This window comes from Schistocerca cancellata, chromosome 3 (genome assembly GCF_023864275.1).
Source record: "Schistocerca cancellata isolate TAMUIC-IGC-003103 chromosome 3, iqSchCanc2.1, whole genome shotgun sequence".
Classification (NCBI taxonomy): Eukaryota; Metazoa; Arthropoda; class Insecta; order Orthoptera; family Acrididae; genus Schistocerca; species Schistocerca cancellata.
This window is the reverse complement of record NC_064628.1, coordinates 577,680,128-577,943,099: the sequence shown is the minus strand read 5'-3', so window position 1 is coordinate 577,943,099 and position 262,972 is coordinate 577,680,128. Positions and strand designations below refer to the sequence as shown.

The 262,972-nt window shown below is 41.3% G+C and overlaps 1 protein-coding gene and 1 pseudogene across 1 annotated transcript; one reads left to right on the top strand and one right to left on the bottom strand.

Moving 5' to 3' along the window:
* Window positions 1–109,839: 109,839 nt before the first annotated feature.
* On the bottom strand, window positions 109,840–233,473 carry LOC126176437 (solute carrier family 22 member 13-like). Its single transcript, XM_049923594.1, has 7 exons — window positions 233,459–233,473; window positions 232,694–232,941; window positions 208,689–208,913; window positions 143,908–144,129; window positions 129,466–129,680; window positions 129,103–129,290; window positions 109,840–110,240 (listed from the first exon to the last, which is right to left on the bottom strand). The coding sequence occupies exons 1-7, from the start codon at window positions 233,471–233,473 to the stop codon at window positions 110,064–110,066; spliced, it is 1,290 nt and encodes a 429-aa protein (XP_049779551.1). The 3' UTR covers window positions 109,840–110,063.
* On the top strand, window positions 187,996–188,113 carry LOC126177381 (5S ribosomal RNA; annotated as a pseudogene).
* Window positions 233,474–262,972: the final 29,499 nt, after the last annotated feature.

Sequence of the window (262,972 nt, the reverse complement as noted above, 5' to 3'; positions counted from 1 at the left end):
AAAAAAGGTCAGCCGCTCGTGGTCTCGCGGTAGCATTCTCGCTTCCCGAGGACGGGATTCCGGGTTCGATTCCCGGCGGGGATAGGGATTTTCACCTGCCCGAAATGAGTGGGTGTCGTTGTTCCGTCATCATCATCATTCATCCTCATTACGGTCGTTGGAAGGCAATGGTAAACCACCTCCACTAGGACCTCGCCTACTACGGCGGTGCGGGTCTCCCGCATCGTTCCCCTAGGCTCTTTCAAGAAATATGTGACTGTATTTCATTCAATATAAAACTACAGTTTTTAATATCTTTGAATTTTATGATCAATTATCGTAGAAAAAATATCCTGCACCAAGAAAAATGCAAGATTTCAACAATTCTGAAAATATTAAAAGCTTTCTCCAGTACGTCACCTATTATCAGCCTTCACTAAAATTGTAGTACATTTTTTTCACTACATCCATCCGCCATGCTTTCTTCCGTTATTTTCCTTAATTTATAATTTTTATAGGCAGAAGCGTACCTTCAGTTAGATTCACCTCCCACTAGTTTCTTAAACTCAACCGAGAACTAACTTGTGGTTTAATTTCTCTTCCATGGAGATAATTAAATCCCTTTTGGTTTAGTCTTTTAGCATGATTCGTCTTCTTCTGTGAAGAGACCTGTTACTTCCACTAATGTATTTTAAATCTCTTTTGTTTCTTGTCGGCTATTATATCTTCAGAAAATCATATTGCTGTATATCACATATTCCTGTTTTCTCCGTTTATCACTACCCATCATTTACTTCTGTGCGAATTGCAGTCCCGAAGCAAGGACGATAGGATTTTGGATGCCCAGCATATTGACGAGTACGTTAGAGTTGGAACCTTAGGACGAATGGGTCAAGAATGGGACAGAAATTCGGCTGCCTTGTTTTCTAATGATTTCATCGCAGCATTCGTCTTAATCAGTTTCGGGAAAATCGGAAAACCTTGTAAGGTAAACGGTATGCTGTCGTGAATTCGGCCACGTTAAATTTTGAAGATGTGAGAGGCATTTACCTCGGCTGGGGTTGGCCGCTGCGGTCAATGACGAAAGGGTGGTCATTCAAGGATGGTCCGCTCTGGCTGACAGAAGAAGTGGTCAGAGGCAGGTAAGCCAGAAAAGCGGACTGACGAGGGGACATCTGACTGGAAACGTGCCAGGGAGAAAGTATGGAACGTGTCTATTGGCGGTGAAAGCCACTGGTTCGAAAATAGCAACATTCAAACATCACTTAATTCAGAATAATTCGATGATTTATTGCAGCACAAATACAAATGCACCAGCGTATTCACTGCGCTTAGACAAATCTATAGGAATATTGATAGCAAATTATTAGTGTTACACTGATCAATGAAAATTAATAATTACTGAATGCCGGGTAACAGCCTAGCACGACAGCTATCATTTATGAATGCCTCACATTTATATCTATGACCTATTACTATTTTACACCTTTATCACGAAAATGTGTCAGATCATCGTATCCTCCACAGTCACACAGTAAATGAGTGCAGTATGGAAAGTCTCATGTCGCACTATGCACTATCATAGTACATTTCTCAAGACTGATACTATCTAATTTAAATAAACAATCACTTACTAGCTGAAATGTTCATCCACAAGTGGGATGCTGATTTTCTAAAGACAGAACCACTGGCAAAACCTGTAGTGTATTGGTACATATATGTGGATGATTTTCTTTGTATATGGAAAGCTTTCAATAGGCAACTCCATACATTTGTGGAAAATATGAACCAGTGGCACACTAACATAAAGGTCAGCGTGGAGATGGATAAATTTCCTGGACATTAGCTTAAGGATAGAAGGCTATAACCATAAATTTAAATTTAGCGGAAAGATCCCTTCGCAGTCACTTTCTCACAACATCCTACAACCTACAAACATGCAGTATTCCATCACATGATCCACCGTCTCCTTTCTATCACTATGTCCCAAGAAGACTTTGACCAGGAACTTAACAAAATTAAAAAAATAGCCACAAATAATGAATTTGACCCCAACAACATTGATGAAATTTTAGGTGAAAAGATGAAGAAGTAAGCCACGTCGCTACTGTCCCCAATGATAAACACAAACAAACTGGAAAAGAAATGGTGCAGATTACGTTTTATAGGGAAAACATCAAATAGCGTAAGTAAATTCTTGAAGGCAAAGGGTTTCTCTGTGTTTTTCTATGTACCTCAGCCAATAAGTAGTTTCTTGTTCATTGCAAAAGACAAACAAACAGCTATAACAAAAAGTTAGATTTATAAAATCACATGCCGTGAGTGTCGGTCTTGCTACATTGGACAGACAGGGAGGTCAATCTGTACCAGGCTTAAAGAAACAACAGAAGCTGGAGATTGAAGAAGCCTTATTCAGCCTTTGGAGAACATTGCCTGAACTATAACCACAAATACACAATAGATGTACAAGTCCTACACAGAGAGGAAAAGGGGGCCAAACTCAACCAATAACAAATTTTAGAAATTAAAAGACAGATGTGTATATCCCCACACCTATTATTAAACAAGGAAACCAATTTCAATTATTCACCTCTTTTAGATGAGATGACAACCCCAGGAGAGAAGCAAAACTTTGGGTCCCAGTCCATTGGAGTTAAAAAGCTCTTGGCGATGGATAAGGTTAGTCCGGTCATTGTAGTGTAATTGTTGAATGTGTAATAACCTATGTAATTTCTTAAAAAGCGTCATTGACGTAATTGTACATTAAGCTATTGATCGATACCTTAGGAAGTTGAGATGCTTATCTTTGACTTGTCGTCATGTTTATCTGTGCATGATCATATTCGGAAATCAGCAATGTACTTTAAAATGGGCTTATAGCCAGAAACCTAAGTTGTGCAACAACATTAACAATAAAACTGTGAAACAAGATAAAAAACAATATTCGTTTAATTAATTTAAAATGTTTCACCAAGAACCCACAGTTGATTCAATTGAAATATGTAACTTATTTAAAGAAAAGCCGGTTTGTCATTAAAAACAATTGTAATTTAAAAATGGTGCAATTTCCATAGGATGTGATGCTATCTCCAGATTGAACGTTAGAAGACGCTTCACCAGAACAGACGAAAATCATTTATTTCATATAGTATAAATGTTTTACCATGGTTGTTATAAGCACGAATCCGCTAGTTACTTGATAAATTATTTATGTGTAAACGTTTGTAAATGTTGTATAGTGCTTGACATCAACAGAACGGTAAAATAAAAAGATGTCACTTAAAACATAGGACAAATTTGCGTATTCCTTGATAATCAAGTGGTAGTATATTTATACACTGTTTCACAATTGCTAAGGAACAAAGACATTTTTGAACAAGAATAATCACAGGCAACGACGGACGACATGAACCAAAGTACACACACATATCAAAATCAGTTTTGCATCATCCCGGTTCCCAGAACTCCTAAAGATAGACGTTGGCGCTTATTAGACGGAACGGGTCCGACAGCCCATCAGTTCCAATCATTCCACCAGGAAGTAGGTACACGGCTCGTGTTGTCTGCAGTTCAACCGTGCCTAGACGGTTCGGTCGCGTCCGCATTGTTACTTTGCGCCAGGAAGGGCTCTGAACAAGGGAAGTGTCCAGGCGTCTCAGAGTGAACCAAAGCGATGTTATTCTGACATGGAGGAGATAGAGAGAGACACGAACTGTCTATGACATGCACCGCTCAGGCCGCCCAAGGGCTACTACTGCAGTGGATGACCGCTACTTACGGATTATGGCTCGGAGAAACCCTGACAGCAACGAAACCAAGTTGAACTTTTTCGTGCAGCCACAGGACGTCGTGTTGCGACTCAAACTGTGCGAAACAGGCTGCATGATGCACAACTTCACTCCCGACGTCCATGGCGAGGGCCACCTTTGCCATCAAGACACCATGCAGCGCGGTACAGATGGACCAATGGACCGCTCAGGATTGCCATCATGTTCTGCCTTCAACCAGACAATCGTCAGAGACGTGTTTGGAGGGGATCCGGTCAGGCTGAACGCCTTAGACACAGTGTCCAGCGAGTGCAACAAGGTGGAGGTTCTCTGCTGTTTTGGGGTGGCATTATGTGGGGCAGAGGTACGCCGCTGGTGGTCATGGAAGGCGCCGTAACGACTGTACGATACGTGAATGCCATTCTCCGACCAGTAGTGCAACCATATCGGGAGCATATTGGCGAGGCATTCGCCTTAATGAACGACAATTCGCACCCCCCATCTTGCATATATTGTGAATGACTTCCTTCAGGATAACGAAATCGCTCGACTAGAGTGGCCAGCACGTTCTCCAGACATGAATCCTATCGCGCATGCCTGGGATTGATTGAAAAAAGGGCTGCTTATGGACGACTGTGAGGGATCTATACCGAATCGCCGTTGAGGCGTGGGAATACCTGGACCAACAGTACCTCGATGAATTTGTGGATAGTATGTCACAACGAATACAGGCGTGCATCGAAACAAGAGGACGTGCTACTGGGTGTTAGAGGTACCGGTGTGTAAAGCAATCTGACCACCACCTCTGATGGTCTCGCTGTATGGTGGTACAACATGCAATGTGTGGTTTTCATGAGCAATAAAATGGGCAGAAATGATGTTTATGTTGCTCTCTATTCCAATTTTCTGTACAGGAAGCGGAATTCTTGGAACTGAGGTGATGCAAAACTTTTTTTGATGTGTGTGCATAGTAGAGGTGGAGTGATATATTTAAAATGAGAAGCGGTACGGCTATCAGCAAATGGGAAAGCAGGATAACCGACATAAATAAATTTCATGTTTGACACAGATCAGACTCCCAACATGAAGGTCGATATCGGTTTCTCAGTAAATAATATGCCCTCCTTGGGGACTAATGCACATTTTGTACCTGTTATTCACGCTGCCTACCAAACTTTTGAGAAGTCCTTGGAGGATACTGTCCCACTCTTCTGTCACGGTCGTTTTAAGTTCTTACACGGTTCGGGGAGCTAGTGTTCGTTGAGAATATCTACCAACAGCATCACAGACATGCTGTGTGGAATTTAGATCCGGGGAATACAGAGCCCATTCCGTAAGTTCTATATCCTCACTTTCCAGCATGTCCGTAACCTCAGCGGTCCTGTGTGGGCGGACATTGGCGTCCATAAAAAGAATGTTGGTATGTACCGCGCCCCTAACCAAGCATACACGATCCAGAATAACCTTCCTGGTATATCGCTGTGCTGTAACGATACCTCGCGCAAAGATATGCAGCGGTGTTGGGCCTCCTATACTGTACCGACGACGTCCGTGAACATTTTGTGGCGTGCAACGTGTTCCTCTGTCTCTCTCTCCACGTTAAGTGGTGGCCAGTGTCACTTGCCACAGTGAAGCGGGACTCGTCTGAGAACATCACTCGGTGCCACTACTACCGACCTCCAACCAACATGCTACTTTCACCAACGAATTCTTTATCGACGATGGTGTAGTTGGAGTGGGCGCCCTTAACAGGATCCCCTGCGTAGAAAGCAGCCTAATTTAATCGCCGAACAGTGACTCTGGTAGAGACGACTGTACCGGTACCTGTATTTGTAGCGGTTGCAAGGTCCGCAGCGACCTGCCTACAAGTGAGACGTCTTTTCCTTTTCGCCACTAGCGCTAGGTATCGAACCTCTTGCGGTGTGGTGGTCCGGCCGCGACCACCGGCATGCTTTCGCATAGCATTTCCTTGTGCAATGGCCTTTCTTAATCGCGATACGAGACTTTGCGACACACCATTATTGTAGCCACAGTCCAACTGCTCGTCCACGATCGCAAGCGCTCAAATGTTGTCTTGCTGACATATTATCGTACCACATGGAATGTCACTCTAATTTTTTCCACGACAAGCTTCGCCAAACACATTACTCCTTGAACTGTAGAATGCACACAGTGCGTTCGTGCATAGTTTTCGCTGCAGTGAACACGTCCTGCTCTCTACATTTTCTTTTATTGCATTGGTAGAGTGTTCATTAGCAATTGTTCGTTGTTCCGTAGCAATTGGCAGATGTTCATTAGCAAGTGTCAGTAAGTTGTTAGCAATTGTTAAGCAGTGTAGATATTAAGTAAAACTGGACTTTATGGTGGGGGAACGCATCTAAACCGTTCTGATTGCTTCTGGGGAGTTAGGAAGGATTCGTGTAGCTGTTGAAGATACTCTATGGCGACTGGGCGGACGATTTGGATGCATTTAGAGTGGAATTCTATCAAATATTTTAACTTTTATGTGATGTGGAACTTCGTGTCAGAAACTTCGTTTTTTGTAACAAGGGGTGCTCAGCTAGCCTATGGAGATTATGGTGCCCCTCAGTTTACGCATTGTACAAACTTTACTGCACCCGAGGATCACTGATCATTTTACAACCGTCATTTTGATAGTCAGCAGCTGAATGATTTTTTAAATGATTTGATGATGCGTTGAGCTGACATTTTGTATATTTGATACTTGAAAAGCACCTAAAGCCGAAATTTACAATCGTACTTAAAATGAAAAAAATGTCAGCTGAGGGCATCACAAAATCATTTAAAAACATTATTAACTCTTTTGCATATTTAAATCAAACACTATAGGACCACCATTCTTATTAGCTTCGATGTTTTCTCTGATTCAGTAAATCAGTTCATCCTATGTTTAGTTGCAGCCTACATCAATTATTCATTGTAATCCAACTGTTCTATTCATAATTATTACTAATAATATTTTAAATTGTGTCACTTAATAATTCGCATTACATGCCAAGGCTTGGGTTATTCGACTGCAGGATCACGGATGAAATACATTTTTTTTAATCATCAGTCTTCTGACTCGTTTGATGCGATCCGCCACGAATTCGTGTCCTGCGCTAACCTCTTCATCTCAGAATAGCACTTGCAACCTACGTCCTCAGTTATTGGCTGGATATATTCTAATAGCTGTCTTCCTCTACAGTTTTTGTCCTCTACAGCTCCCTCTGGTACCATGGAAGCCATTCCCTGATGTCTTTTGGATGTCCTATCATCGTGTCCCTTCTCCTTGCCAATGTTTTCCATTTATCCTTTTCCTCTCCGATTACGCGCAGAGCCTCCTCATTTCTTACCTTATCAGTCCACCTAATTTCCAACAGTCGTCTGTAGCACCATATCTCAAATGCTTCGACACTCTTCTGTTCTGCTTTTCCCACAGTCCACGTTTCACTACCATAAACTGCTGTGTGCAAAACGTACATTCTCAGAAATTTCTTCCTCAGATTAAGGCCTATGATTGACACTAGTTATCTTCGCCAGGAACGCCCTTTTTGCCAGTGTTCTGTCCGTCATTGGTTATTTTGCTGCCTAGGGAGTGGAATTCCCTAACTTCATCTACTTTGTGACCATCAATCCTGATGTTAAGCTTCTCGCTGTTCTCATTTCTGCTACTTCTCATTACCTTCGTCTTTCTTCGATTTACTGCAATATTGCAGCGAAATCTACTGCTGGGTGTGGAAGTAGTCGTGTACTGCTCCATACTAAAACAAATGAGTTACAGTTACTAAAAGAGCGATAAGTTACCCAAGTACAATACAAAATATACGTCACAAAATACATATCAGTCGATGGGTAGGGATTTCTAACACGTTATTTCTGAATTGTAATATGTTGCCGGAACCTTTTGACACTAGCAGAAAAAGAGCACAGTTATTTCATGGCCAATACTAGGTATCAGAATCATGAGGGAATAATGATATGTGTAAAGGACCTGCAGGCACCGGAAACTTGTGAGATTACTTGATGCTAAGTCAAAGATTTCAAAACCAGATTTAAACTGAAAAGTATTTCTAGCGGTTAAATTCTGTTGTTTGTGAACTGTTGGCTAAAACTTAAGAAATTGTAGGACATTACATAGGATCTAGTTTTTCTAAAAGAATCACTAGTTGCGGAGGGTTTCAAAGGGAGCATTAGGCAACGACTGAGTGAAACAATGATAAGGAATACGACAGAAGTTGAACGTGTATATTTGAAAGGTGTAAAACTAAAGCCATCAGAAAAGCCAAAAACACAAGACCCAAAATAAATCCTTGGCTATGGCAAGAGATATTGACTATAAGTGGGAAAGGAGAAAATACAAAAACGCAACACACAAAGCAGAGAAAAGAGAGTACGGACGTCTAAAAAATGAAACAAACCGGAAGCGCAAGATTGCAAAACAGAAATGACTAGAAGAGAAATGTCTGACTATAGTAATGTGCATGATAAGTTCTGTCTATGAGAAATTAAAGAAACTTTCGAGAAAAGAAGAAGCACTTTTACGAATACTGTGATCCCAGCTGGGGCAAGCCAGGAACTTTGCTTCTGGCTAGAGAAAATGACATTCATTCCCTGATGTTCCCTCCTCCAACTACTCGCTTATTCCAGCCACTGGATGTTGGCGTTTTTGGGCCCCTGAAGACAAGTTTCTCAGAAGTGCGCCACAAACCAATGAGGAGAAACAAATACATAAACAGATAGACTTCGGCAAGATGCCAACTCCAGCGTAGCAAATAGCTGTGACTCTTAGGAACATACACAGTGGATTTCGAGTCAGTGGTGTCCAGCTATTGGATCCTTCTGCTGTTCGTCTTGGTTGATGGAAGATAACCGCCCTACATCTGCACCTACTGGTATTTTTTAGGATAAATCCAGACAACAGGTTCCCATGCCTAAAGAGTATCTCAAGCAGTTTAAAAAAATACTGAAACAATCACTCACAAGACAGATTTTAACACTTCAAATATCACACATACTAGATGTCACAGAGAAAAATAAACCATTGGAAAGAGTATCTTGGGGCATTTCACAGACTTAACAATCCCCCATCAAAACATGCAATCAATAAAAAATAAAATACAGCTATTAGAAGTTGAGCTCCAGTCTTTGAACTGCGCAGTAGTTTGTATTACTGAGCACTGGTATAGAGACACAGAAATCCAACATGTAGTATCATCATTATATGAAAGGGCAAACTCTTACTGCAGAACTACTTCAAAGGGTGGAGGAGAATGCATATATATCAGAAAATGAACACAATTCAAATCAAGACATGACTTCAGTACAGTAAGTGAAGACAAACACTTTGAAATATCAGCTATTGAATTAACAGGTCTTGATATCACCAAGAAATCAATCATTTTGTGTGTGTATAGAGCTCCCAGTGGTAGTGTGGACACTTTTTTCAATAAATTAACAGACGTTCTAGGTAAGTCTCCAGTACAAAGGTCAACATAATTCTGTGTGGGGACATTAACATCAACACTAACATCATAAATGTATCCAGCAACACTTTCATAAACATGCTTCAAAGTTTTGGCATGTCCCTATTCGACAATAGTCAACAAGAGTAACTACAATGACTGCATCGGTAATTGACCATGTGGCCACAAATATGGACAGGAAAAAATGTAACGTAGCTGTAAAAGATCTCGGACTATAGACCATCTCTGTCAAATAACAACAGTAAAATCAGACATAGAATCATTCCCTACACTACAAGTCTACAAAAGACACCTATCAGAAATAAGAATAAAAGATTTTTCAAAAGAACTAGAGAAACATAGTTGGGATGAAGTGTACAAGGAAAACAATGTGAATATGAAATTCTCTAAATTCTCCACATTGTTTAAATTGAACTCTGAAAAGGCATTTCCAAAAGAATGCATGCCTGTATCAACATCTCACAAAAACAGATGGATAACAACAGGTATTAAGAAGTCCTCCCAAACACTTAAACACCTCAGTTCCATGAAAAAGATTTGCAATGATCCCGAATCCTTAAATTTCTATCATAGTTACAAAAAGATCTATAGGAAGGTGCCGATAGCTGCAAAAAAGTCATTTAATGACAAAATAATATATAATGCAGAGAATAAAAGCAAAGCAGTCTAGGATGTTATAAAAAAGGAAACGGGGTGAGGCAAACAACTACAGAATAACATACTGCTAAGGGAGGAGGATAAGATAATAAATGATCCACAACACTTAGGAAACTACGTAAACGAGGATTTTCCAAGTATTGCAGAGAAGTTACAGCAAAAATTCCCAAAAACAAATATAACACCTGTAAATGATGTTGCACTAAATACAATGATGTTACTAACAACCACAGTGAATGAAGTCAATAAATCTGTCTAAAAACTAAAAAATAAAAAGTCAGTAGGCTTAGATGATGTACCAATGTGTGCACTGAAACAATGCATAAGGATTATACAAGGCCCCTTAACAAATATGATAAATGAATCCTTCACATCAGGGACATTTCCAAGGCAGTTAAAACAGGCAAGAGTTGTACCTTTGCTTAAGAAAGGTAATGCAGCAGACATAAAAAATTACTGGCCCATTTCCCTGTTGTCAGCATGCTCAAAAATAATAGAAGCAATTATGAAAGACAGATTAATGAAATACCTGAATAAATACAATCTTTTAAGTGAATCACAGTTTTTTTTCGAAGTGGCAAAAATATGGAGTCAGCCATAGTAGAATTTACAAAAGTTGTACTTGATGCTTTTGATAAAGATGAGTGTGTCACAGGAATATTTTTGGATCTTTCTAAGGCGTTTGCTGCAGTCGACCCCAAGATTCTATTAAATAAATTAGAAAAATGATGAATAAGAGGGGTAGAAAGCGACTGGTTTCGATCGTACTTACAGATAGGGTACGAAGAGTAGAGATAACACATACTTCAAATAGATAAAAATGTTATACAAATAAATAATAATAATAATGATTATAAAACATCCAACATTCCACGTAACACCTTTACTTTATGTTTTTTTCCTTCTTTTTTCCTTTCTAGAAATACTTACCCCCCAAGCTATGCAAAGCACAATACTAACACCTCTTCCTCTTTCTGAACTCAACATCTCACTCATTATGGAGGGATGCTGACTCAGTTTTTTCAGGATAGCAAATGGAATTGCAATACAGAAAATGGCCCAGAGATCATCAGTATGTGTGTATGTGTGTGTGTGTGTGTCTGTAATGAGTGAAGTATTATGAAACAATGTGCGTATAGTGTGTGCAGTGACTGATAGTGAGATATGAGTGAACAGTGTGGCATTAAATTATCAAATAAGTTATCTGTAAAAAAAGTATTGTATACCAGGAGTAAATCTAATGATTTTCTCTAGCTAGAAGCCTGTAAATATATGTGTATACGAATTAGCTTATTTTAAATTGGTCTAAACTTGTACATACTATGACATGTCGTATATCCTTGTAAAAAGAGATCTAAGGATGAATAACGCTACTACTGCTACTACTACTGCTGTGCGAGAAGGTGACCCACAACCCGGACCTTAATTCAACGAAAGACGAAAGACCCCCGTTCCGCCAGTGGTGCAGGTAATGGAAGATATGCTGACACCAAAGGAAGACGTGACAAGGCGCTCAAGAAGAGTCACCAACACAAGATGTGTGACGTCACTTGAGTACCTAAAGGAGATGGAAGAAATGGAAAAAGAGAAATAAAAGAAGAAAAGAAAAAAGAACCTCGAAAAAGGAGACGTGAAACGTCATACGAAAGTTCAGAGAGAGACGAAGACGTGACGCTGCCTGTGAAATATGTGGTGTAGTATAGGCAGAGGAGAAGGCTGCATCCTGTGCAGTTAGTACAAAGTATGGTATCACCAAACACGTCAGTATTTGGCAAACAGTGCTAGACCAAAATATTTCCTAAGTGAACATTGCAAATAGGCCTAAGACTAACTTAGAACAGCTAACTTCTTAAAATTGAACACTGTTGCATCTGTAACTTTGTTTGAATGTTGTAATTTCCATTTCTACATTTAATAACATCTTCTGTCTACAAAATTTTCATTTTCAGTCATATCCACAGTTTCGATCCTCACTTAGGCCAGGCCACCAGAGGTGGATCACACCGAATAATTTCACCAGAGAATGTTGTAGCCATATCCGCCGCAGACCGACCTACCTCTCATGACATTTTCCATTAGCATCAAGAAACGGAATCATTTTCATTAACTGTTCCTCAACTAGTGCTGGGGGTCTAATTGTGAATCATTGCTACTATTTTAGTTTTTTAAAGAAACACCATTACTCAACGCCAGTTAATATAAATTTGTATGTTCCTTGGATACTTCATGTGGACTAATTACTGCAATGTATGAAAAAACTTCTTATGTCAATTTATTTCCATTGGAGAAATATGAATCGATGTTTAGGTAGCTCCAGGACTAGTTACTTTACCTTACTGCAAGGTAGGAGATCCACAAAACCTTGGGCGTCGGCTGGAGATGTTACCAATTTTCAAGCAAGTTAAGACTTTGTGGTCCTGGTGACTGAATTTTGTAAACATGTTGCTACTTCTGGAAGTTTTGACTTTTTCTGTTGATTTTTTGTGAAACTGCACACCAGCAAGTGCTACTTCAAAATATCCTTTCAGAGATGGTACCCGCTCAAAGTAGATTGAAACGTGTCGTGTAGCTGCGCGAGATTTGTGATGATTCATTCCGAGCACTTACATCTGCGCAAATAGGTAAGATATGGAGCGGGCACTGAGTTGCGTGGCGGTCTCATGTTGGGTGTTTCAAATCAGAAATAACTACTACAACAAGAGTGTTTGAACGGGAACGTCTCTGTGACATGCTTTCACCAAAACTTGTATTTCTGTCGTAATTTTTACCACAGCTGCTGATTGGAAGGAGAGGCACGAAGCTGAAAAATTTCAGTGCTTCTAAGTACATTTACTAGTGTACCTTTGTCAAAACCAACGACGTTAATTAGCTTGAGTAATAAATGTTAAATAAGTATACATTTCTAATAAAACTAAAGAATGGTAACCATGTATCAGTAGAATCTTCTCAACAAGCCGCGTAACATCTTTTTATTGTAACGTAACAATGAAAGCTTGCTAAGGTACTCAGGTTTCTGGCATACGGATTACATTATCTCCCAATGAATTCGTTTGCCTTTTGATAATGTAAAACGAGGGGACTCGCTCCTGATACCATGAATTTCACTATTCTTTCTTGCTCACGAAGTCTCTCCGCCTCTCATCGGGGCTCAGACCCTACTCATTGCCGTTATTTCGAAAGTTAGCAGCTTCTGCCTCTCCCATTTAGTTAGTGTCCAGCTTTGTGAGCCGTAGAGTACAGTGGGGTGTATAACGGCTTGTAGATTTTCAGTTTCCGCAGAATGTTATATTGTGCTGGACTGGAATGTATATGTGAGGGCTTATAGAGATCTGGAGCCAGCAGAGATTCTTTCGTTTAAATCTAAGGGTATTTGATTTCAAGAATTCTACCAATCTCCAAGGTACCTGAACTGATCAAGAGACTTGAACGTGCTTCCGTTGATTGTGAGTTCTTGAGCATATTTAGTTCTGCCTACCTACATATCTTCCACTTTCTGTTTATTGATGATCAGATCTTCTTTACTTGCTGCTATGGCAGTCCATCTATAAATCTCCCCAAGATCTTATCGACTCTCTCCCAGTAAAACCATGTCGTCTGCGTAAGCAAATGTCTGGAATCTGCTGCTTCCCAATCGTTGCCTATTACACTTTTCAACTTAACTCCCTCTTACGACTTTCTGCGGGTTGAGATTATATAGTAGACATGACACCGCATCTCTCTCTCTCTCTAAACCATTTCTTGTGGGGAAAGGTGATGAGTTAGTTCCTCCAGTTCTTAGTATCGCTCATCGCTAATCATATCAACGAGCTTATTTGGGGTTCGGAACTCCTTCCGGACAATACATCATAAGCGCTGTTTGGAGATCTACGAACAATACCAGTGCTCTTCTGTCTCTTTTCCGAAATTTCTCAAGAATTTGCCTAAGAGCAAACACATTGTCAGTGGCTGAACTGTTTGGACTGAACCCAGTCTGATATTCCCCCACAATATTTTGTGCAAATGGATTGATCTTTTCCAAAAAGCGAGGGGCACTCAATAGGAAGTGCAACACATTTTCTTCTCGGCCAATTTAGGTTAAAAAAAGGCAAAGTTTGTTATGGGACATCGTGGTATACTCCCCTTTCAGCCCCTCTGGCTCTAGAATTTCCGATAGGTGTCGGCGCTATACGTAGCCTTCAGAATGACTTCTGTTAGGGAGGTGCGTTCCAAGCAGAGAGCTGCCACTGTTTTCCTTTTGGCGGACAACCAGACCATCGCAAATATTAATAGGCGCTTGCAGAATGTCTATGGAGACCTGACAATGAACAAAACCACGATGAGTCGTTGCGCAAGCCCTTTGTCGTCATCGCAACTAGGTCTCGCAAACCTGTCCCATATCCCGTGTACCGGCCAGGCGCACTCAGCTGTGACTCGTGCACTGTTGGACTTCAGCGTGTTCGTCGCCACATATATGCAAACGAACTTCTCCACGATAGCGCAAGCCCTCAAACAAGTCTGCTCTCCGAGATGAGTTCACAGAATTTCACTGCAGAGTTCTTCCTCAGCGAACCTACAGCTCTAATCTCACACGTCCCATCTGTATGGTCCAAAGAATGAAGCACTCCGAGAGAAGCAGTGCGTGGATGATGGGGAGGGTATTGATGCAGCAAGACCTTGGCTCCGACGTCGAGCAGTGTGTGGTACCACGCGGACATACATCCCGCCAGCAAGGTGGCGCAAGGTCGTCACTTTGGGGTTTGCAGCCCAAATAATGGATAATAATATTTGTTATGGGTATACAAACCTGCTTTCAGAACAAAGAGTCTTGCATTACTTATTGAATACATCGCATAATTCTAGAAAGGACCTTGTACTCCACGTTAAGTAATCATCACTAGTTAGAGCAATCCCCCTTGCTTCCTTTCTTGTATACTGGACAAAATACTACCATCTTCCAACTGTCCGTCTTTAGTATACTTCTTCCGTACTTCAACACTTCTGCGTAGACGACATCATCTCATGGCGCTTTATTGCTCTTCATCTTCCGTATGGCTTTCACTTTCCTCCACCGTGATATCAATTTGTGTTATTTGTTTCCTCTTTGTTTTCAATGAAACTCACCTCTTGTTTGCGACAGTGGAGTAGCTCACTGCAATATTCTTCCCATTGGTCTGATTCAGCGTCCACGATCATGTTTCCATTTTTGTCACTGATGTACTGACTACATACGTGGAACGCTTCTCTTGCAGTTTTCACGTGTTCATTCAATCTCCTACTGTCAGCATTTCAGCTGTCCACTTCCAAATTTTCAACAGTTTTTTTTTCAGGCATTTTCTCTCTTCAGTTCTCAGTACTCTTGATGTCGCTCTACGCACTTCCTGATATGCTTGCTTCAGTGTTTCATTATCTGTACCCTGTAGCCATAACTCACGTGCTTTCTTCCTTCTCTTGACTATATCTTGCATTCCTCATTAAACGATCTTCTCTATACGTGTTTCTTCTTTCTACCCAGCACATTATTCCCGCGTCTGTCTTCAGAGAGTGACGTATCTTCTCCATGTCTTCTTCATCTTCTGCATTTTTTAGTACATCGAAGTGGTTATATATTTTTAACTCAAATTCCTTATGTTTTTCCTTATTTTTACGTTTTGGCGTGTCAAACCTTGCGTTTCCATTTTCTGTTTTCTCACCAGACCTGAACTTTTCCTGGTCATGAAATGGTCAGTCCCACATAAGAAGTTTTTTCATACATTGCAGTAATTAGTCCACCTGAAGTATCCAAGGAACATACAACTTTATATTAACTGGAGTTGTGTACTGGTTTGTCTTAGAAAACTAAAATAGTAGCAATGATTCACAATTAGTCTTAACTTGCTTGAAAATTGGAAACATCTCTAGCCGACGCCTAAGGTTCTGTGGATCTCCTACCTTGCAGTAGGGTAAAGTAACTACCTAAACATCGATTCATATTTCTGCAATGGAAATAAATTGACATTCAGCTAGAACGTGTTTCACTATTTTCCTGTGTTGCATGTCTATCATTAATTGATGTATCTGATTGACGGTTTTCCATCCGGTGAGCATAATGTTCTCGATGAATTTTCCTAAGTGGGAATGTTGTCGAGCTGGTAACCATGTTTTTCTTTTATCGGCAAATGTTATCATCCTGAAGCCGTTAACATTGGTTTCTTCTACATCTACATCTACATCCATACTCCGCAAGCCACCTGACGGTGTGTGGCGGAGGGTACCTTGAGTACCTTTATCGGTTCTCCCTTCTATTCCAGTCTCGTATTGTTCGTGGAAAGAAGGATTGTCGGTATGCTTCTGTGTGGGCTCGAATCTCTCTGATTTTATCCTCATGGTCTCTTCGCAAGATATACGTAGGAGTGAGCAATATACTGCTTGACTCTTCGGTGAAGGTATGTTCTCGAAACTTTAACAAAAGCCCGTACCGAGCTACTGAGCGTCTCTCTTGCAGAGTCTTCCACTGAAGTTTATCTATCATCTCCGTAACGCTTTCAAGATTACTAAATGATCCTGTAACGAAGCGCACTGCTCTCCGTTGGATCTTCTCTGTCTCTTCTATCAACCCTATCTGGTACGGATCCCACACTGCTGAGCAGTATTCAAGCAGTGAGCGAACAAGCGTACTGTAACCTATTTCCTTTGTTTTCGGGTTGCATTTCCTTAGGATCCTTCCAATGAATCTCAGCCTGGCATCTGCTTTACCAAGGATCAACTTTATATGATCATTCCATTTTAAATCACTCCTAATGCGTACTCCCAGATAATTCATGGAATTAACTGCTTCCAGTTACTGACCTGCTATTTTGTAGCTAAATGATATGAGATCTATCTTTCTATGTATTCGCAGCACATTACACTTGTCTACATTGAGATTCAATTGCCATTCCCTGCACCATGCGTCAATTCGCTGTAGATCCTCCTGCATTTCAGTACAATTTTCCATTGTTACAACCTCTCGATACACCACAGCATCATCTGCAAAAAGCCTCAGTGAACTTCCGATGTCATCCACAAGGTCATGTATGTATATTGTGAATAGCAACGGTCCTATGACACTCCCCTGCGGCACACCTGAAATCACTCTTACTTCGGAAGACTTCTCTCCATTGAGAATGACATGCTGCGTTCTCTTATTTAGGAACTCTTCAATCCAATCACACAATTGGTCTGATAGTCCTTATGCTCTTACTTTGTTCATTAAATGACTGTGGGGAACTGTATCGAATGCCTTGCGGAAGTCAAGAAACACGGCATCTACCTGTGAACCCGTGTCTATTGCCCTCTGAGTCTCGTGGACGAATAGCGCGAGCAGAGTTTCACACGACCGTCTTTTTCGAAGCCCATGCTGATTCCTACAGAGTAGATTTCTTCGTGCAAGCTGTACTTTTCCCAAGGTCGGGTAACAGATATTTTCTTTGCCATTAACATTACCTAGAAGTACATATATGTTCTTTTTCGAGATCTCTTCGTAGACACAATCTGTCTCTTCATGAACTTTTTCGTTGTCTGTCCTGTCTTCAGTAGTGACACGAACATTGGTGAATACTGCGTCATAGTTCTTCTGACTAATTGTAATTTATGACAAACGCTTGCTCAAAGCTTCAAAGCTGCTACTTCTTTTACCATGTTCTTACTTATGGCAACAAGCCATTCCAATTAGCCTTTTAGATCCTCCTCCACAGAAAATTATGCTGTTACTGTCTTTTCGTTCGCCTATCCACCCGGTTTTCTAAATCTCCGCTACAGATCTTAAAATCATTACGTCTAATGCTACTGCCGAAGTGGACCCTTTACGGATGAGGCTTTGGGCGCTCCAGGTAAATGTAATGAAATCTTTTATCTTTTTTCCTTGGTGTGTCTGCGTTCCAGTTAATCTATCAGACATCCAAAACTGATCAACTTGATTAAACTTTTGTGATTTTGGGTTGTTAGCCCAACGAATGACCCCCAACCTGAAGGTCAAGGGGCGTTTCTGTTGGTGTTGTCATAGCCTAGCCGAAAAGATAAGTTTTAAGGCGTCAGTCACCACCCCTCAACCTTCTCGACGAGGGAGAGGATTTACTGCCTTGACAGACAGATATCATGCTTCCAAAAACTTTACTTGTGTTTAGTGGGTAACTTTTAGTGGATATACCTATTCGACGCCAGAATACCGCTCAAGATTAATCATCCATTCATTTACCCTAATCCTTCCTCGAACCAGTTTCAGACCAGCTGTACTCAAGCACAGCCGTTTCCCTTTGTCTATCCGCATTGCTTGCCACCTACACCAGTGAAGTATGTGATGGAAGGGAAATCAGGAGGTGGAAAGGAAGAGAAAGGGAGAGGAAAGAAAAGTAAGATGGGTCGTTGTGAGGCACACTTTGTCTGACTCTGCTGAGTCCTGGCAGCCAGTAGCTACGTTACCAATCTCAGCTTCTCGAGAAAACTCAAACTCTCCAGGCCACAAGTTGTGAGGTAATGGGTGAATTGTGGCACCCTTAAAATATCCTGAATTCGGAGTTGGCGCGGCCGAGCTGGGGCCTTTCGGCGGGCTGCGGCTCGTCGGCCGCCATGTGGTGTCGAGTGTTAGCCGGCGTCCAGCGTCAGCGTGGCTGGGAATTCCACGGTGACGATGAAGGAGACATGCCGGGAGTGCCGAAGATGGTGGACTTTGTGAAACAATCATGGCAGACATTTCACAGTTTGTGTAGAAATTAATAATAACCAGAGGAATCATGATACCAAAAAAGAAACATGTACGTTACCATTATTTGCACAACAATTCTGATGGTGTAATCAGATTTTCAATATCTTCATTAGTTTTAAGTTTAGTATCTGACTGTAAACTATACAAGTAATACCCAGCAATGAATTTCCAAAATCTAAACGGTTCATCCAATTTTCTCGATCGACATGTCTTTAAAAAGCTATTAGTGTAAACCTAAATTCGTATGAGCTACAGGCATGTAACTTGAAGAATACATGAGTTATTGGAGGTCAAAGTGGCCGATTACTATTAATCGCGTCAGGATATAAGTACTCCACAGTGACACGAAAAAACGGTGGCAGCATGCTTACAAGCATATTTATTCATCTGTGTCTTTGTTTATATCCGATATATGCAATTCATGAAGAAATTGGTCAATTATTTACTGTGTTTTAGAAAACACAGTGACGTTAGGCTACTGTCCTAATTTTGTTTGCTATTACTTTAATATATGTCTATTTAATTTGTTTATGTATTTACTAATGTGTGTTACAGCGTGTTTATGGTCCAGCCGTAAGAATATTTATTTAATTTCAAGTTATTTAAATGTAAATATAGTGTTTCGAAAGTGTTTCATTATGTTTATGAATGCGCTTTGTCTTGAAGACATGGCAGGAGCGCTCTAACCAATCACAGCGCTCGTGAATGGGGAGACTGGATGGAATTGGGAGAGAGGACAGAAGGGGCTTCTGAACAGAGCGGCGCGAGGGACAGTCGCACTGGACATGGGGAGCGCTGGACGTGATGGCGCGACGCACGCACCGTCGTGGCAGAGACTTGGAGAGTGTGGAGCAGTTTGCACTGGTCGCGGCAGATAGAAATACTTCGGAGTGCCGACTTGTGCACTTGTGAGATTTCCATGGCTTCTGCAGTGAAGACGTAGTATGCTTGAATATCTCGTGAGCAATGTTGTTGTTCATAACTAATTACATGAAATAGGACTCTATTGTTTCCCTGTTGGTCAACTTATATTTTATTTAATTGCTGGACCATCAACACCAATAAGTGTTTTGCTGAAATATAGCGCATTTTCAAAAGTACTTCTACTGTACTCATCATTAAAAGTCGTTAAAATAGTACACTACTGGCCACTGAAACTGCTACACCACGAAGATGTTCTACAGACGCAAAATTTAACCGACAGGAAGAAGATGCTGTGATACACAAATTATTAGTTTTTCAAAGCATTCACACAAGGTTGACGCCGGTGGCGACACCTACAACGTGCTCACATGAGGAAAGTTTCCAACCGCTTTCTCATACACAAACACCAGTTGACCGGCGTTGCCTGGTGAAACGTTGTTGTGATGCCTCGTGTAAGGAGGAGAAATGCGTACCATCACGTTTCCGACTTTGATAAAGGTCGGATTGTAGCCTATCGCGATTGCGGTTTATCGTATCGCGTTGGTCAAGATCCAATGACTGTTAGCAGAATATGGAATCGGTGGGTTCAGGAAGGTAATACGGAACCCCGTGTTGGATCCCAACGGCCTCGTATCAATAGCAGTCGAGATGACAGGCATTTATCCGCATGGCTGTAACGGATTGTGCAGCCACGTCTCGATCCCTGAGTCAACAGATGGGGACGTTTGCAAGACAACACCTATCTGCACGAACAGTTCGACGACGTTTGTAGCAGCACGGACTATCAGCTCGGAGACCATGGCTGCGGTTACCCTTGACGCTGCATCACAGACAGAAGCGCCTGCGATGGTGTACTCAACGACGAACCTGAGAGCACGAATGGCAAAACGTCATTTTTGCTGTTGAATCTAGGTTCTGTTTACAGCATCATGATGGTCGCATCCGTGTTTGGCGACATCGCGGTGAACGCACATTGGAAGCGTGTATTCGTCATCGCCATACTGGCGTATAATCCGTCGTGATGGTATGGGGTGCCATTGGTTACACGTCTCGGTCACCTCTTGTTCGCATTGACGACACTTTGAACAGTCGACGTTACATTTAAGATGTGTTACGACCCGTGGCTCTACATTAGATCCCTGCGAAACCCTACATTTCAGCAGGATAATGCACGACCGCATGTTGCAGGTCCTGTACGGGCCTTTCTGGACACAGAAAACGTTTGACTGCTGCCCTGGCCACCACATTCTCCAGGTCCCTCAACAATTGAAAACGTCTGGTCAATGGTGGCCGAGCAACTGTTTCGTCACAATACGCCAGTCACTACTCTTGATGAACTGTGGTATCGTGTTGAAGTTGCATGGGCAGTTGTACCTGTACACGCCATCCAAGCTCTGTTTGACTCAATGCCCAGGCGTATCAAGGCCGTTATTACGGCCAGAGGTGGTTGTTCTGGGTACTGATTTCTCAGGATCTATGCACCCAAATTGCGTGAAAATGTAAACACATGTCAGTTTTAGTATGATATATTTGTCCAATGAATACCCGCTTATAATCTGCATTTCTTCTTGGTGTAGCAATTTTAATGGCCAGTAGTGTACTTGCAGATTTTATTTAATTGCACTCTTTCATTTATGAATTTCTACGGTGCATTGGCAATTACCGAGCGATAGGAACCTTCGACCATTCGATTCATGTGTATATTCCTACTGTGTACTGTAGACTCAGCAGTATTTGGCCTGTAATGTGGCAACTACGTATCCCAGCCCCTAGAGAACGAAACCAGCTAAAACTTTTAATATTTCAAACCTGAGTCGGAGGGTACGTAGTGGAGGGCCATCAACACCATACATCATTCTTTTTATTATGAAAGACTGCAACGTTCAGTGCTACTATAAGGTAGTGCCTCCAGGGAGAGGGAATACTTTATAGACCTGAAAATAAAGACGTGACGCAGCAGTTAATCGAATAATCGATTGCTGTGATCCTGTTAAACGATATGATCTTTGGATTTACTGAAATGTGCGAAAAGGCTAATAAATCGACTCTTAATCACAACTGCCCTTCCCTGTCTCATCTGTAAACCAATTTAACGGTTGCGCCAGTGGAAATAAAACAAACAACCACAACACTCATTTTTGAGCCCAGAGATGGTTAATTGCGCGTTGTTGCTCGTCAAAGAAGTTTTATTTTTTCTCGTATCGAACGAGATGGAACAACGTTGACACCACACAGTTGAAACCACATGGCGTAGTCAACGCCCTGCTGTTGGTATTCATGAATCACTTTCCGACCGATTCGTCTCAAAATAAATACAAGAAGTAGTCGCCTATCCCAAACCGTGGCCTACTAGAAAACACTCGTGTCTGCCACAGTAGAACTTTTATCATCACACTCTGCTCCTTGCTCCAACAAGCGACCCAACTCCTCTCGAACTTTCCCAATTACTTTAGCGTGATAGTCCTCTCTAAGTCTGCACAAATGAACTAAAGTCTTCTACAAGTGAACTAACCACAATGAAAGAGAATGGAACATAAACTGAAACAAAAGCGTAGAATATATTTCTGTTTTTCTACACTCCTGGAAATGGAAAAAAGAACACATTGACACCGGTGTGTCAGACCCACCATACTTGCTCCGGACACTGCGAGAGGGCTGTACAAGCAATGATCACACGCACGGCACAGCGGACACACCAGGAACCGCGGTGTTGGCCGTCGAATGGCGCTAGCTGCGCAGCATTTGTGCACCGCAGTGTCAGCCAGTTTGCCGTGGCATACGGAGCTCCATCGCAGTCTTTAACACTGGTAGCATGCCGCGACAGCGTGGACGTGAACCGTATGTGCAGTTGACGGACTTTGAGCGAGGGCGTATAGTGGACATGCGGGAGGCCGGGTGGACGTACCGCCGAATTGCTCAACACGTGGGGCGTGAGGTCTCCACAGTACATCGATGTTGTCGCCAGTGGTCGGCGGAATGTGCACGTGCCCGTCGACCTGGGACCGGACCGCAGCGACGCACGGATGCACGCCAAGACCGTAGGATCCTACGCAGTGCCGTAGGGGACCGCACCGCCACTTCCCAGCAAATTAGGGACACTGTTGCTCCTGGAGTATCGGCGAGGACCATTCGCAACCGTCTCCATGAAGCTGGGCTACGGTCCCGCACACCGTTAGGCCGTCTTCCGCTCACGTCCCAACATCGTGCAGCCCGCCTCCAGTGGTGTCGCGACTGGCGTGAATGGAGGGACGAATGGAGACGTGTCGTCTTCAGCGATGAGAGTCGCTTCTGCCTTGGTGCCAATGATGGTCGTATGCGTGTTTGGCGCCGTGCAGGTGAGCACCACAATCAGGACTGCATACGACCGAGGCACACAGGGCCAACACCCGGCATCATGGTGTGGGGAGCGATCTCCTACACTGGCCGTACACCACTGGTGATCGTCGAGGGGACACTGAATAGTGCACGGTACATCCAAACCGTCATCGAACCCATCGTTCTACCATTCCTAGACCGGCAAGGGAACTTGCTGTTCCAACAGGACAATGCACGTCCGCATGTATCCCGTGCCACCCAACGTGCTCTAGAAGGTGTAAGTCAACTACCCTGGCCAGCAAGATCTCCGGATCTGTCCCCCATTGAGCATGTTTGGGACTGGATGAAGCGTCGTCTCACGCGGTCTGCACGTCCAGCACGAACGCTGGTCCAACTGAGGCGCCAGGTGGAAATGGCATGGCAAGCCGTTCCACAGGACTACATCCAGCATCTCTACGATTGTCTCCATGGGAGAATAGCAGCCTGCATTGCTGCGAAAGGTGGATATACACTGTACTAGTGCCGACATTGTGCATGCTCTGTTGCCTGTGTCTATGTGCCTGTGGTTCTGTCAGTGTGATCATGTGATGTATCTGACCCCAGGAATGTGTCAATAAAGTTTCCCCTTCCTGGGACAATGAATTCACGCTGTTCTTATTTCAATTTCCAGGAGTGTATTACGACTCCAGCTTAACACACTGGTCGCCACAATTGCTTCCACAAAAGGCATGTGTACACCTTCAGATACTGCGGAAAGTGTAATGTAGGGCGGAAACGCAGATACTGATACGGGGAGTAGTGTCTGGGACAAAGACGTTGCACTTTAGACCTACCAGATACAGTTTCCTCCGTCGAAATCTGAAACAGAAACACATGTTTAGAGTAAACAGAGAACATCAATCAGGGTCGATTTAAAGCACAAACGATACAAACAACCGCTTGGAGCATCAAGCTGAGAGGGGGGCTCTAGTGCAAGCTTTGTACGCAAAACATATCGGAGTTAGTGATTAGTGAAAGTGCACTAGGGGAATGGTGGAGGGGAGGTATCAGATGATGAATCAGTTCTGGGGAAAAATGTTGTCGAATCGACTCTGATGACCATTATATAAAATTTCTTGTCAGTTCATTGATCATGACATTTGGTATGACCATACATACTAATTACAGCAAGATGAAACCATAACACCTTATTATTAATTATTTTTATGCCGAAATCAGTTTTCACTTTATGTGTGAGGTAACAATTTAATTGCCTGATAAAATACAATTTTTGTTTTCTAACACCTTCCAGTGTACCTTATCATTGTTCAGAGCATTGGCTCATTAACTTATCATTACCATATTGTCTAGTGTGTTAGTGTCTCTTTCATTTGCAATGAGTTTTCTTCGAGAAAGTTTCTAGCAAAGTATGTGATCGTCCTTATTGATGGTTGATGGCGGCTTCCTCTTTGATGTAGTGTCTTGCGATTCTCAGCTGTTGTATTCAATAAAACGTATCGTTTAATAACAAATAACCAATAATATTGAGGGTTCTTTGGAAAGGTTGAGATACCTACAGATAACTATTTATTCTCACTGACCACAGCTAAAAATATGTAGAAAGAAACGTGTCTATAGCTTAAGACTAAAATCTGAACTCAGGTTACCAATCACCTATTTTCACAATACAGTTCCATTCCCTGCCAATGCCGTATTATTTGGAATATGTCTTGAGCCAAAGCAAAGCAGTTTGAAGGCGAAAATTTACAGTTGCCCCCAACGACAATATTAAGATCCTTTTTGTGAGTTCTGGTGCACACATCTTAATTCGTTCTGTAATATTTTCTAGCTCTATATTTTTTAATGTGGCAATGTAAAAGCACTTTGTCAGTCATGTACTCAAAGTGACCTTCCTCAGCAGCAAGTCCTTTCCAGAAAGAGGAGACTGATATAAAAGAAATGGGTGTTTGGTGTGAAGGACTGAAGTTTCACGTCGCAGATTCCACAAATGGAAAAACTGTTAACAGTACCCTCCACCTGCAATATCAGTAGTGGGTATGGTGTACAGAAAGTGCAGGTACTATAAACAATCCAATCGGAGGAGCACCAGCAACTGTGACCCCGAGCGCACCAAGTTATAACACTTTACGATGGGATTATAAGAGCCCGAAACCGGTCGTGTTGTAAATAAAAGAACCTTTCAACCTTAGCGGTTGACCTCTGGTAAAGTGCAGGTTATTTCGAACGACAAACTTATGAAGTTAATCTCAGGTATTAAATGAAGCCCGTGTCAATTAAATTATTCTAGTTCACAACCCTTCGCCATAACTTATCACGTCGACTAGGATAAAAAGTGCATGAGTTGTTGAAGTGATTAAATATACAGGGTGTTTCCGTAAGAGCGTACAAAAATTTAACACTACATAAACGACGCTCGACTGAACAGTTTGAGGGAAATAACCTGGGGTCAGAGAAGCCAGCTTAAGGAGATACGGAAGTAAACTTCTCTACCGCTCTGTCTGGCATTAACTTACAACTAACGTGCCTACAAGTTCATACGCACTGTGTTGTTTATTTGCATACACGTTCTTCATTTCCTGCAAGGAAACCAGGAGGACGAGCCACATCTTCCACCTGGCCATCTGAATGGCCACCTGTACTTGAGGTTGGTGCAAATAGTTCTACCTGAGTTGTTGGAGAACGTACCCTTGGCTGTTCGTGAGAGGATGTGGATACAACATGACGGTGCACCGCCTCACTTCAATGTGGATGTCCGATACCATCTCAGCGATGTATTTCCTGGCCGCTGGATTGGAAGGGGAGGTCCTATTCCACCGCCTCCGACGTCACCTGACCTGAGTCCCCTTGATTATTTCCTGTGGGGATATCTAAAGTCACTTGTTTATGAGACCCCAGTGGATGCGGAGATGGAATTAGCTGCCAGAATGGTAACTGCCTGTGATGTGATCCGAAACACACCAGGAATATTTTTCATGGTGCGTCAGCATCTTGTTCTCCAAAGTCATGCTTGCGTTGAGGTGTTGAGGTTGATGGTCGTCAGTTTCAGCATATTTTGTAAGATATAGTACGAATGGTACGTTCGTTGTGTCAACGATGATATTTGTAGTTACCTGTAACTAATTTAAATAAAAAAGTACACAGTAATGTGATTTTATTCATACTTTTCCTTAAGCTGGCTTCTCTGATCCCAGGTTCCCTACCTGAAAGTGTTCATGTCAGTGGAGCATTTTTGCAAGCTCTTACGGAAACACCCTGTCTAAAGACAGACGAATATCTTGTGCTGTACTGTTTGTACTCTTCAAAACAAGCTTTAGTGCTGAGTGGTATCTCAGCTGATCCATTTTATTCAAAATCGTAAGAAAAAAGGGTGTTATGCAATGCATTCTCAAATTGCGAATGCGATTGTGCAACGACTGTACGGTTTACTAGTAACATATGAAGGGTTCTGCCGGACCGCGACTCGACACCGGATGACCCCGCTTTGCGCAAGTGGTCGCCTTCATCACCTCGGTCAGCGAGAAATGCCTCCAGCACCGATCCAAGCTTCCATATTTCCTGATGTCTACGTCCCATAGTGTTCGCATTAAAACTCGTATGATAACCGCACAGGGGGAAGCACTGTTTTGCTCGTCTTATTGCCTTAATTTGGTATGAAATACTGTAAGTCATCGTCTACGTTTTACAGTGTTCCTTAGAACATGCATGAACGAATCGGATTGTAAAATGCAGGAACTGTCCTAGTGTATTTTATGCCAGTCGCGAGTCACTCTGAATAGGAAAACAATGTCTGTCCCCTGTGAGAATCACGCCATTTGAATGCGAGCACTACGAGACACAGACACTAGAACATATGAAACTTTGTGTCGGTGCTGCAGGCATGCATTTGTGGCCGAACTGGTCAAGGAGACCATTCGCATAAAGCGGGAAATCGCAGATCGAGCCTCGGTCTGGCACAGCTTATCCTATTTTACTAGTAAATTACATACCCCTTACACAATCGTATTCGCAGCTGAGAATGTAATTCATAATTTAAGATGGCTGTCAGGTGTCAGCAGTCTCTATTCCTTCTAACATGCGTTCATGACCCAAGGAACATTGCATCACGATACATCGACACTCTAAACCACAGTAACTGCCCTACTGTAATAGGGGGTGTAGTTGAAAACGTTAGATAGCCATGATCAGATCCCAGTTTGACTACATCATGGTTAAACAATGATTCGGTGACCAAATATTAGACTTCAAACATTTAAGAGACGGATGAGTAAATGCAGCCTTGTGGAAATGTCGCTCTGAGATGATAAACTATGCGCGTTCCTATTCCCCATTGACCTGGTAATCACTGCCGAACGTACTTATGATTCTAACCTGCGCAAACATAGCTGTTCGAAGAATATGAGAAGTGTGATTTAAAATTGTGGAATTCATACCAATATTTTTCTGTGTCAAATATTTCCATATGTTTTCGACAACAGACCGGCAAACACAACGTTAGTCTCCTAGGGCACGTGAATCCGAAATTCACGGCGTGTAAGGATTGGACAGAAAGGGAAGAAAATGAGCTACGATACAAACGTATTTGGACAGTGAGATAAAAAGAAATATTTGAATTCGGTATTCTTAGAACATCAACCTTACTCATGAGACCTGACTTCGCCTAATCCCACATTTCAACAATCACGTCGTGGAAATCGTTTTGAATACAGTGAAGAGAGTCTCGCAGATGCTGAGTATTTTATTTTCGCTCAAAACTGGCACTGCACTAACCGTACTTCCTCACTGGAAAAATGTTACACACAGTGCACTAATTTGAAAGAACTCCAAATGATATCATTTCGACCTAAAAATATCGAACAATGAATGACTGAGAAATTTTTCATTGTTTCCTAAAAGACAATGAATTGGTATGAGCAACCAACAACTTTATCTCTCTTGGATTCATGTTTGTATATTGTTATATAAATGCGATAATTATTCAGGGTATTATGAAATAAATATATGAAAACATGATATTGAGTGCGCTCTTCTACTTGTCCAATAAAGCTAAATTATCTATGAGATACCTAATCTTGCAGGATATCAGACGAAAACTGCGAAGAGTAATACCTGGTACGTATCATTCTACCCTTCGTTTATTTTCTTTGGTGGGGTTGTCATTTGTCTGTTATCAATTAAGCAATACAAAAAATAAAACTAAGTAACTCACTGCAGGCTAGTAGAAAACCAGTTTGTACTTTTATATAAGGTCATTGATGAATTAATGTTTACAGTGACTTTATTGCTGGTAAAATCTTCAGGATTCTTGGGCCGTGTCATACTTCGTCTATACGATCGACGATTCGACCCTTCCGCTGCGATTTCGTTAGGATCTCCTAGTATCCGTGGTCGTTTGAACACTGACAAAGACCAGTGTCACGTCCTCTGATAGAGGGGGTGTTTTCCCTCGTTTACGCTGGAGCAGTAGCATTATTGGGTGAATTTCCAGTGGCTACCATTGGCAGTCCATCTTCTTTGGACAGTAAGTGAAGTTTCCCGCGCTAATGCTGAAGAAGTGGGCTTATTTGGTGCAATTCTTGTGGCTACCATTGTCGGGCCAGCTTCATAGTTAAGGAAAGGTTGTTTTTCTGCACTTATGCTGGAGAAGAGGTACTGGTAAAAGTTCTTCCTACTGCTATTGGTGAGTGACCGTCAGTGGACAGAACCGAAACGTGCAGGGTTACGAGGGGGAATGTTAATCAATGATTCCTGGACGGTGATTGCATTGCTCGCACACAGCGGTCGCGTTTTCATTCCCTGGATGACGGGAAGACACGAAGCCGAATGCCTATAGCAGTCCTCTCTAAGGAAGTCACATTCGTTCTTAAAAACTGAAATCGCTTTAGGGACTTTTCTTCTATAAATGTTGGTTTCTTTATCCAGCACACTTACGTTATTTAAATCAATGTAAAGACCATAATTCTCGTGATGTTTCGCTACAGCAGATTTCACACTTATTTTCAGATTTGTGTAGCTTTGGTGTTCCTTAATACGTTCTTCAGTCCTCCCTGTTTGGCTTATACGCACTTTGCAGCAGACACGCGCCATTTCGCAGATGCCAGCAGTGTGGAAGTAATCAGGTGCAACATTTTGTGTTGGAAACGTTCTTCTACATTGATCTCGCTGAAGAAACGGATCTGTATATCATTCTTCCAGAGAATCCTGCCCATGCGGTCAGTGACGCGAGAAACAAACGGTAGCTTAACTGAGTGTGAAGGCTGTTCCTCGTCACTCCTATTAGCATAATTAATATTTCGTTCAAAAGCCCTCTCTATGAACAAACTACGTATGGTCTATTCGAGACACACAAAGAATCGTGTGCTTTGAGAACAATAGTGAATGAGACTAATTCGCCGACTTACATTTTAGCAAGTCCCTTATCTGGAAAACTAAGCCGATACTCTATCAAATATTCGAAACATTTTCTTAGAATAATACAATGAAGGCTTTCACGACCGGATGGTACTGTTGTTGATAATTCTTCCGGGTTATATGGCCGTGGTCCATGGAATGCTTCCTGCAGGACTCAACAGGACCAGCCATACCTCTGAGGATGTCCAACGTAGTATTGGACGAAACGTTAGGAATAGAAGTATTCCATGGACCACGGCCATATAACCCGGAAGAATTATCAACAACATTTTCTTAGAAGTTATACGCGTGGTGAAGAAATCTTCGAGTGAAGTTCTTATAAGCTTCAATGCGAAATCTTTATTTACTAACATCCCAGAATTAGATGCTATGGAGATCGTAAGCGCGGAAGTTGCACCACATGTTTGTGAAATGATGGACGTAGATCGAGCTGGTTCAAATACAGAGCAGAATTTCATGAACAATCTGACGGTGTTGCTATGAGCTCACACTTGTAGCCAGTAGAAGCTGACACTTTTATGGAACATTTTGATCAACAGACTTTACGTGATGCTCCGTTAAAGACTTTTGTTTGCTCCGCTTTGTGACTGACACATTTGTTATATCACCACGCAGCAAGAAAGATTTCAAGTTTTCTTCAGTTTTTAACTGAGATTCACTCCTTAATCGACTTTTTCTTGGAGGCTGAGAGCGTGCTCGTCCTCCTGTTCCTAGACGTGTTGTTATGCAGAAGACATTACAACAATCTGGGGTACAGAGCAAATAGAAAAATTAGTAATACAAATAGGTATTTAGATACCACTCCCCATCATCACCCAATCCATGAGCAAGCAGTGCTGAACAATTGTCTTCTCGTGCCTCCCATATCAAGAACGCCAAAAACACAATTCAGGTTAATGGCTCGATAGTTTCTCCTCAGACTGGGCCTTGAAATATTAATACAGAGCCGGAAGAAAATGTAGTACACCTGAAAAGACGACGTCTGTTTTGATCCTACGACGGCATATGCCACCTGCGGATAGTATACGTACTGATAATGGTTTCAACGTGATCCGCCAACAGATATCGCCATCTGTGGCTGTCCCTTAATAGGGAACGCCCAGTCTGGTGCAAATGTGTGAAGCAAGCAGGCAGCCACGGCACGGAGAAGCACTCGTGCTTCCTACAGCCAGCTGAGAGAGTTTGAAAGGGATTAAATCGTGTCTTTTCGAGTGGAGGGACGGATCTTTCGGAGAATTGACACACAAGTTGAGTGTTCTGCGTCTGTTGTGCAACAGTGCTGGTGTTAATGTGGCAGGATTGGCGAGGAAAGGAAAGCAGTGGGCACTCGATGAGGTGAAAAATCAAACGTATTTTAAGTGCATGGTTGTTTAATGCCGTACAAAGGAAAGGCAGGCCTAGAGAAGTCGCCGAAACTGAATGGGCTGCCGCCCAAGAGTGCAGGAGAGGAGAGCGTCTGGTCGGGTTGGAAGCTGCCAGCAGAAGAGAGTGGACGGCATGTCCGCTACCAGCGGCTGGCCGCGGTTCCACCACCAACGTGATCGCCTCCAACCCTTCCTATTGGACAACCAAGTTCTAGGCACGAAGTTCGGTAGCGTTACCTCGTGAGCAACACGTGAGTTTAGCTGCTGATGGTTCAACACGTGAGTTTCAAAGTGGTTCTGGCCGGTTTTGTGCAACGTGACTGATATGGTGCAACTAGCCGCCTGGCAGAAGGCACTGGTGAACATCAAGTGAAAAATAAAAATCAAATTTTATGCTATTAATTCCATTCAGTAACGACCCCCACTGCACACTGGTATCAGTTGTCACGTGAATATCGTCACACTTGTAGACGAGGTTCTGGAGGTCCACGCAGCACAGCCCCCCTATAGCGACCCTTTTTTCTATCCCACTTCCGTATCTTGCATGAAAGTAGGAATGTTAATTTATCTATACATTTACTGGTATTGAGGGGTTTTGTTTAATCCCGGCAAGTTCTTAAATTAACCCCAGTGAGTCACTACACGTATTGTCTTCCCAGTTTTGAAGGAAAAAAAACCATAAGTAAATTAATACTAGTGTTTTCAATAGATTCTCGTTCACTTGTTTCAGTTACTAGTCTGCAGTTTATTCTTGGTGAAAATCATGTAACCTAATTATTTATGAACCTAAATCGAAGTAAAGTTCAAGACAAATAGTCAGTTTAAAATTAACACGTTATTTTATTTAACAATAATTATTAATAAATCAGTTCATTCACACGATCGCATTCACAGGGGTTCTTTGAATAAGTATCTAATCTGGAATTCCGTCAATATCAGAGATACTAAACAATGTTCTGTCACTTTCGATAAAAAGATTGTTCCCGTTTAATATCCATAAACTGTCACGAACTATGATTACTAGTCGCGTGAAGTAAAGCTTTTCCACTATCACAATACAAAGTCCGAATCTGTCCAAAAATCGTTAATTCCGTAAAATATTTAAATCTTCACACGAAGTGACGTTAAAGTCAGAGAGATTATTGATCACCTGCCCGTTCCTCTAATATGACAAAAGTTCTAATTCTGATCTGAAATTAACGCTTCCCAAAAAACAATCTCGTCGCGATTTATTCTTGCGTCCTGGTTTAAATGAAGCTCCTATTGTTGCTTCGTAAAGCTGTACGTCCTAATTGACTTCGAAGAGACTAGAGGATAGAGACTGGAGTATCATAATTGCATTGTATGTCTATTTATACTTTAGTAAACGATGTCTTTGATGTTCAAGACCTACGTTCTGTGACTATAATATTGATTTTCTCATATATAAGAACAACTAATAATTTAACCATTTCTATCGTTTTCCCCCCTCCCATGCTTCCAAAATTTATGATTAAAATTCTTTTCTTTTTCTATTATTTTTCTACTATAGATTTCCCTCTATTTGTCTCTTATTTCTATTTCGTAAATTACTACTTGTGGAGGGGCTTGGGACATTTTCTGAATTTATATTTCGAGGGCATGGGAGCTAATTTGGGAGCTATTTTGGTTTATTAACACCGAAAGGCGTTGTAGGTGTTACACCCCGCAACGAACGTAGTTTGTAGGGGCAGCAGTGGCAAATCATTCAGCTTATGAGCTCAGGCGTGTCAACTTGAACTGTTGTGATCCAGTTACTAACAGTGGAACTGTGGGCACTCACACCTACAGCATCGACGTTCACAGCTCGACCGGTGCCGTCAGAGGATCACATGGAACGTCACTCCGTGGTCTTCAGCGATGAAAGCAGATTCTGTCTGCACTCAAGTGATTGTCGTTTGCACGCACGACGTAGGTCTGGTGAGCGCAGTCCCGTATCGTGCGTTCGCCCAGGACACAACGGCTCCATCTCAGTCATTATGGTCTGTGGTGCGACAAGTTACAACTCTCGTTCACCCTTGGTGTTTCTGGAGAGGGCGCTAACCAGCTCTCGGTGGGTGCAGAATGCTGTTAGATCCGTTCTTGCAACAGGGAAGTTATGTGTTGTTCCAACAGGGTAATGCCCGCCCATACACACCCCGTGAAACTCAACGTGCTCTGCAAGACGTTGTAATGGTACTTGAATTACGTAACCATTACGGCAGTTCAACTCAACCTCTCGATACCAGCAATATTCTACTGTTTCTGTAAAGTAGTTGACATATTTCTGAGACAACATTCAGATTTGATTTCATTAATGTAGAGGAACTTTGATACGTCGATATGTTTATGTTGCGATGATATTATTCTTATGTGTATTCTTTCTTTTGTCACTCTGATCTTTGACGTACTTGTAACTCTTGATTTTTGGGCGCGTAAGGGATTATTAGTTAGTTAGTTAGAGAGTCGGACCTTGAGAAAGTCAAGTCTTGGACGTCATGTTGGAAAGACGTATATTGTAATCAGCTTATAAAATGTGAACTTTAAAAGTGAGGAAGATATTTTCAAGTATGTTTTGTATTGTGAAGTGATGTTTTGTGTGTTACGTGATATTGCAACAAAAGCAATAAAAAGGAAGTCTAACTTAAATTCGGAGTGCTGATTACTTTTCTACATCACCATTGTCCTGCAAAAGTGTAATCTTCAAGAATGGTTTGTGAAACACATCTATAAAACTTTTGAATATAGCAGAGTAAAACCTAGGCCTCTTTGCATCCGAGCTTGGAATCATCACCACCTAGATTTTCGACGATTGAGCCATGATTTTACAACGAGACCAGCGTGGGAAACACGAAAAGATGAGTGCCTAGTTTATTTATTATTACATGAAATGACTTTATTAACTGTGCTCTAATGACACCGGCCACATAATAACTTTGTTGTTGCCCGAAAATGCAGTATTTAGCAGCGTGAGCAACACCACAATCATTATTAAATTTTGACCTTTGTTGTGGTAGGGTTGTTAGAACGTGGCCAGTACGATCTCCGGAGTTATCTTCAATCGAGCACGTGTGGGATGTGATGGGACGAGAAGTGACTCGTGCGATTCTTCAGTTAACAACTTTTACAGAACTGCGTGTACAGGTTGAGCAGGCGTGGCCTAGAGTCAGTCCTTGCATCGCTAATCGTGTAGGTTTCAAGTCGTACTAACATGGGTGTTTCAGCATATCCGATACCTCAGAGCCGTCTGTGCTATTTATCTGGAAATGCAGTCATATCATGTACTGTTAATGCGCTGTCGATACAGTACTCTTGAATGAATTGAAAACCTCTATAAGGATGCACAAAATTTTTTAGGCGGTGTATCATTCTAATAGGACAGATCACGAAGTGCTTTCTTACTCTGTTGAGAGTTTGTTTTGCGGGTCAGTGAGTGCATAAGCAGAATTGCACGGAAAAATGGTATATAGATCTCTTTCTCCAGTAAAAATAGAACAGAAGACTTTTCCCAGTCATTGAACGGATGCCCCAGATTACCTCAAAGTTGCGGGTGACTGCAAAATGACGTGATGCTGCTGCAAGTTGTATACAGGCGAAACGGAAAGGACTGTTAAAGAACGTGTTAAGGAACACGAAAGCCATACACGGCTGAAAAAGTGTGAAATCTGCAGTAGCGGAACATCACAAGGACTGTGACTTTGACACTGATTTTAATAACGTAAATGTGCTGGCAAAGGATACCAAAGCTTATAGAGGAAAAGATCGAGAAGCGAATTAAATTTTTACGAACTAAAGTAACTTCTATAGCGAGGGCAGCTATAGGCTTCTGGCTCCGTGGCTCTCCATTATCAAGAAAGTGAATACGTGACCGCGGCGTGCGAGAAATAAAAACAACGTCCAGGGAGCCAGCTCTGAAGACAATAGTATTGTTTGGTAAATTGTTTCATCTTCTATAAAGGTAGAATACTTATGCGTATTATTCAAATTTGGAAGCTGGGAAGCGGCAGTCAGGGACAACCACGTGGTGTCGTAGAGGTAAAGTCTTTGGACATGAAATTTCAAACTACGCCTGCTGTCGGTTCAAATACTGGTGGCGACAATACTTTTTCCTCCTCCGTAAAATAGAATCTCGAAGGCAGATCAACAATTAGTAAAGACATCGAATGAAAACCTCTCCGCCACTATATCGCTACCTCTATTCTCTAGTCAGTGGATATATAGACACAACATTTACAGAATTGAACACATGTTAATTCCTTTTTATCTGCTTCTCTGAATCATATCGACGTAAGTGTTGCACTGAATGATTTTTTAACTTCCTCTTGCTAATTCGTAATGATCTGGGGTACTTTGCCTTAAGAAGGCAGACTTTTTGTACCGTTATCGTGATAAGTTATAATCAATTTTTTTACTATATTCCATACTAAATATGATCTTTTCGGTAGTTTATTAAACACGACGCACCAAAATGAGTGAGATATTAATCAGCAGCAGTGTAACTCCTATATGATTCACAACAGTCTAACCAAGTCACCTGTAAAGCATACACTTGACATTTAACGGCAGACATTAACATCCCTGCATTTTAAATAGTGTTGTACCTCCAGATTTCGTATTTTACAAGCACCGTTGCTAAGCGCAAATGAATAAAGAAAAGCAACATGATTTCTGCTCTCAAATAAAGGTTTCAGAATTAATTTAATTTTAATGTGATTAACGAAGAATTGGAGATTTCCAACATTAAATCGAAAAGTATTCCCTATACATGGAAGGAACTACATAATTACTATATTTGGGCAGATGGTTCTAAAATTAACCAAGAGCTTATACCTTTCCTTCAATCACATGTGTAGCAGCTGTATAATGAAGATAATAATAGCTATCATGACAGTAATCTTCGAATTATCTGGTAACCTCACACGCTCGAACTAAAACATTAGTTGTCTAGAAAAAATTTCATATTGGCATCAAATCGCAGCTATGAAGACTAGATTGGTCATGAGATTAGAATAACACTCGCATTGGAAACTAGCAGGTAATTAACCAGTTAATCGAGAGAGCCGGTTTTTTCGCAGCTTCTAGGCCCATCGTCGGACACAACGTTACAATCAGGACGTTTCCAACTGTAAGTTGCAGTGGTCTGCGGGGTTGATCGTAGTTTGGTAATTCTCACTCATGGCGTCCATTTTTAACATTCACGAAAAGATCTAATTCTCCAGAACGTTAGGTCACACAGTGGTTGAGAATCCGTATTAAACACAATATCCTTTCACTACCAACAGTGACAGAACCTGTGTAAATGGCGCCATAACAGAGGCAAATGTTCAAATGTGTGTGAAATCGTATGGGACTAAACTGCTAAGGTCATCAGTCCCTAATCTTACACACCACTTAACCTAAATTATCCTAAGGACAAACACACACACCCATGCCCGAGGGAGGACTCGAACCTAAAATTAGCACATAGCCGCACATTCCATGACTTCAGCGCATAACAAAGACGGCAGCCGCCGAAGGCACAAACCCTGTCGCCAGTAAACTGGCACTAAAAAGTTTATTTCATTTAATTTAGGAATGGTTAATTCGTTCACAGTGTTCGTATTTAATCTGAACTTGAGACATTGCAATTTTTGGTCCTCGACTTGAATTCGAATTCGGATCTCTAGGAATGGAACGTATCTGGGTTGCAATCCTGGTCCAGCACAAACATATTCATAATTTCATTTTACGCCCTAGCATGTGCACACTGACCTACCACCGAAAAATAACTTGCATATTTAATGTCTGTTCATGAATAGTCAACAATGACGATAGGTACCGTTATTTCTAGTGAAAAATGCGAGCATCTCACTACTGGTGAGCAAGCAGTTGATACTTAACGTCTATTTATGGATGGGAAACAGCGACAGTAAGCGCCGGTTTAGATTCCCGGGCAAGCAAAACAAATTGCACCCTCATCTCATATTGATACAGCTCGCTTCTGGTAAATAAATTCGATTTCTAACATCTGATTTTACTTAGTTAACAATCCGATAACGTACTGGGTAGAAAATCCCGTTACAACAATTTAAATCATAGCATTCCAATTGTCAGCATACTTGGTTACTTTTGAAGGAGAGTATATTAAATATCTTTCGTGGTCAGTTAACAGGGCAATAATGGTTTTGATGTAGTAGAAATAATTTCGTCATTTCGTTTCAAGTTCAGATGTGTTAACTAATACTGGTGAAAGCCTTTATATTTCACATCTCTTTACGGCTAGTCAGCATTGATGATGGTTGCCTTGATCAAGTCCCGCGCTGGTGTGAAAGTATATTTTAGTTAGTAGTGGCTACGTCTGCTGAGTTTCTGTCCAGATCCAGAATAAAAAATTTCGTCATGTCATTTATAGTTCAAACATGTGAGCAAATAATTTTTAATGAATAATTAGCACAGTGACGTTACTGATTGTACGACATTAATATTGTGATTTCTATCGCGTTTTCTTTAACTAGTTCCTTTAACAACCAGTTTATGCAAAAACCAATCGTCGCTGAGACATTTAACAGGCGCGGAAAAATCTTATACAGAGGAAAAATACTTGGAACTGTCATAGGCCTTTATTAGTCCAGACATTGTCTTAGAATATCTTGTTCATGCAAACATTTACTTTGTTTAAGGATTGCTACATAGTTTATGTTCCATAGTTAGTTGTTTCAGATTGTAATGAGATGGTAACGCTTTTGAAAATCATTATAACATGTACAAGCGTTGGGGACTAACTCATCTCTAATTACACGTTTTTCTAGTTGTTGCAGTATCATGGTGTGATGTTACATCGCCCTGATTGTCTTAAGAACAGTGTTGTCTAGCGGTCTTTCGTGGTATCCATTTTGTATAGTCGAACGACTGTACCGCAAAGCAATTAGAGGACCCGCTAGACAGCTACGTTATGTTGGTTGCATGCAAATCAGGCGGATCGCAATTCAGGTCGTTCGGATACTGTTGCCCATGATAGTACTACAGTGTGCGCTGAAATGTGTGCCTTGAAACACTTGTGCCTGTACCGGCGTTGTACCCCGTCATTATATTTAACACATATCACCGCCTGGCCTCCTACACAGAAGTACGCCCCCGACTTCCGCGTTCTGTGATGATGTGAGGACGTCCAAAATCTTGTCGCCTATTCGTGATTTCACAGTTCATCAACTACTTTCCATAGATGCACACTGTAGCTGCATGCGAACAGCCTATCAGTTTCGCCATTTTCGTGAGATGGTTTCCAGCTGCCGTGTCGGCATCGGTCCTTTGTCAAAGCCCTGGAGGTCACTGGGTTAGCCTTTTCACTGTCCGGATCGCCGATGCAATCATTTCCTGTCTGCCTTTCATCCTTGGGTATACAGGGTGTCCGTAAATGTTTACCATGATTTAAACATTAAATATTAATTATATTTGTCTCGGTAACGTTTGGTTTTTGTTACAGGTCTACTAGGGAACAATGAAGTTCCTGTACAGCTGTGTCTCATTCAACACATTCGCCACCAGGAGAGCCGTGTGAGCAATATCGTAAAAATGGCTTTCCCCATGAGAAAGATAACACAAACTAGGTCACCGATTACTGTGCAGCGGAAGTCAAATTAATGAGAACATGGATGAAAACATTTTTAGCAGTGAGGTCGCTTAAGAAACAGACAGCAGCGGCAGGCCATCTGTTTCGGAGGACACCGTGCAGGCAGTTCAAACCGCATTCACGAGGTCGCCGCAGAAATCGATTAGATAGACTTATCCGGAACTTCAACAGTGCATAGAGTGGTTCGCAAACGTCTTAAATTGTATGCGTTCAAAGTCTAAACTGTTGAGGCATTACAACCAGCGGATCGCCCAATGCTGAATCTTTTGGATGAGGAGAACGATTTCTTGAAGAGTGTGTGTTTTTTCCGATGAGGCTACATTTCATGTTTGTGGCTCAGTTAACTGCAATAACGTCCGGATCTGGGTATCAGGAAATCCTCTGCCTTAGGAGAACACATTCGGGACGGTCCTGGGTTAATGTAGGATCGACTGACTGGCCCATTTTTCTTCCTTGAAAGCAATTTAAGGGGTATTTTTACCTACATGTGTTGCTGAATTTGCAAGACACTATTAGCTTTCAGCAAGATGGCGCTTCCACTTATGAGGCTCTAGAAGTCCACGATTTTCTTAATCAATCCTTCCCAATACTTTATTTTTATTTTCACAAGTCAACCTTGATTACACAGATTTCTTACACTTTATTACCGGTTTCAGAATACTGCAATTCTCGGATGCGTTACAGAGATAAGTACTGTGTAAGAGACAAGTTCAATAAGTTAACGCTAAATCTAACAGGTTTTAGTGAAACATAAAATATAAAGTTATAAAATGTTTACAACCACGTATAGCAGCCATACATACAATTAAAATATTCTGATGTGAATCATCGTCAAGTTAAACATGTGAGTACATGGTACGTTCTGGTAATACTCAGAATGCGTCTGTTATTTATACAAGAGACTAATGCTAACAGAGGGCACTTTAGCTAGAGCGCATGTTAAACCAGTGTCGCCAATGTGACGTTTAAATTGCAGCATGTACAGTCATTAGTTAAAAATTTCTTACAATTACTTCCCATAGCAAAACGAACGTCTGACAATAAAACATAACTGATTTGAGATTGGATTCGTACTTAAAATACGATAAAAAGTTAACGTTGACTAGCAGAGGCGGCCCAATTTCATAGCCCCTGAGGTCACATGAGATTACCACCTTTATATTTCTTTCTTTGGGGGTATGTGAAAGATATTGTGTACAAAACCACAGTTTCTAATATTGTGACATAGCAATAACGCATCAGAGATGCCAATGACACTCTCACACCACGGAGTTTGCAGAATGTGTGGCAAGAGAGTGAATACGGGTTTGATATATTGCGTGATGATGCGATTTAACTACTGAAGTGTACTCGTATTACCTGTATTAAATGCTTATGTATTGTTCAAAACTTAATGAGTAGAGGCATATGTGGTACAACAGATGTTTCGTTTACTATATCCAATAAAGAGCTAAACATGTCAATTATCCATAACAATGCCAGCAACTGGCATTTCTCCACACCATTGGCAATGGTCACAGTATTTTGGCTCTTCCGTGTATCTCCTTCTAATGATGTATCTTCTTCTAATGATACATTTTCTTCGATTCAATCTTAACGTAACTATTACAAGGGGAGCTTCATATAGCTGCAGTCTGCTCCTCACAACCCACATTGGCAAACTCGTCATATTTATCCATGCTTAGGTTCCCATCATGGCAGGGTACCAAGCCGGTTACTTCGTACATTCCCAGAAGTTGTAACCTTAAAACAGTGCCTTGGGTATTTTTCATAACAGCTGTGGAATGGACTGCGCAACACAGAAAACATGCTGATGTTGTTAACGTAACTCTGTGAATTTTGACTGATAGTTGGTTAATGATTTCAACTTGACCTCTTGTGTAAAAGCGATTGCAAAATGATGTACGAGAAACCCACATTACCCCTCGATGGTTCTTATAGTCCTTTGCTTGCCTTCACTAAATTACCCTGCTTGATATCCACGATGATGCGGCTGCTCCCACCGCTGATGTTTTATGCAACCAACAATGTTTATCTGACCATCAAAATCCACGCGCGAGATTTTCATATTCTCTTCCTCACTATGTGCAAACTATTTGTCCAACAGAAAAAATGCAAGGGAACTTTTATGCAGTAAATTTAACGTAGTTAAGCTTTGCACTGGATACGTTTTCGCTGGAGATCTTAGTTTTCGATTGTTCAAGAAATACCTTTTTTTTTTTTTTTTTTTTTTTTTTTTTAGTTATCAGCATCAGCTCTTTTAACTGATTTGACGCGGCCCGCCACGAATTCCTCTCCTTATGCCAACAGCTTCATTGCAGAGTACCATTTGCAACTTACGTCCTTATTTGCTGGATCTAGTGTCCATCTCTGTCTTACTCTGCAGTTTTTTCCCTGTACATCTCCATCTGGTACGATGGAGCTTGTTCCTTAATGTCTTAACAAATGCCCCTTCTTCTTGTCAGTATTTACATCGCTTACCTCACCGATTCTCCAGAGAACCAAATTTTCGATATTCGTCTGTAGCACCACACCTCAAATGCTTCCATTCTCTTCTGTTCCGGTTTTCCTCTTGGTCTGTTTCACTACCATTCACTGCTGTGTTCTAAACGTAGATTCCTATAAATTTCTTCCTCAAATTAAGGTTTACGTTTGATACTAGTAGACTATTCTTGCCCAGGAACGCCCTTTTAGGCAGTGTTAGTGTGCTTTTGATGTCCTCCTTGTTTCGTCCGTTATGGGTTATTTTGCTGCCTAGATAGCAGAGTTCCTTCACTTCATCTGCTTCGTGATCACCAATCTCGATGGTAAGTTTCTTGGTTTTCTCATTTCTGCTGCTTCTCATGACTTTCGCCTTTCTTCGATGTACTTCTTAACTGACGAGCCTTACTACTCTACCGTCTTAGTCGAATACTTAGAAAATGTAAAAGTGACCCAGGCGTAAACTTTACCGAACTACTCCGTGAATTTTAACAGTATGAAATAAGGAATTACATCAATGTATTCGTCAGAGCATCTGAGTACGGAACTACTGTGTCTGAACCGGTTAAGATAGGATCGAACTGTCAACGTGATTAGATTTCGCATGAAGTTTACAAAAATCAGTTTTGCTTTCATTACCTCACGGGAACGTTTAAACTAATAATGTTAACGGAGTAGCCGACTATGCTAGTGGCGTAATGACCTAATTAGTAAAGACCGAGAAAGGTCGAATATCGAGAATAGTTAGTGTAGTCGGTAATTTTTGTACAGTTGTAAGAGTGAGTGCCACCAGCAACATATTATAAGTCCTGACTGGTGAGGAGTGTGGAGATGGAGGTGGCTTGTACGTTTTTCTTGAATAACCTCGCCTCCAGCGAAAACGTAGCGCAGAGCAGAATTTAACTACACCACTGGCCATTAAAATTGCTACACTGCGAAGATGACGTGTTACAGACGCGAACTTAAACCGACAGGAAGAAGATGCTGTGATATGCAAATGATTAGGTTTTTAGAGCATTCACACAAAGGTGGCGCCGGTGGTGACACCTACAACGTGCTGACATGAGGAAAGTTTGTAACCGATTACTCATACACAAACAATAGTTGACCGGCGTTGCCTGGTGCAACGTAGTTCTGATGCTTCGTGTAAGAAAGAGAAATGCGTACCATCACGTTTCCGACTTTGATAAAGGTCGGATTGTAGCCTAACGCAATTGCGGTTTATCGCATCGCGACACTTCTGCTCGCGTTGGTCGAGATCCAATGACTGTTAGCAGAATATGGAATCGGTGGGTTCAGGAGGGTAATACGGAACGCCGTGCTAGATCCCAACGGCCTCGTATCACTAGCAGTCGAGATGACAGCCATCTTATCCACATAGCTGTAACGGGTCGTTCAGCCACATCTCGATCCCTGAGTCAACAGATGGGAACGTTTGCAAGACAACAACCATCTGCACGAACAGTTCGACGACGTTTGCAGCAGCGTGAACTATCAGCTCGGAGACCATGGGGGCGGTTAGCCATGACGCTGCATCAGAGACGGGAGCGCCTGCGATGGTGTACTCAATGACGAAACTGGGTGCACGAATGGCAAAACGTCATTTTTTCGGATGAATCCAGGTTCTATTTACAGCATCATGATGGTCGCATCCGTGCTTGGTGACATCGCGGTGATCGTACATTGGAAACGAGTATTCGTCATCGCCATACTGGCGTATCACCCGGCGTGATGGTATGGGGTGCCATTGGTTACACGTCTCGGTTATCTCTAGTTCGCATTGACGGCACTTTGAACAGTGGACGTTACATTTCAGATGTGTTACGACCCGTGGCTCTACCCTTCATTCGATCCCTTCGAAACCCTACATTTCAGCAGGATAATGCACGACCACATGTTGCAGGTCCTGTATGGGCCTTTCTGGATACAGAAAATGTTCAACTGCTGCCCTGGCCAGCACATTCCCCAGATCTCTCTCCAACTGTAAACGTCTGATCAGTGGTGGCCAAGCAACTGGCTCGTCTCAATACGCCAGTCACTACTCTTGATGAACTGTAGTATCGTGTCGAAGTTGCATGGGCAGCGGTACCTGTACACTCCATCCAAGCTCTGTTTGATTCAATGCCCAGGCGTATCAAGGCCGTTATTACGGCCAGAGGTGGTTGTTCTGGGTCCTGATTTCTCAGGATATATGCACCCAAATTGCGTGAAAATGTAATCACATGTCAGTTCTAGTATAATGTATTTGTGCAATAAATATCCGTTTATCATCTGAATTTCTTCTTGTAGCAATTTTAATGGCCAGTAATGTACATGAAATTTCCTACGAGGAAAGGTAGTACACATATTTTCTCTAGGATTAGTAGTCTGCTCTTAGTGTGCGAGAAAGTATGAAAATCTCGCGAATGGTTTTTGAAGACCGGATACTGCACTGCAGATTTCAGAAAAAGGACAGCGGTAGAAGCAGCTGAATTACCGTGTGTGCAGTGGTTTCTTACCCAAGAACGTGAACGATACTGTTCAGCTGTTGACGGGAAGATCTTGAAGTGTTACAGCTCTACATCTACATCTGATTACTCTGCAGTTTACAATTAAGTCCCTCGCTGAGGGTTCATCGAATCACCTTCAAAATTATTTCTCTATTGTTTCTCTCTTTAACAGCGCGCGGATTAAACAAAGACTTAAATCTTACCGCGTGAGCTCTGACTTCCCTTATTTTATTATGATGATCTATTCTCCCTATGTAGGTGGCCGCCAAAAGAAAATTTTCGCATGCGGACGAGAAAGTTGCTGATTGAGGTTTCATTAGAAGATCCTGTCGCAACGAAAAACGACTCTGTTTTAATGTTCACCATCCCAAGCCACGTATCATATCCGTTGCGCTCTCTTCCCAATTATGCGATAGTACAAAACGAGCTACTCTTTTGTGAGATTTTCGATGCTCCCCGTCAGTGCTATCTAATGCGGATACCACCCAGCCCAGCAATACTGCAGAAGAGGACGGACAAACGTAGTGTAGGCACTCTCTTTAGTAGACCTGCTGCGTTTTCTAAGTGTTGTGCCAATAAACCGCAGTTTTTGGTTCTCTTCCACCACAGCATTGTAAATGCAGTCCAGTTTAGGCCATTCGTATTTGTAATCCGTAAGTATTTAGCTGAATTCAAGGTCTTAAGATTTGGTGATATATATCGAGTAACCGAAATTTAGCGGATTTGATTTAGTTCTCATCTGGATTTCAAACTTTTCGTTCTTTTAAGTCGACTGACAAATTTTTGCACTTGCAGATATTTCGTCTAAATCATTTTGCAATTGATCATCTGATGACTTTACAAGACGATAAATATCATCATCATTCACAAACTATGTAAGAATGCTGCTTGGTTTGTCTCCTTAATCGTCCATATAGACTAGGAACAGAGGAGAGCCTATAACACCATTGAGGAACGTGTGACATTACTTCTGTTTTATTCGACGACTTTCCGTCAGTTAACGTCGCAGATCGAAGTCAGTGATTTGGGTCTGTAATACAACGGATTCCTCCTATTTCCTTTCTTGAATACTGTTGTGACGTGTGTAGCTTTCCAGTCCCTGGGGAACGGGTCTTTCGACAAACGAGCTCTTGTATTTGGTTGCTAAGTATGGAGCTATTGTAACAGCGAAAGCAACCATCTGACAGGAGATCACGAATTCTGTCGCACAACTGACATGATACTCTGCAGACTCGCTACCTGATTAGAAAACGCTTGTGAGAAACCGCTTCAAAAACTTTCTGGAAACCTAAAAATATGTAATCCATTTGACATCTCACGTCGATAGCAATCATTACTTCGTGAGAATAATGAGGTAGTTTTGTCTGACAAATACGTATTTTCTAAATCCGTGTAGGCTATTTGTCAATAAATCATTTTCTTCGGGGTAAATAATAATATTCCAACCGTTACCACCGCAAAATTGATGTTAGTCATATGGGTCAGTAATACAGCCCGTTCCTCCTATTTCCTTTCCTGAGTATTTGTGTGACCTGTGCAACTTTCCAGTTCTTAGGCACGGATCTTTCAACGGACGAGCGGTTGTACTGTGTATGATTGCTAAGTATGTAGCTATTGTATCAGTATAATCTGAAAGAACCTAACTGGCATCCAATATGGACCGGAGGTCTTGTCTTTATTAAATGATTTAAATTACTTCACTACATGGAGGATATCTATGTCAAAGTTATTCATGTTGGCTGTTGCTCTTGATTCGAATTCTGGAATATTTACTTATATTCTATGGATTGTCTTTGTTAAATATAACAATTTCTTATACTTGCTTGCCCCTACATTCCCAGACTTTTGTGCCCAATCTACCCAAACCCAGTTCCTTTTCAAACCCGAAATAAGTACTTCACGAAATTAACTGTGAGTCTGCGCTCAGGCTCAGCCGTTTAGAAATAACTAAATTCTTCGTTTTCACGCTTTTTTTTGGTCTAAGTTTCCGCAGTGTTTAACCTCTATCTGTAAACGTATTGGCAAGTTCGGACGAGTTCCGCGACGGAAGAGATTAACGAGACCGTCGCGAAAGCGCCGCGGGACGTTATCGCGACTGCGACTTGTTTGCAAAGCTCGCATTACTAGTGAAGGTAGTGCTTTGTTGTACACTGTGTTATGAAACAAGAAAAGACGTCACCAGGATCCAGTAAATTTGTATTCATTCACAACAGTAGCTATGTAGTCACTGAACTTACACATCCCAAATACACCGCAAAAAACGATGACCAGTTGGCATCTGTACATATTCATATAGGATAGTGACTAGGTGCTAACTAGGTGTTCATACCAGCTGGAGAACAATCGAGCGTGTAGACAGTTACACCCTTAGACAGTAGAATGACCCAGTTTTGAGACAGTGCTTCATTGTAGTTGCTATGGTAGCTGCTGCTAGTGAGTTTACTATTAGTCTACAACATTATCGATATCCAATGATGAGGTAACAACTTCCAAAGTTTTTAATTTCAGAAAATTATTTTAAGAAAGAGGTACAAGAAAGTTGAAGTATGGGCCACTAACTAAAGATATCCTAAACGGTACGAGAATGCATAGAGAAACCCACAGTGGATCATATGAAAGATTCATAAATATTACTCATGTAGAATGAAAATGCTAAAAGAAGAACTTGTTAGATATATAAACACACAATACAAATGCGAAAATGTTGAAAAAAGTGGATATTGTAAAGGTCAGCCAGTAGAAATGTTTCCTTGTGAATTAACTCTGAAAAATCGTTTACTTTTAATTTTAATTATATGTAAATTAGTACTGGGAAATACGGAACTGTTAATGTGATATAAGGTTTCTTTACCCTGTGATATGTAAGAAAACGAGTAATTAATATTCGGTGGTAATATCAGATTTTCGAAAAGGTTCTGACAGAAAAAATTATGTGGGAACCTTATTTGTATCCTACAAGTAAATCTCAGTAATTTTTGCAACACGGGTGGATAAAGACAGTCGAAACGTGACTAATAATGTTTCCTTTGATTGAGTTCAAAGCAAGAAAATAACTGTTTACTCAGTAACAAATGCACTGTCTGCTCATGATTTACAGTTAGGATGAATAAGAGAGTACATTACGGTATGGAGTCCGCTAAGTGGAAGTCAGCCATAATAATTAATGACAAAAGGATCGGCGTGTTTGAAAATAGTTCAAGAGAGGAGACATGGGATAAAATTTATAGTGAACCAAATGTTGATATGAAATTTAATCGATTCTGTGATACACTCATATCATTATTTCTAGCCAGCGTTTTTCACAAACTAATCACAAAGGCTATTAAACCGGCATGTAAATAAACATTACCGGTATTTTAATCAATACTGACATAAACAGAGTAACATAAGATAATATAAGTAGTGTTCTTATAAGTATTACTTAGTGTTTTCTCACTCTCAGTTTAGAAAGCACAACATCCGGAGGTATTTCACCAATGATAAAGGTAACACCCAGCGAGGACAATGTAACTAGCGCAGAACCTCCAAAATTTTTAGGTTTGCAATTTGATGAGAATTTAAACGGGAAGAAACACGGTCTTGAACTCCTATGACATCTCACTTCAGCTGATTTTTCAATTTGAACCATCGTAAATCTTGGGGAGAGAGAAATCAGTAAGTAATATGATCTGAATTGATCTGAATTCATTGAATAATGTCGTATGGAATAATACTCTGGGGAAACCCATCTTCATGAAAGTAAATTTTTATTGCTCAGATATGTGCTGTGGGAATAATACATAGTTCTCTTCTACTACTGATTCGCTGTGCATCTATTCCTTCATGAAGTTTGTTGTCAATAACCCACTACTACTCACAAGGGAATGGTCAGACTTGTCATGCCGAAACATGTATTGATTTTTTTAGCACTGTTACTTAACTGTGAAAAAGGTCCGTCTGCAAAATTGTAGCTGCTGACATGAACTGGTAGTCCCTAAAAAAAAAGTCACGAACATGGCTGTGTTTCCTGCTTGGCGCTTGCAGTGACGGCTGGCCACCCCTGGAAATGGCGAGTCGCGAGCGTTGTGCGCATGGTCGGCAAGTGCGGCCGTTATATCGCGGCGTTCACTAAAGGGGAATATCGCTGCACGGTTTCGGTGGAAAGGGGAAACGAATATTCGTTTCTGTGGTATGCACGTCCTTTTAATTTCTGGTACGTATTTCGAAACAAACTGGTTAGAGATATGAAAGATGTTCTGTACATGTTCATCTATACTCCGCAAGCCACTTTACGGTGAACATTCAATCTCCCCTCACAGGTGATGGCGAACCCTGTAAATGTTTTGCTGCTTGCCATGGAGATATACCACAGACGCCAAATGAAGCAATCAACAGAAAACACGCGTGAAGACTATGTGTTGTGCGACATGGTTGTTAAACTTCTAGACGTGCATGTAAATGGCGCAGACATGTGGCTAGAAACAACTGGAACGCTCGATATTGCAGACTGTGACTCTACAGACGGCGAAGACACCGACGAAGGTTGCACTCATGAAGACTCTTCGAGTGATAGTGCCACGTACCATCATCAATTATCTCCGAAAGTAACACCAGCAACTACAATTACCTTATCAGACGAAGAAAAAGCGGTGACGTATTGGTTGAACGAAAGTGGTAAGAAACGCCTACGTGTCAGTACTGTTCAAAATATGTATCGCTTTGTCCTTTCTGAACGTGAATTGTATAGATGGAAAAAGCAAGTCGCTCGACGACGTAATAGTCGACTGGAAATTGCGACGGAGATAAATGCGCGACTTTTTGAGTTATTTACCGATGCCACACAAGTCATTTGGTGTGAGCAATACAACTTTGCGTGATTGGGCGTTAGAGATTGCCAACGCGATAGGCGCTAAAGAATTTACAGCTTCTCAAAGTTGGATTAGTCGCTTCAAAAGATCACATAAAATTGTGGCAGGAAAAATAACAAAATTTGTATCGAGAAACAGGTCGGAAAATGAAGTGACACAAATCGAAATGATAGAAGCTTTTCTTACGAATGCAAAAAATAAGATCGCTAGTTTTAGTGAATCATACGTGTACAATGCAGATCAGTCAAGTTTTCAAAAAGAAATGCGTGTGAAGAGAACACTGCCATTCAAAGGGGAAAAACATATTGAGGCGATTGCACAGTCCACGACTGCACTCACCCATTCATACACTATAATGACCATAATTAGTCTGGATGGTTCATTGCTGCCTAAAATAATGTGTGTCTTCAAGAACCAACTGGACGTTTTGGACTGCGTGTCTAAAGAACACTGTTCTACGCAAACAGTCTTGTAGCAGACGCATCGAAGTCTGGAAAAATGGGAAAAGGAAACGTTACACTTTTCATGCGTCATGCTTTTCTTCCATTCTGCGGGAACAAATCTCTTCTCCTTCTAGATTCGTGGTCAGGTCATAAAAGGTCTGATTCATTAAAAGCTGTATTTCCAGCCCACCCTGACAAAGAAGTAGAGATGCTTCAGATTCCACAAGGCGCGACCAACGTAATTCAACCTTTAGACAGAGAATTTTTCCGCCAGTGGAAGGCATTTTACAGGAAACTAACAGAAAATTATTGTGTGCTGATCACTGCAATTTCCTGTCTATCACCGTGACAATATTCTCAAGCTGCAATCAGTAGTACATTATCAATTTTCCTCCCCACGATTTCAGAATTTGATTAAATATGCGTGGCACTCCTCGAAATATGCTGATATTAGGCCTGATTCATTCCTAACACCAGCCCAGTTTTGTCTACGGACATCTAACAACGCCTGTGATTCGCAGGGCTGTCACATGTCGTCTTTGCTTGTATGTTCTTGGTGCAAAAAAACCTATGTTTTGAACATTGTATCAATGTTTCGCATTTTTGCGGTAATTACAAGAAATAAAATTTGGACGTGTTCTAAACCGTATATTTATTTGTGTCTATTTCATAGCTATTTGGAAAGAATGTCGTAGATAACATATCAGCCATATTTGTCAACGAATGTTTAATTATCATACGATCGCTTTCACTGGGGGAATCAGCCTCTCTCACCGCTGTGGCAAGACACCGACGCGTAGCTAACGCCACCTTGTCCCTAGATGGCGTTGGTATAACGTAGCGAGAGAGGTCAGGGTTGTACAAGAGGCAGTTATATGCGTGGAAACCATGCGACAATAATGTCTTACTTCATAAAATTGTTTACAGACTTCCAGGTCATGTCAGCAGCTAAAATTCTGCGTACAGACTTCTGGCAATGTTAACTCACAGTGGTAAAAAAAGCAACACAGGTTTCGACATGACAAGTCTGACCATTCCCTTGTCAGAAGGAACAATGATGTGCATCATGAAAAATCAGAAGAGAAATGATATTCGTTATTCCGAATTAATCTTTAGCTCAAAAAATTGGTGATGAATGCTGCCACCAGCCTTTTTGTCACTTACCAAACTATACACAGTAAGTTACGTCCAAAAGAGTTGAGTATGAAAACAAACTAAAAAGGTTTCTCCTTGAAAATGCGTTCTATGCCATAGATGCTGTATGAAAATGTTGGTGTGTATGGCTTACTAATTCCCATATGTATAAAACAGACACAAGTAAGTGGTTACGTCATGAATATCATTCCACGTGAATTGGTAATACGAATATAAAATGGTTCGTTCCACATCATTATGATTAATTGCACAAATGTTCCACTGAACGTCAAACGAACTATATATCTCACCAACTAAATGTTAAAAGCAGCGTGCTGTAGAGTCCAAGAGTTAGCAGGTAATTATAACAAAGACGTAAAGGGACTGTAACTTCGACCACACACACACACACACACACGCACACGCGCACACACTCTCTCTCACACACACACACACATCTTAAGCCTCAGCCAACTGTTCTCTCACTAGTAAACAAGACGTATTCTTCCAGAATGTGATGTAATGACCAACGTACAAGTCAAGCCACTGATGATTCGCAAAGGAGTAGGGAGACGTGAGCGAAATGCTCTATTCACGTTCCTCCTGAACAATCTTTAGTATAAATCGTGAACTAACATTTACAGATGAAGACGTAGTAGAAGAACAGAGTGCTTCATGGTTTTATTGACTACCGATGTTTACAGATTGGTTCAGACTGAAACCTACAAATTGTTCATGCGCGTACAAGACATTTTTGCCTCTGCCTAATAGAATGAATTTTTCAGGAGGTCACCTAAAGATTTAAAGTAGTCTGCGTTCGGTCTTTCCTTCCCCGGTCCAATTCGTTTGCTATATAGCTGAAACCACCGCATGAATTAAAGATTTGTTCACCGACATATTCAATTTGTATGTTATTTCAAACAAAACTGAATGAAACATTGCAGTGTTGTCACAAATTTTGCAGAGAAAGAAGCTCATTATTCATTTTAGTGTGTTCAGTGACGCTTGCGTGTTTGTAAATTCGGGACCCTTCGTTTCTCATCCCACTCAACACACCTTTGCCTGCCACTCTGCTACTTTAATGTGTAATTCAGTCTCTGAATAATTTATTTATTCCAAAAAATTATAAATTATTGTAAAATATTAAACTAGTCAACAATCGTTTTGCTATATACTAGATACAAACATTTAGCTAAATATAACAGGTTATTTACTTACCTTGGTATTGTAACATTCTTCCACATACCATACAAAGTGAATATGTCAGTGAACAATATTTGTACCTTCCCTTCCTGGGACGTGGCACCAGTGTTCAGGTACCGTCAGAGCAATTATCCTGGCGTATGAAGAAATTGTTGAAAATATTACCGCGATGCAAATGAAGATGATGTTCATTCGTATTTGGAACTTTCCAAACTTCCAAGTTCTATTATATGTTCAAATTTAATATTTCGTTAATCAAGTTGTGTCTAACTCCATCCTGAAACTCTACATATTCAGAAGCTCAGATTTTTAATATTTCTGTTTCTAGTTTAGTTGCAGTATTCATTTTAAAAACTGTTTGCAGTATTCGATTAATGTTGGTACTTGTAAATTTTGCATGAAATACTTGCAAACGAACCAAGTCTTGCAAAAAGTAAAAATGAGGTGTTCCCTGTTTCTGATCTTTGCGGTAAACAGTCGCTTAAAAATGCAACCTTAGCTAAATACAAACTTTTGTTGGAATCAGCTCGTCCTAATACAACAGATTTTAATATTTTTATAACAAGTGCGGAGCGTTCTCTGAGAAACCAGCTTCAAGAAGTCACAGTTGCTTTCGCAGAGGAAACAACCATAGGAAACATGGCAGCAATACGGGTAATGATAGTAAAGAGATAATTGTCTGAGTTCTTCATCTCTATCTTACACCTCTGTTTATAATATGAAGAATGTTATCGTCTGTATGGGATGTCGGCATGACGACAGTTAGATCATCACAACACGGAACGACAATGCTTGCTTACCTCGTAGTCTGCCATAGCGCGGTGTTTTTTGAGGGTTTTGCCCCCAGAGTCTTGTACTCAGGACGACTGGACGACTTCCGCAGAACCCTACAGTCTTTAGTCCTTGGTAATCGCTGTTTACTGCTCGGCGCACGTAGCAACTGCTTGACGTGCATTGAAATGAGACTTCTTTAACAATAAGACAATGGCGACTGCAGCCAAGCGTTGCACAGCGTTCTGAACGGAACGTGTTTCACTATCCGCTTATGAAAACACATGGTGCCTATGGGCTTCGTAAGATCTGTTTTCTACCCAAATTATCACGTTGTTGCTTTGATTATTTATTTGTTTATTTTTTGAGTCATCACTATTGGGAATGATCTGATACTGCCAGCTACGTATTCCTCTCCATCGCCAACCTCTACGTGTCAGAGTATAGCTTGCAGCCTACCTTTTCAAATATTTACTAAATCTACGCCAGTATCTTCGTTCCCCTACAGTTTTTACCCTCTATGGTTCTCTGTAAGACCATGAAGGTTAATCCCTGATGCCTAAATATACGTCCTATCCTCTCATACCTTCCTCCCGATACTGTTTTCCATGTTCGTTTCTTCACCGACTCAGCAGAAAAACTCCTATACGTTACCTTATCAATGCAACTGATTTTCAGCGCTCTGTTGTAGTACCAGATCTCAAACGCATCGATTCTCTTCTGTTACGGTTTTCCCACTGCCCATTATTCGCTCCAATACAATGTAGTGTTCCAAATGTACATTCACACAAATTTCTTACACGAACTAAGACCAACGTTTGACACTAGCGGTCGCCCCTTCGTCTCGAATGCCGTCCACCATAATTTATTTTGATTGCTATGGTAGCAGAATTCCATAACCTCGTTTATTGCGTGATCACCAATTCACTTTCACTCAGAATAATAATCTCATCAGCGAATCTCAACTTTGATAACTTTTCACCTCAAACTTTAATCCCACTTTTGCACCTTTCTTTTATTTTCGTCATTGCTTCTTCGATGTATCTATTAAACAGGAGGGGCAAAAAACTACGTCCCTGTCTTACACCCTTTTTAATCCGAGTGCTTCCTTCTTGTTCTTCGGCTCTAATGTTTTCCTATTGGTTCTTGTACGTATTGTATATCACCCGTCTTTCTCTATAGTTTACCCCTATTTTTGAAAGGATTTCGAACATCTTGTACCATCTTACATTGTCGAACACTCTTTCGAGGTCAACAATAATCTATGCACGTGTCTTAATTTCCTCAGTCTTGCTTCCATCAAGGAACTGCCTCTTTGGTACCTTTACCGTATATAAAGCCCAACTAATCCTCATCTTGGATGCATGAACTGTTAATCTAACTATGCGACAATTCTAGTACTTCTCAGCTCTTGCAATCTTGGGGAATTGTGTGGATGATGTTTTTCCGATATTCTGATAGTATATCGCCAATCTCATATATATTCTACACACCAATGTGAACAATAGTTTTGTTTCCACTTCTCGCAACGACTTTAGAAATTCCGACTCGTTGATCAGTGAGGTGTGACATCAGAAGACAGCAAAGGAAAGCTGAAGTACTAAATTTCGTGTTTAAGAAATCATTCACGCTGGGGAACCGTGCAAACATTCGTTTGACCACCGCACAGCCTCCCGTATTGAAGACATAGTAACAGGCGCCCCGGGCGTAGAGTAGCAACTGAAAGAGTTGAAAACAAGTAAGTCACCATGTCCGTATGGAATCCCAATTTGGATGTTCAAAGAGCAGTCTACTGCACGGGTCCCTTACTTAGCTTCCATTTATCGCGAATCTGTTGACCAGAGAAGCGTCCCAAGCGAATGGAAATAAGTTCAGGTGACTCATGTATACAAGGGTAAAAGAACGGACTCACAAAACAACAGACGAATTTTCTTAACATCAGTTTGCTGTAGAATTCTTGAACATGTTTTCAGTCATAATATAACAAATTTCCTTGAGATGGACAAGCTTTCGTCGAGAAATCACCATGGATTTAGAAAGCATTTATCGTGCATGAATCACTTTTCCCTTTTCTTAGATGGTATCCTGCGAACCATGGATGAACGGCAACAGGCAGATTCCATATTCCTAGATTTCCGGAAAGAGTTTGACGAGGTATCCCACTGTGGACAGTTAACGTTGGCAGAAGCATACGGAATAGTTTCCCAAATTCGCGAGTGGGTCGAAGACTTCTCAAGTAATGGAATCCAGTACGTCGTCCTCGTCTGAGTGTGTTCGTGAGAGACAAGAGCATAGTCAGGAATGGCCCAGGGAAGTGTGACTGGACCGTTGTTATTCTATGTACATTTAAATCACCTGACCGACAGGTTGAGGAGCGGTTTGCTAATGATGTTGTGGTGTACGAGAATGTGTCGCCGTTCAGTGACTGTAGAAGTATACAATATACCGCGAAACGTCCCCTTAGAAAAATTATGAATGACTGTGCTGGTAAACCTCTTACGTTAATTGATTTTGAAACAGCTGAGCAAAACTGAACGTACTCAGGCAGTTCTCTCTTTACTTATTCTGATTATCACTAAACTGACACACAATATTTTTTAGCGCAACGCAATCTGACTTTCAAAAATCCCTACAAAATAATGGCCCTGGCTAACCATAACCTATAATTTTCATGAATCACTTACCTCGCAAAAATCTTCCTTACTCGAACTACTTCAATACAGCGAGCGCCAATACTGCCAGCTAAATAAAAGATTATAACTACTGAAGGCCCTAACTACTGATAGGAATAGTTAGCAAATGAAAGATTTTGATAGAGAACAAACAATGTATTTACCTTAATAGTGTTCGAAAGTCATCATATATACACTCCTGGAAATTGAAATAAGAACACCGTGAATTCATTGTCCCAGGAAGGGGAAACTTTATTGACACATTCCTGGGGTCAGATACATCACATGATCACACTGACAGAACCACAGGCACATAGACACAGGCAACAGAGCATGCACAATGTCGGCACTAGTACAGTGTATATCCACCTTTCGCGGCAATGCAGGCTGCTATTCTCCCATGGAGACGATCGTAGAGATGCTGGATGTAGTCCTGTGGAACGGCTTGCCATGCCATTTCCACCTGGCGCCTCAGTTGGACCAGCGTTCGTGCTGGACGTGCAGACCGCGTGAGACGACGCTTCATCCAGTCCCAAACATGCTCAATGGGGGACAGATCCGGAGACCTTGCTGGCCAGGGTAGTTGACTTACACCTTCTAGAGCACGTTGGGTGGCACGGGATACATGCGGACGTGCATTGTCCTGTTGGAACAGCAAGTTCCCTTGCCGGTCTAGGAATGATAGAACGATGGGTTCGATGACGGTTTGGATGTACCGTGCACTATTCAGTGTCCCCTCGACGATCACCAGTGGTGTACGGCCAGTGTAGGAGATCGCTCCCCACACCATGATGCCGGGTGTTGGCCCTGTGTGCCTCGGTCGTATGCAGTCCTGATTGTGGCGCTCACCTGCACGGCGCCAAACACGCATACGACTATCATTGGCACCAAGGCAGAAGCGACTCTCATCGCTGAAGACGACACGTCTCTATTCGTCCCTCCATTCACGCCTGTCGCGACACCACTGGAGGCGGGCTGCACGATGTTGGGGCGTGAGCGGAAGACGGCCTAACAGTGTGCGGGACCGTAGCCCAGCTTCATGGAGACGGTTGCGAATGGTCCTCGCCGATACCCCAGGAGCAACAGTGTCCCTAATTTGCTTGGAAGTGGCGGTGCGGTCCCCTACGGCACTGCGTAGGATCCTACGGTCTTGGCGTGCATCCGTGCGTCGCTGCGGTCCGGTCCCAGGTCGACAGGCACATGCACCTTCCGCCGACCACTGGCGACAACATGGATGTACTGTGGAGACCTCACGCCCCACGTGTTGAGCAATTCGGCGGTACGTCCACCCGGCCTCCCGCATGCCCACTATACGCCCTCGCTCAAAGTCTGTCAACTGCACATACGGTTCACGTCCACGCTGTCGCGGCATGCTACCAGTGTTAAAGACTGCGATGGAGCTCCGTATGCCACGGCAAATTGGCTGACACTGACGGCGGCGGTGCACAAATGCTGCGCAGCTAGCGCCATTCGACGGCCAACACTGTGGTTCCTGGTGTGTCCGCTGTGCCGTGCGTGTGATCATTGCTTGTACAGCCCTCTCGCAGTGTCCGGAGCAAGTATGGTGGGTCTGACACACCGGTGTCAATGTGTTCTTTTTTCCATTTCCGGGAGTGTATATCTAAATTAGCAAAGTCATTGCAACATTGCAACTAATATGAGCCTATGTGCAGCAACAAGAAAAATAAAGCAGTAGTAAAACTGGCTTTGCAGAGTAATACAAAGTGAAATTCAGTAATACTATGTCTGGCAAACACCAGCAGCATATGCAATAACTTATACCTAAACATGACAAAGCTCAAGGAGAAAAAATGCTACACTAAAGATAGGAAATGTCTAATACCTATGTCAGGTGTTAACACTAGAGTGATGCATCACGATAACTTACTCTACCAAACAAGATACCAAATCGTTGAAAAAGTTATGTATGCAATTCCTGTGAAGTGAAATGTCTATTTGTGCTCCCTTTTTTTTAAAAGAAAGTAAATCATAAAATTATTATTTAATGCACCTGTAGACAGAAAATAGTGATATTAGTACATCTATTAAATTTTATTTTAACCAATGTTGCAGTGCAACTAGAAACTAGATATTAAACAAAAGGAGCAAATATATATATATATATATATATATATATATATATATATATATATATATATATATATATATATATAAAGCAAAGCATGAAACGTCATTCACTAGTCATATGGCATTTCATAAGGCAGTATAAAAAATCTCTCAACTAGACAGACAGTCATAATCAGGTGAATAGACATAAAATATTTCTCATCATTTCATTAGGCATTTCAGTAAATATCAGAAAGTACGAGCTCCAAACTGTAATCATATGTTTACACATATGAGCGTGTCATATTTTCAATGCTTTCTACAAAGAAATGTCAATAGTGAGGTTCATGGCCTCTTTTTCTCCACCTGTGCCTCTGAAAGGCCCACACTAATGGTCTTTTTTTAGGTAACTGTCATGCAGCTGGGCACCCACAGCACATTTCATCAAGGTCACCTAACTTGCTTACCGAAATATTTATGACAGCAGTTTCCGCTAGAGTGACAGTCTCATATATATAAAAATTTCACAGGTTGAGAATTTACATTACGAATGTGTAGAAACAAAATTCTATAAATACAACTGTCGAAAAATTTCCAGCAGCATTGTGATACATTCATGCATGTACACACATTTCAATACTCTTAAAGTACGATTCTTGGTTTCCAACATCGTTTTCACAAACCAGTATCCCTAACCTCTTCTAATTATTCATATATATATATAAACACATAATCACATTCCTCATAAATGTATCTCACCAGCATAATACACATTGTTGTCATAATAACATCATCATAACAGATCAGACACATCTCAAAATCGTCATAGCTTCTTTCAGTAATTTAAGAACTAAAAAACTACTCTCTGCTCGTTTCAATAAAGTCATCTACCTCAATCATAGTTCAAAAATCATGATACCATACCAAATACATCATGCAAAGCTCTCATAGTATCACAATGGTTCCGCAAAAAATATGAACAGTTCACAAAGTACAGACAAAATTCAATTTCATAAGTGTGAAGTTATCCAACTGTGTAACTGCGTAAACATCTGTCACTGATGTAGTAAGAAAAGTGTTTGCGTCTCTCAGTTAAATGATAAGATAGCTGTGTAATTCTTAGAGAAATATGGTACCAATGTATAAAGTTGTACAAGCAGATACAATGCTATGGCTCCTAACGCTTGCTGCACACTTCGTACACAGAGTAGGCGTGTACCCCCTGAGGATTAATGTAATTATACCCTCAGGTGTTACAGATTACAGCAACAGAGTTAAACGTCTCACCGAAAACTTCTTTGTATCTTTGTAATTCAAGAGTCTTTCTAAAAATGTTCCAAGTACAAAATTTTAATTACTCAAATGCGTTTCCTGTAGCGTTAAACTGTGGGTCTTGCTGTAAGATAATTTCTGTCATTACTTGACGGTAAAAATGTGCCAAGTGTCGTAGATATCGTCCTCCATAAGCAAAGTTCTGCAGAAGTCAATGTACTTACCTCATCATAAACAAAAGTGAAATGCTACGCATATAGATATTGTAGTTATTACGCTCACTGCCGTGATCAAGAAAGATCTATACTGTAAAGTATTCTTGTGCTATAGAAAAGGCTGTCTCATTGTAACTATACCATAAGTTACTACAAAAACATGTTGTACTTTCCAGAATAATACAGAGAAACTGTGCAGATATGAAACAGATACAGCACAAAAGCAACATGTAAATTGTGTCACTCATTAATAGCATCATGATATAATCGTGTAGCTGTCAAACAAACCAAGTACTAAGTCATCTGTAACCTCATAGAAAGTACTTTAAATAGAGACTGTCTTTTCAAGTAAACCAAATGTTACATTAAAGTCTCATTAGCAGTATATGTTATAAATATGTAAGCCTTATAGTCATTTCGTAATCGTGTAACGAACAAGCAGGCTTTACACCCAATAACACTGTGTCGTCTGCTCACTATAACAATGCAGTCGTAATTACTGTCTAAATAAGTTCACTAGGTTCTTGACTGGATAGTTTACTACAAAACATTGTTACATGTTAACAGTTTCTAAGGGTGACAAAGTGTACTAGTAATGTGAAGTAAAAAATTTTGTGGTAACGACTAATTCAGAAAGCAAATTACGTCTCAATAAACGGTTTTCATGTGAAATGTGGTGTAAACCTTTACTCTTCCTGGTACACAGAGTTTCAACTTCAACGCAATTATCATGTGGTATATGTCGAATTCTGTAAGGTCCATTGTAAATCAGAAAAAATTTATGACTCAAGTGTTTCTTCTTAGGTGATAATGAATGAACTTTAATGATAACTTTCTGACTTATATATAGTTTCTTTGCATTTGCTTTACCATGTAGTTTTCTCCCTTTGTCTGCAGCAGAATTTATATTTTTAATAGCCATGAGGCATTTCATTGAGCACGTTTTAAAATAAGTATAAATATCTGTCCCAATACTGATGCTTCCTGTGACAATAAAGTCTGCAAAGCTTATTGATTTCTTTCATAATCCGGTCAGATGGGTTACAATGTGGTGAGTACATGAAATAAAAACAGATCTGATTTTATGATTCTGAAGCATTCATGACCAAACAGTAGATCTGAATTGCGGTCCGTTATCTGAAATGACTTCAGCAACGTGGCCAACTTCACGTAAGAAATTTTTAACAAAGGTGTTGGATATAGACCGTCCAGTGGCTTTACGTAACAGAGCGAAAGAAACAAATTTTGAAGTAAGTTCAACAGTTACTAGAATGTACGAAAATCCATTAGATTTTCTGACAAGGTGTCCCAAGAGATCAACGGCAGCAAATTCTTTTAATTTAGGAGGACTGATAGGAAACAACAGAGCATGATGTGAGATGGTAGAAGGTTTAGCTTTTTGATGAAGTTTACAAATAGATAAGACTCTCCAAATTCTCTTTTCCATATTGTTAAAATTACTAGTCGTCCGAAGAATATGATAACATTTTCGTGGACCAAAATGTGCGTAGTTGAAATGAATGTACCAGATGAGCTTATTAACAAAATCGGCAGAAATGCAAAGTACCCATAGATTGTCATCAACAGTGCAACATTTGAAGAGTATGTTGTTTTAAACCAGATAATAATGCCAAATCTGTGTGTATGTCTTTTCATGCCATTTACTTTTGATGTCTTTCCAAACTGGATCTTTATCTTGTTCATGAGCAAATTATGAATGACTGTGCTGGTAAACCTCTTACGTTAATTGATTTTGAAACAGCTGAGCAAAACTGAACGTACTCAGACAGTTCTCTCTTTACTTATTCTGATCATCACTAAACTGACACACAATATTTTTTAGCGCGACGCAATCTGACTTTCAAAAATCCCTAGAAAAGAATGGCCCTGACAGTTCATGAATCACTTTCCTCGCAAAAATCTACTGCAATACAGCGTGCGCCAATACTGCCAGCTAAATAAAAGATTCTAACTACTGAAGGCACTAACTATTGATAGGAATAATTAGCAAATGAAAGATTTTGATAGAGAACAAACAATGTACTTAGCTTAATAGTGTTCGAAATTCATCATATATACATCTATCAATTCATGACATCCATCTTTACAAATTTCCTTTTTCTGGTGGACACACGTCCAGATCGTCTGCTTATAGTAACCTCTAAAAACTCTGGCATCTCACTCTCCACGTCCACCACTGCTGGGGGCTCACCTCCAACTGCCCAACGCTATGCGCTGTTCACATCCAACTGCCCAACACTACACAAGCGAATATTCCAACAATGAGTCCAGCCAGCCACAGACTGCACACAGCACAGTCAGTGATTTTCATAGAGAGCGCTAAGCAGCGTTACCGACATAAAAACCTAAACAGCCTACTTACAACCGTAGGGTTAATGTAATGAATGGCAGCCAGCTCTAAATGTGGAAAAATGTGAGTAAATACAGATGAGTAGGAAAAACTATCTCGCAATGATCGAATACAGTATGAGTAACATGCTGCTTCACTTCGCTTCGAGACAGAGAAGTGTTGACATCGACACGCTCTGACTGTGTGAACATTGTTTCTCGGCTAGGTCTCGTGAAGTGTAAATAGTGATAACACCTTCCGAAATTCGGTAAACTTCCATAGGCTCCGCGGAATTGTTAAAACATTTGTTGAGCTACGATCACCACCATAGACAATGGCAGACAGTCCTCCTTCAATACACACTTCGCAAAACCTGCGGCACAGTGTTACAATGGATACTAATGTACTTCATCCATGCAATAGTGAAGTGATTAGCTACGCAATCACCCTCTTCCACCACAAAGATGCACACCAACTTGTTGCACTTCTCGAAGCAACTACAGAAAGAGACCTGCAGCTCCCACAGAAACGCCAACGGAACCGCACGGACGAGGAAGGAGACGTTTACCAACGAAACAAAATGGAGAATTTGCTACGTGTCAGCGCCACCTAAGTAGGTACTATCGCCCACCAACATGTAAGTAGCACTGCTAACTCAGTCGCAACTGTCGAGAAAGGGCCTTCCATCTTATTTGTTGAAAATAGGCTCCACCCTCCTGCACTAGGCAAAGTTATCAGTCATAATCAATATATGAAAATCGGGACTGTCAGTAATGCTCCAACCTCCCTTACTGAGGCCGAATTACTATCGGAAATGACGTGATACTGCGAAGTTATTGCCATCAGAATGTTTAGTAAAATTATAACCTTGAATGAGCAAATTGTAACAAGATTGGGTTGTGACATTTAGATCAAACCAGCTCTCATAGTTTGTTTGTATTAACGGCGTTCACCGTCCAATGGACGTGTGTATGCCCTCCATCTTACAATGCTATAATTGTTTGCGATATGGACATTGCAGCAAACAGTGTAGAAATAACACTACATGTGTGTCCTCCACAGGCTCACGCAGAAGTGACGCCTGCATGACGACTAGTCAACCATATGTATTCATTGTACCTGTGGTCACAGTGCCCTATCGCGAACTGGACACAAGAAAATTAACAAAATTATGCCTGTCAATAATATTGCTTTCCTAGAAGTAGCAGCTGTGTTTGAATACACGCTTTATGCAAATGCAGTTACCACACCGCCAAAAATTACTAGACAACATACAGCCACACTTAACTAAACCATGAGCTACGGAGAACATACATGGAACACAGAGGACACCGTGGAAGCTTGATTCCCCGTGACGAATTGTACTAAGCAGAACTTTGCCTCCCTCTCGCTCCAATGGGTCCCAAACTCTACCCACCACAACTTCACAGTTTCATCCAACAACATTCTGAGATCTAACTTGTTAACAACATTTTAAGTATAATTATGCCCATGACAAATGACATAACTGTATTGTATAAGCAGACTACTAATGAACCCATTATAGTACTACAGATTCGACCGAATTTTCTCATTTTCAGAGTATTGGAAGGCGATCTATGAACGTGGGAGGCACCCGCATGCCTTGCTCATACTGTGGCATCAAACAGTCAGGCCTGCAAGATGAGTGGTCTGCCAAGCGAGTGGATTCATTTTTTATTTATCAAGTAACATCAACTCTAGTACTCACAATTAAGTTAAAAGTTTTTCTCCTGCTTGGATATTACGCAACGGAAACGCACATCTGACTATTAGTAATTTACACAACTCTGACTGTTCACTACGCACTGGCAATACCACATTTTCGTTCTTATTCAACGGCTTTGATCAACACGTGGCCATCGCACTGCATATGAATGGCGCACACATTATAAATTCTGGGTATCATGGCAACACACTATTCGAAGGAAAAGGCCACCAATCTTTTTCTTTTCACTGTCTTATTTATTCCGATAAATTCTATAACCTAAACACACAAATTCTATAACCTACAACAATAACACATGAGAAATTCCGCCCAGTGGGCATGGCTTTACATTGGTGATTCTCTATCTTATGGTCTCGTAATTATTTAACGCTACAGAGCACTTTCTGGATAGGATGGTGGATCTTTTGCTATATCTCACACTTCGACTCTCTCAACCATCATCACGAAACTGTCCTCCAGACCGAGCGGTACAAAAGGAACATGCATAACCCACTACCTCTGAAACTATCTTGCTACTCTCCCATGCAAACCACACATACTTAAATTACATGACATACACCACACTGCAACATGGAATACAACACAAGGAATAGTCACAACAATATCACTTTCAGCTTTCCCACTTCAATTAGTATTTATTCCAGTTTCACACGACACTGCCCCACTTCGTAATTTTTCTTTCCTACTATGAACTCTGGAGAATATATGCACGTCTTCCTGTGCAATGCAAGCCAAGTGGCGTTGCTGGATAGACGGCTGACTCACCTTGCTTCTCTCTCAGAGTATTATAGTTTCAATCAAGCGTCACATGGAAACATAATGCACCAAGTAATATTAAGAACATATTCATCACACACGCGAGTCCTCAACTGATACCATGGACGAGTACTTCTCTTTATCCTTTGTCTCATACACAGATTGAGACTCACACAGTACTCACCAAGTGGAAGTACTCGTCTCTAATTTCAAGTCCTGCGCACGCCATTTCTTAAATATTTCCTACTTATAGTACACACACTAGTAATTCAGCTTAACTTAAGCACTCGGAAGTATTTCAACTTATTGCTACACGTGGTTTCATTGTGACCGTTGGTCACTTCCGAAGATTACTACGATCCCCTTAATATTACCTGCCTGACATTTAATTCTCCCCACAAAAGTTCCTGAAATAGAGAAATTATTATTCCAAACTACTCTTAAGTATTTTACATGCATACCATGTCTCCACTCTTTTGTCTTGACGCAGCACACCTAAGACAGGTCTTACCAACACTAGATCCAGCGGCAGAGTGCTGAAACATGGCCGTTCTTCAGGTCCTCTCGCACCTCTGCCAAAGTGGGGGAACACCTTGCTACCGCATTGGTCAGCCACATTTCAGGCGCTCAAAGCTCCAGTAAATTTCATCTCTTTGGTTCTACCAAAGATGACCAAAGGGTCGTCTCAAAGATGATCATATATTCACATTCAGTATCTGCGGTTACATTCATTCATTTCACAGAGCTCACCAAACTGGATGTAGGGATTTATTTTGTGTGATTGCACATGTGATCAATAAAATAAATAAATTGTCATTCTTTCCCACACTGGTATCCGGCTTCGCTGTATTAATTGAAATTGAGTTATTATTAGAAAATATATGTTGTACTGACAAGAATAACGAAGAATGTTGTACCTATTTTCAGTCTCGGGCGGTACTGTACCCTTTCACCACCGTCTACCCATGCAGACAAAAATGGCACGGTACTATCCTTGCAATGTGAGGGTAGTTCTGAACATTTTTTTAAGAAAACTGTATTAGAACAAACGTAGCAAGTCATCATAATAAACAGGAGGAGACCTTATCCCCTGGTGACCTCAAATAGACAACCAAATGCTGTTACTTTACTAAATTATTGACCCAGTTATTGCATTATTGTACTCTCCACAATCTGGAGTAACGTACACATACAAATTTACAACAATCCACATGACAAATAAAACATTACATCATACAAATAAAAAATAATGTTGAGGTAAAAATTTGCTTAGTTGCTGGGATCTTCGTTATTTTTATGAGTTATCCAAACTACACTAATTCTATAACAAATAAAAAAAATACAAATTGTACTCATAAAATTTTAAATAGCTCACCGTCCAAACACAGAACAAGTAATCTGACATTCATAAATTGCGTTGTAATAATCTTTACACGGCAATGTCTATATACAAAACAAAATCAAGAAAAGAAAAAAACATTGCGTACACTAGTTACATGTAGAATATCAGGCTCCATACCATTACTCTAAAATGTACATCAAACCTACAGAGAAATTGAACTGAGAAAAAAAACAATGAAATATACCACGAGTTACATACCGGTTACATAATATAGTTCATCTAAGACATCATGTCATACCTCATTAACTATCATCACTTAAGCAATTGCCACCACTACTCGACTGTGAGTTTAACCTTATCCTTCTCCACCAGTACAAATACCTGCTGCTGAGCTAGTCAGTCCATCAACTTTGATCAATACACGCAGTAAATAGTTAGCAATAAGTGCTTGAATCCACCAGTAGCTCTTGTATCTTACTCTACTGCTCATTTCTCTGTTGTTGCACATTTAGACGACAAGAACTTGCATTTCGACTAGCCTTCGTTACACTTTAATGTGAAATATCACCACTGTGATAATGCAAATAAGTGGCTTCAGTCAACGCACAAACAAGATCATTACTGTCCACGACATCAAAATGCATCAGTTAATTCCGATATTTGTTGTGCAATGCAAACTCTTGTCCCCTGTGACAAGCTTACTGACCAATGCAACAAGAGCCGCTACGTTAGTATTACGCCACTGGCTAATAATTAAAGCATCATTGTACTAAATATTCTAATAAACATGCTACGTGAACTTGATAACCCAGAACAAACAAAAAAAAACACTAACTATTCTAAACACAAATGTTAATGAAATACAATTACACTTGCTGTCCCTTCAGGAATGAAACATATAAAAAAAGTTACACAATTACAAGTACAAATAGATTATTCCTTTCTTGCGAGTCACATGGAATCATTTCATTCTGTGATTTTCTTGGGGTCAAAAAGTTGCTGATACTTTTCCTAGAAACACTGTCTCGGTGTCAAAGCTCTCCCATGGTTACCCGGACGAAAGTCTTTAGGTCACTCAAAACGGCATTTTGAACACGTACTGAACAGTAAACTGTATCTCACATCAAACATAAATGTCATAGTCACTCTCAGATTACCATCCACACGAACTGGTTGTCCAGAAATGGCCCTACAACTACTATTACCCACGGTTCTGTCCTTTCAGTTCACGGTGTAATTAAAAGTCGTAAGTTCCAACAAACAGCACTTATTCCCGCACCAATTAATGAAATGTCTCCTACTACAAATGCAAATGTCAATGTCCGACTTTAGTTTCTTGCATTCAGACAATAATTAGTCACCATATGACAACTGTCCTCTTTAAGTATAACACGCATCCGACATGCAATTTACAAAGCACACTTAACAAGTCACTGCCAAAAGTTTATGGATCCCACCATTCAGTGGTCAAGACAAAACAAAACAATCGTCCTGTCTGCTAAAGACAAAATCTTTTCCACCACTCACAACGTGGAAACACCAGTCCTTCACTTTCCACCTTATGGAGACATACGAGCAGTCATCTTGTTTCACGGCTCCACAGTCCAGTACTAGTTAATAGTTGCTATTAAAAAATGCCCGCCGAACTCTGCCGTGCGTCGTTCATTCTGCCGTCGTGTCGCCGTTGAGCAGAAGAAACCACCCGCTGTTGCCTCCGCGGGATACTGTCTCCAGTCGTAAGGTTGGTGCAACATATGAATGGCAGCCAGTGGTAGGTGCGTGTCGCCCCAGGCCATTGACCTGTTGTAGCGGGCGCGTGGAGTGTACCCCGACCGACAGTGGAGTGATGAGCGCAGCGGCTTTGTCACGTCTCCCATGGCGATGTCAGCTTTGCCTCCCGCTAGCGGTATGGGCGCGTTCTGCGTAGCATCTCAGCGCTACGACACCCAATCAGTCAGACCCTTCCGTGCATCTCACAACTTTACAGACAAAAAGATATTCTTACAGTATTTAAATACTCATTGATTACATGTATGATCTATTAGATACATTGGTAATAAAAGAATCTTTGTTCTAAAAAACATAAAATCATACACCCTAGTTTTCTACACATACAACATCAACATTTATCCCTTTTCTATATACAGCCCACACTTGTGCTATTGATTGTACCTGTCGTCCCTCATACAAAACATGAAAGTGTCAAAAAAAAAAAAAAACAAAAGGAATAAGAAACAATCTATACAGCTCATAATTACAATGTCAAATAGTAGACTACTCTAACATCCTATCACAGTGAAAATATTAGAAACTATTGATTCTAAAACTACAATATACAATGAACCTTTGTGCTTGTGACAACCTGACATTAATACCCCTTGAAAGTGTTCTAATAAAAAAATAAGAAATTATCTACACAGCTCACAATTACCTACCACATGATGTTAAATAGTAAACAACTTTAACATCCTAACAGAATAAACATTTTAGAAACTGATGACTCTAAATCTACAACATATAATGCACCTTTGTGCTAGTGACAGACTGAAATTAGTATCTCTTTACATATTTTACCTTTTATTATATATAACAATATTTCTAGGTCATGTATGTACCATCCACACGATGTCAGATCCTGACCTGCCATCGAGGTTCATCCAAATCGAACAATAAAGCACAATAATGTTTTAGTTATGGATCGGTAGCATCCCCTTTACAGGAGTGTGCGCATTGATCACACTACTCTACGATTCTCTCTCACCAGACATCACATACACCTTCTCATTCAATCCATTAATACACTAACAGAATAGGTCTAGAAGTCAGATAACCTTAACACCACCACACTCACGTCACATACTATACCTTTGCTCCCTTATACTCAACCACATAACACATGGAGTTGTTTCGGAGATAGCATTCCAGTCTCCGAATTCGTCCTTTGGCACCTCTCTCCATCGGCTTACCTCTGCATTCACTTTACCGATTATTCATCCTGCTAAATATCACTTTAGACTTGCGACATTTCATCTAAGAACAAAAAATACACAAATTATTCATCCTGCAAAATAACTGTACACATTCTTGGTACCGTTTTGATTAGTTATGCTGGTACCAGGCTTCAACAACAACAACAAAAAATTTTTGTTTTCATATTGCAAATGTTATGGTAAGAATTAGATTTACACTTATATTACACCTTACGTCAGTATTCCACAACGTTCACCATCTGGATCTCATACTCCCTTTATGTCCTTCCACGTTGTGCCGTTGTCCTCATCTCTTCATTCGTATTTCGGCTCTCCGTCCGTCCATTACTCCATCATTTCCTGGTCTTCCTTCGCCATTCGCATCAATCTCGTTTGCAGCATACACAGGCCTCTCTGTAACATACATCTAAGACATCTCCACATTATTAATTCTACTCACCTTCATTTACCACTGTTTCATCACGTCGAATATCTCTTTGTTAATCACACTGCTCCACGTCGCTTCTCTCCTTAAATATCACCTTTATCCACTGCTATTTATCACGTCGCTTCTCTGTCTATCTACCATCTTTATCCACTCGTTAATCATCACGTCGTTTCTGCTTGATCCTTATTCATATGACAAAAAATACGTACATACACTACTCTGTCGACTCCTGTTCATGACTCATTCGACCAGTCTATTTCGTCATACTTCCTGACATCCCGCCTGAAAATTCTTATGTTCGATTTGACCCTGCACAACGTTACACACCACAAATAAGTACACTGACTATTTACCATAACTTGCCTACTTTCGATCTATCCTTAACTTTTCCATAACTTGATGTTAGAAATGTGATGAAGCCCTCACGATTGTTTTACTTTGATCGTCTCAATCAGTACAGCATTTTCATGGACAATCCGCCTCACTCTGAATGGTCCACAATACACAGTAAAGAATTTGCTAGTTAGGAATCTGAGCTTACATGAAAATTAAATGTGTGCAGAGAATATACAAATTGGGAGAAAGGGACAGCACATGTGTTAGAAACTTTGGTGCCAGTGGCCTCTTTCCCTAACACCAGATTCCGAACAACCATACACAGCACTTCATTATAGCTGTCACCACTAAATGACATACTATTGTGAAGGATGAGCCAGACAATAAGAGATTTTACTTTACTATATGAGCCTCCAAACAGTAACTTCATTTTTCCATTGCGGCCAAGTCACGGCCGGCAGTGTTAGCTGCCTGTAAATTGTTTCGTCCCACGGTTTAGCAACAGGAAGTCAGCACCGAAGAAGGGCACCTTGTTCACGCGCCTCTCTCATGTGCTTACGAGGTAACGCAGCCCCAGGCGTCGCTTAGCAGGCAACGCTCTGGAAAGTTCCATGACGCCCGCACGGTTTGCTCGGTCCTGACCAATGAGGGCAGAGGAAGCCGCATGGTGCGTCGAACATACCCGACCGCCCGTCGCCTGGCTTGCTCTCTTGTATTCTTGCTCACCTGCGAGTCGGATGCGCGCCCTGTAGCATTGAACATCTCCCGCTTCCCCCGGTGCTGCGGCACTGTGGACTTAGTTTTGGCAGACAACAACTTTCGGTAGCTTCGCGAACAATGTTCGCCAAATTATAAGCTCTGGCTCACCCTCACCTCCCTAGGCCTATGTATCCCCTTTCAACATGCTTTAGCCAACAAATGGCCTTTCTCTAAAAATTACACTATTATTCCATAACGCCCACCGCCTGCCTATACGCCCATCCTGTACACTATAGATCAGATGACAGGTAATCTAAAAACTTCGATCACATTGCTAATGTTACCTGTAACAGCAGTGTAAACGTATCCTATTCCATACAGATCACAATGTTGACTTTTTACATTACGTGTTAAGTACCTGCAATAGTCAAATCGCACTGATTAAACTGGAATCATTGGTATTATTACATAACATTATTAGCAACTGGTTTTTTGAGGAAACAGTCCTTTTATTTTAGGGTTCCAAATCAAAATTTGCAAATTTTGCTCTGAGAGATCAGCCTAACAGATTCCATTACTGATGTTTTATTCTGTGATCAGAAGTGTGGTATTTGCATTCCTACATATCAATGGAGTATGTCTGCTACATAGACAATTTTCAGTGCCAGCGGCATATGTTTTAAGGCAAGATGCTAAGAGCTGATATGTTGGATTAGTTTCTCCTATCCATCAATCCATTATGACAAGAATGAAATGCCAGGATTCCATGCTCTCCTGTCATTCTGATAGTTTCTGCCGTTCCTATCCTCGACACTGTGTGACCTATGAGTCGTGTCTCCGTTCACGATGTTGCTCTCATTACCCAATTCTTGTAACAAGTGCTGAAATGACGCAGAATCGTCTAAGTCTCTCCCTGCTATCGCTATATCTCTGCGCAATTTCACTGGCAACTTCGTTATACAGATCCTAATGAGCTCCCCAGGTTCGTATGGCACATCCAAATACCTATTTCGTCTCAGTATTTCCTGATAGCACGCCACTGGATCTCATATACCACCTTCGTTACAATTTGACATCATCAATATGCTTTTTTTAACCTGGTTCTGCCTACTTTTCGACCAGAATTCATTTAAAAACTTGTCACAAAATAACTTGTAGCTACTACAGTCTTTAATAACTTACTGCATTTTCGCTGTAGCCTCGTCCCTCAAATGGTTACACACAAACTTCATTTTGAGGAGCGGTCCCCACGAAGAAGGTAATGAATCTTGAAATTCAGACAGCCACAGGCATAGATGTTGGTAGTTATCAGGATCCGGAAATCAAGTGTACGTTTGTACCGACACGAAGTGCCTCCTACATTCTTCTTCCGCATTTATGTTTTCCGATCTTGGACTATACCCAGTTGGGTTTGCCACCTGTTTTATCCGACACAACCGTTCTTCTAACTCTCTGAGTTCGTCTTCCTCTTTCTGCCTATTTTCGTTTTTTGAATTTATCTCACTCTCCCTCTGCAATCTACCTGGTGGTGTTTCACCTTCGCTACTGCACGCTAATTGCAACTGTGCTAGTTCTTCCCTACGTTTCCTATTTATTTCTAATTGTGCCTCTTTAAACTGTAATAGTGATTGTATCTCCTCCTGGTCGGCATAAACCTCTCGCTGCGTACTGTTAGAGCCTGTTTCGCCTCTTATATTGATCTTTTCTACATCTGCGCTAATCGTATTCGTTCTAACCCTACCTCCGCAAATTCATCCCTGTGTTTATTTAGCGCCACTTCCTGCCGGGTGACTTGAGCTACCACTCTGTCTAATGTCCTTTGTTTATCTGCAAGTAAGTCCTCCACTACCTCTTTGATTCGTTCATCCGGCAACACGTCCCTACGTTCTGTAATATCACTCTCTATTACAATTATTCGTACCTCCAAATTATTGGCTTTTTCTTTCATGGCATCACATACTTGCTTCAACGCACCCAGATTCTTCTCCCCCTTATCTAACCGATTATCAACTGCGGACAGACGCTCATCGATAACTGTGTGTAGCTTCCTCATTGCCTCTTTATTTCCCTTATCCATTGCTCCCAATCTTTCCTTATTATTTATATCCATCGCTTCCAATCTTTCCTTATTATCTCTATCCATCCTCTGTAAAAATTGCAGTAGCACATTGTTATTTACTACTTTCGGTGCGCTCACCTCGCTCACCTGAGAAACTGTAGCTTCGCTAAGGGTAGCTACACTTTCACTGCATACCGGACCTAGTCCCGGCTCGCCCGCATCGTTGGGAAAAGCCCCCGATTGTGGACAAAGCCCTCTGCCTAAAGTATCACCTAGCCGCAGTCCGCTGACCAATTCAGCCCCTTCCGAGTGTTTGCTGTTCTCGCTCATTAACCCAAGGTCGACACCTACTTCCTGTTCCACTGCTACATTCACACCAGAATCACTCTCCTGCATGGTGACTACACTTTTCGACTGCGATCTAGTTACAACGGACATTACGCAAAAAAAAAAAAAAATTATACAACGATCTTCCAGCATTGGACGATATAGCAATTAATTATATAAAAAAATAAAAGATCATCACCAATCCAGAAAGAAATTGCAAACAAAAAAATTTTACTTCTTAGCGCTATCACAATATATTCCATCAAAAAAATCTTAACAGCAAACCCTAACAGCAAAATCCTGGCAGGGTCGAATTATGAGAGGCACCCGCATGCCTTGCTCATACTGTGGCATCAAGCAGTCAGGCCTGCAAGATGAGTGGTCTGCCAAGCGAGTGGATTCATTTTTTATTTATCAAGTAACATCAACTCTAGTACTCACAATTAAGTTAAAAGTTTTTCTCCTGCTTGGATATTACGCAACGGAAACGCACATCTGACTATTAGTAATTTACACAACTCTGACTGTTCACTACGCACTGGCAATACCACATTTTCGTTCTTATTCAACGGCTTTGATCAACACGTGGCCATCGCACTGCATATGAATGGCGCACACATTATAAATTCTGGGTATCATGGCAACACACTATTCGAAGGAAAAGGCCACCAATCTTCTTCTTTTCACTGTCTAATTTATTCCGATAAGTTCTATAACCTAAACACACAAATTCTATAACCTACAACAATAACATATGAGAAATTCCGCCCAGTGCGCATGGCTTTACATTGGTGATTCCCTATCTTATGGTCTCGTAATTATTTAACACTACAGTGCACTTTGTGGATAGGATGGTGGATCTATTGCTATATCTCACACTTTGACTCTCACAACCATCATCACGAAACTTTCCTCCAGACCGAGCGGTACAAAAGGAACATGCATAACCCACTACCTCTGAAACTATCTTGCTACTCTCCCATGCAAACCACACATACTTAAATTACATGACATACACCACACTGCAACATGGAATACAACACAAGGAATAGTCACAACAATATCACTTTCAGCTCTCCCACTTCAATTAGTATTTATCCCAGTTTCACACGACACTGCCCCACTTCGTAATTTTTCTTTCCTACTATGAACTCTGGAGAATATATGCACGTCTTCCTGTGCAATGCAAGCCAAGTGGCGTTGCTGGATAGACGGCTGACTCACCTTGCTTCTCTCTCAGAGTATTATAGTTTGAATCAAGCGTCACATGGAAACATAACGCACAAAGTAATATTAAGAACATATTCTTCACACACGCGAGTCCTCAACTGATACCATGGACGAGTACTTCTCTTTATCCTTTGTCTCATCCACAGATTGAGACTCACACAGTACTCACCACGTGGAAGTACTCGTCTCTAATTTCAAGTCCTGCGTACGCCATTTCTTAAATATTTCCTACTTATAGTACACACGCTAGTAATTCAGCTTAACTTAAGCACTCGGAAGTATTTCAACTTATTGCTACACGTGGTTTCATTGTGACCGTTGGTCACTTCCGAAGATTACTACGATCCCCTTAATATTACCTGCCTGACATTTAATTCTCCCCACAAAAGTTCCTGAAATAGAGAAATTATTATTCCAAACTACTCGTAAGTATTTTACATGCATACCATGTCTCCACTCTTTTGTCTTGATGGAGACACCTAAGACAGGTCTTACCAACATTAGATCCAGCGGCAGAGTGCTGAAACATGACCGTTCTTCAGGTCCTCTCGCACCTCTGCCGAAGTGGGGGAGCACCTTGCTACCGTATTGGTCAGCCACATTTCAGGCACTCAAAGCTCCAGTAAATTTCATCTCTTTGGTTCTATCAAAGGTGACCAAAGGGTCGTCTCAAAGATGATCATATATTCACATTCAGTATCTGCGGTTAGCAGACGACCATACATTCATTCATTTCACAGATCTCACCAAACTGGATGTAGGGATTTAATTTGTGGGATTGCACATGTGATCAATAAAATAAATAAATTGTCTTTCTTTCCCACACTGGTATCCGGCTTCGCTGTATTAATTAAAGTTGAGTTATTATTAGAAAATATATGTTGTACTGGCAAGAATAACGAAGAATGTTGTACCTATTTGCAATGTCGGGTGGTACTGTACCCTTTCAAACTTTGTTAAAAACCAATCAAAAGCCAAGATCGCACAAAATACATCTTTACTCAAGATGACCAGTTTCAACGATCACTGGTGCTATCATCAAGTCTTTAACATCTTTCTGTTGTAAAATATGCTCATTTTACGCTCTGCGTGAGGTTTAGCGTAAAATGAACATGTTTTAACACAAAGATGTTAAAGGCCTGAAGATGACAGAAATTTTTTATGCGACAATGGCTTTCGAATAGTTTTTTACAAATAGATTCGATACGAATGTCAGCCCAAAATATGTTGATCCCACAACTTACACCCAAAAATGGCCTCTAAAATCATCCAGTGGAATGTAGGATAGCTCAGGGCTAACAAAGACAGCCTTCGACAATTTCTGCTCGAAGCTAATGTAAACATTTCTGTCATTACCGAAACATGGTTAAAACCAAACGAGCCGCTCACAATCCCAGACTACTCTGTCGTTATAAAAAATAGAGATGATGGCTACGACAGTGCAGCGTTGTTGGTCAAACAAGATACCCACTTCTTGTTCTCAGTACTGGCACTTAACATTAAGAATTACAAGGATCTCCATCTGAATTTGTTCTCGGCGTACAAAGCACCTAACGGCAGATTTTCTGAAAAACAGTTATTAACAATCATTCTCTCCCTGGGGTAACCCCTTCTGCTACTAGGTGACATTAAAGGCCACCCTCACTGTGGGTCTGCAGAAGTGCCAGCGCAATGAGGGAAATACTGTTGGCTGTATTAGATCGTAAAACCTCACAATTATAAGTGACGGCTCACCCACACGAATTGGCCAACCAAATAGAGTCCCGACGGCAGTGAACTTGAGCATAGCATCCCCTACACTGTCTAGCGAAACAACAAGGGAAGTGATACCCGATACTATAGGTTCGCATCACTTGCCAATCCACATCGTAAAAACCTTACAACATAGGGAGACTGTCAAAGAAGTCGTTGGCCAGGAAACGAACCAAAACAAAACCAACTGGAACTTATATGATACACTGCTGGAAGAGAAACTGAAACCGATCATCGGAACTGTGAATCCAGAAGGAGTCCATGGGGTCTCGGTATCGCTTATCAGTGAAGCAAAAGAAATCTCACTATCTCATAACGAATGAGCGGACTGCTCATCTGTTGTCAACCTGTTGACATGCAGTCGTCAAGGAAAGAGGAACTCAGAAAACACAGAATTCGCTCTAACGATGCGATCTTCCTTCCTCTTAAGAAAGACCACGCTAAAGTCAAGAAAATATCAATGTACAAAAAAGGAAATCGCGACAAAATTTTTGCTTTTCAGGTTGCAAATAAACACAAAGAACTGGGATATGGAATGTGACAAGGAACATAAAGGACCGTATATCATTCGACGAACTTTTAGAATCGTTCTTGTGTATAGCCTCACCTGATGTAATGGATAAGTAAGACGAGTCGGAATATGAACAGGACAACAATGACATGAAAAACCTTTTCGCTGAAAAATCAGAGACCCACCATATTTCAGTCTTAGCTCTGATGCGATTTCAGACTTTTTCACATCTGGTAATAAGCCAAATACACACAGACATTACGCTCTAAAGACTCGACACTATGCAGTACAAAGCCTTGCGTTCAGTTGCTGAGGCGTTGATGTGAGCCCCAACAATTGCATTACTGGGTGAAGTGAATAAACCACCGTTGAATTTGCAACGAATATTTCTCTGGAAGGAATTCCTCCTGCGCCTCGATTTCGACAAATACGACGAAAAAAGTCCGGTAATCAACACCGTACTTCGTGCACGGAAGATACTGGATAAATAAGCAACTTCTTCCTGTCGCGGTTGAATATATGGAGATGTAAGCATTACAGCACCAGGCGTGGAAATTCCTACCGCACTACAGTAGGCCATACGAGACATCGACTGTGTAGACTGATGCCAGGACAATTGTAATGTTTCAAAACCAGTGGGACTGAAATTCCTGTCTCACTGTCACGATGCGTGCGTGACGTATACAGATGTGTCTAGTGGAGGCGCTGGTAGTTCTTAGTTGGTACCCCAAAGCAGACAACAGGGCCCATACAAGGTGAATCCAGTCTGCACAATTGTGACAGCGCAGCTATTCGCATGGACGACCACTTCAGATTCAATAATCATTATCTCAATAGTATGTCCGCGCTGCAAATGATTAGTAACCATCATGACTGTTGTACCAATCCCATAGCTGAAGCAGTTGTCGACTGCTTGTCCAATCCGAGTTCGGGTTCTGTCTGTCATAACATCGTCGTCGGCGGTGTCGTAAATCCTAATGATGTCTCTATCATTACTTTGTACGTTGTTCGAGAGATAATTGATAAATTCGAGATGGAAAGATGTTAATTGTGCTACCTATTTATTCTTAACGCTCATCTGATGCTTTGATGGAAAAAAATCGCAGCACCAGAAAGTAATTAATATAGGGTAATGAAATTTTGGTAATAAATTTGTCTAGGTAACATATTTAAGTTTGATTAACATTGCAAGACCACAGGTTAATGTAAGCGCGAGATAAGGTGCTGCAGTTGTGAATTGCTGGTACATTAACAACCGATGTAACCACCAGAATGTTGAATGCAAGCATGCGAAGGTTCATAAACTGTGTCGTACAGGTGGCGAATGTCAGTCTGTGGGATGGAGTTCCATGGCTGTTGCACTTGGTCGGTTGATACAGGGACGCTTAATGCTTTTCGTGGATGACGCTGGAGTTATCGTCTGATGATGTCCCATACGTGCTCGACTGGAGACTGATCTGGTGATTGAGCAGGCCAGAGCAGCATTTCGAAGCTCTGTGGTTCATGTTGGACTACAACTGTGGTATATGAGCGAGCGTTATTCTGTTGGAAACCACCCCATCCCCCCCCCCCCCCCCCCCCCTGTAACGCCGTTTATGAATGGCAGCGCAGCAGGTAGCATCACCAGATTGACGTACAGACTTGCAGTCATGTTGCGTGGGATAACCACGAGAGTGTTCCTGCTGTCATATTAAACAGCACCCACGGTGTGGGTCCAGCGTGTCTAGCACGCAGACGGGTTGGTTGCAGGGGCATGACTGGCCTCATTCCAACCAACATCATTGACACCGAAGAAGAACCAGATTTTATCCGCAAATACAACAGACCTCCAACCTGATCTCCAATGAGCTCTCGCTCGACACCACTGGAGTCGTAAATGGCGGTGGATTGGGGTCACTGGAATGCAGGCAACAGGGCATCTGCCTCTGAGTTGTTCTTGACACTGTGGTGCCAGCTGCTGCTCAAATTTCTGCTGCAGATGCAGTACAATTATAAGTAGGCTGTTTAGGTTTCAATGTTGGTAACGCCACGTAGCGTTCTGTATGAAAATCACTGACTGTGCTGTGTGCAGTCTGTGGCTGCCTTGCATTGTTGGAATATTTACTATTGTAGTGTTGGGCAGTTGGATGTGAACAGCGCGTAGCGTTGCGCAGTGAGCCACCAGAAGTGGTGGATGTGAGAAGAGAGATGGCAGAATTTTGAGAGCGGACGATCTGGACGTGTGTCCATCAGAAAGAGTAAATTTGTAATACCGGATGTCATGAACTGATATATATATATATGATCAGTTTTCAACATTATTAAGATAAATACATTGTTTGTTCTATATCAAAATCTTTCATTTGCTAAGTATGCCTATCAGTACTTAGTGCCTTCAGTAGTTATAATCCTTTATTTAGCTGGCAGTATTGACGCTCGCTGTATTGCAGTACTTCGAGTAACGTAGATTTTTCTGAGGTAAGTGATTCATGTAAGGTATAGGTTATTGTTAGACAGGACCATTCTTTTGTAGGGATTATTGAAAGTCAGATTGCGTTGCACTAAAAATATTGTGTGTCAGTTTAGTGTTGATCAGAATAAGTAAAGAGAGAAATGTCTGAGTACGTTCAGTTCTGCTCAGCTGTTTGAAAATCAAATAACGTAAGAGGTTTTCCAGCACTGTCATTTTTAAATTTTTCGATGGGTCGTTTCACAATGTGACAGAGCCATATGCCAAACACGATAGCCTTCCCTGTCGGCAGTGCCACGTGGCTGTCGGGATCTCGATCCTTTTGGGATTGTACGTTCTCGTGGCCACCGCTGCCAGCAATCATGTGGTGGCTATTTTCATGCCACGTCTTTCTGCAGTATTGCTGGCAGTATTGACGCTCGCTGTATTGCAGTAGTTCGAGTAACGAAGATTTTTGTGAGGTAAGTGATTCATGAAAGGTATAGGTTATTGTCAGTCAGGGCCATTCTTTTGTAGGGGTTATTGAAAGTCAGATTGCGTTGCGCTAAAAACATTGTGTGTCAGTTTAGTGTTGATCAGAATAAGTAAAGAGAGAAATGTCTGAGTACGTTCAGTTCTGCTCAGCTGTTTGAAAATCAAATAACGTAAGAGGTTTTCCAGCACTGTCATTTTTAAATTTTTCGATGGGTCGTTTCACAATGTGACAGAGCCATATGCCAAACACGATAGCCTTCCCTGTCGGCAGTGCCACGTGGCTGTCGGGATCTCGATCCTTTTGGGATTGTACGTTCTCGTGGCCACCGCTGCCAGCAATCATGTGGTGGCTATTTTCATGCCACGTCTTTCTGCAGTATTGCTGGCAGTATTGACGCTCGCTGTGTTGCAGTAGTTCGAGTAACGAAGATTTTTGTGAGGTAAGTGATTCATGAAAGGTATAGGTTATTGTCAGTCAGGGCCATTCTTTTGTAGGGGTTATTGAAAGTCAGATTGCGTTGCGCTAAAAACATTGTGTGTCAGTTTAGTGTTGATCAGAATAAGTAAAGAGAGAAATGTCTGAGCACGTTCAGTTCTGCTCAGCTGTTTGAAAATCAAATAACGTAAGAGGTTTTCCAGCACTGTCATTTTTAAATTTTTCGATGGGTCGTTTCACAATGTGACAGAGCCATATGCCAAACACGATAGCCTTCCCTGTCGGCAGTGCCACGTGGCTGTCGGGATCTCGATCCTTTTGGGATTGTACGTTCTCGTGGCCACCGCTGCCAGCAATCATGTGGTGGCTATTTTCATGCCACGTCTTTCTGCAGTATTGCTGGCAGTATTGACGCTCGCTGTGTTGCAGTAGTTCGAGTAACGAAGATTTTTGTGAGGTAAGTGATTCATGAAAGGTATAGGTTATTGTCAGTCAGGGCCATTCTTTTGTAGGGGTTATTGAAAGTCAGATTGCGTTGCGCTAAAAACATTGTGTGTCAGTTTAGTGTTGATCAGAATAAGTAAAGAGAGAAATGTCTGAGCACGTTCAGTTCTGCTCAGCTGTTTGAAAATCAAATAACGTAAGAGGTTTTCCAGCACTGTCATTTTTAAATTTTTCGATGGGTCGTTTCACAATGTGACAGAGCCATATGCCAAACACGATAGCCTTCCCTGTCGGCAGTGCCACGTGGCTGTCGGGATCTCGATCCTTTTGGGATTGTACGTTCTCGTGGCCACCGCTGCCAGCAATCATGTGGTGGCTACTTTCATGCCACGTCTTTCTGCAGTATTGCACAAGGAACATCCAGCTTCTAGCAGCCCTATTACACGACTTTGTTCAAACTCAGTGAGGTGCTGATAATTTTGTCTTTGTCACCTTAAAGGCATTCTTGACTAACATCAATTCACCAGATCCAATCTTAAAGGTAACTAACGCTCACGACCGTTACAGCGTGTATTTAAAGCAAGCATGGTTTGCATCCTCATAGTGGAGTACTTGCGCCATGCTAACGCGGCTGGCAAGAAACTTCTTAGACATCATTTTTCAGAGGTAGATACAAGCCTGCCAACTTTCGGGTACGTCGCACAACTCCTTCTTGGTGTTCAAAATTTTTTTTTCCATCGATCCACTTGCGATAGGGCCTGATACCTTTGCGAAGTTTGAAATATTCTTCAGTAGCGCTGCCACTTATACGAATATCGCCTTTAAGCGACTTTATGTGGGAGTCAAACGTTCGCACAGGAGTAGGTGGTTTATAGTATTGAGACAGTTTCACAAGTAAAAATAAATATCTTATCTTTCTGGCTGTTGTCATTTGTTTGACGCCAGACTGACCAACGGGAGATTAAATGGAATATCAGATTCTTACACGGGCTCTCCATTGGACCCAAGCAACCAAGAGTTTTCTGTAACATCTTTCTCCAAGTCTTGTTGCAAAAACTAATGTTTGTCTATGTAATGGAACAAGGCGCATATCGGCATGTCAGAACAGTACTTCTTAACAGCTAGTAAATTTTCCATCGTATTTTTTTACCGTAACTTATAGGATTGTTTCATTCCAGTGACTTATAGCACTGTTTTATTACAGTATCCTGCAGCACTGTTTTCCATGCACGTTTATCATATTATCTATTTTAATTATACGCTAACTGTTTTTGTCAGAAGTAATATTCATTGACAATTCTGTACCATCGTAGACTGAAGATTGTTTCTCATTAAACAACGCATGAAAGAAAACATTTCCAATGACAGTATATGTTACGTCCAGGTCACTTAGTAAATGCCTAGCTGGCTATTGTTGTCGTCAGTAAACTACAGAAAAAGCTATGGACATTCTCGTGGAATTTTTGGATTGGTGACCAGTTTTGAACTGTGTCGGAAGTGATATAATGAATCTATAGTCTGCTGTACTCTTGTGTATAAGAAAAGTCTAATCTTGATTCATACTCCTACACATACTATAACACATTTATCTTCCTGAATAGGCGTCTAATTTCCGGGAATACACGAAAAAGGGAACTAACTATTATTTCACATTAATTATAGTGTTAAAGTGACTGTGTATATACCTGATGATGGCAGCATCCTGCCGAATTGCGTCGTCCTAATAAAAGTAACATGTGACTGTTGCAGTACACATTACTTCATAAAAATTTCACAATATTCTGAAAGAAGTCCATATGGCAGGGTGACCGTGAATGGTCTCGAATTTTGTGAATGAATTTGCGTTGGTGAACAGTTAAATGATGTCATTGTTTGGTCTTATGAGGTGACGTTTAAACGGAATGGAACCATCAATCGCCATAAATGTATGTACAGGCAAGAGATAATCCCCCTACTGCCGAAGAATGAACTGTTAATCTTCTTCGGTTATCAGCGTGGTGCGGTCTGTCCGTCGGAGGACTTAAGTGGGCATTTGTTTTTGAAGGAAAAGTGTCAGTTACGCAGTACCTTATGTTGAAGGAACGAATAGCACCAGCTGTTCATCAAGTTAATCTTCCTGGGTTATCAGTGGTGTGGTCTGTCTGTTAGGGGACTTAAAGGGCCATTCGTTTCTGAAGGAACAATAATGGGTGTAAAGTACCTTATGATACAGGAAAGAGTTGTACCAGTTTTTCAACAACTACATCGAAAGAACATTTTCTTTTTTTCCCAACTAGACGGTCGCTTTTATTCAGCACCTACAACACTCAGCAAAAAGACTCCGGATGTTTACGAGTTCTTGATAGGTAAAAAATTCAGTAAGAAGTGATTTCACGCGTTGTGCAAAATTTGTTTTCCCCTCACAATAAAGTCACATACCCAAACACATGGTCTTAATCAATTAGGTTATCAATTGATTCTGTATTTTGGAGTGAGCGATACATTCTTTTCTTAAAATTTGAATAAGCAAACTGCACAGGTTAAAAGAGCCATCCTCCCTCATCTCCTGTTCTGGCATTAAAATTAGGTGATGGTGTTAGTGGCGTCAGAAAAATATGGGTGAGATGTAAAATATCGCAGGGAGAAGGAGTTTTTCTATAAGCTTACACTGCAACGTAACATATCCCTTGTGTCTACCCCTAGGTAGGAATAAAAATGTAGCCCTCTTGTGTAAGTACAAGGAAATTCATTATTTTAAGGAGTACAAAGATAACCACCTGTTCCGAACGAAAGTAGTGGACAGCTACCTTTATCGAGGATTCGAATATGGAATGAACTGGTTTCACGATAAATAGGCACATTTTAAAATTTTATCGTTTTCGGTATTTCCCTCTACTTCGGTCTTTTGGGAGTGTTAAACAGACACCTCATTACTTACCCAATTTACGTTTAAGTGACACTTGAGAACCTACTCGCTATGAGTTTGTTACAGCTCTTGAGAATGACATTGAACTGGATTTCACCTGCAAAACATAAAATTTTAGTGCTCTCAAAATAGTCAATTGTCTACAACTCACTACGTCACCCTCTGCACTACCTTGCTGTTCTCAGAACCCTGTTGAGTTTGCTAATACTGCCCAGATTATCTATATACCTTTCCGAATTTTACGGCTCAGCGAACAACAAGAGATTCTGAGCGTTGTGCTTGTAATGTACTGTTTGCGAATTACCACATAAAGTCATCAAGAGAACAATACTCACGTTCATTAGTGTTGCTAAAATGGTTTATTTTTGCTGACAATCATAAATAACTGCAACAAGAGGTTACAGCTTTCGGCCATCACTGGTCATCTAATAATGGAAACAGTTAAAACTGAAGATGTGGCAATTACTTCAAAAGTAAAACGTGTAAAATACGGTGATGTCACATCATAAGATGAAAGCAATAGTTTGTTCCCCCTAAAACCACATTGTAAACGTATACAGCGTGGTCCATTGTTCGTGACTGGGCCAAATATCTCACGAAATAAGCGTCAAACGAAAAAACTACAAAAAACGATACTAGTCTAGCTTGAGAGGGAAACCACATGGTGCCATGGTTAGCCAAAAAAATGGCTCTGAGCACTATGGGACTCAACTACTGTGGTCATAAGTCCCCTAGAACTTAGAACTACTTAAACCTAACTAACCTAAGGACAGCACAAAACACCCAGCCATCACGAGGCAGAGAAAATCCCTGACCCCGCCGGGAATCGAACCCGGGAACCCGGGCGTGGGAAGCGAGAACGCTACCGCACGACCACGAGATACGTGCATGGTTAGCCCGCTAGGTTGCGTTGCCATAGGTCAAACGGATATCAACTGCGTTTTTTTTAAATAGGAAGCTCCGTTTTTATTACATATTCGTGTAGTACGTAAAGAAATACCAATGTTTTAGTTGGACCATTTTTTCACTTTGTGATAGATGGCGCTGTAATAGTCACAAACATATAACTCACAATTTTAGACGAACAGTTGGTAACAGGTAGGTTTTTTAAATTAAAATACTTAACGAAGGTAAGTTTGAACATTTTATCTGGGTTGTTCCAGTGTGACACATGTACCTTTGTGAAATTATTATTTTTGAGAACGCATGCTGTTACAGCGTGATTACCTGTAAATACCACATTAATGCAATAAATGCTCAAAATGATGTCCGTCAACCTCAATGCATTTGTCAATACGTGTAACGACATTCCTCTCAACAGCGAGTAGTTCGCCTTCCGTAATGGTCACACATGCATTGACAATGCTCTGTCGCTTGTTGTCAGGGGTTGTCGGTGGATCACGATACCCTTCAACTTTCCCCACAGAAAGAAATCCGGGGACGTCAGATCTGATGAACGTACGGGCCATGGTAAGGTGTGCTTCGAGGACCAATCCACCTGTTATGAAATATGCTATTCAGTACCGCTTCAATCGCACGCGAGCTATGTGGCGGACATCCATCATGTTGAAAGTACATCGCCATTCTGTCATGCAGTGAAACATTTTGTAGTAACATCGGTAGAACATTACGTACGAAATCAGCATACATTGCACCATTTACACTGTCATCGATAAAATGGGAGCCAATTATCCTTCCTCCCATAATGCCGCACCATACATTAACCCGCCAAGGTCGCTGATGTTCCACTTGTCGCAGCCATCGTGGATTTTCCGTTGCCCAATAGTGCGTATTACGCCGGTTTATGTTACCGCTTTGAGTGAATGACGCTTCTTCGCTAAATAGAACACGTACAAAAAATCTGTCATCGTCCCGTAATTACTCTTGTGCCTAGTGGAAGAACTGTACACGACGTTCAAAGTCGTCGCCATGCAATTCCTGGCGCAACGAAATATGGTACGGGTGCAATCGATGTTGATGTAGCATTCTCAACACCAATGTTTTTGAGATTCCCGATTCTCACGCAATTTGTCTGCTACTGATGTGCGGATTAGCTGCGACAACAGCTAAAACAACCTACCTGGGCATCATCATTTGCTGCAGGTCGTGGTTGACGTTTCACATGTGGCTGAACACTTCCTGTTTCCTTAAATAACGTAATTATACGGCGAACGGTCCGAACACTTGGATGATGTCGTCCAGGATACCGAGCAGCATACATAGTACACGCCCGTTGGGCATTTTGATCACAATAGCCATACATCAACACGATATCGACCTTTCCCGCAATTGGTAAACGGTCCATTTTACCGCGGGTAATGTATCACGAAGCAAATACAGTCCGCACTGGCGGAATGTTACGTGATACCATCTCCTTATACGTTTGTGAATATTACAGCGCCATCCATCACAAAGCGAAAAAGTGGCCCTACTAAAACATTCATATTTCTTTACGTACTAGACGAATATGTAATAAAAAATGGGGGTTCATATTTAAAAAAAAACGCAGTTGACATCCGTATGACTTATGGCAGTGTCCACATCTCGTGGTCGTGCGGTAGCGTTCTCGCTTCCCACGCCCGGGTTCCCGGATTCGATTCCCGGCGGGGTCAGGGATTTTCTCTGCCTCGTGATGACTGGGTGTTGTGTGATGTCCTTAGGTTAGTTAGGTTTAAGTAGTTCTAAGTTCTAGGGGACTGATGACCATAGATGTTAAGTACCATAGTGCTCAGAGCCATTTGAACTTATGGCAGCGCCATCTAGCGGGTCAACCATAGCGCCATCTGGTTTTCCCCTTCAAGCTAGACAAGTTTCGTTCTTTGTAGTTTTTTCGTTTGATGCTTATTTCGTGAGATATTTGGCCCGGTCACTATCAATGGACCACCCTGTATAAGTGAGGAGTGTCATGCGTATAGAGGCCCTGGTAGGGATGTAAATCTATTCACGTGGTCTTCCACATACGTTGACATATGTCAAAAAAATTTAAAAGCGCATAAAAGCTGCATTAAAATTTCTGAATTTTTCGTGTTTTATGTTGCAAATGCTCAGCATGTGTGAGAAAAAATATTTTGAATAATAATGCTATGACTGTGCACTAATAAGTTTACAGAATTTAAATTAAAGTAGTAGTGGCAATACCATAGCACTGTTGTTGTTGTGGTCTTCAGTCCTGAGACTGGTTTGATGCAGCTCTCCCTGCTACTCTATCCTGTGCAAGCTTCTTCATCTCCCAGTACCTACTGCAACCTACATCCTTCTGAATCTGCTTAGTGTATTCATCTCTTGGTCTCCCCCTACGATTTTTACCCTCCACGCTGCCCTCCAATACTAAATTGGTGATCCCTTGATGCCTCAGAACATGTTCTACCAACCGATCCCTTCTTCTGGTCAAGTTGTGCCACAAACCTCTCTTCTCCCCAATCCTATTCAATACTTCCTCATTAGTTATGTGATCTACCCATCTAAGCTTCAGCATTCTTCTGTAGCACCACATTTCGAAAGCTTCTATTCTCTTCTTGTCTAAATTATTTATCGTCCATGTTTCACTTCCATACATGGCTACACTCCATACAAATACTTTCAGAAATGACTTCCTGACACTTAAATCTATACTCGATGTTAACAAATTTCTCTTCTTCAGAAACGCTTTCCTTGCCATTGCCAGTCTACATTTTATATCCTCTCTACTTCGACCATCATCAGTTATTTTGCTCCCCAAATAGCAAAACTCCTTTACTACTTTAAGTGTCTCATTTCCTAATCTAATACCCTCTACATCGCCCGACTTAATTCGACTACATTCCATTATTCTCGTTTTGTTTTTGTTGATGTTCATCTTATATCCTCCCTTCAAGACACCATCCATTCCGTTCAACTGCTCTTCCAAGTCCTTTGCTGTCTCTGAAAGAATTACAATGTCATCGGCGAACCTCAAAGTTTTTATTTCTTCTCCATGGATTTTAATACCTACTCGGAATTTTTCTTTTGTTTCCTTTACTGCTTGCTCAATATACAGATTGAATAACATCGGGGAGAGGCTACAACCCTGTCTTACTCCTTTCCCAACCACTGCTTCTCTTTCATGTCCCTCGACTCTTATAACTGCCGTCTGCTTTCTGTACAAATTGTAAATAGCCTTTCGCTCCCTGTATTTTACCCCTGCCACCTTTAGAATTTGAAAGAGAGTATTCCAGTCAACATTGTCAAAAGCCTTCTCCAAGTCTACAAATGCTAGAAACGTAGGTTTGCCTTTCCTTAATCTTTCTTCTAAGATAAGTCGTAAGGTCAGTATTGCCTCACGTGTTCCAATATTTCTACGGAATCCAAACTGATCTTCCCCGAGGTCGGCTTCTACTAGTTTTTCCATTCGTCTGTAAAGAATTAGTGTTAGTATTTTGCAGCTGTGGCTTATTAAACTGCTTGTTCGGTAATTTTCACATCTGTCAACACCCGCTTTCTTTGGGATTGGAATAATTATATTCTTCCTGAAGTCTGAGGGTACCTCTCCTGTTTCATACATCTTGCTCACCAGATGATAGAGTTTTGTCAGGACTGGCTCTCCCAAGGCCGTCAGTAGTTCCAATGGAATGTTGTCTACTCCGGGGGCCTTGTTTCGACTCAGGTCTTTCAGTGCTCTGTCAAACTCTTCACGCAGTATCGTGTTTCCCATTTCATCTTCATCTACATCCTCTTCCATTTCCATAATATTGTCCTCAAGTACATCGCCCTTGTATAAACCCTCTATATACTCCTTCCACCTTTCTGCTTTCCCTTCTTTGCTTAGAACTGGGTTTCCATCTGAGCTCTTGATGTTCATGCAAGTGGTTCTCTTATCTCCAAAGGTCTCTTTAATTTTCCTGTAGGCAGTATCTATCTTACCCCTAGTGAGATAAGCCTCTACATCCTTACATTTGTCCTCTAGCCACCCCTGCTTAGCCATTTTGCACTTCCTGTCGATCTCATTTTTGAGACGTTTCTATTCCTTTTTGCCTGCTTCATTTACTGCATTTTTATATTTTCTCCTTTCATCAATTAAATTCAATATTTCTTCTGTTATCCAAGGATTTTTACTAGCCCTCGTCTTTTTACCTACTTGATCCTCTGCTGCCTTCACTACTTCATACCTCAAAGCTACCCATTCTTCTTCTACTGTATTTCTTTCCCTGAAACTCTGTACAACCTCTGGTTCTTTCAGTTTATCCAGGTCCCATCTCCTTAAGTTCCCACCTTTTTGCAGTTTCTTCAGTTTTAATCTACAGGTCATAACCAATAGATTGTGGTCAGAGTCCACATCTGCCCCTGGAAATGTCTTACAATTTAAAACCTGGTTCCTAAATCTCTGTCTTACCATTATATAATCTATCTGATACCTTTTAGTGTCTCCAGGGTTCTTCCATGTATACAACCTTCTATCATGATTCTTAAACCAAGTGTTAGCTATGATTAAGTTGTGCTCTGTGCAAATTTCTACCAGGCGGCTTCCTCTTTCATTTCTTAGCCCCAATCCATATTCACCTACTACGTTTCCTTCTCTCCCTTTTCCTACACTCGAATTCCAGTCACCAATGACTATTAAATTTTCGTCTCCCTTCACTGTCTGAATAATTTCTTTTATTTCATCATACATTTCTTCAATTTCTTCGTCATCTGCAGAGCTAGTTGGCATATAAACTTGTACTACTGTAGTAGGTGTGGGCTTCGTACCTATCTTGGCCACAATAATGCGTTCACTATGCTGTTTGTAGTAGCTTACCCGCAATCCTATTTTCCTATTCATTATTAAACCTACTCCTGCATTACCCCTATTTGACTTTGTGTTTATAACCCTGTAGTCACCTGACCAGAAGTCTTGTTCCTCCTGCCACCGAACTTCACTAATTCCCGCTATATCTAACTTTAACCTATCCATTTCCCTTTTTAAATTTTCTAACCTACCTGCCCGATTAAGGGATCTGACATTCCACGCTCCGATCCGTAGAACGCCAGTTTTCTTTCTGCTGATAATATTTTTTTTTCTCACACCATAGCATACAAGTGGATAATTGTATATGAAATTCAATTTTTATGGCATTATATCAATAAATACTACTACAGTAGCGGGGAAAATACATGGGACAAGACGATTAAACTGTAACTGTGCACATTTATTACTATATGTATAATATGGTTAGTAGCTTACTGATTAACAACTAATGTGTCCTTTTGTTTCAGAGAGCTTCTGAGCACGTTGTGGCATAGATTAGACCAGGTTAGAACCAACGTTTCGTAGTTCGTCATCATGAAACCTCATTTTTACGACATTACTGACATGCATTCTCCTATTGAACAACGTATTTTACCAACACGAATTTTTATAGCGCTCCAAACTTCTTGATGGGATTTAAGTCTGGTGGGTTACTAGGCTAATGAAGGATATTGATGTTGTTTCCTTCTATGAACGTCTTGACTGCTTGAATAGTGTTACACGGCACCAGATCAAGTAGAGCCGTTCTTCCGACATCTGCAAATGTCTGTAAGAGTGGCACAGTTCTGCGCCTAAGGATTTCCACGTATTTCGTTGTATTCATCATGCCATCAACTTAAACCAGTGCCCAAGGTCCACTTGGAATGAAGAAACCTCAAAACATTTTTTGGGGGAGAGCATTTTACAGTCTGTTCAAGATGCTCATATCTCACTGCCTCATGAGTCCTTCGCCTGACAGCACTTACTCTGTATCCTTGAACACTAAAATGTAACTCATCACTGAAAATTACACATTTCCAGTCACCGGAGATTCAAGAGTTATTTATCTTGATTCATGGGAACCGTTTTTTCTTCATTGTAGGTGTAAACAACGACTAGTGGTGGTTTCTAGTTTTCGTCCACAACGGCCCCTTCTCTTTGCAGACAATCAGGTAGCAACACTATATGCCCTAGTAAGTCTTGAAACACAAGATTTTCCTGTACCAACATTGGAGGCAATGTCCCTTATTGAACTATTTTTGCCTACTTCTTAGTTCAAATGGACATTTTCACACAAACACAAAGTTTTACTGTAGAGAAAATGTACGCTGTTCCTACACATTCAAGCACTCATCTGAACTGGAGGGGTTACACAACTGCTGTTCATAGTCAAGACGACGATAGTCCACAAACAGTGGAACAACTAGGTACACTGCATAAAATTGGTAATAGCTAACCTATTTCAATTCCTTGTAAAATATGAGTTTGTCCCAATTCATTTGCACGCTACTGCACATTTATTGATTTTATGATGGATTTTTACTTCTACTGGTGTCATGAAGTACGTAATCATATTACTCAACTAATATGTAATTGCTGGTCTCAGATACTTCATGACAGGTTTTATCGAACCTCACAACCCCATCTTTTCAGTAAGACCTACGAAATGATTGTCGAAAGTTTTGTAAGGCTGCTCACATCTCTTACCAATGTACCACTTACTCTTAAAGCTATCTACTTCTCGTCTCAGGTTGTTCCAGCCTCATTTCATATTCTCTTTATTTTACTATCTCGCAATTCGTCTGCTTTGACGTCTATGTTATTACTGTCAATACTACAAGCTGTAGTACTAAGAGTAGTGCTGTTACTGATTTGCAGATATAGTTTCCTTTCCGCAATACGAGGTTCTGTAGTGTCTGAGTATTATGTGGCGTTGGGTTACTTTTGGAGAAACAGATTTAATACAAACTTAGAAATTTATTAATATATATTAATTAATATATATTTATTAATATATATTCATATTCTTACTGACCAACTAGGATCACGTAACAGTCTCAATTCCTCTTCTATCCTTGTTGTTTTCTATTTTCCCAGAAGTGTGTGGTGTCCTGATGAGCACTCACCAGTCGACGTGCAGGCAGGGAAATCAAGACGCGTTCAGTGCAAAGACACTTCAGCTATCAAGATATTAGCAGTAAATTTTCAGAGTGTCCGGAATAAAGTTCCTGCATTTACTGCCCTCCAGGAAGCGCAAATTATTCTCGGGACTGAGACCTGGGTGACCCCTGAGATAGGAAGTCCTGAAATATTTAGTGAGGGTTGGAACGTGTATCGGAAAGACAGATTAGACACCGTAGGAGGTGGTGTCTTCATTGCAGTTGACAAGAATATTGTATCTACTGAGGTCGAAGTAGAGTGTGATTGTGAAGTTATCTGGATACGTTTAACAGGGCTAGGAGAAATAAAGTTAATTGTTGGGTGTTATTACCGGCCACCAGGCTCCACCGTGACAGTTCTAGAATCATTCAAAGAGAGTCTACACTCTGCATCGCATAAGTACCCGGATCATGCTATATTAGTCGGAGGTGACTTCAACCTACCTAGTATAGACTGGGATGTCTATGGATTCATTACTGTTGGTACAGACAAGCCGTCGTGTGAATTACTTTTGAACACATTATCCGAAAACTGTCTTGAGCAGCTAAATCGACAGACAACGCGTAATGGAAATATTTTAGATCTGGTAGCCACGAACAGATCCGACCTCATCGACGGTGTCAGTCTTGAGACAGGGATTAGTAATCATGATGTTGTCATTATGGGCACATTTTAAACACATTGTAAATCACGCATTGGACAGGTATGTGCCGAAAAAGTGGGTTACGGACGGAAAAGACCCGCAATAGTTTAACAGTGCAACTCGGAGAATGCTCAGGAAGCAAAGAGAGCTGCACTCGCGGTACAAGAAAGATCGGGAGAATGAGGACAGGAAATTCTGGTCTTAAGTAAAATCGGTAAGCGGGTCGAAGGCTTCCATCCAGTCACTCACTGATCAGTCTGGCCTGGCAACGGAAGACAGCAAAACGATAGCTGAAATTTTAAATTTAGCATTTGAGAAATCTTTGACGCAGGAGGATCCTGCAAACATACCGCCGTTTGCGTCTCGTACAGATTCCCGTATGGAGGACATAGCGATAGACATCCCTGGGGTTGTGAAGCAGCTGAATGGGTTTAAAATAAATAAATCGCCAGGTCCTGATGGGATTCCAATTCGGTTTCACAGAGAGTACTCTACTGCACTGACTCCTTACTTAACTTGCATTTATCGCGAATCTCTTGCCCAACGTAAAGTCCCGAGCAACTGGAAAAAAGCGCAGGTGACGCCTGTATATAAGAAGGGCAGAAGGACGGATGCTCAAAATTACAGACCAATATTCTTAACATCGGTTAGTTGCAGGATTCTCGAACATATTCTGATTTCGAATATAATGAATTTCCTTGAGACAGAGAAGTTGCTATCCATGCATCAGCACGGCTTTAGAAAGCATCGCTCTTGCGAAACGCAACTAGCCCTTTTTTCACATGATATCTTGCGAACGATGGATGAAGGGTATCAGACGGATGCCATATTCCTTGAATTCCGGAAAGCGTTTGACTCGCTGCCCCACTGCAGGCTCCTAACTAAGGTACGAGCATATGGGATTGGTTCCCAAACATGTAGGGGCTCGAAGACTTCTTAAGTAACAGAACCCAGTGCGATGTCCTCGTTGGTGAGTGTTCATCGGAGGTGAGTTTATCATCTGGAGTGCCCCAGGGAAGTGGGGTAGGTCCGCTGTTGTTTTCTATCTACATAAATGATCTTTTGGATAGGGTGGATAGCAACGTGCGATTGTTTGCTGATGGTGCTGTGGTGTACGGGAAGGTGTCGTCGTTGAGTGACTGTAGGAGGATACAAGATGACTTGGACAGGATTTGTGATTGGTGTAAAGAATGGCACCTAACTCTAAATATAGATAAATGTAAATTAATGCAGATGAATAGGAAAAAGAATCGCGTAATGTTTGAATACTCCATTAGTAGTGTAGCGCTTGACACCGTCACGTCGATTAAATATTTGGGCGTAAAATTGCAGAGCGATACGAAGTGGGACAAGCATTAATGGCAGTTGTGGGGAAGGCGGATAGTCGTCTTCGATTCATTGGCAGAATTTTGGGAAGATGTGGTTCATCTGTAAAGGAGACCGCTTATAAAACACTAATACGACCTATTCTTGAATACTGCTCCAGCATTTGGGATCCCTATCAGGTCGGATTGAGGGAGGACATAAAGCAATTCAGAGGCGGGCTGCTAGATTTGTTACTGATGATGGTCGAATTAGAGAGGATATAAAATGTAGACTGGCAATGGCAAGGAAAGCGTTTCTGACGAAGAGAAATTTGTTAACATCGAGTGTCAGTGTCAGTGTCAGTGTCAGGAAGTCGTTTCTGAAAGTATTTGTACGGAGTGTAGCCATGTATGGAAGTGAAACATAGACGATAAATAGTTTGGACAAGAAGAGAATAGAAGCTTTCGAAATGTGGTGTTACAGAAGAATGCTGAAGATTAGATGGGTAGATGACGTAACTAATGAGGAAGTATTGAACAGAATTGGGCAGAAGAGGAGTTTGTGGCACAACTTGACAAGAAGAAGGGACAGGTTGGTAGGACATGTTCTGAGGCATCAAGGGATCACAAATTTAGCATTGGAGGGCAGCGTGGAGGGTAAAAATCGTAGAGGGAGACCAAGAGAAGAATACACTCAGCAGGTTCTGAAGGATGTAGGTTGCAGTAAGTACTGGGAGATGAAGAAGCTTGCACAGGATAGAGTAGCATGGAGAGCTGCATCAAACCAGTCTCAGGACGGAAGACAACAACAACAATAACAACAACAGGTTTGATCATCACGCGAGTGTTACGGAAATGCTTCAGGAGTCTCTGGAGGAAAGGAGGCGTTCTTTCCGTGAATCGCTACTGAGGAAATTTAGAGAACCAGCATTTGAGGCTGACTGCAGTACAATTTTACTGCCGCCAACTTATATTTTGCGGAAAGACCACAAAGATAAGAGATATTAGGGCTCGTACAGAGGCATAGAGGTAGTCATTTTTCCCTCGTTCTGTTTGGGAGTGGAACAGGGAGATAAGATGCTAGTTTTGGCACGAGGTACCCTCCGCCACGCACCGTATGGTGGATTGCGGAGTATGTATGTAGATGTAGATGTAGAACTCCTTCATCCTCTCCCCATGTTCTTTACTCTCTCCAAGTTGTTCCCAATTTCTTATTTTTTCTGCTGTGAAACCCTTCTGAACTTAATATTTTATTCTTAAAAAGGTTCATTTGGGGTGTTTCCGATTCTTTAATATTGTTTCTTTCCAGATATTTCCTTATTTCTGTAATCCATGCTATTGTTGATTTTTTCTTCCAGGAATACACGAATATTTGTTTCGTGAGGCTGTTCTCATTCATTCAGTAGAGGTGTCCAAAGATGATTAATCTTCTTTTAGCCATTACTTCTGATATTTTCTCTGTATTTTTGTAGATCTCATCATTATGTCCTTTTTCCAGCCATCTGTAGTTTATATTGCACCCACTACTTTTCTAACTATCCGTCTTTCAGGTAGTTCTATTCTGTCCCGCTGATAGTTCATTGTTAGGCATTCACATTCATATAAACATTCTGATCGTATGACTGAGGTATAGGGTTTTACTTTTGTTCTCCTAGCTTTCCTTGTCAAGCCATATACTCTCTCCATTTTGTTAACTCTTACATCTACTGCAAATTTTTTACTCAATTCTGTTGTATAGTTTCTCCAAGATATTTCATATTACTTGCTAGCTCTGTTTTACCTTTTTCTGTTCTTATGAATTTTGGTGCATTCTATTGTGTTTGTCATAAATGTAGATTTTTCAGCTGAAATTTTGAGAACTTCTCTATTTGCTATTTCTTCCAGAAGATTTGTTTGAATAACTGTGTCTGTCAGATCATCTGAGAGTGTTGCAAAATCAGTGGCGTCTCCTTGGGGGTCAGCGGGTTGTGTGCCATTAAAATTAACAAATTACACCACTCTTAATGAGTATAAAGCACATTATGTTCGTGATTTTGTTTGGTTATGCTTCAGCTCAACTGTCTACAGCCTGCCTGGCCCCTAGCACCATGCAATGCGCTAAACATGACACAAGGAGCTGGCACAGCTTCGCCGCTGACTCCCTGGCTGTACGAGTGTTACTGTGCATGCTCCTCCCACTCCATCCACTTGTGTGGCAGACAACAGCCAGGACGATGTTGCTTCTGCCAACGATTCGGCGCGTTGCTGACTGGCCGACTGCTTTGTTTTGTTTGCGTCTTGTGTTTCATGCGCACGTGAAGATTGCGGCAGTTTTGAATTGGGAAATGAAAGCATTCGTGAAAACTATTACACAGCCCTTTTCTCTACTGTTTTACACAGAGAAGAAACAAGTTATTGACTATAGCAGACCATGTACTAAAACAAAAGTTTCAACATGTGTCAAGGCAAAATGTGGTTCTGCTGGAAACGGTTTTTAAGAGGCATTTTCGTAAGGCGTTGTACGAGTTATCAGACTGGCTTTACAGTTATGATGTGGTGAACAGATATTATTGTTGGACCTGTCTGTTATTTGCTACGAAAAGATCGATTTGGAATAAGCAAGGGTATTGTGATTTAAACCGTTTTAATACTGCAGTGAAGAAACGCAGTAATGTGTAATCAATTGAAGAATACGTATTTTATGTTTCATAAAACATCGTATGTAAGCAATAGATCATAGTTATCTATCGAATTCCGTTACTTTTCAGTTCCACAGGAAAATAATAGTGGAGTGACTTCTTGGGTTGCGCAATGTGACTACTGATAGAACTGCAACAGCTCTTTTTAATCATGTCGATGAAACAATGGAGCAATTCAATCTTATCACAAAACTTCAATCCCAACTTTCTCCTCCGAATGCGAAAATATTTTGTTGATACCGACCTACATAGGGAGGAACGATCACCACGATAAAATAAGGGAAATCAGAGCTCGTACGGAAAAATACAAGTGTTCGTTCTTTCCGCGCGCTATGCGAGATTGGATTAATTGAAAATTCTGAGGGTGGTTCGATGAACCATCTGCCAGGCACTTAAATGTGATTTGCAGAGTATCAATGTGGATGTAGATGTAGATGGCCTCATGAGTTTCTTGTTGTGTCAGTGGGAAGTCTTCCTCCAGATTCTGTGGTATTGCTAAAAATCCTAATTTAATTGTTGCATGCAAACAATTTAAGAGCCCGTCAAAAAATGTTGCTAGTATTTCACAATTTTCTTTGCTATTTAATCCTAATTTGCCATTTTCATTTTTGGAACAAATAATTGATCTTCAAGGCCGTTTAATAGATGTTTAAAAGTTGGTAAACATTTCTAGTATTATTTTTGATAAACTTTTTTTGCATTTCGATAAGCTAAGTTAATTCAAACATTCCTTAGATTTTTCGGAACGGATTATTTTTTATGTTTATTTTATTTGTTCTCTAAATTATCCTAAAAGTTGTTATTTTTCTGAAAGTGTCCATTTTCTCCATTTTTGAGCTCTTTGTTCTAGTGCTTCTTCACACTCTTAGTTCCATCATGTCTTCCTTTCTTCTTGGTCAGTATTAAAAAGTACTCTCTGTTGCTTGTGCCTTGAGTTCATGCTAGTAACCTTGTTTTGTTGTATCAATTTATTCTCCAATTTTTTCTGTATTTTCTATACTAAAATTAGCTGTAGTGGAGTTGTATCTGATTACTTTCTTGGTTATATTTTTTATGTGGGAAAAATCGTACTTTAACCTTAGATAGATAATGATCTGAATCAAACTTCCCCTTTCTGATTACTTTAACCTTCATAATTTCAGTGGTATTCCTTTTAGATATAGACATATGATCCCACTGAAATTCTCCTAGGTTTCGATTTGGAGATATACAAGTTTTAGCTTTACTTGGTAGTTTACAAAAATGTGTGCACATCAGTTTTAACTAGAACATTTTAGGCATATTGATCAGTCTTTAGCCATTTCTGTTTGCTCCTAAGTGTGCTATAACCTGGCTACTATATTCTTAAATTCCTTTTCCTTCCCAAATTCCGCACTGAAGTCGCCGAGAAGTAGTTTAACGTTGTTTTTAAGTATATCTACAATAATGATGGAAGCTGAAAAAGAGTATGTGTTCTGGAAAGGAAGACATGATAGCATATAGATATTTTGTTGCCACTGGTTATAATACAAGTCGTTGTACCCAATATGAGACTGAAAATTACTAACGAGGATAAGGAGGAAAATATAATTATAGCAGAGATATGTTTTTCCTTTTGTGATGGGAATAATTTTTATATATTTAAATATATGTCTGGAAATTTTACTAAGCTTTATTAACAATGTTGTTACAATCATGAGGAAAGACAGACTTTGGTTCAATTTTAGAAAGTGAATCACCATTCATTATTGAAAAACGTTGTTTTACATACTTATGTGTCTGCAAGAGAATGTATCAATATTATTGGGTCGGGAGATAAGGGATACTACCTTTAATGTACATAATTGGAGTTTATACTGAAGTTTCTTTTTAATTTTATTTTTATATAATTTCATTAACTGTTTTCTACCTATTAAAAAAAGGTGTTGCTCTAGGTAAGTGTTGAGGTTTTCAGAAAATGTTATCCGATTTGTGCGCAATTTTTTCAAAACTAAATGGCATATGATATCTTAGATGACACAGTTACTTGTTGCAGTGAAAGAGGAGAAACTGAAGAATTTCATTCTGAGTCGATAAGTTCTTGATCATTTAAAATACGTTTTTCATTGCACGATTCCTGTAATACTAAGACGTCATTGCTAAGTAAATGTAAAATACTTTGTATATCACGTCTTTTGCATACACTTTTCTTGACAAATTTTGTTATAATATTTGTGCTTATTACTAGCTCTCTCTTATGTGGATTTCCTGGAAGTGTCTTGAGAATGCCAGTGTTACGCAAAACGCATTGAGGAGTACTGAAACGTAACAGACCAGTTTGGAAAGCATAATGAACTGATCAGTACTACGACTCCTAGTTGACTGAGGGCAAGTCATCACCCTTGTGAATTATGTTTTCTTATTACTGTTTTATGTCCATTTGCAACACATTCCACTAGAGCATTTGTAATACTACATACATGTATTTTGCGAATTCTTGTGTGTGTGTTTGTGTAATTAATATATAATGAGTATATAATGAAATCATGGTACACCAAATAGCTCATTTTGCATTTGTTGGTCAAAATACTTGAATATATATTTGGAATAACATGAGAACTACTATTATCCATCTTTGTAACTAAGAATTTAGTAATTTTAACAGTAATCATGAGCTCTTTGACTATTATGAAACCAAATACAGGTTAACAAATCGTCCAAAGATATTTTCCGTGTAAAAGACAGAATTACTGTTAAACTGGTCAAAGGCGCTAATCAAATTTATATCGAAAACACGGTAGGAACACTGTGCTCAATTTTGTTGTTGTTTAATTACTGATACTGTTAATACCATTGTTTATTCGGCATATCTAATGTAAATTCAAGTGATAATGTCGTTTTTTGGCTGATTTGTATGTATGAAAGGAATAAAGCAATTGTAACATTTCTGAACGTATGTCAAATTAATTTTATGAGATACTTTTTAGTCGTAACACCTAAAAATTATAATATAAAAAATAATATAAAAAATAATATAAAAAATTAAGTAATTATTTGAAAGTGCATATTCAGATGTGAGTTGTATAGTTAACGGATCACTGTTGATCCTATATTCGTGACGGATAACCTACGTTGCACTGAGTAATAAAATGTCATGGACCGTATGTAGGCCTATCTGTTATTACGTTCACCTAGCATGCTGAATGGATAAACATCCAACTACAGTGCTTGTGAATAATTCCAGAACACTTAATGAGACAAAATACGTGAAATATAACACCCATGTTAACTGTTGAGCCTTACTTGCAAGAATCTTATATCATTTTAACCGTCAGGAAATAAAATTCATGTTAGATGAAGAATATGTTCGTCGGAAATCATGTCTGACAACACATAAATCCCTTCTTCCTCGTGGCAATGTTGCATTCTTTACTAATGCGACCAAATTTCACTCCTAGCTGAAACCTAAGCTGTAAGGTAAGACATTAATAACATAAAAAACGTTTCCCATTTCATTATGATGATACTGCATTCTTCAAAAGCGCAACAATAATATCAAATGTCGCCTCTTGACTTGACTCTCTGCTATGATATTATAACAGTGTTGCATACAATGTATACAATTTGCTATTTCCATTGTCTTGCCTTTCGTTTGTGCGTTTGTAGTCCGGTTCTTGACACCTTTAAGCATTAGTCATGGCACGATTTAATTTTATTCTCCGAAGTTATAGGCATTGTAGGGAAGAGTTTTGTTGACTTATACGGTTTTAAGTAATATTTCACTGTTTTAAAGCCTAGCATATTATATTTATAAATTATAAGTGTATACACTCGATAGTAATTGAAATGTGTCGTTTTCAGTATGAAACGCAGTGTGGTAAAAATGTGAGTAAATCTAGTTCCAGGATTTCAACTACATAAGATGATCCGTGTAGTTGTAACGAAATTGAAACTGATAATGGCCAGTCAGCGTCACACAAGGTTAGTAACAACGAAACAGACGTTGTAAAACATAAAAGCCAATCATGTGAAGTAATCCATTGTGATTTGGAATCCCTAAACACATTTAATTACCCTGTTTGTTGAAAGGACAGCACACGGAGAGAATTTATGACAACGCATGGGGCCATGCCGAAAAGTAGTGCGTCAGAGTTTTTCATTCTGTTCTCAAACTCGTATGAAATATGTCCTGCCTATTACATGGCCAACTTTCCCACTTGAATGACACAAGCTGAAAACATCTGCCGCTACAGGACACCGAACCGAGCGTGTAACAAAGCTGTGTGTAACGTAACTATGACGATACGTGAGAAACAGCGTGCTGTAATCGAGTTTCGAATTCGAAGAGTTTGTCCGTACATTTTGCCCACACACGAGTGCTGCGATATCCGAAACAATCGGACGTCTTGGGTTCAGTGTGATCGATCACCCCCTATAGAGTCCAATCTTGGCACCATTCAATTTTCATCAGCTTCCAAAAAATCAGGAACACCTTCGAGGACTTTGCTTTGATAGTGATGAAGCTGTACAGGCAGAGATGAGGTAATGACTCCGCCAACAAACATCCTACAATGGCGGTATTGATGAAACGGCTTCTCTTCATAAGAAATACACTACTGGCCATTAAAATTTCTACACCAAGAAGAAATGCAGATGATAAACGGGTATTCATTGGACAAATATATTATACTGGAACTGGCATGTGATTACATTTTCACGCAATTTGGGTGCATATATCCTGAGAAATCAGTACCCAGAACAACCACCACTGGTCGTAATAACGACCTTGATACGCCTGGGCATTGAGTCAAACAGAGCTTGGATGGCGTGTACAGGTACAGCTGCCCATGCAGCTTCAACACGATACCACAGTTCATCAAGAGTAGTGACTGGCGTATTGTGACGAGCCAGTTGGTCGGCCGCCCGTGACCAGACGTTTTCAATTGGTGAGATATATGGAGAATGTACTGGCCAGGACAGCAGTCTAACATTTTCTGTATCCAGAAGGGCCTGTACAGGACCTGCAACATGCGATCGTGCATTATCCTGCTGAAATGTAGGGTTTCGAAGGGATCGAATGGAGGGTAGAGCCACGGGCCGTAACACATCTGAAATGTAGCGCCCAGTGTTCAAAGTGCCGTCAATGCGAATAAGAGGTGACCGAGACATGTAACCAAGGGCACCCCATACCATCACGCCGGGCGATACGCCAGTATGGCGATGACGAATACACGCTTCCTTTGTGCGTTCACCGCGATGTCACCAAAAACGATCGCGACCATCATGATGCTGTAAACAGAACCTGGATTCATCCGAAAAAATGACGTTTTGCCATTCGTGCACCCAGGTTCGTCGTTGAGTACACCATCGTAGGCGCTCCTGTCTGTGATGCAGCGTCAAGGGTAACCGCAGCCATGGTCTCCGAGCTGATAGTCCTGCTACAAACGTCGTCGAACTGTTCGTGCAGATGGTTGTTGTCTTGCAATCGTCCCCATCTGTTGACTCAGGGACCGAGACGTGGCTGCACGATCCGTTACACCCATGAGGATAAGATGCCTGTCATCTCCACCGCTAGTGATACTAGGCCTTTGGAATCCAGCACAGCGTTCCGTATTACCCTCCTGAACCCACCGATTCCATATTCTGCTAACAGTCACTGGATCTCGACCAACGCGATAAACGACAGGTTTCCCACATACAAATCGGCAAATGCTGGGCTAGTATGCACGTTCCGCCTCAGATACACGCTACCCAGACATTTAGAAAACATTCTCACATTTGCACATTGGATTTACTCTAGACGCAAGGCAGCTGTCACAAACATTGACACAACCCATATAACAATTCCGACGTTGTAGGAAATAAAAAAGCGGACAAGTGGGAATTGTAATCCTGCTCTGATGGTTTGGTACGAGCTCAATTACGTACATACATAATAATAATAATAATAATAATAATAATAATAATAATAATAATTTGTGTGTCTCACTTAAAGTCTTTCTACTGTACGCCACTTCGGAGACATGCATATTCTTAACCATCCCCAGTTATCCAACGGGAAAGCGGACGAACAGTTTAACGTGGAGTCCGAAGCATGTGTTGTTTCTGGTGACCCCTCACGTCGTAGAGAGGTCAAGTTTTGGTTAAAACGAGAACTAACAAATTTATCGTCCGACAGAAATTCGATCGCTGGGCTCTAGTTCCCAGGAACACGATTTACAGCTCTCTTTTCATTTTCTTCTTCATTGTTCACGTCATATGTTCTGGATGGATATCACGTGACACTTCTTCAAGTTGATCGTTGAATACTTCGCTCAGTCATTTTCATTACCCCCCTCCCCTCATGAGCACGTCGGAATGTGAAAGTGGTTTCAGCAGAATGAACTTAGTTATAACATTACGGAATTCGCTTTCTATTTGGCATCTCTCATACTTCATGTTTATTTCAATTGTGGGGTCTCCACTACTTCTATGGAGCCTCGAGGATTACATCCAAGTATGGATCAGAGCACACAGGCATGCCGAGAAAACAGTTCAAGAAAGCTAATTTACATGTGCAGCAGTCTAAACGACACTCCAACTTACGGGATCTTCTTTAGGTGCTTCTCCCCATCGTTTTTGGTACGAATACAGTAATGTTTGCAAGAGCCTATATACTGGGGGCTGTGTGCCCGAAGTTGTTACCACTGTATTTCTTGCACCTTAATGTTATACTGCCCGACTGTAAGAAGTGGTATCTTGATGTAAGTTTCACCCTGATGATTGCTGTGTAAACCTGATTTAATATTCTGGACCATAGTGGTGGGTAGGAAATATGATGCCAAAATTTTATATGTCAAACATTAAGAAGTCTCTCTTAGTAGTTAACAGGTCGGTCCTGTAAGTTATTTCATATATTCCAGGTTCCCTTAGGGTTTTAGAATGTGATTGTGAATCCACACGACAGTAATCTGATAAGCTGTTGTTTTATTTTCATTGATATGCTCGTTAAATATTGAGCCCGCACTGAGTGAGTTTTGATACATGTTCTCCTGTATCTCCTGTATTATCATCATTATACGCAGTATGTTTGTGTAATTGTTAATTTAACCTGAGGAGATAACTTCATTTGGGACTCCGTTATAATATCCATGTCGGGGATGTTGTTGGACGGAAATTAATGGCTACAGGTACTAGGTTGTTCGGCAAGAATTGCAACCTTCTGACTTGGCCAATGTCAACACAATTTGTTTCTCAGCTGACGAGAGCCATTTCCTTTTTAACCTGTCACTGAGTGGCCAATGTGGAACTTAGGCATTTACGTCTTATGTCCTGCTGACACATCCTCCATCCACGTAGCAACCACTACTACTCATCATTATATTTATGTAAATTATTTTCCTCCATTCTATGAGTTATCACCTTTGTCTCTTAAAATATTTTATTAAGAGACTGTATGTGTTTAATTAATAATTATATGAGTTTTTATCCTGCATTTTAATAACCCAAGCCCTAGCTCCGCTTTCAGCAGTTACAAACTAGCACAATAACAGTAACAGATTTTCCTTTCCTGTTAAAATTCCAATAGTCATTGAAAAGTAAATTTTCCTGCTCTATTCTCTCTCATGCTTAGCATTTCAACTTGTTCCTCAGGCAGCATCTTATCTAATTCTTGCGAAACTAATCAGTACTTGCTACAGCTGATGCTAACCGTTGGTAATTGCTAGGCTGGGATTTCACTGGGGTGGGCGTTTTCCTGCTTGAGGCAGATGCAGGTGACACAAGGCGATACCACAACCAAAACAGTTCCAGAAACCTATATACTCATAACTGTGATGTTCTTGCACTGCTTATCGCGATACTGTCATTCGAGCTGAAACATTCGGTCAGCGGTAACCCGAACCTTCTGCGAAACTGTAATCTCATCCAGTGAATAAATGTAGTCTGATTTTAGTATGCCGTTTACATAGGTCAATTTGGTAATAGTTTTTCGGTCAGTGTAACAAGGGATGTCTTGAGTTTATTATGGTTGTTCCAATGAGACGGAATATTGTTCCCGCTATGTGATTGATCGTATTACTAACATTCCACTGTTTTGTAATTCCAACATCGACATCCCCTTGGGCTGCCCTTGTTCGTAACAATTCACTATCATTATCTGTGGAGCAAATATGGAATAAACCTGATGTGTACTCATGCACTGATAGAATGGGTGTGGCGCTAGAATATCTCATTAGTGTCCTACCACTTCCGCTTTTCCCAGGAATAACCCTGCCTCATACGCATGTGTGTAAGTCTGAACTTTCCTGGTTGGGAACATCGTAATCTTCTCACTTTGACGCAAACGCAGCTCATATATTGGCTTCAGTCCGTAGCAACGCCTCCTGAGTTTTACCCTTTACAAATCGCCCTATGGTTCCCATTTCACTAGACAGTGGCGGATAATGAAACACTAATTTGTATCCACACTTGCCGCTGGGAAAAGAACCAGGTCATAAAAGTATTAATCTCCGCTCATAGGATAAAACAACGACAAACTGTATTCCGTTGTTTCTGTGATGCATCCACTGCTGATCTCCCGAAGAGGCGCAGTATCATAATTATTACGCTGATCCTGAACACTCTTAGTGATACCGCAACTGAAGGATTTCGCATCCTTCTGTCTCCCCTTCTCATTGCTCATTGTACATGATTAAATACAACAGAAAGCACCGACCCCGGCATGGTTCCAATGGGTCAAATGGCTCTGAGCACTATGGGACTTAATATCTGAGGTCATCAGTTCCATAGTACTTAGAGATACTTAAACTTAACTAACCTAAGGACATAACACACATCCATGCCCGAGGCAGGATTGAAACCTGCGACCGTAGCGGTCTCGCGGTTCCAGATTGAAGCGCCTAGAACCTCTCGGCCATACCGGCCGGGTCCCCGGCACGAATCCGCCCGGCGGATTAGTGTCGAGCTCCGGTGTGCCGGCCAGCCTGTGGATGGTTTTTAAGGCGGTTTTCCATCTGCCTTGGAGAATGCGGGCTGGTTCCCCTTATTCCGCCTCAGTTACACTATGTCGACAATTGCTGCGCAAACACTGTCGCCACGTACGCGTACACCATCATTACTCTATCTGACAAACATTTGGGGTTACGCTCGTGTGGCATGAGACGTTCCCTGGAAAGGGGGGGGGGGGCGGTCTACTGGGGGCCGAATCGCACAATAACCCTGGAGCGGCGGTGAGGTGGGTGGACTGCTGTGGCCTGTTGTCGGTTTGTGAACCACTGAGGCCTATGGCGGGACGAAGCCTTTTTAAAAGCATATTTAGTGCTCTGTACTCATTCTCTTGCAGAATAATTTTACCCCCTCATCATTCTGTGATAACTCATTTATTTGCTCGCTGGTTTTCCTAATCACAACTAAAAATCCTCCGACTCATTTCGTTTCTGGGACTTCCTATTAAGAAGTTCTCTGAAAATTCTGGCACTACTCTGCTTGTGGTAGCCCTAATAGTCCTGTCTTGAGTTGTTCAAATGGGCGCCTCTTATTCACCCCCTCATGATACATGATGTACGTAACATGGTCATGTATTTCGTTCGACTACCCAGATCCGTAGCAAATTCCAGATTGCCAATAAGCGCTGGCACGTCCTCAGTCACTAGTAGCCACAACTGTGATCCACTGGAGTAACAGGTAGCACACTGAAGGAAGCTTTTGCCTCTTCCGCCTTGTTAGCTCACCCTTGTTAAGACCATTACCTGCCGTTTAAGTGTCCACCTGCCCTTGCACGCGGAATTCTTCTTCGGTAGTTCGACCATTTGCTCCACTAAAGGTTCAGTTGCTTCCTGCATGGTCATTGATGGCAGCTACCACAAACACTCGGACATAAGCACAGAAATATGATACCAATCATTACGATGGATCATAGCCCATCGCGACTCCGAACAAAGACGTGCCTCATGTCCATGACGTCGGCATCCACTCCACGTAGCTGACACTGCATGCGTGCAAGCAATTCGTGATCTGCCAAATTACAATATCGACACCTCGCTGGCTGTAAATAGTACGCTTTACAGTTTTCTCTAAAGTGTGATAAATCGGCCGGTCTCTCAGGTTCCGTAATTTGTAACTTCGTGTTCCTATGCACATCACTTCTGTCTAACATGACCATGTACAGGACAAAACTAGAAGGCCACAAAAATTTAAAAAAACTCAGTGACCAAATCTGTACTGCTGAAGCGCACGACGCGGCTGGCTGCGTGGTGCTGGACCTAGCCGCAGATGTCAGTCCAAATGTGTTCAAATGTGTGTGAATTGCTAAGGGACCAAACTGTTGATGTCATCGGTCCCTAGACTTACACACTGCTTAAAGTAACTTAAACCAACTGATGCTAAGAACAACACACACGTACATGTCCGAGGGAGGACTCGAACCTCCGGCGGGAGTCGCCGTGTAAACCGTGACATAGCGCCATAACCCGCGCGGTCACTCCACACGGCCAGTTGTCAGTGACCACTTCTGAAATCACTTACAGGAGTCGGGTTAGCAGGCCTCTGTGGTAAGTTATTGATCTTGGCTGGCAGGAGTCAGGTGGTTAGTATTTCACCACCATGACTGGCTAGCAGTGGAGACATAAGTGGATGCCTGGAAGTCGTTATGGATGCGATAAACCGACCGGTTTAAACAGATCCTGGCATTTTAGTTCTGAATAACGTCTATATTTCGGTATTTGTTTGGTCTCGGTCGTAATACGTATTTTAATTTTTCTTCTAATAACCAGGTTAAAAGTCAAAAACAGACATATAAATTTGTCATAGCAGCAGTGCTAAGTTTTATGTTTTTAAATAATACTTTCTTAAAAAAACGAAAAATGTTTATTGGTAAAAATTCCCATTGCCTTCAAGTATTTCATTACTATAGAAATAGGGAAAAGCGATCAGCACTGTTTTATTAACAATGTATACTGTTGGAAACCAGCGACAAACACATGACATAAGATTTGGTACAGCATTACGGAGAGAGTAATATGCCTGTTGCCGTGTGGGGTGGTCTATTAGACGGTACATGTGGTATGTTAGACGGTACACGTGTACCTGGGCTATACGGTACTTTCTTACAGTCGTCTTCGGACATCAGTTGTGTTGCCGAATGGTACCATACGTAGTTTCGAAATCTCTTACAGAATGCGGTAGCTGTGAACTACAGTGCTCCACACCCTTGAAAACGTTAAACTGATGCGCCAGAGAAACTGGTATATGCAAGCGTATTCAAATACAGAGGTATGTAAACAGACAGAATACAAATCTGCGTTCGGCAACCTCTATGTAAGACAACAAGTGTCTGGCGCAGTTGTTGGATCGGTTACTGATGATACAATGGCATGTTATCAAAATTTAAGTGAGTTTGAAAGTGGTGTTATAGTCGGTGCACGAGCGACGGGACACAGCATCTCCGAGGCAGCAATGAAGTGGGGATTTTCCCGTACGACCATTTCACGAGTGTACCGTGAATAACAGGAATACGGTACAACATCAAATCTCCGACATTGCTGCGGCCGGAAAAAGATCCTGCAAGAACGGCACAAACGACGACTGAAGAGAACCGTTAACCGTCACAGAAGTGCAACCCTTCGGTAGATTGTTGCAGATTTCAATACTGGGCCAGCAAGAAGTGTCAACGTGCGAACCATTCAACGAAACATCATCGATATGGGCTTCCGGAGCCGAAGGCCCACTCGTGTACCCTTGATGACTTCACGACACAAAACTGTAAGTCTCGCCTCGGCCCATCAACACCGACATTTGACTGTTGATGACTGGAAACATGTTGCCTGGTCAGACAACTCTCGTTACGAATTGTATCGAGCGGATGGACGTGTACGGGTATGGAGACAACCTCATGAATCCATGGACCCTGCACGTCACCAGGGGACTATTCAAACTGGTGGAGGCTCTGTAATCGTGTGGGCCGCGTGCAGTTGGACTGACCTTGGACCCCTGATATGTCTAGATACACCTCTGACAGATGATGCGGACGTAAGCATCATGGCATCACCTGCATCCATTCATTTCATGCCGACGGACTTCGGCAATTCCAACAGAACAATGCGACACCCCACGCGTCCAGAATTGCCACAGAGTGACTCCAGGAACAGTCTTCTGAGTTTAAACATTTCCGCTGGCCATAAAACTCCCCAGACATGAACATTATTGGGCATCTCTGGAATGCCTTGCAAGTAGTGTTCAGAAGAGATCTCCACCCCTTCGTACTCTTATAGATTTATGGACAGCCCTGCTGTATTCATGGTGTCATTTCCCTCCAGCACTGTTTCAGACATTAGTCGAGTGCATGCCACATCTTGTAGCCATACTTCTACGCACTCGCTGGGGTCCTACACGATACTAGGCAGGTGTAGCAGTTTCTTTGGCTCTTCACTGTGTAGGGAGAGAACATCCACAATGTACCTAGGAAGAAGAGGTAAATTTGATCGTTACTTAGGAGGATAACTGAATCTTTCATTTTATGGATGCCTCTGGGTGGAAAATTGATACCATTCAAAAGTGATGATGCAGAGAAGTCATCAACTTGTGACGATACACACACGTTGTCACCACAGCCATCTCTTTCATGGTCGCAATCTCTGCTGGAGACAATGTGACCGATTTCTGCCACAGCCTCAGCCCCATAACGACTATGATTTCATTTTCCTCCACCATTATTAGAAGTTTGCGGTCTTTGCTCGAAGTCTAAATTTGTGGAAGCAACAGCAACAAATCGGTTATTTAAGAGACCGATTTTTTTGAGCCGTTTAAACAGTCAGGTTTAACTAGACGCGAAAGGAATATGTGTAACAGAAAACCAGATACTCCTATCCGACGTAACGTCTTGATAAACTTTCACGGCCGGAATTGTCACAATTAACAAAATATGCCGGACTATTATTCCGTGGTCGAAGGGATTTCATTTTAAAACCCGACGTTTCGTCTTCATCTGCGGAGGACATGTTTAAGAGGAATCGTAGGTTAGTTGAACGTCCGATTCACACCTGGTTCGCTACTGAACGACGTTCAACAAAGCTACGATTCCCGTTGAAAATATCCACCGCATATGGGAACGAAACTTCGGGTTTTAAAGTGAAATCCCTTCGACCGTGGCATAATAGCCCGGAATATTTTATTAATTGTGGTAACATCATTGTTAAAATATTCATTTATAGTTCATTAACTACGACGAACGAGATGATACACCGTGACGCCAACGTTCCATGAACGTAAGTGGTAGGTGGCCTGTGAAGAGATGCGGCCGTCAACAGGCGACCCGGCGACGTGCAGCGTCGTACGGCTGGTAAAGTGATTGCGGGAGCCACTCGGCAAGGCTGGTGACCTCAGCAGTGGGCGGTGGGCCACAGTGCAGACGAGGAACAGCCTGTCAGTGCAGGACAGGACGCACGAAGATAGTGTGGATGAGGAGGGTCGCAGCAGGGACAGTGTGTGTGCACATGAACCGAGGCAGGCAGCAATGAGTTTCGCCACACGAGCGAAGGCCGCTGAGCGGCTGCACTGCCTTGGGCTCTATCTGTGGGCTACGGGAGGCTCACTGGTTGGAGGGAGCTAAGCCAACTGCACTAATTTTAGAACAGGTAAAAGGGACGCAGCTACATCTGGCTGAAAATGACTTACAAGTCCGTGGCGCTCTCCATCGATAATGCCGGGATTCAATATAGTGCTGATCCACCCTCAGCCTTGATGACAGATTCCACTCTCGCAGGTGTACGTTCAATCAGGTGCTGGAAGGTTTCTATGGGAATGGCAGCCCATTCCTCACGGACTGCTGCACTGAGGAGAGGTATCGATATCGGTCGGTGAGACCTGGCACGAAGTCGGCGTTCCAAAACTTCCCAAAGGTGTTCTATAGGATTCAGGTCAGGACTCTGTGCAGGCCAGTACATCATAGGGATGTTACTGTCGTGTAACCGCTCCGCCACCGGCCGTTCATTATGAACAGGTGCTCGATCGTGTTGAAAGGTGCAATCGCCATCCCCGAATTGCTCTTCAACAGTGGGAAGCAAGAAGGCGCTTAAACCATCAATAGCCGGCCGGTGTGGCCGAGCGGTTCCAGGCGCTTCAGTCTGGAACCGAGCGACCGCTACGGTCGCAGGTTCGAATCCTGCCTCGGGCATGGATGTGTGTGTTGTCCTTAGGTTAGTTAGGTTTAATTAGTTCTAAGTTCTAGGCGACTGATGACCTCAGAAGTTAAGTCGCATAGTGCTCAGAGCCATTTGAACCATTTTGTTAAGTCCCATAGTGCTCAGAGCCATTTGAACCAAACCATCAATGCTGTGACATTGCCACGCAAAACAACAAAGGGGGCAAGTCCTCACCATGAAAAACACGACTATGGCATAACACCACAGCCTCCGCACTTCACTGTTAGCACTGCACACGCTGGCAAATGACGCTCACCGGATATTCACCATACGCACACCCTGCCATCGGATAGTCACATTGTGTACCGTGATTCGTCGCTCCACACAACGTTTTTCCACGTTTGAGTCGTCCAATGTTTATGTTCCTTGTATCATGCGAGGCGAGATGTGTGGCTTATGAGCAGCAGCTCGACCATGAAATCCAAGTTTCCTCACCTCCCGCCTAGCTGTCTTAGTACTTGCAATGGATCTGATGCAGTTTGGAATTCCTGTGTGATGGTCTGGATAGAAGTCTACCTATTAAACATTACGACCCTCTTCAACTGTCGGCGGTCTCTGTCACTCAACAGCGGAGGTCGGCCTGTACGCGTTTGTGCTGTACGTGTCCCTTCACGTTTCCACTTCACTATCACATCGGAAACAGTGGACCTATGGACATTTAGGAGTGTGGAAAGCTCGCGTACAGACGTGTGACGCAATTGAACTCAATCACCTGACCACGTTCGAAGTCCGTGAGTTCCGCGGAGCGCCCCATTCTGCTCTCTCACGATGTCTTATAACACAGACATGAGCTGACCTTACACCGATTGCGGAGGCTACAAACGCAAGGGAAAAGTAGAATGTCATTGTATGATTATAAATAACTGCTTTCGTTCAAAAAAAGTTATTATCACCAGATATCTTTAAACCATAAATCAGGAAAGCACAATTGACCGTAAATATTTGTAGTAAATGAGAAGTGTAAAGCCCCCTTCCTCGGTGATGGTGTCGTTTCCCCTAAGAGAAAAATACAAAGCACGTATTGGAAAAACCAACAAAAATATACAAACTTGTCATTCGAAATAAAGCTTCAGTAGGAAGCACTTAACGTTAAAATGGTCCACTTAGTATACTAAGCCCAGAAATCATCCAAAAGAGAATCTAGAAAACCTTTCAATGTTCATACTTGAGCACGTACAGTATCGTCATACACTATTTGTTACTAATGAATACCTTTGGGCTCATGGTGCCACGTACTTGGATCATATGATCCATATTTAATGTTTCTTAATGTTTCCTTTATAATGTTATTAAAATAGCTCATTACATGATTTTCCCATATGCACTGACGTGTCACTTTTTATTGTGTTGTTTTATGCAATTTATTATCATAGTAAATACGACACGGCGCCACAATGTTTACCCTACTGAAAACTAGTAGTAATTGAATTTTCCTATCACGGCTTCATGGAAACTCGCTTAACAGTCTGTCTTTCATGTAACGTATGTTACTGATGACGCTCTTGTCCTTGTCCTTCCTTTGCATTTGGACACATAAGAATGGATGGTGTTTGCACTTTAATGTTGTGTAGTTGTTCCTGTCTAAAATAGTTATTACCATGAATTATATATACCAGTTCGTTTGTTACATTTCTATTTTATATCTCTGAAGACGAAAAAAATTCCGAAACGTGTCACCCATTCTTTGTGATTAGTAAGTAATTCTTGAGCTGCTGTATCACTTTTTATGTGACCTTGCCCTACTAATAACAGATCTACGTATATTTACTAGAATGGCCTCTAGCCCTGACGTGACTTTATGCCACACCTTTGTTACTAATGAATTTGTTGCTAGTTTTAGTAATCTCTGAGTTTCGTCAGTAATATATTTTTCTGCCCTAATGTTGTTTGGTGTCTTCTTTCGATCAAGAACTTTATTAATTTTCCTGAATCAGCGTTTGTCTTGGATGTACAGGGCTTGAAATTAAGAGTATAATCATTTGAATGTGTTAAACTATATTTACATAATAATAATAAAGACAATAATAATAATAATAACAGTAATAAGGGTAATAATGTATCATGAACAAAAAATGAGGTTATTTCATAAATATTATAGTTTTCATGTTTTACTATCTTTAAGCTGGTAGAATCGATTTGTTTGTTTTGTAGGTGTTCGAATCATATATCTGTTTCATTTGTAGATGTAACTGGTCTCCCTCACCACTTTACCATCATACCACTTGAATCATGGTCGTATCATTATTTCAGGAAGGAATTGCTTTCATTTCTGTTAGAATAAAGAACACCGCCTATATACTTTTGTCATCACAGTATTTCGTTTCTCCAGACTTTTGCAGGATCATGTCCACAGCTCCAGTTCTGCTCAGTAATATTTTCTCGATCCCCTTTACTTTCTGGTAGGAAGACCCCAGTACTTCTGATTCTTTCCTAGGAGTGAAATATCGTTTTTTGTCTCCGGGAGCTTCTCGTTAAATGACTCCGGCACGAAAGACATTAAAGCCGACATAATCAGTGTCACAGCTGCAAGCACGCTGAATACGATATGCATTCCAGAAGTCTTCCCCTGTAAACAAAAATATGAATGTCATATACTCACATCTAAATACACTGCCTGACAAAAAGGCAAGTGCGCAGGAGACGGAGAAAAAACTAAATTAAACCTCGCTGGCTCAGAGGGTATGCGATTTTATTTCAGTGATTACACAAGCGTATAAGATCACGAAGAACCTGGCAGTATAAGCCCAATTATCGGTTTGATGTTGCACGCCTTCTGACTTGGACTCGTCCTGTGAAGGCTGCTACAAAGCCGTAGAATCCTCTCCCGGGGCAAGTTGGTCAACAGCCGTCGTAACTCGTCCTTCATATCTCGGATATTGACACGGAGTCGAAGTTACGTCCGAGCTGGATCCACACGTGATCTATTGGGGGCTGACCTTGGTATCTTTGTACAAACAGGAGTACATCGACATCACGCTGACCGTTTATGGAGACACACTTAATTTGTAGAAGAGCGTTGATATGTAGAAAAATGACACCATCATACATTTACGCGAAAGGTGACACATGACGACTCAGGATATCTGCGGACGTACCGTAGAACTACCTCAGTCACTACTAGCCTTGACCTGATGTCATCAGGAGTACGCAACATCTCTGCGCAATTCGCAGAGATAACTCAGCATTTGACGTTTTTCACGTCCCTTAGATACTTTGTCAAGCCGGATAACAGCACTAAACACGAACGATACTAATGCGCTCTGGTGGTCATTCTACCTACCACAGAAAATTTTAACTCGGATCTTTCACGTCCCCGCCGATGATGTGCACGTCTACGAAGTCACATTGACATCCAATAATATGATCTGGATGTTTCACGTTGTTTTGTCAGGCAAGTGTACTTGTATTAAATATGTTTATAAAGAATTTTATTCGGAGATACTACTGGTATAAATGAAAAGGCTCACAAATGTAGTTCATTAAAATAGAGGTCATAATGATAAATGAAGTCGACGTACGTCAAACGGACCAGTAAATAATATGGTGGCTATCGTTTGTTATCGATAATTACAGAGAGTTTTATCAATGCCATAAAAATACATACAGTTTCTCATTTATATGATTTTTATAAGCGATCGTCATTCGTCATCATCGTTCACCAGGGATAGTAATTATCTTCAGATAAAGTGGTTTCTTAATATCACTCAGTTTCTAAACAAAGTGCATATAGTATAATGTACAGAAACATTTAGGTCTTCTAGATAGTGTTACAAAGAACGAACAGGACGTAGAATTCCGTATCTCAACAATTTAGCCAACGACTCTAAAAAGTTTTGAAAGAATGAGAGTGACTCTCTACTGGTTTGCGGTCCGCTCAAAAATTACCACCATATTCTGCACTGGATCTATCACCAATAAATCTACTATTTTTTAATTCAGACACTGTCCGAATCACTTCCTTTATTTCCGTCTTCCGGTCTGATTCTACGCTGCAGATCATCGTCAGGTCTAGTTGGAACAGCAAAAAGGGGCAACGAAAATAAAAATTACAGAAGTGTGACATTACAAATGTTAGCATCAGAAGCTACACAGTTAACAACAAAATATTTTGAGAACCCACACATACCTGGGGCCGCAAAATTCAGTTTGTCAGCTAACGTAAGGCACAAAGGTTATGGATGTGGTAAAAAAGAATATTGTATGGTCAGATGTGTTTATGTTATAGGCTACAAAATTTAGGCATAGCCATGTGACATGTTCATAAGTCATAAGCTACAATATAAAACCAGCGTCAAAGAGGTTCTTCCATCATAAAGGGAACTAAAATAAATAATGAAATCAACAGCTAAAAGAGATGATCATCAATAGCAGGTTGCGGTATGTACATCACGTCACACAATAAAAAATAAAAACCGATGTAAAAGACAACCTCAAGCACAGTGTGCATAGTACATTTTCGTTCCCAACTGTATAGTTTAAAAAAACATTGCAAAATTAACCTACTTATCTGATCAGCACAGTTTGAGTCTTCCACCTATTAAAATACAACTTTTACCTCTTAACACTGGCGTCGCGAAATCGCGTTTTATCATTGTGACCAAGTGTAAGGTTAACTGTTTTCTAGCGCTAGGGCCGGTAGATGCAGATTCTACACGGAGCTACCAACGCTTTTGACGTGTGCTGCCATTGTCCTGATTGTTTCGGGTACTTCTAGAAAGAAATAATTTTTGACTCTTTGTTCCAACAAGAAATTTATTCAGGCATTAAGTGATTAATACTGGCCTTCATATTAGTGAATGAGAATTCAGATAAATCGAGGACCGTTACTGTACGCTGAAAATTGGAAAAGGGGCAAGAGAGTTACAAAAATACTATAGCTTCTTGAAAATACTACAAATTACGAAACCGTTTAACGATAATAGTGTGAGAAATAAGAGTGGCCGCTAGAGTGCGATACCTACCGTAGCAGGTTGAATGATGAGCGACGCGGGTACAGTATTAATGGTTACACGCATGTCATCGGCTGCAATCTGTGCCGACTACCTTACACCCCGATCAGACAACAAAATAAACAAATTCATATTTGAGGACTGAGGAGAGACACCAGGCACTTCGTATCATATGTAGGAAGTCATAATAAATACTGAAGTAAGCTTCATGGGAAAATTCATTCTGCTCATTAAGATTCTTGTCAGGTTGTTTTCTTTTAGCAGTATAAATTTAAAGTTCCACAAGACGTCGTAGATATGTATTGCGGTTTCTGCCCCACCGGCTCCAGATCATAGAATCTATTGAAATTCATATATCGACCATGTGAGACCACTTCCACTTAGCTAAAAGAACAAGGGCATGATATTGAATACAAAATAAAATGAAGAAGTAATAGTAATAAGAACAGGAGAAGAACTATTTCGTTCAAGAACACCACCAAAGTAGAAGAGTTAAAGGAACAAAGAAGATAAAATTCAGACCCATTAAAATCAAAGCACTGCAACTCCAATTGAAATAAAACCAAATCGAAATAAATAAGTCACTTATTGAAAAATCTAAATCAAATCGCAAGTAAATACAACACATTGTTATGAAGACAAAAACAGATCTCTCTTTCTAGAACAACTAATCAGACCTCTCTTCAAGTATATAGTCAAAAGGGGGTCAAAATCGGAGCTCCCTTACACTACGCATCAATGAAGTTAGATATGAAAAAAATGAAGAAAATTTTGAAAAATGAAGAAAATTTTGAAAAAATCCGTGGGGTACCTCCTTTGACCGTCAAAAATGGCCGAAAATGATAAATTTATTTTTGGTGAAGATAAAAATTGAAAGACAATAAATAAGATTTCTTATATAATAAATACAATGTCAAATACTGTTAATGAAGAAAGCAATGGGAGTATGAATGAAAGTGAACTTAGAAATAGTCAAACCAATATGTGAGCTAATTTTAACAACATGTCAGTTCACAGGCTACAACAAATCTGGAAAGCCAACAACATCCGTGGTTATAGTTCTCAAGATAAGAAGAAATTAATTTCAAGACTGACTACTATAACACACCACATGATTCCAGATATCTACATGATATGACACTTACAGAACTCAAATCGTTTTGCAAAACCTACAAAAACCGAGGCTACAAAAAATTTAACAGAGATGCTCTTATTAAACATATGGTATTAAACCATACCCACTTACTCAACTACCGTTTTATAACGAGGATGATGAAAATACTTTAATCAGTCCTATATCACGAGGCAAGCTTAATGTTGTTAAGAAGGAACAAGCCCTCAAAAGTAGGCTCGAAACTTAGTTATTTGAACAACAAGAAATAACATCTTGTGACGATCCTGTTACAGCATTTTTAAAAGAAACATCGAAAGCCATGATTAAGAAATTTGAGAGCGCTCTTCACAAACAAAATTCACTTAAAGTTAATGTTCTACTAATGTGTGATTATATGAAAGGAAGAGTAATACAAGAGTTTAACTTTAAGTCTAAAAACGAAAGGATCTCAGAATCAACAAACCTAACCAGATATATGGCACAAGTTAGAAAACATTTACTTAGAGAGATGAGTGAGTTTCAAGGAAGAGGTTCTGGTTGGTCTCTCCACAAAATTAAAACACTTGAATTAAGACTTAACACATATACGCCTTATGCAGGAAATTCTTACTTTGAGCTTCCAAAATTTATTAAATCGAGAAAAGCTGTACTTAACATCAAAAATAATGATAACAAGTGTTTCTTATAGTGTCTAAAAGCTTATTTACATCCACCACCTCGCAATGATCATAATCCTGATCGAGTTTCTAAGTATATTAATTTGAAGGACGATAATGATGACGCATTTAAAGATATAACATTCCGTGTCACACTTAAAGATATCCCCAAAATTGAAAGAGGAACTGGATTGCAAATAAATGTGTTTGGCTATGATTGAAAAGGAATGATTTATCCTCTCTATCCAAATAAAGCAAGAAAAACTTCTGATCAATCTGTCAATCTTTTATTAGCAACTAAAGGACTGCAGAGACACTTCTGATTGATTTGAAACCTTTCTCATCTAATTTCTGCTCAAGTAAGTAAACACAAAGAAAAGAAGTCTATTTGCAGAGGTTGTATGCTACACTTTAACAATGAAACAAAATACAACAATCACATCCAAGACTGTTGTGCTAATGATGCTGTGAAACTACTAATGCCAGAAGAGGGTTCAAAAATTTACTTTAAAAACATTCAAAATATAATGCAGCTACCATATGTGATTTATGCTGACTTTGAATGTCTAAACTGTAAAATTGATCCCAACAATCACAATCCTACCAAACAAACAAGAAAATGTCAAAAACATGAACCATGTAGTTTCGCTTACTGTGTTATTAAAAATGAAACGTTAACCGAATTTAAACAGTACAGAGGTCCAGAAGCATCAAAGAAGTTTATTGAAGACCTAACAGAAGAAGATTCACCAAGTATATACTGTAAAAATGTTGTACATCTAGAAATGACTGAAGAAGATGAAGCCATATTCGATAGTTCAGAATCATGTTTCTACTGTAATTGAGAATATACAACTGAAAATTATAAGACCATACACCATGATCATCTTACCAGCCAATTTATAGCACCAGCATTAATAATTGTAACCTTAAACTTAAACTACCTACATTCGTTCCAGTGTTTATGCATAATCCTAGTGACTATGATTCTCATTTGTTTATCAGAGAATTAGTCTGCACGAATGAAGAAATAGATCTTATTCCAAACAAAAAAGAAAAATACGTATCATTTACTAAGCATGTTAAAGAAGGCATTAAGTTAAGGTTTGTTGACTCATGTAGATTTATGTCCTAATCTCTTGCCTCTTTAGCTAATAAGCTTAAACCAGAGCAAATACCTCACACAAGAGAATACTGTAATGAAGATTCATTAAAACTTGTAAGTCAAAAGGGAGTATACCCTTACGATTTTATGGTTTCATGAGACCAGTTTAAAGAAACACAACTTCCATCTATAGAAGCCTTTTACAACAGCCTTGAACAATCAGATATAACGAGCAAAGATAATAAACATGCTAAAAAGATTTGGAAACATTTTGATATGAATAACATTGGTGACTACCATGATTTGTATTTAAAAACATATGTTATTACTAGCTGATGTGTTTGAATGCTTTAGAACTACATGCATGAGCGCTTATGATTTAGATCCCACATGGTATTACACAAGTCCTGGGTTGGCTTGGAATGCTATGCTAAAAATGACTCAAATAAACTTAGACATGATAACTGATTATGATATGATCCTAATGATTGAAAAAGGTGTAAGAGGAGGAATTTCCCAATGCTGTCAAAGATATGCTAAAGCAAACAATAAAAATATGAGAAACTATAATCCAAATAAAGAAAGTAGTTACCTTGCATATCTTGATGCAAACAACTTATATGGATGGGCTATGAGTCAATATTTGCCTACAAAGACTTTCATGGCTAACTAAACAACAGATAAAAGATCTTGATATTGAAAACATACTGAAGAACAGTAAAACTGGCTACATATTGGAAGTTGATTTAGGATACCCTAAAGAACTCCATGATCAACACAAAGACTTCCCATTAGGTTTAGAAAACATGTGTCCTCCAGCTTCTAATCAAACTAAACTCCTAGGAACACTACACAACAAATAAAAGTATGTTATTCACTACAGAAATCTCCGAAATGTCTACAACTAGGATTAAAGTTGAACAAAATACATAGCGTAATTCAGTTTAAACAGTCTGCTTGGTTAAAGAATAGATTTAAATACATAAATGAGAACCAAGGCAACCAACGATTTCGAAAAGGACTTTTATAAATTAATGAACAACAGCGTATTTGGAAAAACTCAGGAAAACATTAGAAAGCGAGTTGACATACGAATTGTGGGTGATGCTAAGAAGTGTCTCAAACTCATACCAAAACCTAACTTTAACCATCGAACTATTCTTACTGAGTCATTAGGTCACATGAGCAAGACTAAAGTGCTCTTTAACAAACCGCTATATGTAGGAATGGGTATTCTACAATTATCCAACATAACTACAACATAATGAAACCCAAATATGGAGAAAACATAAACATTTGATACAAGGATACTGACAATTTAGTCTACCACATCAGAACACAAGACTTTTACCAAGATATGAAACAACACTTTGATACAAGCGATTATCTCCAGAATAACATATACAACTTGCCCCTAGTTAAGAGGAAAGTCTTAGGTAAAATGAAAGATAAATTATCAGGCAAAATCATGACAGAGTTTGTTGGATTAAGATCAAGAATGTATGCGATAAAATATTATGACAAAGAAACTAAGAAAGCGAAAGAAATTAAAACAAGCAATGTGAAGAAAGATTTAAACTTTGATGACTATAAGGACCATTTAACACAACAATGCGAGATTTACAAGTCTACGAAACTAATACAAAGCAAACACCATAATGTGTATACAATTGAATTAAACAAACTTGCTCTAAGTTACAAAGATGACAAACGATATATACTGCCAAATGGAATAAACACATTACCTTGGGGACACTATAAAATTGAACAAGAGTTAAATAAATAATAAACGGCCAGATCTAAGTCTTCCATTTATGTTTATTAGTATTTAAATGTGTATGTGTGTGTTTTAGTATTAGTGCTTTTATAGGTTGTTCTTATAAAAGAGGCCATGTGGTTCCCACTTAGACCCTCAAAAATGGCTGAAAATGATTAATTTATTTTTCATGAAGATAAAAATTGAAAGACTAAAAATAAGTTTTCTTATATAATAAACGATATATGATGAAAATAAAACTATAACTGAGCTTAAACAGTACTGTAGAGATAATGGTATTCGTGGTTACTCTAAGTTAAAGTAGATAGATCTAATAAGTTTAATTAACACATATGAAGCAAGTTCAATGATAACTAATCAAAGGGAAGAGTTTACAACAGAAAACAAAACGATAAACCAACTGAAACAATATTGTAGGGAGAAAGGTATTAGTGGTTATTCAAAGCTAAGGAAAGCTGATCTTATAATCTTGATTAACTCTTATCAACAAAGAAACAATCAAGATGAAACAACATAGAATAACCAAGAAGAAACAACCAACCAAGACGAAACAACCAGTGAAGACGAAAAAACAGAGAACAACCAAGAACAAACGATATCAATTAAAGTAAACCTTATAAAACAACTGATCCAACATCTGAACCCTGAACATGTTGTATGTTACTTTCCAAACCCTGTGTTTAAAGGTATAGTAATCGATGTTCTCAATAACCTATCAAGAAAGAAGTTGGCACTGATATCCCAACTAAAGAATCTGTACAAAGATTTTATTTATTTGTTTAGGAAACAATTATGTTGGAGTTACATTACTTCTAATTATGCACAATCACTTTCATTCATCAAACGGTTCAAGAAATACATCGATTGGATCTCCTTATCAAGAATACAAACTTTACCCACTAATGATATTGTTGACAAATATGCTGATAAACTTCATTGGGACATAATGTGTAGAAGAAGAGAATTTTTTAGTAGACAATATCGTTATCTCAACCAAGATTTCGTTTTAAAACATAAAGAACGTGTAAGACAATATATCAGCTGGTCAACATACACATGAGAACATGCAGGAAAGATGTCTGAAAACTTCCTAAATCAATTTAAAGAAAATATTGACTGGAAAGCCTATAGTGATGCATACAATTAAAAAAAGCATTCAACAAAAAGTGCCATTGAATTCTGTTGAAATTTCAGAGAATACTTAGATTGGAATTTTCTCTCTTGTAAAAGGATTTTACTCACAGAACCTTCTGTAAATAAATTTGAAGATTTTATTAATTGGACAAAAGCCTCACCCTTTTTGAACAAACCATTAGTACGAAAATATCAAGATAGAGTCTGTTGGCGAGATGTACTTTTACAAGATAAGAGTGAAAGTTTTATTCTTGAATTTGAAAACAGGGGTTCAAACTTAGATGATCTTATATGGAGCTGTGAGGATAGAAAGTCCTCTGAAAAATTCCTAATGAAGATCAGGAACAAAATCGAAATGGTTCTATTCTTAAGATGTAATGAAAGTGTCAGCCCATCCCTCAACAACAAACTGTTGTTACTTTAAACTGGTTTAACTGCGATAGAGAACTCAGATGAATGTCCAGTGTGTAAAGAAACAAAAACTCTAATGTGTAAAACCTCGTGCAATCGTGTGTTTTGGACTGAGTGTAAGCTTACTGTGTTAAGAGATAACAACACTTGTCCTTTATGCAGAACTATTATAAGACAATCCAACAATAACAACAAAACTGACATAACTACTGATGATGTATTTGATTTTGATAAACCAACTATTTCTGATGATCAATATGGTACTCAAGAAGAACTGGTTTCACCTTGAACATCACAAAAACAAAAATGAAATTAAAAAATATTTTTACTCTTATAATAAATAGGATGAAGGTAAACCAAATATCCCATTCAAGAGCCTAAATGAACTTCCACTAAACGAAACACTATTAATCAAAAAGACTGAACTACTTAAAACTAAAGTTGGAGCTAAGGTCGTTGTTTACATAGACGACTACAAGGTAATTTTACCTGATCGTTACAATGAAGCATTTGATAAAAAAAAAACAGAAAAGTTATTAACGATGGTAAAGAACAATTATATCAATTTAAGTGACAGTGGAAGTTTTCACAAGATTGAATTTACAGGAAAATCAAATGAAAAACAATCAGAACCAGAAATTAGCGATAGTGAGTAACTGCTTTTAAGTTTTAAATCTTAGTTTCATATCTGCTTTTATGGTATTAACCATTAAAGCCCAAGCTTAACAGTGTTCATGTAAAACCTAACCTTTCATAACTGTCTTTCAAGCACAGCCTCGAGTTGTTTTTGTAATAAGATGTTTTTGTGTTTACACCTTTCCATTTCTGTTTCTGTTTTGAGTTTGCCTATTATTATGTTTTTCAGTTTTGGTTGTGATGTATGCCAGTCTCGTTTGTTTACTAATTTTTGAAGGTCAAAGCCACACTTGTTGTTTAATTCTTCATAATATCCTATTGTCCTTTTGAGTTGTTTCTTATTAAGCACAATTAGCTCTTTGAAGTTTCTATAATCAATCTTTGCACCTAATGTGTCAAAGTGTTTAGAGATGGAACTTTCCGCGTTTGTTACATACAGTGGATCAATATAAGAAAAACATTCAAGAGTTAATACTACATTTTTGATACCGCCATACGATTTAATGTGGTATTTTGTTCTTTCTTCTAAGTCTTTCGTTTTATCATATTTACACACAATGCAGTTATCATCAATAACATCATTAATGTGAAACTCTTTGCGAAGGTCTTTAACGGCACCTAATGAAAACAAATAATCGCAAGAAATAGGATTAGTTGCTGCCTTTAAAACAGCTGTAATATGCGATGGGGTAGCTTCTTTTGATCTTAGTTGTTTGTTCTCTCCTTCTAGTTGTTTAATTGTATTTGTTAGTTGGTATTGACCTGTCTTTCTTATTGATGGTAAAACTTCCTTATAAACCCAATCATGAAATTTTCTGCTTCTTTCAAGTTATACTCCATAACTAAAGAATATAAACCAGGTTTATTGATAAAAACTGTGTGTGGTTGTTCGTTTAAAGGGAGGTCTAATCTTCTCCTCCCTTTTGTTTGTTCATTTAAAGGGGAAGCAAATCGCTCCTCCCTTAGTTGTTAGAATGTTTTTTGATATTTAAGTTTGACATGATATCTAATTGCTTCATGCATATTTTTATATTCTAGAATCTCTGCTACATCCTTACCTTTAACCATATCTTAACATCGTTATCTTAAACAGTAGTAATAAAACTAACAGATCTTGTTTTAAATGTAAAAACGTTATTCTGTAAATCAATCAAATTATCCATTTATTATGTAATGAACTAAGATAATTTATTTGTGCTTTTATGGTATTAACCATCAAAGCTGTTTAAACAAGAACGCTTGATTTATTAATCCGAGTTATGAGAACTATTGAAACCTAACCACTTAACAAACACTTTGTCACCTTTCTTTTTCAACACCTTCTCAACCAAACAAACATCTGGATATTTTATCTTAAGCAATTCAGGTTCATAAAACAAACCTTCAACACATTCTCCACTTAAATCCATTACCCTGTAAGTTGGTGGGTTTAATGGTATGGCTTCGTAAATCTCAGATTACCACTATTTATCAACGTCCATCTGGTGAAGTTGTTCTCTTTATAAACAACATAGTGTACATGATAACGTTTCCAGACTTATGGATTGTTAGTGGTTATCCAAAAACCTTGCCTGATATAGGAACTCAAACGAATACCAAAATAAATGGGGTTGTAAATATGTACACAGTGAGAACTTTTGTCTTCTATGATGATGTTTACTATCTTGAACTGAATGAATGTAAACATACAGTTAAAAGATACAGTTTTCTTAGTGACTTCCCAGGCATACTGACAGCCACTGATTCTGTATTTAGGTATGTTGACAGGCTATTGCATTTCATTAAAAATGGCAAAGTATTCCTTTTTAACGAGTTCACAATCACATTGGTTAAAGTTGAAAATTATAATTTCTCAACATTTGGAATAGAATGCAAAAAACAACCTGAAACAGTCGCACAAGTAGTTAATAATTTAAAAACTGTTCTCTCTCAGCTTGAATCTTTAGTCTAATGCTTCTTTTTTCATTATATGTTAGACCAATTGAAAGAATAGTGCTTTATGGTTATATAACCATCAAGCTTGCAAGAACCTGGTTTACACTAATTAATTATGGAACAAGAAACCAGAAGCAAAAAAGTTTCAAGATTGCGTAATGTTTACGTTTTTTTGCGTTACGTTTAAGTTGTGTATGAGGTTACTCACGTTGCATTTACGTTACGTTTACGTTGTGTTTACGTTTTATTATTTTGTATAATAAATGGTTAATAAAATGAAGAATCCTAATGATGTAAATAAAGCACGAGAAGCAATTAAAATGAGGGAATATTTAAGGGATAGGTTTAGAGGATTTACAAACAAAAGAGTTGATGAATATGACAAATACAAAAAACAGGAACAACCTGTGATTGATGCAATTGGTAACCTTGGTGAACGACTTGAAAGCAAACTAGATAAAGCTCTTGAGAATAAAGACCTTATTCCATTTCAATTTAATACAAGTGAAGATTTGGGAATCAATAGAACATTAAACGAATGGGAAGTAGATAATATGCTTCGTGATTATGATGAAGAAACTAAGAAAAGTGAAATGAAATACATAGCAAGTCAAATGGCTTATGATTATCAACAAGATGACGAATCAGAAGGACTAGCAACTCCAAAACCGAAACCAAAACCAACTTTTATAGGATCACATTTACTGGGACACCTGAACAACTGCAATGACTAAATTTTTGGTTTAAAATCAATAGGCACTGAAAAATATGTTGTTGATGAACCTGTAAAATTTGATACATTAACTATTGGAGGAAGACACTACGATTATTTAATTGTACAAAGAAAAGAATATCAAGCCACTGACGGATTAATGAATCTTCTTACCCAAAAGTATATTACTTTCAATGATCTTGATGATAAATTTGATGAAGATGATTTACAAAATTACGCAGAAATCTTACTTGAATCAAACGCATTTTTTGTAATGGGAAGCCTAGATGGAGTAGAGGGGCAAAATACAAATCAATAATTAAGCACATTCTTGGAAAACACTGTAGAAACGATAGTAGCTCAGAATCAACTTTTGAAACTAGTACTCCAAGATCAGAAAGAGGTAAAGGTTTTGTTAAAGAACGTAATGAGCTGCCAATCGAATATATTTGGATGAACGATGTTAGAGACTTAATTTATCTTGTGGCTGTTAATGATGGTGAAGAGAAAGCAGGAAACAATAATTTTCGAAATGAGAAAGTTGCAATAATGAAAATGTTAACGTTGAAGTGTAACGATTTTGTGATTAATAGCCTTAAAGGTACATCATACGTTATAAAATTCTTAAACATGTTACCACCATCATTCTGGGAAAATAAGAAATATGGCAAAGGAATAGTTAATTGGGTTTTGAATAATCTTAAAATGCCTGAGCTTCACATTCCTGGTTATAACTACTGTGGTCCATTTACAAAGCTGGAAGAACGATTAAACAGTGGAGATGAAGAAATTAATAGGTTAGATGAAGCTTGTAAAGAACACAATATAGCTTATCACGAGAATAAAGATTTAAGTAAGAGACATGAGGCAGATAAAGTCCTACAAGATAAAGTGTTGGCTAATGTTTTTAGTAAAGATTCTGATTGGAATGGAAAGTTAGCATCGGCTGGTATCACTGGTGTTATGTACACAAAAAGGAAAATGTGCTGCTGTTTGTAAATAATTGTTTGTTAAGTTTAGTTTACGATGTTTTTATGGGTGTATCCATAAAATCCGGTTTTAATGAGAGGCGCTACAACGTTGCTGTGTAATCATAGGAGGAAACGATAGCTGTCAGCCTTGGCGTGCTTTTTGCGCTGTGTGTGATGCAACCAGCTAGTGACCTTGTTAGCCTCGCTGTCTCGCACAGAACCGCGGCGCTGATTCATGCATTGAAACGGGAAACTGAGACACGTACTAGTTTCGAGCTTCCATTAACAGATAGCACTCATGTTTGTTCCGTTTAATTACTAGGGGATCGTGTTTCACTTTAAACACAAATTAGGGATTTTTAAATGTTGTTTTATTTATTCATACTAACATTTACATGTGCTTTAGATTTCGTCTCTCCAAATGAAATACAATAATGTGAAGGAAATTATATATTTACGTCCAGAATAAGCTGATGAATGTAGAGCTTTTAGAATGTACTTTATCACTAGAATACCAACTATATATACAAAATGTAAAGGACTGCTTGAGCTCCCGGTTGCCCCAGGCTGGGAGTTGGGTCTGGCCAAGCCAAGCAATGGGGATCATCATTCATCAAGACACTGCTGTCTGGAGCTCTGCCCCCTCAATTAAAGACGACAGGTGACAGATGAGGAAGGGCAGGTACCATCAAGTCGCTCGAAGACTACCTGGTAATGGAACTTAGACTATGAGAAGACTTCGAAAAAACCCCGGAGGATAGAGATGAGATAAAGAGAAGTTGAAAAAATCCCTCTGGGATTTTCTTCCATGGCGCCGAAGGTTTTTGTCGTTTTTGAGAACGATTTTCAGATTTGATTTCTTTTTATTTCATTTTTGTACTGTGAACTTGTTCATTTCGTTTTAACCCCGCCGTTTTGGCAAGTCTGAATTGTTTACAGTTGTTATTTTAAAGGAGGCCATGTTTCACTGCTCCCTGGTTAGAAAGAGAACCATGTTTCACCGCATATGGTTTATCTGCTTCTTTCATACTAGCTTTATAACTATAGAATACAAGCCACGTTCTTTGATAAAGATAGTGTGAGGATGTGTTTTTGAAGAGAGTGTACAGTATAGACTCTTTGAGCCAGAAGAGAGTCTACAGTATAGACTCTTTAATTCTTCAAATGTTTTCCGATTTTTTGCCCTTTGTTGTTTGTTTATTTGAAGAGAGTAGCGAATTGCTACCCTTTGTTGTTTGTTTATTTGAAGAGAGGAACAATTTGTTCTCCTTTATTTGTGTATATGTTTTTTGGTATTTAGTTTTAACGTGATCTATAATCTGTACATCACCGTCTTAAACAACAATAATGAAGCGCGCATTTTTCGATTTTGATGGTGGAGTTTAATTCATTCATTAGTTTAAAAAATTAGAGAATATAAACCAACTGGTTAATAAAAATAGTTCTTCTTTCGTTAAAATAATACTTGTCGTTTTTGGCTGGATAGACCCTCAGTTTTGACTGGGCAAACCAGGGGTTTCACTGGGTCTCACTTGTTCGTGTGTTTTATTATTTTCTATGTCTACATGTTTGCTAATTTCTTGACCCATATCTGTTTTTTCAAGTATATCAGTCACATCTTTACCATGGAGTGTGCAAGTGTCTTCATTTTATTTTGTTTGTATTGTCATTGCTCTGATGTGTGTAGTTATATTGATTCGACTATATTTCATTGTTTCTTTTATTTATTCATCCTGATTGTATTGTATTTATTCGACTTAATTTCATTGTTGTGGACTTTAGTAACTGTTAATGTACAAATGTTACTGGTCGTGGTTCACTGGGTTCGTTCTTTCTCGTTATAGGTGAGGGTCTTCGTTTTCTGGTTTGTTTGTTAATAAAAACTCATTGAAAGAAGGGTAACAGCCAACTGTTTTGATGTGTTTACTCTTAGTTATTCATTTTATTTTAGTTTTTGTCTTCATATCGATGTGTTGTATTTACTTGCGATTTGATTTAGATTTTTCTATAAGTGACTTATTTATTTCGATTTGGTTTTGTTTCAATTGGAGTTGCAGTGCTCTGATTTTAATGGGTTTGAATTGTATCTTCTTTATTCCTTTAATTCTTCTACTTTGGTGGTGTTCTTGAAAGAAATAGTTCTTCTCCTGTTCTTATTACTATTACTTCTTCGTTTTATTTTGTATTCATTATCATGCTCTTGTTCCTTTAGCTAAGTGGTGTTGGTCTCATAGGGTCGATATATGGATTTCAATAGATTCTATGATCTGGGGCCAGTGGGGCAGAAACCCCAATACATATCTACTGATTTCAACGTACAGTTCTTTGCTTGCACTAACCAAAACCTCCAAGTTACTGTCTACACTCCTGGAAATGGAAAAAAAAAACACATTGACACCGGTGTGTCAGACCCACCATACTTGCTCCGGACACTGCGAGAGGGCTGTACAAGCAATGATCACACGCACGGCACAGCGGACACACCAGGAACCGCGGTGTTGGCCGTCGAATGGCGCTAGCTGCGCAGCATTTGTGCATCGCCGCCGTCAGTGTCAGCCAGTTTGCCGTGGCATACGGAGCTCCATCGCAGTCTTTAACACTGGTAGCATGGCGCGACAGCGTGGACGTGAACCGTATGTGCAGTTGACGGACTTTGAGCGAGGGCGTATAGTGGGCATGCGGGAGGCTGGGTGGACGTACCGCCGAATTGCTCAACACGTGGGGCGTGAGGTCTCCACAGTACATCGATGTTGTCGCCAGTGGTCGGCGGAAGGTGCACGTGCCCGTCGACCTGGAACCGGACCGCAGCGACGCACGGATGCACGCCAAGACCGTAGGATCCTACACAGTGCCGTAGGGGACCGCACCGCCACTTCCCAGCAAATTAGGGACACTGTTGCTCCTGGGGTATCGGCGAGGACCATTCGCAACCGTCTCCATGAAGCTGGGCTACGGTCCCGCACACCGTTAGGCCGTCTTCCGCTCACGCCCCAACATCGTGCAGCCCGCCTCCAGTGGTGTCGCGACAGGCGTGAATGGAGGGACGAATGGAGACGTGTCGTCTCCAGCGATGAGAGTCGCTTCTGCCTTGGTGCCAATGATGGTCGTATGCGTGTTTGGCGCCGTGCAGGTGAGCGCCACAATCAGGACTGCATACGACCGAGGCACACAGGGCCAACACCCTGCATCATGGTGTGGGGAGCGATCTCCTACACTGGCCGTACACCACTGGTGATCGTCGAGGGGACACTGAATAGTGCACGGTACATCCAAACCGTCATCGAACCCATCGTTCTATCATTCCTAGACCGGCAAGGGAACTTGCTGTTCCAACAGGACAATGCACGTCCGCATGTATCCCGTGCCACCCAACGTGCTCTAGAAGGTGTAAGTCAACTACCCTGGCCATCAAGATCTCCAGATCTGTCCCCCATTGAGCATGTTTGGGACTGGATGAAGCGTCGTCTCACGCGGTCTGCACGTCCAGCACGAACGCTGGTCCAACTGAGGCGCCAGGTGGAAATGGCATGGCAAGCCGTTCCACAGGACTACATCCAGCATCTGTACGATCGTCTCCTTGGGAGAATAGCAGCCTGCATTGCTGCGAAAGGTGGATATACACTGTACTAGTGCCGACATTGTGCATGCTCTGTTGCCTGTGTCTATGTGCCTGTGGTTCTGTCAGTGTGATCATGTGATGTATCTGACCCCAGGAATGTGTCAATAAAGTTTCCCCTTCCTGGGACAATGAATTCACGGTGTTCTTATTTCAATTTCCAGGAGTGTATATTAGTGATTTCATGTTTGTGCATTAATAAATGAGTACATAGGTCAGTTTTACTTTGAGTAAGCATGTATTCATTAGAGCCATTTTAAATGTTTGTCCCGCCTGTCCAATTCAGGTCTTTTGACTGTCATCAGATGTGACCTTATAAATATGGCAGTGTGAGAATTTATTCTTTCCTTGTGAAATGTTTTATCTAACCGTTAATCTCAAAGAATTTTCAGTTATAAAGGCAACTTGTATGTAGGGACCTTCCTATTTTATTAGAAGTTGTGCCATTTTAAGTCAAGCTGACTAAGTAACGGTTCATCCTTATTAATTTTTTATGTTCATGTTGTGAACGCTTTAATTTATTGAGTGTGCACATAACCATAGACCTGCCATACCCATTTCCTACCACAATCTGCTTCAGTACCTCAATCTCCATATCTATCTTGTCAAGAGCCAAAAGCAGTCGTATCAACTAACAAAACGTGGCGTGAAAATAGGCTTCCTTTTACCGCTTAGAATGACACAATATTCTGGGATTATAGTAGCAGTGGATGTAAGTTTTCTAAGATGGTGATCTGATTAGCTTTTGAAATGGTTAAGTCAAGATAATGACTTCTCTATTTCTAGAGTCAACTGTATATTCGGAATCATGGTACACATTTTGTCAGCCATCTGCTTAAATTCTTCCCCATTGTCATGGAATAAAATTATAGCATCATTGACTTCCTAATAATGGACGTTTTCGTAATTCTTTTTCTTTCTTTTTTGTTTTTGCTTGAAGTGTTTTGCCAACAACTGGATATTTCTTGCTACCTTCTCAATCAAGTTCAAAAAAATGACTGAGAGTCATGTATACATTCCCCAATACATTTTACGTTATAGAAAGGCTACAAAATACTTGATCAAATTAAAGATATAGATATATCTCATGATACGGTACTAGCTTAGCTTGATGTTAAGAATTTGATACTAATTTAGTGATGAAAGAAACTTCTGATAATTATAAACAACTTATTCATGTGTAATAAAACCAGTTTAGGTGAAATTTCAGAACTAGTTAAGTTTCTGGAGTTCACACTATCTACCAGTTTCTTCATGTTTAACAACAGGGTATTACAGCAGGTTGAGCGAGTGGCAATGGGTAACAGTCTGCCTGGTACTGTTAAAGAAATCTTTCTCAACGACTTGGAAATTAACTTTTTACGAAAATATCCAATAGTTAAAAGTCGAGTCTTTCACTGCAAGAGGGATGTCAATGACTGTATAATTTTATTCCATGGGAAGGGGTAAAATCAGACAGGTGGCTGAGAAGATGTGTACCATGGATCCGAAATGTAGTTTACCTTATAAGTGGAAAACGATAATATCCTGAATTATCTTGACTTAACCATTTCAAAAGGTAAATGTAAACACAAATTCGGCATCTTTCGAAAACCCACATGCACCGAGACTATAATCTCTGCAGCATCATGTCATCTTAACTGGTGTAAGAAAGCAATTTTCATTCATTGTTGAGAAGGGTGATACGACTACCTTGGGCAAAGGAATATATGACAAGCAGATCGTGATCTTGAAGTAGATTATGGTAGCAAATGGGTGTGGTAATTCTACAGTTTGCACAAACACAATAAACTTAAGCGTCAGCGACATGACCCTAAATTAAGGAAGAAGTGCCATTTTATAAGAATGGCTTATCGTGGCACAGCTTAAAAATAATCTAAAGGTCTCTACGTAAAGCTAACGTGCAATTTGTCTTTGCAACTGAAAATTCGTTGGGATGTCAGCAGACTTCACAAGGAAAGAATGAGTACTTATACTCCAGTGTTTATAAGAAAACGTGTGATGACGTTGAAAAAGAACTGCACTGGCCAGACGGTACGAACATTTGAAACGTGCTTCAATACCATCTCCTCACGCTTAGTAAAACTGCATTAAGTAAGCATTTATCAGCGCACAACCATGAATCACTAGTACTGACAACGACATGGTGATTTTGCTTAGGGCAAACGAAGGGCTGTACCTAACGTCTTGAGGAACTTTAAATTTATATTGCCAAAAGAAAAAACTTGACAAGAATCTTAAAGAACAGAATGAATTTTCATGTTGCACAGATCTAGTACGAAAATGATGAGTCTAGTTTTACGCTGGGAGGTATTCTAATAATTCAAATGGATTCATTCACATCACTAAGTTTGCAATAGAGGACACTGCATGAGCCTGGATACGTGCAGCTGTCATCGTGCGGGTACGTACCAAGTGAGCAAGATGAGGTGGAGCAGTCAGAGTGCATTGAACGAAGACGTACTCAATTGCGATTCCTATTTGTCGTATACTCGTTGGATGTAATTCCAAGCTCTGCAGGTTTGAGAGTGAATACGAACACTCGCAGCAAAACAGTAGCAATAGCGAAAATGTAGTTATGATCCACTGGGTTGAATGTCCTGTAAAAGAGTCACTTCATTGAAATAACAAAACACTAAATCTGTATAAATTAAAGACTACCGAAATCGCTTATAAGTACAGTCTAACAATATTGAACGTTTCCTTTCCCCTGAACATATTTCTAAATCAGTTTCTAGTAGGAAATGTGCAAGAAAGGATTAAACAAAGAGCTACCTGTGGTTAAGAATACGAGAATGATGCAGAAGAAACCAATAGACATTAGCACCAGACATTGTGTTACCCGTCTCCCGAACTTGTTTCCGACAACGTGGCTCACGTACAATGCAACTAGTTGCAGTGATCCTTTTCCTATGAATGCAACAAATGGATTCACTCCGAAATTACTGTTGCTGAAAAGTAGGGTGAAAACAGTAAACGCAGCAGCTGACCTGTAAAACGAAAATATGAAAACTTGTTACCCTAATTATCTTTTGAAATTATTCTCGTCAAATATAACACTTTTAATATATAAGTCGGTTACAATATTATTGCACCTGGGAGTGAGGCAGCTTCGGTTGCCTCATAGTAGGTAAGTGCGTAATCAAAGTTGATGGTATAAAAGCACAACTTACATGAAAACATTGACAATGCGATTCGTTTACCTTACACACAACTGAGTTTGCTTACTGTGATGTCACCATGTGTTTCCTGTAACGAGCAAGTGCAATAATATCGTGGTTGAACTACACACGTTTCTCATCACTTGACCATAACACATGTTTGTGTGAACATTTGGTTAACACTAATAAGAACGCCAAACTGCAGGGCCAGACTGCCGTTTGGAAATGGAGGAAAATAAACTACTGGCCATTAAAATTGCTACACCACAAAGATGACGTGCTACAGACGCGAAATTTAACCGACAGGAAGAAGATGCTGTGATATGCAAATGATTAGCTTTTCAGAGCATTCACACAAGGCTGGCGCCTTTGGCGACACCTACAACGCGCTGACATGCGGAAAGTTTCCAACCTATTTCTCATACACAAACAGCAGTTGACCGGCGTTGCCTGGAGAAACGTTGTTGTGATGCCTCGTGTAAGGAGGAGAAATGCGTACCATCACGTTTCCGACTTTGATAAAGGTCGGATTGTAGCATATTGCGACTGCGGTTTATCGTATCGTGAAATTGCTGCTCGCGTTGGTCGAGATCCAATGACTGTAAGCAGAGTATGGAATCGGTTGTTTCTGGAGAGTAATACGAAACGCCGTGCTGGATCCCAACGGCTTCATATCACTAGCAGTCGAGATGACAGGCATCTTATCCGCATGGCTGTAACGGATCGTGCAGCCACGTCTCGATCCCTGAGTCAACAGATGGGGACGTTTGCAAGACAACACCCATCTGCACGAACAGTTCGACGATGTTTGCAGCAGCATGGACTATCAGATCGGAGACCATGGCTGCGGTTACCCTTGACGCTCCATCACAGACAGGAGCGCCTGCGGTGGTGTAGTCAACGACGAACCTGGGTGCACGAATGGCAAAACGTCATTTTTTCGGATGAATCCAGGTTGTGTTTACAGCATCATGATGGTCGCGACCGTTTTTGGTGACATCGCGGTGAACGCACATTGGAAGCGTGTATTCGTCATCGCCATACTGGCGTATCACCCGGCGTGATGGTATGGGGTGCCATTGGTCACACCTCTCGGTCACCTCTTGTTCGCATTGACGACCCTTTGAACAGTGGACGTTACATTTCAGATGTCTTACGACTCGTAGCTCTACCGTACATTCGATCCTTGCGAATCCCTACATTTCAGCAGGATAATGCATGACCGCATGCTGCAGGTCGTGTACGGGCCTTTCTGGATACAGAAAATTATCGACTGCTGCCCTGGGCAGCACATTCTCCAGATCTCTCACCAATTTAAAACGTCTGGTCAATGGTGGCCGAGCAACTGGCTTTTCACAATACGCCACTCACTACTCTTGATGAACTGTGGTATCGTGTTTAAGCTGCATGGGCAGCTGTACGTGTACATACCATCCAAGCTTTGTTTGACTCAATGCCCAGGCGTATCAAGGCCGTTGTTACGGCCAGAGGTGGTTGTTCTCGGTACTGATCTCTCAGGATGTATGCAACCAAATTGCGTGAAAATGTAATCACATGTCAGTTCTAGTATAATATATTTGTCCAATGAATACCCGTTTATCATCTGCATTTCTTCTTGGTGTAGCAATTTTAATGGCCAGTAGTGTAATTTTACAAGAAGAATACAGTTTTGCCATATGTCCGACACGTTACTTTCCTCTTCTAAAATGCCTTATACTGGAGTTATTACTTATATTTTAGTAAAAATTATAAGGAGCACATCAGTCGCATGCAGATTCAAGAGCTTGTAACAATTAACGCAAGGGAGTAACGTTGTATTTAATTTATTGAAGGAGTGTTGTGGTGAGTGTTGGTATGCATCAGCAAAAATTGCATGCATGTCACGATAGTATCAAAAAGCACAATTCGTGTGGACGAACTCTTCAAACTCGAATCTCTATTACAGCACGATATTTCTCAGACACCGCCAGTTATGTTACACACAGCGGTGTTACATGCTAGTGGGAGAAGGCTGCAAATATGTAAACATGAAGCATAAAGATGTAGAATGTCTGTTTCATTCGGACGTTGTTAAGAATTTACACGTAAATGATTCGATAGCATTACTTTTCAGCATACCTTCGTATAAAGAAGCTAATGCTAGACGATTGCAACAAGAATTTGAAGGAATGGAAAGTAAAAGGACTTCGGAAGAACAACTTCTGCTTGTATAAAAGTAAATATGATTTTAGCAAAATTTGAAAGGAAAGCTGTCAACATTTACAGTAAATAACATATTCCACTTTTAATCCATAGGGGGAAAAAGACAATGAGGGCGTCTATGACTGGCAATAATTGTTCTCTAACGTGATACAAGAAGAAGTGAGTGTCGAATAGGAGGAAGAAAGGATCGACTGAGAGGCAGTGTTCCGCAGAGCTTTGGAAGAATTGGGATCTGTCGACGCAGAAAGGGTAGATTATATTTCTGCTTTATAGCTACAATCGTTGACAGAAGTGACAATCAAAACGATTGATGAAGTTAGTGAGCAGCTTGTATGATAATGGTTGCATAACACCGAAAATTCCGAAGAATACGAACCAAATAATTTCAAAGACGATTAGAGCTAGCCATGAGAGAACTACTGTATAAACAGATTCACGGCTCATATATGCTAATTCCTGACGAGAAGAAAACACAAAAAATGAATAAAGAATGAAGATCTGTTAGACGTCGATGGATTTGGGTTTAGGTTATTTGAAGGCACGATAGATGGAGATCCGGCGTTTTACATAGTACTGAAGCAACAACTAACAAAAACTAAGATATTTTCGTTGGGTTTTTCGACATGGAAAAAGCTTTCGACAATGTAAAGTTATGAAAGACCCCTGAAATACTAGTAAAAGTAGATACACCATATAGACGAAGACGTGATATAAAATATATACACTATGCGATCAAAAGTATCCGGAAACCCCCAAAAACATACGTTTTTCATATTAGGTGCATTGTGCTGCCACCTACGGTCAGGTACTCCACATCAGCGACCTCAGTAGTCATTAGACATCGTGGGAGAGCAGAATGGGGCGCTCCGCGGGACTCACGGACTTCGAACGTGGTCAGTAATTGGGTTCACTTGTGTCATACGTCTGTACGCGAGATTTCCACACTCCTAAACATCCTTAGGTCCACTGTTACCGATTTGATACTGATGTGGGAACGTGAAGGGACAAGTATAGCACAAAAGCGTACAGGCTGACCTCGTCTGTTGACTGACAGAGACCGCCGACAATTGAAGAGGGTCGTAATGTTTAATAGGTAGAGTTCTACCAGACCATCACATAGGAATTCCAAACTGCATTAGATCCACTGAAAGTATTATGACAGCTAGGCGGGACGTGAGGAATCTTGGATTTCATCTGCATCTACATCTACATCTACATGGATACTCTGCAAATCACATTTAAGTGCCTGGCAGAGGGTTCATCGAACCACCTTTACAATCATCTATTATTCCAATCTCGTATAGCGCGCGGAAAGAATGAACACCTATATCAATCCGTACGAGTTCTGATTTCCCATATTTTATCGTGGTGATCGTTCCTCCCTATGTAGGTCGGTGTCAACAAAATATTTTCGCATTCGGAGGAGAAAATGGTGATTGGAAATTCGTGAAAAGATTCCGTCGCAACGAAAAACGCCTTTCTTTTAATGATTTCCAGCCCAAATCTTGTATCATTTCTGTGACACCCTCTCCCATATTGCGCGATAATACAAAACGTGCTGCTCTTCTTTGAACTTTTTCGATGTACTCCGTTAGTCCTATCTGGTAAGGATCCCACACCGCGCAGCAGTATTCTAAAAGAGGACGGACAAGCGTAGTGTAGGCAGTTTCCTTACTAGGTCTGTCATATTTTCTAAGTGTCCTGCCAATAAAACGCAGTCTTTGGTTAGCCTTCCCCACAACATTTTCTATGTGTTCCTTCCAATTTAAGTTGTTCGTAATTGTAATACCTAGGTATTTAGATGAATTTACGGCTTTTAGATTAGACTGATTTTTCATGGTTTGAAGTTTAACGGATTGCTTTTAGCATTCATGTGGATGACCTCACACTTTTCGTTATTTAGGGTCAACTGTCACTTTTCGCACCATTTAGATATTTTTTATAAATCGTTTTGCAGTTTGTCTTGATCTTTATTAGTCACCAAAAAAGAAGGCGCTAGGGCAGCAGTATGTCTATTATTTACATATAGTAGTTTTACAGATACGTATAACAAATTTGACGGATTTTAAAAATGAAATAAGGGTAAAACTAGTAGCTCATCATATTACAATTGTTCAAACAACTAATTGTGCTATTAAACTCATACACGCTATAATTAACAGGACAATAGATGGCATTGCTTATGAAAAACAATTTCAGCAATTAACGAATACAGTAGTTTATGCATACAGCCTCTCTTTACATCCATTTAAAATATGTAGTGAAGGGAAAAAATTAGGAGTTACGTGCCGTAACCGGAAGTTGGTAGGCGTGTTTCTACATCTGAAAGACGAAGTATAATAGATTTCACGCCATTCGCATAAGAGTCCCGCTAGTAGTGATACTATGAGTATGAAAATACACGCTGTAACGGTCGTGAGCGTTAGTTACCATCGAGACTGGTCATAGCGAGTTGATGTTAATCAAGAATGCTTTTAAGGCGACAAAGACGCCATTAGTAGGCTCACTGACTTTGGGCTAGGTCGTGTTACAGGGCTCCAAAAAGCTGGATGTTCCTTCTGCAGAAAGACTTGGCAAGTATGTGGGCATTCTACTTGATTGCTGGCGGCAGTGGTCACGAGTGTGGTGTCACATATCGACACCACTTTACGCGCGCTCTACTGTTGGTAACGGAATTGCAAGTTTCCGTTAGACGCTGACAGTGGTCGCGCGGGATCAGCGGACGCAATGGTGTGCGACCGCTGAGCCACGCATCCAGCGGCTGTGGACTAAGAGCGCCCTCTGCCGCCGGAATATGGGATGGCAGGAGGCAGCGACTCAGCCCACCTGCCCAAGGAGCCAGTTCGCCTTGTGACACTGTGCAGACGCCATGTAGTCGCGGATCAAACATCACAGTTCTTCCTTGTTGTCAGTGATGAGCTGGACTCTGCTTCTTGCTGCATTATCTGTATTCAGTCTTCCTTCGCTTGGAGAAATATAAGTTAACTAATTCTTCTGTATATGCGAGGTGTAATTGGGAAGTTTTAAAAATGGGCTTGTAATTGTACAATGGTGGTACTTACATGCATTTCCTTCAAAATAGTCCGCTTTTGACTGAACACACCGACTTCAACGTCGTTTCTACTTTTGGAAACATTCCTGGAATTTTTTTCCTGAAGTGTAAGGACGCTCTCCGTATTTGACTGGATGGCTTCAACGTAGTTAAATCGCTTCCCTTTCAGTGAAAATTTCAGTTTAGGAAACAGGCAGAAGTCCGCAGAGGTGAAATCAGGGGAATATGGCGGTTGTGGACGCACAGGAATTTTGAATCTGGTCAAAAATTCAACGATGGAGAAGGCACGATGAGCTGGAGCATTATCATGGTGTAGCACCCAACTCCTGTCTATCCACAATGCAGGCCTTTTCTTCCGCATCTTTTCGCGCAAACGCTCAAGGACACATTTGTAGTACTCCTGGTTAATTGTCAGTCCTCCAGGGGTTAATTCAAGATGCACAATACCGGGAGAATCGAAAAAAGTCACCAACATTGTCTTCAGCCTCGACGACTTTGCTGTGCTTTTTTCTGTCGTGGTGAAACTGGAGTCTTCCACTGCGAAGACTGCATTTTGGTTTGAGGATCATATCAATATACCCACGATTCGCCACCTGTAATTACCCTATTTAACAAATCTGGGTCATTTTTAGTCCGATTAATCAGTTCTTGGCACACTTTAAGTCGGTATTGTATCTGGTCATTTGATAACACTTCTGAAATGAATCTTGCGGACACTCAACGCGTGTTCAAATCTTCAGTTAAAATTGACTGAACAGCATAGAAATTTAAATTAAGTTCATCAGAAATCTCCGTAATTGTAAGTCCACGATCAGAGCGCATTAAGTCGCGAACTTTCATTTTCATTCGTTTTTGAGGTGGAAGGACAGCCGGACCGTGGTTCATCTTCAAATGATTGGAAGCCATTTTTAAATCTGTTCAACCAGACAAAAACATTTTACTGGCTCACACAATTATCTCCAAAAGCTGTTTTTGATAATTTGTAACTGTCAGAAGCAAATTTCCCGGTTTAAAAAAAAATCACACAAGCTCCGACAACAAGCGCTAACAGACCGACACTCAACCAGCTGCCACCTAGAACTGAATAGAGGAAATGCAGTTCCCTGTCAGAGGGCGTTCAAGGACAAGGCAATGACTCACACCCCACCCTCCGTGTACCTGCCCGCCAAACCAGTAAGCAGTAGGAGGGTCCATTCTTGAAACTTTCCAATCACATCTCGTATGTTCACTTGGTTGCTACTCCTTTCTGCATCTGTCCATACTTCATATGACGACAGTTGCTACACCATTCTGTAGCCCACCTCTCCTTACCGTTGAATATCACGTCGTACCCAACAACGAGACAGTACAGTTGCAAGAAGACTGGGCTCCACACGACCACGTGGCACTACCAAGAGGCGTATGGCTTTGGCGCTTCTTAACTGTATTTGCAGCAGCAATTTGAGCCGGCAGCTGGCACAACAGTGACACAGCGAACTATTAAAAAATCGGTGTCGTGATCTTGCCTTGCCTTGCTCGGTCACCAGATCAGGACAGTTCCATGCCAGACTCTTTCTAGGGTGCATCCGCTAACCCCAAACCACCGCCATTCGAAATTAGTGGTGTCATGCGAGAGCTCATTGGTTGATAGGGTGAACGTCTCTTGTGTTTTCTGATGAAAGCTGGTTCTGCCTCGGTACCAGTGATGGTGGTGTATTGGTTAGAAGGAGATCTGGTGAGGGCCTGTAACCAGCCTGTATGTGTGCTAGACGCGCTGGACGTACACACTTCAGTTATCATCTGGGGTGAGTTTTCGTATGACAGCAGGAGCACTCTCGTGGTTATCCCACGCACTCTGTTGTCAGTCTGGTGATTTGACCTCTTGTGGTGCCATTCATGATCAACATCCAGAGGGGATATCCAGCAGGATAATACACGTCCACATATCGCTATCATAAACCAACAAGCTCTACAAAGTGTCATTTTCCCTTGACTTGCCCAATCACCAGGTCAGTCCTCAGCTGAACATACAGAGGATATTATCAGACGACAATTCCACAGTCTTCCACAAACAGCGTTAACCATGACTGTATTGACCAACCAGCTGCAACACGCATGGTACTTCATCCCACGAACTTACGTCTTCTACCTGTACAACACAATGCAAGCATGTTTGCATTCTTGGATTCAACATTCTAACGGTTACACCTGTTATTAATGCACCAGAATTTCACATTTGTAATAATTCTATCTCTCACTTATATTATCGTGCGATTTTGCAATGTTCATCACTTACATATGTTACTACACAAATGCATCCATGAAATTTCATTGTTCTACACTAATTATTTTTTTGGTGTTGCATTTCTTTTCGTCAGTGTATTTACATGCATATATGATGCAAGAGAAGGAGGTGGGTGGGGCAGGAGATGAAGAGGGAAGACAAGGCAGGAGGGAGTGCAGAGACACAGAAGGGCAGTACAGGAGAGGGAGGTATGTAGGAGGGGGAAAACTGCTCAGGGAAGGGAAGGGGAGGGGAGGGGACAGGGAGCCCTGAGAAGTAGAAGGGAGGAAGGTGGGGTAAGAGTTGGTAGGAGGGAGGCTGCATGATCCCAGTGTCGGCTTTATAGCAAAATTTGCTGCGGAAACGCATGCGCATTGGCAGCCATCACAGCAGCGTCCTCTATCGAAATCCGCGTCCTTTGGAAATACTGTTCTAGGGTTGTAGAAAAATATCCGCTACCAGTCACCAGAACAACAGCTAGAACTGTTTTGAGCCACACTGTTGTCAGAGAACTTAGATATAGGGGGTACAATAATGTTACATATATGAAATTTTTGAAAGCTATTACACATTATATAATGCCAGTTACAGCTTGTGTTTACAATATGACTATTACAAATTATGATAATGACCCTTGGACTGTTGTATGACTGCTACATCGAATTTCCATAGAATATTACTTTGTTATTATAGCAGGGGATAATTATTTTCTGTTTTTGAATATTTCATGAAATATATGAAGATAGGATTTATTTGCAAGTTCCACTTGTTCGTTCAGAACAAGGTCTGGTGTATTAGAGCTGTGGATATAAATTTCTAGCTCTTCAAGCAGATTCGTTTTCTTTCCTTCGTTCACAGTGTGTAGTATTTGTAGGTTTTCTGCAGTGGCTGTGGTTGAGTGACCATGGTCTTTTAGGTGCATTGCAAAGGTGGATTTATCATAATTATTCAGCTGGAAGGCATCCATATGCTCACAGTATCTTATAGTGAAACTCCTTCCAGTTTGGCCTATGTAGAACTGTGGGCAATTGTCACATAAAAAGTTTGTAAATACCTGATTTGTGGTGGCATTGGTTGTTTGTCTTACTGTTGTGGATGATGTGCTGTTGTAGCTTGTTGTTAGTGCTGAAAGAAAGTTGAATACCAGTGTTCCGGAAGAGGTTGGCAATTTGGTATGAAATTTTACCTATAAATGGTATGCAGGCGAATGTGTTTTATTCGCATCATCTTTACATCAGCTACATCTAAGTTCTTTGACCACAGCCGACATGTTTGTATGTAAACATAGTGTATTTCACGAGTGCACATCATAGTAGTGAAATATGGAGCTATACCTGATATATGGACGTGAAAAAGACCATAAGTGTGTAACTAAGTGGCAAAACTATCGCCACAGCATAACTTTAATAATGGTGCTTCATCTTTTTGTAAGTACAGAAATATTTTCGTCAAATGCTACCTTACCACTTACAATTGTAGTCACCAGCAAATAACTTTTTTGTATTTATACAGCGACCTCCAACAGTACAAACATGTAAATGAACGTATAAACATCTGAAGATGGGCGCAAGCCCGAAACCGGTCGTGTGACGAATAAACAATCTTTTATTGTGACTGGGAGCGGATATTTTTCTACAACCCCATAAAGGAACAGTCACGGAGTTCGACATCATCCACTATGGATAAAATTCATTTAAATACTGTTCTGTCTGTGGAGTGCAGGTACATGCATAAAGGTGAAAACTACATGTCCGCCCTCTGTCGGAATGTGCACTCACGTCGCTAAAAACCAGAATCAGATGTCGCCAGATGTGTCATTATGAATAAACTGTCTTCTCTCACAAGAAATTAGAGAGATCACCGTGCACCATGCCTTGTCCAGTTGCAAACCACCGTCACGATTTATAAGATTTTGTGCTAGGCATATTTCCACAGATTCTATAATTATTGAATCCCAAAAAGTTCTCACTAGGGCCAAGATTTTTGTTCCAGAAAAATAGTATGTCCTGTGGTAATACAATACTCAGCAATGGACAACTTACTGGGCTGCGAAAGGCGAGTGTGGCACTCACGTTCAACGTACCTTTCATGTACTGTGTGTCGTCTGACTTCTGTAAGCTTTGCCACCCTGGCAAGGAGTTTTGTAAATCCCAGCCCTCCGCTGACCCACATCGTCTTTTACCAAACCGAGAAGGGCACTAATCTTCGCTGGTGGCCGGAAGATTAATTTAACTTTATGTTTAGATAAAAGGCTGCCAACGTAGGGAAGGGATGCCCTGGACTTGAACAGCTCCTTATGTTCTTGATGTTGTGGGAGGTCACGTTTCTTCCTTCTTAGTGGTTTGCAAATTTGAGCAACCATTACCTCTGAACACCAACTGTAAATGTTGTAGCTCCTTTGTAAGTCTGTCTCCATCAGAAACAACGTGATCCCAGTGCACCAAAGCTCTAAGGACGTCAGTAGTTCGTGAAGGGTGATGGCAACTCGACGCATGCAGGTAAAGGTCCGTATGTGTGGGCTTACGATAGACAGAATGCCCAAAAACGACAAAAAACTATCCTTCTCTATTTCCTTCGTATCTGGATGTTCTTGTGGATTGTATTCAGGTGTTGCAAGAAACGTGACAGTTCTTCTTCACCATGTTTCCAGACTATAAAACTGTCATCTACATACCGCCAGAAGACTGTCGGTTTACGTTCTGCCAAATCAAGTGCCTTTTCATCTTCTGGCCACCAGTGAATACTAGTGCCCTTCTCGGTTTGGTAAAAGATGATGTGGGTCTGCGGAAGGCCGGGATCTACAAAATTCCTTGCCAGTGTGGCAAAGCTTACAACGGTCAGACAACACACACAGTACATGAAAGGTGCGTTGAACACGAACGCCACACTCGCCTTTCGCAGCCCGGTAAGTCGGCTGTATCTGAGCTATGTATTACTGCAAGACAAACTGTCGCCTTTTCTGCCATGAAATTCTAAGCCCCAGCTAGAACTTTTTGTGATTCAGTAATTAAAGAATGTGTGGAAATATACCTAGCACAAAATCTTATAAATCGTGACGGCGGTTTTCAACTGGACAATTGGGACCCAGTGATCTCTCTAATTTCTTGTGATAGAAGACAGTTTATTCATAATGACACATCTAGCGACGTCTGACATCTGGTTTTTAGTGAAGCAAGCGCGCATTCCGACAGAGGGCGGACATGTAGTGTTCACCTGTATGCATGAGCCTGCACTCCACAGATAGAACAGTGTTTCCAAAGGGCGCGGATTTCGATAGAGGACGCTCCTGTGATGGCCGCCAATGCACATGCGTTTCGGCGTCAATTTTTGCTATAAAGCCGACGCCGGAAACTTGCACTCTCCCAATATGCTGATGACATCACCTTCCTGGCTCTCTATCCTAACCTTCAATGGTTCAAACGCATCCTAAAAACCTACCTTGACCAGTTCACCATTTAGTGTAACCAGTGGTTCCTTTGTATCAACCCCTCCAAAACACAGGTAATCATCATAGGCCGCACCACCCACTCTTTCCGTCTCCATGATTTCTACCTAACCACCCCAACCTGAGATCCTTGGCCTCAGCCTCGGCCATCACCTCACCTGGACCTCTCATCTCCTGACCATCCAGCAGAAAGGCCATTCCCACCTCTGCCTCCTGAAGCTCCTGTCTGGTTGGACATGAGGAGAGCATCCTATACCATTGTCCACACCTATAAATCCCTCATCTATCCTATACACTGTTATGCCAGTGTTGCCTGGATCCCCACACTTTTATAAGGCCCTTCAAACTGTAGCCTGATCTTGTTCCCCCCCTCCCCAGGGCCCCCCTTTTCCTCTCCCCTCCTTCTCCCAGAGCGGATTTTCCTCCTTGCCCCACTGAGTCTCTGCATCCCCTCCTCAACTGTTTCCCTCCCACGTCCTTCCCTCTCTCCCTTCAGCGCGCCCCCCTGTCCTTCTCCACCCTCTCCCCCTTGAGCACCGCCCTTCCCCCCTTTCTTCCCCTCTCCCTCGTCTCCATCCCCCTGGCAGATCCTCTCAGTACGTTTTCGTTCTAGTGTGCTATGTCAGTGTTGTGTTTGGTCCTTTTCTCCTGTGACATCAAAAGCTGTGATTTTAATCATGTGCTGGACTTGTACATAGTGTTGCTGTCAGTGATTGTTATGCGCTGCGCTGCCCATCGCTTCTTTTATACACTGTCCATACTTCGCCTTGTTTTTCTTCTAATGGTCACAGTGTGTCGTTTTTGTGTACAAATTTTAGATTTTTATCACCATTTTTAGTCGCCGTCTTTTTTACGCTATCTTCCATTATGTTTCCCCTTTTATATGTCTGTTTCGCCATAGTTCCTCCTTTATGTTCTTTTAAATGTCTCCATGTTCTGTACATATTGTCTGTCTCTCGGCTGAAGAGCGGCGCCTATGCTGCTGCCAGCCCGCCCCTTATGGGGCATTGAAATACAATAAAGAGAAAAAAAGAACTTGCAGTCTCAGGTGACACACGCTCACCTGAAGATGGCTGGACGATTGCCAGCCGAAATATCGTGGCAAGAAATCAACATGATCCGGCTGCAATCCCGAAACCTCATCGAACATTCAGCACGCCGGGAAAACTTCAAGAAGCTGATCCCACCTTTCCTGTTCCAGTCACGAATGGCACGTGGAAACAATAACTGTCAGTAAACATCTGTATTGGCTGTTCTCTACATCGTACTCACCTCGAAGATGATGAGAGAGGAATTCATGGAGTGAAAACATGGCTTCGAGACTGCGACCAGAGCTTTACGAGCAGGGAATATGTGCTCTTATATAACGCTCCACTAACAGGGAATATATGATTATACACAACGCTGGTGCAAGGCCATAGAACGTAATGGAGAGTACGAACAAAAATAGTAAATGTAAAAGAAACGTTGACTGATATTGTCACCAAAGTCAAACTCTTACCTTAAATATATTCCGAGAAAAAACTGTGGGGCGTTGTTTATCACATAACCGTCGCAGTTATATTATTCATAGAAACTACATAAGTTTCTAATCAGCAGTTTCGGTATAATCTGAACTAATTATACTTAATGAACTATAAGTTAATGAACCTAATACACTCCTGGAAATGGAAAAAAGAACACATTGACACCGGTGTGTCAGACCACCATACTTGCTCCGGACACTGCGAGAGGGCTGTACAAGCAATGATCACACGCACAGCACAGCGGACACACCAGGAACCGCGGTGTTGGCCGTCGAATGGCGGTAGCTGCGCAGCATTTGTGCACCGCCGCCGTCAGTGTCAGCCAGTTTGCCGTGGTATACGGAGCTCCATCGCAGTCTTTAACACTGGTAGCATGCCGCGACAGCGTGGACGTGAACCGTATGTGCAGTTGACGGACTTTGAGCGAGGGCGTAGAGTGGGCATGCGGGAGGCCGGCTGGACGTACCGCCGAATTGCTCAACACGTGGGGCGTGAGGTCTCCACAGTACATCGATGTTGTCGCCAGTGGTCGGCGGAAGGTGCACGTGCCCGTCGACCTGGGACCAGACAGCAGCGACGCACGGATGCACGCGAAGACCGTAGGATCCTACACAGTGCCGTAGGGGACCTCACCGCCACTTCCCAGCAAATTAGGGACACTGTTGCTCCTGGGGTATCGGCGAGGACCATTCGCAACCGTCTCCATGAAGCTGGGCTACGGTCCCGCACACCGTTAGGCCGTCTTCCGCTCACGCCCCAACATCGTGCAGCCCGCCTCCAGTGGTGACGCGACAGGCGTGAATGGAGGGACGAATGGAGACGTGTCGTCTTCAGCGATGAGAGTCGCTTCTGCCTTGGTGCCAATGATGGTCGTATGCGTGTTTGGCGCCGTGCAGGTGAGCGCCACAATCAGGACTGCATACGACCGAGGCACACAGGGCCAACAACCGGCATCATGGTGTGGGGAGCGATCTCCTACACTGGCCGTACACCACTGGTGATCGTCGAGGGGACACTGAATAGTGCACGGTACATCCAAACCGTCATCGAACCCATCGTTCTACCATTCCTAGACCGGCAAGGGAACTTGCTGTTCCAACAGGACAATGCACGTCCGAATGTATCCCGTGCCACCCAACGTGCTCTAGAAGGTGTAAGTCAACTACCCTGGCCAGCAAGATCTCCGGATCTGTCCCCCATTGAGCATGTTTGGGACTGGATGAAGCGTCGTCTCACGCGGTCTGCACGTCCAGCACGAACGCTGGTCCAACTGAGGCGCCAGGTGGAAATGGCATGGCAAGCCGTTCCACACGACTACATCCAGCATCTCTACGATCGTCTCCATGGGAGAATAGCAGCCTGTATTGCTGCGAAAGGTGGATATACACCGTACTAGTGCCGACATTGTGCATGCTCTGTTGCCTGTGTCTATGTGCCTGTGGTTCTGTCAGTGTGATCATGTGATGTATCTGACCCCAGGAATGTGTCAATAAAGTTTCCCCTTCCTGGGACAATGAATTCACGGTGTTCTTATTTTAATTTCCAGGAGTGTATTTTGTTCCACTCACCTATTGAGCACAAGTAAAATCGTATTTTTCAGGAGATTTTTGTTGGTTATGATGATTGTAAAGCCCATTTTCGAAGTTCTTTGTTGACAAAGAGTATCAATTTTTTTCGTGATATCAGGAGACAAAGTTTTTCCGTTTGTGCGCGCTATACGTTCCAGGACCTCGCAAGCGTCTTTTGTGCGTCCTTTATTTATCAGCCATCGTGGTGACTCAGGCAGGTACCTGCAAACAAATACGTGAGTTTTAAAAATTACTATTCATTTTTATTTGTGGTTTGGAGCAGACGTCTAAATGTGTCTTCGACAACAACTGTTAGGAGAAGCTCAAAGTATTTCAGTACCATCATTAATAAGAAAATTGTATATTTCAATTCTAAATATTTGACTATGGTCCTGTTTGAGAGTACAATAAAAATTTGACTAGCTAAGCCTGCTAGATACTTTCCCCCAAAAATGGTACAACATCCCAATACATAACAATCACGAGCTAGCAGCAAATGAATGAATTAGCTTCAGAACGTCTCAGCAGTAGAACTCCCCTCCCCTCTCTCTTCTCCTTTATGTGAAAATGTATGGGCAGACACCGAAAGCTTTTTTACACTCACAGTGCACTACGGCTAGCAGATATTTCAGGAACTTCAAGGTGACTAAAAGTGGACACCAGTTGCAAGGCATTTATTTTTAATACAGTCTGCTGCTGTAGATGAGCATGCGACCAGATACCGGTCCAGTTTAATAGAACGTTAAAATTAAATCTTACGCAGCCGATATATGATTTGTTACTTCAGCCACTACTAGCCGCGCCTGACGTGTCTTTTTCTCTTTCTAATCAGGTACAAATGTACAAAGCACACATAATTACATCTACAAAGAATAAACGACAATAATATGCGTTAAATAAATTTGAAAAATTTTATTCAACTTTTTTGGGATATACAATAGTTTTGGTCTTTCTGTCTTCTGCGAAGTCAAATAATTTTCTCAGCTGCCCCACCAGTCAGCATGCAACATAAAGCATGGATTTTCCAGATTTAATATCGAGAGAGGTGGTCCGTAACTTTTTCACACACACATTTAACATATTTAACATATATTAGTACACGTATTTCATCCCTATCTCTATCGAATTTCTCACTGCAGTTTCTTGATTCTAAGGAAAATTGCGATTCTTGGGAAGAAAGACTGTCGCTGCAACTGTTTGATTCGCCGTTGCTTTACATGATGGGACTCCACAGAGGACGTTACGACGTAACTATAGAATTGACCCGTGCGGCTTGATCTTGGGTTCCGAAACATCCTGGGAAAATTATTGTCTCGATTCAGTGTTCATTCACCTGCTTGATACATTGAACAACGCAAATGAGAGACAGATTGCACTTTGTACTTTTAAATAACTGGATTAGTTAAATATTAGAAATCGTCCTAGGACGTTTCCACATGTTACTCTTTCTCAGCTTCACCCCACCCCTAGGGGCGGTTAGGATATACTACCCCATAAGTATTTTTGTACACATAATAAGTCATTCATATGCAAGATTTGATTGAAATTGGTACATGCGTTCCTAACTTAAGCTATTATGTCACCATCTGCCCATCTTGGTCTTTACCTCCACAGATACTTTCCTGATGTGCACACCAAGGGCACCTACACCTGGCACCAAGGGAGGATCTCACTCCCCCCCTCCCCCATTAGCTCTCAGGGAAAAGAAAAAAAATGTAATGTGGTCAGGTGTTTCGATTTAAAAGTCGGTATTAGGCAGGTTTTAACGGGATTGTAACTGGATTTCTTTTATGCCTACTCACAAGTCGCCACTCGTCTTCCAGTACTATCGGCTTCAAATTTGTCCCGAACACTATAAATGGTTTCAGACGAATGGTGTAGAAGCCGAGCAAACAAATATTAATTTCGACGTGAAAGTGTCTATACGCTCGTTGCGGAGAGAGTCGCTCGAACTTTCTTATGTTACAGAGTACCATCACATTTGAATCCCTAATAACTACTCGTATGAGAAACAAACATTAACAATGGTTGAATCAATACCGGACAGATCACGTATGTACCTGTTTGTAGCGCAGAATTTGTTGTGCCTGTGACATCATCGTAGCCTGCCGGGGTGGCAGAGCGGTTCCAGGCGCTACAGTCTGGAACCGCGTGACTGCTACGGTCGCAGGTTCGAGCCCTGCCTCGGGCATGGACGTGTGTCATGTCCTTAGGTTAGTTAGGTTTAAGTAGTTCTAAGTTTTAGGGGACTGATGACCTCAGAAGTTGAGTCCCATAGTGCTCAGAGCCATTTGAACCATTTGAACATCATCGTACCAGTGTAGGTGCATGATCGTGATTATCGTGAATTAGCTTTGTTTGAAGCTGTAAACCGGAGTAGCGTGGAAACTCGTATACCTAGAGCTTGCGGATTCTTAGTAGGACAGAAAGGAAGACAATAAAATATTCGCCGTAAATACGTGGAAATCGATACTAAACAGAAAATTACAAAATAATGAAAGACGTCGTCTCAGATGAATTGTAAATATGATCGGAACTATAGAAAACGCCAGTGAAGGGAAAGCTAGCGTCGAAAGCAACGTCAAAATCCTAAGAACTACAGCGCCGAGCGAATGCGAGAACTACGGGAACGTTGAAAAAGAAACGAAGAGAAAGGCGCAAAGCGATTACTTAGCTGATCTATTGGGCACACAGTGGCCAGCGGCAGTCCAAATGTCTACGATCGTCTGCAGGCGTCGTTGGAAGGCAATACAGAAAACAGTGATGACACAGACGCAGACGGCAATCAGACGGCGCCGGACTAGTATCCATAGCGACCACCAAATATCGTCGTGTAATCAACCGATATTACAAAATTAATCTTGTGATTTATCTATTTTTTAACCATGATACCATTCTGTGTAACCATTCTACTAAGGAGATATCGTCAGCCAGTGCTGCAGATGTGACAGCCGCAGAGGATGCCTCGATGACTTGTCGTCGCTCCTTCAGTATAGCTGACTTATGTTGATAACATTTTTGAAGGTCCCCCATAGGTAGAAGTCAATATGTGTAAGTTCTGTAGATCATGATGGATACTCAACAGCTTCTCTTTGGCCTATCCTACGTCCAGATAGATTTTCATCCGAGCAAGCCGTGACATATCTGTGAATTGGAGCGGCATCTTGTAGACAAAATCTTCCATTTGCAAATACCTCTCGGATGGCAGAAAAACCCCACATTTGCAACATGTGTACATCTCACCAGTTATAGTACCTTCAAAACGGAATGGGACAATGAAACCGCGCGATGACAGACCACACCACACATCAACACTCGGTAGATTAACATGTTTGTCCTCGTGAATTTGAAGATTTTCAGCAGCCTAGTTCAGGCAGTTGTGGCTGGTTACAGGACCGTTCGGTTTGAATTGCACCTCGTCTGACACGATGATCATTCCTGCAAACTCTTCATCGTCGCGAAGCAGATCTCCAAACATCTCTGAGTACTCCATCCTTCGATCTGGGTCGTCCTCCTCCAGAGCATACAGTGATCTTGGAATGTAGACTTTCCCCTTTGCAATCCTCACAATTCGTCGTACACTTCATCGGTTTACTTTCACGTGCACCCTACTTCACAGATTCTGAGGTGATCTAGTAAAATGTTGCAACACAGCATCGCTGGAAGCAGGCCTTGTTGATGTTATTAGTCGGCCACATTTTTCATCACGCATGTACTCAACAGTACCGTCGGCTTCAACTTCATCCTCAACACGATAAATTGTTGTACGTGTTGGTGACTGAGTTTATAATTACACTACGCCATTACCATTGTACCTCCATCACATTATCGTACTACCAGTACCACTAGAATACGGGCTGACGTTGCTCAAACACGAATCTTACTTCATTCATTGCTGCCGTGTCATCTCCTGGAAAACGCGCGCCAAGATTTGTTGAGAAAGCAATGGCCGGACACTGTGGCCGAGCGATTCAAGGCGCTTCAGTGTGGAAATGCGCGACCGCTACGGTCGCAGGTTCGAATCCTGCCTCGGGCATGGATGTTTGTGATGTCCTTAGGTTAGTTAGGTTTAATAAGTTCTAACTTCTAGGACACTGATGACCTCAGATGTTAAAGCCCATAATGCTCAGAGCCATTTGAATCATTTGAGAAAGCAAAGGACTACCTACCGCTCAAAATTGCAACTCTACGCCAGTTTGCTCCAAATATATCAACTATCAAAACATATACATGTACCTTTGGCTTATTAGTATATAGGGTGTTTCCGCAACAGCGCGGAAAAATTTAACAGGACATAGAGGATGCTCCACTGAACAATTTGAGGTATGGAATCTGAGGTCGGAGAAGCCAGCTTAAGGAGATAATAGGAATAAAATCACATTACTGTGAATTTTTTTTTTTACATTACGTGACAGCAAATACCGTCACTGTCACAACGAAAGTAAAATTTGTACCGTATCGTACAAAATGTGCTGAAACTAAGGCCATCAACCTCAATGCAGGCATGACATGGGCGAACAAGATTCTGACCCACCGTGACTAATATCCCTGGTGTGTTTCGAATCGTATCACAACCAGCCACAATCCCCGCAAACTAATTTCATCTCCATATCCACCGGGGTCTCATACAAAAATAACTTAAGATATAACTGTAGGAAATAATGAAGGGGACTGAGATCAGGTGACCTCGCAGTCCATGGAATAGGATCTCCCCTTTCGTATCCAGCGCAAAGAAATACTGTACCGTTACTACTCCATCGTACTGCGCAGTACGTCTTTCAATAACACTGAGTAATGAATGGGTCTGTAGTTGATTCATAGCAAGTTCTGTCATGGGACAATGGAAATACGATACAACGGAGCAACCTTAAGGACAAGTAAAGTAAACAAAACCTGCTTCATGACTTCCTGGTAATCAGGCTCGCCCTTCGTTTCCTAGCAGGAAGTAAAGAACGTACATGTAAGTAGATAGCACAGTACGTGTAAACATGTACACATGTTAGTTATAAATAAGCTGGAAAACAATAATGCTAGTCCAAGCGATAGACAAGTTTACTTCCATATCTCCTTCAGCTGGCTTCTCCCACTCTAGGTTCCCTACATCAAATTGTTCAGTAGAATATTTTCTACGTACTATTACATTTTACCTGCCATTAAAAACCCTACTTTAAACGTAGTTGCTGCAAGCAGTATTGATTCGAGAAGTGGAATAACATCGAGAAGTGGGATAACATAAACGTTTAAAAGTAAAAATAATATGACACTGATAAATGAGGAGAGAAATAGTCAAGTAAAGCGAAAAACGCAATTATTTATAAATCACAGCCTAGCAATTATGTCGTGGGGATACATTTTCGCGAATTTTCGTAGAACATTATTATTAAGGTAGCGAGTCAAGTGTACTTTTATGACATACGCTGAAGAGCCAAAGGAACTGGTACGTCTGCCTAATATCAAGCAGGTCCCCCGCGAGCTCGCATAAGTGCTGCAGTACAACGTGACATGGACTCGATTAATCTCTGAAGTAGTGCTGGAGGAAACGGACACCATGAATCCTGCAGGGCTCTCCATAAATCCGTAATAGTACTAGGGGCAAGAGATCTCTACTGAACAGCACGTTGCAAGGCATCACAGATATGCTCAATAATGTTCATGTCTGGGGAGTTTGGTGGACAGCGCAGGTGTTGAAACACAGAAAAGTGTTCCTGGAGCCCCTCTGTAGAAATTCTTGATGTGTGGCGCGTCGCATTGTCCTCCTGGAACTGCATGTTCGTCGGACTGCATAACTGACACGAATGGATGCAGGTGATCAGACAGGATTCTAAAGTACGTGTCACCTGTCAGAGTCATATATAGACATATCAGGAGTCCCATATCACTCCAATTGCACACGCCCCACACCATTACAGAGTCTCCACCAGCTTGAACAATCCCCTGCTGACATGCAGAGTCCATGGATTCATGAGGTTCTCTCCATACCCGTACACGTCCATCCGCTCGATACAATTTGAAACGAGACTCGTCCGATCAGGTAACATGTTTCCAGTCATCAACAGTCCAGTGTCGGTGTTGACGGGCCCAGGCGAGGCGTACAGTTTTGTGTCGCGCAGTCATCAAGGGTACGCGAGTGGGCCTTCGACTCTGGAAGCTCATATCGATGATGTTTCGTTCAATGGTTCACACGCTGACACTTGCTGATGGACCAGTGTTGAAATCTATAGCATCTGCGGAAGGCTTGCACTTCTGTCACGATGAACGATTCCCTTCACTCGTCGTTGGTCCTGTTCTTGCAGGATCTTTTCCCGGCAGCAGCGATGTCGGAGATTTGATGTTTCACGGGATTCCTGATATTCACGATACACCTGTGAAATGGACGTACGGGAAAATCTCAATTTTTTCGCTACCTATGAGATGTTGTGCCCCATCGCTCGTACGCACTGTAACACCACGTTGAAACTCACTGCCTCTGTAGCAGCAGTAACCGATCTAACAACTGTGCCAAGCACTTGTTGTCTTGTACAGGCGTTGCCGACGGCAGTGCCGTATTCTGCTTGTTTACATATCTCTCTATCTGCATACGCATGCCTATACGATTGGCGCTTCAGTGTATAAAGACTGTACCGGACATTGGGAACAGTACCGCTGAGTTTCTGTTGTGCAAATGGTTCAAATGGCTCTGAGCACTAAGGGACTTAACATCTGAGGTCATCAGCCCCCTAGAACTTACAACTACTTAAACCTAACTAACCTAAGGACATCACACTCATCTATGCCTGAGGCAGGATTCGAACCTGCGACCGTAGCGGTCTTGCGGTTCCAGACTTAAGCACCTAGAACTGCTCGGCCAAAACGGCCCGCTGTTTCTGTTGTTGCGAGTCATACTTGAAATGAAAGGTAGGTTCAAAAGTAAATTCGGTGATGCCAAATATCAATTTGGTGGTCCAAATATTCTGTGTCTGACAAACTCGAAAAAATAAGCTGGCATTTTTAAGGTGCTTATCCGACACACAACCTACTACAAACATAACAAACACTCACTGAACAAGATACCACGCGTAAGCTAGGAGACTATACCACATTATTGGTTCAACCCTCATGGCCAGAAACTCTACGCCATGATTGATGATATACAGGGTGTTACAAAAAGGTACGGCCAAACGTTCAGGAAACATTCCAAACATGCAAATAAAGGAGAGATGTTATTTGGACATGTGTCCGGAAACGCTTAATTTCCATGTTAGAGCTCATTTTAGTTTCGTCAGTATGTACTGTACTTCCTCGATTCACCGCCAGTTGGCCCAATAGAAGGAAGGTAATGTTGAGTTCGGTGCTTGTGTTGACATGCGACTCATTGCTCTACAGTACTAGCATCAAGCACATCAGTACGTAGCATCAACAGGTTAGTGTTCATCCCGAACGTGGTTTTGCAGTCAGTGCAAAGTTTACAAATGCGGATTTGGCAGATGCCCATTTGATGTATGGATTAGCACGGGGCTATAGCCGTGGCGCGGTACGTTTGTATCGAGACAGAGTTCCAGAACGAAGGTGTCCCGACAGGAAGACGTCCGAAGCTATTGATCGGCGTCTTAGGGAGCACGGAACATGACTCTCGACTGGGGAAGACCTAGAACGAGGAGGACACCTGCAATGGACGAGGCAATTCTTCGTGCAGTTGACGATAACCCTGATGTCAGCGTCAGAGAAGTTGCTGCTGTACAAGGTAACGTTGACCACGTCACTATATGGAGAGTGCAACGGGAGAACCAGTTGTTTACGTACGATGTACAGCGTGTGCAGGCATTATCAGCAGCTGATTGCCCTCCACGGGTACACTTCTGCGAGTGGTTCATCCGACAATGTGTCAATCCTCATTTCAGTGCAAATGTTCTCTTTACGGATGAGGCTTCATTCACATTGTAAATTTTCACAATCAACATGTGTGGGCCGACGAGAATCCGGACGCAATTGTGCAATCATGCCATCAACACAGATTTTCTGTGTTTGGGCAGGCATTGTTGGTGATGTCTTGATTGGGCCCCATGTTCTTCCACCTACGCTCAATGGAGCATGTTATCATGATTTCATACAGGATACTCTACCTGTGCTGCTAGAACATGTGCCTTTACAAGTACGACACAACATGTGGTTCATGCACGATGGAGCTCCTGCACATTTCAGTCGAAGTGTTCGTACACTTCTCAACAACAGATTTGGTGACCGATGGATAGGTGGAGGCGGACCAATTCCATGGCCTCCACGCTCTCCTGACCTCAACCCTCTTGACTTTCATTTATGGGGGCATTTGAAAGCTCTTGTCTACGCAACCCCGGTACCAAATGTAGAGACTCTTCGTGCTCGTATTGAGGACGGCTGTGATACAATACGTCATTCTCCAGGGCTGCATCAGCGCATCAGGGATTCCATGCGACGGAGGGTGGATGCATGTATCCTCGCTAACGGAGGTCATTTTGAACATTTACTGTAACAAAGTGTTTGAAGTCACGCTGGTACGTTCTGTTGCTGTGTGTTTCCGTTCCATGACTAATGTGATTTGAGGAGAAGTAATAAAATGAGCTCTAACATGGAAAGTAAGCGTTTCCGGACACATGTCCACATAACATATTTTCTTTCTTTGTGTGTGAGGAATGTTTCCTGAAAGTTTGGCCGTACCTTTTTGTAACACCCTGTATATACAGTATCTTCACCAGGAATCCGAAGAGCCCCATTCAGTAGAGATATACTGCAGTGGCGTACATTAATGCTGAAACGCGTCCTATCATCAGGTAAACGTAAAACTCTGCAGTTGGATTAACATCTACGTGGGGTGAGAATGACAGGTACGATCACATGAGTGAAATGTTATGGAAGTAAACTATCGCATCTACCAGGATGCAACTTTCAGAATAAGAAAGTAACTGGAAAATATTGCAGGAACTTTAGGTCAATACTTAATTGTTACGCTACCATTTTCTCCAAATTGTCCCATAATTTACGTAAAACACCTTAAGAAAGAATCACATCAAATCAGACTAAATTTATCTCCACTGGATAATGAAATGTGCATTCGTGAGTTTAACTGCAAGCGTTGCTAAATGAGAAGCCACTGAGAAAGCGGGGTGGGCTCCACGGAGAACGAGAGCACTGGAGGGACACAAATCTGCCATGAAGGTATAATGTTGGGCTGGGCTGTTTTCCGTGGAACGAGACTTAGGCAGAAATCCACACTTGCGTCGAGCGTCTGAAGTCAGTCAGTGCAGATCATGCCTCCAGAACATGGTGGACAACAGAGTCTGTCTTTCACGAGCTGTGCGGCCATGGGATGCATGCCGCTTAATTCTTAATGGCAGAGTCCTGGAAGAGCCGCATTTGTAGAGCGAAACAGCACGCAGTCAAATTTCGCCGAAAAACGAGGGTTGGTAGGATAACATCTTTGAAAGTGGAGAGGGGAACAGAAAGATTCGTGGGACACCGACACCTCGGGCACGTGCCTCCACACCGAATGTTTAAGGAAATGTAGAAACAGCTATCACTGATCAATGTAAATAATTTAACAGTGGGGCGTAACGACTGCGCATGTGCTCACAAACGTCTTTTCTTATTGGCTAGTACAAGTTATTACAAGTGTACATAATACTCTGCAAGCCACCTAAAGGTGTGTGGCGTAGGGTATTTGTGGTATCACTAACTGATCCGCCCTTCTCTGTTCCACTCGCGACTAGTGTGTGAGAGGAATGATTGTTGGCACGGCTCTGTATTAAGTTTGATTACGCGAATTTTCTCGTCGTGATAGTTGGACAAAATGTATGTGGAAGGAAGTAATATGTAGTCTGAATCTTATCGGAAAGTACTCTCGCGAAAATGCAATAATAAACCTCTCCAAGATGCACAACGCCTTTCTTATAACGTCTGCCGCTGGAGTTTGTTGAGAAGCTCGGTAACGTTGCTCCGACTGAACAATCACGTGACGAAAAGCGCCGCTCTTAGTTGGATCTTCTATATCTGTTTTATCAGTTCTTCCTCGGAAGGATCCCAGATAGATGAACAATACTCAAGAATCGGTTGAAAAAGCGCCTTGTGTGCCTCTTAATTCGTGGATGAGCTAAATGTCCTCAAGATTCTTCCCATGAATTTCAGTCTGGCATCTGCTTTCCCTACTATTAGCTGTATGTGGTCATTCCGCTTAAGGGCGCTCTGAATAACTGTTCTTAGATGTCTTGTGGCAGATGCTGTTTCCAGCAATTTGTCATCAATAGTGTAGTAGTGCAGTAGTAGATTTCCTTTCTATGCATGCTCTGCATGTTACATTCATTTACGTTCAATGTCAACTGCGCCGCGCGGGATTAGCCGAGCGGTCTAGGGCGCTGCAGTCATGGACTGAGCGGCTGGTCCCGACGGAGGTTCGAGTCCTCCCTCGGGCATGGGTGTGTGTGTTTGTCCTTAGGATAATTTAGGTTAAGTAGTGTGTAAGCTTAGGGACTGATGACCTTAGCAGTTAAGTCCCATAAGATTTCACACACATTTCAATGTCAACTGCCAGAGCCTCCACCATTCATCAGTCCAGCATAGGTCGTAGTGCAAATCGATCCTGTCTTGTGGAGCTGCTGTTTTCTTATAGACAACCGAGTCATCTCCGAAGAGTCTCAAAAAGCTTCCGGCGCTTTCTACTAGATTTTGTTATGTAAACAATTTAGATGTCCTATCAAGTTTGCTTGAGGTACTCCGGAAATAAACTTTACATTTGTCCATTTTATTTAGTTAAGGCTGACGTGTTCAGTTCTATCTGCAAGGAACTCTTGAATCCAGTCGCAAATCTGGTCCGATAGTAGGTAATTTTTTTCCACTAATCGACATTGTGGGACGGTGTCAAATGCGTTTCTCATGTCATGGATCACGGCATCAACCAGAGCGCTATTGTCTACGGTGTTATGGATCTCATGTAGTAACTGAGCGAGATGAGCTTTGCAGGATCTCTATTTGTGGAGGCCATACTGTTTGTATAGAGTAGATTTTCGTTCCCAAAAAACATTCTAATTCTTGAGCATGATACATGATCCATAATTCTACAACAGACTCACATCTACGAGGTAGACCTATAACTATGTTCACCTGTCTTACGATCCTTCTTGAAAACGGGAATAACCTGTGGCTTTTTCCAGTCCTTAGATATCGTTCGTTGCTCCAGCGATCCATGATAAACTACTGGTAGAGCAGGAGCAAGTTCTTTCGCATAATATTTGTTGAAGCTTATAGATATATCACCTGATCATGATGCATTTTGCCGGCCGGTGTGGCCGTGCGGTTATAGGCGCTTCAGTCTGGAACCGCGTGACCGCTAAGGTCGCTGGTTCGGATCCTGCCTCGGGCATGGATGTGTGTGATGTCCTTAGGTTAGTTAGGTTTAAGTAGTTCTAAGTTCTAGGGGACTGATGACCACAGATGTTACGTCCCATAGTACTCAGAGCCATTTGAACCTGATGCCTTTCCACTGCTAATGACTGAAGTTGCTTTTCTGTTCCTCGATCGGTTACCTCAATATCTCCATTTCTGCATTCGTTGGATGATTGAAAGGGGGGACCTTGCTTTTTACGATCTTACGCGATGAAACAATTTCGGAAGACCGGATTCAATATTTCAGCCATCTATCTGTTATCTACTTTATTGGTGCCGGTGTAGTCACTGACTGAACGAGTAGAGGATTTCGATCTGCTGAATGATTTTGCTTAAGACCAAAGCCTCTTGGGGTTTTTACTAAGATCGGTTGACATAATTTTATTTTCATAGATATTGCTCTCCTTCCGCTGAATATCGATTCGTTGAGCTCTTCCTTGTTTTATAGGTTTTTCATCTGTAATGAAACTCTCTTTGTTTACGTAGCAGTTTTCTAACGTCACTTTTAAACCACATTGGTTCTTGCTCGGAACATACGTGTCTAACGCGTATTGAACGATGCTTTCGAGTTTTATCCTTTTGTGTTCTACTTCATCGTCCTCAGCACTGAATATTTTTGTGCTGATGCAGATACAGTTTGTATACCTAAGCAAAAATAGCTTCCTACGTTTCTTAACATTCCTTGTAAATCACGTATAGTTGTCTTATCACCACAGACACCTTCCTCTACGGTAACTATTCGATAAGTTCAGTGCTGTGTCCATTTCAGTGTTAAGTTTATTACTAATCTCAATGCTACTATTCCGCACAGCTTTCATCCTTCTTTGGTTTAACCTCGGTCCGTAGGGATATGAGCTAATTAAATTGTACATTCTAGCGAATAAGTCCTGCAATCACTTGCACTGAAGGCAGCAATGTCATCATCAAATCTGATCGATCATATCTCTTCACTCTGAATTTTCATCACGTTCCTCCACCCTCATCTTATTTCCTTCATAGCTTTTTCGATGAACGGATTGCACAGTAGAGATCAAAGGCTGCATCCCTGTCTCATACAGCTTCTGATCCTACCCTTTCGTTTTGGTCTTCTATTCGTATTTTTCCCTTTGTTTCTTGTAAAAACCATATATTACACGTCCTTTGCTATAGCTTATATTTACTTCCGTGAGAATTGTGAACATTTTGCGCTATTTTACATTGTAGAACACCTCACAATTCTGCCAGTATCTTGTCCCCTATCTTCCAAACTTCGCAGAAGCTCTACTCCGAACCTGCAGAACAAGCACACCTGGATGAAAGGATATTGGGGAGACATGGCTTAGCCACAACCTGGGGGATGTTTCCAGAATGAGATTTTCACTCTGCAGCGGAATGTGCGCTGATATGAAACTTCCTGGCAGATTAAAACTGTGTGCCGGACGGAGACTCGAATTCGGGACCTTTGCCTTTCGCTGGCAAGTGTTCTAGTGTGAGGATGGGTCCTGAATCGTGCTTGGGTAGTTCAGCTGGCAGAACACTTTCCCACGAAAAGTAAAGGTGCCGAGTTCTAGTCTCGGTTCGGCGCACAGTTTTAATCTGCCAGGAAGTTTCACATCGGCGCACACTCCGCTTCAAAGTGAAAGTCTCATTCTGAATCCTATGAACTTTTCCTGATTTTTATTGTCTCCTACATTAACTGCGATGTCAGAATTACTTCTCTGATGCCTTGAGCTTTGCTAAAGCGATGTTAATCGTCGCATCGTCAAACAGATACTCAATTTTCTTTTATTGTCCTCTATATGTTATTCTTGTCAGCAACTGGGATGTGTGAGCTGTTCATTGTGGGATAGTTATCGCGAATATCTGCCTTTTCTGTCTTCGCGATTATTTAGATATGATTTTTATGTTGGTCTAATGGTATGCCTGCAGACTCGTAGATTCTACGGTCTATTTTCAATAGTCGTTTGATTCCTCGTTCCGGCAACGACATTAGAAACTCCTAAGGAGTATTATCTGTGCCTCCTGTCACATTCGATCGCAAGTCTTCCAAAGCTCCACTATTCAACATTGATTATATTATTGTATCTCCTAAGTAGTTCACGTTGACTCCCATTTCTTATTCTGTCACACCGTCAGATAGTTCCTCCGTCTCCTACAAATAATCAACGCATTATTTTTGCCTATCTGCTTCTCGTCTGGGTTTAACAGTGAAATTCCGCTTACAATCTTAATGGTGACACCTTGCCTTTAATTTTGTAATAGTTGGCAACCACCTAACCATAAAGAATGACGAAAGACATAATGAAAGACTTGCAATTCAATCCAGTCACAACGATATTTTGTGTAAGGTCATTCGAGAAAGTCTTGTTACACAGTCATTTGGAATTCCCACGTAGATGTAGATACAGATGAAGAAGCAGGTGGAGCAGGAATTTGTGTTGCTTGAAGTGTCTTAAAAACACTAATTAGTGTCTATGGTTATGCTTACTGTAGTGTTTGGTATTAGGTACATCGTGAATATGATGAGGAATATACATGGTAAAATCTGGATTACTCACATTCCTCTCAGGATCTGTGTTAACGTGGTTGCACATTTAGGCTACGTCTTATACGTTTTTGTTACGAAGAAATAAAGTAAAATTGAAGTTCGGTAAGACATGAATGTAGCAGCTAGCAATAACAAATATGTGTTGCAGAAGAAAACGTTAACATTAATGTCACAGTAGGATTCGGGACGTCGAACGAAGGTTACATTTGCCGGAAACAATTGGTCGGATATGCGTTATTATGAGAAGCAGTCACTGACAAATGTTGGATATAGTTCTTAATGTTAACTTTTTACCCATAATAATGCTTTACGTCGTTTTAATAAAATAATTGCATCATTCTGGAAACATAGTCGCATAGCTAGACACATCTCTGACAGACGAAAAGATGTCAGCAACTATACACATACAGACTAAGAGTGGTTTATCGAACAGAAGCAACGTTCGCCACAAAGGTTCAGAGACTAAATATATTCCTGGCGTACAAGCCACGTCGGCACACATGGGCTGCTTGAACTAACAACTGCAAACAACAGATGTGCATTCGACCAGTCAGTTCTGAGTAGGCAATGTTAAGTAGTGGCGTGCGGCAGTAGTGTCAGAGTTGTTGTGTCCCAAATCGCGATGGAGCAACATCTCTGAATCGTTTGTCCCTCACTCCTTGGCACCTGAGCAAAAACAATGTGCCGTGGACTCTTGCCAAGACTTAATTTAAATGCAAAACGAGGGCAGTTCTTTTCTGGAAGAAAATTATCACCGGTGACTAGTGTTGGTATCATCAGTAAGAATCTACCAAAATATCAAATATGTGCGTAAACTCACATGAACGGCCCACCCTTTGACGACATGACCGACATTCAAGCCAAAGTGATGCGAGAGATTAGATTAGATTAGATTAGAACTTGTTCCATAGATCATGAATACGACACTTCGTAATGATGTGGAACGAGTCAGGCTAATAAAAGGTGTCTATATAAGATATTACATTACACAAAATATTACATGACACTCAATATTTTTAATTTTTTTTTTTTGGATGTTGGGAAATTACCCACTTACTATATCCAAAAATTCATCTAATGAGTAGAAGGTGTTGCCATTAAGAAATTCTTTTAATTTCCTTTTAAATGCTATGTGGCTATCTGTCAGACTTTTTAAGCTATTAGGTAAGTGACCAAAGACTTTTGTGGCAGCATAATTTACCCCCTTCTGAGCTTAAGTTAGATTTAACCTTGAGTAGTGAAGATCATCTTTTCACCTAGTGTTTTAGCCATGTACACTGCTATTACTTTTGAATTCGTTCGGCTTGTTAACAACAAATTTCATAAGTGAATATATATATTGTGAGGCTACAGTGATTTCTAGCTCTTTAAATAAGTGTCTGCAGGATGATCTTGGATGAGCTCCAGCAATTATTCTGGTTACACGCTTTTGTGCAATGAACACTCTTTTACTCAATGATGAGTTACCCCAGAATATGATGCCGTACAAAAGAAGAGAATGAAAATAGGCATGGTAAGCTAATTTACTCAGATGTATATCGCCAAAATTTGAAATGACCCTAATAGCATAAGTAGCTGAACTCAAATGTTTCAATAGATCCTCAGTGCATTTTTTCCAGTTCAACCCTTCATCAATGCATACACCTAGAAATTTTGAATATTCTACCTTAGCTACCGATTTCTGATCGAAGTCTATATTTATTAATGGTGTCATTCCATTTACTGTGTGGAAATGTATATACTGTGTTTTGTCAAAGTTTAATGAGAGCCTATTTGCAGAGAACCACTTAATGATTTTCTGAAAAAATCATTTACAATTTCACCAGTTAATTCTTGACTGTTGGGTGTGATAGCTATACTTGTATCATCGGTAAAAAGTACCAGCTTTGCATCTTCGTGAATATAGAATGGCAAGTCATTAATATATATTAAGAACAGCAGAGGACCCAAGACCGAACCTTGTGGCACCCAATTCTTGATTGTTCCCCAGTTTCAGAAATCACCAGTTTTTTGCATATTATGTGAACTATTCATTTCAACTTTCTGCACTCTTCCAGTTAGATATGATTTAAACAATTTGAGCGCTGTCCCATTCATACTACAATACTTGAGCTTATCTAGAAGTATTCCATGATTTACACAATCACAAGCCTTTGATAGATCACAAAAAATCCCAACAGGTGACTTCCGGTTACTCAGAGCATTTAATATTTCATTAGTGAAAGTATATATAGCATTTTCCGTTGAAAAACCTTTCTGGAAACCAAACTGACATTTTGTTAAAACTATATTTTTACAAAGGTGTGAAGCTACTCTACAATACATTACTTTTTCAAGAATTTTGGATAAGGCAGTCAGAAGAGATATAGGGCGGTAGTTGTTGACATCAGATGTATCCCATTTTATATGTAGTGGTTTAACAATGGCATACTTCAGTCTATCTGGGAAAATACCCTGCTTCAGAGAGCTTCAGTGGCTAAGAATCCCACTTATTTCTTGGGAACAAGCTTTTATTATCCTGCTGGAAATGCCATCAATTCCAAGTGAGCTTTTATTTTTGAAAGAGGCTATTATCTTCGAAGGAGAGGTGGGTAGAATTTCAATTGTATCATATGGTGTGGGTAAGGCCTCTTCCATTAACTGCCTTGCTTCTTCTAATGAACATTTAGATCCTATTTTGTCTATAACATTTAAAAAATGATTATTCAAAATATTTTAGACTTCCAGCTTGTTGTTTATCAAGTTTCCATTCTCTTTGGTGGTGATGCCGTCACCCCGTACTCTTGGTTGCCCTGTCTCCCTTGTAATAATATTCCAAATTGTTTTGATTTTGTTATTAGAGGTATTAATCTCAGACATGATGCACATGCTTCTGGACTTTTAAATAACCTTTCTTAATGAGGCCAAGTAGTTTTTATAATATTTGGCTGTTTCTGGGTCATTACTCTTTCTTGTTGTTAGATACAGTTCCCTTTTGTGGTTAGAAGATATTTTTATTCCTATAGTAAGCCAAGGTGTTTTGCATTGTTTGTTATAATTAGATTTAACTACTTTCTTGGGGAAACAGTTTTCAAATTCTCTTACAAGTGTATCATGAAATAAGTTATATTTTAAATTAGCATCGGGTTCCTTGTACACCTCATCCCAGTCTAACTGCTGAAGATTTTCTCTGAAAATTTCTAATTCTTGAGTCATTAATGGAACAAACAACTTTGGAGGGTAGTTTTGAATTACTGAATGGAGCTATGTCATATACTGTAACTAGATGAGCATCACAATCAGAAAGGCCATTCTAAACAGGTCAAGAATTTATGTTTTTAAACCTATCTTGGTCTATAAAAGTGTTATCTATCAATGTGCTGATGTCCTTTACTATCCAAGTAGGAAAATTAATGACAGATGTCAAATTGAAAGAACCAAGCAAGACTTCCAGGTCATTCTTCCTATTACACTCTTTCAGTGAATCAACATTGAAGTCCCCACAAATAATAATTTGCTTTCCCCTACCTGACGGATAGCGCAACAAGGCATCCAAGTTTTCCAGGAATAAATGGTAGTTTCCTGAAGCGGACCTATATACTGTTACAATTATAAAAGAGCCCTCCTTCAGTTCAAGTTGACAAGCACATGCTTCTATATGTTGCTCTAGACAAAACTTTTTTGTATCTAAGCTTTCTACACAGTGATAACATTTGACATATGTGGCTACTCCTCCTCCCACCTTATTCTCTCTACTCATATGTGCAGCTAGTTTATAACCACTGATATTTACCTTTTCCATATCAGACACAATGTGGTGCTCAGACAGGCATCTATTACATTATCAGATTCAATGTCATCTAAACAAACCAGGAGCTCATCTACTTTATTCTTCAATCCCGGAATGTTTTGGTGAAAAATGGTATCATTGTTTTTTACTTTACTTTTGTGAGAATCTGCTTTTTCCTCTAATACACCAATATTTTGGTTAAATATGGTAACATTATTATTTACTTTCCTTTTGTGAGAATTTTGTGAGTTTTGGACCTCTTTAGTACCTGCCTGCCTGAACTTCTCATTGGAGACCGATATTAGTCTAAAATAGAGGTACATCCATGAGTACTAGTGTAACCCCTTATGGATTTCGCTAACAACCCTGCCAGTTAACCCTTCCCTTTCCTATTGAGATGTAGGCCATGCCTTGTGAAATCCCCCCTATAAATAGCCTCGAAATGAACCAATCCAATGTCTGACAGAGTGGCCGCCCTATGCAACTGATCCAACTCCATATTTACACTCCTGACAGAGCGGTTCAACTGGGTCTGATCATGCCACACAAAAGCAGGCACCAGCCCAACACTGGTATGGGTCGTTGCCAAGGCTATTTTCATCACGTCACACTCAATACTGTAGCCCTGATCCCTATCAATACTGTTTCCCACTCCACCCACTATCATCACATGATGCTGCTTTGTCAATCCCTTGCACAAGGAACCTATATCCTCTACCACCTGGCTAAGACTTGCACCTGGCTTGAAAAAGTTTGTGACCTAGTACCTGTCACCTAATTTTTCCTGCAAAATCTGGCCTACAACTCTTTCATGGTAGCTACCTAGCAACAGAACTTTATTCTTACTTTCTACTTTTTTTGAAACAGTTGGTTTCCTAGTGAGATTCTGTTGCATCTACTTCTACTGGAGCCTCTTCCTTACTTAACTGTGGTAACAAGGCAAATCTATTGGTTGTGCCAATTGGGAAACTGTCAGACACTGTCCACTTTCTATGGCCCCTGTTCTCAGCTACCACTTCCCACCGCTGTTCGCCCTCCTCCCCCCTTAACCTCTTCAGTTCCTCCCTCGCTCTGTCCAAATCAGCCAGAACGGCTCTAATTTTCTCCTCTGTTCAGCTATAAACCTATCTCTTGAGCAAACCCTGCAAAAGAATGGGAGAGTCTCGTTTGCTTCCCCAATTCCCACGCCGCTACAATTTCCCCAATGAAACCACCTGTCACAACAGCTGCACAAAACCCCTGAACTAACTTTCCTACTGCAGCTCACACACTTAGTATCCATGGTAGTTTGGAAATTAGTTAAGAGATTTACTAAGTGATAACGATAATATATTAAATACAGATGCAAAAGGACACTAAATATGTTTTGGAAACTAATATGTAAGTAAACTATTACCAAATGCACTTAAATTTGTGGTATAGCGCTAAATATGCACGATCACAAATTAGGCCTAAACAACCGAATGTAACCAAAACGTACTTTTTGCGATAACTGGAAGAATACGTAAATAAAAGAGAAACCTCTAATGGCAAGCTTGAAGAGCACACTAATGAATGTATTTAATTAGTTAATCTATACCAAATGCACTTAAGATTGTGGTATAACGCTAAGTATGCACACTCGGAAAGTAAGGCAAAGCCGCGAAATATAAACAAAACGAACTTTTCGCGATTACTGGAACAATACGCAAATAAAATAAAAACCTTCAATGGTGAGCTTGAAAAGCACCCTAATGAACGTATTTAATCAGTTAAACTACAGCAAATGCACTTCCAATAGCGACATAACGCTAAATATGCACACTCGAAAAATTAGGCCTACGCAGCAGTAAGTAAAGAAACGAATTTTTCGCGATTACTAGAACACTACGCAAGTAAGAGAAAAAATTTTATTGGTGAGGTTGAAGAGTACACTAAAGAACGTATATAATTAGTTAAAAGTGTTCAACTACAATTAATTACAACCTAAATTACTTATTTTTCACGAGAGCTCTGTCTCCTAGAGTTGTACAATATTCCAGAGAAGGAGTTTCACATGATTTTATGGACTTTCCGTGCGTTGTATTCACATGTGGAGAGACTATGTAGAAAACTGAAGCATTAAAACCACCGTCTTAACCTATTTCTGGTTTTTATTAATTCAGCCTAGAAACTTGGACTGAAGAGGTGCAGTAGGTTCCCTGTTGATGTTCCTCTTTATCGAACGATACTTCAGTTATGCAGAAATTACTCTTTGTTACACACTGTATGCACATTGTCACGAGTTTCTAAATATTAAGACTCAGTGGAAATGCCATTATGGTAAACACATAATTTACATTTTAGTTATGTTTCAAAAGCTGTGGCATCATCAAAGGATAGTACAATTTGAAGTTAAACTACTGCGATAGCAATATACACGTATACACTTATTTTCAATAAACGTTTTTCGATCAGTATGATCGGAAATAAATTACTGCATGCTCTATAATTTTGCAACAATGTTGTGAACTTACAGTTGGTGAAAATAGATTGAGTTACTTTGCATATAGCTTGACGTTGTTCCACATTGTATGTTATTGCGTAAGACTGCTGCCACCTGTTAGTACACTGTAGTGTTGCGCAGTTCTTTTGACAACTTTCTAGCAGTGCCGAGCCGGTTATCACCACGCACACATCTGACAGCAGTGAATGTGGTCTGTCTGATGTATTTCACACCTCTGAGTCTTGCTGATGCAACTACGGCTTTTATTTCAGTATACTTAGTGTTACACGGGAGTGTCTTTTCTGTGAGGTACACGTTACTGTAGTCAAAGACGATGGAATCTCCTTAAACGTTTTTAGCGCTTATATTTAAGTAATATTTTTATTTTCACAGTTTACGTCCATGTTTTCAACGGCCAGATGGCACTGTGCCACAAGTAGGGGCTTTATAATTCACGTATCCGATGATATGTAAAACTGCGTTAACATTTACTCTAGATTACGTATAACAATCACAAAATCTGTAGCATATTTAAAACACTTACAGATCTGAAGATGGCAATTCGTAATCAGGAAATGTACCAACTGCAATAAAACTACTATTTTGCTTTTATACAGAGATCGCTCTCCTTCTGAAATTCCAGGTAATTACAGACCTCTTTATCTAAAATACGTTTTATTTATATTAACGTTTTGTTTGAACGGAAATATTGAGAATTATGTGCTATTACATTCCAGGTTCTGAAATGAAGAATATGGACTCTATTGGTTTGCTATCTACCAAAATATAGTGAAGTATCAATAGCTAACTTCAACGGACTTTGAAATAAGATGAGAATGTTACGAAAGATGAAAATTACTGTGGACCCTCTGAACATTCATTTCTCGATTATCGAAAACTGAAACGAAATAAAATATTTGGTTGTTAAATGACTAAGTATATTTTTTTTACGGTACCTAGAAGATAAGGTACAGTTTTCGGATTAAATTCTACCTCAGTCATAGCAACAAATCTATTTGGAAACAATTTATAACTAGAAAACAATTGTTCATTTGTACTTTTCTGGTGAACACTCAGTGAAACAGTGTCGCAACGTGTATTATTCGTTAGTCACTGTATGTACTCTCAGCTGTTTGGATACGTGATGTACTTACTTTTGAAGCAGTAGTGGAATAAAACATGGTACGGCGGCAATCAGTGTAAAATGCACCCAGTTTTTGACAAACCAAGCTACCAAAGCCATGGCAATTACACCAAGGCAGTAAGAAAAGAAGCCCAAAAAGTTGACAGCTGAACGGTGTTTGATACTGGCCAATTCGACTCCTGGAAATAAAATTTAAGTATGAAATTTTAATCGTAATATATATGCTAGGTCACATGTCTAATTCTTCCGTCCATCATCCAAAAAATATTCTTACACGAAACGCAGGTGGCATATGAAGTAAAATAAAATTCCTGAAAGTAATGTTACCTTATTGTAGAATTTTCTCTCATAACCTCACTCTCACATTAACATTAAACTATTTTTGATGGCTGCATTTTCTCTTGCGTCATAAACACGAACAGACTACAGATCAGAAAAGAAGACAATTATGAAGCTATTATAAGCTTGCGTTGTTTTTATAAGTTTGCATTTAAAATGTGTTTTTCAGATCAATGCTGTGAGAGCAAGTGGTTTTTCTTTCAGTTTTCTTCGACTGGTCGCCACGACTTCTTCTTGTGTCCAACTTCTTCATCTGAGTGCCACTTACACGCCACGTCAGTTATTTTTGGCTATATGTCAGTTTCTGTTTTGCCGTATAACCTTCGCCCTCTACAGCTACCTTCAGTACAATGAACGTTATTCGACGCTGTGAAGCATGTCCTATCATCCTGTCCCTTTTTCTAGTGAGTGTTGCCTAGAGGTCTGCAAACAGACCGTTTCGTACGCTAATAATCGCTGGAGCCCACCGCGCTCGGGCATGGCTTATACGAGTACGAACACTTGAAGCGGGCAGGCTGTCGGCGAACGACCTGAACGCAGCTGTCACTCTTTCGACGACCCTTAATAAACGTCTACAGATATCACAAAAACTAAGATATTACTGCCGTGTTACAACATTATTCTAGCTCATCAGAAACTCAAATTTCATCACAAATCTGACTTGCGTATTTAACGTCTCATCTCTGTCAGATACAGAATTTTCAGTAATAGAAAGAGCAGCTGCAGAAATGTACACTACTGGCCATTAAAATTGCTACACCAAGAAGAAATGCAGATGATAAACGGGGATTCATTAGAAAAATATATTATACTAGAACTGACGTGTGATTACATTTTCACGTAATTTGTGTGCATGGATCCTGAGAAATCAGTACCCAGAACAACCACCTCTGGCCATAATAACGGCCTTGATACGACTGGGCATTGAGTCAAACAGAGCTTGGATGGCGTGTACGTGTACAGCTGCCCATGCAGCTTCAACACGATACCACAGTTCATCAAGAGTAGTGACTGGAGTATTGTGACGAGCCGTGAGAGATCTGGAGAATGTGCTGGCCAGGGCAGCAGTCGAACATTTTCTGTATCCAGAAAGGTCCGTACAGGACCTGCAACATGCGGTCGTGCATTATACTGCTGAAATGCAGGGTTTTGCAGAGATCGAATGAAGGGTAGAGCCACGGGTCGTAACACATCTGAAATGTAACGTCCACTGTTCAAAGTGTTGTCAATGCGAACAAGAGGCGACCGAGACGTGTAACCTATGGCACCCCATACCATCACGCCGGGTGATACGCCAGTATAGCGATGACGAATACAAGCTTCCAATGTGCGTTCACTGCGATGTCGCCAAACACGGATGCGACCATCATGATGCTGTAAACAGAACCTGGATTCATCCGAAAAAATGACGTTTTGCCATTCGTGCACCTAGGTTCGTCGTTGAGTACACCATCGCAGGCGCTCCTGTCTGTGATGCAGCGTCAAGGGTAACCGCAGCCATGGTCTCCGAGCTGATAGTCCATGCTGCTGGAAACGTCGTCGAACTGTTCGTGCAGATCATTGTTGTCTTGCAAACATCCCCATCTGTTGACTCAGAGATCGAGACGTGGCTGCACGATCTGTTACAGCTATGCGGATAAGATGCCTGTCATCTCGACTGCTAGTGATACGAGGCCGTTGGGTATCCAGCACGGTGTTCCGTATTACCCTCCTGAACCCACCGATTCCATATTCTGCTGACAGTCATTGGATCTCGACCAACGCGAGGAGGAATGTCGCGATACGATATACCGCAATCGCGATAGGCTACAATCCGACCTTTATCAAAGTCGGAAACGTGGTGGTATGCATATCTCCTCCTTAAACGATGCATCACAACAACGTTTCACCAGGCAGCGCCGGTCAACTGGTGTTTGTGTATGAGAAATCGGTTGGAAACTTTCCTCAAGTGAGCACGTTGTAGGTGTTGCCACCGGCACCAACCTTGTGTGAATGCTCTGAAGAGCTAATCATTTGCATATCACAGCATGTTCTTCCTGTCTGTGATATTTCGCGTCTGTAGCACGTCATCTTCGTGGTGTAGCAATTATAATGGTCAGTAGTGTAACTGTTCTGTGCAGCGTCCGAATTTCGACTTTCTCCCCGACGACACAGAGACAGTGCCTCCTGCGGCCCCCCCGTAGTATCTTCATTGATAAACGATAATACGACAGCCATATGTACTGCCATAATAGACTGGAGCTGACGTTTTGCAGTTCGGTACCATTTTTATTTGCTGGACAAGCAGCGCATATTATATAAGAAAACTAGCTCTACAGAAATCTATACGTTCCTCTGTATCTTCGCGCCCTGTATTACAATGACTTTCCAGTTTGTGCACACATGAAAAAAAAACATCAGCTGTTGGATACGTCTCGTCTCGCCTTCCAGCATTCCTACTGCATCTTTCAATGGCTCTAAAAAGTCGCAAGTTCTTTTACAGTGTTATTGTCGCGACCAGTAAGTTCTTCTTAGACGCCTATCTCCAGAAGCATTTCCACACTTTCATTCTGCTGACTAACTACAGGCTGCAGCATATCAAACAAGCTGTTTCACCTTCTCTCCGGTACTTGCTTGAAGCTTGTCTGTACCGAATTTACGAAATGGTTCACGTGGCTCTGAGCACTATGGGACTTAACATCTATGGTCATCAGTCCCCTAGAACTTAGAACTACTTAAACCTAACTAACCTAAAGACAGCAGACAACACCCAGTCATCACGAGGCAGAGAAAATCCCTGACCCCGCCGGGAATCGAACCCGGTAACCCGGGCGTGGAAAGCGAGAACGCTACCGCACGACCACGAGCTGCGGGCACCGAATTTACGTCACCAGTTTTGTTCATGATACAGATAGTCCTCTTTGGCAGCGTAAGTCGTGAAATAAACCATTGCAACCACATATATTAAATAATCGTCATCGAAAATGTGGTTCAGGACTGTGTTCAAAACACGTGTAATCCATGCATAATGCTGAAAGACTGTAGTGCCTTGTATACAGGGTGAGTCACCTAACATTACCGCTGGATATCTTTCGTAAACCACATCAAATACTGACGAATCGATTCCACAGACCGAACGTGAGGAGAGGGGCTAGTGCAATTGGTTAATACAAACCATAAAAAAATGCACGGAAGTATGTTTGTTAACACAAACCTACGTTTTTTAAAATGGAACCACGTTAGTTTTGTTAGCACATCTGAACGTATAAACAAATACGTAATCAGTGCCGTTTGTTGCATTGTAAAATGTTAATTACATCCGGAGATATTGTAACCTAAAGTTGACGCTTGAGTACCACTCCTCCGCTGTTCGATCGTGTGTATCGGACAGCACCGAATTACGTAGGGATCCAAAGGGAACGGTGATGGACCTTAGATACAGAAGAGACAGGAACAGCACATTACGTCCACATGCTAACACCTTTTTATTGGTCTTTTTCACTGACGCACATGTACATTAAATGGCTCTGAGCACTATGGGACTTAACATCTATGGTCATCAGTCCCCTAGAACTTAGAACTACTTAAACCTAACTAACCTAAGGACAGCACACAACACCCAGCCATCACGAGGCAGAGAAAATCCCTGACCCCGCCGGGAATCGAACCCGGGAACCCGGGCGTGGGAAGCGAGAACGCTACCGCACGACCACGAGATGCGGGCGCACATGTACATTACCATGAGGGGTGAGGTACACGTACACACGTGGTTTCCGTTTTCAATTACGGAGTGGAATAGAGTGTGTCCCGACATGTCAGGCCAATAGATGTTCAATGTGGTGGCCATCATTTGCTGCACACAATTGTAATATGTGGCTTAATGAATGTCGTACGCGCCGCAGTACATCTGGTGTAATGTCGCCGCAGGCTGCCACAATACGTTGTTTCATATCCTCTGGGGTTGTAGGCACATCACGGTACACATTCTCCTTTAACGTACCCCACAGAAAGAAGTCCAGAGGTGTAAGATCAGGAGAACGGGCTGGCCAATTTATGCGTCCTCCACGTCCTATGAAACGTCCGTCGAACATCCTGTCAAGGGTCAGCCTAGTGTTAATTGCGGAATGTGCAGGTGCACCATCATGCTGATACCACATACGTCGACGCGTTTCCAGTGGGACATTTTCGAGCAACGTTGGTAGATCATTCTGTAGAAACGCGATGTATGTTGCAGCTGTTTGGGCCCCTGCAATGAAGTGAGGACCAATGAGGTGGTCGCCAATGATTCCGCACCATACATTTACAGTCCACGGTCGCTGTCGCTCTACCTGTCTGAGCCAGCGAGGATTGTTCACGGACCAGTAATGCATGTTCCGTAGATTCACTGCCCCGTGGTTTGTGAAACCCACTTCATCGGTAAACAGGTAGAACTGCAACGCATTCTCTGTTAATGCCCATTGACGGAATTGCACTCGATGATTAAAGTCATCACCATGTAATTGCTGATGTAGCGACACATGAAACGGGTGAAAGCGGTGATGATGCAGTATGCGCATGACACTACTTTGATTCAGTCCACCGGCTCTCGCAATGCCCTCTGTACTCATGTGTGGGTTCATGGCAACAGCAGCTAACACACCAACTGCACCAGCTTCTGTGACGGGCCTGTTACGGACCCGTTTGCGTGCTACGACCATACCTGTTGCATACAGTTGGCGGTAGATGTTTTGCAATGTGCGGCACGTTGGATGCTCTCTGTCCGGGTACCGTTCTGCATACACCCTGCAGTCTTCAGCTGCATTTCGTCGACACCCGCCATAGATGAGTATCATCTCCGCCTTTTCAGAGTTCGAATACTCCATGGTCACAGTTCCTACAACACTACACTATCACAGACGTCTGGTAACACGGTGTACTACAGTTGGTCTGCGTGCGGAGACGAATGCAGAATAACAATAGTAGCAAGCGCTACATGCGGACACTGCGACAGCTAGACCAAACCACAACAGTGCACTACAGCCACACTCGTAAACACGGTCGTCATCGTAAACATGTCCCTGCAGATGCTGCTCGCTGACCGTGGCCCGTGTTTGTTACAATACGCAACTGAACGTCGGAGGTTTCAAGCGTCAACTTTAGGTCACAATATCTCCGGATGTAATTAACATTTTACAATGCAACAAACGGCACTGATTACGTATTTGTTTATATGTTCAGATGTGCTAACAAAACTAACGTGGTTCCATTTAAAAAAACGTAGGTTTGTGTTAAAAAACATACTTCCGTGCATTTTTGTATGGTTTGTGTTAACCAATTACACTAGCCCCTCTCCTCACGTTCGGTCTGTGGAATCGGTTCGCCAGTATTTGATGTGGTTTACGAAATACATCCAGCGGTAACGTTAGGTGACTCACCCTGTATATCACCACCTAGGTCAGTGAAAAATGAAGTCTTATTAAAATGCTGGGGATTTACTCGTAACAGTTTGGATAATGTTTCATCAACGTAGACCTCAATAAATTTCCCGGAGTTTTTTCCTCTCAGAAAAGAGAATTGTAACCAATATCATATTTCGCAGTGCCCAATCTTGATAAACAAACCGTGTAGCAATTAATATGCTACACATTTTCCTATATGTATCTGTCATATATCCGTTGTACATAAATATACGAGGGCTATCTAGAAAGTAAGTTCCGATCGTCCGCGAAATGGGCACTACTGTGAAAATCAAAAATGTGTTATTTGCAACAGCTAGACACAACTCCCAGCTAATTATCTAGTTAATCAACGCTCCAACTTATACGTTTGTCGTGGCGTTGTACCAATTTTCAATACCTTGTCACATAAGGTACCGCCAAGTGCTTTCCGCTAATTCTCTACGCAGGTCTACAGCTCGTTGTCTGTGCCAAAATGTTGTCTTCATAGTCAGCGGTTCGTACGAGCAGAGATGAAACTGTGATCGTCAATTGCTCTCTGTATTGTGGGTGGTCAAACACTTCCCACTGAAGACGCCGTAGGAGGGTCTTCATTGCCCCTGCAGAGGGCAGCTAAGAATTGTCATGAAGAAGGAGCGGCGTGGCAGTTGTGTTGCATGGGCTGCATAGCTTCAGGAGAAATTTCTCAGCAGGCCCTCGTATTTGGCGGGAGACACTGTTTTCCAGGTACAGTCACGTGCTCACTCTGCACTCAGAACTGATGATGATGATGATGTTTGGTTTGTGGGGCGCTCAACTGCGTGGTTATCAGCGCCCGTACAATTACCCAACCTTTGCTCAGTCCAATTTCGCCACTTTCCTGGATGATGATGAAATGATGAGGACAACACAAACACCCAGTCATCTCGAGGCAGGTGAAAATCCCTGACCCCGCCGGGAATCGAACCCGGGACCCCGTGCTCGGGAAGCGAGAACGCTACCGCGAGACCACGAGCGGCGGACTGCACTCAGAACTGAAAAGAGCGATGTGACGCGATCGGTGGGCGATCTACAGACACTGCCCAACACATCTGTGCGAAGCTTCATCGGATTTTTACAGTGGTTTCCATTTCACGAGGCTGGCCGGTGTAGCCGAGCGGTTCTAGGCGCTTCAGTCTGGAACCGCGGTCCCACGTTCGAATCCTGCCTCAGACACAGATGTGTGTGATGTCCCTAGGTTAGTTAGGTTTAAGGAGTTCTTAGTTCTAGGGGAGTGATGACCTCAGATGTTAAGTCCCATAGTGCTCAGAGCCATTTGAACCATTTTTGAACCATTTCGCAATCGATCGGAACTTACTTTCTGGATAGCCCTCGTACATTGACGGGTATGTCTTGGATAACGCTGGGCATCATACTCTGCCATAATTATATCATTGGATCGTCTTTCACTGTTTCGTGATCCTGTAGTAAAATGACGTTTACCATACCAATTCAATTTACAGGAAGGCCTGCACAGGCTCGATTATTAGTGTAGCGTCTAATACTTCTTCTGTTGTCAGTGATACGTTACTTCCTTTCACATATGTCTCATGAAATGACTGCAACTAGTAAGTCAAGCTAATACAAATGTTTTATTCCACAACAAAATAATCGATTTTTCACACATTTGGGGGAGACAGGGAAACATGTGATTAATCATTGAGGGCAAACCCAGCAAACTCCTTTCTCAGAGCCCCACTATCTTGCCAGTGGGTGTCGCAGTCCCTTTGTTTTTACTGTACAGGAGTTTCGTGTTTTTAAAGTGTGCGACCAAACTTGTGCATATAGCACTACATAGGATGGGGTAGTATGCCAACTTACATACAGGGTGTTTCAAAAATGACCAGTATATTTGAAACGGCAATAAAAACTAAACGAGCAGCGATAGAAATACACCGTTTGTTGCAATATGCTTGGGACAACAGTACATTTTCAGGCGGACAAACTTTCTAAATTACAGTAGTTACAATTTTCAACAACAGATGGCGCTGCAAGTGATGTGAAAGATATAGAAGACAACGCAGTCTGTGGGTGCGCCATTCTGTACGTCGTCTTTCTGCTGTAAGCGTGTGCTGTTCACAACGTGCAAGTGTGCTGTGGACAACATGGTTTATTCCTTAGAACAGAGGATTTTTCTGGTGTTGGAATTCCACCGCCTAGAACACAGTGTTGTTGCAACAAGACGAAGTTTTCAACGGAGGTTTAATGTAACCAAAGGACCGAAAAGCGATACAATAAAGGATCTGTTTGAAAAATTTCAACGGACTGGGAACGTGACGGATGAACGTGCTGGAAAGGTAGGGCGACCGCGTACGGCAACCACAGAGGGCAACGCGCAGCTAGTGCAGCAGGTGATCCAACAGAGGCCTCGGGTTTCCGTTCGCCGTGTTGCAGCTGCGGTCCAAATGACGCCAACGTCCACGTATCGTCTCATGCGCCAGAGTTTACACCTCTATCCATACAAAATTCAAACGCGGCAACCCCTCAGCGCCGCTACCATTGCTGCACGAGAGACATTCGCTAACGATATAGTGCACAGGATTGATGACGGCGATATGCATGTGGGCAGCATTTGGTTTACTGACGAAGCTTATTTTTACCTGGATGGCTTCGTCAATAAACAGAACTGGCGCATATGGGGAACCGAAAAGCCCCATGTTGCAGTCCCATCGTCCCTGCATCCTCAAAAAGTACTGGTCTGGGCCGCCATTTCTTCCAAAGGAATCATTGTCCCATTTTTCAGATCCGAAACGATTACTGCATCACGCTATCTGGACATTCTTCGTGAATCTGTGGCGGTACAAACTGCCTTAGACGACACTGCGAACACCTCGTGGTTTATGCAAGATGGTGCCCGGCCACATTGCACGGCCGACGTCTTTAATTTCCTGAATGAATATTTCGATGATCGTGTGATTGCTTTGGGCTATCCGAAACATACAGGAGGCGGCGTGGATTGGCCTCCCAATTCCCCAGACATGAACCCCTGTGACTTCTTTCTGTGGGGACACTTGAAAGACCAGGTGTACCGCCAGAATCCAGAAACAATTGAACAGCTGAAGCAGTACATCTCATCTGCATGTGAAGCCATTCCGCCAGACACGTTGTCAAAGGTTTCGGGTAATTTCATTCAGAGACTACGCCATATTATTGCTACGCATGGTGGATATGTGGAAAATATCGTACTATAGAGTTTCCCAGACCGCAGCGCCATCTGTTGTTGACAATTGTAACTACTGTAATTTCGAAAGTTTGTCTGCCTGAAAATGTACTGTTCTCCCAAGCACATTGTAACAAACGGTGTATTTCTATCGCTGCTCGTTTAGTTTTTATTACCGTTTCAAATATACCGGTCATTTTTGAAACACCCTGTATATGCATACATGCATACATACTTTTTACACTGTTCATAGAGGCGTCGCACTCCCTATGTCTTTACTGTACAGGAGCTTTGCGTTTTGAAGATTTGCGATCAAAGTTGTGATACAGTAGGGTGTAGTATGTCAATACGTATTTTTTGTTTTTGTTCTTTCCGTAGGTTGGAGTCAGACAGAAAAGAAACGTGACACTACCGCCTTGTTTCACCAACTGCCATGCACTATACAGTAGCTTACAGGGTATTTGTTTCGTAATAGATGTAGGATGGTGCATTTTTCTGTAAAAAGGAAGTACTGAACTGTTGGGAGACCTGTGGCTGAGCAGTGAGGAGACTGGCATTTGGTCTGAACGTAAATAAATGTAAGTATTGCGCCTAAGTGGAATGAGATATCCTATACATCATAACAAAAAAAGTGAAGGGACTGGTAGTTGACTCTGAATGTAATGTACTGGATATAAATCACAAAACAAGAGGAGGGGTGAATAGGTGCGGTGTAAGGCAATTATTGGTCTCAGTTTCTCTGTATTTAGAGGAATAAAGACGTTAAACAGTGTTGGTGTTGATTCCTAGAGGGCATTACGCTACGCTACAATAACCAGTAAAAAAGAAAGAAAGAAAAAACTGAAACACTTACAGTGCATAGCCAATCACGCACACATCTGTAGCTTGTCCATAATGATTTTTTTCCTCGTTTTAGGTACAGCATTCGTTCTGACCCAGTAGGTGGAAATCGTATAATGGTATTAATGTCCGCTAGTAAGTGTCCAGATACTTTAGATCAGATTGCATATCGCTAAAATGGATGAAACATGCCGAATATTGCTAAGCATTCTCTCTGAGTCTTGGGAGTCGTCGGTCCCTCACGCAGCATTTTGTCCATCATCGGTGGTGGCCCCTCTGTCTGTACACCAACTGCAGTCCTGCGTGGGCAGGGAGGTGGGAGGGTATGTTATTTCATGTAGGGCTGCTGCTGGCTGCCCTTTGTAAACTCCATGATAGAAGCGAGGAGGCACCTGTCGTGGTATCAAACACACAAGCGCTCTAGAACGAACGGCTCAGCAAAGACAGACGCATTGCTGCTGCAACAGTGTTCTGCTGTGCAGTAGGAGTACACTGTACATGGCACGAAATTTGTGTTTTTTGCTTGTTCTTAAATACATACCTTGCCTATTCTTAACCCAGTGTTAGTGGCACAAGTATGTGTTATTACCTTAGATGTTTAGCAATGTAGGTCAAATCAGATGTGCACTTTGGTGGCCCAAGATGTGGATCATTATGAGGAACACAGCGCCGTCTGCGGCCGTGCTGTGCTGGAAATGTGGGCTATCCAAAAGGCATGTACGATGCATCGTGTGGGCTTCGCAAGTGTGGTATATTAGTGACGTATGCACCTTTCTCAGTAGAAGCGTTCCCTCCGTTATTTTTATAAGTCCAGTACATTCTTATAATGTTAATGGTCTTGATAGTGATGACACACACTATTAGCATGGGAGAATAAGCATGTCTATGTGGGACATAGGACTGGTGGGTATTTGTTGTTAAAGAAGAAACTGTTTAGTGATGAAGGTCTATGTAATATGGTACATTATCGCACTGCGGTGTTTAATCCACATTTTTACCTGTGTCTTCTCGAAATAAGTGTCAATATGTGGAGTACTCGGAAAAAATCGGTAAAATCGTAAATAGCAATGGTGCGCTTGTAAAAGATACGTAGCAGGAATTTAGTTGTTGCTAAATAGCGTATTGAGAAAATTTTTAATGTTCACAGTCCAGTATTTATGTATGTACTGTTGAAAAAAATCACCACAAAGCCCGCATTTACATGCGTCTTCTTAAAAAAATCGCTAAAATTTCCTCAAAACCCAATTCACGTGTATCTTCTTAAAAAGTGGCGAAAAATCTGTATAATAGCTGTGACATCCGTATTTGTGTATGTCTTCTTAAAAAGTCGGTAAAATACAACGACAGTGTAAACAGCATCATAGGTGGCAGAAAATAACTTCGGACGCAATAGTCCCCCAGAAATTGCGTAAAAGAAACCAACACCATTGGGTGCAATACTGTGTTGAAATTTTCCTTACATCGCGTGAATTTACTTATGCTGCTGCTGATGTTGCTCGACCGAGATACAGACTACGAATGCCAAGTCTCCTCTCAGGATGCTGGGGACTTTGATGGGGGCGGTAGTTTGGAGCGGGTGGCGTATACGAGCGTACTGCATCACTGGGGGAGAGAAGACGCCATTTTGGGTCATAAATAACGTTCTTTAGTAAGACAATTTCCTCTCTAGGCTACAAGCGTTTGACCATTAACTAATAGCGGAGTCAACATGAGTGTCTTATTCGGCCGCCATCTCGACCTTTTATTTTTCTTATCGTTTTTCTTCTCTCTCTCTCTTTTTTAATGGACCATCAATTAAACTACACCGACAGTTACAGCCCATTAACAACGTCCTAAATGTACAAAACGAAGGCCCAGGTGAGCGCTTAGTTTGTCTAAGGACACTAGGGCAGTGGCCGATTTATTTACGTTAGGAGAACAATGGGACTTCGTCACTCAACCCGCCTTGCCCCACGACCCATGCGAAAGCTAAGAGCGACATTGTGATGTCTGGCAACAGGAGTAAGCTACGAAGATTTAGAATTTTCGACAACAATGTCTAAACAAGCACTGAGCGGAATGTTACCTTACACGTATAAATGTTTATACGTTATCCTGAAGAAGAATATCATGAAAACAAGTGAAGACTCTCATCTCTGTAACACATTAATTGTTCAAGTTACAGACAACATTTTTTTCTAATTTTCAGTAAGTTTTGAACTCCACAGAGCGTAATAAATGATAGGTGTGGTCAATGAGGTCCCTTTTGCTTCATTTCTGAGAATATGGGGATTTACAATTTCGTTCTTGAGGCTAACCAGTAAGCTTTTATAAACTTTTGCACCGGAATATGGAACTCCATATGTGGTTCGCAGTGTTCATGAAAAGTTTTAATATTTTGGTAATGACCTAAATAGTTTACGCCTGCACTCACTCTTGTTATGAACCACGTACTCTGTTGTGCAGTACACACAGGGTGTATCAGAATTAATGACCAAAACGCAGACAGTTGAAAGTACATTGTACTAGAAGCTAAAAAGTCCCCGTAAAGGTCCGCTATTGGACCGTTTGCGAGATAACGGCGACTTTGTGATTTCATCCAGCACCGACTTGATTCTGTGTAAACATAATCCCAGTTATGAAAACGTAACAATACTAGACAATATTTAAAAAAGTTATTAGATACTTTGGTAAAAGTGCAGGTGCTTTGAATGGACACAGTAACAGCGTCTTGTCTACTCATAGTTATAGGAGAGAATCAAAGTGTCATCCTTATACCCTCATCCAAGCCTGTACCCGTCGCCGCAATTCAACCGAGTTTCGAATTCTAACTGCATCATTTTTAAAGTCTTGACAAGCACTAAGTTTCTGCTCCAACGCTTCAACTATGTTAAAAGTAGAATCGTACCCCAAACACAGACTTTCATGGTGTTTAGATCAGGTGACCTGGAGGCCACGGTACAGGATCTCCTCACCAAATCCATTTCTGACCATATCGGCGCGCTAGATGACGACTCACCATAGCAGCATACTGTGCCGGTGCTCCATCAACCATGTACCACATTGTCTGCTGCTGTTCTAAGGGAACATCGCCAGCCAAAGTCGCAAGACGATACAGCAGAAAGTTAACGTAATTCCGTACTCTGAGTGTATCTGGTAACAGTGAGAAGATTACCTAGTGCCCCTAAACACATATTCAATGACAAGCGCTGCTGATGTGGAGACTTATGCTCAGCATGTGGGTTGGGAGCTAGATGACTTAAAAGGTGACGATTGTGATCATTAGAGACACCATCACGAGTGAACTCAACTTCGTCTGTAAATAAAATGTTATTGTCAAACGAAGGGTTGCCCACAGCTTGTCGTTGCATCCACTGACAGAACTTTAGTCTAGGGCTAACGTGCGCCTCACAAAGACACTGAAGTCGTTGGAGATGGTACGTGTCCACTGCATGTTGGTGTATTATGCTCCAAACACTTCTGTGGTTCATTCTAGCAATTTGTGTTGCAAGTCAAGACATCTGAAGAATATACTGGACTGTTTCCAGCACCACATCTTCAAGCACAGGTGTAATTCATGCAGCCCTACTCGCTCTCACAGTATGAGCAAAGCTTCCAGTTTCTCGGTGGCGTTGATGCATCCGACTCTCGAAGATACCTTCTGGCAGGGTATACTTCAAGGCACAAGCGTGCAGGCTCCCATACATTGCCGTTAGCCGCTCCATACATGAAATGCATATACACATACTCATCGATTCTGTGATGTTCCATGTTACGACCAACACTCGAACAACACAGTTGACGCTCCAGAAAAAACTGACAGGAGTGGTACTCTGACTGTGTATTACACTGTCTCATCCGTTTTGTTCAGAGCACAATGCGTCGAAACTGTAAACAAAGACCTTTCGAAGTTTACACAGAAATACGTCAATAGTGACTGGTAACCAGAGTATCGCCATTATCCCGTAAACATATCACTTGCGAATGTGTTTGCTGGAAAATTTTTGCTCCTCATAACATGTCCTTTCCACCATATACGTTAAAGCCATTAATTATGATACAGCCGGCCGATTGTGGCCAATCGGTTCTTGGCGCTTCAGTCTGGAACCGCGCGACCGCTACGGTCGCAGGTTCGAATCCTGCCTCGCGCATGGATGTGTGTGATGTCCTTAGGTTAGTTAGGTTTAAGTAGTTCTAAGGTCTAGGGGACTGATGAACTCAGATGTTAAGTCACATAGCACTCAGAGCCATTTGAACCAATTATGATACATCCTATACACCAACATAAATTTATAAGATACCCTATGTCTCTGAAGTTCCTGTTTCACATTCACACAATATTCTGACTGCACTCTATATACATAAAAGATTCTGGCGTAGAACAATAATGAGTTAAAGTATGCTAGCAATCCCATATGCAGGTGAATGTAATGAGAGATATTTCGTAGCGCAATACAGGAAGAATTAATACACTGACGAAACAAAAAATCGCAAAATCAAGGAGGAGTTGTGCGTTAAAAACGAAAGTTGGTGGACATCTTAAAGATGATGTCCATTCCAGTTTCGATCCAGTCGCATAAGAGGATGCAAATCAGGTTTGCTTTAAATACACGCTGTAACGGCAGTGAGGATTAGTACCTCTGAGACGCGACGTGGTAAGTTGATGTTACCCAAGATTGCCTTTAAGGCAACAAAGACGTCGTTATCAGCACCTCACGGAGCTTAAATTTGGTCTTGTAATAGGGCTACAAGAAGCTGGAAGTTCTTTCTGCAATAGTGCAGGAAGAATTTGCAGAAATGTAGTCACTGAAAGTGATTTTTGGCAGCGGTGGTCACGAAAATGTACGGGTGCAAGAAAACCGGTCTCCAGACGGCCAGAGTGGGGAGGCCATAAGGCATAAGGATCTGGCGAATCGTACTGCATCTGCAGCAGCAATTTCAGGAGAACTCTCGTAATTATCCCACATATCCTGACGGCAAATTTTTTCGCCAAGCTAGTGATTCGACCTACTTCGACCTGCTGTGCTGCCATTCATAAACAGCATTCCAACGCTCGCCCACATACCGCTGTTGTAGCACAATACACTCTATAGAGTGTCGACATGTTTCTTTGGCCAGCTCGATCACCATGTCCGTCTCAAATGGAGCACATATGGTACTAATTGAAGGCATTCAATTACTTGCATAGACAGAACATATCTCCCTGTATTTTGAAGCAACTAAGGAACCACGGAAAACAGAAAATATGACGAGCATTTACTGCCCCGTATTGACGAACCAAGTGCTTGAGGTTCTGCGTCCCACAGAGTGACATCCAGCAACTGTACAACACAATGCATTCAACATTCTTGCAATTATACCGGTTTCTCTCAAGCTTATATTAACCTGTCACCTTGCATTGTTAATCACTTAAATACGAGGGTCACTCCAAAAGTAATGCACACTATTTTTTTTTTAAGTTCAACTTTTATTCTACACGTTTGAAAGTTTTGCAGTGTATAGATTCATCCTTTAGGAACAATATTTTCATTTATCCACATAATTTACATCCCTCTAAACTGCTTTACGCCATCTTGGAACCAGCGCCTGTATAGCCGCACGGTAAAATTCTGGACCAACCTGTTGGAGCCACTGTTTGGCAGCGTGCACAAGGGAGTCATCATCTTCAAACCTTGTTCCACGAAGAGTGTCTTTCAGTTTCCCAAAGAGATGATAGTCACATGGAGCCAGGTCAGGACTGTAAGGCGGGTGTTTCAGTGTTGTCCATCCGAGTTTTGTGATCGCTCCCATGGTTTTTTGAGTGACATGTGGCTGTGCATTGTCGTGCAACAGCAAAACATCCTACTTTTGCCGATGTGGTCGAGCACTACTCATCGAGCTTGAAGTTTCTTCAGTGTCATCATATATGCATCAGAATTTATGGTGGTTCCATTTGGCATGATGTCCACAAGCATGAGTCCTTCGGAATCGAAAAACACTGTAGCCATAACTTTTCCAGCAGAAGGTGTGGTTTTGAAGTTTTTTTTTATTGGGTGAATTTGCATGATGCCACTCCATTGATTGCCTCTTCGTCTCTGGTGAAATATGATGGAGCCACGTTTCATCATCTGTCACAATTCTTGCAAGAAATTCATCTCAGCCAATCTCGTACTGTTCCAAAAGTTCGCTGCATACCGTTTTTTCGTTCCTTTGTGAGCCACTGTCAACATTCTGGGAACCCACCTGGAACAAATCTTTTTTAACGCCAACACTTTCAGTATTCTGCAAACACTTCCTTCCCCTATCCCAACGTAGCGTTACAATTCGTTCACTGTGATGCGTCTGTCAGCAGTCACCAATTCGTTAATGTCAAGTGTAGCAGCCATCTTGAAGACATGCTGTGACGGCGCCACTCACGGGAACAGGTTGAACTAAGTTTGAAAACAAGCGGGAAGGATGTATGTATACACTGTAAAACTTTCACACATGCAGAATGAAAACTGTATTTTTACAAAAACTGTGTGCATTTCTTTTGGAGTGACCCTTGTATGTTAGCTAGGCAAATGTATTCCCGAAATTTCATTACTCTGCTTTAATTGTTTATTGGCGTTGAGACTTTCTTTCTGCCAGTTTAATTTTGGTTAAGTCCTCGAGCGTTTCTTTTACTTCAGTTTCCCTGTTTGCCATGGGATAATTTTTCTTATCTTCTCTGTTATGTATTATAGGCATCCGCTTCCTTATTTCAATCTCTACAGTTCTTGAACTTCCCGAAGACATGTGTGACATTTAAATACGAGGGCGTGCTGAAAAGCAACGCCCACAAAAATTTTTTTCGGTTTTCAATATTGACTGAAGCTAGATACAACCATCTGCCTAATTGTAGCAAGTGACATGGCGGTCTGTAATGTAACTATGAAGGAAAATGAGAAACAGCGTGCTGTAATCGAGTTCCTAACCGCAGAAACATACCTCCAATTGAAATTCATAGTAGAATGGAAGCCGTGTAGGGTGATGATTGTAAAGACATTAGTAATGTGAGACTATGTGTTGTTCGTGCTCATAGTGAAGGAATCGGTGGCGCTATCGTCAACGAGTGTGAGAGAGCTCTGAATGGACGACGCCTATGACAACCGAAAAGACTCGTCGGAATTGGGTTGCTGGACTTATCAGAGAAAATCGCCGAATAACACTGGCAAAGCTCTCATGTGAGTGTGTCAAAACACAGGAACATGTACAGGCCATTATTGCAGTAAAGCGGTACAGAAATCTGTGCACTGTGGCTGGCTCAGATCCTCACTCCTGAAATGAAACAGAGGAGATCTGTCCACAGATTTGAGCAGTTTTGCTTAAACCTCGAACTTCAGTTCCTGGTTTGCGCAGATCTCACATCTGCGCAAATCCATATGCTACAATGTGTTTGCGCTGATGTGATACGAGGGCAGCTAACAACGCACCACACCAATGACAAATACACCACCTCAAGTAAAGAATCACTACTGAGAACTGATATATAATTATCTGAATCTACAAATGCAGTCAGTGAAATATTATGGCAAATTTCAAGCGGAACTGAAAACAACTTCGCCTATCCACGACTTCAATGGGCAGCCGAAACTGAGACAACACATTTTCTGAAAATATGTAAAATTAATAAGTGTTTTTCTTCAGTTTAGTATGAAATATAGTATTGTAAATATTTTATTTGTGTTATAATTAGTAACGGAAAAGTTTGAAAATTGTTCTCAAGCGTAGTATCAAATGTCAGATGAAAAATATACAAATTTTGAAAGATTTTCTAACAACGAATGCCGACTGGAAGTATCCGGGATGACAAGGAGAACATAAACACTGCCAGAGAAAAATGGAACACCTGCAAGAAGTCGGTTCAGTGGCATCAGGATACAACATGTGGATAGTGACGTGTTGTAATGTTAGCGATTTATTTGTCACGGTCATCGGCAAACGGACGATCTCTGGAGACCAGTCTGTGCGCCGTTTTAGCTCTGCAGACAATAACTATACTGAGATTAGAGGAGAGCAACGTGTACAACACTCATTCTAAGGTAGAACCGCGCCCCGACGTCGAGTACGAACTCTTGTTGAACAACGTCAACCATTTGAACAGAGTCGCATTGTTGGTCTGCAGGAAGCTTGCTGGACATGTCGACGGGCTGCGGCACATGTTGGACATAATGTATCGGTGGCGTGACGCTGATGTCAACAGTAGTCTATGGAACATTCCCGCACCCACAGACCAGGTTCTGGACGGCAGACAGTAACTGTGTTGAGATTAGACATCGACTCACTGTGAGGGCAGCAGTGACCGACGGAACATCTTCAAGGGCAGAAATCCGGGAACATGATGCACATGGCGTGCCATAAAGGACCATTTGGAACTGTCTCTTGCAGCAGGACTAAGATAATGGTGTCTCTAGCCGGGCAACCACAGACACCACGACATCGCCAAGCATGGCTAGTCTGTTGTTGCGAAAGAGTCGACTGGTCAGTGCAAAGCCACTCTGTTGTCTTCATGATGAGAATAGGTTTTGTCTGCACGTAAGTGATGGACGTACGTGGCTAGACCTGGAGAGCTGTCTTTCAGAATGCATTCGTCCAGGGCAAACAGGTCCCACCCGATTTCATGGTATGGACGTTGGTCAGTTACAACTCTCAGTCACATTAGGTGTTTCACCCAGTGCCTGCTAGCTGAACAGACTGTAAATCCCACACTACTGCCAATACTTCAACAGTCAGGTGTAGTGATTTTTCTGCAGCACAATGGACACCTCTTTGGGCTGCTACGACGCAACGTGCCCTTCGAGATGTACTACTGCTCTAGTCAGATAGATCACCGAATCTCTCGCCAACTGAACATGTATTGGATATGGTGAAGCGAGAATTTACTCTTCTTCAGAGCCTGCGAGAACCATTGCCGAATTGCAGCAAAAGGAGCAAGATACCTTCGGACAATCTATCACTTAATACGTACCGGGACCCTCGCGATAGTTTTCATGGAGAATTGCCGGCTGAAGTTTCCAGAGGCCGAGGAGGGGGGGGGGGGGAGGGGGGGCAGGTGACTCTTTGGACAACATTTAACGTAGGTTACATTTGCTCTGAATTTGTTACCATATAGTCACACAGTAATGAACTACCCGTCATAAAATGGCCTTTTCCTTGAGGGTGTTGCATTTTTTCCTGCAGTGTAAAATAACCTGCAAGCTAATAGCGAGTGATCCGCCAGTGGCGGTGCGCGTATTTCCTAAAATATCGACATCCTTCCTCCAAACGACACTTAGCTAGTCATGGTCGGGTTTCGTACCTTTCCTAGACAGTGGTAACGAGTCTCATCTCAAATTAATGGAGAGCTTTGTTAATTCAGATGGTCTCTGTGACGACACTAGTTTATCTTCATGCTCTGAGAAAACAATTCATAACATGTATGATGTATCCAATTGTTTTTTCGGGAATGTTGTCGACAAGAATGCGGAAGTACAATTCGTTGGCTGTAGTGCGCGCAAAATATTAACGCATTTCAGTGTAATTGTCTTCCTACGCATAAATTGCGCGTTCAGAGTGTATAAAATGTCATGAAATGTTTTGAATATCTTGTGGGAAGATGTTCTAATTATTAACATAATGTTTGAAACCATTATTATTTATAATAATCATATTCAAAAGATTTACTCTTTTTAAATCCTCAAACTAAGTTAACAGTTGCAGACGTCAGAGATCTTTTAAAACTAAACTACTGGACTTGTATAATAATAATAATAATAACGTATTAATTTCATTCTGAGTCATGCGTTTTTCACTTGCAGATGCAGAAAAATTATACTAAAGAAGATTTGGAGAGGGCAGTTAGCGCTGTAAACGAGAGAAGGCTATTGATAAGACAGGCTGAGAGGACATAGGGAGTCCCATTCAATACTATTCGGAAGAGAGTGAATGGGAAAGTTCGATTAGGATGGAAGAGATCTGGACCAAAATCTCTCTTCGGCGAAGAAGTTGAGCAACAAATTTACGAAATTATTGTAGGGTTGGAAAAGTTGTAGCATAGTTAGAGTAGAAAAGATGTGTTCAAAATTTCAGGAGAAGCAGATGCTAAGGGAGCGGTCAACATTTTCAAAAATGACTTGCAGTCCAAACGATGGTACAGTTTAACACATCAGAAAATCTTTCCGCCATCCGCTCCGGCATGGAAACAGAAAATACTAATGAGGAGATCTTAGAAAAGCTGATGGGTATAATTCAGGAACTCCGTGTTACAGGTTGCGACATCTTCAACGTTTACGAAACTGGGTTAACGATGGTCAATAAAAGTGGGAAAACTGTTGCTCCAAAAGGTTGCAGAACAGTGGTTATAAGACAAAGTGGCGGAATAAGTGAAAACATAACGCTTATGGTCGTTATGTATGCTACAGGAACTGTAGTTCTACCACAATGGTCATTTACGTAGGATGCAGGTTAATCGAAGACCTTTTGAACGGAGCTCTGGAAGATATAATTTTTGCCACCTCGCCAAATGGATACATTGATTCCAAAAATTTTACAGATCCTTCGCGAAATTCACTGTGAAAGTACCTCCCAAACGACCAATATTTCTGCTTCTAGATTGTCATGCTTCGAGTCTATCCTGAGAAACTCTGCTTCTGGATAGATAAAACAACATTCATTTCCTAATGTTTCCTTCTCACACTACTCACATATTCCAGCAACTGAATGTTGGAGTTTTTGGGGCTGTGAAGAAATGCTTCTCGGAAGAACGTACTAAACAACTGAGGAGAGACAAGAAGATGTACATTATCAGATAAGGCTTCCGCAAGTTGCTAACTCCAGCGTGGCAAAAAGCAGTTACTCTTGGAAACATAAAGAGTGGATTTAGAGGCAGTGGTATCTGGCCATTGGTGCCTTATGTTCGGGAGTCGTGCGTTGGTGGAAGATAATCGCAGTACATCTGCAAGTACTGTGCGAGAAGATATCCACAACCCCGATGTTCATCCAACGAAAGAGGAAAAACCGCTGTGTCGCCAGTGGTTCAGGTATTGAGAGAAATGACGACACCAGAGGAGGACTTGACAAGGCCCTCTAGAAAAGTCACCAATACAAGATATGTGACGTCACTTGAGTTCCTAAAAGAGTTTGAAGAACAGGAAAAAGAATAAGAAAAGAAGAAAAGAGAGGGAATATCTCGAAGAGGAGACATGAAACGTCATCTGAAAGTTCAGAGAGCGACGAAGACGATCACACTGCCTGTGAAATATGTGGTGGGACATACAGAGATGACTGCAATGGAGGAAGCTGGATCCTGTGCAATAAGTGCAAAGTGTGGCCTCACCAAACATGTCAGAATTCAGCAAACAATGATTGATCAAAATACTTCACATGTGAAAACTGCAAAAAGGTGTACGTCTAACTTACAAAAGGCAACTTCATAAGATTGAGCACTATTGCATCTACACTCCTGGAAATTGAAATAAGAACACCGTGAATTCATTGTCCCAGGAAGGGGAAACTTTATTGACACATTCCTGGGGTCAGATACATCACATGATCACACTGACAGAACCACAGGCACATAGACACAGGCAACAGAGCATGCACAATGTCGGCACTAGTACAGTGTATATCCACCTTTCGCAGCAATGCAGGCTGCTATTCTCCCATGGAGACGATCGTAGAGATGCTGGATGTCGTCCTGTGGAACGGCTTGCCATGCCATTTCCACCTGGCGCCTCAGTTGGACCAGCGTTCGTGCTGGACGTGCAGACCGCGTGAGACGACGCTTCATCCAGTCCCAAACATGCTCAATGGGGGACAGATCCGGAGATCTTGCTGGCCAGGGTAGTTGACTTACACTTTCTAGAGCACGTTGGGTGGCACGGGATACATGCGGACGTGCATTGTCCTGTTGGAACAGCAAGTTCCCTTGCCGGTTTAGGAATGGTAGAACGATGGGTTCGATGACGGTTTGGATGTACCGTGCACTATTCAGTGTCCCCTCGACGATCACCAGTGGTGTACGGCCAGTGTAGGAGATCGCTCCCCGCACCATGATGCCGGGTGTTGGCCCTGTGTGCCTCGGTCGTATGCAGTCCTGATTGTGCCGCTCACCTGCACGGCGCCAAACACGCATACGACCATCATTGGCACCAAGGCAGAAGCGACTCTCATCGCTGAAGACGACACGTCTACATTCGTCCCTCCATTCACGCCTGTCGCGACACCACTGGAGGCGGGCTGCACGATGTTGGGGCGTGAGCGGAAGACGGCCTAACGGTGTGCGGGACCGTAGCCCAGCTTCATGGAGACGGTTGCGAATGGTCCTCGCCGATACCCCAGGAGCAACAGTGTCCCTAATTTGCTGGGAAGTGGCGGTGCGGTCCCCTACGGCACTGCGTAGGATCCTACGGTCTTGGCGTGCATCCGTGCGTCGCTGCGGTCCGGTCCCAGGTCGACGGGCACTTGCACCTTCCGCCGACCACTGGCGACAACATCGATGTACTGTGGAGACCTCACGCCCCACGTGTTGAGCAATTCGGCGGTACGTCCACCCGGCCTCCCGCATGCCCACTATACGCCCTCGCTCAAAGTCCGTCAACTGCACATACGGTTCACGTCCACGCTGTCGCGGCATGCTACCAGTGTTAAAGACTGCGATGGAGCTCCGTATGCCACGGCAAACTGGCTGACACTGACGGCGGCGGTGCACAAATGCTGCGCAGCTAGCGCCATTCGACGGCCAACCCTCTCGCAGTGTCCGGAGCAAGTATGGTGGGTCTGACACACCGGTGTCAATGTGTTCTTTTTCCATTTCCAGGAGTGTATAATATTGTTTACACATTGTAATTTGCTTTTCTGCATCCTTTGTCTATCGAGTTTCATTTTCATTCATATCTGTAGTTTTTATCTTCAATTAGTGCCGAGCACCAGCTATGGATCACACCGGACAGTTTCTCCAGAGAATATTTTAGCCATATATGCCATACACTGACTTACGTCTTATGACATTTTTTACTAGCGTAAAGAAAGGGAACCATTTTCAATAACTGGTCTAACTATGGACTATTGCCAACGGCCTTGCCGCAGTGATGACACTGGTTCCCGTCAGATCACCGAAGTTAAGCGCCGTCGGGCTGGGCTAGCACTTGGATGGGTGACCACCCGGTCTGCCGAGCGCTGTTGGCAAGCGGGGTGCACTCAGCCCTTGTGAGGCAAACTGAGGAGCTACTTTGACTGAGAAGTCGCGGCTGCGGTCACGAAAACTGACAACGGGTGGGAGAGCGGTGTGCTGGCCACGTGCCCCTCCGTATCCACATCCACTGACGCCCCTGGGCTGAGAGGGTGACACGGCAGCCGGTCGGTACCGTTGGGCCATCCAAGGCCTGTTCTGACAGAGTTCAGTTTAGTTTAGGTTAATTATGGACCAATGCGAGTACTTAAGTTTTTTAAGAAAAACCTGTACTCAGGCCCCGTTAATATAAATTTATATTTTCCTTGATTACGGTAGATCAACTAATTAATACGTTGTACACAAAGCTTATTATTCCCCTTTACTTCCATTCGAGAAATATGAGTTGATACTTAGGTAGATCCAGAACTAGTTACTTTACCCTACTGCATGACAGGAAGTCCACAAAACCGTAGGCATTGGCTGGGGATGCTTACACTTTTCCGGCGAATTAAGACATTCCGCCACAATGATCGAATTTTGTAAACATGTTGCTACTCCTGCAAGCATTTGTTACACTTTTGGCTTTTTTACAGATTTTTTGTGAAGCGGCACACCACCAAGTGCTCTTGCAAAACATTCTCCGTGAAACGGTATCCTTTGAAAGTCCATTCCTAGACCGACAAACGGCGGGCGAGCAATAGATCAAAACTGCACAAACAGGTCGTTGCAAATGGAGCGGAAATTAAGTTGCGTGGTGGAGTCTGGTGTTGGGTGTTTCATTTCATGAATCACTGCTGCAACAAGCGTGTTTGGAAGGGAAAGTCTCTATGACATGCTTTCACCAAACCTCTTTATTTCTGTCGTAATTGTTACTATAGCTGCTGATTGGAAGGAGAGGCACGAACCCAAAAAATGTTGGTGCTTGTAAGTACATTTGCTACTGTATTTGTGATAAAATCAACTACGTTAATTAACTTTACGAATAAATGCTAAATCGGAATACGTTTCTACCAAAACTAAAAAGTGGTAGTTATGTATGAATAAAATTTTCTCAACAAACCGCATCACTTGGAAGTGACGCGGCTTGTTGAGAAGGTTTTATTGATTCAGCAGCTTTTAACTCCTTTACCATGTTTACCGTGTTCTTAGTTATGGCAAAGTACCTTATACGCCAAGTTAAATAAACTGATTCATCAGTGGCTAGAGCAATCCATCTTGCTCCTCTCTTGTATAATGGACAAAGTACTGCTGTCTTACAGCTGTCGGGTAGCGCCTCAGTCTTCCAAATGACCTGAATGTGTGTGCACAGCTCGATCTGTAGCACAAGTCTTCTATATTTCAACACTTCGGCGTGGACCATGTCATCTCATGGCGCTTTATTGCTCTTCAACTTCCATATGGCTTTTACTATGTTCTCCACCGTGACCCGGCCGAAGTGGCCGAGCGGTTCTAGGCGCTACAGTCTGGAACCGCACGACCGCTACGGTCGCAGGTTCGAGTCCTGCCTCGGGCATGGATGTGTGTGATGCCCTTAGGTTAGTTAGATTTAAGTATTTCTAAGTTCTAGGGGACTGATGACCTCAGATGTTAAGTCCCATAGTGCTCAGAGCCATTTGATCCATTTTTTTGAACCTCCACCGTGATATCAATTTGTGTAATTTGTTTCTTTTTGGTTTTCACTGAAACATAGCTCTCGTTTAGGGCAGTAAAGTTGCTCACTGCAATATTCTCTCCATCGCTCTAAGACTGATTCAGCATCCACGATCATTTTCCATTTTTGTCACTGATGTACTGACTTCTTGCTTTGAACCATTTTCCTGCCGTTTTTACATGTTCAAAGAATCTCCTACTGTCCAGATTTCCGCTATTCACTTCTAAAGAATCGAGAATTTCTCTTAGGTATATTCTCTCTTCATTTCTCAGTACTCTTGTGGTCGTTCTGCGTCAGTGTTTCATTAAGTGTATCCTATAGCCATAACCCACGTGCTTTCTTCCTTCTCTTAACTAAATCTTCACATTCCTCATTAAACCATCTACTTTATTGCTGTTTCTTCTTTCTGCACAGTGCGTTATTTACGCGTATGCCTTCACAGCGTGACATTCCTTCTCCACGTATTCTTCATTTTCTTAATTTTTTGGTACATCGAATTGGTTATTTATTTTTAACGCAAAATCTTTGCGTTTTTCCTCACTTTTTCGTTTTGGCACGTCAGACCCTGGGTTTCCATTTTCTGTTTTCGCACCCAACCTGAACTTTTCCGAATCATGAAATGGTCAGTCCCACCATGACGTGCTGGACCATATATCACTATTTTCCTCTGCTGCATGTCTGTCATTAATTGATCTGTCTGACTGGCGGTTTTTCCATCCGTTCAGCACCATGTTTCTAGATGAATTTCCTGTTGGGAATGTTGTAGAGCTGATAACCATGTTCCTTTTAGCGGCAAATGTTACCATCCTGAAACCGTTATCATTGGTTTCTCCGTGCAAGCTGTACTTTCCTGCGGTCCGAGAACAGATATTTTCATTGTCTACTTTGCCGTTAAAATCACCTATAAGTACGTATGTGTCTCCTTCAAGGATTTCTTCGTAAACACGATCTATCCCTTCATATATTTTTTCGTCATGTGCCTTCAGTAGGGGCATTAACGTTTGTGAAGGTTGCGTCATAGCTTTTCTGATTAACTGTAGGACAAACGCTTGCTCACAGTTTTTAACTGCTTCACTAGATTTACCATGTACTTACTTATGCAAAATCCATCACAATTTGTATTTTAGATCCTCCTCCGTAAAAATTGTAGTGTTCCTGCTTCGCATACCTGTTTGCCTACACATCTGATTTTCTGTAATGCCGCTACGTCTATCTTACAATGCATTCTCTTGTGCTACTACCCATGAGGACCCTGTACGGTTGGGGCTTTGGACATACCAAGTAGATATTCTTCTTCTTTGCTACGTTTGTATTCCATTAATCTATCTTGTATCCGAGACTGATTAACTTGATTAAACTTTTCTGGTTTAGGGTTTTAGGTCAACGGCAAGCCCCAAACCTGAAGGGCAAGGGGAGCTTCTGTTGGTGTTGTCATAACCTAGCCGAAAGAATCAGTTTTAAGGTGCCAGTCGCTCGCCCTCAACCTTCCTAGCAAGGGACAGGATTCACTGCCTTGACACTCACATCTCAAGTCTGCCTAAAACTTTACTAGAGTGTTACTTTTCAGTGGATATATCTGTTCGACTTCAGTATACCCCTCAACACTAATCATCGAGTCATTTATCCTAATGCTTCCTCGAACGTGTTTCGGACTAGCTCTAGCCCTGCCCTGCCCCATCGATAGAGAAGCCGTTAGCCTTTGTCTATCGGCGTTGCCCGCCGCCTACGCCGCTGAAGTATGCGGTGGAAGGGAAATCAGGAGGTGATAAGGAATAGGAAGGGTGAGGAAAGTAAAGGAAGATGGATCGTTGTGAGGCACACTTTGTCTGGCTCTGCTGAGACCTGTCTAGCTAGCTCAGACCTGCCAGTAGCTACGTTACCGATCTCAGCTTCTCCAGAACACTCAAACTCTCCTGCACTCATAGTCGGTGCTACGATAAGGCAGTGCCTCCAGGAAGAGGGAATATTTTATACATCTAAAAACAAAGTCTTGAAACAACAATTAATGGAATAATCGATTACTGTGATACAACTACCCAACGGCCTTGCCACAGTGGTAACAACGGTTCCCGTCTGATCACCGAAGTTAAGCGGTGTCGGGCTGGGCTAGCACTTGGATGGTTGATCATCCGGTCTGCCAAGCGCTGTTGGCAAGCGTGGTGCACTCAGCCCTTGTGAGGCACACTGAGGAGATACTTGATTGAGAAGGAGCGGCTCTGGTCTCGCAAACTGACCTACGGCCGGAAGAGCGGTGTGCTGACCACATGCCCCTCCAAATCCGCATCCAGTGACGCCTGTGGGCTGAGGATGGCACGGCGGCCGGTCGGTGCCGTTGGGTCTTCCAAGGCCTGTTCGGACTGAATACGATACAGTTGACCGATGTGATGCTTAGGTTCATTTAAATAAGCGGAAAGGCCAGTTAATCGGTTCTTAATCATAACTGCCCATCCCTACCACATCTGTAAACCACTTTAACAATTGTCCCATTACAAACAAAACAAACAACGGCAGCACTCATTTTTGAGCCCAGAGATGCTTAACTGCACGTAGTTGCCGTCAAAGAAGTTGTATTTGTTCTCATGTCGACTGAAGTGCAAAAAATGTTTAAATGTGTGTGAAATCTCATGGGACTTGACTGCTAAGGTCATCAGTCCCTAAGCTTACACACTACTTAACCTATATTATCCTAAGGACAAACGCACACACCCATGCCCGAGGGACGACTCGAACCTCCGCCGGGACCAGCCGCACAGTCCATGGTTGCAGCACCCAAGACCGCTCAGCTAATCCCGCGCGGCGACTGAAGAACAGCAACGTTGACATCACACAGTTCAACTCACATAGCATAGTCAACGAGTTGCTGCTGGTATTCATCAATCACTTCCCGACCGACTCGTCTCACAATAAATACAGAAAGTGGGTCACCTATACCGTACCGTGGCCAACTCGTACACCTATCTTTGCCATGGTAGAACTTTTATTACCACGCTCTGCTCCTTGCTGCAACAAGCGACTCAGCTCTTCTGGAACTTCAAAATGGCTCTGAGCACTACGGGACTTAACATCTGAGGTCATCAGTCCCCTAGAATTTAGAACTACTTAAACCTAACTAATCTAAGGACATCACACACATCCGTGCCCGAGGCAGGATTCGAACCTGCGACCGTAGCAGTCGCGCGGTTCCGGACTGAGCGCCATAACCGCTAGACCACCGCGGCCGGCTCTGGCACTTCCCCAATTATTTTAGCGCGACAGTCTTCTCCAAGTGAGCACAAACGAACTAAAGTCTTGCTACAGGCGAACTGAGCATAGTGAATGAGAATGGAACATAAGAGCCGCTAAACTGAAACACATGTGTAGGATATATTTCAGTTTCTCTATCACGACTCCAGTTTAACTCACCGGTCGCCATGATTGCTTCCCCCATAGGCAAGTGTGCACTCTCAGAGACTGCGGAAAGTACAATGTAGAGAGGAAACACCGAAGCTGATAAGGGGAGCAGTATCTGGGACAACGACGTGGCACTCAGGCCTACCAGGTACTGTACCCTTCGTCCAAATCTGAAACAGAAAAAGAGATTTGGAGAAAGCAGAGAACAGGCTCGGTATAAAGCAAAAACAAAACAAGCAACAGCTTGCGGCTCCCAGCTGAAGGCGGTGCCGAAGTGCATGATTTGTATGCAGAGGATATCGCTGTTAGTGATTAGTTGAAGTGCCCGAGGGGAATGGAGGAGGGGGAAGGGTATCAAATGATGAATCGGTTCTGTGGAAAAATGTTCTCGAACCCGCTCTGATCATCTTGATAAAAAAATTTCTTATCAATTCATTGACCATGATATTTGATATGATGATACGTACTAATTACAGCACCATGAAACCACGATACCTTATTATTAATTATTTTTTTTACTTAAATCATTTGTAATCCTTTTCACTATATGTGTGGAATAATAATTTCATTGGCTGATAAAATAAAATTATTGTTTTCTGGTAGTTTTTGTATACCTTTTCAAGGTTCAGAGCTCTGTCTCGTAAATTTATCATTACTGTATCGTCTAGTGTGTTGGCCTCCTACTCATGTAAAATGAGTTTTCTGCGGAGAAGTTTCCAGCAAGAAAGATGATCGTCATTATTGCTGGCTGATGACGGCTTCTTCTGTGACGCAGTGTCTGGTGATTGTCAAACGTTGTATTCAATAAAACGTATCGTTTAATAGGAAATAGTAATATTGTGGTTCATCGGTAGGCTGAGATACCTGCAGGTAACCGTTTATTCTCACTGACTACAGCATGCAAAAATACAGAAAGAAACGTGTCTCTAGCTTAAGACTAAAATTTGAACTCACTTTACCAGTCACCTATTTTCACATTACAGTTTCATTCTCTTCCAATGCCATTTTGTCTGGAATATGTCTTGAGCCAAAGGAACACAGTTCGAAGGTAGAAATTTAGAACTGCCCACATCAACAACATTAAGATTTTTCTGTACGATACGGCACACATACGTTATTTCGTTTTGTAAAATTTTTGAGCTGTTTATTTTTTTATTTGGAAATGTGTAATCTCTTTCTCAATCACGCATTCAAAGTTACCTTGCTCAACAGCATGTCCTTTCCATAAAGAGGAGACTCATATAAAGGAAATGGGTGTTACCTTGTAACGAACTGAAATTTCACGTTGCAGGATGCACAAATACCTACTTAACAAGGTTTCTCAAATGAAGAAATTGTTATCAGTATCCTCCACCTCCAATACGAGTAGTCGGTTCGTTAGGTGACCTGCCATGCAAACTGGCTCAACCTCACTGGTATGACTAAAGGGCAGATACGGCAATAATAACAGCAGCAACGTATGGTGTATAACAAGTGCAAATATTGTTACAAATAGAAAAGCGAATGAGAAAGTAAAGTGCAGATATTGTTACAAATAGAAAAGTGAATGAGAAAGTAATCTGTTTCTGACAACATACTGATGTAGTTATTCTCAGGTGTTGACTGATGCCAGTGTCAACTGAAACTGTGCAAGTTCGCAACCCCTGGCCATGAGTTATTAGTACAGCTGGGAGAAAAAATGAGCCGGTTGATGAAGTGATTAAATATACAGGGTGAGTCACCTAACATTACCGCTGGATGTATTTCGTAAACCACATCAAATACTGACGAATCGATTCCACAGACCGAACAGAGGAGAGGGGCTAGTGTAATTGGTTAATACAAACCATAAAAATATGCACGGAAGTATGTTTTTTAAAACAAACCTACGTTTTTTTAAATGGAACCACGTTAGTTTTGTTAGCACATCTGAACATATAAACAAATACGTAATCAGTGCCGTTTGTTGCATTGTAAAATGTTAATTACATCCGGAGATACTGTAACCTAAAGTTGACGCTTAAGGACCACTCCTCAACTGTTCGATCGTGTGTATCGGTGGGCACCGAATTACGTAGGGATCCAAAGGGAACGGTGATGGACCTTAGGTACAGAAGAGACTGGAACAGCACATTACGTCCACATGCTAACACCTTTTTATTGGTCTTTTTCACTGACGCATATGTATATTACCATGAGGGGTTAGGTACACGTACACACGTGGTTTCCGTTTTCAATTACTGAGTGGAATAGAGTGTGTCCGACATGTCAGGCCAATAGATGTTCAATGTGGTGGCCATCATTTGCTGCACACAATTGCAATATGTGGCTTAATGAATGTCGTACGCGCCGCAGTACATCTGGTGTAATGTCGCCGCAGGCTGCCACAATACGTTGTTTCATATCCTCTGGGGTTGTAGGCACATGACGGTACACATTCTCCTTTAACGTACCCCACAGAAAGAAGTCCAGAGGTGTAAGATCAGGAGAACGGGCTGGCCAATTTATGCGTCCTCCACGTCCTATGAAACGCCCGTCGAACGTGTACCTCACCCCTCATGGTAATATACATATGCGTCAGTGAAAAAGACCAATAAAAAGGTGTTAGCATGTGGACGTAATGTGCTGTTCCAGTCTCTTCTGTACCTAAGGTCCATCACCGTTCCCTTTGGATCCCTACGTAATTCGGTGCTCACCGATACACACGATCGAACAGCGGAGGAGTGGTACTCAAGCGTCAACTTTAGGTTACAATATCTCCGGATGTAATTAACATTTTACAATGCAACAAACGGCACTGATAACGTATTTGTTTATATGTTCAGATGTGCTAACAAAACTAACGTGGTTCCATTTAAAAAAACGTAGGTTTGTGTTAAAAAACATACTTCCGTGCATTTTTTTATGGTTTGTATTAACCAATTACACTAGCCCCTCTCCTCACGTTCGGTCTGTGGAATCGATTCGTCAGTATTTGATGTGGTTTACGAAATATATCCAGCGGTAATGTTAGGTGACTCACCCTGTATATAAACATACAAACATCTTGTGACATACAATTTTATCGCTAAGCTTTCGTGTTAGGCGGTATCTCAGCTGGTCCGCTTTCTTAAAAATCATAAGAAAAAAGGGTCTTATGAAATGCATTCACAAACTGCGAATACGACTGTACAAGGGCTATACGGTTCACTAATAACATATGAAAGTTTGTACCGGACCGCTTTACGCAGGTGGTCGCATTACCCACCTCGGCCATCCGATCACGCTTCCAGGCCCCACCCGAATTTCCATATTTCCTACTGTCTACGTCCCATAGTGTTCGCATAAAAACTCGTATGATTCCAGCACAGGGATGAATATTGTTTTGCTTGTCATGCTGCCTTGATTTGGTATGAAATACTGTAAGGCATTATCTACATTTTACTGTGTGTATATAGTTCGATGCAATGTTCCTTCGGACATGCATGTACGAATCGTATTGCAAAATACTGGCCTACTGTATTTCATGCCAGTGCAAGTCAATTTGACTAGGAAAACGAAGTCTCTCCCTGCAAGGGAATCACATCATTTGAATGCGAGCACTATGGGACGCAGACACTAGGACAAATGAAATTTGGCTGGCCGGGGTGGTTAAGCATACAGTTCGCTCAAAGCGGGAAATCCCGGGTCGAGTCTCAGTCTGGCACAACTTATCATATGTTACTAGTAAATCACATAGTCGTTGCACAATCGTATTCGCTGCTTGCCAATGCATTTCATAATTTAAGGCGCCAACCACCGTCGGCAGTGTCCGTTTCTTCTGACATGCATGCCTGTCCGAAGGAACATAGCATAACACTATACAGCCACTGTTAAATACAGACACTCCCTTACTGTAAGAAAAGGCTGTATTTGAAAATGTTTGACAGACATGATCAGATCGCAGCGTGACTACTCCATTGTTAGACAAAGGTCTGGTGACCAAATATTGGACTACAAGTATTTAAGACACGGAAGAGTAAATGTAGCCTTGTGGAAATGTCGCTATCTGACAATAAACTATACCCACTCCTACTCCGACCGGCAGAAGTGGCCGTGCGGTTCTAGGCACTGCAGTCTGGAACCGCGAGACCGCTAAGGTCGCAGGTTCGAATCCTGCCTCGGGCATGCATGTGTCTGATGTCCCTAGGTTAGTTAGGTTTAGCTAGTTCTAAGTTCTAGGGGACTAATGACCGCAGACATTGAGTCCCATAGTGCTCAGAGCCATTTGAACCATTTTTTGAACCTCTCCTACTCCCCATTTACCAGGTAATAGCTGCCGAAGGTACTGATGATTCTAACATTACGCTAGCAAAGCCGTCTGAAAAATATGACAAGGGGGGTTTAAAATTGTGGAATTGTGGCCAATATTTTTCTGTCAGGAATAAATATTTCCAGCAAAACACAAAAATGACTGGCAAATACAAAGTGAGTTTTCTAGGGCAGGTGAATCCGAAATTCGAGGCGTAAGGATTGAACAGAAAGAGAAAAAAATCAGATACCGTACCAAAATAGTATGACAGTGAGAAAACAGAAACATTAGAATTCCGTATTCTAGGGAACTTCCACCCTACTCACGGGATGTGACTTTCGCCGACTCCCACATTTCTACAACCATGTAGTGGAAATCGTTTTGAGTAAAGTGAAGAGAGTCTAGCAATTGTTGATGGGTACTCTGTTTTCCCTCAAAACTGGCACTGCAGGTACGGTACCTTCTCAGGAAATATGTTACACACATTACACTCATTTAAAATAACTCCAAATGATATCATTTTCGACCCGAAAATAACTATCGACGAATCACTGAGAAATTTTCAGTGCTTCCTAAAAGACACTGAATTGATATGAGCAACCAAGAATTTCATATTGCTTAGATTCCTGCTTTTATATTGTTATATAAATGTGAGAATTAGTTAGGGTACTATGAAATAAAGATATGAAAACATGATACTGACTACGCTCTTCTAGTTGTCCGCTATAAATCTAAATTAATAACGGGATACCTGAGCTTGAAGGACATCAGACGAAAACCGCGACGAGTAACACCAGGTAGGAATCATTCTGCCCTTCATTTATTTTCTTTGGAAGGTTTGTCATTCGTCTGTCATTAATAGAGCAATAGAAAAAACAAAACTAAGTAACTGACTGCAGGTTACTTGAAAAACATTTCGGACTTATATATAAGGTCATTGATGGCTCAAAATGGTTCAAACGGGTCTGCGCAATATGGAACGTAACATCTGAGGTCATCAGTCCCCTAGAACTTAGAAGTACTTATGCCTAACTAACCTAAGGACATCACACACATCCATGCCCGAGGCAGGATTCGAACCTGCGACCGTAGCAGTCGTGCCGTACTGGACTGAAGCGCCTAGAACCTCTCGGCCACCGCGGCCGGCTAAGGTCATTGATGAATTACTGGTTGTAGTGACTTTAGTGATGCTAAAGTCTTCAGGGTTCTTGGGCCGTGTCGTACTACTTCCATACGATCGACGATTCGACCCTTCCTTTGGGGTCTTCTTTAGGATCTTGTGGTATCCGTGGTCATCTGAACACTGTCAAAGACCGGCGTCCCGTCCTGTTATAGAGCGGGACTTTCCCGTGTTTAAGCTTGAACAGGGGGATTACCGTGCGAAATTGCAGTGGCTACCATTGGTAGGCCTTCTTCTTTGCACAGTAAGTGAAGTTCCCACGCTAATGCGAAAGAAGTGGATTTATTTGCTGAGATTCTTATGGCTAGCATTGTTGGGTCACCGTCACAGTTTAGGGAAGGATCTGTCCAGCAATTATGCTCTAGAAGGATTACTGCTAAGTATTCTTTCTATTGCTATTGGTGAATCACCGTCAGCGGACAGAAGCGAAACGCGCAGAGTAAACGAGGCAGAATGTGAATCAACAATATTATTGTCCACGGAGGTGGCTTCCTGGACGACGATTATATTCCTCATATACAGCGACCACGTATTCACTTTCTTGATCTCGGGGAATCACGAAGCCTAAAGACTAAAGCCGTCGTCTCTATTGAAGCTACATTCGTTCTTAGAATCTTGAATTGCTTCTCTGAATTTTCGTTTATAAAAGTTTCTTTAGCCAGCCCGCTTACGTTATTGAAATCAATGTCAAGGGCACAGTTATCGTGATGTTCCACCACAGCAGTTTTCCCGCATGTTTTCTGCCTCGTGTGATGTCCGTTTTCCTTAATACGTTCTTCAGTCCTTCCTGTTTCGTTTGTATACACTTTGAAGCAGCCACACGCCATTTTGTAGACGCCAGCAGTGTGGAAGTAAACAGTTGCAACCGTTTTGTGTTGGAAGTGGTCTTCTACTTCGTTCTTGCTGTAGAAAGGGGTGTGTATATCATTCTTGCATACAATTTTGTTCATGCGGTCAGTGACACGAGAAACAAACGGTAGCTAAACTGAATGAGAAGACGGTTCCTCGTCATTCCTATTAGCATAATTAATATTTTGTTCAAAAGCCCTCTCTGTGGACAAACTATGTATGGCCTATCCATGATATATGACGAATCGTGTTCTTTGACACTAATAGTGAATAAGACCAACTAGCCAATTTACTTTTTAGATAGCCATTTATCTGGAAAACTAACACCTCTAACAGGAAAAAAGGACACTTCAAAACTTTTTTCTATAAGTTGTACGAATAGTGAAGATATCCGCAAGTATCATTCTTGTAAGCTTCGACGTGAAATCTTTACTTAGTAACACTCCAGAATTAGATGTAATGGATACCATAAGCTCGAAAGTTGCACCACATGTTTATGAAATGATTAAATTTAGCATTCGATTGAGCTATTTTAAAAATAGAGGAAAATTTTACGAGTAATCTGACGATGTTCCTATGAGCTCACACATATCGCCGATAGCAGCTGACAATTTCATGAAATATTTCGATCAACGGGCATTAAGTAATGCTCCTTTAAAGTCTTCCTGTTTGCTCCACTTCGCAGATGACACGTTCAAGATACACCTCACTCCAAAGAAGACCTTGGAGAGTTCTTCAGTTTCGTAACTGAGTTTCACTCCTTTATCAACTTTATCTTGTAGGTTGAGTGCGAGGTCGGCCACCTGTCAATTGATCTGTTCGTGTACCTAACAATACTCTAGGATACAGAGCAAACAGAAAAACTACTAACACTCATAATAGGTATTTAGATGCCACTTCGCACCATCACCCAACCCAGAAGCAAGAAGTGCTGAAAAATTTGTCTTCTCGTGCCTCCGATATCAACAACGACAATAGCCTGGGATAGGAGTTGTATTTCTTAAAGAAGGCAGTTCAGGCCAATGGCTATGATGGACTGTCCGTAAAGTGGGCTTTGAAATATTACACTACAGGCCATTAAAATTGCTACACCAAGAATAAATGAAGATGATAAACGAGTATTCATTGGACAAATATATTATACTAGAACTGACGTGTGATTACATTTTCACGCAATTTGGGTGCATAGATCTTGAGAAATCATTACCCGGAACTACCTCTGGCCATAATAACGGCCTTGATACACCTGGGCATTGAGTGAAACAGAGCTTGGATGGCGTGTACAGGTACAGCTGCCCATGCAGTTTCAACACGATACCACAGTTCATCAAGAGTAGTGACTGGCGTATTGTGACGAGCCAGTTGCTCGGCCACCATTGACCAGACGTTTTAAATTTGTGAGATATCTGGAGAATGTGCTGGCCAGGACAGCAGTAGAACAGTAGAGCATTTTCTGTATCCAGAAAGGCCCGTACAGGACCTGCAACATGCGGTCGTGTATTATCCTGCTGAAATGTAGGGTTTCACAGGGATCGAATGAAGGGTAGAGCGACTGGTCGTAACACATCTGAAATGTAACGTCCACTGTTCAAAGTGCCGTCAATGCGAACAAGAGGTGACCGAGACGTGTAACCAATGGCACCCCACACCATCACGCCGGGTGATACACCAGTATGGCGATGACGAATACACGCTTCCAATGTGCGTTCACTGCGATGTCGCCAAACACAGATGCGACCATCATGATGCTGTAAACAGAACCTGGATTCATCCGAAAAAAATGACGTTTTGCCATTCGTGCACCCACGTTCGTCTTTAAGTGCACCATCGCAGGCACCCTGTCTGTGATGCAGCATCAAGGGTAACCGCTGCTGCAAACGTCGTCGAATTGTTCGTGCAGATGGTTGTTATCTTGCAAAGGTCCCCATCTGTTGACTCAGGGATCCGTTTCAGCCATGCGGATAAAATGGCTGTCATCTCGACTGCTAGTGATACGAGGCAGTTGGGATCCAGCACGGCGTTCCGTATTACCCTCCTGAACCCACCGATTCCATATTCTGCTAACAGTCATTGGATCTCGACCAACGCGAGCAGCAATGTCGCGATACTATAAACCGCAATCGCGATAGGCTACAATCCGACCTTTTATCAAAGTCGGAAACGTGATGACACGCAGTTCGCCTCCTTACACGAGGCATGAGAACAACGTTTCACCAGGCAACGCCGGTCAACTGCTGTTTGTGCATGAGAAATCGGTTGGAAACTTTCCTCATGTCAGCACGTTGTAGGTGTCGCCACCGGCGCCAACCTTGTGTGAATGCTCTGAAAAGCTAATCATTTGCATATTACAGCATCTTCTTCCTGTCGGTTAAATTTCGCGTCTGTAGCACGTCATCATCGTGGTGTAGCAATTTTAGTGGCCAGTAGTGTAATAGGATGCCGGAAAACAATTTAGTACCCTTGGAATACCCTTGGCAAGACGACATAGATTTCGATGCGATGATGGCCTATGCCATTTGGAGATAGAAGATGTACTGATATTGATTTCCACGTCATCCGCCAACAGATAGTGTCGGGGCATACCTACAAGAGCGCCATCTGTTTGTAAACTTTAATAGGGAATGCTCACAGCCAGAATGCTCCGTGTGCTTCAGACTAGTGAAGCATGCAGGCAACCACGCCACAGGGACGAACTTGTGCTTCCTACAGCCAGCTGAAAGCATTTGAAACGCGTCAAACTGTTGCCTTCAGAGTGGTGGGATGGATCCTTCGGAGAACTGCCACACAGTTTGGACGATCTGCGTCAGTTGCGTAACGATGCTGATATCAGTGGACACGTGAACATTCTCACACCTGTAGACGAGGTTCTGGATGACCGCATAGCACAAACGCCCGCCGGGTTCATCGTATTGCAAGGGCAGCAGTGGCAGATTGTACAGCTACCACAGCACAAATAAGAGGGCTTGTGAGTCTAGACGTGTCAACACGAGCTGTGTGAACCGGTTATTAGCAGTGGGAATACGGTCACGCAAACCTCTAGCCCGTCTACCACTTACGCTACAGCATCGATGTTTATGGCTCGACTGTTGCCATTAGAGGATCACTTGTAAGATGGAGTGGCACACTTTAATCTTCAGCGAAGAAAGCAGATTTTGCCTACTCGCCTGTGATGGTGTTTGCGTGTACGATGTAGACCAGAGGAACGCTGTCTAGTGGAATGCGTTCATCCAAGACACACTGTCCCCACCGCAGGCCTTATGGTCTGGGATGATATAAGCTAGAACATTCGTTCACCAATGGTGTTACTGGAGGGGACACGAACCAGCTCTCGGTGCGTGCAGAATGCTGTTAGTCCTGTTCTTTTGCCGTTCTTGCAACAGGGTAGTTATGTGTTGTTCCAGCAGAATAATGCCTCCCCACACACTTCCTGTGAAAGTCAATGTACTCTGCATGACGTGCACCAACTTCCCTGGCCAGTACCATCTCTGGAGTTGTCTTCAATCGAGCACGTGTGGGATGTGATGGCACTGGAGGTGACTCGTGCGATTCGTCAGTTAACAACTTTTACAGAACTACGTGAACAGGTTGTAAGGTGTCAGGTAAATCCAACACCTTCCATGAAAACCCTGACATGCTAGCAAATCCCGCAATATGTCACATCGCCCCGAATGAATCCTGACATTATATTAACCAAAGTAATACGATCAATGAGTGTCAAATGGAATACCACAGACTAACACACGAACGCCTAAATTCATGTCATACCTTCCCACCGTGAAACAGATGCAGTTCCGAGGGGAGAAACGAGAACATAAACCGAGAGCAGAGCCGTGTGGGCTAGAAGGCCCTACGATAAGAGCGGTTGGTTGGTTGTTTGGGGAAGGAGACCAGACAGCGTGGTCATCGGTCTCATCGGATTAGGGAAGGAAGTCGGCCGTGCCCTTTCAGAGGAACCATCCCGGAATTTGCCTGGAATGATTTAGGGAAATCACGGAAAACCTAAATCACGATGGCCGGACGCGGGGTTGAACCGTCGTCCTCCCGAATGCGAGTCCAGTGTCTAACCACTGCGCCACCTCGCTCGATAAGAGCGGGACAATGGGACACCCACATCGCCGGCCGACTGCCAGGAGGTCCATCCCCCAGCCCATGTTAAAAAGATAGAGCCCTCCAGAAGAACAGTATAGATCTTACGATAACACCAAAAGGCCCACACCAGCTGCAAGCTTTAGCGTTAGACTTTTTCGCGTCTCTGTTACGTTGCAAACGTTAAAAACATTGCCCCACCACGAAAAGTATAACGTTTCTCATTGGATAGACAGAATTTTTGCAGGCAGAGCTTAAGGTTAACATTGAGACGCCGATTGGCCAGTTGAAAACACAGCCAGATACCTTTTTCTTAAACCAACTTCGGTAAACAGTAGTAAGGATAAGTTCATGAGAGTTGCTACTAAGACAGCGAGGTGTGTGGAGCTGCGCTGCCCACCGCCCCTGACGCTGCCTAACCACCGACAAGGTAATGAACACACACGATGCCGCAAAAGAGTGCATAAGGCTTCACTCAGAAATGCAGAAGTCTCATCTGTTACATCCCCTTCTTATGTAATACAAGTGTTGATCGTCAATTAAACTTTGTGGTATTCACATTTGCTACTTGAAGTTAAAATCTGAAACGCGATGATTTTTCTGTTATATAATTATTGAGAAGCCACATCAGCCACTGTTATTTATGACAAGTTAAATGAGTAATTAAAGATAATTGAAGGTCACTGTAGACCATTTTTAATAGTTTTCTCTTTTATGAAACTTAATTTAAACCTAGATTATAGACGTGATACGGCGTAGGTCATCCTTCTATCCATTACAGAACTTGGAAACCCATTCAGGGAATATTCGTTCACATTTTTGTTGAACACAGTTGGTTTTTATCATCCTGTATTAAAATATTTCCTTTTATCAATAGTACAATTTATAAACAATGTTTTGTGAGTAGAATAAAAATTCCAATGGTAAACTTAACTGATTTTTCGACGTGATTTTACCAGCTAACTAAAAATAGGAAAGCCTTGAACCCCTCACACTAAATTTAATTTGTATTAACATTCTTTTACAAGGAGTGCAGTGGAGTTGATGCTGAAATCATTAAATATTTGATTATATCATTGCTAGTCTCACTGAACTCTTCTGAACTCTACATGTCATGTGTGGTTTGGCGTCTCATTACCAGCAACAGGTCCCAGGTTCAAACTAGTCAATTCCCTAAAAAACACGCTCAGAGCGTCGTTTCGAGCAGGTGGTAGGGAGGCACGACTTAGAACAGACACCACGCAGAATGTTAGAAGGTTGAGCAGGCGTGGCGTAACGTATCCCAGGACAGTATTCGTCCTCTGTAGGATCGAGTGGATGCCAGAGTCAGCACCTGCATTGCCGCTCAAAGAGGCTACACCATGTACTAGTGTGGGTGTTTCAGCATGGCTTGATATCTGATACCTCTGACCCGTTTGAGATACTAATCTGTAAATGCAATCATATCATGTACTCCATATTCACTATTGAAACAATTTGAGTGAATTGGAAACCTCTACATGGGGGCACTAAATGTTTTTCGGCAGTCCATCATGCAACTCGGAAAGAGTTCTTTCTGTGTTAAGTTACAGTTTGTTTCTCGGGTCACTGATCGCATAAGCAGGATTCTTATAGAGACCACTTTCTTCAGTAAAAACAAAACAGAAGGCTTTTTCCGGTCATTAAACTGATGCACCAGATTACCTCCACATTGCGGGCGTCTATAAAATGATGTAGAATGATGTTTAGCTGCTGCAAGTTGCGTACAGGCGGAAGGGAAAGGATTGTTAAAGAATATGTTAAGGGACACAAACGTCATACGCAGCTGAAATAAATATGAAACCTGCAGCAGCGGAAATCACAAGAACTGTGGCGTTCACACTAATTTTAATAACGTACAAGTAGTGGTGGAGGAAACCAAAGGCTATAGAGGAAAATACCGAGAAAGCGTATTAAATTTCTAAATACTTCAAACGGCTTGTAGGGAAGCAGCATACTTACGCCTTATAAAATTCACATCGGTCTTTCCGTTGTGTGCCAGCCTAGTCCGCTATAACTAGCTCTGACGTCATAAATATTGCGCAATACTTTAAAATGAAGTAAATAACCTGAAACGTTTCTAGCATGTCAGGAGTAATACAAAATCAATATGTGTTGGATATCAGTTCAATAACTTTAACCATTTTCGAAATTTGGATGTTCTTCTGTAAAAATCATTGGCGCAACAGAAAAGAGCTAGAAACTTAAAAATTTATATATTTAGATTCCTTTTGCATAATAATTTAGTAGAAACAGTATTCTGGATCTCACAAATTAAAATTTTAGTTGAAATTCATGATTATCTGGTTTTTGTCTTAGAAATTAAGGAAGCAAGATAGATTAAGTAGGCGAATAAATAAAGCTAGGATGTTTAAATTTAAGTAGAAGGGAGATCCGCTATAATCATAAAAATGTGAGAAGTTTCAACAGAATAACTATAAAACTATAGCTATAGCGTATCTCCAAAGAGCAAGTTCAGAGCTCGTCTACTGCTTGTAGTGTAATTAAATTAATTTTCTCGTCCAAAATAATTGACTTAGCCATGTCAGACTTTTATTATGATTACTTACTTGTGTGATGATTGCACAATTAAATTGAAAGCTTCATCGGCCATCAGCAAAGGAAGCAATGATTTATTCGATAACTTAAAAGTGGTGCATTACTAGCCCAGTGGCTAGCCGGGGAGCAGATTTGATCAGGCGTTCCCTTAGCCGTCCACACCGCGGCTTTATATGTAAGAACGCTGCGCGAGAAAAAGGAAGGCCCCAGTTCTCTCCAGACGCTGATTAGCGCACCACCTGTGCAGGGAGTCGCGTTGCGTCGGTATCGTTGATATAAACAGCCTCGGATGCAGTAATACGTTACTCGGGATACGTGTAACCATGAAATCGTTTTCGAGTGAAGTGTTAATTTTGGGATGACGTTAATGATCTATCTTTAGTTTGCGTATGTCGTATTTTCACTTGCCGCCGCAGGACAGACATTCTACCATTATTAGTGTGGCGTTTGATGAACATTATCATCAAATTATGGCGAGCATTCACGTAAACATTTAATTTGAACAGTTATAGTTGCATCAGCGCATTAGACTCTGAACTGCTCTGGTAGTTGGATTGTGTGGATTCTTTTTGGCCTGTGACTTTCAGAATATAGTGAACATTTTAGAGAGAATGGTTTTTGATTATGAATCCCAGACAATCTCCTAATTCCGCAGAGCTATAAGCTGTAGCTATAAACGTATTTCCCAGATGAAGTGGGCACTAGGAATTCTAATGACAGGCTTCACGTTTTGCTAATCACTTTCTGGTTGCAAATATTCTAGTTAGAGAGCCAGTGTTGAGAACGGCAAACAACACCATTAAATAAATAGTAGGAACATTTAACAATTATCCCACCCGCCGCCCCACAGGCTCTAAGCACTATGGGACTCAACATCTGAGGTCATCAGTCACCTAGACTTAGAACTACTTAGACCTAACTAACCTAACGACATCAAACAAATCCGTGACCGAGGCAGGATTTGAACCTGCGACCGTACCAGCAGCGCGGCTCCTGACCAAGCGCCTAGAACTGCTCGGTCACAGAAGCTGGCTATATTTCTAAGAACTAGTGTAACTTCAATAGATAGGACAGCTACAGGTTGCAGGCTCCGTGGATACTGTAATGGTACTTGAATTACGTAACCATTACGGCAGCTCACCTGAACCTCTCGATACCAGCAATATTCTATTGTGTTTCTGTAAAGTAGTTAACATGTTTCTGAGACAACATTCAGATTTGATTTCATTAATGTAGAGGTACTTTGATACATCGATATGTTTATGTTGCAATGATATTATTCTTGTGTGTATTCTTACTTTTGTCACAATGATCGTAACTCTGACATTCTTGTAACTCTGATTTTTGGGCGCGTAAGCGATTATTAGTTGTTAGATCGTCGGACCTTGAGAAAGTCAAGTCTTGGACGTCATGTTGAAAACACACGTATTGTTGTCAGCTTATAAAATGTGAACTTTAACAGTGAGGAAGATGTTTTCAAGTATGTTTTGTATTGTGAAGCGATGTTTTTGTGTGTTACGTGATATTGCAACAAAAGCAATAAAAAAGAAGTGTAACTTAAATTCGGAGTGCTGATTATTTTTTTCATCACCGTTGTGCTAATTTTCAAAGGTTTAATCTTCAAGAATGGTTTGTGAAACACATCTATAAAACTTTGGAATATAACAGAATAAAACCTAGGCCTCTTTGCATCCGAGCTTGGAATCATCACCACCTAGATTTTCCACGATTGAGCCATGATTTTACAACGAGACCAGCGTGGGAAACACGAAAAGGTGAGTGCCTAGTTTATTTATTATTACATGAAATGACTTTATTAACTGTGCTCTAATGACACCTGCCACATAATAACTTCGTTGTTGCCCGAAAATGCAGTATTTAGCAGCGTGAGCAACACCACAATCATTGTTAAATTTTGATCTTTGTTGTGGTAGGGTTGTTTGAATACCCATCATCAAGAAACTGAATACCCCGCTGCGGTGTGCGGGAAACACAAACAACGTCCAGGAAGCCATCTCTGGGGACAATAATATTGTTTGGTAAACAAAACAGTAGCCCTCTCTTTCTCTTTCCATTCCATTTCTGTACAGTAACGGTGGTCCCCCAGGAGCAGCAGGAAGAATTTTAACCAATACTTTTCCTCTGGCATAAGTGTGGGAAAAATCCATTTACATCCGATGACAATGGTATATCAAAATAAGTCACAATAATTTCAGTTAGTATCCCTATTTCTTAAACATTAGCTCTTCAATACTTCCCTTACTAGCCAATGAAGATGGCCCACCAACGACAGCAACAGGTGTTTTAAAATATAATCCCACTTTTCGGGCATAAGCGCGGGAAAGGTCCTGCTGTGTAAGAGATCGCGACAGTCTTCAATCAATCGCGAATACCACAAGGTCCTGAATCAGAGAGGTCGAAACGTCGACTGCGTAGAAGATATACGATGGAACCTAACAACCCAGAAGTTTTTACCTTCAGTGACGGCGACCACCGAAGTCTGCATACTTACAATGACTTGACCTTTTCATCTTCCATAAACGGAGAACAGTTATCATTATTGTTGAAATTTGTTAGCAAATTTTAATCTTACTATGAGGTACTCACCTGTCACCAATGTAAAAGAGAATAACTCCAATGGCGGTGGAAACGAAGAGGCTCACGGAATACACAGTATTTGGGTACAGTTCCTTATCGCACACCCAGTCCTCCTGGGAAGCGGCAGTAAGGAACAGCCACGTGGTGTCGTACTCCCAGCCATACAAGCAGGGTGTAGTTTCGTTCTCTTCCCCTTGGGTCTTCATCAGGCATCGACTGTATTCTCCGTCTTGTCTGTGGAAGTCAATATATTTTAAAAGGACCTCTGGTATGAGGGTATGCTTATTTGTTGATAACACATGTTGAGTAGCCTATTGTCCAGTGTGGCAACCGACTCCAGACGATCAACCATTGTTCTATTTATAATGCCAGAAAAGACGCCAGACTATGAAAAAAACCGACTGATAACAGATCAAAGAAATAAAATTGTCCAAAAATAGTTCTTCTCAATGTGTGACAAATAAAAGTATATCAGTTTTTATACCGATCTCAGGGAAAATACAAAATGATGAATGCAGTTTCAGACACGAAATGTCAATTCTCTTATTACTTACTTCTCGAAAATATTTTTAAGTTACTAATAACGACAGCACTGTGTCCTATAAAATACCTTTACGTAATAATGTGAAGCTACAATTAAATTAATGAATTGCTTTAATTAACCTCATGAAAAGCGATATAATTATGGAGTTCGCGTAATTCATAGCTCTACCCCCAGAAAGACCAAAATCTCGCCCTTAGTGTCCCGTCGTGTAAGTGATTCGTACCACACACTGTTCACCACAAACGGACTTTATCTACATTTTGTGTGATACACAACTAGAATATGAGGAATACCACAAAAATGTGGAGATATAATGGATAACAGACTAAATCATCGACTCCACGGAGTGATAAATCACTTTGTGGATTCACAAGAAAAAACTAATTGTATGACTATTGCAGGCCGGCCCCTATGGCCTAGCGGTTCTAGGCCATTCAATCCGGAACCGCACTGCTGCTACGGTCGCAGGTTCGAATCCTGCCTTGGGCATGGATGTGTGTGATGGCCTTAGGTTAGTTAGGTTTAAGTAGTTGTAAGTCTAGGGGACTGATGACCTCAGATGTTAAGTCCCATAGTGCTTAGAGCCATTTGAACCATTTGACTATTTCAGCAGGATCGAAACAGAACAAATTAGCATATATGCAGTTGTGCACTTCCACAAATTTTTCATCTCCAGATGTACCATAAGTAATGCATATTAACAATTTTGGTCATTGCTTCCATTTTTTTTTCGTTGTTGGTTGATACTGAGACAATGAACAAAATATAAAGTCGTGGAACTCACAGTTGCCGACTCAATTTAGAGACTTTGACTTGCTCTGCCGGTGATGTAACCCGAGATTCATGGAGCAGACGACTATGGCTACTCCTCCGAGGTTGCCAACAGACATTTGACAAGGAGGGTTAAGATTCGTCATTTACTTGTCATATGTAAAACCTCAATTAAAATCTTAGCGAAAGGAAGTGATAAAATACTACTTTTGTAGAAAAACTGGAACTGATTTCGAGAGTAGCTACAGTTATGGAACGTGAGCACTTTACGACTATGCAAACAAAGCGCATTGCTGCAGTAAACACTTTATCCCTGAGACAATAGCAGCTGAGGTAGACAGCTTGCAACGTGGAACGTGAAAATAAGAGTAGCCTAGGCATGAAACGACTTTCTTGTAACCAAAAAATTTACCTTACTGCTTTAGAATATTCCATCAAGATGACTAGAGACATTCAGGCGAATTTAGCAGGGTAAACCAGTCTGACGCTCACAAACCATTCTTATCACAACTGAGTCGTCAAACAATACCTAGAAGTTTCCAAGACTTGACTACGCTAGGGGCAAGAAGAATGCGTTTTCGTAGTTGGTATCAAGAATGATCTGTTCCGAACGTTCATTCTAGCACGACGCTCTGTGTCCTCCAAACTTCTTATAGTCTTTATTTTCGAATGTCCGTACGGAGCATCTTGTAGCTGAAACTATTTGATTCTATACAGCAATGAAGACCTTCTACGTGTCTGTAGTAATGTCTGATTGCCACACGAAGGAACGCTTTACAAAATCAGTGAGGCAGGAAACAGTGAAAGAAGTTCGTAATCCATACAGTAAGCCATCAAGAAAAGGGCTAACACTGAATGCCACTTCAAGTAGCATATTATTTTCACTATTACACCTCGATAGTAGTTCCTATGAACCAAGGACCTTGCCGTTGGTGGGGAGGCTAGCGTGCCTCAGCGATACAGATAGCCGTACCGTAGGTGCAACCACAACGGAGGGGTATCTGTTGAGAGGCCAGACAAACGTGAGGTTCCTGAAGAGGGGCAGCAGCCTTTTCAGTAGTTGCGGCAGCAACAGTCTGGATGATTGACTGACCTGGCCTTGTAACATTAACCAAAACGGCCTTGATGTGCTGGTACTGCGAACACTAAAAGCAAGAGGAAACTACAGCCGTAAGTTTTCCCGAGGGCATGCAGCTTTACTGTAGGGTTAAATGATGATGGCGTCCTCTTGGGTACAGTATTACGGAGGTAAAATAGTCCCCCATTCTGATCTCCGTGCGGGGACTCCTCAGGAGGACGTCGTTATCAGGAGAAACAAATATGGCGTTCTACGGTTCGGAGCGTGGAATGTCAGATCCGTTAATCTGGCAGGTAGGTTAGAAAATTTAAAAAGGGAAAAATTTAGGTTACAGCTAGATATAGTGGGAATTAGTGAAGTTCGGTGACGGGGTTACAAATACAAAAACAGATAGGGGTAATGGTGGAGTATGTTCAATAATTAATAAAAAAAACCGGAGCGTGGGCAAGCTACTATGAACAGCATAGTGAACACATTATTGCAGCAAAGATAGACACGAAGCCCACGCCTACCACAGTAGTACAAATTTATATGCCAACTAGCTCCTCGGATGACGAAGAGATTGAAGACATGTATGATGAGATAAAAGAAATTATTCAGGTAGTGAAAGGAGACGAAAATGTAATAGTCATGGAGGACTGGAATGCAATAGTAGGAAAAGGAAGAGAAGGCAAAGTAGTAGGTGATATGGAATGGGGGTAAGGAATGAAAGAGGAAGCTGCATGGTAGAATTTTGGACAGAGCATAACTTAATCATAGCTAACACTTGGTTTGAGAATCATGAAAGAAGGTTGTATATGTGGAAGAGGCCTGGAGACGCTGGATTTCAGATAGATTATATAATGGTAAGACAGAGATTTAGGAACCAAGTTTTACACTATAAGACATTTACAGGGGCAGATGTGGACTCCGACCACAATCTAATGGTTATCAACTGCAGCTTAAAACTGAAGAAACTGTAAAAAGGATGGAATTTAAAGAGATGGGGCCTGGATGAACTGACTAAACCAGAGATTGTACAGAGTTTCAGAGGGAGCATTAGCGAACGATTGACAAGAATGGGGGAAAGAAATATGGTAGAAGCTGAATGAGTGGCTTTGAGAGATGAAATATTAAAGGCAGCAGAGGGTCAAGTACGTAAAAAGACAAGGGATAGTAGAAATCCTTGGGTAACAGTAGAGATATTGAATTTACTTGTTGAAAGAAGAAAATATAAAAATGCAGTAAATGAAGCATGCAAAAAGGAATACAAACGTCTGAAAAATGAGATCGACAGGAAGTGCAAAATGGCTAAGCAGGAATGGCTAGAGGACAAATGTAAGGACGTAGAGGCTTATCTCACTAGGGGTAAGATAGATACTGCCTCAGGAAAATTAAACAGAGCTTTGGAGAGAAGAGAAATAATTGTATGAATATCAAGAGCTCAGATGTCCCACGTGGAGTGGACGCGCGTTTGAGGCGCTATGCCATGGACTGCGAGGCCCCTCCCGTCGGAGGTTCGAGTCCTCCCTCAGGCATGGCTACGTGTGTTGTTCTCAGCATAAGTCAGTTTAAGTAGCGTGTAAGTCTAAGTACCGATGACCTCAGCAGTTTGGTCCCTTAGGAATTCACACACATTTGAGCATTTGAACAGCTCAGATGGGAAACCAATTCTAAGGAAAGAAGGGACGGCTGAAAGCTGGAGGGACTCTACAAGGGCGATGTAATTGAGAACAATATTTTGGAAATGGAAGAGGACGTAGATGAAGATCAAATGGGAGATGTGATACTGCTCGAAAGTTGACAAAGCACAGAGACCTGTATCACGAGTTCAGATGGAAACCCAGTTCTAAGCAAAGATGGGAGGGCAGAAAGGTGGAAGGAGTATATAGAGGGTCTATACAAGGGCGATGTTCTTGAGGACCATCTCGTGAGCAAAATGTATGAGACAGGCGAAATATTCTCAGACTTCAAGAAGAATATAAGTATTCCAATCCCAAAGAAAACAAGTGTCGACAGCTGTGAAAATTACCGAACTATCAGTTTAATAAGTCACCGCTGCAAAATACTAACGCGGATTCTTTACAGTCGAATCGAAAAATTGGTAGAAGCTGACCTCGGGGAAGATCAGTTTGGATTCCGTAGAAAGGTTGGAACACGTGAGGCAATATTGACCCTACGACTGATCTTAGAAGATAAATTAAGAAAAGGTAAATCTACGTTTCTGGCATTTGTAGACTTTGAGAAAGCTTTTGACAATGTTGACTGCAATACTCTCTTTCAAATTCTGAAGGTGGCAGGGGTCAAATACAGGGAACTAAAGGCTATTTATGATTTGTACAAAAACCAGATGGCAGTTATAAGAGTCGAGGGGCATGAAAGGGAAGCAATGGCTGGGAATGGAGTGAGACAGGGTTATAAGCTGTCTCAGATCATATTCAATCTATATGTTAAGCAAGCAGTAAAGGAAACAAAAGAAAAAATTGGAGTAGTAATTAAAATCCATTGAGAAGAAATAAAAATTTTAAGGTTTGCCAACGACATTACAATTCTGCCAGAGACAGCAAAGGGCCTGGAAGAGCAGTTGAACGGAATAGACAGTGCCTTCAAAGCAGCATATAAGACGAACATCAACAAAAGCGAAACGAGGATAATGGAATGTAGTCGAATTAAATCAGATGATGCTGAGGGAATTAGATTAGGAAATGAGGCACTTAGAGTAGTAAATGAGTTTTGCTATTTGGGGATCAATATAACTGATGATGGTCAAAGTAGAGAGGCTATGAAATGAAGACTGGCAATGGCAATGAAAGCGTTTCTGAAGAAGAGAAATAAATTAACATCGAGTACAGACTTAAGTGCCAGGAAGTTTTTTCAGAAAGTATTTGGAGTGTAGCCATGTGTGGAAGTGAAACATGGACGATAAATAGTTTCAACAAGAAGCTTTGGAAATATGGTGCTACAGAAGAATGTTGAAGACTACATGGGCAGATCACGTAACTAATGAGGAGGTACTGAACAGAATTGTGGAGAAGAGGAGTTAGTGGCACAACTTGACTAGAGGAAGGGATCGGTTGGTAGACACGTTCTGAGGCATCAAGGGATCATGAATTTGGTATTGGAGGCAAATGCAAAGGATAAAAATAGGAGAGGGAGACCAAGGCATGAATACACTAAACAGATTCAGAAGGACGTAGGTTGCAGTATACATCCGGAGATGAAGAAGCTTGCGCGGGATAGAGTAGCATGGAGAGCTGCACAAACCTGTCTCTGGACTGAAGACCGCAAAAACAACAACGGTAGCTGCCATATGAATATGTCAATATTTTTCCTCTAACCACTACTTTAGGAGCAATCTGGTGGTAAATTGGTTAAAAACTGTACCTAATTTTAGGGCACTGCAGCAAACCTGCCCACGCTTAGTCTGGTAACACTTTTACTTTTATTACTATTGCGTTTCTTTTGGTCTTAAGTGTACTGAAAATTGAAAAACTCATTCAGCAGACTCTGTTCTCATTTACTGACGAAGCTTCCTAAATAAGCACTCGTTCCTTTGATGTATAGCTACAAACAGACGGACGGTAAAGTGTATTCAAATTAAGTCTGGTGATGCAGAGGGAATTTTGCTCTCTAGACAGCAAAAAAAAAAAAAAAAAATAAATAAATAAATAAATAAATATGATGGCAAAAGGAAAAAGGATGTAAAACCTAGATTGACAGTAGCAAGAACAACTTTTCTCGAAAGATAAAAATGCCAACATCAATGATGAATTTTAAAGTTAGGAAGCCTTTTCGAAAAGTAATTGTCAGCATTAATGCTATTATTTAATGGTGTGCGTTGTTGAAAGTAAACATACTAATTATTTCTAGTTTAGCATTACTCAGGATTAGAGTAACAGAAATGAGAATAGCATTTGCTGCGCTATCGTTCAGTTTTCTACTCTTTTTAGACAGCTGGCCCCACTGCCTACCTGAAATTTGGAGAGAACAGTTTCTCGCGCTACACTCGACGAACTGGTCGCATCATGAAGGATTGACTGGCCGGTGTGGAAGAGCGGTTCTAGGCGCTTCAGTCTGGAACCGTGCGACCGCTACGGTTGCAGGTTCGAATCCTGCTCGGGCATGGATGTGTGTGTGATGTCCTTAGGTTAGTTAGGTTTAAGTAGTTGTAAGTTCTACGGGACTGATGACCTCAGATGTTAAGTCCCATAGTGCTCAGGGCCATTTGAACCATGTGCCATGATGGATTACAGGAACAAAAACACTTTTTTCATGCCATTAGCTTATCTAAGGCTCTGTAACATTCTAATAAGGTCGTTTAATGCTTAAGCTACCTCTTCTTTCATCTTTTACGTTCTGAGTTGTCTTTCTCAGCCACGACTATGTCAATGACGGAAAGTTTCCTGAACCAACGCCATGTCTACATAGTTGTAAAGTGCTCTTTCTAAAACGGTAGGCTGCTTTCGTAATCAGATCTAATTTTGCTGAAAAAGCTGTATCTTATTAGTTCCTTTATGTAGTACAGGGTCGTTATAATTAAAATTTCGCTACTTGAAAGAGCCCCAAGAAAAAATAAAAGAGTGACCATAGGATAACGAAACGTTGTGGAAAAATTTGTAACGACAGAGAAATAACGAATACATCACTGATAGAAACTCATTATAATTTTCGCATGAGAGGGTTTAAATCTTATGATCTTGATAATTTTGTTCTGCTGCTGTTTGAATGAGCTATGCCAATGCATAAATTAGGTTTCCTCTTGCTATTATTTATGTATCTACGTAAACTAACACGGAAATTCGGGGTGATCTAGAGCGTTTTGCACTTGTTAACTTCGATTTCGAACGCAATTCGTAAATCCTTCTGGAAACCTCGATCCAGTGGGAGCAGGAATGGTAGCCTGCTTGACGAATACCAAGCAACAACGTACAAAGAACGTCGCTGCAAAGATTCGAAAGAAACACCAGTACCAAGGAATTGGATTTTTTTCATCATTTAGCAAACGAGAAGGATACATTACCAAAGCAATCGAAAGGCCTTAAAAGTATGGATCTCATGGTGAATAACATATGAAGAGGTAGATTAGCACATTGCCCAATTATGCAGTTTAGTGTCTGTGATAATGAACGTAATTTTCAAGTTCTTGTCTTCTGACTCCTCAAATGAATAACTATTTGATTGCGTTTATTCTTGCTTCTCTCTCCAAGAACGTACTTATGCATTCTCGTAGTAGGGTGGGGCAAGACTGTATTCCAATTACTTTTCATTCTATTGAAATATCCTTTCCCTTTAAACTGTCACAGTGATTTATTTGTTTGCATTTTGGGAAAACCGTAATCGTAATGGAAAATTATACACCTCAATGTTTCATATGCCGTATGCTGTAAGAGCGGAAACTGATATTACTACCTCTGCTACCCTGAACTGAAATTGTATACCACCATTGTTAACAGCCACTTTCGGGAAGGAAAGCTTAAAAATGATAATTGAACGCTTTACGTATACACTGCTGGAGAAACATGGTACATCTGGAAAGAAGACGTTGATTTTGGTTCGATGGCGGCCTATGCTACCTGGGGGTAGAAGATGTACAGATTATGGTTTCAACGTCGTCCGCCAACAGATAGCGTAGGGGCACACCTGCCAGAGTGCCAGCTGTGTGTATCCGTTAATAGGGAATGCTCACAGCCAGAAGGCTCCGTGTGTTGCAAACGTGTTGAAACCTTGCCGTAGACACGCACTCGTACTTTCCACAGCCAACTGAACGAGTCTGAAAGCCTTTAGAGTGGTGGGATGATTCATTCGGAAAATTATCACCAAGTTGAAGGGGGCTGCGTCAGTTACAGTTATCAGTGATCACTTGAATATTCTCGCAGCCGAAGAAGAGCACAGACTCACGGCTGGATCGTCGTATTGTAAGGGCACCAGTGGCATATCGTACAGCTACCACTGCGCAGGTAAGAAGGCTTGTGAGTCCAAACGTCTGAACCCGAAGTGTTGTAAACCGGTTATAATCAGTGGGACTACGGGCACGCAGACCTCTAGCCCGTCTTCCACTCAGGCCACAGCATCGACGTGGACGACTCGACTGGTGACGTCAGGGGGTCACTTGGAAGATGGAATGGCGCGCCGTGGTCTTCAGCGATAAAAGCAGATTCTGCCTGCACGCAAGTGATGGTCGACTGCGCGTACGAAGTACACCATCTGATCAAAAGTATCCGGACACCCCCAAAAACATACGTTTTTCATATTAGGTGCATTGTGTTGCCACCTACTGCCATGTACACTATATCGGCGACCTCAGTAGTCATTAGCCATCGTGAGAGAGCAGAATGGCCGCTCCGCACATCTATCCAGGCCATCACTCAGCAATTCCAAACTGCATCAGGATCCACTGCAAGTACAATGACAGGCGGGAAGTGAGAAAACTTGGATTTCACGGTCGAGCCGCTGCACATAAGTCACACATCATGTCGGTAAATGCCAAACGACGCCTTGCTTGGTGTAAGGAGCGTAAACATGGAACGATTGAACAGTGGAAAGAATTTGTGTGGAGTGAAGAATCACGGTACACAATGTGGTGATCCGATGGCAGGGTGTGGGTATGGCGAATGCCCGGTGAATGTCACCTGCCAGTGTGTGTAGTGCCAACAGTAAAATTCGGAGGCGGTCGTGTTATGGTGTGGACGTGTTTTCATAGAGGGGGCTTGCACCCCTTATTGTTTGCGTGGCACTATCACAGCACAGGTGTACATCGATGTCTTAAGCACCTTCTTGCTTCCCACTGTTGAAGAGCAATTCGGAGATTGTGATTGCATCTTTCAACACAATTGAGCACGTGTTCATAATGTACGGCCTGTGACGGAGTGATTACACGACAATAACATCCTTGTAATGGACTGGCCTGCACAGAGTCCTGACATGAATCCCAAAGAATACCTTTGGGATGTTTTGCAACGCCGACTTCGTATCAGGCCTCACCGACCGACATCGATATCCTTCCTCAGTGCAGTACTCCGACAAGAATGGGCTGCCATTCGCCAAGAAACCTTCCAGCACCTGACAGACAAGTTAAACTGTTGTTCATCCTTGGCATTTCTCTAAGGGGCACTAACCAGCGTTTGGTGCCTGTAGAACGTTCTTAGAGCCGATCATTGTCATTCTTGCAACAGGAAGATGATGTATTGTTACAATAGGATAATGCTCGTCCACACACTGCTCATGAAACCAATGTCATCTGCAATATGTGCAATAACTTTCGTGGTCATCATGATCTCGGAATTTGTCTCCAATTGAGCACGTGTGGGATGTGAAGATACGAGAAGTGAATCGTGGAACTGGTCAGCAAACAACTCCTACAGAATTATGTGACACATTTTGTTCGTGCAGGTTGCCCAAATCAGGGGCCGGTATGCATTCAGGGACAAACTTATTGTTCTTCTTTGATTGACTGGTGCATAACTTATTGTTCTCCTTTGATTGACACGTACTAAACCTATTGTTCTGCTAAAGGGATCCTTCCTTTAGACTGATAAGTACTTAACCTATTGTTCAGCTAAAAGAATCCTTCCTTTTGACTGACAGGTCCTTAACTATTCTTCCTCTACCCCCTCCTCCTTCCCTTCACCCCCCCTCCCACTTCTCAGGAAACCTCACCCCTAGCTGCTACAGGTACACTTTCAGGTCTGAGTTATTGGAATAGCCCCTCTCACGCTTATCACGTTGATTGACTACTTCTTTAAATTGATCAATTAATTAACTTCTCCCCCCTCTGGTAAACACCCTCCCATCCTCCCTCCCCGAAAATTGGCTGCTCTGTGGTGCAGAGGAAGGATCTCACGACAGGAAATTCGAGGGAATATTGTTCATTTATAAAAATTGAGTTTGTGTGGGTTGGATTTCTGTTCCTCATCATTCTCTGCTGTTTGGAAAGATGTAGGTATAGTAAGAAGTAATTACATCGATTGCTTGTTTCTTTTTATCCCGGTCACACAAGGAATACCATCACGAAACACCTATCATACGTAATTACACTGGCACATATTTTGATCACAAAGCACACACTGCCTGCCACCCCATGTCCACTAGACCACACAGAACGCCATTGCACATGCTCCCAGGAATCGGGATGCACATGTGGCCCCCACGAAGTGACGACGCAGCTGTCAGCTGCCAAACCATGCACAGGTGTCAGTTGTGGTCCCGCGAGCATGAGGCAATTGCATCCCATTCATACTTGACACCTGAGAAATACCTGTCGAAATATTTGTTCACCTAGGCACCATTGCTGATATGATGACACAAAGCTTTTGTATCCAATGAGATGTCCGCATAACGGTTCACCCTCACATGCACAGCTACTCAATGTTATACTGCCATCACATGTCTATGTAAATAAGAGCCAAGTGCACATCTCGGAAATAGTAAACTGCTGCAGAATTAATTAACAGTCGCGTTTGTCAGAGCTTTAGTGATGTCTCAGCTTGTCAGCATGGAAATTCTGATCCTAACAAGGCGTGATCACGAAAATAGCGCCGGATAACACCGATTGCATTCTTCCTCGCGATTCTAACAGGACAGCGCATCCGTCACTGAATATACCCGTCAAACTGCTGTTACTGCCGGCGTGCAACCGCCATCTGCCATTGTTTTCTGCAGACGAGACTTTCATTGACAAAATTGTTTTGTACAGATCGCCATATTGCACTGACAGTTAAACCCCACAAAAGTCGTCAAATGCTTCCAACGTACTCACCGTGCTGCTATGCAGCGCCATTGGAGGAAATTGGCGCCATAAACGTGTCTCCTGCACAGGAGAGCTTCTGTAAAGTTTGGAACGTAGGAGCCGAGATACTGGCAGAAGTAAAGCTGTAAGTACCGACCGTGAGTCATGCTTCGGTAGCTCAAATGGTAGAGCACTTGCCCGCGAAAGGCAAAGGTCCCGAGTTCGAGTCTCCGTCGGGCACACAGTTTTAATCTGCCAGGAAGTTTCATATCAGCGCACACGCCGCTGCAGAGTGAAAATCTCATTCTGGAAACATAGCAGACATGTCTAAAATTATATCTCCTGTGCTTGAAGAAAACCACAGACATAGAATGTGGTTAAAACTCTAATCTGTGAAAGTAGGAACAGGGTCGAAAACAAGAACACAGAGGTTATGAGATAAAAATTCATTTATATCTCATCCAACTTAAAGTAATTTTACTTTTTCATAAGTGGACACAACAACACTATCTTCACACATCTTCTTCTTCTTCTTCTTCTTCTTCTTCTTCTTCTTGAGTCGGTGGAGACAAGGACACCTGTAGAATTCCAGGTCTTGAAAAGCAACAAACTTAAAGATTCGATGCATCGATGAGATCTTCTCCTTCCCTTTCAGGTAGATGATGGTGTCCATGTGGTCGAATAATTGAAGCGAGGTCACCATATCTTTATAGGGTGTGCCAGGGTCATCGCAGTGAATTCCATGGTAGAAATGCGTTAACCACTTTGCACCCTTCTGTGTCTTAGCACACTTCACATACTTGAAAGACCTAGGTGATGCAACGTTACACTTGTATTTTCTGTGTCCGCTACAAACCCAACATCTTTAAATATGAAGTTTCTACACTCACCATCATAGAAAGCCTGAGCATCTGCAATGACTTTCTCACCTTGAGACGCCATTGTGAAATGCTCTAGGTATAGTGCAGCACATGTTCATTTATACAGCTCATTGCACAACACTGGTGAGGGGGCAGTAGTTGATAACAGGGTCATATAGAACTGGAGCATGCACGGCAGTGTGTTCTGGGAAATCTGTCGAAGATTCAAATTCAATTCGCACATCTGTACGTCCATTATCTCATTCTGTTTTGAGCAGTCTATTTCGATGACTAGTGATAGCTCCTTGTACCTCGCTGTACTGAATAGACACCATCCTCCTTCTTCTTCAGCACTTTCAAAGTAAGAAGCACGAATTCTTGCATACATGTTATGTGCTAGACTGTACACATTTTCATTTCACTGCAGGTTTAAACTGTCATAAGGGTAGAATTCTGATTTCAGGTAGGCTTTGGCATTAGTGAACTCGCAGTTGTCGAACACATTGGAATCATTTGCTATATTCCCTCTTCTATCAGCCTGAAACGCAAGTATGATGAATCTAGTTGTCTCCAGCTGCAAAGAGGTTTTAATAACCCATGTCTGTCTGCTCACAGTCGGTAACACTGGGTACTCGAAAACATCCAACGAGTGAAATGTCACTGACAGAAATGTACTGGAATACAGGACTTTTTAAAGCTTCGAATGCTCCTCATTTCCAAATTATCTTGCTGATTGTGATCATATTCTCCTCTTGAGCTCCTTGGATGTATGAGTTATTGTCCTTTGCACTCCGCACCAGAGTTAGTTCCTGTTTAGCATTCATAATAATATGCCTAATGTCCTCGAAGTACCCCTTCAGCATTTCTAGAGATATGCACGCAGTAAATGGCTTGTACTCTGCAACTGTTCTATACTATGGATGGTCTATGGGCCATCCCGCATTTTCGCAACTATGCAAATCTGTGGGTGATGCTGAGATGTATGTTTCAAGGGTTGATAGTATGCCGACATTGCATGTACGGCCGATCTCAGACCCACTGATTTCATAGAGTATCTCTTGGAACAGGAATGCTAAAGTGTTACGTGTAAGCTTGGATCCCACTGCATCGCTGCCATCGATTTTCTTGAATGAGCCCTCTAGATATATGAAACTCTTGCATGGAACCACCAGTCCGCCTTGGCGCTGGATGACAATCCTAATGTCATCGTTCTTGTTAAATGTGGTTGAAGCGTAGGGTTAATGAGAGAAGTATTCCTGACATATAATTCTCTCATCATACTCTACTGGACTGGTTGTATTGAGTGAGGATATCATTGCTAGGTTTCAAGCCAACTGATTTAAGAAACTTGTAGTTCGCACATATTACCACTTTGCAGTTTGTAGCGGAGTGACATGCTGTGGATTGCCTACGCTGGTTTTATACCGTACGTCCATATTGCCTTAGATGTAATCGTACAATGACTTCCTCACCACGAAAGTCTACGCGTTGATTATTCTGGTCCACAATACGCAACTCCAAATAATCCAATGTTTGTCTGTGACCGGAAGGTATATTGCAATGGCAGGAGTCTAACAATCTTATACCCCGTTGCAACTGAGGGGGAGAATCCGTAAATAGTATGAATTAGACTGTCGTTGAGATAGGAGTTCGTTGTAATGTTACACTCAACTCGGATTTTGCTGATGGACAGTGTGTCCGCAGTTTGATCTGACTTGTAACATTTACTATGATCCTTCTTCAAAACCTGCCCTTTCGTGAAGCCAAGTAGGCTGTTTCTTGAACCTTTCTGGTTAAAGTCAATCGTTGCATTTAGTTCTTATTTCAGATTTAAGTCTATTGAGGTTTGCACGTAGCTCAGTACTTTTTCCAGTCTTTTTTAAGACTTCGTTTCAACCATCGATATCGTATGTATCCGGTTCTGTTTCCACAATATCTTTTCCACCATTAATATCCAGATGCAGTTTGTTGTTAGTCTCGATGATATTCGGGATGCTGCTGAACGTCTCCAGTCCAATCAGTGCAATACTCCATTCACCAATGCTCAAATCAATTGGTGGGAAGTAATTTGCATGCAATACAAATGATCGTTCTTTTAACGCCAAAGCGTATTGCATCCGAACCTCAACTGATGAAGGAATGTTTAAAGCTGATCTTTATATAGCTTTCGTGTTCTTCTTTGTAAACTTCAAGAGAAACATGAAACATAGATGTCGGCAGAGGTATGTATTAAAGTCCTTAAAGCTCTGATAATTGTGGAACACATGTCTTCTGTGGGTGAAGTATCGTTGCAATCCTCATGGCGGTTGCAGGTCACCAAATGAGTCGAAATAGTATACAGTATCCGCATTTTTCGTAACATATGACACCCAGTGGGTGCTGGGGCCTCCAGCAACATCTGAATTCACAATATCACATTCACCAGTTTTCCACATAGTCTTTGGTAACGTATCCCGCTTAAAGACGCCACGGAATCTTGGAACGTTGAATTTTTTTCTAACAAAGTTAAGAAGGTCAGTATTTGTGAGTGGTCGATCTGGTAGGACCACTAATGGTTTTTTTTTAAATTTATAGATAGACCAAGCCCTTTTCTGTACGGTTTCAAGTATAATGCTGTTCCTATGGCTGCGGCTTCCATCATGCGGTTATATCTTCTTGTCTCTTCTAACTGCGCTTGCGAGCTTTGCGCGTTATTGACCGTTCGTGCAATAGCTGCAGCACCACCAGCAAGTGACCCTACCGCTGAGAGCGCGGGGAGGGGTGGGATAAGAAATGGACACCTGTGCATCGTTTGGCAGCTGACAGCCGCATCGTCACTTTGCAGGGGCCGCCTGTGCATCCAGATTCCTGGGAGCGTGTGCAGTGGCGTCCTGTATGGTCCAGTGGACATGGGGATGGCAGGCGGTGCGTGCTTTGTGATCAAAAGATGTGCCAGTGTAATTACGTGTGATAGGTGCTTCATGATGGTATTCCTTGTGTGACCGGAATAAAAAGTGACAAGCGATCAATGTAATTACTTCTTACAAGACCTACATCTCTCCAAACTGCAGAGAATGATGAGCAACAGATATACAACCCACACAAACTCAATTTTTATAAACAAACAATATTCTCTCGAATTTCCTGTCATGAGATCCTTCCTCTGCATGACAGAGCAGGGAGGGAGGGTGTTTACCAGAGGAGGAGAGATTAATTAATTGACCAACATAAAGAACTAGTCAATCAAATTGATAAGCGTGAGAGGGGCTATTCCAATAACTCAGACCTGAAAGTGTACCTGTAGCAGCTAGGGGGGAGGTTTCTGAGAGGTGGGAGGGGGGTGAATGGAGGGGTAGGGGGCAGAGGAATAATAGTTAAGGACCTGTCAGTCAAAAGGAAGGATTCTTTTAGCTGAACAATAGGTTAAGTACTTGTCAATCAAAAGGAAGAGTCCTTTTAGCAGATCAATAGCTTAAGTACCTACCAGTCAAAGGAGAGCAACAGGTTAATTATCTGTCAATCAATGGAGAACAATAGGTGAATTACCTATCAATCAAAGAAGAATAATAGGCTTCCCCTGAGTGCATACCTGCCCATGATGTAGGCAACCCACATTAACAAATTGCGCCACAAAGGCCTTTGGTCCATTACTCATGGCTCGTGTTGTCTGTAGTTCAACCATGCCTAGACGGTTAATACCACTGTTCGATTTCGTTCGCATTGTTACTTTGTGCCAGGAAGAGCTCTCAGTAAGGGAAGTGTCCAGCAGCTCAGAGTGAACCAAAGAAATGTTGTTCAGACATGGAGGAGATACAGAGAGACAGGAACTGTCAATGACATGCCTCGCTCTGGCCGCCCAAGTGAACTGCTGTGGTGGATGAACGCTACCCACGGATTATGGATTCGAGGAACCCTGACAGCAACGCCACCATGTTGAATAATGCTTTTTGTGCAGCCACATGACGTCGTCTTACAACTCAAACTGTTTTCAATAGGCTCCATGATGTGCAACTTCACTCCCTACATCCATGCCGAGGTTTTGCAACCATGACACCATGCAGCGTGGTACAACATGCTGAACAGACTGCTCGGGAAAGGCATCATGTTCTTTTCAGCGATGAGAGTCGCATATGCCTTCGACAAGACAATCGTCGGAGTCGTACTTGGAGGCAACCCGGTCAGGCTGAACGCCTCAGACACACTGTCCAGCGAGTGCAACAAAGTGGAGGTACCCTGCTGTTTTGGGGTGACATTATGTGGAGCATAAGTACGCCGCTGGTGGTCATGGAAGGCACTGTAACGGCTGTACGATACGTGAATGTCGTCCACCAACCGACACTGCAACCATATTAACAGCATATTCGAGAGGCATTCATGGACGACAATTCGCGTCCCCATCGTGCACATCTTGTGAATGATTTTCTTCAGGATAACGACTTTGCTCGTCTAGAGTGGCCAGCGTATTCTCCAGACATTAACCTAATCAAACATGCCTGGGATTGATTGAAAAGGGCTGTTTATGGACGACGTGACCAACCAATCACTCTAATGGACCTACGCCGAATCGCCGTTGAGGAGTGGGACAATCTGGACCACCAGTGCCTTGATGAACTTGTGGATAGTATGCCACGACGAATACAGACACGCATCAATGCAACAGAACGTGCTGTTAGATATTAGAGATACCTCTGAAAGTCTCTCTGTATGATGGTAAAACAAGCAATGTGCGGTTTTCATGAGCAGTAAAAAGGGTGGAAATGATGTTTATGTTGATCTCTATTCCAATTTTCTGTACAGTTTCCCGACCTCTAGGAACCGAGGTGCTGGAAAATTTTTTTTGGTATGTGTGTAAAAGTGTGGAATGAACTGACATTCCATGTCGAGAGCACTCATTAACTGGTGAGAATAATAAGCTGGTTGTGCTTCACAAAAACGATGTTTTCCAAATCCATGTAGGCTATTTGTCAGTAAATCGTTTTCTTCGAGGTAAATCATAGCGTTCGAACACAGTATAAGTTCAAAAATCCTACTGCAAATCGATGTTAGGGCCATGGGTCAGTTACACAGCCAATTACTCCTACCTCCATTCTTGAGTACTGGTGTGAACTGTGAACCTTTCCAGCCTTTAGGCACGCATCTATCGACGGACGAGCTGTTGAATTTTATATCATTGCTAAATATGGAGCTATAATAACAGTATACTCTGAAGGGAATATAAACGGTATCCAATATGGACCGGAGCCTTATCTTTATAAAGTGATTTAAACAGCTTCGCTACATGGAGGATATCTGTGTCCAAGTTACTCATGTTGGCATTTGTTCTTGATTCGAATTCTGGAATATTTACTTATCTTCTGTGGATTGTCTTTGTTGAAATTGCAGTTTCTTCTATTGGCTTGCCACTGCAGCCGGAGACTTTTGGACCCAAGCTGCCCAAACCCAGTTCCTTTTCAAAACTCGAAATAAGAGCTTCACGAAATTACCTGTGAGTCTGTAATCATGCTCAGACGTTTAAAAATAACTAAATGCTTTGTTTTCACGCTTTTTGCTATCTAAAGTGCCATAGTTTTTAGCCTCTATCGGTAGACGTCATGGCAAGTTCAAACGAGTTCTGCGACTGGGATTAACGAGACCGTCGTGAAAGCGCCGCTGGAGGTTATCGCGACTGGGACTTATTTGCGCAGCTCGTATTAGGAGTGAAGTTAGTGCTTTGTTGTATACAATGTTATTAAACAAGAAAGGACGTCACCGGAATCCAGTAAATTTGCGTTCATTCACAAGAACTGCTACGTAGCCGCTGAACTTACACATTCTAGATACACCGCAAAAACACTCACCAACTGGTGTCTGTACATATTGATAAGGGATAATGTCTGGGTGCTAACTATGTAGAGATTAGATTAGATTAATACAAGTTCCATGGATCATGAATACGATATTTCGTAATGATGTGGAACGAGTCAAATTTTCCAATACATGACATAATTAAGTTAATTTAACAACATACTTAGGTTAATATAACAAATTTTTAATTTTTTTTGTGTGTCTTTTTTTATTTTTTTTTTAATTTTTTTTTTTAATTTATATCTAAAAATTCCTCTATGGAGTAGAAGGAGTTGTCATTCAGAAATTCTTTTAATTTCTTCTTAAATACTTGTTGGTCGTCTGTCAGACTTTTGATACTATTTGGTAAGTGACCAAAGACTTTAGTGCCAGTATAATTCACCCCTTTCTGTGCCAAAGTTAGATTTAATCTTGAATAGTGAAGATCATCCTTTCTCCTAGTATTGTAGTTATGCACACTGCTATTACTTTTGAATTGGGTTTGGTTGTTAATAACAAATTTCATAAGAGAGTATATATACTGAGAAGCTACTGTGAATATCCCTAGATCCTTAAATAAATGTCTGCAGGATGATCTTGGGTGGACTCCAGCTATTATTCTGATTACACGCTTTTGTGCAATAAATACTTTCTTCCACAGTGATGAATTACCCCAAAATATAATGCCATATGAAATCAACGAGTGAAAATAGGCGTAGTAAGCTAATTTACTAAGATGTTTATCACCAAAATTTGCAATGACCCTTATTGCATAAGTAGCTGAACTCAAACGTTTCAGCAGATCATCAATGTGTTTCTTCCAATTTAATCTCTCATCAATGGACACACCTAAAAATTTGGAGTATTCTACCTTAGCTATATGCTTCTGATTAAGGTCTATATTTATTAATGGCGTCATACCATTCACTGTACGGAACTGTATGTACTGTGTCTTATCAAAATTCAGTGAGAGTCCGTTTACAAGGAACCACTTAGTAATTTTCTGAAAGACACTATTGACAATTTCATCAGTTAATTCTTGTTTGTCAGGTGTGATTACTATACTTGTATCATCAGCAAAGAGAACTAACTTTGCCTCTTCATGAATATAGAATGGCAAGTCATTAATATATATTAAGAACAACAAAGGACCCAAGACTGACCCTTGTGGAACCCCATTCTTGATAGTTCCCCAGTTTGAGGAATGTGCTGATCTTTGCATAGTATGAGAACTACTTATTTCAACTTTCTGCACTCTACCAGTTAGGTACGAATTAAACCATTTGTGCACTGTCCCACTCATGCCACAATACTTGAGCTTGTCTAGCAGAATTTCATGATTTACACAATCAAAAGCCTTTGAGAGATCACAAAAAATCCCAATGGGTGGTGTTCGGTTATTCAGATCATTCAAAATTTGATTGGTGAAAGCATATATGGCATTTTCTGTTGAAAAACCTTTCTGGAAACCAAACTGACATTTTGTTAGTACTTCATTGTTACAGATATGTGAAGCTACTCTTGAATACATTACTTTCTCAAAAATTTTGGATAAAGCTGTTAGAAGGGAGATTGGACGGTAATTGTTGACATCAGATCTATCCCCCTTTTTATGCAAAGGTATAACAATAGCATATTTCAGTCTATCAGGGAAAATGCCCTGTTCCAGAGAGCTATTACACAGGTGGCTGAGAATCTTAATTATCTGTTGAGAACAAGCTTTTAGTATTTTGCTGGAAATGCCATCAATTCCATGTGAGTTTTTGCTTTTAAGCAAGTTTATTATTTTCCTAATTTCATAGGGAGAAGTGGGTGAGATTTCAATTGTATCAAATTGCATAGGTATGGCCTCTTCCATTAACAGCCTAGCATCTTCTAATGAAGACCTTGATCCAACTATATCCACAACATTTAGAAAATGATTATTAAAAATATTTTCAACGTCTGACTTTTTGTTCGTAAAGTTTTCATTCAATTTGATGGTAATACTGTCTTCCTGTGCTCTTGGTTGACCTGTTTCTCTTTTAATAATATTCCAAATTGTTTTAATTTTATTATCAGAGTTGCTGATTTCAGACATGATACACATACTTCTGGATTTTTTAATAACTTTTCTTAATATAACACAGTAGTTTTTATAATGTTTGATAGTTTCTGGGTCACTACTCTTTCTTGCTGTCAGATACATTTCCCTTTCATACAAGATCGAAAACAATCTAGTGTGCAGACAGTTACGCCCTTAGACGGTAGAATGACTTAGTTTTGACACAATGCTTCATTGTTGTTGTTATCAGTGCAGCGGCAGCTCCTGCTTGGTAACAAGTTTACTATTAGTGTAAAACATTACCGATATCCAGTAAAGAGAGGAACAAGCTCCAACGTTTTGTAATGTCAGAGAATTTTTTCTAGAAAGAGCTACAAGAAACTTTAAGTATGAGCCACTAAGTGAAGATACCCCAAACCGTGCAAGAGTTCAAAGAGAGTTTCAGAGTGGAATATGTGAAAGATTCAAAAATATTACTCATATACAATGAATATGTGAAAAGAAGGGCTTGTTACATATAGTCTCGTTAGATACATAAAGATGTTACAAAAATGCGAATACATTGAAACAAGTGAATGTTGTAGAGACCAGCCCATAGAAGTTTTTGCTTGTGAATTAACTGTGAAAAATCGTTGACTTTTATGTAAATTCGTACTGGGAAACACTGGACTTTTCATGTGGTATAAGGATTCTTTACAATGAGATATGTCAGAAAATGAGCAGTTAATACTCGGTGGCGGTATCAGATTAGATTTTTCGAAAGGTTTCTGACAGAAAAAATATGAGCTGGTAACCTTATTTGTATCCTATAAGCAGATCTCAGTAATTTTTCAAACGCGGGCGGGTAAAGACAGTCGAAATGTGACTAATAATGTTTCCTTTTATTACGTTCAAAGCAAGAAAATAATTGTAGACCCAGTAACAAATGGTCTCACTGCTTATGTTTACAAGTTAGGATAAATAAGAGAGTACGTTATGAAATGGAGTCTTCTGAATGTAAATCAGCCATAATAATTAATTACAAAAGGACTGGCATTTTTGAAAATCAGAAGAGATGACATGGGATAAAATTTATAGTGATACAAATGCTCATATGAAGTTTAATTGGTTGTGTGATATTCTCATATCATTATTTCTACCCAGCTTTCTCACAAACTAATCAGAAAGGCCATTAAACTGGCCCATAATTGAAAGTGAATCACTATCCAAATTACTAAGAAAAGATATTAATAACATCCACATTTTGTGAGAAACTAGTAAATCTGACAACAGATATATGTAATATAGTGATAGAGAGAACAAATGCTCACATACCATCATTACATCACTATTGATTTAAGCAGAAGCTCTGTAAATTGTCAGTCGCAGGTAATAGATATGTTTAATAATCATTTCCTAAATGTACTAAGAAATATACCAACAAGCAGTTAGTGAGAAGAATCGCAGAATGCTGAAAATGCAGCTCAAGTCAATTTCAATCATAGGGATGTTTCACACATTCCCCTCCTAAAAGTAAGAAAATTACATGTTCTTTGAAAAATAAACGTTTATTTAGAATCCACAGTGTTTTCAACAGAGTACTAAAGACGAACCTCATAAAATAAGTGCCGTCTACTGCGAAATATTTCATGCATTACTAACTCAGGGCAGATAGCAATATACCATTGATAACAACGACACCCTCACCCCGCCATATGAAAGGTGATAGGAGAAATTTCAATAAGAACCGACCTATTTCACTACTGACATCATTTTCCAAAACATTTGCGATTGTGATGAACTCCAGATCTTAACTGATCAACAACAATTTCTTTAATAAATCACAAAGTTGCATATCAGAGGAGTTGCACAACTGAGAATGCTATTCGCACGACCGCTCACCAAAATTTACTACCATAAAACAATAATGGAACAGCGACTAACATTTTCTGTTGATTATCTAAGAAGTCTGACTGTATGAATTAGGAGATTTTATAGAATTGGTGGTACTGCCAACCATTGGATGATATATCTAACAAACCTAATGCATAATGTTATACTTACTAATTCTTCCTTTGTAAGGATGGGATACTCTTCTGAATAGGGGAAATAACTAATTGGGTTTCATAAGGCTCTATTGCAGGTCCTCTGTTGTTACTCGTATATGTTCAAATGGCTCTGAGCACTATGCGACTTAACTTCTGGGGTCATCAGTCGCCTAGAACTTAGAACTAATTAAACCTAACTAACCTAAGGACATTACACACATCCATGCCCGAGGCAGGATTCGAACCTGCGACCGTAGCGGTCGCTTGGCTCCAAACAGTAGCGCCTAGAGCCGCACGGCCACTCCGGCCGGCACTCATATATGTACACGACCTTACTTGTAATACACGATAAACATAGTTAATTCTTTTGTTGATAATACCGGAATTGTAATCAATACTGACCTACATACAACAACATAAGAAAAGATGAGTAATGTTCTTATAGTAAAGAGTGCTTTTCTACAAATTCTCTCACTCTAAATTTAGAAGTCACGATTAATTGAACTCTCTACATCTGGAGGTACTTCACCAATGATGAAGGTAACACACAGTGAGGACAGTGTAACTGGAATGGGTACTTCAAAACTTTTAGGTTTGCAGTTTGATGAGGATTTAAACTGGAGGAAACACAGTTTTTAGCTCCTAAAACATCTCAGTTCACTCACATTTGCACTTTGAATCATTATAAATCTTGGGGAGAGAGAATTCATTAAGTAATATGATCTGCGTATTTTCATTGAATAATGTTGTATGAAAGAATACTCTGGGGAAACCCATCTTCATGGAAGAAAATTTTTATTGCTCAAATATATTTTTTGTGAATAATAATTATTTTTTTATTTGTGATCCGCAGTGTATCTATTCTTTTATGAAGTTTCTTGTAAGTAACCCACTACTATTCAGAAGGAACAATGAAGTGCATCATGAAAAAATCAGAAGAGGAATGACATTGGCTATTCCACATCAATCTTTAGCTGAAAAAATTTATGAAGAATGCTGCCAACAGACTTTTGGTCACTCCCCAAACGATACACAGTAGCTTACATACAGAAAAGTTAAATATGAAAACAAACTGGAAAGGTTTCTCCTTGAAAATGCCTTCTACACCATAGATGCTGTATGCAAATGTTGGTGTGTAGGATTAACTATTTCCCATCTGTATTAAAACAAACACCAGTAACTGGTTACGTCGTAAATATCGTTTCACGTGAACTGCTAACATGAATGTAAAATGATTGGTTCCACATCATTATGATTGATCGTGCAAATGTTCCATGGAATAATAAAGGAACTATCTACCTCACTAACTAAATGTTAAAAGCAGCGTGTTGTAGAGTCCAAGAGTTAGTAGGTAATTACAGCAAAGACTTAGAGGGACTGTAACTTCGGCCACACGCACATATCGTAAGTCTCAGCGAAAAAGCCTTGACTGTTCTCTCACTAGTAAACAAGACGCATTCTTCCAGAATGTGATGTAATGACCGACGTACAAGTCAAGCCACTGACGCCTCCGAAAGAAGTAGGGAGCCGGGAGCCGATTGCTCTATTCAGATCCTCCTGAACAGTTCCTAGCGTAAGCCGTAAACTAACGTTTGTAGATGAAAACATAATAGAAGATCAGAATGCTTTATGGTTTCATTGACTACGATTTTTAGACATTGGTTCAGACTGAAACCTACAAAGTGTTCATGTGCGTACATGATACTTTTGGCAGTGCCTTATGGTACGAATATTTCAGGAAGCCATCTCATTAGTTTACGTTGTGCCTTCCCCTCTCCCGTCCAATTCGCTGGATGTTTACTGAATCCATGGCATGAACAAAATATTGTTCACCAACATATTCACTTTATGTGGTATTTCAAACAAAAATGAATACAGCGTTTCTTTTCCTTTGCATGCTTGGATTTGTCGGTCTTGCCACAACTTTCGCAGACAATGAATCTCATTGTTCATTTTACTGTGTTCAGTGACGCTTATGTGCTTGTAAATTCGAGACCCTCGTTTTCTCATCCCACTCAACAAACCTTTGCCTACCGCTCTGCTATTTTAATGTGTTATTGTCTCCCTGAATACTTCATTTACCCCCAAAAATTATAAAATTGTAAAATATTATACTATTCAGCCATCGTTTTGCTATATACTAGATACAAACGTTTAGCTAAATATGACAGATTATTTACTTGCCTTGGTATTGTAATATTCTTCCACATTTCCGCAGTTAAATTTGTATCTTCCTTTCCTGGGACATGGCACCAGTGTTCAGGTACCGTCAGAGCAATTATCCTGGCGTATGAAGACATTGTTGAAAATATTACTGCGATGCCATTGAAGATGATGTTCATTCGTATTTGGAACTTTCCAAAACTTCCAAGTTCTTCTATTATATCTTCAAATTTAATATTTTGGTTAATCAAGTTGTGTTTAACTCCATCCTGAAACTCGACATATTCAGAAGTATAGAATTTTAGTACTGCTGTTTCTCGCTCCGTTGTAATACTGATTTAAAAAATTGTTAGGAGAATTAGATTGACGTTGGTACTTGTAAATTTTTCATGAGATACTTCTAAACAAACCAAGTCTTACAAAAAGTAAAAATGAGGTGTTCCCTGTTCCAGATCTTTGCAGGAAAGAGTCGCTTAGAAATACTTCTCTGGATAAAGACAAACATTTGTTTGAATCAGCTCGTCCTAGTATAACAGATTTTGATATTTATATAACAAGAGCGGAGCATTATCTGAAAAACTAGCTTCAAGATGTAACTCACAGTTGTTTTCGCAGAGGAAGAAACCAAAGGAAATGTATTAGCAGTACACGTAATGACAGTAAACTGAGTTCCCTTTCTCTATCTTACACTTCTGTTTATAATATGAAGAACGTTATCGTCTGAATCGGATGCTGGCACTGACGAGAGTTAGATCATCACAACACGGAACCACAATGCCTGCTTACCTTGCAGTCTGCCATGGCGCGTTGTTTTTTGTTTTGTTTTGCCCCCAGCGTCTTGTACACAGGACGACTGTATGACTTCTGCACGGCCCTACGGTTTATACTTGCTAATCGCTGTTAACTGCTCAGCGTGCTTAGCAATCGCGCCACTTGCAGTGAAAAGAGGGCACCATATTTACGCAAAAACGGACATCGACGAGTTAGATATGAGTTTTCTTTAAGGTAAAGATAGTGGCGACTGCAGTTACACGTTGCATCACAGAAATATCTTCTACAAATTTAGAGCTATGTTTCCCGTCAGTAGACTCCCCTTCGTCACGAAAGCTCTCTTTGGCTGTGCTAGTCTGTTTTTTTTTTAATCTTCTCCTTGCTTCGTCCATCGTGGGTTATTTTGACTGCAAGGTAGCAGAAGTCCCTAACTTTGTTCATTTCGTGATCACGAGTTTTAATATGGAGTTTCTCGCTATTCTCATCTTTGCTTCGTCTCGTGACTTTTGTCCTTTTCCGATTTATTCTCAACCCATTAGACTATTCAATTCAACTCATCCTTTAATTCGTTTTCACTTTCACTTAGAATATCAAATTCATCAGCGAATCTTAACTTTGGTATCTGTTCACCTTTCACTTTAATCCCACTCTTGAACCTTTCTTTTGTTTTCGTCATTGCTTCTTTGTTGTATAGACTGAACAGGAGGAGCAACAGACTACGTCCATGTCTTACAACCTTTTTAATCCGAGAATTTCTTTTTGTTCTTCCATTCGTATTTTTTCCTATTGGTTATTCTTGGTATTCTATATCATCCGTCTTTCCCTATAGCTTACCCCTATTTTTGTCAGGATTTTGAACATCTTGTACCATATTCCATTGTCAAATGCTTTTTCCAGGTCGACTAATCCTGTGCACGTGTCTTGATTTTTCTTTAGTCTTGTTTCCATCAAGGAACTGCCTCTTTGGTGCCTTTACCGTTCCTAACGTCAAACTGATCCTAATCTTGGATGCATGAGGTGTTAATCCGACTGTGCGATAATTCTCGCGCTTCTCAGCTCTTGCAGTCTTCGGAATTGTGTGGATGATGTTTCTCCTAAAGTCTGGTGGTACATCGCCAGTCTCATACATTCTACACACAAACCTGAACAATTGTTTTGTTTCCACTTCCCGCAATGACTTTAGCAATTGCGACTCTTTTATTAGTGACGTGTGACAACAGAAGATAGCGAAAGGAAAGCTGAAGTACAAAATTTCATGTTTAAGAAACCATTCACGCTGGGGGATCGTACAAACAAACGGTCGTTTGATCATCACACAGACTCCCGTACAGAAGACATACCCGTAGTAATAGATGTCCCTGGCATAGTGAAGCAGCTGAAACAGTTAACAACAAGTAAGTCGCTATATCCGTATGGCATCCCAATTCGGATTTACAAAGAGAAGTTTACTGCACAGATCCCTTACGTAGGTCTGGAATCGCGTGGCCGCTACGGTTGCAGGTTCGAATCCTGCCTCGGGCATGGATGTGTGTGCTGTCCTTAGGTTAGTTAGGTTTCAATAGTTCTAGGTTCTAGGTGACTGATGAACTCAGAAGTTTAGTCCCATAGTGCTCAGAGCCATTCGAAGCATTTGAACCCTTACGTAGCTTGTATTTATCGCGAATCTGTCGTCCAGAGAATAGTCCTAAACGAATGCAAAGAAGTTGAGGTGACTCATGTACACTCATGCTCATAAATTAAGGATAATAGCAGAATGTGGTGCCACAGAACGTGGTACTACACAAAACTGGCGCTAATAGCATAGGCACATAGGGAACACACACGACACAGATCTGTAAGTCCACGGTATTGGTGATAAGTTGAGAAAACCGTCCCGATACACATGTGCTACTCTGGATCAGGTGGTCGAGCAGCTGCTGGGTACAGCCTCCCATTCTTGCACCAGTGCCTGTCGGAGCTCCTGAAGTGTCATAGGGGTTTGAAGACGTGCAACGATACGTCGACCGAGAGCATCCCAGACGTGCTCGATGAGGTTAGGTCTGGAGAACAAGCAGGCCACTCCATTCTGCTGATATCTTCTGTATCAAGGTACTCCTCCACGATGGCAGCTCGGTGGGGCCATGCGTTATCATCAATCAGGACCCACTGCACCTTTGAAAAGCCGGGCATACTGGTGCAAAATGACGTCCCTATACACCTGACCTGTTAGAGTTCCTCTGTCAGGTGTATACGTGCACCAATCATAATCCCACCCCACACCATCAAACCACGACCTCCACACAGGTCCCTTTCAGAGACATTAAGGGGTTAGTATCTGGCTCTTGGTTGACGCCAGATGAAAATCCGGCGAGAATAACTGTTCAGACTACACCTGGACTCGTGCTTGAACATAACCTGGGACCACTGTTCCAGTGACTATGTACTGTGTTCTTGACATCAGGGTTTACGGGCTCTCCTGTGACCAGGGGTCAGTGAAATGCACCTTGCAGGTCTCAGGGCGAATAAACCATGTCTGCTCAGTCGTCCGTAGGCTGTGTGTATGGAGACAACTGTTCCAGTGGCTGCGGTAAGGTCGCGAGCAAGGCTGCCTGCAATACTACAAGGCCGCCTGCGGGCACTGATGGTGATATATCGGATTTCTTGTGGTGTTGTACACTGTGTACGTCCCGTACTGTAGCGCCTGGACACGTTTCCTGTCTGCTGGAATCGTTGCCATAATCTTGAGATCACACATTGTGGCACACGGAAGGCCCGTGCTACCACAAGCCGTATTTGACCAGCCTCCAGTTGCCCTAGTGTACTACCCCTCACAACGTCATCAATATGTGTTCTTTGAGCCATTTTCAACATAAAGGCACAGTTAGCACTTCTGAAAATATCTGCACACTTACTCGTTTTACCATACTCTGACATGCACCAACACACCTCTGCGCATGTGGACTGCAGCCAGCGCCACCGTGCGACGACCGCAGCTCAAATGCACCGCATGGTCATACCCCGAGGTGACTTAAACCCGCAAACCGCCCACCAGAGCGTTGTTTCGCCATGTATCAGCATTGTCCTTAATTTTTAAGCATGAGGGTAAAAGAACGGACCTACAATATGGCAGACCAAGTTTCTTAACATGAGTTTGCTGCAGAGATCTTGAACATGTTTCCAGTGGTAATATAACAAATTTCCTTCAGACAGAAAAGCTTTTGTCCACAAATCAGCATTGATTTAGAAAGCGTCACTCGTGCTTGAATGAGCATGCCCTTTTTTCATGGCATTCTGTGAACTATTGATGAACGGCAGAAGGCATATACCATATTCCTAGATTTCTGAAAACCTTTTGATAAGGTATCCCACTGTGAACTGTTGACGATGGTCGAAGTATACGGAGTAGATTTCCAGATTCTCGAGTCGATCGAAGACTTCTCAAGCAACAAGAACATCTTCAGAAATGCCCCAGGTAAGTGTGACTGGACCGCTTTTATTCTCTATATGGTTCAATGACCTGACCTACAGGTTAGGGAGCGGTATGCTGATGATGCTGTGTTGTACGCGAATGTGTCGTCGTTCAGTGACTGTAGAAGTATACAATACGTCATAGGAAAAATTTGTAGTTGGTGTAATGAATGGCAGCCAGCTCCAAATGTAGAAAAATGTAAGTAAATGCAGATGAGTAGGAAAAACTACCACTCAATGTTCGAATACAGTATTAGTAACGTGCTACCTCATTTCGCTTCGGGACAAAGAAGTGTTGACATCGATACACTCTGGTAGTGTGAACACTTATTTCTCGTACAGGTCTCGTGAAGTGTAAACAGTGATAATTCGTTCCGGTATTCGATAAATACCGCGGAATCGTTAAAACATTTGTTGCGCTGCGATCACCACCATGGACAATGGCAGTGACAGGCTTCCGGCAACACAAACTTTGCAAAAACTGCGGCACAGTGTTACAATGGATACTAATGTTCTTCATACATGCAGTAATGAAGTGATTTGCTACGCAATCACGTTGTTGCAGCAAGAAGATGCGCACCGACGTGTTGCACTTGTCGAAGCAACTACAGAGAGAGACCTGCAGCCCTCACAAAAACGCCAACGGAACCGCACGGAGGAGGAAGGAGACGATTACCAGCGAAACAAAGTGGAGAAAGTGCCATGTGTCAACGCCACCTAAGAAGGTAAGTGGGACAGCTAACTAACATGCAGCTATCGACAAAGTTCCTTTCTCGTTATTTGTTGAAAACAGAGACATGCTCCACCGAACTGCACTAGGCAAAATTATTAGAAATAACGTGCGACGTTATTCAAGCAGATAATCAAAATTTAAAATTGAGACTGTGTCAGGTTAACTGCCAATGCCTTAGTTCAACATTCTTCCTTAGACAAAACAAATTTGGAGGCCCGTATTGTGAAGTTCTTCACTACTAAACAAGGTATCGTCAATAATGCTCAAATCTCACTTGCGGAGGACGAATTACTAACGGAAATGACGTGTTGCTGTGAAGTTATTGCCACCAGAAAGTTTAGTAAAATTATAATATTAAATAAGCAAGGCATAACAATACTTTGTGGTGACATTTAGATCACAGCGGCTCTCTCAGTTTGTTTATATTCACTGAGTTCGCCAACGAAGGGGTGTGTATATACCATCCCGTGAAGCAGCAGCTTTGTTAGAATACAAGCTTTATGCGAGTGCAGTTACCACACCACCAAACATTACGAGTCAGGGTACAGCCATACCTAACTACACCATCCGCAACAAATAACTTCTATGGAACACAGAGGACCTCATCAAAACATTATTCCCCAGGACCAATTGTACCAAGCAGAACTCAGCGTCCCTCTCGCTCCAGTGGGTCCCAACCCGTACCCACCACAATTTCACAGATTCATCCTATAGAGTGACGCTATCATCTATCACGTTAACAACATTTTAAGTATAATTACGGCTATGATAAAAGAGAAGCCTATATCATACCAGCAGGCTACTAATGGACCCATTCCAGTATTACAAAAAGAGATTTTCTCATTTTCAGAATACTGATGGACGATCTGTTTTAATTGTTAAAACCATTCAAAAGCCAAGGTCGCATAAAATATTTCTTTACTTAAGACGACCTGTTTCATTAATCATCGCTGTCATCTTCAAGTCTTTAACATCTGTCTGTTGGAAAACATGTCCATTTTACGTTGTGCGTAAGGTTCAGCGCAAAATTAACATCTTTTACAACAAAAATATGTTAAAGACCTGCAGATGACACGGATGATTGTTGAAACAGGTCGTTTTAAATAAAGAAATTTGTATGCGACCTTCGTATTTGAGTGGTTTTTTACAAACAGATTCGATACGAATGTCAACCCAAAATATTTTTAACCCACAACTTACACCCCAAAATGACCTATAAAATCATCCAATGGAACATAGGATCGCTCAAGGGACACAAAGACAGCTTAGACATTTTGTGCTCGATGGTAACGTAGACATTTCTGTCGTCACCGAAAAGAGGTGATAGCTACGTCGGTGCAACATTGTTGATAAAACAAGATACCCTCCTTTTCGTTCTCAATACTGGTACTCAGCAAGATACACTAAAAATAGTAGGTATCCACTTGAGGATCAAGGATCTCCATCTGAATTTTTTCTCGGCATACGAAGCACCTAATGACAGATTTTTTGAAAGACAATCAACAATAATTGGTTCCAAGGGGGAACCACTTCTGCTACTAGATGACATTAAAGGCCACCTTCACTGTGGGTCTGCAGAAGTGCCAGTGCAATGAGGAAAACGCTGGTGGCTTGAAACTTCCCCTTTGGATGTATAGAATGACTGTGCTGGTAAAACTTCTACATTACTTGATTTTAAAACTCCAGAGTGAAACTGAACGTACTGAGACTACTTTCTCTTTACTTATTTTCAACATTTCTAAACTGATACACAATATTTTAGCGCAACGCAATCTGACTTTCAATAATCCCTACAAAAGAATAGCCTTAACTCACAATAACCTATACCCTTCATGAATCACTTACCTCACAAAAACCTTCGTTACTCTAACTACTGCAATACGGTCCCAGGTTCGAATCCTGCCTCGGGCATGGATGTGTGTGATGTCCTTAGGTTAGTTAGGTTTAAGTAGTTCTAAGTTCTAGGGGATTGATGACCTCAGAAGTTAAGTCCCATAGTGCTCATAGCCATTTGAACCATTTTGAACCGCTACTGCAATACAGCGAGCGCCAATACTGCCAGTCAAATAAAAGATTCTAACTACTGAAAGCACTAACTACTGATAGGTATATAGTTAACAAATGAAAGATTTTGATAGAGAACAAACATTGTATTTACCTTAATAGTGTTCAAATGTCATATACATGAGTATTATAGGAATTGAAAAAAACTGAGAATTTTAATTAGAACATAAAATTGATACATGAGCATAAAAAAGGAAACATAGCAGAATAAGTAATATCTAAACATTTTTCCAAAGTAAATAACAGATTGTATTTGAAGATAACAGCACTCCTCATCATATTAAATACAGCTAAGTATTAGAGAAATTCTACAACATAACTCTTATCAGATAAACACATAAAGACATGAAGAACATCGACATACAAGGGTACACATAAACACATAGCAGAATCACAGAAAAAGAAAGGACAGGGTTTGTTTTCAGCATAACATTTGGTACTGCAGTATAACAAAACTTTCTTTACTTCTCGGAGATCTCCCTTAGTTCATCATTATTCTGAAGAAGTCATATCTATGTGTGCTTTCTGTATTACTATTTTCACATATTCTTTACCTCCTTATTTTTTTTTCAAGAAAATCCTACATAACCCTCTTGTCCCTAAGCCCTACTTATCTGTTTATTTCCTCTTTCAAAATAATTATTCCTCATTGTACAATACTCATATTGACTCAAATCATATAACTTCTCAATGCATTTTTCCATATTCCTCATAGTTAGTTTCTTATGTAGCCTCTCCCCTCTTAAGCTAACTTAAATCTACTGAGCTCAGATACAGAAACTAAGAGATGAGGCAATGCTGCAGCACAAACAAGAATGAGAAAAAAATCCAAATTGTCAAAGCATGTAGCAATAAATATTGTCATGTAGAGGAAGGTGTAAGTAGATGAATGATGAAAACTAACTTCACTTAATGAAGGTTCATTCAGCACTTGCACATACAACAGCACCTCCAGACAGAACACATACGGTATATATACAGCTACAGAACATTCCAGTACAATGATCCTTGCCATTTGTGGATGCTTCTATAATGTACTCAAACTGAATATAGAAATTAAAATTTTTCAGTTCAGATGAGTTTTGAACTCACAACCCACTATGCAACAATCTAGTATCCTAACCACTACACTATTATGACTACACTACTCGGCTTCATCTGCAACAATATAAATTAGCAAAGCAAATACAAAATTACAACTAATATGAGCCAATGTGCAACAACAAGAAAAATAAATCAGTTGTAAAAATGGCTTAGCAGAGTAATACAAAGTGAAATTCAGTAGGACAATACCTGACAAACAGCAGCAGCAAAAGCAATAAACTATACCTAAATATAATAAAGCTCAAGCAGAAAAAATATTACAGCAAAGACAGCAATACAGATAATGGAAATGTCTATTTACACCTTAATACCTATGTCACATCTTAACTCTAGAGGAATGTATCACAGTAACTTACTCTACCAAACAAGTTACCAAGTATTTGAAAAAAATTATGTTTGCAATTTCTGTGAAGGGAAATGTCTATCTACATCCTAATGTCTATATCAGTTCTCCTTCCTGTACTTCTTTTGTTTCCTAGAACTCCTTTTTTTAAAGAAAGTAGATCATAAAATTATTATTTAATGGATCTGTAGACAGAAAATATTTACATTAGTACATCTATTAAATTTCATTTTAACCAATGCTGCCGCGCAGATAGAGATTAGATATCAAACAAAATAGGCAAATATATATGCAAAGCAAGGCATGAAACCTCATTCACTAGCGATACGGCATTTCATAAGGCAGCTAAAAATCTCTCAACTAGAAAGACAGTAGTCATAATCAGGTGTCTAGACGAAAAATATTTCTCATCCTTTCATAGGTATTTCAGTAAATAGTAGAAAGTACGAGCTCCAAAGTGTAATCATATGTTTTCAAGTATGAGTGTGTCATGTTTGCGATGCTTTCTACAAAGAAATATCAATAGCGAGGTCAATGGCCTCTTTTTTCTATACCTGTGCCTCTGAAAGGCACACACTAATGCTTTTTTTTCCACGCAACTGTCGTGCAGCTGGGCGCTCAGAGTGCAACAAGTCAAGATCACCTACCTTCCTTATTGAAACATTTACGAGAGCAGTTTTCTCTATGGTGACAGTCTCATATAAATAAAAAAATTTCACAGGTTGAAAATTTACGTTAGAAATGTATAGAAACAAAATCTCATAACTAACAGTGTCCAAAAAATTTTCCAGCAGGATTTTTTTTATCAGTTGCTGACCCTCATGAATCGAAACATGACTCCATGCGTCGTTTCATGATTCAAGGGTCAGCAACTGACCCCGGGGGCCCCCGGGGTCCCAAGGTCGCGATGGCGGCGTCACTGTCCCGCCGAAACGGGGCCGCAATTAGCACAGCTGGTGTTACAAGTTCAGGGCAAATAGCGATAGTGGCTGGCGCGACAACTGCTGCCGCCGCAGGTGCTGCTTACGGCGTTAAAAAATTAGTTGAATGTGTACAGAACAAAGGATATACTCTACCTGGTAGTGATTACGTAGGACCGGGAAATCCTATAAATATAGACGCACCGCGCAGTGGAGTAGATGCCATTGCTAAAGAGCAACATTCACACATTCACCTTTCATAATGATCACAACCACACCTCGATGTCACAAAACACATCGTCATTACAATAATAACATCATAACACCTTAGTCAAATCTCAAACACGTTATAGCTTTTTTCAATAATTTTAAAGTCTCCAAAAAATGCTCTCGTAGTACCACAGTGGTTTCTCAAGTAAATATGAACAGTTCACAAAATGCAGACGAAACTACAATTTAATAAGTGTGAAGTTATCCAACTGTGTAATTATGTAAACATGTGTCACTGATATAGAAAAAAAAATGTTTGTCTCTATCAGTTAAATGATCAGATAACTGTGTAATTCTGTGTTATCGAAATATGGTACGGATGTGTAAAATTGAATAGGCCAATGCCATATTAGCTAAGGATCCTAGCGCTTGCCACATGCTTAGTACACAAAGTAAGCATACTCCCCTGATGGTTAATGCAATTATGCCCTCAGATGGTGAAATATGTCGCTAGAATCTGTAATCCTTGAGACAGCACTCGTTAAAGCCTGTACCGTGGTAAGTGAGCGGGATTCACCTTATGAGAAAGGATTTTCACATAGATATCGACAACATGTACCTGAATGGTGGCAAATAAGACTTATATCCACTCTGTAATAACAATGATCCGTCAAGAAATTTCGAAATGCAATCACACGTCAGGATGGACCAAAAGCAAACCGGAAGATGCTACCAATGTGACAATAATTCGGTCGCCAGCCTAATTAGGCATTAACTGAGTTTCTTCACTGTAAAGTTGATATTTATTCATACAAAACAAGTTGTAACACTGCATAATATAGTAGAATTTTAGAATCAGAAAATCTATTGAACTGATAGTTTCACATTCTGTACTGATATGGAAAATCATGAATACATAACACTACACTATAATGTTTACTAAAATACTTTATACTGTCTATTAATCTGATTAAAATCAGGCATAGGTTACCCTAGAAATTGTACTTTCATGCCACACACTAAATTCCAATTTTGATAAAGATAAAACACCGATAAATTTTGACTTTTGTATTGACTTTAACTTTTGCTGGTCAAACCAATTTAGAACACTTCAGAAGTCAAATGAATGAAAGAGGGACACTGAAACTATTATGATTGCTGTATTTTAAAAAAAATGATTACTGAATTTATTATTCATTCAAGATTTCCAGTATATAAGTTACTACTCTTTTCATCTTATTTACTGCTCATTTAAATGCCTTTAAATCTGTCTCTAAATAATAAACTTCATTACTATATCAATACTAAAGTTATCTTTTAACTTTGTTAGAGTTTCGCTATTCATTTACTGGTTCATTAACAAAACATTTCTTTAAACACCATTCTAATATAGCTAGTTCTGCAAATAATTATTATTAACACAATTTTTAATTTTCATTTTGGGACACTCGGATCGCACAACGTTAGGAAAGGACCCTGTCTAGGTTAGTTGTGAGGATAATTAAATGATGAAAAAGTCCTGGTAAATTTTAGATTATTATTGCACCAAACAAACACAGTCCACTCTCTGATCCATACGAATACAGTACTAAAAGTTTCAACCTGCTAGTATCGATGCGGCGGTTGGCGGGCGGCAGAATGGCGAGGCACAGAGCACACATACAACCACAGCTATGGCTCTCGACGCATCGGCACTTTAATTCTTCTTAGCGTCGCAATACTTCTCCATTTAGTGCCTATGGAATTTAGCCATTCTGTGTGGGCGTTGGAGCGGCATACCCGAGGCTCAGTGAAGCTATGTCTTCCAGGAGAGCCTCCTCACTCCAGAAGGTGTTGCTCAAACCAGTGCCAAACTCCAACTACTACTGTGCCCGTTGTGCCGTTCAGTGCCCGCGCGTTTTCCCGCACTTGCCTGCCATCCACCTTTTACTGCTCCCTGACAGACTGGGTATTCACCCGAGGTTTTGCATTCTACATATCCTAACACATTGCCTACGTATGGACCAGACGCACAGTTATAATTTTAAACATCTTACAACAGTTTCAACATTTGTTACATTAAAATTCTATTACAATATTACTTGACATTTGACATAAACATTAATAATCACATTGAAACTTATTTACAGTTTTCTTAACATAATGGCATGAAACAAAAGGAAATGAAATCAGAACATCAGTTACACAAGTTTATTGTAAAATCAGATGAAAAAATTACTTGTATGTAGAATAGTACATACATTTTTATAAGGAACAGTCGACACTGTCTCAGTGTGTATACATTTTGTTTGTTGGTTGCATGATTATGTAACGACTATAATGCTTACATACTTGGAACATATACTGCTATGAGATTTTAATACAACATCTTGGTTTACTTAAAAATACGTTTTGTATTTAAAGTACTTTCTGAGAGATTACAGAGGACATAGTATTTGGTTTATTTGACAGCTACACGATTATGTTACGACGCTACTAATGAGTGACAAAATCATCATTATTGCTTTTGCGCTGTATCTGTTTATGTCTGCACAGGTTTCTGCGTTCTTCTGAAAATTAAAACTTGTTTTAGCAGTAACTTTTGTAGTATAGTTACTATGAGATAGCCTTTTCTGTAACACAACAATACGTTACAGTACAGTATTTTCTTGGTTACGGTAATGACCGTAATAACTACGACATCTATCTGCGTAGCACTTTACTTTCGTAAATGAAAAGGTAAATACATTCACTTCTACAGAACTTTGCTTATGGACGACGATAACTACGACACTTGGCACATTTTTATCGTTAAGTAATGACAGAAATTATCTTACAGCAAAACGCACGGTTTAGCGTCACAGGACTACAGGACGCATTTGAGTGACTAAATTTTGTGCTTGGAACATTTTTAGAAAGATTCTTGAATTACATTGATACAGCGAAGCATATGTAACAATATGTAAGCCTTATAGTCGTTTCGTAATCGTGCAACGAACAAGTAAGCTGTACACCCAATAACACTGTGTTGTCTGCTCACTATAGCAATGCAGTCGTAATTACTATCTAAATAAATTCCCTAAGTTCTAGACTGGATAGTTAACTTCAAAGTATTGTTACATATTAACAGTTTCTAAGAGTGACTAAGTGTACTAATAACATAAAGTAGAAATCGTATAGCAGCGGCTAAGTCATAAAGCAAATTATCTCTCAATAAATGGTTTTACATGTCAAATGTGGTGTTGACCTTTACTTTTCCAGTACGCAGAGTTTCAACTTCAACGCAGTTATCACGTGGTGTACGTCAGATCCTGTAAGGTCCATTGTAAATCAGAAAGAATTTGTGACTCAAGTGTTTCTTCTTATGTGACAATGAATGAACTTTAATGAGAACTTTCTGACGAATATATAGTTTCTTTGCATTTGCTTTACCGTGTAGTTTTCTCCTTTTGTCTGCAGTAGAATTAATATTTTTAACAGCCAAATCAATTATGTCTTTGTGTTAAAGTTTACGTGTATTCGGAAAAGGTACAAGCTCTCTGATTCTGTTCGGTGGTTCTTCATTCTTCAGTACAGGAATAGGGGGTAAAGCAGTGGAGTCATGAGGCATTTCATTCAGCACGTTTTGAAATAAGTGTAAATATCTGCCCCAATACTGATACTTTCTGTGACAATAAAGTCTGCAAAGCTTATTGATTTCTTTCATAATCCGTTCAGATGGGTTACAATGTAGTGAGTACAATGAAATAAAAACAGGTTTGATTTTACGATTCAAAAGCATGCGTGTCCAAACAACAGATCTGAAATGTGGTCCATTATCTGAAATGACTTTAGCAACGTGTCCAACTTCAGATAAGAAATTTTTAACGAAGGCTTTGGATACAGACCATCCAGTGGCTTTACGTAACGGTGTGAAAGAAACAAATTTTGAAGTAAGTTCAACAGTGACTAGAACGTATGACAATTCATTCGATGTTCTGACAAGGGGTCCCAAGAGATCAACAGCAGCAAATTCTTTTAATTTAGTAGGAATTATAGGAAACAACGGAGCACGATGTGAGATGATAGATGGTTTTGCTTTTTGACAAAGTTTATAAACAGACAAGACTCTTCGAATTATCTTTTCCATATTGTTAAAATAACAAGTCGTCCGAAGAATATGATAACATTTCGTGGACCAAAATGCTGAAATGAATGTACCAAATGAGCTTCTTAACAAAATCGTCAGGAATGCAAAGTACTCATAGCACGTCATCAACAGTGCAGCGTTTGAAGAGTATGTTGTTTCTAACCAGATAATAATGCCGAATCTGTGTGTGTGTCTTTTCATTTCATTTGCTTATGATGTGTGTCCAAATCGGATCTTTATCTTGTTCATGAGTAATGTCCTTTAAAGATGTGGTGATGAAGTTTTAAAAGGCGACTTTCTGAATGTAAAGAATACTGAGATTTTTCTCGAGGTTGCCTTCTGTGTTACTTTTCTCAAGCCCTGCCGGTGCAAGTGACAGTGCAACCTCAATAATGTTTTCCTTGCCGGGAATGTAGACTATTGTGAAGTGGAATTCTTGCAGAAACAATGCCCAACGTTTTCACCTGTCATGATTTAATGCTTTAGACATAAGAAATTGTAATGCACGATGATCACTATACTTTTACGTGTTTACCAGAAAGAAAGAATTCAGTAACGGAATAATTTTTTCGCATTTTGTTAGCACGCGACTAGCAAAGGCAATGGTTTTCTGAACAGTAGTGTCATTTTCTATGGCTTCTTGAAATAAATGTACACCAAGACCGACTTTATAAGAATCAGTGCTGAGGCAGAAATCTTGCGACAGATCTGGGTGAGCTAAGATTGGCGCGTTAAATAGCGCTTTTTTCAAAGAATTGAATTCCAACTGTGCCTGTTCGTCCCAGTTCCAAATAATATTTTTTCCAATGAGAGAACAAAGTTTTGGAGTTACTAGAATTTGCATATTTAGAAAACGACGGTAAAAATTTACGAGACCTAGAAAACTTCGGACTTGTTTTTTTGTGGATGGAGCTGGAATGGCTCTGATTGCTTCTAACTTTTCAGGACCCGGCTGAATGCCTTCAGAAAAAATAATATGTCCCAAAAACTTCAACTTTGTCCCGCCGAATTCAGACTTTTCCAAGTTAACTGTGATTCAAGATTCTGCAAAACTACGTAACACACTGTTGAGGATGCGATTATGTTGTTCCTGTGAGGCTTCTGGTGTTAACATATCGTCCACATATAAGGTAATGCGACATTTTAAGAACTCAGGTAATATGGAATTTAGCGCACGAACTAATGCTGCCGAAGAAATGTTCAAACCAAAAGGAAGTTTCCGAAATTGATAACAAACGCCGTAACAAAGAAAAGCTGTGTATTTTCTACATTCTGGATGAAGTTCGATATGATAAGATCTTACAGCATGTTCAATAATGCCCTCGTCAAGCACAGATTGTATTTCTGTTCTGACACGGTCCCTATAATTTGCCGGAATTGCATATGGTCTGACGCAAAATTTAGTATGCTCACGAACAGGAAACTGATATTGAAATCCTTTGATTCTTTCTGTCTTGTGAGTAAAAACTGTGGAATGTGCTTGTGAAATGTCAAAAAGGTCCTATCTATCAGTGTCATTACAGTTCTCAATTGTTTGAATTTTGTTCTGAATTAGGTCTTTAGTATCTAATACGTCCTCGATATCATTCCTGTCAATACTTGCAAAGTGATTATTAGTGTCAAGTTCCGTCGAAAGTTCCGAACTGTTGTCTAACAAGAGGTAAAGCCGATTAATTTCCTCATCATGGTTTGAGAGCAAATCTTCAAATTTCAAAGCTATTGACTTTCCTTCTTTCTCTAAACTTATTTCAACGTCGTGAAAATTCAGAACTGCTTTATATTCATTCAAAAAGTCTACATACAATACAATTTCCATCGACAATAAATGAACAATAACAGAGTTCATAGTGAACCTGTGGCTGTGACAAAAGAATTCTATGTTAGTTTGTTGGCGTACATCTACTCTTTTTTGTAAAATTGCACCTTCTAATTTCATCTTACGTAAAGGAAGTGTGGGACAATTGTTCGATTTGTTGCATTTGCTAAAAGCTGTTTCACTAGTTGCTGAAATTGGACTGCCAGAGTCAAGTACAGCCATAAATTTTACGTCATTTACTGTAATGTGAATTACAAGATATGCAATGTTGTTATGTTTTACGTTGTGTTCCTGGAGTAAGATGTTCCTAATATCTTCCATTTTTACGTAATTAATAGCCACGGCAGCTATGTCGTCAGCTTCATAAGTACGTTTTGTGGCTGGCAGCAGTGTGAGTCATTGTCTACTGTCTCTTTGTTGTCGCTCGTCGTTATTAGGATTTGGAGATCTAACCTCTACAATTTCAACTTGTCGATAGGGCCCTGCCCTATTTGAATCACGCCAATTTTGGTTAAATTCTGTTCTGTTGTTAAGATTATATCGTATGTCGTCTTTTCGATACTTTCCATAGTTCCTTTCTTGTAGGTCACGTGGTGGAGACTTTGCCCCGGAATCGTGACTGTGCGGTGGACCGTTGCGTCTGAAGTCATTCTGTCTCCCTTGATAATAATTATTTTGGTTCCGATATTGTCTGTTTCTCTGACTGTCTCTATCGTAGTCATTACCACAGAGAGGTGATCTTTCCCTGTAATTACTATTATTCTGCCAATGGTTGTCATACGGTTGGTGTCTGTTTTGATCACGATTTGCGTTATGAAAGTAGTCTTGTCGTGTCCAGTTATTATTTCTGTCGTCATGAAATTGTGACAGATATGACCTGTAGTTGTTGTGTTCCGGTTTTCACATTCTGCGACTGTCAGTGTCTATTTCCAATTCTTGCAACAGTCCCTGAAAAGCTGCCAAAATAAAATGTCTTAAATGTTCCGCCAACTTAATTAAACAAATGCGAGTAAGTTCTAAGGGGCTGTATGTGTTTGACAGACACTGATTCTTACGCAACATGTCTTCAAAATATTTGACAAGACTGGAAAATGGAGATTGTTCAAAAGTGTTTCATCATTATGATGCTACGTTTTACCCGATCTTGAGTAGCTTGAGACCAATATGCTGAGAAGAAGGCATGATAAAATTCTCCTTCACTGTGACATTCGCGAATGACCGATCGAATTCTTACAACTGGTTCATTCTCTAAGTAGCCACACATAAATTCTAATCTGTGCTGTGATGACTAGTTGGGAGAAAAACGGTGAGGCAATTGATGAAGCCACGCTTGTGGATGAATGTCGTTGCTAGAATTAAATGTTTTTAATTTACGTGTAGTGATGAACAGCTTATAGTCAAAGTCCTCGTGTCAGCGGGTCGCAAATCGGTCATTGTTACGTCGTGTCGGCGGTTCCATCTCAAAATTCGGCACACCTTGCCAATTTCTTTCATAATTTCCGAAATGCCCTGTGTTATTATTTTGTGACTTTTCCGTATTTCTGAGTCCCTCTTCCCGTGTCGGAGCGCGAGTCTCCTCTGAAATATGTAATTCTTGCATTACGTTTGTTAACTGATCTTGTACTGTCCGCATTTCTCTTTTGTACTGTGTATTAATTTGATTCTGATTTTGTTCAAATTTCTAAATTTGCTCATACTTTTCTGTGTCAGGGAAATCTATCGGTCTTGTGTCATTCAGATCATCATCTACCTCTGTAGATAAGTTAATGAAATGATCCGAAAGTTCGGCTACTTTGTCCGATAATGAACTGGTTTCCTCGGTGTGTTTTCCTGAACCAAATTTTAGAGTATCCACTGTTTCTTTAAGTTTTCCTGAGTTTGTACAAGTTGCGTAACCGTATCGTTAGACGCAAATGAGTCAATTTTAGCCTTCAAAGTGTCGTGATTTTCATGAACAGTAGTTTGCAGTTCTTTTATGGTTGCTCCGTGATTCTGTAATGCATTTTCATGACGCGAAAAAATTGGTAGAAAATTCTCACGTATTTATGTTTTTACCACGTTATAGACTTACTGACATTTAGATTCGATGTTATGTAATGCAGTAGTTAAATCTTCACGTGTTTATTCAAGCGTTTGTTCCACTGTGTCTAACTTTTGAAGCTTTTGCTGTGTTTGTCTCTTATTTTGTTCCATTGTGTCTAACTTTTCAAGCTGTTGCATTATTTGCAATGACAATGCTTATCGGCAGTGCATTTGCACCGGCAGCATTCGCATTTTGAAAACACAGTAAATATATCTTGACTTGATTGAGAAAAGGGTAATGACGCAAAAGCTGAATCTACAGTATTTGTATAATTTTGTCCTGTCATTTCGGATTCCTGAGGTGAGCTATTGCGAACCCATCGATCGACAATACTTCCCTGTTCACTAATTATTTCACTGTCTACACCATTATTTATCGCCTGGTCCATTTCCCTATGCACAATTACCAACTTATTGTTTTGAATATCTGTTAATTCATTACACGGTGGTGCTGGTTATCTACGCTCGTCGTAACTATCATTTACTTTGGAGCCTAGTGTTACGTTTTTCATACGCCATAATTACCACGTATTTCACAGGATAACACAGAAAAGCACAATTTGAAGAGAAAAAATAAGAAAACACATTAAAATAGCACCGAAAATAATATCTAATTAATTGCAAGCACAGTTGCGATATATATGGTGCAAATCTACATGTATGCCACAACTATTTTACTGTATAACAATGAAAAACTACAACTACAAAGGAATTTCTCTGTACAGTTACGCGCTGGCAATAAACAATAACTACACTGAGTATTCAAATTACCAGAAAAAAGTCAGAAGATTCCAGTGAGGTATCCTGTGCTAAGCGTTGACATATGAAACTTCCTCTTTGAATGTAAAGAATGACTGTGCTGGTAAAACTAATACGTTACTTGATTTTCAAACTCCAAAGTGAAACTGAACGTACTGAGACAGTTTTCTCCTTACTTATTTTCAACATTTCTAAACTGACACACAATATTTTAGATCAATGCAATCTGACATTAAATAATCGCTACAAAAGAATAGCCCTGACTAACAATAGCCTATACCCTTCATGAATCATTTACCTCTCCAAAATCTTCGTTACTTGAACTGTTGCAATACAGCGAGCACCAATACTACCAGCTAAATAAAAGATACTAACTACTGAAGGCACTAACTAATGATAGGCATATAGTTAGGAAATGAAAGATTTTGATAGAGAACAATGTATTTACCTTAATAGTTCAAATGGCTCTGAGCACTATAGGACTTAACATCTATGGTCATCAGTCCCCTAGAACTTAGAACTACTTAAACCTAACTAACGTAAGGACATCACACACATCCATGCCCGAGGCAGGATTCGAACATGCGACCGTAGTTACCTTAATAGTGTTCAGCCTACTTAGAGGCTGTATTAGGTCACAAAACCTCATAATACTAAGTGACATCCAGTTTAACAAATTACTTTTTCTGACGGACACACATCCAGATCGTCCGCTCATATTAATATCTCAAAACTCTGGCATCTCTCTGCCCACACCCACCACTGCTGGTGACTCACCTCCAACTGTCCAACGCTACGGACTGTTCACATCCAACTACCCAACCCTACACAGCGAAAAACTTCCAACAATCAGTCCAACCAGCCACAGACTGCACACAGCGCAGTCAGTGATCTTTCATACAGAGCGCTGCTTGGCGTTACCAACATGAAAACCTAAACAGCCTACTTGCAGGCAATATTAGATCGCAAAATCTCATAATACCAAGTGACGGCTCACCCACACGAATTGGCCAACCCAATGAAGTTCCGGCGGCAGCGGACTTGAGCATAGCATCCCCTACATTGTCAACGGGAACAACAACGGAAGTGATACCGGATACTCTAGGTTCGGATCACTTGCCACTCCAAGTCATAATAAACACACAACCTAGGAAGTCTCTCGAAGACGCAGTTAGCCAGAAATAAAAAGAAAACCCATACAAAACCAAATGGAACTTACATGAAACACTAGTCGATTATCGAAACTATGGATCCAGAAGGAGAAAATGGGGTCTCGGTATCGCTCATGAGTGAAGCAAAAGTTGTCTAAATACCTGATCGGACTGCTCATAGGTCGTCAACCTGTTGGTGGGATTCAGAATACCACGAACGAGTCACTGAGAAAACACAAAAATGTCTACAATGATTAGAACTTCCTTGCTCTAAAGAAATTATAAACTAAAGCCAAAAAAGTATTAATGTACAAATACAGAAAATCGCGACAACATTTCTGCTTCACAGATTCCAGATACACACAAATAATTGGGGTTTGGAATATGATAAGGAACAAAAAAACCGTGTGGCAATGGACGTGCAGACACATCCACCATTCGACGTACTCTTAGAATCGTTCTTGTCTACAGCCGCACCAGACGTAATGAGCAAGGAAGATGAGGCGGAATAGGAACAGGACAACAGCGCCATTGCAAAAACGTTTTCGCTGGAAGATCAGAGTCTCACCATATTCCAGTCTTAGCTCTAATGGGACTTCAGACTTTCTCACATCCGGTAATGATATGTCGAATACGCATAGACATCACGCTCCAAAGACACGGCACTGTGCATTACAAAGCCTTGTATTCAGTTACTGAGGCGTTCATGTCAATCCCAACCAATACATTATTGGATGGAGCGAATAAACCACCATTGAAGTTGCGGCGAATATTTCTCTGCAAGAAATTTCTCCTGCGACTCTATTTCGACAAATATGAACCCCTTGACGAAAAAATCCGGTAATCAACATCGTTATGTGTGCGCGAAAGATACTGTATAAATAAGCAACTTCGAGCCGTCGCGGCTGAATATATGGAGATGCAGGCATTACCGCACCAGGCGTGGAAAACTCCTGCAGCACTAGAGCAGGCCATACGAAACGTCGACTGTGTAGACTGATGCCAGGTCAAGTTTAACGTATCAAAACCAATACCCAACGAACGTAATGGAACTGGAATTCCTAGCTGACTGCCATGATGTGTGCGTGACCTATACAGATGTGTCTAGAGGAGGCTCTAGTATTACTCATTGGATACGCAAAGCAAACAACAAGCCCAATACAAGATGGACCCATTTCCACATTATGACAGCCCAGCTGATTGCCATTTTAAAATCCCTGCTATTCGCACCGACGACCACATCAGATTAAATATCATCTTTGATCCGCCCTACAAACCGTTAGAAACCATTATAGCAACAGTACCAACCCCATAGTTGCAGCAGTTATCGACGTCGTGTTTCGAGTGCAGAGGAGGTGTCGCAGCATCGTGATTGTATGCATGAAAGGCAACTGAGGAATCCGGGAAATGAACAACAGAATATGGAACGCTCCGCCTCCAAAATTTATGTCACAATATACCTCCTTTATGTACCTGTCTGAACACTAGTGTATTGCTGCTGTATGGCTGGTTGACACGCCTACAGCCATTAAATATCTAGGCGGACACTACAAAGCGATGTGAAATAGCATGAACATGTAAGCATGGAAGGCGAATGGTCCACTGCGGTTTAGTGGGAGAATTTTAGGAATGGCCATCTGCAAAGGAGACTGCGTATAGAACACTAGTGCGACCCACTCGTGAGTACTGCTCGAGTGTCTGTGATTCCCACCAGGTCTACTTAATAGAAGACATCGAAGCAGGTCAGAGGCGGGCTGGTAAATTTCTTACGGAAGGTTGGACCAACAGGCTAGTGTTACTGAGATGCTTTGGGAACTCAAATGGGAATCTATAGAAGGAACACTGTAGAGAAAATTTAGAGAACCAGAATGATTCTGCTGCCGCCAACGAACATTTAACTTAAGAAACAAAAACATAATATATGAGAAACAGAGTTCGTACGGAGGCACACTCCGCTGCAGGGTGAAAATCTCATTCTGGAAACATCCCCCAGGCTGTGGCTAAGCCATGTCTCCGCAATATCCTTTCTTTCAGGAGTGCTAGTTCTGCATGGTTCGCAGAAGAGCTTCTGTAAAGTTTGGAAGGTAGGAGACAGGATACTGGCAGAAGTAAAGCTGTGAGTACCGGGCGTGAGTCGTGCTTCGGTAGCTCAGATGGTAGAGCACTTGCCCGCGAAAGGCAAAGGTCCCGAGTTCGAGTCTCGGTCGGGCACACAGTTTTAATCTGCCAGCAAGTTTCTACTCTTTGATGCTTCTCACTGCTGATACCTTTATTCCTCCCTCATACCTATACCTGTCGAAATTTTTTATCTCTGAGATATGCTCTCCTTCTCGTATTGCCATTCGTCAGATTTAGTATTACGTATTAGACAAGTGTTTGCCTGTGATAAGGATCAAAAGGTTCAAATGGCTCTGAGCACTATGGGACTCAACTGCTGAGGTCATCAGTCCCCTAGAACTTAGAACTAAGTAAACCTAGCTAACCTAAGGACACCACACACATCCATACCCGAGGCAGAATTCGATCCTGCGACCGTAGAGGTCGCGCGGTTCCAGACTGAAGCGTCTAGAACCGCTCGGCCACACCTGCCGGCGGTCCTGCATCACGAGACTAGAATATTAAACTCATTTTTTGCTCATGAAGGTTATCTGCGAAGTCTCTTAAAGTATTCAAATACTACGTAACTCTGGTGTCTCAGTCTACTTCTGTCTAATTGATAAACAGCCTTTAAATAGAAATAGATCTTCGTAGCTGGGATTAAATGCACTCTGTATTGTTTGCAATTTCACATCCCCTTTCCTGTCTCTAATATGAAACATTCACGGGATTAGAACAACATACAGGGTTCTAGACATACTTTGTGGTTATTCCTCGCTTGTGCAGCATGTTACGTCCCACGCTATTACGATCAAAGTAAGTCAGAAACGATAGTTAAACTCGTTGTAAAGAGCATAAGATAAAATAATATTACCAAGTTCCTGTTCTAGTGATCCAAATACATTTACCCTAAATGTCAAAACTGGAATTCTTTTTGTAATAAGTATTTACTTAACCTCATTCCTTTGCCTTTTAAAAAAAGAAAACACTGATGAATTGCCTTGAACTATCTTCATAGCAGTTCCTTTTGGTTCATGCGCAGACTAAAAATTAATTATTTACCAGCACTGTATTGTAAGTGATTATTTCATTGAGTTCGATTGTTAGTCGTCAGCCTCCTGACAACCTCTCCTACAAGCTTAAAGCAGATTCGTGGTTATCCATCCCGCTCCTTCATCACTCGTAGCCGCACCAACACAGTTCATTAAAACCTGAAATATCGTCTTTTTAATGAATAATATAAGTGTATTTGATTTACTGGCATCTCAGTAAATCCTGCAAACTATTAATTTTTACTGTGCAAGAGCTTTTAATACGTGTAATTACTTAAGCTTGGGTATATTGGTTTAACAGCGTCATTTTTTGCCAACTAAGACTCAAAAAATTGAAATCGCTACTCAAGCAATATTGGAGGAGGGTTTGGGGTGTGTAACGGAACATATTAAAGGCTTTACTGTACCGAAGTATGCGATACCCTCCAAATTCAACCAGTTTAACGAGTATTTATGATTATAGAAAAGTTATTGTGTATGTTAACAATGATTGCGTAACATGTCTCCATAAACAGTCAACCCATTAAATTATACTGAATATCTAACCCACACAAAAGATAATGTCACTTGATCACTGATACAGCAAATGTCATCATGTAAAAACACTGAGTTCATCTTAAATAATTAATATGAAGTACGAAAAATAGTGTACAACTTAGGTATTTTGGATCTCCTTAAATAAAAATCACCCAGTGAAACCTATTTGTTTACTAGGAGCGGTTTCACTTAGTATTCACGAAATCAATCATGTTTTAGACGAAAACCAATGTATTTCTTAATAATTCATGTTAATTACTTATTTATGCAAATTAGAGAAGTCAATTGACAAACTTCTAGAAAACGGACTTTTGGTAACAAAGAATTATTCTGTCAAGTCAACAAATCTGTCTGTCATTTTAATAACATGTTAAATTATGTCACTCGATGCAAATTAATAACTTTTCTGCACAAATTATGATAACAGATGTACATGTGACTTGTAAACTACACTCCTGGAAATGGAAAAAAGAACACATTGACACCGGTGTGTCAGACCCACCATACTTGCTCCGGACACTGCGAGAGGGCTGTACAAGCAATGATCACACGCACGGCACAGCGGACACACCAGGAACCGCGGTGTTGGCCGTCGAATGGCGCTAGCTGCGCAGCATTTGTGCACCGCCGCCGTCAGTGTCAGCCAGTTTGCCGTGGCATACGGAGCTCCATCGCAGTCTTTAACACTGGTAGCATGCCGCGACAGCGTGGACGTGAACCGTATGTGCAGTTGACAGACTTTGAGCGAGGGCGTATAGTGGGCATGCGGGAGGCCGGGTGGACGTACCGCCGAATTGCTCAACACGTAGGGCGTGAGGTCTCCACAGTACATCGATGTTGTCGCCAGTGGTCGGCGGAAGGTGCACGTGCCCGTCGACCTGGGACCGGACCGCAGCGACGCACGGATGCACGCCGAGACCGTAGGATCCTACGCAGTGCCGTAGGGGACCGCACCGCCACTTCCCAGCAAATTAGGGACACTGTTGCTCCTGGGGTATCGGCGAGGACCATTCGCAACCGTCTCCATGAAGCTGGGCTACGGTCCCGCACACCGTTAGGCCGTCTTCCGCTCACGCCCCAACATCGTGCAGCCCGCCTCCAGTGGTGTCGCGACAGGCGTGAATGGAGGGACGAATGGAGACGTGTCGTCTTCAGCGATGAGAGTCGCTTCTGCCTTGGTGCCAATGATGGTCGTATGCTTGTTTGGCGCCGTGCAGGTGAGCGCCACAATCAGGACTGCATACGACCGAGGCACACAGGGCCAACACCCGGCATCATGGTGTGGGGAGCGATCTCCTACACTGGCCGTACACCACTGGTGATCGTCGAGGGGACACTGAATAGTGCACGGTACATCCAAACCGTCATCGAACCCATCGTTCTACCATTCCTAGACCGGCAAGGGAACTTGCTGTTCCAACAGGACAATGCACGTCCGCATGTATCCCGTGCCACCCAACGTGCTCTAGAAGGTGTAAGTCAACTACCCTGGCCAGCAAGATCTCCGGATCTGTCCCCCATTGAGCATGTTTGGGACTGGATGAAGCGTCGTCTCACGCGGTCTGCACGTCCAGCACGAACGCTGGTCCAACTGAGGCGCCAGGTGGAAATGGCATGGCAAGCCGTTCCACAGGACTACATCCAGCATCTCTACGATCGTCTCCATGGGAGAAAAGCAGCCTGCATTGCTGCGAAAGGTGGATATACACTGTACTAGTGCCGACATTGTGCATGCTCTGTTGCCTGTGTCTATGTGCCTGTGGTTCTGTCAGTGTGATCATGTGATGTATCTGACCCCAGGAATGTGTCAATAAAGTTTCCCCTTCCTGGGACAATGAATTCACGGTGTTCTTATTTCAATTTCCAGGAGTGTATATCTCTTTTTAGTAGTTCTTTGACAATGTTATAAATACGAGCAGCAAGAAGGGTCGAGAGGCAGTCGGAATGTCACTTTGGTACAGTGTGTTAGTGTGTTATTGTTTGAGGTGGATAAACAATGCAAAGAACATGTAAAGGAAGTTGTGTTGTGTCATAATCTTTGGTGGACAATGGAATTAAGATGGCCACCAGAGAAATAAATATTTGAAGTTTACATATTTGTTGGTTTCGTTCATCCTTTATCATCAAAAGCACATAAAACAAAACACGGGACCTCATGTTTTTAACCCTAGACAACCAGATTTAGAGCCAGCATCAACATCGAGACGCAGCAGCGATCCAGCAAGCAGCAGTGATTACTACAATGCATTGTAATGGCGCCAACCTAACATCAAGTGCTAACAAGCTCCGTAAATGGGAGTGAAATAGTGCGATTATAGCAATTAGCAATATCTACGACCAGGCGACCATTACAGGTGGGGGGGTGGGGGTGACACACGCCCCCGCTGCGTCCCCGCTGTCAGCCGGACGGGGACCCCTATGGGCGGTGCCACCTTTAATGCTATCCGTGAAATTCTCGTACTCCGAGATAACTGCCGCTGGCTTGAAGGTGGTTCTCCAGAGAAGATGAGCACGCGTCACGATATCTGCAAGACCGTCGTTCCCAGGTTGCCTGCTAAGAAGCGCTCCTCTTCATTTCGAAATCCTCCAGAAAATCTCGTGACGGCCTTATGTCGCCCGTGAAACTCTACAGATCGCCATCGACCAAAGTCAGGGCGTCAATCCCCAACCGTGAATTAAAATTTTGGCTTTTCTTTACGCTCTGCACTCTTTGTTTCCGCCGAACCGCTTCCGTTGCAAATCTCAAAATTAAAAAACACTGCGACCCAGTAGCGAGGTTCAGCATAGAGTGTCCCGCTAAAACAGCACGTTAGCTTCAGATGCTAATGATATCGCAAAAGTCTCCCCTCATGCCGAAAAACGTCCGAACCAGCTCTGTGCTCGTGACATCACATTCTGAAGTCGTAATGTCATGCGACATGAAAACGCTCGTGGATGAGGAGCTGGTGACGTCACACAGCGTGGAATTACTCTACACTGCGGAGCGTGAAATAAAGAACCTGGCATGTCAGGTTTTTGCCTCGTTGAGAGGAAAGTGGCCAATGAGATGGGACATCATTTTTGAAGTCATAAGCAGAACAGAGGAGCTGAAATACTCAATGGCGTTAAACATAGTATGTGATGGCTTTTCTAAGCTGTTTCAAATCATCAGCAAGCTCATGATCTCTCGAAAATGTGTTAAACATAGTATCTAGTGGTTTTTCTTTCGCATAGAGCCCGTGGTATGAACATAAGCTGCTTCAAATCATCAGTAAATTGAGGATCTCTCGAAAACAGAAAGTTCATATGGGAATGTAAAGGCTTCCTGTAGTTGATGTTTCTAGTGCTATTACTTGTGTACTACGAAAGTATATGGTTTCAATGGTACCGCACAATGATAAGTCATCAAAAGCTTGTATGTCGAAGCTATAGCGCAGTTGACAGTGTTGTGAGCTATTCACGTATGAAGGGAAGGGTAGCAGATTCAGTCCCTACTCTTCCATGTGCTTTTCACCTTTCGTTTTCTAAAAGATTCTGGGTCTTTCTTATTTATTTAATAGAAGAATGATCTCAGGGGTTGATATTATGTATTATAAATAACGCAGTTTTTGCAATTCTTGTTTCAAAAGCCAACGACTAGACTGGAATGTTTACCGAGTGCCCAGAAATCTTAATGTCAGACATAGTATACACCTGAAAGCAAACAAAAGTTACACACGAGAAGTTTTTGTCAGCGTAAAACTTTGTGTAAAATACACGTACATGACTCAGGGTTTATGGACTGGCTCATGTTTGTATCTGGCCAATAAATATCTTTTTCGATTATATGCATGCACGAACTGACATTATACGCCGGCCGCCGTGGCCGAGCGGTTCTAGGCACTTCAGTCCGGAACTGATCTGCTGCTACGGTCCAAGGTTCGAATCTCGCTTCGGGCATGGATGTGTGAGATGTCCTTAGGATAGTTTGGTGTAAGTAGCTCTAAGTCTAGGGGACTGATGACCTCAGATGTTAAGTCCCATAGTGATCAGAGCAATTTGAACCATTTTTGACATTAGACCCTGTAACTTAACTTTACTCAATTTATAACAGAAAATAGGATAAAATTTCAGTTACGTTGATGATTAACTTCTGCTATTATGTATCATTGTACGGCATTGTATAGTGTTTCCTTACTAGCAGTTCGCTGTCCAATCTATCGAGGAGTCCAGAAACTTCTTCTTCGATTTTCTCGGCTCTTCCTCGCCAATTCGCTAACAGAGTTAAATCCGCCATATTACGAGCTTCCATGTTGGAAAAAGAAGAAGCTTCCTGATAGATTGAAAGTGTTGCGCTGGACCGAGACCCGAACCCGAACCTTTGCCCATCGCGGGCAAGTGCTCTACCATCTGAGCAACACAAGCACGACTCACGACCCCTCCTCACAGTGCCAGTGTCTCGTCTCCTACTTTCCAAACTTCACAGAAGCTCTCCTGCAAACCTTGCATGACTAGCACTCCTGAAAGAAAGAATATTGCGGAGACATGGCTTAGCCACAGCCTGGGGGATGTTTCCAGAACGAAATTTTCACTCTGCAGCTGAGTGTGCGCTGTTATGAACTTCCTGGCAGATTAAAGCTGTGTATCGGACCGAGACTCGAACTCGGGACCTTGGCCTTTCGGACAAGTGCTCTACCATCTAAGTTCTGAAAAAATGTGTGGTTTACGAGCCAAAGAAAGGCGACTACAGTCACTGGAGAGTGCTGAGAGAGAAAATAACATTAATTAACTCGTCCCGTGTGCCAACAGCGCTGTCTCTCGTGAGGTCGGATGTACCATCAGCGTGTGAGGACGGCTCACCGTTCCAATCTCGCGTCTTCGAAGCCATGGAGTTAGCCTGTATCAGAGGGCCCCTAGAATTAGGCAATACTGCTCGCGAGACGTGCCCCATTTTTTGTGCACCTCGTATTTACGAAAGCTGATATGTGTATCTGTAAAGCTGGTCTGGAAAACCACTGAGAAAGCAGCCGTCGCCAGCAGCTCGTGATGCGCATTCTGCCCCCTGCTGACCCACTCGGCTGCCCGAAGTAGTAAAGTGGACAGTGTTCAGTGCCCCTAGCACGCCGTGGCAGCCCCAGTTCCACGAAGTCATGCCCATTTCTCCGGTGGCCCCGCAGAAAAACTAATGGGAAAGTCATTTAATTTTAACTGCCGCGTTTCAGTATGTCGTTTGACTTGGAGAACACGTAATTTTTTTTTCAGTTGGTTTTGATGAAATCGTATCAAGGCTCCCCCTATTTTCTGTACACTTTCTTTTGCGTTCTCTTTAAGGAACTCATCTACTCTTTTCCTAGAACGAATGCCCAGTATTTTTATTTCTTCGCATTTCTAAAATGGATGAGTGCCAAGATGTATGTGATACGTTAATCAGAGGACGTTAACAGCTGCTCCATATGACATCCCAAAAGCTTCCAAAATACGGTTAATGAATACTTCTTCATTGTTAAATTTCACTATTATCGTGAAGTCATCTGCATAGGTATTGACTGTAAAGCTGCTATTTCCAACCTCTTTACTCTAATGTATTGCTGTGTAGTGAACGTATTATTGGCTCTAAGGATATTACAAATAAAACCTTGGACAACGTGCACCCTTGTCTGCACATCTGTGCACTGTTAGTCCTTCCATTATGTGTCCGGTTCACTTGTACCCTCGAAATCATGTTTGCGGGTACTGGTAAGATTGTGTGAATTATTGATTTCGGAAAACGAACGTGAACTACCACGGCTCTCAAGAATTCATGGGTCACTTTGTCCAGTGCACGGTCGAAGTCAATGCTGAGGGAGCCAAAACATTGTTGTTGTTTTCTGTGGGCGTGTAAAACGGTGTCTTGCAGGGTCTTGATTTCTTTGGGGGTGTTTGTACCAGGCACGCCACATGTCTGGCGTGATCCAGTAATGTGTTTCAGTATCCTCTATATTCTCATCGCCAGCATTTTTGTTGTTATCGTGCAGTTTGCGCAAAGTAATGTAACTGGACGGTATTTGGATATTGTGCTCCCAGTTGGGTGTTTCGGCAGAAATACTATTATTCCTGGATCTGAAGCCATGTATAGCTTCCTGTTTTGGTTTCATCTTTTGTTGATCTCGAAAAATTCGGTACCTAAAATACGCCAATATTTTGTGAGAAATTCTTTAGGATCTCATTAATGGCGGCACTTCAGTTTCTTGGCATGTTTTCGATCAAGAATTTCATTTTGTCTTCCAGCACAACTATCATAAACGAATATCGTTTCGCGTCGCTTAACCACCTCTTCAATGGCTGCCGCCTTACTGCGTCGAGGAGGTACGTGCACTCAGCTATGACTCAGAGAGCAATGCTTGAGGCAGCGCAAGCTCCTTGGAGGGCCACCTTGGCCACACAGGTCTTTTGGGCAGGAGTCAGACGAAGAGCAGTCCATAACTTAGGGGAGGGGTGGAGCAGAAGTCTAATAAAAACCCATGGATCACACAAGGGATAAACGTATCATGTGAGCCAAAAAAGGAAACTCTATCCGATACGTAGGGACACCTTTGATACTAGCATTACAGCTCATTACAAAAATTACTGCAAAATATTGAAGGAAGTTATCCAGAAATCTAAACACCTGCGTTGTGAGAAGAAGATAAATACATCCAGCAATAAAATAAAAACAATATGGGATATAGTTAAGTCAGAGACAGGTAGGACCAGAAATGAGGAGGAACAAATATCTCTAAAAATAAATGAAACCCTGGGAACAAACGCATGTTGTGTTGCAAACCATTTAAACAAGTATTTTGTCTCTATTACTGATTGCATGGGGTTGTCAGGTTCAGTAAATAATGCAATAGAATATCAGAGACCAGTGCACACAAGCAATCTCAGTAAAATGGAATTGACACTTAGTTCACCCAAAGAAATAGAATCCATCATAAAGTCCTTGAAATCAAAGCATTCTAGTGGTTATGATAACATATCAACAAAGATAATAAAATAGTGTTCATGTGAGCTTAGTCATATCTTAAGTTATTTGTGTAATCAAGCACTTGTCACAGGAACATCACCAGACTGGCTTAAATATGCAGAATTTATACCTCTCCACAAGAAATGGGACAAAGAAATGCCAT

What these genes read in the sequence shown, in the direction of transcription:
- LOC126176437 (XM_049923594.1), bottom strand. An exon ending in AAGAATATTACAATACCAAG is followed by an intron (nt 208,914 to 232,693) that starts GCAAGTAAATAA and finishes TGACTTCCACAG; the next exon opens with ACAAGACGGAGAATACAGTC. An exon ending in CACCTCATCTTGCTCACTTG is followed by an intron (nt 110,241 to 129,102) that starts GTACGTACCCGC and finishes TTTTGTTTACAG; the next exon opens with GGGAAGACTTCTGGAATGCA.